Source organism: Centroberyx affinis, unplaced genomic scaffold (genome assembly GCF_046629955.1).
Source record: "Centroberyx affinis isolate AG114_WGS23_722 - 3 ecotype Tasmania unplaced genomic scaffold, CSIRO-AGI_Caff_v1 ptg000678l_1, whole genome shotgun sequence".
In the NCBI taxonomy this organism is placed as follows: Eukaryota; Metazoa; Chordata; class Actinopteri; order Beryciformes; family Berycidae; genus Centroberyx; species Centroberyx affinis.
In genome coordinates, this window is record NW_027279299.1 from 127 (window position 1) to 286812 (window position 286686).

General features: G+C 41.7%; 10 protein-coding genes across 19 annotated transcripts; 6 read left to right on the forward strand and 4 right to left on the reverse strand.

The window, feature by feature from the left end:
- Positions 1 to 3606: 3606 nt before the first annotated feature.
- On the reverse strand, positions 3607 to 102263 carry LOC139643954 (copine-9-like; the record flags this gene model as incomplete). Its single annotated transcript, XM_071519278.1, has 19 exons — positions 102187 to 102263; positions 92937 to 92977; positions 81162 to 81208; positions 71331 to 71434; positions 58541 to 58580; positions 58198 to 58200; positions 57312 to 57388; positions 26422 to 26485; positions 24822 to 24925; positions 23522 to 23626; positions 22149 to 22190; positions 20318 to 20393; positions 19909 to 19962; positions 19660 to 19721; positions 18763 to 18809; positions 15892 to 16073; positions 9443 to 9570; positions 4384 to 4486; positions 3607 to 3664 (listed from the first exon to the last, which is right to left on the reverse strand). Coding segments are annotated over exons 1-19 (1414 nt in total), but the record flags the coding sequence as incomplete, so codon positions are not given.
- Positions 102264 to 104211: 1948 nt separating this feature from the next.
- On the reverse strand, positions 104212 to 130987 carry mtmr14 (myotubularin related protein 14). Of its 7 annotated transcripts, XM_071519258.1 has the most exons (19): positions 130184 to 130987; positions 128901 to 129049; positions 127238 to 127346; positions 126076 to 126151; positions 125046 to 125106; positions 124605 to 124727; positions 123068 to 123141; positions 121602 to 121672; positions 121425 to 121499; positions 120837 to 120903; positions 119190 to 119275; positions 118562 to 118638; positions 117497 to 117533; positions 116774 to 116844; positions 116346 to 116404; positions 113929 to 114061; positions 112094 to 112270; positions 111500 to 111700; positions 104212 to 107366 (listed from the first exon to the last, which is right to left on the reverse strand). In XM_071519258.1, exons 1-19 carry the CDS (start codon positions 130316 to 130318, stop codon positions 107186 to 107188), a joined length of 1962 nt encoding a protein of 653 aa, XP_071375359.1. In that variant the 5' UTR covers positions 130319 to 130987; the 3' UTR covers positions 104212 to 107185. The 7 variants fall into 7 exon arrangements, with proteins under 7 accessions (XP_071375359.1, XP_071375362.1, XP_071375360.1 ...); XM_071519261.1 differs by lacking the exon at positions 111500 to 111700 and having other exon boundaries at positions 112111 to 112143; positions 113959 to 114061; XM_071519259.1 differs by lacking the exon at positions 111500 to 111700.
- An 11908-nt stretch (positions 130988 to 142895) lies between these two features.
- On the forward strand, positions 142896 to 183038 carry lhfpl4a (LHFPL tetraspan subfamily member 4a). The gene is made up of 5 exons (XM_071519265.1): positions 142896 to 143301; positions 167191 to 167427; positions 176230 to 176246; positions 179102 to 179134; positions 182985 to 183038. Exons 1-5 carry the CDS (start codon positions 142896 to 142898, stop codon positions 183036 to 183038), a joined length of 747 nt encoding a protein of 248 aa, XP_071375366.1.
- Positions 183039 to 226823: 43785 nt separating this feature from the next.
- LOC139643952 (15-hydroxyprostaglandin dehydrogenase [NAD(+)]-like) lies at positions 226824 to 233050 on the forward strand. Its single transcript, XM_071519276.1, has 7 exons — positions 226824 to 226916; positions 228851 to 228974; positions 230202 to 230308; positions 230481 to 230577; positions 231301 to 231377; positions 232609 to 232766; positions 232936 to 233050. Exons 1-7 carry the CDS (start codon positions 226824 to 226826, stop codon positions 233048 to 233050), a joined length of 771 nt encoding a protein of 256 aa, XP_071375377.1.
- Positions 233051 to 234050: 1000 nt separating this feature from the next.
- ift52 (intraflagellar transport 52 homolog (Chlamydomonas)) lies at positions 234051 to 237902 on the forward strand. 2 transcript variants are annotated; one of them, XM_071519275.1, is made up of 14 exons: positions 234051 to 234091; positions 234574 to 234763; positions 234898 to 234985; positions 235259 to 235388; positions 235494 to 235569; positions 235684 to 235755; positions 235847 to 235973; positions 236070 to 236153; positions 236306 to 236374; positions 236463 to 236617; positions 236716 to 236803; positions 237082 to 237190; positions 237280 to 237425; positions 237518 to 237902. In XM_071519275.1, the coding sequence occupies exons 2-14, from the start codon at positions 234645 to 234647 to the stop codon at positions 237557 to 237559; spliced, it is 1305 nt and encodes a 434-aa protein (XP_071375376.1). In that variant the 5' UTR covers positions 234051 to 234091; positions 234574 to 234644; the 3' UTR covers positions 237560 to 237902. The 2 variants fall into 2 exon arrangements, 1 of the variants encoding a protein (XP_071375376.1); XR_011695113.1 differs by lacking the exon at positions 237082 to 237190.
- A 2159-nt stretch (positions 237903 to 240061) lies between these two features.
- mybl2b (v-myb avian myeloblastosis viral oncogene homolog-like 2b) lies at positions 240062 to 246447 on the forward strand. Its single transcript, XM_071519274.1, has 15 exons — positions 240062 to 240271; positions 240747 to 240843; positions 240961 to 241032; positions 241136 to 241228; positions 241375 to 241595; positions 241757 to 241889; positions 241996 to 242055; positions 242237 to 242446; positions 243176 to 243448; positions 243535 to 243677; positions 243762 to 243861; positions 243961 to 244071; positions 244865 to 244981; positions 245076 to 245210; positions 245323 to 246447. The coding sequence occupies exons 1-15, from the start codon at positions 240252 to 240254 to the stop codon at positions 245449 to 245451; spliced, it is 1914 nt and encodes a 637-aa protein (XP_071375375.1). The 5' UTR covers positions 240062 to 240251; the 3' UTR covers positions 245452 to 246447.
- Positions 246448 to 247265: 818 nt separating this feature from the next.
- Positions 247266 to 253580, forward strand: rpn2 (ribophorin II). 2 transcript variants are annotated; one of them, XM_071519272.1, is made up of 17 exons: positions 247266 to 247356; positions 247705 to 247895; positions 248100 to 248195; positions 248404 to 248579; positions 248713 to 248788; positions 248989 to 249123; positions 249230 to 249406; positions 249503 to 249621; positions 250117 to 250222; positions 250743 to 250834; positions 250923 to 251037; positions 251306 to 251500; positions 251621 to 251707; positions 251826 to 251921; positions 252428 to 252503; positions 252763 to 252892; positions 253514 to 253580. In XM_071519272.1, exons 1-17 carry the CDS (start codon positions 247344 to 247346, stop codon positions 253563 to 253565), a joined length of 1932 nt encoding a protein of 643 aa, XP_071375373.1. In that variant the 5' UTR covers positions 247266 to 247343; the 3' UTR covers positions 253566 to 253580. The 2 variants fall into 2 exon arrangements, with proteins under 2 accessions (XP_071375373.1, XP_071375374.1); XM_071519273.1 differs by lacking the exon at positions 253514 to 253580 and having other exon boundaries at positions 252763 to 252905.
- A 1325-nt stretch (positions 253581 to 254905) lies between these two features.
- ghrh (growth hormone releasing hormone) lies at positions 254906 to 257282 on the reverse strand. The gene is made up of 5 exons (XM_071519266.1): positions 257200 to 257282; positions 256103 to 256207; positions 255708 to 255812; positions 255469 to 255598; positions 254906 to 254929 (listed from the first exon to the last, which is right to left on the reverse strand). The coding sequence occupies exons 1-5, from the start codon at positions 257277 to 257279 to the stop codon at positions 254906 to 254908; spliced, it is 444 nt and encodes a 147-aa protein (XP_071375367.1). The 5' UTR covers positions 257280 to 257282.
- A 1455-nt stretch (positions 257283 to 258737) lies between these two features.
- On the forward strand, positions 258738 to 265519 carry cdk5rap1 (CDK5 regulatory subunit associated protein 1). Its single transcript, XM_071519268.1, has 13 exons — positions 258738 to 259276; positions 259363 to 259466; positions 259547 to 259581; positions 259707 to 259807; positions 259896 to 260106; positions 260261 to 260381; positions 260994 to 261224; positions 261603 to 261700; positions 261784 to 261839; positions 262707 to 262837; positions 262957 to 263106; positions 263517 to 263657; positions 265386 to 265519. Exons 1-13 carry the CDS (start codon positions 258985 to 258987, stop codon positions 265497 to 265499), a joined length of 1785 nt encoding a protein of 594 aa, XP_071375369.1. The 5' UTR covers positions 258738 to 258984; the 3' UTR covers positions 265500 to 265519.
- Positions 265294 to 271786, reverse strand: LOC139643948 (bactericidal permeability-increasing protein-like). Of its 2 annotated transcripts, XM_071519269.1 has the most exons (17): positions 271672 to 271781; positions 271173 to 271195; positions 269658 to 269765; positions 269424 to 269538; positions 269151 to 269282; positions 268909 to 269064; positions 268693 to 268756; positions 268314 to 268374; positions 268117 to 268208; positions 267760 to 267936; positions 267610 to 267669; positions 267356 to 267523; positions 267166 to 267233; positions 267031 to 267073; positions 266873 to 266936; positions 266712 to 266788; positions 265294 to 266530 (listed from the first exon to the last, which is right to left on the reverse strand). In XM_071519269.1, the coding sequence occupies exons 1-17, from the start codon at positions 271770 to 271772 to the stop codon at positions 266489 to 266491; spliced, it is 1551 nt and encodes a 516-aa protein (XP_071375370.1). In that variant the 5' UTR covers positions 271773 to 271781; the 3' UTR covers positions 265294 to 266488. The 2 variants fall into 2 exon arrangements, with proteins under 2 accessions (XP_071375370.1, XP_071375371.1); XM_071519270.1 differs by lacking the exon at positions 271173 to 271195 and having other exon boundaries at positions 271672 to 271786.
- Positions 271787 to 286686: the final 14900 nt, after the last annotated feature.

Consider the following 286686-nt stretch of genomic DNA (forward strand, 5'->3'; position numbering starts at 1 on the left):
TTTGAAACATATCTCTCCACACACAAATATAGGTGAAGTGTATTTCTCTTTTTTTGCAGTATGGGAAGAAGAAAGTCGAGGGAAGAGAGGATGCGCGGAGGACGAATCGAGCGAGAAGGCAACGGGTTATGGTGAATTCTGGGTTTTCGAAGGACTGATCCCTGCATAGTTCTCCCTGATTAGGGGGGGGTGAGTGATGTGTGGAGGTCTACCAAACCAGGGACCCGGGCAAAACAGCCGCTGAATACATTTTGAGCAAAAAAAAAAAACACAAGAGGAGCACTTGATTTATCCTCTCTTGCGAGCGACTGCGTCTGCTTCGAAGGCTGTTCATGTGTCACAGAGGGTAAATCGGGCGCCCTTCAAGTGGTTGAGTGACAGAATATTGCCTATACAGTGTTCTGTAGAGCCCAGATTGGAGGTGATAGACGACGAATCAAAGGCCATGCAGAAGTAGATTCACCAAACGCTGCAGTGAAGCTGTTCCCCTGTCAACGCTGCTCTCCCCGAGACTCTCAAACATCATTCCGGCGAACCTCTGTCTACGAAGAGTTCAGCCGTTTCAACCGGTGACATAAGCAGAGCCAAAGATCTATTAATAAGCTCGCTAAACACACACACACACACACACACTCGGCTCACTCTGCCTCTTAACTCTCCGCGCTCCTTTCTCGCTCCCAGTCCCGTCGCGCTCACTTTCCGCTCCCTCGTCTCCGCTCTTAATTTCCCTCTCTCCGTCACCCGCGGGACGCCCCCGACGCGTTCACCCCCTGACCCGGGCCTTCGCCCCGCGCAGTGATTAATAAGTCCCAAGGAGAGCTCTCCACGGGTCTGGATGGAGTCGTCTTCCTGCCTCGCCTTTTCTCGGCTTGCGAGTTTAATTCAAATCATTTTGCCAATTAACTTCTAGAAAGGCTTCCGTGCATTTCAACAGTGCTTGGCTTGGTTTAGCAGTAGAGCATGTTAAGTAGAAAGGTATCAATGGAAGTAGGGGAAAAGTATGGATCATAGCATTATGAGAATGTGCAAAATGGCAGCAGTAGCAGTAGAACATATGCTAACACAATATCAGAATTTACCAAAAGTGTAATAGGTGCAGTATGAAATATAATCATAAAAATGTGAATATATATGGAGCATATAATAAATCAATTGATGAATTTAAACAAATGAATGAATTTGGGAAGCTTTTTATCAAAGGAACATTTGCTCACTAATGAGAAAAAGAGGCTCTGCCCTTGTATCAAAAGTATATCATATCCGCATCTTTTAACAATGAACTATGATAGGAAAAATCAGAGAATTTAACTGAAAAACATTCTGTTATTGGCAGGCGATCACACACTAATTGCATGTAGAGCCTGAGTTTCAAAAGGGAAATTTCTAGAACTGTTGGCGGTCTGATGAAGAGGTAGGAAAGGCCCGGGGCTTTGGGGAAATCAAAAGAGCCACTGTGTGTATCTGCCAATGCTCTTCCAGTCACTGGGAAATGCATAAATGTTGGCAAATATCTAATTACCATCTCAGTCATCATAAAACAAAGATGGAAAACTATCCTGTCGGCACAAAGCACAGCAGAGCAGAAGTGGGATGTAGTGGATCTGAGAGAGCCCATATGTCCAATTATGCTTTACATTCTTTTGAAACTACATCTGACAAATCTGGTCACAAATACATTTAAGTGAAGATCATGTGAGTTCTATTTCTGCTTCAATTTCAGGTTTCACTGCCACTAAAAATGTCATTGAGCACAGTGCAATTTGCCATAAGTTCAGTTGATGTTGATTGATTGATGTTCAATTCACATCAAGCCTCTTCTCCTCCACAGCCGCCGCTCAATGGAGAAACCCTGAAAAGTACCATTTTGTTTTTTAGGACTGAATCTTCATTAAATGTGGTGAGTTTTGAAATTGTTTGCAAATTGGTAGAGTTTCCGATACCAAATCTTTTCTGATCATTTGTGTGAAAGAAGGCTTTTGAAACTGTGTGTTTCACAAAGCCCAACCGGTGGTAACCTAGAGCAGTGATTTTCAACCTTTTTCATATCAAGGACCCTTAATTTAGTCCACATTAGAGCCACAGACCCCCATTTGATGAGATGTGGACATGAATCTGAGAATATTTTTTATTATTAGACATGATTTTGTCCAGAATTACATGACTATCTGCATTGTAGGTAGAGAGAAAACAGTGAAGCTATGATCAAAATAGTAATTTTTCTACATTCTCTAATTGTGTTAACTTCTTGTAAATGAAGTAATGGTGAAGTTTAACAATTCATCAATTTGCTGGGGACCCCCCGGAACCCCCTCAAGGACCCCTGGTGGTCCCCGGACCTCACGTTGAGAACCACTGACCTAGAGGTCACAGCAGCAGGCTTGTGACTGGGAGGTTGCCGGTCTCGATCCACGGACCAGCTGTGAAATAATTTTGTACTGGGCAGCTCCCAGTACAAAATGATTTAGTAAATAGTTCTATTGTAATCATAAGACACAGCAAGGTTTCCCAGTGTTTAATGAATCCCGCTGCTGTTGGATAAGTAGATAGACTATAGGTCAACCAAAGGGCCTCCATCCATCAAGCCACTCGTAGCAGCAGCTGCCAGTAGGAAAGGAGATCATATGATGATTGATGATTCATTTGGCTTGAATTCCAATAGGAATTATAGTCATATTATCAAGGTTAACGTTACATGTAGCCATCTGCCCAGCTTCTACCACTAGTGCCATTTACAGCAGAGACAGCTGTATAAATGAAGACTAACATGACACGACATGACAAGCAAAAACATGAAACATATTTTCAGATGAGGTTTGATTTCTGGGGGACATAAAACCAGGGTGGAGCTTTACGGAGATGTGGAGCCACTTGTAGAGACTTTGTCTTTTTTTGTCTCTATTTCTTCAGGAGGCTTTGAGAGGGATTAGACTAGATCGTCTTCTAGCCCGCTAATTCTACAGGGTTTACCATGACAGAAAACCTTTGACAGTCCAGGTTGTGATTTGGCTCTGAGCGATGGACTAGTGTGTGTGTGGGTGAGACAAACATGAAGTAGCCCAATTGGCAGCATGGCCAACTATCGTGCTGGCAGGCCCAGGACTTCGAGGCTGGAAAAGACTCAGCCTAGCTATATTTCTTGCTGGCTTGAAACGCACACACACACACACACACTTCTTAGCTGTCCATTGTGTCCGATGATGACACTTGAAGTGCCACATGAAGTGTGGCTGTGGAGGCCGATGCGTGAGCCACACACTCGACCGCAGGTAGGGCATGAGAGCCCAGGTGTTGGGGTAATACCAGCAGGTGTCGTTGGGCACGTCTCTCAGTCCTCCTCATGTGTGTGTGTGTGTGTGTGTGTGTGGGGGGGGGGGGGGGGGGTTCAGCCTGTTCAGCCTGAGGTCGCAAAGCCCCAGTTACCGTGGGTTGCCATGAGGAGGCATGATAGGAGTTTTGGTGAGGGAGAGGCTATGTGCTGACCACAGAAAGACTTACATGCAATGGCTTGCTTAGCAAACTGCACTAGACGCATTACAACACCCTGCTGGCAGTGTAGCCGGCCAACACCTCACACACACACACACACATGCGTATGCGAATACTCACCATCAAACTCAGCAGGGCCCACTCCTACTATGATGATAGACATGGGCAGAGCAGCTGCCTGTGGAGAAAACACACAGGAGGTGTGTGAGCCATACCATCATCCCCATTCTAAATATATACACACATAAATGCATGAATGTATACGTACATGCATAAAGTACATGCATACATACACACTGGGCATACAGTCGGCTAATATGAGAACAATTCGACCACACCCTAATTTAAAGCAATACTGCACTTAGTTTTAACATGGGGGTTATTTGGCTCTTGACCGCCTTGAAAACCAGAATATAAACTAATCACCAAGATCAGATGCGACTGGACGAGTTTGTAGCGTTCAGATTTTAACTTCCAATTCATTTGAATGAGGCCACAAAAATGTTTGTGAACAGATTTTTGCTTTACACTAAAAAAAATATAAAAATAAAAGTAGATCCGATCTCCAACTCAGGAACTATCTCTCCTAAATGGTATCCCTCCGCTATGTTCTCTTCTATCAATAAAAATGCTATCTGGCAAAATTCTGTTCTAAAACGCTGGACCAGCAGTCAACTGAAAATCACATTAGCAGGATCTGTTCTTCTTCTTTTACAAAATCTTACCGAGTGCATTCTGTTGTTCAACTCTGTTCTGTGACCGGACACATGTCGTCCAGAGTTTTCATTTGGTTTTATTCTAATTAAACTGTTTTGGCCCCCATCTGGCTCCGGGCCCCTGGTTTCTCTCCTTATGTTTTGGTATTTTTGGTGAAGTGTTGCAGCTGCTGCTACTCACATTGACCACAGCCTCCTTGGTCTGAGCCATGTCTGAGATGACGCCGTCTGTGATCATCAGCAGCACAAAGTACTGGGAGCCGTCCGTCATGTCCGCCGCACACCTGACCGCACACACACACACACACACACACACACATATGCACACACACACACACACACACACACACAGGTTAGGATAACTGATCTATGTGTGTGGGGAAGGCAGACTTAGGGGTGTGTGCTTGAGTGGATGTGTGTTTTTTTTATGTGTATCAATTAGGCATGGCAAGGTCTAGCCATATCTTTGATGTTTTAGTTTTTATCATTATAATGGGGAGCAAAGATCAAACAAAAATCAACAAATCTATTTGGAAGCTAAGTCTAAAGAAAAATTAAAGGATACCAATGTTCCCTCTAAGCTGATAATTTTGTGACTTATGACTAATAATTTATCACAGTGACCAAATAATAATACCTTGTCATTAATGACATTAGTTGCAGGGACTTGCAAGCTTAGGGTTTAGTGAACTGACGCCCCTGGTGTGTGTGTGTGTGTGTGTGTGTGTGTACAGATGTTGAGATGTTAATAATTGGTAATGTTGGTATGCATATTTTATGTGTTTTATGTGAATGATTTTATGACGCAATCAATAACATTTTATGGTTGCATTGTCCTACTTTTTATCATAACGTGCAAATAAACTGAAACCGAAACACTATTGTGCGTTTGTGTACGGATCGGTGTGAGTGTGCACACAGGTTAAGGATTTTGTGTGTGTGTATATATGCGCGCACGTGAACATGCATGTGCGCGGCTCAGGGATGTGCACGAGCGTGCGTGCCATGTTCAGATGTGTGTACCCGAGCGTGCATGCATCATATCTGCCTGTGTGTGTGTGTACGCGTGCACAGTTGCATGTGTCCGGCCCCGCTGCTGCTGAGTTCAAAGGGAAGCAACTTCTCCCCGTCACTTCCCTCCGGCTGATAGAAGGTAGATGGCACTTCAAAGCTTCTCCAAGAGCTATTAGACTCCAACAAAACCAAACAGTGGTTAAATAGGACTTCCATAATGACGAATGATGAAGTAATAGCTGCTACCCAGGCTGTCTGTTTCAATTTGGCCGCGCACAATAATCCACTGTCTAATAATAGACTATTTTTGTGTCAGACTTGCTTGTGTGTGTGTGTGTGTGTGTGTGTGTGTTGCAGGTAATGATAGGCTCCCAGCAGGGAGAAGGGAGACCTGCTGTCTGACTCACTGTTTGATTGGCTGACACTCTCAGTCTGGCCTGAGGCTGGGAGGAGGGAAAATGGCAACCATCTTTCTGTCCGCCTGTCTGTCTGCCTGTTTTCCTCTCTGTCTGTCTTCCTGACTGCCTCAACATCCATCACTCTTGCTTTTCTCCATCTGCTCTCTCTCTCTCTCTCTCTCTCTCTCTCTCTCTCTCTCTCTCTGGCTCTGCAGCGTAATAGGAAAGTGTGTTAACAGGTGGAATGGTGGAACAGGGGAACAGATTGGTCTGTGGTGTGAAAATAACCTCTCAGTGAGACAAAAGACAGCTGCAGCTCCAATCATCTTTCCTCTCAGTTCAATTCTTCCTGCGTGCGACAGCCTTTCTAGCCTGCGTTCCTTCTCTCTATGTGACAAAACACTGCAAATGATGAACACCTATGCAGACACACACGCACACTAGGTAAGTGCTGATCATGCCGGTGTCGGTTTTGTTCATAAGAGCTGTGAGATTCATGACTAGGAGCATCAAAATTTAGATTTGGGAAAACAAAGTCAGTTCAGAGCGACTATATGGAACTCTTCTTCTTGCAAATCAGATTTTTACAAAGAATAAAGAAATAAAATAAACAGAAAAATACATATCTTTTCAGAGACCTGTTGACCTTAAATACTCCAACAAAAACCCAATACATTTTTCCCCTTAAGTATCTGCTTTAAGACTAAAAGCCTTCGTATCTACATGTACCGTCCATCTTCCTCGTCCTCCTCCTCCTCCCCTCTCCTCCTCTCCCTGTATCGCAAGAGCGTAGCGGAGGAACAGGGGGCGAGAAGAGGAAGGAGGAGGAGGATAAGGATGACGAGAAGGTGGAAGGGGGAGGAGGTGGAAGAGGACGACAGTAACGAGGAGGAGGAGGAGGACAAGGACGAGGATGAGGAAGAGGAGGAAGAGGAGGAGAATGAGGAGGAGGGGGGAATGAGGAGGAGGAGGAAGAGGAGAGAGAGTGGACGAGAAGGAGGAGGCGTGGAGGGAGACAGAGACGAAAGAGGCGGGTGAGTGAAGAGCGGTGGAGGATCGCAAAGCAAAAAATATCTGGAGATGTGGAGAGAAAAAAAGAGAAAGCAAGAAAAAAAAGTGAGAGGACAGCGAGCGAGAGGAGAAAGTTTCATACTCTCTCTCTCTCTCTCTCTCTCTCTCTCTGTGGTGAATGGATGGGAGTTTGTGAAGCTCTTGAGCCCACAGCTGAGCAACAGAGCCACACTCCATTTGATTATGCAACCACAATCACACTAACTAGGGCAGGATATTATTGCTTCGTATGGGGGCTAAAAATACAACAGCAGGTAATAAGCAGCCAAAATCCATTAAAACCTCAACACCAGCCATCCTCCACAAAGTTTTACTGGAGACATCGATTTCATTCGGTTAAAAAAAAAAAAAGCCTGTTGGGTGATATGCGGTAGAGGATTTAGCTGGTTTTACTGCAAGGTAGCCCATCCCTGACCTATTCATGTGTTACCATAAGCATTAAAAGCACATTGAAGGGACATGGTTATTGTTATAATCAGAGCATGATATAGTAAACACAATGTGCAAAAAATGTAGGGGGTTGAATACATAAGTGATGTTAAACTGAATGTAATTTTCTGATGTTTGCTGGTAATGCATTACAATGCAATTCAAGTACAATGTCACCTAATATTTTATTGATATTCAAAACAACAAGCATCATCCAATATAACATTACAACACATATTGCATACTGGGTTGCACACAAAAGAAAGTAATTCAATTCCGGCAATGAATGTTAGAGTATGTCACCACTTTCTAACACTATCAGTTAAGACTTACAAGAACGTTGCCATTCAAGAATTGGTCTACCCCACCAGCAGCAAGACCACAGGGTCTCTCCGTAGGTGATCTGACAAGGTTGCCATATTTTACAGAGCAGGGTATCATTAACCCTTATGGTGACACTGAGGTGCTCTATGGGGAGCACCCTGAGTGCCTCTGCACCTCTGCTGTCCTTGAAACACTGGAGTACACCTTGCTAGAAGCAACCATTTCTTCTGTTCATGTGTGCTGTCAGGCGTCAAGGAGAAGCCGTCCGCTAGTAGACCCAGCAGTCCTGGTTGAGTCTGTATGGAAAATGGCACTGAGGTCTTTGGTGGTGTTTCTTCGGTGTGTTCTATCAAAGGACTGGGGCTGTAGTCGGGACCACCTTAGCTGAGTCCAAGTCAGTTTTAAGAGCAGATCCAAAGAGGGTCGAAACCAAGTCAAGACCAGAGCAAATCGAGTCCTATTCAAGACCAAAACAGGCAGCAAACAGTGTATATGTCTTTCCAAATGTTTCTTAAGGATGAACAGTGATGTAGATCTTTCTGCAGGAGCTCTGTACTAAACCTTTCAACATCCAGCTAATCAATACATAGGATTTTGACTAATCGATGCATAGAAGTTTAAGGACCTGTACATACTATCCACAGGTGAAATCTCTTAAATTGTTAGTAGTGCTGGGGAGAAAATAAATGAAGGTGGACCAGGTGGAGAAAAACCTATCTTTAGATAGGCGTGAAATAGTCAAGTCAACATCCAGTAGCGGCCAAGAGCAAGAGAAGTCCGAGTCAAAACCGAGACAAGTCCAAGACATCGGAAAAGTTGAGACTGGATTCAAGACCAAGACTGTCCTTTGCTGCATGTCCTCCCCTCGCTCTCTTTCCCATACCTTCCTGTCTCTCTCTCACTATATCTGTCCAATAAAGCATAAAATGCAGAAAAAAAAAAAAGACCAAGACTGGACTCGGCAACTACAGCCCTGCAAGGGACATTACCAAAGTAGCGGTAATATGTTCCCGCTTCCTTTTGCCACTTCAGACAAAGGAGGGAGAGCTGGGGGGCTATTCATGTGATGTAAAGTTGTATTCACTCTTACAGGATCGCCTGGGGAAATTCCACATGAAACCGCATGGAAGACTGTGATGGAAGTCCGCAGAGTTCCACCACTGAGACCTATTTAAACCAGAGGAGTAGGGCTCTTTGTGAGACACCACTCCCCAGCATTACAAACATACTATTCTTGGCTTTTTTTCTCACTATCATATACAGAACCCTCAATACACATCTTGCCTCCCAAGACCCTGGCCCATCGTGGCTTCTCATTAAGAATGCATGGGCTGTTTGAGTTGACTGGCTGTAGTGGACTCACTAAGCCAATTATTATGAGTTTTGCGGTTATAGGGGAACCTAGCCGAAAAAGCAAACATTCCACTGAAAGGGTGTGTGTGTGTGTGTGTGTGTGTTGGGGTGCAGAGTGAGAGAGATTGAAGAAAGAGAAAAATAGCTGAGGTCTAGAGGGAGAGCATGTCGAAGTTACTGATGGGGTCTCTGCTTGCCCAGGGGTTGAAAAATATATGATAGTGATAAAGGGACATAGATAGATAGATAGATAGATAGATAGATAGATAGATAGATAGATAGATCTAATCCATGTTAGATTGTGTGGGATTGTGTTGAAATTTCTATGTGGTTTATATGCTTGTCACTTCTGCTGCCTTCTGTCGTCAAGTCACTTCAGATATTTGTTATGTATGAATACATGACATGCATACAGTAGCTGGATTCCCGTGATGGTGCGAGATAAGTGACACATACATGCATATGTAACATATGGAAATTTTGCTAAATTATGTATGAGACATTATGTATGACTGTGTATGTGAGCATATTTGTGTGCGAGTGTGTGTTTATGTGTATGTATTGTGTGTGCATGTTTGTGTGAGCTTGCACACGTACAATATGTGTGTGTGTAAGTGTGTGTGTGTGTGTGTGTGTGCATCGCTGTCTCACCGAGCCACCTGGTTGATGACAGGAGCGAAGTTGGTTGGACCGTACAGCTGAACGGTGCGCAGGCTCTGGAAATAAGACTCCAGTACACCTTCGATCCTCACACAGTTTGGGTTTTCTGTATTTGAGTTCTGCAGGAGAGAAAACACTTTCTTCAGTTTTCGCAAAACCATGAACTTATTTAGAAACAATTTATAGATATTTGGTATTGCCTCAATGCTGCAGCAATCAGCAATTTAAGGCAAACACCGCAGTTTTAGGGAGACTGTCCTGTTGGATAACGTTCCTGTTAAGTGATGACAATGTGTCCCCAGTAGAGCATTGGCTCTGGTGCTCCATGCTAACACTTTAGTATACACTATGTTGGCATGCTAACACTTTATTATACACTATGTATATCATTATCTCAATACAGCTGATGTAGTCAGGTTTATGTTTGGAACTATTTCAGGAGAGCAGTTGTTAATTCATCCACTGTGCAGTGATTTTTAGTTGTACACAGTCTTCCATCACCCACCACCTTCACTTCCTATGGAAACAGGGAAAATAGACCCCAGTTCATATTTTGTGTAATTTTGACCAATTTCCTACACAAACACTACACTGACAGACTTGGCTGCATATGACTTATTTGGCTTTAGAGCTGCAAAGCTTTCAATTTCTCACTTTTGAGATACAGTAGTGGCCTACCATTGTTCAACATAGTGTATGCTAAAGTGTTAGCATGGAGCCTACTATCACTCAACATAGTGTATGCTAAAGTGTTAGCATGGAGCCTGCTATCACTCAACATAGTGTATGCTAAAGTGTTAGCATGGATCACCACAGCCATCTACCAGGGACACGTTTTGGTGTGTATGACCTCCTCACTGAATGGGTCAGTTGACCAACGGCACAATTTCCCACAAATGTGGTGTATCCCTAAAACAGACAGACTCCGAGTGTGTTTAGTGATACTAAGTGTTTTGGTGAGGATGGGCATGCTGTCAAAGTGAGTCATATGGTAACATGTCATGAAAAGCTATTAACCCTGAAGAAAGCATAGAGCCCTTTCTTTATGCAACATCACAGTCACTCCCGGAAACACATGAATAGATGGCATGCTTAAACCTACAAGTCAAACATTTGCACACTTTAGCCTACGTGTTGAATATTTGCACAACTGAGCTTACTTTATGTACTAATAGCAGAGAAATAAAAAACTGAATAAAAACCTGAATACAGTTGGGCTCTTTTTTTCCCACTAAAAGCAACTTCAGCTAACAGCTCTCAAGGATATCATGACATTTTCAGAGAAAAACCTCACAGACAAATAACTGGCGAATAAATGCCTTCTGACATCAAAATAATTAGACATTGAACAATTTGTGATGCAGTCAGCCAGTGTCCAATGCTTACAGTACTTGATGAATGAACATCTCTTTAATTGCTAACTCTATTCTAAATGTAAGGCATAGAGATCAGATCAATCTGCTCCAAGTCGTACTCGTCTGACTCACTGTGCTAGTATAAAAGAAAGAGACATCTGCTTTGTTCAGCCAGGGCTAGTCTGCTCTTAAGGCTATATCATTTATCCAGGCATGTGGTGAACCTGTGAGAAGCCCTCTGATCTCTCTCTTCAACGAAGAGAAAGATAATTGCAAGAGAGAAAGTCATCACCCTAATAGAAGCGAAGAGAGAGATGATATTTCTTGGGGAAGAATTCACCTGGAAAAAAACATTAACCCTCACATTTCTAGCAAAATCGCTAAGCTTATTAGTGTCATCAGCATGACACATTGAGTCTCCAGAAAATATTGGATTATTCTGTATATCTATACACCTCATCTGCTCCTTTCACCAGTTCCTCCCTTTTGTTTTGCATTCTCTACATATGGCATTAAGTTTAGTTCATCTCTAGTTATTTGTAACCATGTACCTTAGAATTGATCTGACATTGCTTTTTTTCAGCACAACCAAAGTGAGTTAGCTGTTCCTTATTAAGGAATGTTGCTTAACAGTGTAACAGGCTCTTTGGAAATGCACATCAGTCTCTTCATTTAAGAATAAAGATTGATCAGAATAATATTATCGATGTATTATTGCTTTTGTTTATTGCTTTCTAGATGTCTTATCTTTTATTAATTTAATATTTATTAACTTTCTCAGTGTTTGACTCTTGGTGTTCCATTGTAATGTCAAAATTAAGAAAAGACTTGAGAAAACAAGGCATACAAAGCATACTGAAAGCTGCTTCTAGACAAGTAATTAACATCCAGGGATGGGCTGGCCATCTGGAGTAACGGGAGTTTTCCCGGTGGGCTGGGTGAACTGTGGGCCGGGCGGTGAGTCCAGCAAGACCTCAAGGATAAAAAAAGTCCCATGCTGTTTGGTAGTCCTGTGTGTGCGTGCGTGTGTGTGTGTGTGTGTGTGTGTGTGTGTGTGTGTGGTGGTGGTGGTAGGGGTGGGGGGAGGGGGGGTTGTTCTACTGTTGCTTGACTGTGACTGAGTCGACCTAGCAAATGAACACAGGAAAAGCAGCAGACCAAAAATGTAAAAAGTGGGGCAGAAAAATGAGGTGAAGAAAAAATAAAAGTCACCTAAGGCAGATGTGAGTGACCAAATGCCAAAAATTGGTTCACTTATTTTGTCGCACTAGAGCTGACAGAGTAATATGTGTCTGTTCTCCTAACGTCAACATGAAGCAGCATAATGTTGCCACATAGCTGGTATTACGCTGCCTTCAAGTACTGTCGGGAATATCAGAGCAACGAGCTGAGCACACATGAACGATATAAACAAGAGGGTTTATGGTCGGAGAGCATGGAATCCTTGAGAACAACTACTGGTAAAAGTGAGATATTTTTTGTATGCTGAATTTAAGTATATCACCCCATATGTAAAATGCCACCTTCCTTTTAAAGATTCTAAAGAAAATAGGCTTCATCTCTAAAAATACTATCTTCTACGTGTGGCCATATTGTGAGGAGTGGGAGAGTAGGTGGAGTATCTGTGGGTTGGTTGTGGTGGGCCAGTCTGGGGCTGATTGTTGGGGTTTGATTTAGTGATGAAGACTGTGATGAAGATTTAGTGATCAACCTGCTGATGTTTCACAAGGCCCAGAGGCTAAATTGATGTTGGTATGAAAGTCTGAGGGAAAGACGTCATCAACTAGCAAGAACTGTTGATGGATGTTCATAAGCCCTCGACTGATACGTACATCCAGACAGACAGACAAGCGAGAACAGTATATCGAGAACTTCACAGAGAGCGATACTGAAATGCACTTTTGTGAGTGAAGTGGTGCAAAGAACACAGCGGTGTACTGAGTCATATGGTCAGATGAATCATCCTTCACCCTGCTCTTAGCAAGCCAATGAGTGCATGTGTGGACAATGCCAAAAAGAAGCCTAGAGGCCTGAGTGTTTTGTTTACCACGGTGAAGGCTTCTGGAAGCTCTTTCATGGCGAAGGGTGCATTTTCCTGGAACAGTTGAGGTCCACCGCCATTAAACTACAAAACATTTCGATCCTGATAGGAGTGGAATCGTCCAACATGAAAATGTGTCCATCCACAGGGCGGCACTGGTCACTGACAAGCATGAAAATGAAGGAAACCATATACCATGACCGTCCCAGTCATCAGGTCTCAAACCAATCGAGCATTTATGGGAGAATCTGTAGCAGTGCCTGAGATAGCGTTTTCCAGCTCAATCCTCAAAACATTAAATGATATAATGTTTGATCCTTCAAATAGAGTGGCACTTGTAGAATCAGTGCCAAGCTGCATTGATGCTGTTCTGGTGGCCCCACACCTTCTTAAACCTTGTGTTGATGTTACCTTTAGTTTTGCTGTATAACCTGGTAGCTGTCGATGGTTAATTATCTTCTCTTTTTCTAGGGCAAGTTCACTCACATGCCCTGAGGTTTTCTTTCTACCTCTGCCCAACATGACTTTTTTAATTATTTCCTCTGAGACTTTTTTTTTTCAATAACACAGACTTCAGCACTTTCAGAAAACAGTCTTAATTAACCACTGACCCAGACTAGCGGTGCAGTAGAAGCTCCTAGCCTGTCAATGTCAATGCTGCTCACGATAGACAAATATTTTATCAAATGTCCTTTTAATGGAGAAACTCCTTCAAGGTACATTGAGTCTTAATTTACTGGAAATGAATTAGTGAAAATTTGCATGTTTGGTTATGTGTTTATGTGTTCTTCATGATTGGTGAGGAGTTAATTCATGTCAGTGTTGCTGGTTGATTCATTATTCCAACCTTCATATAAACCAGCAATGTGTTTCTAATTAAGAGGAGGGAGTGGTGGATGTCTTTTAGAACAATACCAGCCTCACTTAATCATTTTTCAAAAATAATCAGTATATTTCTGCGTAGGTTGTTAGCTCAATGTGTTTTAGAGAAGTTTTGGTCAGCCTGGTCACAGTTCCAGGAGAAGCGGGACAAGCATTCTCAGACAAAAGTACCATGCTTAAACTTTACATTAGATGAACTCTAGTTTGCTTGCTGTTCCTCCAGCAGCCTCTTAACAATAGATTCCTAATTAGAGTTGCCTTAGCATGACGCAGCTCCAGGCTTTGTCACGCTGAGGTGAACTCTAATTGGGAAAGCTGATTGAACGGCCGCCCAGAAATGAGCAAAGTTATACAGAGTGATGAATCTAGACAAGCCAGATGCCAACAGTTTCGTCGGCCATTGGGTTCTAGATAGGGGGTGGGGTGTCAGGAAGAACAAGGGATTTGAGTGTAAGGAATGAAAGAGTGGATTGAAATCGACAGTTTCAGGTCAGAGACTCTTGGGTAAGAGATCTCTCCAGTCCACTTTGAAAGACCTGAGGCGTGTCGTTGAGATGTTTACCCGAAGAGTCTTATGAAAAGACCTGACCGTTGCATCTTTTTCTGAAGAGCTCCTAGTATTCTTATCCTGCAGCCTTGGAGCAGCACCAAATAAAAGACTCTTTTCTTTTTATGTTCTTCCACCAGTCTCCCCCGCCCTGTTTTTCTCTCAATTTCTTCTGAAGTATCTATCCAGGGAGATAGTGCTTGACGTTTGGAATCCAAGGATGAGTTTTCTCCATTGCGGCACTTCGGTAATTGCTGTTGTTGGCGTCCTATTGGCTGACAATGCTAAGCTAAGCACCGTTTCATCAAAAAGTCTATTTCTGTTCTGTTGTTTGTCTGTCTGCTCTCTTGTTTGTCCGCTACTCCCAACCTATCAAACAGATGGAGTTTTTTCCTCTCGGTGTGAAGATGCTGCATGATTCACAGTGTTTTCTTCCTCCCACCCTTTGTTCCTTTCCTCTGCCTCGTTCAACCACTTCACACAGCTACTCCACAAAACCCTATAGCTTGTGGGATTACACAACCCTGCTGCATGGCTTCCTTTCATTGACTTAACTAGTTGCCCGGACTTAGTTGCATCGCTGTGCGGAGTCAATACATTGCAGGTGTCCTGGCAGAGGGGAGGGCTGCAGGGGTGGGTTTGGTCTTTGTCGAAACCATGCGATTCAGTTAAGCACAAGCTTTTCAACAGGATCAAATCAATACTGGCCCTTTGGCTCTTTACGAAGTATACTCAATATTATGCAATGATATTACACATCTTTGTTCATGTCAGAGGAGAAATAGGCGAAAATACATAGGTAGTGCATTGACTGAGTGTAAAAATACTCAAACGTACTATTAGTTACTTACTTATTTACAGTAGCTTTCAACAGCAGAAACAGTTAAAGGAGCACTATTATAAGAATTCAATTTTTCCTCTGTTTATATACCTATATGAAGCAAGATTTAAATGAAGACATTGTTAAAATCGGATTCTGTTTCAGTGGTTAAATCTAATGTTATTGCATTTTCCACAATCAATCCTTTTGGTCAGTTTCAAACTAACTACACATCACAACCACCTTCCTGGCCTCCCTCTTCAAACTATGCAGCATTTGAGCTGCAAGCTTGCAAAAAACACAAGGCAATCTATTGCAGTGGGTTAGCTCACAGTTGTATTACTCAAGGAAGGATGTAGCCAAAGTTGCCCTTGAAGAAAGTCCAAAATAGAACTGGGCTCTACTTCAGCAGTAGGCCTTGCATCTGACAGATGGATACATTTCACATCCTGGCAGTGATTTAGCCAAGACCCTCATTAGTCAGCCATAAATAAAACTTTACAAAAAAACAAGTTCAGTATGGCTATTGACAATGTATGTGAAAACAGATCATTGACTGCAATTTGTGCTCAACATTCAATCCAAAATAATACTAAGTACCTCTTCAATGAATAACATTTATTACTAGACTAAATTTTGTAGCAACAATTAGCTTTTCTCAGTAATACAGCGCTGAATCAGTACAATGTTACAGTGAAATGGATTCACACACACACACATACACACACAGACATACACAGAGACAATACAACTACCATCCCTCTCTCTCAGCGTCTTTCTATCCGTCTCTCTCACCAGTGGGAAGGCGTGGGAGATCTTCCCGTCCGGGGGAAGCTTGGCACCGAAGCCGTAGGCAGGGAAGAGCTTGTCACTGTCGTAGTCCTGGATGATCTCCCCCACAGCCTTCAGGGCCATGGCGTAGGCATTCATCTGGTAGGGACTCATATAGTGTAGTGAGGTGGGCTGGGATGGGTTGCCTAGAGAGAGAAGGCCCACAGACACACACAGACACACACACACACACAAGGCAAAGGGATCTGATATTACAGCGGGATTAGGAGAAGCTATATGGGCTGTGAAACATGCAGCAATTGATATTAGCAATGTTTACATGACCACCGACACTTATTGTGCCTACCCTTAATACTTAACAAAACATTATCCTTGCTCTACCCAAAATAGCTGTGAAACAAAACAAAAAAAAAGAAATTATAAAAATAAATATATAGATAAGTAAATTTACTAAAGAAGCACAACATCATAATACAGAAACAGATAAACAAAACAAAGACAGTTCATAATTGTCATTCATTTCTCAGTGTTGGTCACAGCTTTTGTATCTTTCAAATGTACTGTTTTTGAACATCTTCTTAAACTTACACATATTACTACATTCTTTTAGTTCATTATTACAATTATTCCATAATTTGACCCCTTTAACTGTCACACATCTATTTTTTACATTTGTCCTTACCCTCTTTTTTTCAAACATATAATTTCCCCTGAATGGATACCTGCTCTCCCTCATTGAAAACAACCCTTGGATACAGTCAGGAAGTCCGATTGATTATGTTATATTAATTACAGATAAATATTCAGATATTAATACTGCAATTAAGACATGAGGAGTACTGTGATATTAATCACATTACTGCAGGGGTTGTTTGGAAGTGTAAGCACCATGTTCTGGGTAACCCTGCCCATCTGAATTTTGATTGAGATAGATTTGAAGTGATGAATCAAAATTGAATAGTGAAATTCAAAACTGTCTCCTAAACAGTGAGCAGCGCTCCGTCCAGAGAGAACTGGACTCACCAACGTTAGATCTTTTTCCTCTCTGGTCCCTGTGATGTCTTCGGTATAAAGCATCACAGACTGGCTGGGTTGGTAAGCATGAGCGAGCTGTGTGACGTTTACTGACATCACATTACAGGATTTCTAGGTTCAATTATTTCAAACAGTTACCTGTTGCTGCCATTTGGAGCCGCCAACATGTGAAGTTGCCTAGTGCAGCTTTAAAGGATACAGCTGGTGTTTTTAAATATATTTCTTATCGTCAATAAATCCTATGAAAATAACAAAATCAACAATGCGTTTGCTCTACTCCCATTACTTTCTGACTTCCCACGTTCCCTTTTAAGTCTTCACACGTTTTCAGCCTTCATAGTCATTGGTAAGCTAAAAACCTTTAAATACAGCTCACAAAGACAGTGTTTCAATTTTAAAAATCGCTAACTGTTACCACGAAAAGTCAGGCTGTTGTAGTTATTACCAAATCAAATTCAAATGGGAACAAATTCTTCATTACGCTGGGGACTATTTTCGGTGCTACGGAACTACTTTCCTGAGATGGAAAACGTGTTTATGGTCGGCTTATTAAGTTGTTTGAGGAAAAAGTTGGCTGGCCCGGTGCATCGCGATGATGAAATATGCTGCCAGAGCAACGGCATGGCTCTTTGATGTTTTTAATCGTTTTTTAATACAATGGAGTTCTATGGCTACTGGGACATGGCTTTATTGGGCATCGGCTACATGGACGAGACTTGTTAACAAAACAAATTCATTGCTGATTTTGTTGACAGTAAGAAATGCATAAAAAAAACCCACCAGCCTTATCCTTTAAGAAATGCAAAGACCTTAATCTGATTATGTTACATCTATTAAAGTCATATTCAGTTATGTTAATTGTATTATTGGAGGGTTGTTATAAACACCATACAAGCTGTGACACTGATTCTGAATCCTAACAGACATGTAGGCCAATGACAAATGGACTTGCTCCAAATTCACATTGCTTGTGAAAATGGTATAACATATAAAATGTGTACAAAAACATTAGGAACACAGTATCTCAACTGTCACGAGCCTTAACAATGCTTCCTGAACCTGTCTCCTCTCAATCATCCTAGATCTCCACTTCATGGTCATAGCTTTCACATGGACTCACCTGGTCAGTCACTGAAAAAACAAGTTTTCTTTATGCTTTGTACAGTACATAGTATAGTATAGGACATTAGTATAATGGCGTAAACAAGCAAGGCCATCGCTGCGAAGATTGGCAGCTTCTACCGGCTTCTACACTGCGTTTTACATTGTGTGCCACCTTGTCGAATTTGGTGGGAAATCTGCTGGATTATGGAACAAAAGGAGATTGTTTTACAGCACAAAACAGGAAGAGGCTGCTGTTTTTCTAGAACAGAGCTAAAGGTTTCAGAGTTTCTGGCAACGGCAGATGGTGGAAGAAGTGAAGGGAAAAAAAACACTTCCAACATGTTGATCCTCTTCAGAGAGGGGGAGGAGGGACAGGGAGCAACAGGGTTTCTGGGTCTGCATTCTGGGAAACACTAGCACTAACAATACCACCTGGTGTGAGATAGAGGCTACCAATCGTCTCCGTTATGGTCTCATTTGTTTACGGTAATTATACCAAGACATCACCTTTAATTTGACAAAGATATATTGCGTTGTAGAAATTCCACAATGGATTGTGAAATTATTTTCAGAAGACTGAGGGTCATAAAATCTTCTTCAACCCATACAGGATCATGCAATCCTTCAAATGAAGCAAAAACTGTGGGAATCTCCAAAATGGCAGTTAAGACATTTTCATCTGACAACAGCCATATGACATCTTCCCACATGCAAAAAGACGTAATGCTGTCCTACCGTTAGATGCTGTGAAGTCTATGGCCACTGTGAAATTGAGTTGTGTCCTGGTGGGAGGAAAACAACATCAGTATCACTCAAAACAATAATATTAAGGCTGTGCCAGTATCTCCAGGTGGGAGCCCATTTACAGCTGTTCAGGCTAGACTGAGCAACTCATCAAGGGGGAGGCAGGGGCACTAGGTTAAAACATTGCGGGCTGTTGAAGTACAGTACCAATATTTTATTCTGATATTTAATATCTTTACATTTGACTGTTTCATTGTTTCAAGTATTCAGTGTTTCCGCCAAAATGTTATTCTTGGCAGGGTGGAAAAGCCTCTGAAACAGCATTTAGACCATGTTTAAACCCAGGATAACAATGCTAATCATCATCATCATCATCATCATCATCATAAAAAAACATCCAGTGTGCATATTATAGAATATGTAGTATATTCAATTCTATAATATACATTAGGGATGGGACTATATACTAATCTCACGATACAATTTGATATGTTATATCTCAAATCTGAGACACAAATCTTTCTAGCAATGGCACTGGCTGCTAGAATGTAAACAACAATTGCAAAATGTCATTACAAAGTGTAAATAATAGAATTTGGATGGAGAGCTTGTGAAATTGTGACGGGCAAGTGTCTCATTTGTGATTACAACAGAATAAAATGGAGCTAATATCGCGATTCATTTTTCTGCCCCACGATGCGTATTGTCACATTTTTGTATTGCGAAACATTGAATTTCGATATACAGTATCGTCCCTACTAAATATATAATCAATCAAACTGCATCATATCCACCATATCAGAGGTGGAAAACTCTGACTGGACCGAACTGATTGTTCATAAAAGGCCAAGCTGTAACCGCACTCTGCACTAATGAATGAGCTCTTACCCTCCTCTGATGAAGTCCACAAACGTATATTCTGACTCCACTTTGAAAGACAGCAGAGTCACCTGCAAGGAGGAGCGAGAGCGAAGGGGAAGGATGAGAAAACGGGAAGAAAGTAGAAAAAAATGAGACAGAAATAGGAAATTACAGGGAGGCTGATGGCAAACGGCATTGGACATGTCACTCCTGCTATGAAGCGAATGCGTGAAACAGGTGACGGCTGCTGATGAAATGCAGTCCAACAGTCCTTACCGTCCCTGAATTGATGTATTTCTTCTTCTTGCCTTTCTTTTTAGGATTCAGAACCTTGACCGCAAGAGGGGAAACAAGGAATGAAACTGGAACAAATGTGTCTGAGCAGAGAAAAGTTTTGCACTACATGTACTGTTTCCAGTGGGTGGATGGTGCAGATACCATATTGGTGTCGATAATATATTGTTCTCAGTTGAGGGCTGGAATTTATGATAAAAGAAGTATTACATTACTGAATAATATATAACACTGTGAAGGAAATATTGATGTCGTTGCGAGTTCCCAAAACATTGCTGAATTTTTGATATCCTTTATACATTAAAGAAAAGAAAGTTTTGGAGAAAATCTTTTCTTTTTCGCTGATTGAACCTCTTATTCTTTCCTATTCTTTCTTTTTTTTTTTTTTTACCTCGTAAACATTGAACTGGCTCTGGCCTCTGGACAGCTCTCTGTAGCTGGTGGTGAACTCTCCAATGAAGTCATGACTGGAAGAGAGAGAGATCGATCGAGATAGACAGAGAGAGAGAGAGAGAGAGAGAGAGAGAGAGAGTTACATCTGCAACATTTAATACATGCCCTTTATATCAGTTTGAATCAATTCTTGTCTGCTGGAAACTTTGATAAAGAGTTCTATTCTCAGCAGTGTTAGGTGGGTTAATTAGTAGTGCCTCACAGTAATATTATTACTTTGAAAAGTTGTCTCTCTCTGGTTGGAAGTATTTCCTCTACTTTGATTTTATCCAGTAAAAAGTCAACAGGAACATCATCAACACACAGGAGAGGAAACTAACTGATCCTGATTTTAGAAGGAAGAAAGGATGCAACAGGGATTTGATGGAAAAGTGATATAAGTAGTATTGTAACAAATTACTGCTCCCAGGGAATAATAACTAAAGTAATAACATAACATTACTTCTGAAATGAGTAGTACGTTTGAGCGATGTTGCTGTTGTAGTGACACCAAATAAAGTCATGCAAAGAACACAAGACCCGCATTGTTCTCCATTTGTGGCATTTTCACCAATAAAGTGACAGACTTGCTCTGATGACAAATGTTTTACGCAAACGTACTGCACTTCGGCAGAATTGTAACACTGTGAAACCAGACCAGAACTTGACCAGAACTTGGGTCCGGACTCAAGCAAACGTACCGCAAACGTAAGTGTGAAAACGACCTCAGTTTCACAGCTTTGTATGGACCAGCAGGTCAATGACGCAGGAACAGACCTTCATACTTCCTCCCTTTACAGTAACAGCAGCGGTTCCAATCCCACACTTATTATAAAGTATACCATGCCTCCCTCTGAATGAGAAACCGTTTTCTGCCCAGGACCTAATTTTGAATACATTTTGAGTCTCACTCAAGATTACTAAAACACACACCTGTCATGTGGGTACCCACCAGAAAAAGGTCTGTGACCTATTTCAAGTCTAAAATGGCAGATTTACTCCCATTTGTCCAATCTATCAATTTGGGTCTTGACTCTTAAATCTAAATCTCTCTCTTGAGAGGATCCTTCAAAAACAGGAGGGCATATTCCATGAGTTTAAACACGTAATCATTTCATCTAAAGCTGAAAATCCCTTCCGGCATCATCAACCAAGTAAATATCAACTCCCTGTACGCCCTAAGATCATCTCGGCATCTCAATATATCATCACCTGAAGCGCTGCATGACACCGCCGCTGCCAATGCAATGCTGGTATTTAGAGGGGAATCCTCCAGGGGCAAACAACGAGTTTACTGCCCAACGGGGAAGGAGAGAGGATGAAATAATAGAGAGAGGCGGAGAGATGGGCAGGAAAAGGAAGACAGGGGTGATGTAGGTGAAGAGAGCGATAGGAAGCGTGAAAATGAGGTATAGATAAGGGACATATTGATGGAGCAAGGGGAATGAGGCAGGGGAGATAGAGTAACAGCACTAGTAAAAAGAAGAAAAAGAGAGCGATGCCGATGCTCTAGAAATATATCCAGTCAACACTCATAAACCATGTCCTCTTGCCGTCTTAGCAGCAACCTTTCCCCTGGCAGCGGTTTTTCATTTATCATCCAATGTGTGCTGGAGGCCCTCGTCTCTTATAATACCGGCTAACTAATAAGACCAAGAGGATTCCCCTCCTCGGGTCAGAAAAGAACAAGGCGTGACATTTGAGGGAGATTCAGTCTGGAGCTGAAAATGAACGAAGCAAAAGAAAGAGAAAGAGAGAGAGAGAGGGAAAGCGAGAGAGCTATGGTTTACCTTCCATCTCTGTCCCAATCATAAACGTCCACCTTGACCGTCCTGGAGAGAGGTGAGACAAGATGGACAGAGAGGTGAGATTCACAGTGAAGAGAAAGAGTGTGATGGTGAGAGAGAGAAGTAATGAGGATTGAGAGGATTGACACTAGAGAGTAGAGATGACAGGGGTAAAGCAAGTCAGTAAGTAAACTTTACTTATAGGCTATGGCACATGTCTAGTCTTCCAAACACAGTGTGCTTTAAAATAAACATAAAATAGTTAAAAATGACACCCATAACATAGACACAGCACAACACATGACGTTGGTCAATTAGGCTAGGGTAAGAGGGTAAGAGTAAGAGTTAAGGTTAGGAGTCAGGGGTCAATGTAGTCAATGGAAGGTCCTAACAAGTATAGTACATACATTTGTGTGTGTGTTGGTGCATTGCCTCCATGTTGGTCCCAATAACACCAGCACTGGCCTGAGACTGGAAGCACGGCCGACTGCTGGCATTATTCTGACCACCACAGAGCAAGAGTGCAGTCTCTTCTTCACACATTTTCTGCCAATATGTCATATTGTCATAAGCAAATTGCTCTCGGTGTGGCAGTAGACTGATAAACAACACCTCTTGTTTCATCATGAATATCTGGTGCTGACAAGCCTAGGCCTAGAACAGCAGAATGTAACTCTAACCCATGACATGAAACTGAGCCAAAACATTGTTTGTCTGATGGAATACTAGACTAGAGACATGAGCAAGATAAAAAACATGGGAGCTTTAAGTGATTGATTGCTGCACTGATACTCTTGTTGTTGTTGTTGTTGTAGTTGGCAGATACTGACATCCTGTCATGATCAACATCAAGACCAAATACGACGACTGCTATGTAACGTGACACATTCAGCATGTTTTTCTATAAGTACCTTTTTAGGAAGTTTGACTGCCGATAGCTGAAATTATATTCCATATCTTTGAAGAGTTTTGTTCTTGTCATGGGACACTGAAACCCTCCACTGAAACCCAGAATAATACTAATAAAATAATAAAACATATTCATGGATACTTGTATGGAATCTGATCAAAATATTTTGTTAGAATCAATTCAGATAAAGGTCTTGCCATAGACAACCAGTGTAGTATTGATCAATTCTACAATAAATATGTTATCAATCAAACTGCATCATATCCATCATATCAGAGGAGAATGACACCGACTGGATCAGATCTGATTTGTAATAAAATGCCAATTATCAGCTGGGTCTTAACCCTAATATCCACATATAAGTATAAAACATCATCTAGACTTTACTGACACACAGACAGTCTCAGGCGAATGACCATAACCTTTGACCTCTGACCTCTGACCTCTGACCCCTGCGCTGTCTCACCTGTCGTAGTCTCCGTTGCAGAGCGCTCGGACGGGGATGGTGAACGGCTGCCAGACCGGGTTCAGGTTGTTCTTGATCACCTCGGTCTTATGGCAGATGGTGAACCTGCGAACACAGACAGGCAGCTCAACACAAACAGGATCTGTCTGGAAAAATGAACCTGTGTTATTTTTCATTTATCCTTCATGCAGTCGGGTAGTGTAGCTGAGATCGAGATGTGTTTTTCAGCAGACCTGAGAACAGCAGTTCAGTACAACTCAACATTGCAGGGACAGACAGAGATTATAAATAGCATTTGCAAGGGGGACAAAGAATTCTAGTTTCAAAGTGCTTTGCAGTCTTTTTGAATTAGAAGGTGTGTGCTAAACTGTTGGAGGTAACCACTGTCAATCCCCCAAACAACAGCCAATCAGCAGTCTCCAGGGGAGGGCTGACCTCCAGCTTACTGCCAACTTCAGTCAAAGAGCAGTATGTGATTCCTTTTGATGTGTTTTACCTTTTCGAACCATCCTGATTTCACATTCATCCATATGGTTCATCTCTTGTGTTTGAATAAATATGAAAAGCTTTAAAGTCCATCCACTCTCCAGTGTTTTAATCGACACTCCCACCAGGACAGCAAGATCCATACAATCCACACACCACAAAGTTGCACATGTTTTATAAGGTGCATAGACTCAGAAACCAGTCTAGCAGTCCTGTGATCTGGTGGCAAAATTACTGGATTCCAAACACAGTAGAGATGTGAGGAACAGGGTTAGCTGTGGAATAGGTTGTATGTGTGATCCCCAGTTCCAGCAGTGCTTAATACTGCTAAAATGCCTCAGAGTAAAGTCAGCTAAGCCTTTTATATGGGTCTACCATTTTGCTTCAAGGATGGGTATTCAAATCTAACTACATACAGTGATACAGACAGTTTCTTACACTATATCAACTTGGTTAAATCTGTTCTTGACATCTGACACTACAGACACAGCAGATCGAAAGAGTCAAAAGACCGTTTGAAACAGTAATGTCTGTAATATTCAGTTTTAAGTACAGATTAGATCTTTCTCCTCATGTCTCAATGTCAGGAAAATCTATTAGTCTTCCTCCTTACTGAAAGCTTTCAAACTCCTCATGGAACTGGATCCAACAGAGAAATCGGCTGGCGTGTTTTCAGTGGCTGTCAGTAACAAGAACAGTGTTACGACAGTGGACTGACACACTTGACTTGCCTGAAGGACTAACAGATGGACTGTGCTGTAGAGGATTCTCACGCACCACACACACACACACACACACACACACACACACTTACGTCCCATCCTCGTTGCTCCGGTAGAAGACCAAGAAGGGGTCGGACTTTCCGAAGAAATCCTTTTTGTCCAGCTTGTTGGCACACAACTGCATGGTGGCTATGTCCTGGGAGAACAACACACATTTGTTTTAATATATTCCATTTGTTATATTTTATTTTAGCTTAGTTTACATGTTATTTTGCATTTACAAGTATAGATTCTTTGCCATCAAGGCATTACAATCACCGGTGTAAAACAAAGTTACACTTTTACAAAAGCGTTAATTCGCTTGTTTCCCTTGACTGACCCAATCTTCATATAACTTACATCAGTTTGATACTGCTTACTGTAATGTATAATATGAATTTATGTCATAAAGATTTATGTCAGACTCAAAATGTGGATAAACTGAACCCCACTACTAGGCTTGGCCGATAATTCGATATTATCGAATATAGCGATATTTTGTGAATATCGCGGTATTTCCTGTGATATCGAATATCCCATCATGTGTTGCTTACATACTATTGTACAAGCTTTTAAACTTATAAACCTATAATCTAGTAGTGGTTGGATAGTAAAAAAAAAATCATACTTGAATACGCAATAATCACATATATCATATATATCGCGATATCTTGGCGGGACAGTATCGCAATATTACATTTTGGATATCGCCCAAGCCTGCCTACTACATGCTTGGATTTCTATCTGTGTCATTGCATGTTTGTGTAACCAAGAAGCGGATTGCGTGAAAATTCATAGCTATGGTTTGAAGATTCATTGTTAAAATAATAGAACTGAATTAGATACAGCTCAACCAAGAGCAGCGATGATTCGTGGAAAATGACTGTGCTGTAAACCGTGCTGTAGTGAAGCGCCTCACCCAGACTGACCTGAATTTGACTTGTGATGCTTCAGCACTGTGGTTAAATGTTAAATGGGAATGTAAGCTTTGAGTTACAAACAATGAACACCTCCAGGAGTCCCGACATTTCACTGCTCCACAGTTTAGCCTCCGGTGTGACGTTCCCAACCTTCCTCCCATCCATATGTATGATTTACTCATTTCATTTCCTTGATCCTATGTATACATTATTGCTCCCTCATTATTCAAATCGTTCTTCCAGGAGAATCTGTGTGTGTGTGTGTGTGTGTGTGTGGACAGGCGGATGTGATTGCATAACTGCTGCAGTGTACGTGTTTGTGCGCGGTGTATGCGTGCGTGTGTTTTCTCTCTTTGATTGGAGTGTCTAATTATTTACCCACCGTGGCAAGAAAAGCGGACTATAAAAGGGCCGGATAAATAATTCATGAGCAGTTGTCGACGTTACTTTGAAAGAACGGTAAAAAAATGATTCCACTTTCCTCCCCACTTGCAGCAGATGACAAAATGAGAAGATGAGCAACACTTCTTCACATTCTGAAACACCGGTGGAAGTTAGGCGGGTCGCAGGTCGTTTGAATTCAGCTCCCAAAAAAAAAGGCACTGGAGAACGTGACTGTCATGACTTTAGACTGGAGTGTTTGACTTTCTGACCTGTGTGTGTGTGCGTGTGTGTGTGTGCGTGTCTGGAGGCCAGGAGAAACAATGTGTACTGAGTATGATATGATACTAACCCGGCAGTTACTGAGCTCCTCGGCTGTGAAGAGGATGCTTCCACACTTCTTCCCAGGAATCCCGCTGGAGAGAGAGAGAGAGAGAGAGAGAAAGGTTGAGGACTAAGAAAAGCAAACACCAACAGATACTTAATCGAGAGAAAGCGGGAGAGAGCCAAACAAGATCTGAGAGAGTCATGAGTGGATGTATGTGCTACAGTCCTGTGATTAGCCGTGACGGTGATGTGTGCTGTGAAGGACCCATGTGAAGTCCATGCTTTGCTCTCTTACTTTCTTTCTGTCAATTAAACAGTGCTGGACACACTGTTTGATTGACAGGTGATCTCTGGGAAGTGCAGTGCAGAGACACCACAGCAATGAGCACTGAGCACCAAAGATGGAGACTAAATGAAAAAACACAACAGCAGCAAAACAAGTATTTTGAGGATTGCCACTTTAATAATAAAAACACAGAGATAATTGTTAACAGTGAAATGTTAACTAACTTCTGTGTTTACTGCTAATGCTGACGAGCCTAACGTAGTAGCTGTACGATGTACAATGTTTTTAAATCAAATTCAAATTTGTTTACATGATAGCCTTCATAAATGTACTTTCCTCCTGTTCAGCTGGTTTATTGTCATCAACTGTTTATTTGTTGACAGGGACAATGCACATTAACCAACATCAACAATTTTTTTTTAAGAATATTAGACAAGAATGTTCATTAATGTTACATTCTATTTTTTATATTTTCTGTATTTGCTATTGGAATCAATATGTATATGTTATTTATTATAGATAGTGTTATTAATATAACTGTGTATTGTTTAAATGCAATAGAACAGTATAGTTTATTGATTTGTATATTATTTATTTTGATTTGCCTTATATCCTTAATGAATATCCTGGCATTGCCATTACTGTATGTTGACTGCATGGTATTTGATGTGCTCTCTCTCAATGTGGACTGAAACACACACACACACACACATACACACATACACACATACAATGCCAGATAGAGATCTTGAGGCTATCTTTTGCCACAGATCATATTATCACTAGCTGTCCATCTGCTGATCTCATTGCAGCCCCTCACTTTTCATTCTGGTGACTAATCATAGCACCAGTGACAGAGGTGCTGACCCCAGACCAGATTCTCAGCAGACACAATTAGCAACCATGGGAGGAGACAGATGGGGGTGGAGAGGAAGAGGATTTCTCATCTCCTACACACGAGGACACATCGCCAGTCCCTCTGCTGCTGATCTAAATTCAATTCCCACATACTAATTTGTCTCAAGGGGAGATTGGACTTTTGATGAATTACGGGAAAATCTCTGTAATTGTATTGAAATTGGATCTGGATTGGAAAATATGGGCTGAAATCATTCATGTCTTCGGAAGGGGGAATCCCCAGTTAAAGCGGGAGGCTTGGTACTTTCTATTCTGCTGTTTCTTTGGGAATCACTAGGTGTTAGACATGAAGAGAACAATTTTCTCACCAATTTCCCAGCTCCTATAGTGTTGTCTACACCCACTCCCAGCTCACAAACAGACAACTTTTCATTGATTTTCCCCTGTCCCGTCTTCTCAGCTCTGGCATTGTCCTTGTCCCACTTGGTGCAACAGATAACATGGTATATGGGACATGTATCCAGAGTGCCTTATGGTACCATGGCATTTTTAGTATAGGTGGTCTCAGTGGAAATGGAATCCCTCGCACTTTCAGAGTTTCCATTCACGTACTTTTATGCAAATCATGACGTATCACATTAGAAAGGCTGAATGGAAAGTGCAAATTTCATTAAAGTTTCGTCAATATCGCAAAAACGTTTTTCCCTTCGAACAGTCAATAAAGAAACTGCTCAATACATAGCAATGGAAACTCATTTGTTGAATGAAATTGATTGCCCGCCATGACCTGCACAAATGTCCTATATGTTGCTTCTCCCTTGTATCCCTTGTCTCCATCATGGTTTTATGACCATTAGTTGGTACATTCGAATATCATCCATGTTGTTTCTAACATGTATAACCCTGCATTCAGGCGATGTCGGGTTGTACTTTTCTCAGAGTCGGGAATACGTCACAATACGTTCACGTGCTTTATGGTTGGAAAATCGGAGAACATTTCCTCAACCGTTTACACACACTGCAAGCCTTCTAGGCTAACGTTAGCAATCGAGCTAGCGATAGCCTAGCTAGCAAGCAATCTTCAGCTATTGCACGGGATCATGAATGTAAATACCACAGGAAATTGAATGCCATAGCACTATAGTTATCAAGGAGTATATCCATGTCTTTTAAATTTGTACCTGTAGTTCATTTCCGGCTTTATTGTATGAAATTTCTTACGTTCATGTACGACTCTGTTCAGCCATGTTGGAAAGAGCGACTACGTCAAAACTCGGCCAATTCGTGCTGCATCTGCGATCCCAACTTCTCCATACATTTCATCCATTTCTCTAAACATATTTCTTCACTCCAACTACTTCCAAAGATGGAAAAGCAACAAATTCGCCAATTTTTGTTTTTAGCGACATTCAAAAAGTTTGCTCAAAATTTGCTTGACAGTCAGAAGGAAACATACTGTACCGCTTCTTAAGACTGTCAGAGACCAGCTTTTATGCAAACGTTTCATTTTCATTTCTCTTTTCATTCTTTGTGTCTTTCTGTATTCTTTTTTTTATCTATGAATTCCTTTGGACCCCTTGCGTTGTCTATTTTTACCCCTTTTGTTCTATTCCTCCTTATTTTTCTTTTTTTTTTATGTAAACCACTTTGTGAACTCTGTTTATAGATAAGCGCTATATAAATCAAGCGTATTAATATCATTACCATCATTAGTGCATTGCATGGAGCTACGCAGGGCCAAATAACACTATCTCAGGACTCTTCACGGTCTTGACTGCCATGTAGCCGTGTGCAAGGGGATTATAGGCTGAGAGAAAATGAGTTCATTATTGAAAGTTTTCAGGGGAGGAGTAAAAAAAAAAAAAAAAAGGAAAAAGTTCAGGAACCCTTATCATCCGCTTGAGGATTCCCTTTGGCTAAGAATCACGTTCCACCTCGCAACAAGACGCCGCGATTCGTTCCATCCACTTGACGATGCTGCGCTGTGATTAAAATGCTGGCCGAGATTCAAGGATGCCGTCGTAAACATCCGTGACACATACACAGGCACAAGCGCACACACACACACACACACAATCCATTATGCTGGAGGCAGTCTGAGGAGGTAACCACCGATGACAATATTCCACACACACAGACACACACACAGGGATGACAGCCTCCTTGAAAAGCTGTTTCCAGTGCCCTTGAACCATGGTTCAGAGTCACAGTCAGTCCTGCCGTTGTTTCTGTCTCCGTACACCACTGTGACAGCACCATGACTTCACACACACACACACACACACACACACACACACACACACACACACACACACTGGCGCACGCATAGCTACACACAAACACGTGGTTGCACGTTCCTTCAGGCAGGTAAAAATTGCAAACCCGCATCACTTAAAATGAGAATTAATTCCCGCCCTTCCATTTTCCTCTCTTCTTCCTCCTCCTTGTTTTTTTTTTTTTTGCTAATCAATCTCTCCACCCCTCCAGTCTTTAATGAAGAATGCTAATGTTGATGTATGGGCATCCTTCAGGCAGCGATCGCTCCTATAATGACTTTTTGCATGGTCACGTGGATACCTGCAGCACACACACACACACACACACACACACATATTTGTAGTGCTACACATGTGAGGACCTTCAATTTACTTCATTCATTCCCACCTAGCCTCAATGCGCTCCACTACATGCCTAACTTTCACCCTTACCCTAACCCAAACCTAATCCCAATTCTAACCTTAACTCTAAACCCAAGTTAGCTCCTTAAAGAAGTGAAGAAAATGCCTTCACTTCGCATTCTGAAGGCCTAAAAACTCAAACTGATTCTCACAAAGATAGCAAACTGTGTATACACACACACACACAAAGTCACCGGTTGTCACAGACGGTTCTATTCACACTCCTCCAACACTGCGACTAAAAGCTCGGCAGTGGTACAACAACTCGACTGGAGCGAAAGCACAGCGGGATGGAAGGAATCGATACAGCAAGGATGGAGTAAATAACTGAAAGATGGAAGACATCAAAGAAAAGTGTGTTTGTGTGTGTGTGTGTGTGTGTGTGTGTCGAGTGCTTGAGCAGGAGTTTTCCCACACATACCTCGTCCTCCTCCCACATCTTCCATTGCCTGCTGAGGGTCCCCTCTCCCACACATGTTATACAAGCTCACACACACACACACACACACTTACGCACAAAGCTACACAAATGTAAACAGACACAATGATACAGAAAAACTACAGACTAAAATCCCCAAACTCTCCCCTTTTGTGTTATGATTTTTTTGGAGTGCATTTCATCTGTTATACATACTTTATCATACCAGCTTACAATACTTTGGCATGCATAAATATAACCCCCCATTAATCACACACACACACACACACACACACACACACACACACACACACACACACACACGCTCAAAGCTACACAAATGTAAACAGACACAATGATACAGAAAAACTACAGACTAAAATCCCCAAACTCTCCCCTTTTGTGTTATGATTTTTTTGGAGTGCATTTCATCTGTTATACATACTTTATCATACCAGCTTACAATACTTTGGCATGCATAAATATAACCCCCCATTAATCACACACACATACACACACACACACACACAGTCCCCTCCTCATACACACATTGAAGATCACCTATCACAACCAATGGAAGCAATCCAGGCGCTACGTGATTCATGTGGAAATAGCGCACGCAGATTAATTTCCATGCATTTATTTATAGTTTTGACGGGGATCCCCTGCACCGCACACCACTTAGTCAGGAGGGCTGCGGCTTGCGGCCCACATTCGCTGCCGAGAGCCCGGGTTAATCATGTTGTGCGAGAGCAGGATTCACTCTCCACTGGATGTCCTTACATGGCCACAGAGAGGTTATACAATATTTATGTCATCCTGAGAATCTCAGGTTTACATAACTCGGCGTAATTCCCCCTGCTATGTTTCCATATAAAATGAGGTGCAGAAGGCATCATTTCAGAGATTGTAATCCCATGCAAGATGGCCATTTCTGTGATTTTTAAAGTCAAAATTCCAGCGCGAATTGCATACCATATTTGGGTATTTTTTTTCAAAATTTCAGCCATCGCTTTTGACATGCAATTTCTTTTCCTCTTTGTCTAGGCGTTTAGTTTTTAACGTCCTCCTGTCGTGAAAATAGAGGCCGTTGTGGAATCTAGAGCAGTGGTTCTCAACCTGGGCGTCGGGACCCCCCCCCCCCAGAGAGTCACAAGCCAACTTTTTTTTTTTCTTTGGGGGGGGGGCAAGATAATTCATGGGATTGGGAAAATATATATATTTCTATTATATTAATTTATTGTCATTTCTATTTTTTCCAGATTTTTCTCAATTATTTGCTTGTTTCTTGTGAAATAGTTCTCAAAGATAAGATAAAATATACTTTTAATAAGATATACTTATACTTTATAATATAGTATATACTGTTCACCACTCTGCATATGCAGCCAGTGACAGGGGTTCGCAGGCATCACCTCACTTTAAGGGGTCAGAAGCAAAGGTTGAGAACCACTGACCTAGAGCGGCTCCCAAAGTGGGGTACCCCCAGGGGTACTCGCAGTTACATCGGGGGTACGCCAAAAAAAAAAAATGTAGTACCCTCTCTGTGTCAAAAATAAACCCACACTTTAAAAAAAAAAAACATATCACCTCCTTGATCATAACACAATATAGTAACTTTCACCACTGCTCATTTTAGAAAGGCCACTGCAAGAAAACGTGTTCTTTGTTTAGATTATCAAATGGACAATGGATCATTTGTTTGTTTCTGGCTGCTAGCGTTAGCATTAGCAACATGGCTAACGTTGCTAACTCTAGCTATGATAGCTAACGCTAGCAGCCAGAAACAAACATAAGCTCTGTTCGAAACAGTTCCAATTACAGAAATAGTGCACTATATAGTGTATCCGCCATTTTCTACTAGTGTCCGAATTCTCAACGGTTAATTTGATTCACTAAATAGTCCACTATAAGACAACCACAATGCACTACAAATTGTAGTGAACAGACAGTGTACCCTACAATTTCTCCTGTATACCACAATGCAATGTGATCGTGTCTTACCGAAGAAGAAGCAGCAGCTAGCTAACATGTTACGTATAGACCAATTTGGAGCGGACGTCACAGTTACGTCACTGCAGTTGCGCGCGCAGTGTGGTGGCAGAAAAACGGAGGAAACAAGTAGAGGTAAACGGGCGAGATCCCCGGAATAAGGGAAAAACGGGTGCAACAGATCTATATAACAACACACCTAATGTCATCTATTTACATCAAAAGCCCAGCCCAATGTAATGGAGATTTAAAGAGTCATAGTGTCATCTTGTGGTGAAAAAAATGACTTGTCAAATGTTTTGACTCCGCTGAGATCGGGAGGTAGCTCGTGTCTCAGTAAGCAGGCTGACCAATATCATGCATGTGATAAACTGAAGCTTGAAAAGTAAAATCTGGAGAGGACAACGGCGGAGACGCGCTGGAACGGAGATCAGTATGGATGTATGGACTAATATTATGTATATTATAACAGTCTACAGCGGAGTTTTTAACGTTGTCTTAAACGGCACAGAATCGGAAATATGAGACTGATCTGCCGTCAGTATATAGTTGTTTGACGTGTTTATAATAGCCCACGTCTTGTATAGCTGCATTTTATGTCCTTGCCGCTGGCTAGGCAGTACGTCGGTCCGTAACACACAGAAATCATTCGATAAATCTCGGTATTCAAGGTCCTGGACATGACCGCAAAGTACAAAATTGTATGCGTCAAGAGATTTGTATGCCTTGAGTTTTTCTTTTGTATAGACACTGGGTTTTTCCACAAGGTATATGAAGATGTCCGGCCACTGTAACTTTGGCCATTTAGTTGGATCCTTGACCCATTGATCCGACAGTGAGTAGGCTACGGGTCAGGAAACCTCAACCCATTGCTAAAGCTTAGCTTATTAGTGTAAGACAACCTGTCTTCTACTGGCAAACCATTAAAATAATTGGAGAAGGCGTCCGGATGATCCATATTCCTATGTTGTAAATTGACACCTGATACCGCTAACTCTCACTTTCTGCTACCAGTTCAGCTCCGCCCACAAAATACATCATCGCTGTTTACAAACACAAAAAAGGTCTATTAGACACCTCAGTCGAGTTTCCTCCGTTTGGAACCAAGAGCAGCAAAACTGCAGGAATCATCGTTACAGGTCAGCTGACTACTTTATCCACCAGTACAGGACAGGCGGTGATATGAAAGTTTGTGCTAGTCATTAGCTCACAAGCTTGTTTACCAAACCAAAACAGCTTGCTGCCATTAGCAGACAGCACCAAAGTTGACAAAACCGCACTTGCACATGATTAGAATTTCAACAATTTATTTGTAATTTAATTGTTCAAAACTTGTCAAAATCAATATGACCTGAATCCATTTCAACCTGCTGTCATGATGCTTGGTTTGTTTCTGTGATGCTGGGTGCGTCCCGCTGTGTCACACGAATATCCAGCGCATTTTTTTGACGCAATGATATTTACTGTAGTGTCCGATATTTCGTTCGGTCGTTGCCCATATAGTTCACTATATGATAAACACTACATGGGGAATAGTGAGGGAATGAGTGAACCATTCCGAACGCAGCTATAGTTAGATGTTTGTTTCTTTTGTTCCAGAAACAAACACAGATGTTTGTTTCTGGCTGGTCCTGGCTTCCTTGTAGCTCCTGGTTCGTTTTCTGGCTGCTAGCGGTAGCGTTAGCAACATGGCTAACGCTACCGCTAGCAGCCAGAAATGTTAGCAACAAGGCTAACACTACCACCAGCAGCCTGGCTACTGTCCAAACTACTACTGTCCAAAGCAAGAAACAATCCCAACTAGAAACCCCGATCTCAGTGCTATGATAGAGGGTAGAGTTTCCACTGTCACTGCGGTTGTTCCACCGTCCTCCATTTCCGCTACTGGGGATAGCTACCTTTTTTTTTTTTTTTTTTTACTGGGGATTGCTACCGGACCTCTTTTGGTTGCGCAATGGATGACGCACTTCCTTTGTGCTGTAAGTCGAGCCTTCATTCTCCCGGGAGATCGTACCCGGTGGCAGACAGAATTGCATAGTGAAAGCGAGGCTTATAGGGATCCAATCTAAACGCCGATGGTGTCATTATTCTATAGCCATTACACTGTGCAATCAACATTTACTTAATAATGATAAGTTAAAGCAAAAAAGTTGTCTATAGGGTCTTTAAGTCACAGTAATTAACAGTCGGCAGTCACATGATCTTTAGCAGTGTTTTATTTTTCCCACCCGCATTCTGTGAAGACCCGCCCCTACTCTGCCTCTGATTGGCTCTGACCCTGATCCATCTCACTCCTCATGCCTAAACCTAACCAAACAAATATGAGAGGGCTTTTTACGAGGCTGAATAACGAGCAAAATTGTTAATAACACTGTCATGTCTTCATATAGGCCTACTTTATGTTTGTTATACCGTAAAATTTCAGCTGGATGGATGTGGCGACACGTTTTGACAAATAAAGGCCGGTCTCAATTAGAAGCCGGTTGCCATTGGAACAATACCATCCTCTGTATAAATCAAGTCTCAATCTGTCTCAATCACATACTTATCCTATCTATATTCAGCAATATGTTAAGACATTTTTTAGAGCTGCATTATATAAATAACTTATTTTTGACTAAAATGTCAGATGGGACCTTATTATTCCAAGGTCATGGTGTGACATCAGGATGAGGTAAATGTGCCACAGCAGTTCCACTTTCATTTCTGAGTTTGACAACAGCATTTAAATTGCAAATCCACACAAACAATTGATACAATAAAAACATAAAAACAGCTATAGATCCAACACAGCTTTGATATTTTCTCTACAACATTGTCTGTCCAGCTGTCTTAAATACAATGTTGGCTGTAGAGCCACTTACAGAATTAAAACAATACAGGCTGTGCATGATTTTAAAGATATAATTGGTGATATTGTTTATTAAGGGAAAATGCAAGGTAAAATGGGGGAGGGGGTGTCAGGTGGTGGGTTGCAAATGGGTGATGGGGTGAAGAGAGGGAGTGAGCACAGGTGTCAGTGTGCGAAGGTCTTGGCTTGAAGCAACTCAAGCTGACTCCATCTTGTCCTTTTTGTTCTTTTTCTTCTCCTTCCTCTTTGGGGTAATGAGTTTGATAAATCTCCTCATCATGGAAGGCTCCCTGGACTTTTTGTGGAGTTCTTCTCCCACCTCTTTTCCATCTTTCTCTCCAGAAAGGCTGGTCGAGGCTTCCTCTGCCTTCTCCTTCTCCTCATTCTGTTGCTTCAGCCTGATCACCAGCTCCTCCACCGCCTTGAGCCTCATGGTCTGCTCATGGTCTTTCTTGACCATTTCCTCCATTTTTCGTCTGAGGGCTTCCCTCTCCAGGTGGATGGCATCCTTCTGCTCCTTCTGCGTGGCAATCTCTTGCTCGAGATTTTGGACTTCTTGCCAGTGTGCATGCTTCATCTCACAGATCCTGTTTTTTGTGGCCAGCTCATAGGCACTCTGGAGATTTTCTTTGCATTTCAGTTCTTTGCGGAGGTCTTCGTTCTGCTGGCTCAGGAACTGCTTCTCCTCCTTCTCTGCCATCAGCTCGGTGGAAAGCTGCTTTCTGCAGTGGCCCATCTTTCTCAGGAGAAGTCTCTTATCCAGTATCACCTGGTGTTGGTCAATCGTCTTCAACTGATATGTCTCCAGTTTCTCAGCCAGCTCGTCAGTGTTATGGAGCCTTTCTTTGAGTTCCTCTATTTCTTTGCGGAGGTCGTTGTTTTCTCTGCAGAGGAACTCCTCCTTCTCTCTCTGAGGGTTAGTGGCCTGCTCACATTCCTTCTGGAGGGCCACATTCTCCCTCTCGCAGGCCCAGAGCTTCATGGCCTGGTCCTTCATGTCTTTGCGGAGCTCCTCGTTTATCCGGTGGAGGCATTCCTCCGCTGCGTGAATGTTGGTGGCCTGCTCCCTGAGCCTCTCCTTTTCTTTCTGGACGGCGATATTGTCCTCCTCGCAGGCCTCCAGTTTCATGGCCTGCTCCTTCAGGTTCCTGCGCAGGTCTTGGTTCTCTCGGCAGAGGAACTCGTACTCCTTGTCTGCCTTAGGCTCCCCGCGTCTGCTTTTGGCCATCTCTTTCTTGAGTGCCTTAAGTTGATGCTGCAGACCCATATTTGCGTGGATTTGGTCCTCGTGTTCGGAGGCCAACTCCTTATAGTTGCGCTGAAGGCCCGCCTTCTCTGCCTCACACGCCTTCAGCTTCCTGGCTAGCTCGATGGGATCCATGGTCTCCTCATCGTGGACTTGTTGTTTCCGCTCCATGTCTAGAGAAGAACCTCCTCTTTGAGGAGGCCTCTAGCAATAATCTGTCTCTAAAATGATCCTGTTTCTGCTGTCTGCTGCTACTGTTCTCTGCTCTCTGCTTTCCAAGTGATCGCTTGCCGTCTTTGCATGAAATGAGCCTCTGCCACTGATGCAGGCTGTTTTATTACTGAGTTCCAATTGTGTCATCAAAGCAGCGTGATGTCAGTGCAAGCCAATTTGTTGATAAAATTTGGGAAGATTCCAAAGATTCAAAAGATGCACAATTTTAATTGCAGTGAAATTATGTCTCAAACGGCTAAAATGCCGCCTATGTAACATGTTAATCATGCCCAAAATTTCCATGGCTTCTAACCTCGCCACCCAGTTATATAAAGCCAACCCGCGTTGTCAGCAGTCTTATTTTTTTAGGTCGACGGCAGTGTCTGAGCAGCAACTCTGTCACATCAGAAATGTAAAATCTTAGAGCAGAAATCCTTAAAAAGTTCATAATCTGGCATCAGAAGAGAAAAGAAAGAAAGGAAAGAGAGGTGAAATTGTTCAACTTCCATTATTTCGTTTACAAGAAGTTAACATATTTAGGGAATGTAGAAGAATGACTATTACTATAACTACAATACAGATAGTCATGGAATTATGGACAAAATCATATCAATAAAAATATTCTCAGATTGGGTCCAAGAGACACAATCTCATCAAATGGGGGTCGGTAGCTCTAATGTGGACTAAATGAGGTGTCTTTGATATGAAAAAGGTTGAGAATCACTGGAGTAAGGGTTAGGTTGCTTCATCAAAGGGACTGTAAATATTTGAATTCCATAATTAATTTAGTAATAAATCAGACTAGTGAATGATAAGTAGTAGCTGATTTAAATGTCGTAACACGTAAGTAGAGACAGACAACTTCTCAAATGGAACAAACCCTTTATCAAACAGGGGTCTGGGCTCTAAAACGTAACATTATCTATCTAGGGATCCTTGAAAAAGTTTGGGGTTTCAATATGTCTTTGTAACTTAACATATTGCAACAAGTCAGTTTCCATTTAGAGAAGAAAGATTGAACATTTTAACAAAAGCACTCATGATTTACACCTCCGTTGATTGACTGGAAAAAACTAAGTGGACAAAGTGGAGCAACAGCTGGTGACTGACAAGATATTATTTAGCTGGTGTGATGAATTAAAACACCAACCGGTTACCAAACTATCAGCTATAGAGGGATTGGTCCTGAATGTGCGCTGAGGGCACCTCTGGAGGCCAAAGGCTTTCTGTCTCCTTTTGTTCTCACTTTGCCTGAAAAGCCTGAAAACGTTGCATAGTGGTGTGCTCCAGAACAACACAGTGTCTCATAGCAAACCTGGAATAGGCAGAAGACCTTAAATACACATTTCAATGTCAGCTTTACATCTCACTGTGTCCAGTTCACCTGCTTGAAATGGAATGTGTGTATTTGCATGGCAAGTTATTGCGTCTACAGGCCAAGCCTTACAAGGAAAACCTTTTTCAGTGTTGAATGAATGCAACAACATGCATCTGACTGTAGATATTGACATGATGAATGTGGCAGTAGATTATTTTGTTTATTTCCGGTGTAATTGCGGTTAGTTAGAATAGATATTGTATAGAACATATTAACTAGCTGGCTGGTGGCTTTGATGAGAAAATTGTTGAAAATTATTGTATACAAAAAGGATGGAAGCAGTTATAGTACACCCAGAGAAGGATGCTTCACATAAGGTCTATGTAAATGAAACAGGCAAACAGGTGAGTGTGCTGTAACACTGTGCCACTACAACGTTACAATAAGGGGAATCTGACTGGAAGAAATACAAAGGTCAAAGGTCAAACTCCTGGTCTTCTATTTATGCCAAACCCTAATAAGTCATGCTCTTATTGTATTAGTGCAGCTATTCCCAAAGTGGGGTACTCGCAGTTATGTCGGGGGTACGCCAAAAAAAATCTGTAGTAGGCTACCCTCTCTGTGTCAAAAATAAACCCACACTTTAAAAAAAACACTTCAGTCACAGTAATTAACTGTCGGCAGTCGCATGATCTTTAGCAGTGTTTTTTTTCCCACCCGCATTCTGCGAAGACCCCAATTAAACGCAGAGTCCCTTTTACTGGCTGGGTGTGGCTGCACGTTTTGACAAATAAAGGCCGGTCTCAATTAGAAGCCGCTTGCCATTGACGCTGCGAAGAAGTTTATTTTATTTTTTTTCTTGCACTCAAACATCAGTCACATTTGCTGATCGCCATGGCGGCACAGAGAAAAAAGTACGAACTGAAATTCAAGCTGTCAGTTGTCAAATTTGCTGAACAAAACTCAGGAGAAGCAGCAGCAAAACATTTCTCCGTTGATCTTTTTTCGGCTTTCATCGTTTCTACGGTAGGCTACCGCCCGGTATTTTGATACGGGTCTCTCTCTCTCTCTCTCTCTCTGTGTGTGCTTTAGAACGTAACCGCTGTGAAACAATCAGAAAATAACGTTTATTTCTCTGATTCACCGGCTTTCTCGCTACCACCGCTCCCTCTCTTCATTCACTTTCTAGCTCGCTTGACCACCGCTTCTCTCTCTCTGTCTCGGAGCGAGATCAAATGAATGATTCGTAATTTATATGTTATTCGATAGCCTAATTTTTATACAAGTAATATTCATACTGGTTTAAATAAACAATTTGATAGTATTTCCCATCTTTGCTGAGCAAGAGTTTTGTGCGAAAGGAATTAAAGGCCTGTCCCATATAGACGCCTGTCCCAGATATAGGCCGGTTGAGTTCAGTGTTTGAAGCAAATAAAAGCTTGTGCTATTAATTGAAGTTTTACGGTACTTCCTTTTTGTAGCAGGCTTACAAACATGGCAAAATGTAACATCATATGAGAGGTATACAGCAGGAGGTTGAATGTTTGAGGGGGTACAGGACTTTAAAAAGTATGGGAACCACTGATCTAGAGGACAGTTTTAAATGCATTTTTGGCACAACGTTCAAGTTTTGTTTTGCGTGACAAATAGTTAAATCTCAGCCTTATGCAATTGTATCTGGGGCACCAGTGATTTCAGCAAATTCCATCATCCTGTGTCAATGTGTTCGATGAAACATAGAGGTTGGAGGGTAATTCATTACATTACATGAGGTCTCCACATATTGTTCCCGTACAAATGAGTTCCTAAAGTTGGGATCATGGACATAGCATGATGAGGTTTGATGTAATACAGAGTGCAGGGAGCACTGTATTTGACTAGTCAACTGATACAGCAGGCTATCAATATAACAAAGTTTGATGATCTCTTTTCTCCAAACTAAAGTGATCTAAAATCTAAGAAAGAACTAATTTGCAAAGGTAGAGCTTTTATCCTTCAACGCTACATGTCAGAAACTGTGAAAAGAGAGAAATGGGGACGGCTCGCTCAAGCCTCCTTATACTGCAATATAGACAGCATGGAATAAGGAGAGATCATTAACAATGGTCATCCAATATTCATGAGCCAAGATTAAACAAGCCTTCAAACGATATCAATAAAATATCTCAGCCAATTGCCAAGTAAGTTCAGAGTTTCATCTAACTGACTGAACTGCAACTTGGAATTTAAGACTTTTTCTAGCGGAGTAAAGGGTGCTGTCTTATTCTTACAAATGCTAATCAAATTGCAGCCACAGCAACAAAGGCTTTTTAGCTTCTGCAACTTAAAGACTGTCTGGCCATTCTTTTTTTTTTCAAACAGACTCTTCCCTTGACTCCACTGATCACATTTTTAGTCACTGTGGTATCTAAAGATAGTAACTCATGTTGTTGCTTTATTTTCTGCACATCCTGACAGCTAGAAGAAAACCAACTAAAATAATTACATCTCTGACATTCACATTTTGGTTTGAAGCGCTAACTTTGTTGTATTATATAATAGAGTCTATTATTTATTGCTACTCCTTTCCAATTTATTGCTACTCCTTTCCATTTGATCTTGTTTTAATTTGTATGTTTTCAGTTTGTATTTCTTTTAATATCAAGCATTTTATTTTTATTTTTTAATGTAAAGCACTTTGAACTGCATTGTTTGTATGAAAAGTGCTCTATGAATAAAGTTTATTATTATTATTATTGATTAGATGCTAACTGAATGCATCGTAAGGGGGTTGAGATTTGTTTTAATCATTTTCTTTAACCTACATTTTAACCAGAAGAGTCTCTTTTTCAAGGGAAAACTGGTCAGGACAGCAGCATCAAAATAAACATAAAAGTTGATGACCACCAACATACAGCAGTGTATAAAATATGCAGTCAAATGCATGTTTTAGCCCATTGACTAAGTACACTACCATAACTTTTTTTTAAAGCAAGAGGAAGAAACATCCACATCATCCTTTTCACGATGTCCATGGTTGCTTATCGTTTGTCTCCTGGGTTTGATTTGCCGAACAAATGGCAGGGCAGGATGTTCACTGTGATGGATTACCCATCTCAAGCAAGTTTCAAGTCTCTGCAAGGCCATTTTCACACTGTACTGAAATGAATGGAAACCAATGGCTGCCTGGAAGGAAGGAAAAACACATTCAAACATCTAGACAAGCATGGTATGCTTTGTAAAATGGTTGGTGGTAATGTCAAGTGTATGTGAATTGCAGTAAATGGGACAACAACAATTCCAGAGAACATAAAGAATGTTTCCATCAGGTTTCTTAGAGATATAAGAGCGTAATTAGTAAAGATGCACTTCTAAGTTTGTGGCAGCTAAAAAAAAAGAATGTATTACTTTTTCATTTTACAGTGTGATTCCCACATTGAGAGAAAACGGAGCGCTCTCTTCTCAGCTTGTCAATTAAGGCTGCGGTGATGACCTCCAGCGGTTTTCTCCACATAGGCCACACTTCATCATTTCCAGTCAAAAGAGAGAGAGAGACGTCCTCCCTGGTCAGCGCGACGGTGACCCCGGCTTCACCGCGGACGAATTGTTGCCATGGCGATATGTGATCGGTAATAATAATAGCGGGATTTCCAGAGAATTCCACAGAGGCTGAAGCTCCGCCGGGGGGATATATATAGAGCAGGTGTAATATAAGCCTGCTATACCTGCCTGCTGTGTGTCATGAGATGCTACTGTTGAGGTGTCTCTACAGTGGAGGGCCTAAGCTTGTTAGGCTTGCTTCATATTGAATCCTGCAGATGAAAAAACTCTGTTTGGTATGCTTCTGGGCAAAAGGGCCGCTGGCATGAAAGTAAAACTCAAGCAACTGGAACTTGTTGAAGTTATTTCAGAGTATGTTGAAGTTTTAGAGTATGTTCTGATTTGTTTTGGCTACATTTGATTCGATGAAATTAGTAGAACGCTGATACAGAATCTACCGCACACCCAAACAACCCAAAGGGCTTTAATTTTTGGTCGGTTTCTTCGTTTTGATGGGGGGTTTCGGCCTGTAATTGTGTAAGTTTGAGTCATCTTGAATATTTGACTATTACCTGTATTATATTTATTGGATTGTACAATGTATTTTTGATAATAATGGGTTCGAATCCCCCACTCCCCCCCCCATACACCAAAAAGTGTATTGTTGGCATGGAATGTTATAATGGAGAAACAGCCACCAATCCATCAATATGCTCTCACCAAGCTGCAAGTCAAGCTGTCGCCACATCGACAGCCTGCTTGGCTTCCATGAAGTTTGCAAACTGTCACGATCAGATACCACTTGTCACTCTCCAAGCATGCATTCGTTATCAGAATGATAGCAGATAACGGGGTTCCCAGGGAAACAGGCTGAGTTTGCGCATGCATGAACGAACCCTCCAGAGGCTCCACTGAACTGGGTTGCCAAGTTCCAGCCTTCAATCTTAAATGAACAGGAGTGATTATCATGTTAGACGGTCCCCTCAATAGCTGCCAGTCATCTGAGCATTTCCGCAGCTCGTCCATGTACTTTGTACCTCGGCTGTTTGCCGGGCTTGCGGCAGCCTCGGGGCTCTGAGGGCGGAAAGGTGTTGGGGAGCTGCAGCACGGAGCTTTCTCTTTTGTCTCTGAACTCTCCATCATTCGTTAACTCTTCCTGATGTCGCTTTCCATTTTCTCCAACCCTATATACACACTCAACCCTGTATACACATTCGGAGGAGGGGTGGGGTGGGGTGGGGGGGGTTGGGGGTTGGGTTGGTCGGGGCGGTTGCAGTCAGAAGCTGCCGTTTCCAATTCTGCCCCAATTCTCTGCTGCTCACCTACTGCACTGTTATGGAAATGTGGACATGGAAGAGGAGAGGCAAGAATAACTTGGTGTGTGTGTGCGTGTGTGTGTCTGCATATAACACCATGCATGTATGTTTGTGGGCAGACATATAATTGTGTGTGTGTTTGTGTTGGGATGCGCGTGAAAGCACGTGTGAGAAAGAATCCTGTTTGTTTTGCGCAATCACGCAAGTGTGTGTGTATTTGTGCGTACGTACGCGCAAATACGCATGCAGCTAGGTGTGTAACACAACCACGTGTGTCTGTCTGTGTGTGTGTGCCCATTCCCGACAGTGTGTGAGGTTTTCCCTTTCTCAAAGTGGTTCTCCCCATGGGGCATTCTGCATGGGGAGACCGATGTTCATTTTGATTACAAGCGAGGGAATGGGGGGGTTGGGGGGGGGGGGGGGGTGGATGGTACCCGTAGTGTGTGCGACAAGGTTGGCCTCTGCTGTCCCTCCCCTCCCACCCTCAATCCCTCTCTCTCCTGTCACCCACTGATGGGGATGACAGGGCGACAGGGCGACTGACAGCAGGAGCAGCTCATTCAATTACCCAGCACTCTGATGAAAAGCTTTCATGTTCTCCAGAGAGAGGCGAGGATGGAGGGAGGAGAGGGAAGCGGTCTGGGGCTGGGAATAGGTAGAGTGGCTGTGGGAGGGAGAGTCAGGTTGACGATAAGTGGAAGGAATAGAAAAGGAAATAAAAAAAACAAAACAGGAAGTGTGTGAGAGAGTGTTCACACCAAGCATGTTTGGAGTATTTAGTTGAACTCCGGAGCGTTTACGCCTCAAGTTTGGTTTGTTAGGCCAGGTGAGAACAATGCCGTTCCAACGCTTAAGATGCTCCTCATGCTTGGAAATCCTAGCATTACAAAATGAAGCATGGGCAAACTGCAGTCTGGACTGATGCTAATGTTTTGATATTTCATCATGTGCTCTTAAACCTGCAATAAGCAATATCAGACCTTACAACCAATCCTGAAACTAACGAGACATAATGATATAAACCAATATCCACATAGCAGCCAGCTGTGTTGCTGTCTTCACCTCTTTTCTAAAGCTTGTTGTCAAATTCCGCTGCTCCTGGTCCATAGCTTTTCATTTTTTTAAAAACTAGCTCATCTCCTCCCTCGCTGTTTCAAAGCGGCGCTCTCCCCCTCCCATTCCTGAAAAAAAATTCTCGCCATGGTGGAATCCATCATGAAGCGAATGAGTAAACTTGTTCAACTAGTAAACTTGCAACCTGCCTCTTCACTTGACATTGTGGGACATGTAACCTTCACTGGGAGAAAAATCTGGCAAAGTGAGACTGGTAACCGGCGAGACTTCTGTTAGCATTTATGCTTCCATTTGTCCTTCTAGGCCTCCGTAGTGCAGTGGCTTTGCTGTGCTTTATTTACAAATGTGTTGCGGTTTCTGTTGCCCTCTGGTGGTCGGAAAAATCGCTTATTGCAGCTTTAAAGGTACCATGTGTAATTTCTGGCTCAATGCTGTCCTCTATCCTTCAGCGACTGAATAACCCTAACCCCATGCCAGCTGAGATTTTATTAACATGCGAGCTGTTTGTTAGCTAGCACCCACGCTAACAAGGCAGCAGTTCTCTCCGCTGTACCTGCCATTTCTTCAGTAGTTCAGTACGCTGCGATCGCTGCATAGTTCAAGGAGGACTGCAACATTATTTTGGAATAAACAGAAGAACTGGCTAGTTAGCATGAGAAGCGATACCCACCATGGCTGAACAGACAAAGAAAAGAGAAACTCAAACTGCATCAACAGAAAATCCAAGCTCCGCCCACACTGTTTGACAGGTGATCTGTGGGAAGTGCAGACAGCAATGAGCGCTGAGCACCACATCTGAAGTCAAAATAAAAAAGCAAAAATCTTGTGGATTACCACTTTAAGCACACTATTGCCTTAATTGGACTGTTGGCAATAGTTGTCTTATCGTTCACTTGTATACATAGCCAGTGGATGGCAACAAGAAAGAAAAAGAAAAAAAAAGATGAGAGAGAAAAGGGATTAGAGGAGGTTTCAGCAGTTCTCCTTCTTCTTTCCTCCACTCCAATTAGAGCCTGTACTTGACAGACATCTCTCCCTCCCTTCCTTCCTACCTCCCTCCTTCGTTCCATCGCTCTCCCTGATAATAATCAGCTAAAGAGCAGCCTCCCGCTACCAAACCCAAAAAGATAAGTCTAATTATTCATTTGAGTGTGTGTATCTGTCCGTGTGTGTGTGTGTGTGTGTGTGTGTGTGTGTGTGTGTGTGTGTGTGTGTGTGTGGGGAAAGCAGAGCCCCCCCCCGGACAACATCGCCTCTCCTCTTGTCTACCTTATGAATGAATGAATGAAATAATAGCAGAGCATCGCGCTGGAGTTTTCAATTACAGCTCAGTCACTGACTCTGCTTGTCTCGGGGGGCCGCTGCTATAAATTCATTATCAGGCTATTTGCAGTTTGGGGAAGTCGGACAGTTCCACGAGCCAAAGCCGGCAAAACGAACGGACCCGGCCCGGCATCTAGAGGAGAGAGAGAGACCCCAAAATAGCAAGGACACTCCATGTACAAACAGATTGGAAAGAGAGTGAAGGTGACTGTAGTAGATTGTTATTTTTAATACATAATTCACTGGAAACCATGTCAGGCGTTGTAACTCAAGGGAGGGAGCTACACCCACAAAGAAGAGTGAGAGAGAGAGAGAGAAAGAGAGACAATGAGAAAGAATTGCAGATGAGAAGAAGAGGAAGATGTGCCCTTCTCCAGTGTCCGCCCGGAGCAGTTAATGAGAGATAAAACATGTACGTTGGCCTTTTTCAGGAGAAGGAGGCCGATTCATTATGCATGTTTGTTTTGCGTGCCTCGCACTCTCGCCCTCCTGTGAGATGTGATGAGAAATTTAATAGAGGACGCGAGGAAAGCTTTTAATTGGCAGCGAGGGGCATTGTGGGTAATTCCCTTTTCATTGATATTTAAGTGGATTATCGAGGAGTTTTAGAGCAGAACACGACACTAAGTGAGTAAGTAGGAAGAGAGGAAAAATGCCATTGTTGTCTTGCTGGAAGCGTTCCAGTTTTGCGTTTTGGCCTACATAGAAACAAACATCGGCTTTTGTTCCGGGGGAAAAAAACACGATAACGGCAAGAGACTTCAAACACTGGCAAAAATAAGGTTTTAAATGAAACGAGGTCAGAGTCAGGCACTTGCAGGTGAATTGGGTCGGCGTGTAAAATCGCCCACCGACCTCAAGCCTCTTACAGCGCTAGGATCCGCTTTGCCCCGGTGATTTAGAATGAGAAAAAAAAAAAAACAGAAGATGATACTTTTTTGGGAAACCCCAGTCTTGATTTTACCCGACAGAAACTCACCAACCTCTGGCAGTGCGGCATCCATTTTGGTATTTTCTAATACAATATGCATGGTGTCGCAGTGAGCAGTCTGGACGGAGCAGCAGCTGAGACAGCATCCTATCTAGGTTAGACCCAAAGCCCAGCGAGCAGCTATTAGGTCGCTGTTAATAATAAATGGCCGGCGGGACTGGGGGGTGGGGTAGGGGGGGCATCTAGGAGGGGCTGGGGGGGGGGGCGGGGGGCACTCGTCATCAGCGATTGGTACAATCCCTGCCACGCTTATTACCATCATTACACTCGAGGAAGCGGCTAATGGCAACTCCCTCGGACGTGTGAGGCGGAAAACAAAAAAAAACACAAGGAGAGAGCGTCATTTCTGTCACGAAGCGGTGAGCTGCTATTAATTGAGAGAATTTGAAGACTCGCCCCGAAGATAACACAATCCACTCAGCTCCCTCTCAGCTTATTGCATATTTATCTAGGCTATTTTAGCATGGAGTCAATTAAGAGTGGCTCTCTAATGGCAGGAACAGGGCATCTTCATTTCATCTCAGAATTGCGTTCTACCTGTTATTTGGTTTGATTTACTGATTAATAAATCATGGGAGTATATTGTGTCTGTTAATGGAAGGGTTATGAGAGGTGTCGGCTATTGGCTGGTTGTGGGGGAAGCTGAAGTCTCCGGAGATGCCCTGACCTCCTTTTCCTGGCACTGTGAGGTAGGGATTGGGGTTGGGTGATAGGAAGGAACAGGATTTCCCACTGCTAACCCGGTATGGAGCTGCACTGGATCTCACTCCGACAAGCTTCATGTACTTTATATGAAAGGGATGAAAAAAAAACGTAGCAGCATCAATCTGGGGTGGATCATTTGAAAAGCCCGAGCAATTATTTCCGAAAATTACTTTCTTTTTGGATGACTTCATGGCCTATCTGCTTTACCAGAGAGAAATAGGGGGGAAATAAAGGAGAGACAGCACATGTCAAAGGTCACGAGCCGAACCCCAAAACCACATCATGTCGAGCAGGATGGCAGAATCCCCAGCCTGCCAAGCCACACTGAAAGTCTTCCTAACTATTGTGCTGGCGCTCCTCAGCAGGACTTGGGATTTACAAGAACAACCTCAAAGTGTTACTGTGATTATTTCGGATGCTGCGTCTGTTCACATGGATTTCTATCTTCAGGCTGAAGTTGGCAACGCACAATGCGAGTGAACAGACCGAAAGGATTGGACATCGCACACGCATCTGGCATTTCTGCACTTTTGCCAGTCGGATTTGCGGGAACACACACTAGACGACCGGTTGGATTTGCGGGAACACACACTAGACGACCGGTTGGATTTGCGGGAACACACACTAGACGACCGGTTGGATTTGCGGGAACACACACTACCTTAGTTCTCATGCCATGTAACCCGCCGTAACGTGAAGATAAACATGAACCAGCGACAGTATGCTGAAGAATCAGCGCTGAGGACCCGAGGGTCGCTAATGGACGTCGGAAAGCTGCACTCAGAGCAGATACTGTTATCTTCACAGCACAGTGGGCAGGTACCGAGGGTAGACCTGTGAGAAAGTAACACATATTCCTGTCTATTCCAGTGATTCAAGAGGTGGGATCGCTCTCCTCAGACCGCACTGCAAAAAAGAGCTCCTTTTTGAGTTTCCAGTGAATCATAATGGCCACCTGTCTCCACTGATGACAAGCTATTTCCAGTACGCATATGTTCTTAGTCACAATTAGTCACAGACAAGAAATTATGTTTTGCCCCCGAACATCAACCCTCTGCCAAGAATACAGCTGAGATAAAAGGAGAGAAAAAAGCCACATATGCCTGTGTGATCAGAAAAACACCTTATAATGAAGGGCTTTCCACTTGGCAAGGTATCTTTTGTTCTGAGCTGGGTAAGAGACAGAGAGACCGAGCGAGGGGAGAGAGAGCCTGGGGGGGGGGAAGAGAGATTACGCACTTGGCATAGCAGACACTTGAAGGTCTTCTGGCGTTCTCTTTCTCCCTGCTAAAAAGCCATTCTCATTTCCGTCTTCCATTTCCTTCCTTCCTCCCCAAAATTGCCCTCAATTTTGGGGAGAAGGAAATGGAAGACACCTCGCTCTTGCTGCTTTGTTCTTCTCTGATGATCCATCCCTCTTTACTTTTTTGGGGGAAAAAACACCCCCACCCCAATCCTACACCCAACACACCCAGTGCACCCGCCCACACACACACACACACACACACACACACATTACTTTCCAGACAAAATAAATCTGCAGATTATTTGAGGTGGGGATTTCATGTCATGTGTATTTACTTCTAAGTGCGTAGTGATGCCAAGTTCGCCTCTTTTATGAGATTCGGTTCTTTGAGTCGCTAAGTAAAAAGAATTGTTCAACTGACTCTTTCGTTCATTTGATTCAGTTGACCATTATGTGCGGGTGAGAGAGGGAAGCCTTCCGGTGAACAATGAACACTTTAAAGAGTTGTGAAGGATGTAATGTCTACTCGGTACCACTAGAGGGCAGCCCACACTCATGAAAGTGGACAGCAGAGCTCAATTGCTAACGTTAGCCTATGGCAAATGTGTGTAAACAGTTGAGGAAATGTTCTCCAATTTTCCGACCATAAAGCACGTGAACGCAAACTACTCGGATGGCCGAGTTGTGACGTACTCGACTCGGCTAAAGAGAAAAGTACAACCCGACATCATTTGAACGCAGGGTGCCGTTCAATCAATGAGAACTGTGTAGACGCAATCAGTGAGAACCATGCGCATTTATTTTGTGTTCATCTCATGTCAACATATATAAAGGTAGGAAATGCTACAAACAACTAAACTAAAAAATAGTCTAGGTCAAATAAAAAGCGAGTGTGAATAAAAAATGACGAGAAATAGGAAACAGAGAGAATATTAGGTCATGTGGATCCCATGCTGCACATATGCAAGAGACTTTGCAGACTGTGCATATGTTCCAGCTCTACAGTTATATGTCAAAAGAACATTTTAGCAGTTGAATGGTGAGTAAAACAAATAACTATAAAAGGTGTTTATTTTCATAAATATGCAAACAAAGTATATAATTAGGTCGCACACAGTAGTTTAGGATCTAGCCTAAATGACGGGACATTACATAAGTTTGTGGAATAAGCAAAATTATTTACTTAGGTGGAGGAATGCAAAGATTGACTTAAGCAGCTCGCTAGTAGAATTACATTAATAGTCATTCGCCACAAACAAATCGTTCACAGAATCATTCCATCAGTACTACTGCCTGCAGATCTTCATGCGGAGCCTGCACTGAAGCAGATCACACACGCGCACACACACACACACACACACGCACACTATCCTGATGAGCCCGCGGGACCTCCATGGCTGGGAGTCTCCCAGGATCTCAGCACCCATTTAACCACACAGGCTGTTTGGAGGTGTAGTCGTAACACCACTGTGGGAGCCTGGCACACACGCAGGCCCTGAGGCCAGCATATGATCGACAGGAGGGGAAAAAAACTCTGAGTGTAAGCTCTGATGAATGGGAGAAATGTGCGAAAGTGGCATGGTGAGAATATGACACATTTTTAATGAATGTAAGACACTGGCATCATGTAGGCCTACATTTCCCGTCCTATACAGGTAGATAGCACTTTAACGCTCAACAGTAATCAATAAAAAAAGGGATAAACCTCCTGTTGGTGATCACCATGAGGTAAAACAACCACCAAATTTAAATAAAAAAGCATTGATTTCACCTTTTTTTACTCCTCAAAATACCCTCAGGTATCAGTTTGATACCACCTAAGATACTATACTATAAATTTGCCTGATTAAGGCTTATATCTGCCTAAAAAGGTATGTAAAGTAAGATTTGGTGGGTTTACTCTCCATGATATCTCGAAGAGTCGGATTGAGTGTCGCCCAGTCAGTCGCTAAACCAAAATAAATTATGCTGATAACCTGCAGGGTAAATGGCGCTATAAATAGCCCAAGACGGGAAAAACACTCCAAAAACCCTCAAGAATCCTCTATCACTGATGCCAGGGGAAACGGATCAGTTTCTATGTGTGCCAGTGTCTCCTCGCAGCATGAGTGTGACAGGGAGACGGTGGGTGGCATGCTAGTGGCATCTCCAGCTAATTATCTATTTGGACAAAGATCAAACACCCCACAGTGGAAATTATGTTCAATGTTTCTGCAAGTCTGAGCATCTGACGTGCCAAAAACTCTCGGTGCAGGGTGGGAAAGGGTGGAAAGAAAAAGGAAGACAAGTGGAAGCGTTGAAAAAACGTCTAAAAGTGCTTTGATAATTTCCAAAGTGTTCTGGAGATGGCACAGTATACTAATGTTCCCTAGAGATTGTGTTAATGCTCGCACCGTTTATGTTATTTACAAGTTGATTTCATTTCCCTTTGTTATTTGTTTTTCTACAATTTTCCTCCTTGATGTGTCTCAATTATAGTTTTTTTTTAAACCCCTTGGGGGTTCTTCCTCTAACCTAAACATTTTGTATTCTATTCCCTCTGTGTTTTATCCATTAAACGTGCAAATACATCATTCCAAATGAAAGTCATAACCCTAAGCCACAGCAGAGTTGGGTGGTTTGGGGCCTGTAGGGCACAATATGTTGTGTTGTTTTTGTTTCAGCATTACCGCACCTACTGCTAGGAGAATATACTGTATACGGTCTGAATCTGTTATCAAAAGTTTAGGCAATTTGTTCATATTCTCACTCTGATTTGTCACAGCAGAGCTGGAAAACACTATGGAGACCAGAGGTAGATCTGGGCAAAAAGAAAGCAGCAAATTAAAGGTTCACCCAAGTTGATATATCCATGGTCTTCTGCGTATTGCAACGAGAGGCAAGGTTTAATTAAGAGGGTAATGCTATGGGCTATGTAGAAGGGGCTGACAGAGAGAGGGAGATGCGAACGAGGGGAGTGGGAGGACTCAGGAACAGCCACAGCGTTTTTCCATCTGAATCTTAATCTTATCAGGGCTAAGAGGTGCTCACGATGTGGAACGTAATTACAGGAATTTAAGAGGCAAAGAGTTGGCAGGATGTTGTGCTGCACATTTATGAGTGTGAGGAGGCATAGGGAACAAGGACAAAGCAACTAATAGCCCAACCTGTTGGGAAGAAATCCCAGAAATTATGTAAGTCAGACTATTGTTCTCTGAATAAGCATTTGAACCGCTTATCACGGCGATTCAATTGTAATAACTTTTTAAATGCTTTCAATCAGGCGCTGCAATGTTTCATTTCACCACTTTATGTGATAGAGCTGAGTATTTTTGGAAAGACCCAAGAAGTATATTTATTCAACCATTAAATGTGTAGGCTGAACACTCTAAGACAAAAAAAACCCCAATTCTATCATTCATACAGTATATGATTTATCTTTTATTTCTCACAATCTCGACATGCTTAAACCAAGTCATTACAAGCACTGTTAAGTATACCAGGCTCGTGTTTTGGGAATGCGGAGGCCGGGGGGGGAGCTCGAGACGTAATCGACTGTGCAGGAGGAATACTGTCGGCAAATTAAACACTGTCACCTTCCCCCTCAGCTGATTTAGCGCGGCCCTTCCAGCTCATACATCTCAATAAAGCGCCTCGACAGCTCGTTCCGCCTTTAAATTGGAGTTTGCTCGGATTTCATTTATTTTGGGAACGTGACTCTATTGTCTTTACAGGAGGATATTTAATTATGCATGTATGAAATAAATAGGTAAGCCTGGGTGGCACGGTGACCTGTGGGTACAGGCTCAGAGTTATTAAAACAAATGGCCGCGTGTGAGGAATTACAGAGAGAGGAGGGAGTAAGAAAGAAGGTAAGAAAGACAGAAAGAAAGAAAAGAGTTCTTGAGCTTACATCACTTTATTCCATCATGGAAAATGATGCTCGGTGCTATAAAGTCTCCCAAGATCTCACAGGAACTGGAAAGGAATGCATTAAAAAAACCTAAATTTATTTTCTAAGTATCAAAAAGCGGGTTATGATCCCCACACTTGTACTTTTCTAAAACATAACTGTAGGGAGCTGAAAAAGACACTGAAAAGAATGGACTTTGGTGACAGAGGAGGAGTGAGGTGACACCTGGAAGCAGAAAGGATCTTCAGGAAGGCTCTCAAGGTTCACCACCACACTGAGACAACAATTTCCCACACGCTCTGCTGGTGGAGTTCCCCAGGGCTCGATTCGAAGCCCATTTCACTTCCGTCGTCCCGTGATGCCGTTCCATCACGGAGCGCGGCTCCAGCCGAAGACTCGACAGCGACCGCAGCCTCACCACCCCGAGTCTCCCACGCAGGAACTAAAGTCTCCTTTCCATGGCAACCCAGCGGTTCCCGAGGAGCACCGAGCACCTCAAAATAAATACAATTCAGAGAGGCACGAGGACGCGGAGACGACAGGCAGATCAAAACTGCAAACCGGTATGCCGAAACTCATGCAACACATCAAAGGCACAACTTTTGCTTTGAAGCTACTTTTCAGATCGGAATCAAGAGCGTTCGGAAAGCCAGCGTTCATCAGGTTCCACGGCGAAACAACAGAGCTGACATTAAACACTGGGTGGGCCACCGCCGGCCCAACACAGAGATGCCATGGAGCGATGTGACAAATCAATGCGAGGGTCTGTTAACTGGTGGGAGTGATAGGGCTTGATCAAAGCGCTGAGCGCATGCCAGTTTGCTGTATCAGTGGCACACTGGATGGGGGTCCACAGGGAAACATCAAGCATCCCTCTACATATGGCTTTTTAATATTTAATCAGACGGACTGCCAATAAAAGAGATTTACATCTGAGAGGCAAAGCCCTCATTAAGCACAAAAGTTAATAAAGTGTGCAGGCTGATGTGTGTGTGTGTGTGTGTGTGTCGGCATTTGTTAATAATTCTTTTCTCAAACTTCAAATGATTATATGAAGTGTTTGGTATGTATTTGGCTGAGCTGTGGTTTATGGCACAACTTTGTGACGAACTGCATTTGAAGATTGAAGTGGAATCGAGCGAGGGGCCTTGTGTCGACACATATCTGCATCACCAGACCCCACAGCTCAGGAGGACAGAGAGCAAATCAATTATGTCTCTGGGGAAGTGACCCCCCCCCCAACACACACACACACACACACACACACACACACACACCCTCACCATCACCACCATTCACTGTATCACATCTGAGAGGGCAGAGAAGACTTCAGACTCACTGCAAATACGAACCACAGGAACAGCCTTGGCCGACTCCTTACCATATTCAAACCCATTTGAATTTCTAATGCGTGAGGCAGAGCAGGAGAAAATAGTTGGAGAGGAGAGAAGCCCCGGTTCTGTGTGGTATCATTAAAAAGACGGGGTGGGGTGGGGGTGGTAGAAATAATTTAAGGAGAAAAAAAAAAAAAAATTACATTTTCAAAGTCTTATATGTAGGTCAGAGGCACTTGCCTGAGAGATAATGAAAAGAAATACCGGGGCATAACGTGTGTGTACACGTGTGCTAATATTTCATCATATTGTGACTCTCTCACACGTAAACCTGAAGCGTTGACCCTGCCATCTTCACACACACCTGAGAATGGGTGTTCAATTAAAGGTGCGTTACGTAACCTATGACTTTAATTGCCCTCTGTCGGCAACCAGTAGAAAGTGCAGCAACATCGACGGGTGTCTGGCGTCACATTTTCCCGACAGAGAGGAGTGAGCTAGCTAACAGAAACATCTGGTGTAATATAGTAAGTAATATATCACCATGCTAAACACTGGAATAATAACACTGCTTTGGCATTTGCCTTCTTTGGCTTGCGAACGAGGCTTTTTAGCCTTTGTGGGCTGAAATGTCTTGTGATGCCGGTGGCTCGCTAGTAGCACCGGCCTCCCATCGTTAAGCAGGTGAAAATGCCACTAGCTGGGTGGGTGGGTGGGAGCTCACAGTGAGTTCTGAAAGCCAGGAATCTCTTAAGTCAGTGGTTCTCAATGTGGGGTCCGGGGACCACCAGGGGTCCTTGAGGGGGTTCCAGGGGGGTCCCCGGCAAACTGATGAATCGTTAAACTTCGCCGTTATTTCATTTACAAGAAGTTAACACGATTAGAAAATGTAGAAGAATGACTGTTTTGATCATAGTTTCGCTGTTATCTCTCCTCATGGAATCAATCATATCTGACAAAATTCTCTGGGTCTGAGAGACAAAATCTCATCAAATGGGGGTCCGTGGTGGACTAAATTAGGGGTCCTTGATATGAAAAAGCCTGAGAATCACTGCTCTAAGTAATCATTGAGTAAACAGTAAAACCATACATATTGCCCCTTTAATAAACAGTACCCATTCTAGTGAGTCTCGATATGCTGTCAAGTGTCACAGCAGCCACACTACTGTCTGGAGAACTGTCTGGAGTCCATCACCCCAAGTGCAGGAGCCAATTCAGTTGAGGTCAGCAGGTGGGTACAGACACATTTACCGGCCGCTAGTGCTTAGTACAATGGCAGGCTTGACGGAGGAGCGCGGCGTGACTTATGACGCTCGCCGTGGGCTTCCCTCATAATCCCGTCCCTCCGTTTCGCTAAATGCCACGGGGCTCTTTTCCCTCTCCCCGCCCCGACGTCTGAAAATAGATCCTCGCCGCGGCTCTGTCGTCATCTTAAGCAGAGGAGAATAGAGCGGCGTGGAGGAAACGGCTCACCCAGCCGGATCCCAGCGATACCTTCGTGCTCCCAGTTGCCTTGGAAACCCGGCTGTCATTAAGAGAGGATCAATATATTTTTTATAGTTTCTCTGTGTGTGTGTTGTGTGTGTTCTAAACTCGACACTCCAACCGCGCATCGCGTCGCTATTCTGCTCTTCCATAACTTTGTGTGTGTGTTATGAACATCTGAGCACCTGGCAAACATTTGGACATCTCCAAAAGGAAAGTTGAGCCGACATCCATAGTCTGCTACCTGCATCATTTTGAGACCCCCCCCCCCCCACACACACACACTCCTCCTGAATGCACTTCTCCTCTTCCTAACACAACCCACGTCCATCATAGGCCTCGCTCGACGGGACTCAGCTAACAACAACTCCCACCCCCCCACATACACACATACACACACACACACACACACACACACACACACGCCAAACTTGCTAAAATAGAGCGATGTCATCCAAGGGCATCAAAGCCTCTCTCTCTCATTGACAAGCTGTCTGAATTAGGAAATGCTCCCGCGGGCTGGTACGAAGATAAATGACAGCACGGGAGCAGCGGCCAAATCAGCTTTAACAAACAGCGGAGGGTTCCAGACTGAGGAGTATGATTTATAGATAGCTGATCATGAAGTATGCGCCTTACAACTCTGGGCAGAGGAGTTTTTCCTTTCATCCGCCGAGGTTGTTTACGTCATCATATTAGGAGTAAACGAAGTATGAATATTTACCACAGCCGTGCAGGTCACTTGATTTACATCTCCAATAAACAAAACACCTACACCCAAATAAACCCACTGTTTCCTTGTTTTTTCTTTCAAGTCCTCTGCGAGATAAACGCTTCAAAAGCAAGATCGGGACGGAGCGTATACCTAAGTCTTCAAGATGACGGTCTAATTATAGATGGAACACGCGTTCGCCCCCCCCAGGTTCTAGCACAAAAGTGGGTTCACCTTGTTCCACGTTGTCCGGCCCCAGGCACAAACACACCGCCACTCGCTCCCCCGCAGTCTCCGAGGTGGGAAGGAGACGCTGCCACTGTGTCGGATCCGCCGTCAGAAGCCGAGTTGACAGCGGCGGATCGATGAAAGGCAGACAGCTGACTCTCAGAATTGCATCAGAACTGAATCATATTACTGTATTATTACTGTGTTTTTGCATGTTCAAAGGTATTTCAGCAAACCGTGACGCATGGAGCGGCATTGTATTATTATTTTTTTTTTAAACCTGCATCCCAGTAAGTGAGCGTTCTATTTTCAGCAGCTAATGTCAGGTACACATTACTCAACTTGTTGGAGAGTATGTCAAATTTAATGACTGCAGTTTCGGAATCTCGCTGCACTTTCCGTCCTAGAGGGGTCAGATTTGACGACTAGGCATCACAAGAGGACGAGTATCCGTACGATTCCCTCGCAACATTTTCCCACACTTCGAAGATTCGAGCAAAAAAACGTTCAGCGGACCACATTTGTTTGGTCGTGGAAATGATGGGCTCGCTACTCTTCGGCGGGAATTTAGAGGTGAGGGAGAAATATCCGCTTTGTGTATTGTGCTTCCGCTTGAAATCTCATTGGCCTGTTGTGGTCACGAGAGCCCGCCCCTATGGCTGGAGTCACAGGAGCTGTTAAGAGTGATAAAACTGAGGCGCTGGGGGGTGTCGCACTAGTCGACTGCCTGTCACGGGTGTGCGCTACGACTAGGCTATGACTGAGAATCCTAGGGAAAGTCGCCTAGTGTGTCCTTAGCTTTTCTCATTCACTTTCACTGATTCGGAACACAGACCTTCTGATCGTCAGCAGAGGTAAATGACAGGTATAGGACAAAACCAAGTGTATCATTTTGTATCCATGGCTTGCAGTGACGTCTGTGTTTTGTTGATGCCGCCATATTGACTCCCAAATTGACTCCATTCTGACCACAGACTATATGACGAGCGACAAGCAAACATGAGTTCAGAAGAAAATATTTTAAAAAGACTGAAGTCCTTGGAGGATGTGGCTCTTCCTCTAATCACGACTATCCAAAAGTGCTTTATCTTCAAGAGAAAACATCAATGCTTTCTCTCACTAATTGCGAACATTTCTTTTGGGATTTAAATTGGGAGTCAACATGGCGGCGTCATGGATAGAAAGTGGTTGCTGGGACACAAACGTTAACAGCAGTAGTAGAGGACTTACGAGAGCGTCCTCTCCAGCCTGCTGCCGGTTGAGCCGATGATCTCCCCCAGCGTACAGAACATTTGACCCAGGAAGTCCTTCACAGAGCAGAGGAGAGCAGCACACGGTTAATACAGCAGAACACAAGAAGAAACACCACAACATTCAAAAACGGAAACCACCAAAAAAAAGCTGTTTACGCTACAACAATATCACATATAATGAGAATGAGATTTTTTTTCCCTTCCTGAAACACATAACTCATTACAAACACAACCTTATGATGTTGCATGGCTTATTTAAAAATGAATTGTTATGCATTTAACTTTACTTAATTGTGCTTAAATGTGTTTCTGTAGCACTGAAATATTATTGAACATTATTGAACATTATTATAATCCATTATAACCCTCCTCAGACAACTCTCATAAATAACTACTCATAAACATTCATAAGATGATTGTACTTCTAATTCATTACAAGTTATAGCTATTTATGAGTACTGGTGTAATGCATCAGTAAGCATTATGTGTTTTTATAAAATGGGTGAGTGCTTTATAATTCCTTATAATTGCCATTATAATGCACCATACATATGGTAGTCAGAGAAAGTGTTATCAAAAATGCTTTAGGAAAAAAATGACTTTTTTGAGATTACAGTCTTCATCTTGGAGAAAGGAGGATCTGTTCACAATAAAACCCAGATGGTCCATTATCTCTGGGTCAATGTGCCTCTGTTCACATTTATATAAGTCAGTAGGTAGGCACCGAAACACACTGAAAGGTCATCCACCAGTATGTTTTATGTAATACGAAGACCTCGGCTCTGCTCTGGAAATGTCCAACAGATAACAAGGGCTTTCAGGAGAGAGGAATGGAAGAGGGACAGTGCGTGACACCGGCCTACCTTCTGCTCATCCAGGTTGGAAGGCAATAAAGAAACACAGACACAGGTTAGGGGGAAAGCTGCAAAGACACGACGAAAACACTTGAAGTTGATATTAAAGAATATATTCTCTGTTTTCAAGAAGTAATAAAAGCAATGGCTAATATTAAACAAAGGCTGCTCTGTTACACACAAGGAAACAAGAAACAAAGGTGAGTTGTATTGTAAACTACTTTGATAAATATTGTTTACATTTTAACAGTAACATCAATAAAGCATCTTTGATTAACTTGATTAAATTACTGCAGGTCTTTGCATGGCATCACTAGGAACATAATGATGGGTTTTCTCCAGGACTGCTTACATGTTTAGAAAGGTTGGAGCTTCTGGTGTCCACATTGTACCTGCAATATACAAGAAAACAGCACACTGTAGGTGCGTTGCTCTTGTGTATTCACCGTCATCACCTCACAACATAATGTAGCAGATACAGACATCCAAAGAACAGGAAAACCAGAGAGCAGAACCTTTATTAAAAAAAAAAATCCCTTCAAACTCCCCCAGTATACCTCCACTTGACAAGCAACACAGAAATAATGGACAGCTCGCCTGGGAATACACAAGATAAACATCATGTTTGCTAAATAAATAATTAGATAGTGTGTGCATAGGACGGATGAGTCAAGAGTGATAAAAATGAAATTTATGGATCTGGAGCAGCGCGGCAATATAATGAATTCTGGGATCAAGATTGAAGTCACTCCCTTTTCAGGCAGACGTGTTGCTTTTTTTCCCTTCCTCAAGGCTACTGTCTCTCCTAGGAGTTCCTCTTAAGTGCCGGCACGAGGGTTTTCTTTGAAAAGGTTTTTGTTCATGTTTGACAAAGGAAATCCACTCGCGCGCTGAATAACATTACACAGACATCATGTATTCTGCAGCTCCTGATCTCTCTCTGGATCCCTGTCTCTCTTCCTCTACTCCCCTCTCTCCCTTTCTGCTCCTTTTCATTTGCTGTCAAAGTCTTCCTAAAAAGTCTACGGCGATGGAGGGTGACACCGTGCTCCTTGGCGTCACCTGGTTGTTGTTGTTGTTGTTTTTTTCCGATCCCCTCCCCCTTCCGCCGCTTCGCTTGCCTCATCAGAGAGCCACATGTTTAACCTGACTGTAATTAACAGCTCCAGTCCTCCAGGAATTCAAAGGTAGCCCAGAGTAGATGCAGGGTCTCTTATGAAGACATCGTAATAGGGATTCTGCGGTGGTTTTCTTTATTGATTCAAGAACAGCACAGAGTACGCTCGTATGCTAGTTAGCTCAACTTTACTATAAAGGCATACAACGCAATAGAGCTCAGTTCCCAAGAGAAGAGGCTGCCTTGGAGAAGTTGAGTGACAAGGCCTCTGGATTGAATCCTGGCACAGAGCGTCTATTGTAGTGCTAATGGGGTTTCTGCTGAAGCCCTGTGGACCGGATGCTTCCTTGCTAGCCGGGGTCGAAAGTAACACTGAGACAGTAAAATATGACTGTCAATCTTAAAACACTTAGCACAGAGGCTTCAAGATCCAGAATGCTAGAAACAGCTGGCACAAAACTCTGTTGTGTTCCTTCACAAACTCAACGTAAAATTTAGCATTTCAAAGTACGATACGATACGATACAATATGATACCATAACGATATGATACAATTAGGGGTGTAACGATATATCGTAGGAAGAAATTTTGCGATCCAAAAACGTGACGATAGGCATCATGAAGGTGAAAAATGGTTTGTGATATCAAGTAAAGCTTATCAATTAGCTGCACCACCAAAATCTAGACTATACACTTTGTTTTCATTTACATACTTTAAGCGCCAGAATCAGCAATCCTAGATCCTAGTTTGCCTGACTGGCGTTATGATGTCATTGATACCAACGTTCACTGACGTTCATTTGAGACCCGGATGAGCCAGGTGTGTAACGTGCCACAGGAAATCGAATTACACACGTTGCGTCACGTAACATTATCATTGTTATTTTGAAAGAGACGGAGGTTAAGTGTTGTGAGACATTTTCAAACTTTCTATCCAGTCTGTTTCCTCAACATTGCGGTTGTTCCTACCTGTTCTGCGGTCTCGGCCTGGCCCAAATGTTGCAGTTGAAAGTATTTAGTCCATGCGGTGGAAAAAGAGAATATGACGCCGCTGTCAGTGGTGGTTTATCAAGATCCTATGGATACATTGACGCTTCTGGTTACTGGTGTTACTGGTGTGTAAAGTGAAGACACAGGCAATGGTAGCCACCATATTGGTCTGAAGTAAATGTTACTATGGTTGCAGACATTATTTACAACCATCGCAAGGTCGGAGGAGTGGAGTAACTCCTGTTACCCGTACAGACACAGTGGTCATTTTACTCCACTCTGCTCCAGTGTGAACCAGACATATGCAAATTCACTCTCATTCATAAAGTCTGTTGTCAATTCTGGCAGTGTGTACATAGCTAATTGTCAAAGGAGTCAGCTGCTGCCTGAAATTGTTGACATGCTAATTTTCTTAAAAAAAAAATAAACATATCCTCCTGGTTAGAAAATCAGTGTCTGAACATATTTGTTGTTTTAATTTAAGTTTACGTTTTGTGGCCTGCCTGGCCAACAACGGTGTTTGGAGAATATTAGATCAAGCATGTTCAGACATTTGCATTTAATTGTACAGAGGATATCCTTGTTTAGACATTTACAATTTGTTTCATTTAGACAAGCAGCCGCTGTTAAAAGCTGATTTATTTTATTCAACAGATTCCATTATTTGCTTTTTGCACTGAAAAATATATAACAAAGAAAGAAACCATTATAAAAGAAACTGTAGGAATAGGTTAAACTTCAAGTTGAAAATATAGTTTTTTTTATATATTTTATGTCTAAGCAATAAGGAAAGAATCTTCTACAGTCATAATTTGTTTCCATTTAAACTTAGTTAAAAATATTGTATATTGTATAATATTGTATCGAACCATGAAGCCTGTACCGTGTATCGTACCAAACCGTGAGCCGAGTGTATCGTTACACCCCTAGATACAATACAATACCATATGACGCAATACGATGCGTTACAGTACGGTACAGTACAGTAGAATTTTATTGTCAGTTTATTTCCCTGGCTCCTCTGCCTTGTTCCCCCTTCCGTCTTCCCTCTTCCTTCTTTGATAACTTCCATTCCTTTTTTCCCAATGTTTGTTTTTGCCCATCTTTCCCCTATTCTATTCTCTCTCCAACCTCTTTTCCCTCTTCTCTACTGTGATTTTTTTTTTTTTTTTTTTTTTTTTACTTCTATCCTTCTCTCCAGTTATACCATTTTTTCCCCTTTTCCTATCCTTGGTACTCCCCCCCCCTCGGTCTCCTAGCTCTGTGATGGACAGTTGAGGGTTCTGCATGGTCAGGAAAGAGAGCAGGACAACGTGGCAGCGTGACAGGACTGACAACTGTGTGACGGACTGACCAACGGTCTGCCTCGCATCAGAAAGAGGGCAATTTGTGGGTAAACTGGTTTCAAGAACCGAAAATTCTGGGGGAAAAAAGAATACAGGAAGCCCTGTAAACCACTTTTTACTTCTTCTAGTCACACAGATTGAGAGGGCGTAAGTGTTGGAGCTATTTTGGAAAAAAAGAAGATATCTACAGTACCCACTAAAATCACTTAGACCGCCTGCTGCTTTTTGGGTTTCATTTTTTCTAAGTTCAGCGTACACCAAGTGTCGGGTTATAGGGCTTTTGAAGAGGGAACTAAAAGCTAGGAACTAATGGAAATAGTGGAAACGAGAGGAAATGGAAGCGGGCCACCAGCTATACCACCAGTGGTGCCGCAACTTGCCGAAAAGTGCCAACTGCAGTGCTCTCTTTCATTTAAAACAATTTCATAAAAGTCACTCCAGAGCACTGTACCACTAGTCTTCAATCTCTCCGCTCCTCCATTTCAACCAAAATCTTTCCCACCCCCGACACTAGCTTTCTACAAATCTCCTTTACCGACTATGTAAAACTGAGCTCTATATAGCTGCCTTGGGTGGGATCAAATGAAATTACCACACAGTAGGATAAGCCTGTGAGCGATGGCCAAATGAGATTTGAGTGTGGAGGAGCGATAGACTTGCTCGAAAATCTAATGACCTTCATTTACATGGCAGGCTGTCGACGAAGGGAGCTGGGGGAGCTTTTGTATCAGAGACAAAGGTGAACACATTTACTGAAAGCAGGGCTGTGGAGATTGTGCTTTGATACAATGCAAGCAGATAATGAGAGAGAATTGTTGCTTCATGTGACAGAATTTCGCCACAGGGTGAACGTTTTCTGCACAACCCACCTCGGATTTGGTTTGGTAAAACTACACAGGCCTTCTACGGATTGAGTCCACGCGTTTGAGCTGTTCCTCCTCAGACTTGACTCAGACACTGAGGATTTGGGGTGTGGCTACACTTGCACTCAGGTTTATTTAAAAATGAATGTAGCTTCTTTGTCCTCCCCATCAGTATTGTGGAAAATCAGGCCATGGACTTTGTCTTTCTGCTGAGGCATTGCCTTGAAATACTGTGCACCTTTAATTCAATTTTGTTTAGGACTGTGGAAGGAATATTGAATTGGTATCTTGCACTAGGGACATTAATTGAATAAAAAAATAAGAAAATATAATATACAAAATATTTAAAAAATTGTGGATTTACTTTAGGAGACTCTTGGACATGGAATCAAGGTGAATATGGTAGTTTTGCATAGAACAGTGGAAATGATTTGCCACTACACATGTAGGTCTGTCAGTGCTTAGAAACATTTAGGAAAATCCTATAGGAAGAATGCGACTGTATGTTACCATTTACCAAGGCACTTGCACAGGGAACCCACTACTTCATATTAATCACCATGAGCATCATTGTGTATTGTGTTAAAAGAACGGTACCATGAGAAGCACTGATACATCTAAACCCCGGTGTCGAAACTAGTGGCGTGCATATTTGCATGTCACTATCTCACCAGTATATTCTTTGGTGCATCTGCTGTTGCCATTAAGAACTGCCATGCAGCGGGAGACAGAGGTCTCACTGCAAGAACAAGCTGTCCAGTGATTTTAACTTGTTTCCAGACCTATCAAGCTTATTTTGTGATATTTTTTAGTCAAATGATCTCACTGCACTGGCAGATAATCTTGCTGGCTTCAATACATTTCACTTGATATACGCCAAAAGGACTTCTTTCAGGAAATCATCATAAAACAATGAAGAAAATCCTGAAACAAGAAACCTTCTCCAAGACAGTTTCACTTTACTTCGTAAAGAAAGGAGCTTACAGTTTGACTCAAGCCAGAGTCAGAATCTGTGTATCCTAATGCGAAGGTGGTCCCACTGTGATTTACATATTCATCACCTTAAGTTCTTATCTTGCAGGGTGCCGCTTATCCCCATGCGTAACTCCAGGGTTGGAAACAGCAGAATGGGGTGCAAATATGAAAAAACAAATTACGTAACATCGCACGGCGCTTAAATGAATGTGCGACTCATTCCTTTAGGGTACAACAGCAAAACGTAGAAAATCCTTAATTACATTTTTATACAATAACTAGCAATTTCAACACCTGTGCTCTCAATGCTCTCAATGGAATTTATTAGCACTCAAGGCTAGGTTTCTCCAGCCTGTGCTGCTCCTCTAATCTCTTGAGTTTAATGTTTAATTTGGATTTTACCTCACCACGCTTTCTTTTCTCCACTGAGGAGAAGCTGTTAAACCAGCCCATGCAGGTAGCCTTGAAGGCCTCCCAGACTGTAGCCACACATAATACAGAATTTAAATTTAACACAAAAAATTCCAAAATTTGATTTCTTATGAGGGAGATACATTTTTCATTTTTAAGAAGTGATGTATTGAGTCGCCACTGTCTAGATTTGCAGGGGTTGGCCAAGGGGAAAAATGTGACAGAACCTGCAGCGTGGTCACTTACAACAATGCTATTCATCTTGATCTCAAGAACATTTTGAACCAAGTTTGACGACATCATAATGTAATCTATCCTAGAGTAGGAGTTATGTGCCCCAGAATAAAAAGAGTACTCTCGAGCATCTGGGTTGAACAAGCACCACACATCTGTTACAGCAAGCTGAGATTGGAACTCCCTCAAGGCTACGGATATCTGTTTGTCTGAGGGGAGGGGGGGACTGGATCGATCCAATGCAGGGACATTGTTATCTTGTGTGTTATCTTTATTTCTGTTTTGTTGTTTTGTTATGCAGTGTTGTGTGTTGTGTGTTTTGTATTGTGTGTTTTGTATAATGGTGAAAATGAACAATAAAACTCTTAACATAAAAAAAAAGGCTAGGTTTCTGCTCCTTTTACTATAGGTATTATTTGTTTGGTTCTACACTGGGCTGGCCTGGTGCACCTTTGATAAGCTCACAAGTAATCTTCAATTACTGAGGCTTTGCTGTCGGCTCCCTTCCTCCTCAATGTTGTGTCTAGTTTGGAGTTTGTTGCGTCTAGTCTTCATTCTGTTGAGTCTAGTTTGCCGTTTGTTGTGTTTAGTCTTCATTCTGTTGAGTCTAGTTTGGAGTTTGTTGTGCCTAGTCTTCATTCTGTTGTGTCTAGTCTTCAGTCTGTTGTGTCTAGTCTGGAATTTGTTGTGTCTAGTTTGGAGTCTGTTGTGTCTAGTTTGGAATTTGTTGTGTCTAGTTTGGAGTCTGTTGTGTCTAGTTTGGAGTCTCATGAAGCCAGTTCAAAGTAGTCAAGGTATCTCCAAACCATGGCTACCTGGTCTCACAAAGCTGGTTATCAACTCACTCTGTCAACCCAGGATTTTCCAATCCAGCTATGGTTCACATAAAAGGGGCGGGGCTTGTAACAAATAGCCAATCACATGCACCATGAACAAATCCAGAGCAGCGTATTTAATGTGAGATAAAATGAAACTATTGATCACCTTGGGGAAAGTACTATGATTCAGCGTGGAAAAGGAAATTCAATATAGGCACACAACTAGATTATGAAAATAATCAATGTCAACACGTTAAGAAGACTGTAAAAGTGGAAAGTATGGGAAAGAAATGGATCAGTAATGTTTGTGTTCTTCTCTCGAGAAGTACAAACTATTATAATGAATAAATATGAGCTACACAAAAACATTGTAACAGTGAAATGTAACACTGCTGCTGCTGCCAAGGCTAGAGAGGACTGCTGGAGGAAAATTGCACATAGTGTAAATGCCTAAATAAATAGCCTTATCACTGCCCAGTCATTAAGGTATAGTGGCCATACATTTCATTGATACGATCCCATGTTGTCACATGGAGGCTGTGAAAAGACTTTCTATTCACAAAGTCGGCCTCATGTTCCTCAGGGCTGCGCTGATGGAATATGGGTGCAATCTATTGCATCAATCAGTCTCGGGACTCCTATGAAAGAATTTCAGTGCACTTAATATGCAACATTAAATGTCTTTCATTATTGATAACTACACTCAACTACTGTAAGCTACCCGGTAGTGATAGAAGCATTCTTTTATAGCTAGCAAATGCCCTGGAAACACTACAAACATTTATTATATCTCTGATAATAAACTGTTACTATCTGTAATAGTGTCCTCCTGCACAGATCGTTGTACTACTTGTCTCATTCATTAGAATTAGTATTTTTGTTCATATTGGGTTTTCCAGTTAAAATTTTCGTAATAAAGGTTATTTTAATAAATTCAGTGGGATGTTCTCGAGGTGGTGATGCCATTTTTCCAGAGAGTTGATTAAGGAGGTGGATTTCTTCAAGTCAGTCAGTCAGTTGGTCCCAAAAATGTTCAAAAACTTTACAGCGTATCTGCCGTTGCAGGACACAGCTGTAAAGAGCCTATGAGCCTGACTGCTGCAGTTGAGTTCAGCTTGGTTGGTGAAGCCTGGGTTCACCAGAGATCCCCGGTTCTAAACCCAAGTGAGTCAACTTAGCACTCCCATTTTTTCAGTTCAAATGATAACACCATGAATCAAATCCCCCTCAAGTATCATTTTTCAGACCTTGACTTGACCTGTGTGTTGTTAAACCGCCCATTACTGCTCAGATAAAACACTGAGAACTGCAGTGTAAGAGCTGGTAATTATGAGAGGCTACTGTTGGCCTATCAAAAACACTACCTCTATAATTATGCAGATAAATAATAAGTTAATATCTACTGTGGGTCAAAGCCTTATTGCAAACCTTAATGGCCATAACAATGTCTGAGATTTTATTATGATTAAACTCTGTCTTCTATCTCCCTCTTTGTGATATTACACCAGGAACTGAAAAGAAAGTAATAATATACATTATCTAGCCTATTATCACACTTAAACTCATTAAAAGGCAGAACCAGTTGAATCTGGTATTCAAGCAGTGTATTTCTGAATGAAAGTATCAATGTGGATTTCAAGTGACATATCAAATGATGTATTTCAATTGTTGCCATCATTCCTCTCCATATACCTCCCCCTCCTTACAGACATAACACATCCCTTTGCTCCATATCTATCTTGCGATTCAGTTGGCTAAAAATAATCTGTGCGGAGAGGTGGCAGTTTAATAATTTATTCCCTCTTACTGGGATGCTCCCTTTTATTGGAATCCCCCCCTGACCCCATATCAGGGAGACCGTAGCCCCCTCCTGGGACTTGGTACGATCCATATCTGGGCCATGCTGGAAACGGAGTGAGCAGCCACTTATTCCCGTCTCCTTGTTGTTTCCTCTGCTCTTGTCGTGTGGGAATGGAGGAGCGTTTCGTGTCTCTGTCAGTCGATATCAATGCTAGGCATTGAAAAAGTGACCAATAAAGGGACATTTCATCAACACGCTATCAACTGAGAACCTGGTATAAGGTCATGAGATAATTGCATGACTTGGTGCTGTCAGCAAAAACATGCCGAATCATTACTCTGGTTAAAGAGTCTCAGTCAATATGACTTGTCTCTAATGGTCCAATATGAACATTAGGAACGGCCTGTTACCATTTTCACCCCCGCTTGAGCGCCCTATGGACTGCCATTACAAATTCAGTGACACGTGTTCATTACTCATGTCGAGCGTTTTCGGCAAAATGCGCCTAAAGCACCGATGAACGATTGATAATGCCTTGATGAACGACTTTTTTCTCCCTCGTTTGAGCGAAAACATCGAAGTCACGGCATGCGCTCCAGTCCGGTCCAGAGAACTTGCGGGACAGCGACAGCGATTTTGCATCTAGCGAACAACACTCAGAGGGCTTTTGGAGGTTGGAAGACTGTGTGTGTTGGCAGCGTGTGTGTTATGGTTTGCACTATTTAATAATTCAGCACTAATGATTTATTTTGTCAGGAGATTAAGACTCCTCTCCAAGCGGGGTGGCTGCCGTCCCGGGGGGAGGGGGCTTCACCAAACCTCACCACTCAGCGGCATGAAAAACTTGCAATGCTTTGCAGACAGAACAGCTATGTGATTGCTTTGCTTACTGCCCTTTCCTTTTCCTCATACCATTTCACCAGCTCTTGACACAATCTCAATACCCAGTATTCATCCTTCCAGCAACAGTGTTATTGTTACTGGATATTCACACGTTGCCTCTTGCTCTATGGGCCAGACTTTGCTATTTTCTCACTGCAGCCAAAAAACACTATGCTACTGATATAGATTAAGCCTCATCACCTGGACCAATAGGATTTTCTAATATCACACTGATACAAAAAAGCAGTGAAAGACTAGGCTTACTGCACTTCTTAAAAAAACCTGCCCTCTTTGTTGCAATGCACCAAGTTTGGAAGTAACTAATTATATACATTTACTTGCGTTGCTGTAATTGAGTCACTTTTTTGTGTATTTGTAGTTTTTCGAGTATTTTCTGAATTCAGTCATTTTACTTTTACTGAAGTACAGTTTTACTGAAGCATTGCACTTCATTACATTTTAAATCCCATCCATTACAGAGGACAGATGTCATGTCTCTCCATCAGCACCAGAAACCGGATCAACATCGATTGAGAAATTGTGGATTCATTCACAGTGAGAGGAGTAACCAAATTTTCCAATTAAAAGAATCGAGCTTGAACTTTGCCCTCTCGTCCTTTTAGCACTGCATGGAAAAGAAAACATCTAAAAATGTTCTGTTGTCACTTCTACTTTTGCTTCTACTTCAGTAAAATATCAGCAAAGTAACAGTACTTCTACTTGAATAGGACATTCTACTACTCTTTCTACCACTGCAATGCACTCTGCAATACATTTCCACAGGTTAACCATCAGTGTATGAACTCAGCAGGTCATCATACTGTATGTAAGGTAAAATCGTGATGTATTCAGTTGAATGGCTCGACTCTACATTCAACAGCTTCAATCAATGGGAGCAGATCAAGTGTCTTTTCTTCCTCAGTTGGGGACAAGCCTGATGAAGCCCTCTTCAATCTGTTCCTGCTTAAACAGGCTGGACAGAGCTGATTATCAGTAAAAATCATGTGGGCCTATTATAAAGTGTTTGTGCATCTGGGATTTGAAAGGGCAGATTTCTATTTAAAAAGTGGTAGAGCTGTATCAACGTTTTTGTTGTCACTTTCTAGCCAAACGCGATGAGTATGTGTCTAGACTCCATACCCACGGCCTTAATTTAGCCAGTTAAACCTTTGCAACTCAAGTGCTTACACAGACTTTTAGAAAATAAAAATGCCATTTCTGACATCTCTTTTGTACGGAAAAGGATTAGGGCCACATGTGAAAAACGTGGCCCTAATCCTCTTCCGTACTTTTGAAAGGGGTCAAATTTGTTTTCAGGTATACTAAGGGTAAGATATATGTTTTTCAATCAAATCTAGTTTACTTAAGAGTATTTCTTAAATGAACTGACATAAGACATATGTTTTTCAATCAAATCTAGTTTACTTAAGAGTATTTCTTAAATGAACTGACATATTCTCACAGAAATTACAGTCACATTATGTACTGTAAATGATGACGAATTATGCACATCTGAGGTGCGTGCAACATCCCATACCACTTTTCCATTCCATCTGCATCTGACCCCATGATGACAAAACCCAATTTTCATCAGGAAATGTTAAGATAAATTATGTTAGCAAGTGTGCCAACATTTATTTAAAGCCACATATTCGTACAGTCTTGTCACTCATGCCACTTTATTACCAAAACAACACTTGGATGAAACCTTCGTCTATGTTGGTAAACGTTGGTTCAGTTGTGATGAGTTAAATTGGGCCAATCTGAGAGTGGCTACAAAAATGTTTTACATTACTTGTAACAATATTGATATTCTTCTTGAGCTATGCTTTAGTATATCAAATTGGCACATACAGAATCAACTTTTCTCCGCAATCAGTAGTGGAGGGTAAACAACCGAAATTCAGTTTAGCCACATTTTTATTCACATTTTTTAAGAATAGAAGAATAGAATATCCACATTTTTTAAGAATAGAGTTTAGCACCTTCTCAGGCTGAAATAAATCATTTATAGTAAGTCATAGTAAGTAATATCAAATGAAGTTAAATGAAGACTAAATTAATATTTTTTTTTGTTATTTTCCTCATGATGATCACCGTCTGGTAGTCATAATTTCCCCTCCTTTTTTTTTTACCGTTACATCACCGTCCACAATGGACTAGCAAACTGTTACCAATTCAAACTCCAGCATCTTGTTATCGACGGAGAACTGGGATTGGTTATCAATTCCCAAGCCTAGTGTTGTTTATTGTGTGCCGGAGTGGACTGTTTTAGGAAGCAGCTATTGAGCAGGGTGAGGTGGTGGGGGGGCGGACAGCGGCTCTGATCAATAGGAGGGATGAGACGGGCGCTCGTGCCCCTACCTCCACCTGACCCCCTGCTGGGTGTCTCCTCTGCAACCCCCCCCCCGCGGGGCCATCGATCCCCTCTGCGGAGAGAAGGGAGGCGGTGGAAAAACTATCTAAGTCCTGCCCTCCTGTCTCCCATCCTGTACCGGCGGCCTCCACTGTGAGCCGCTTCACATTAAGAGGCAGGGCTCGAAATGGATCGGTAGCCAGGGAGAAGCTGCCGAGGCCTGCAAATAAACACTGCTGTACTGTTCACTTTTCTTTGAATGCTTGGGATTGAAGTGGGCAACAACAGGCAAGAGAGCTGAAAAACGATCGCCGCCTTCTTCACCGGCCCTGCTTCCGGAAGCATTTTTCCTCTTCATTCTCTCCATAGGCATTTCAGAAAATCCTGATATAAAGAGGTTCAAGCTTTGAACTGAACCAACCAGCTTTGAGATGAATCACAAGTTTAGAACAACAGATTCAGAAAATATATATACAGTATATGTACAGGGCTGCGAGTGACGTCATTGATTCCCTTTCCCCCATTTTCAACAGTGATACTTAGCAATATAATAGTGTCATATAATAATAGTGATCACTGATTGGTGATGATTTTCTTCCCAGAAACTCAGGAATAAAACACATTTTCCTAACAATGAAGCTGAAATTAGATGGACTGATTGCTTCTGCGGGAACATATATAGTCGTTTCACAATCTGATAGCTCATGGTAAATACACTTTATACAAATGATTATGGCTAATAATCTATATTCCAATCTGAATGGGTACTACAAGAATGTACGTATTAAAACTCAAAGAGCCGCTCAGTTGTGAAAGCAGAAGTTGGAAGCCTTAATTTTATATTGGCAATCTGAAATATTAAAACTAATCCATTTCAGCTTTAATGCGCTTCAGTTTTCACTTTTCACATTGCCAATGTAAAATAAAGGTTATCATAACACAACTGTAACATACTGATTGGTGCTGTTGATTTTCCTTCAAACGTTTTGATGGGAATCATTCAGACAAATGGTAACCAGCTTTGAAAAATAAATTGTGTTTACGGAATTTTGCAGGTTCAACCAACACAGACCACAGATCCAAATTTCTAACATACTGATTGGTGCTGCCATAGAGATATCTCTATTGGTACTGCTGACTTTCCCCTCAAACATTTTGATGAGCGTCATCCAGACAAATGTTTTTATGGTAATCAGCTTTGACTGGAAAATCCCAAAGGCCTCTAAACCTAGTGGGTGTGAGTCAGCAGGCCAAAATAAGGAGAAGCTTGACTGACGTCATTCGTTGTTATAATAAAGAGAAGAGACAGAGGTGCCGTAAAGGGAAAAGGCGGAGATGTTCCCACTTACACATCAAAGCGAAGGTTCTGCTTCTCTTCAAAGAAGAAATCAAGGACAAACTTCCTCACAAAGTCGGGGTTCAGCGTGTTATCGATCACTTCTGTCCGGCCAAACTGGGGGAAAGGGAGAGAGAACAAAGAGGGAGACAGGGAGGGAAAGTCATCACCGTGTCGATCAATCCATACATTGACTGAGAGGGAACAACATATATGAGCAAATCTCCTAATATTGACTTACACTGCTTTTTGCTCAATCCAAGTCTAAGTTGTCTAAAGGCTTAATATAATAACATGGTAAAAATTCTCATTAAAACAGCTTTGAACTGATATCAGAAAGATATTTAGGTCCTGATGTGACAAACAATGCAGGTCGCAGCTGTATGGACGACTACAAACTTTCATTGCTTTATTTACACAGATTTTCAACTTTCAACGTCTATTCAACGTCAACATGTCTGCCGTAGCTTTCACCTGGATCCACCTGCTCAGTCTAGTTTATGGGGAAACAGATGGTGCTAATACAGTGTACACTCAGTGGAGAGCTACACAGATGGAAAGAGCTGAAATATTCTCCAAAAAATACCCAGCAATTGAATATAAAAAATATCCGTACTGAGGTACAACCAGATGAAAATAATTGATCGTGTTTACGTCCCAAAAAGTGTATATCCGATGAATGAAGAGATTTACCAGCTTTGGCAAAATCTTCCCAAACCATTTGTCTGGTCAAAGCTGGTGAATGTATTTGAATATTTTATATTTTATATCTCTACCTCAGACATCTTTTCCAAATAATGTACGGTACATTTCTAACACCTTAGACAACAGGATAAGAATGTAATGACAAATGCCAGTGTAAACCAACGCAAACAGCATCCTCTTACACTTCTCCTCTACGCTCTACAATCACACGCTGGTACCTCCGCTCGGACCCCAATCCCATCATGCTCTCTGGCAGGCGACAGTGATGAGCTATCGATCCAACAAATGCCTGTACCTCCCTCCCCCGTACCTAATCTCCTCTGTCAAACACGCTCCATACAGTATGCTTACAGAAGGCTCTCATAGAGGCAAGAGAATCATCTCTTGATCAGGTATTCATCTCCTTGGCGGGATTTGGCTCCAGTCTTGGGCGTAGAAGTCCTAAACCGCTGCTGAAAGCCTCCAGAATGATGGAGGAGCAGCGGGTTAGGATCGCCGAGGAACACAAAAGGTCTCAAGTCGTGTTGTCAATAGCTGTCATGACATAATGTCACAAGGTACAGTGCTATGATAGTGCATACTGACAGTGGATATAGTAATGTAATATAGTAATGGCTGTACTTGTAGACACAGGATTCGGTATCAGAAGCTGTGGAAATCACAATTAATCTGACTTTAGCAGGTTTGCTAGCCTTCTGTCTACTAATAATGAGCAGTGAGACTTTGACAGAATGACAGCTATCAAAATCAGAAAGAGGAGCGATACTCATACCGATACTTATACTTAAAGGGGGGGTATCTTTTGCTTTTTCAGCAATTTTATGGTGTCTATAAAAAAGCTATTCACTTCCCAGTGTTTGTTTCCCACCTACAAGAAAATAGGTTGTTTTACATAAGCAGCTTCTTATGCTCATAAGCTACTGCTCTGATTGGCCGGCCATTCTGGAAGGCCTGACCTCCTCTTAGTGCTGATTGCTCGATTTTTACTGTGATTACTTCACACCTCTAAGTAACAAAATCACCATAAATACTAGGAATTGCCACATCCTAGGACTACCCCCCTTATAAGATAGCACTTTATTGATCCCCTTGGGGAAATTCTTATCACACACACACACACACACACTGATGTACACACACAGACAAAGATACACAAGGACCCCCTTTCCACCTGCTTTTAACCTGCATCCTGGGTGATCTGACTGTAATCAGCGCAAAAACAGGTGTGATCCAGGTGTGAATGCACCCAGGAAACACTGAAGATCTAATCACCCGAACCAGGTCTGGAGGTGGTCAGAGACAGATTTAGACATGCCATTGTAGGAAAATTCAGCTCACCACTTTCCCCCAAAAAGAAAAAAAAAAACATAAATCCCACTGGAACTGACCAGTAGTTCCGGTTCCACTTTGTTTAGCCAATCCTGGATGGACTGCATTGCTTCAAATTTCAGGCGGTGCGCGAACTCGCACGCTGTCCAGTCGCTTAGGCTGAAGTTCTATCATTTTGACCGTGCACACTCTGTCATGTCCACATCAAGCATGAACCAGTGAGGTGAGTGCGCTCTTGTGTCCTCCACGGCTGAAGATTCCAAAACAAAAGAACACAAGGACGGAAGACGGGTAAGAATTCCGGATGTTAACTTGACCAATGGCAACGAATCGGAAGCCCCAATACTCATCGCGAGAAACTACGCATCACGTCAAAACAGCTCTTCAGTCTATAGTCCAGAGCCGGCTGAAACAGATGGGAAAATGAACAGCTGTGCGTCTTAATTGATCGCGCGACGTCAAGCACAAGCCCATCTCAAACTGTACGGAAGTGTCTCTGTTCTCGCTTTCATGAGAAGTCTGTCCTGGAGAAGATCGTTCTCCGCAAAGTCACAAGTATCGACTCGCCAATCTCGGACATGATATTTAGCCGAGGTGTTTGCAGTCAATTTTAAAGGATGGAAATGTTACCAGAGGAAGCGATGTGCGCGTTCTGGTGAGCGAAAGAGAAATCCGATGCTTTTTAATGTCAGGTGCAAATGGAATTGAGCGAAACCATATCTTGACACCATGCTGATATGAGACGCATGTTAATGCCAGGTGGAAAGAGGGCCAAACACTCACGTACTATCTACCCACACACACACACACAAAACAGCCTCCCCCCCCTACATAGAGGCAGTGCGAGGGTGAGCGGTGGCGGCGGGGTGCCGCCGTGGACAGAAACTTAAAGACTCCCTGCCATCGCCGCTCTGCTGACAGCTGCCAAAACACCCAGCAGTGGCGCCGGCGGCCCGACCGATTCCCCGGAAAGAGAGTCCTTCGCTCAGTATCTCACGTCGTCTTGAGAGAGCAAAGTCAATAGCTTTTACCCGTCAACTCTTCGCTGTCGCTTCAAGCCTCGACGAGCCTTGAGGGGGACGGGACGGCGAGAGAGGCCGGTCGGATTCGCGTGTGATTTCAGAACCTGGGGGACGGTGGTGGTGGGGGGGGGGGGGTGTCGGGGGTGGGTTGAGTGCTGTCAGATAGCAGATATCTTGGCTCACTCTTGCATCACGATCTTTTGATCCGCATCCTCTTGTTACAGCTGCCGATCCAGCAGTGGCAGCCGCTCACTGGGAGACCATACTGTATGTGGCTGCTGCTGCCTGGTGAAGAAAAAACAACCCACACGAGTACCTGCAAAGAGCGTGCTTTTCTGGAATGCAGAAATTTGTACTTGAGACATGAGGGAGGCTGACAGGGAAACAGCAGCGGGCAAAACTCATAAAATGAGATTCTGGCAACAGGCAGATAAAAACCATCTGCAAAAACAAAAGAAGAAAAAAGAATGCTTATATAAATGATGCCCATGTATTTTTGAAATTACAATACAATGGGGTTTTAACAGGTTTCAAGTGACCATCTGATATGAAACTCACTCATCATAAGATACATTTATGATCATTCTGATCAGATCAGATCAGATTAGATGAATCTTCAGAAGTAATAATAATAATAATAGTAATAGAATACAGCAAATAGAATATGTATATATATACATATGTATATATACAACCAACAATTCCAACACTAGAATGTGATAAGTAGAAATATATTAATTAAAAGGTATTCAGACTCTCACAGCATTATGAGAGTGTGCAAAATAGCAGCAGAAGTAGCAGTAAAACTTAAAATAAAAAACATAAAAACATTTTTAAAAAATATGTACAACATAAAAGATATGTGCAGTATGGAATAAATGAAAAAGTATACCGTAATTGCAATGCAATATATAACAAATGAGATGAAATGAGAGCGCTACGCCTGTAATCGACCACGTAAACTTTCAATTCAGGGAAGAAGATGAAAAATGGAGTTACAGTTTAACAGTTAGAGTTTTTACCCAATGGCAGTGATATGTGTGTTCTACATGGAGCTCTGCCCGGCTCCCTGGAGTCCCGCTTTGAGGCCAGAGCGTGTCTATGTGCATGCAAGCGGTAAGAAGACGGTACAGTTGGTTCTGATCAGTACTAGACAAGCGGAGCTCTTTAATGCATTAGGGAGATGTGCTGTTTGTGTGGAGGTGGAAGACTTCCATCAAGGGCAGCGCAGAGGCTGAAGAGCAGGACACACAACCACTCAGCTGCAAGGCTTCTGGAGGGTTCTTGAGCTGTTGTTCAGTTGTTTTTGAGACGGCTGCTACGGAGCTGCGCTAACTGGCTGTGTGTCGTATTGACATACAAAATTCACTAGTGTTTCAGCTGACATGAGGGTGAGCAGATAACAAAGTGTTCATCCCAAAAAGTCAATTTAGTCCTTTTAGAAAGCCTTTAACAATTGTAGGCCTCTTTATTCAGTTACCAAAAGTTACCTTTTCAGGTGTTGCCAGGTTTACTGCTCAGTGAATGCAGTGATAACCTCAACTTCCGCTAAACATGTGTCTCTAGTGTGTTGTTCTAGCCACTCAAGGGAGTGCTTTTATTTTGAAAGAGGAGCAGAGGGGAAAACGTCTGAAACTATATTCAGACAAACTACAGTCACCAGAATTACATTACAACTGCAGACACCAGTATAGTCGATTATTATTGTCTGTTTGAGGAGGATGTTTGCCACCTTGAAAAATGTATTGGCCTTAATTGATTGCCATTCATTTTCAGATTGTGTCACGTGAGTCAATACAGCAAAATCAACTTTATTTCAGATGCAGCAAGAGATGGCAAAGTCATTTTTGACTGGGACAATTGAAAATGCATTGAATTATGCACTATATGAGGATGATTGCACTTGTCAGCTATTGAGAGTTGAACCTCAGTGATTTTCAGGTTGGATGCTTCCATCAGACACGATGCAATGCAGCAGTGGAGAAGCTTTTACTGATTTCAAAAGAAGCATTCCCTCTGTGGCTGATGGCTGTAGTGGAGCGTGGGGTGCATCTGTGTGTGTGTGTGTGTGTGTGTGTGTGTGTGTGTGTGTGTGTGCGTGCGTGTGCGTGTGCGTGTGTGTGTGTGTGTGTGCGTGTGTGTGTGTGTGCCACCCAGCAGCATCATGACGCGAGCAGGAAAACAGCCTGGCAGCCAGGCAATCAGGGAAACTTTTCTCTCTATTTGAGGCTGCTGCATCTATAATGAACTGTCTGCAAGTGGAAGAGATACTCGACAGAGAGAAAGAAAGAGAGAGAGACAGAGAGAGAGAGATAGAGAGTTAGTTTGTCCCAACAGACCGGGGATCCAGAAATGTATGTAACAACACCCACAATGTGGACGGAAAATGTCACTTGAAATGGAGAAAGCATCATTATTATTGTTATTCCAAAAAAGTTGTTGAAAAAGTAGGTTAACATAGTTGTCTCTGCCTCCCGGGGAAATAGGTTAGGCTGGCAGTCAGGTACTGTCAGAGCTGAGCTAATGAAGCAGGAGAGGGAGGCAGCAGTGTTGGGAGGTAACAGCTCAGTAACATGTTACAGTAATTCTAGTATTACTTTTCCTACTGACAAGCAGTGTAACGAATGACTATTTCAATATCAGTAATAATATACAGTTGCCAAGCAGATTGTAGTATCCCAGTTCCATCCTTGGATTTGTTTTCCTCACAATTAATTGTCATCTTCTCAGTTGATGTAGATGCTCATTACGCTAAACCAACCTCACCAAAGTGTCAGAAAATGTCTGAATTATAATACTTTGATGAGAAATGGTAGAAATGTTGTCTTTCTCTGGGTGGAAGAATTCCCACTACTTTAATTCTATCCAGTAGAAGGACGACAGGAACACTGGACATCAACACTGTCTGGTTTCCTGTCCCCCAGGAGCAATAAGTAAACTAATAATATTACTTTTGAAGTGAGCAACGAGAAATGAATAATATATTACTTTTTGGGGTAATGAGCCCAACACTGACAGAGCGAGAGGAAGAGTGGGAGATGGGTTTCATATCATGGAATTGGAGCTGTCTCTTTTACACACACACACACACACACATGCACACACACACACACACACTGACACAACGTATCTTTTAACAATCTGTCTTGTGTTTTAGACACTTTCTTCCTTTTGTTTAATTAGTTTTCAATAGACTTTCTTCTTTCTCACCCACTTAGACTCCAGACAGTTTTGGATTTGGCACAGCCTATAATTATTAACTTTTCTCCCCATTAGTGTGAGAATTAGATTTCTGCTAATTGCATCAAAAAGCGCTTTGAGCCAAATCTCCTAACGTGCTCAGACAGCCCACTCCTACAAGCTAGTGACAATCCAAGTGTTGAAGGGAGGCTGTTTATTGCCCGTTGCCCACTGTGAGATGACTATACTACTGTCCAAGGAAGAAGTCCCACTCCGTTGTGGTTTCTAGCAGAGCCAGAGGGGGAAGTGGGCAGCTGAGTGGGACCTGGAAGCATATGGACGATCTCCAACTGTGGCTTCGCTCCAACCTGGCAACCCGAGCCAGGAGAAAGCGCCTCTGCTCTTCACGGGTTTATAATAAAGAGCGGCGGAAAATAGATTCGCAGCGAGGACCGCGTGCCTCCGTTCTGCTGCGATCGGCGGCGAAAGGCCCGCAAATTCCACGGGAAGTGCAGGATGGCTTTGGCTCGCCGCTGAGCCGGAGAGGCGGGCGGGGAAAATAAAGTTTCGGATGCTCCCAGATAAAGCTTTATCTCCTCGAAGCGGCGAGCGGCATTATATAATATTTTCCAACGGATGCGTTTGAGATGTCTTTGCTTAGTCGGAGGCTGCGGTGTTTATCCTGCACAGTTTCTAAATCTGTGATAAGATTACCGCTCTATCGCTCCGAGCAATCTAGCGTTTTCCCAGCGACTCGCTCTGAAGTTTAAAAAGGTATATCGCCTCTCTGAGCACGGCAGGTCCGCTTTAGTCAATCGCTGTCAGTCAAGCCGGCAAATGGCAAACACCGAGGATGCAGACTGGAGTTTTTGTGCATTTTACAAAAAAATAACAGATGATAAGTGAGTCATAATATGCAGTAATTTGAAAGTAAAAAACACTAGTGCAGCACAATGTGTCATTAGTTTGACCAGAAACCAACAAAATGGACTGTACTTCTTTGTAGAGTGATATAATTAAATGTGAAGCAGCGGCCTGTTATTCAGAAATAACAAACCTCAGAATATGTTCACTGGCCAATCGACGAGCTGTGTAATAAAGGCTTGATGCCTCATTGAGTTATAAACTGCAGGAATTAGTCGACAACAAGTCAGGATTTTCTCAACTAATCCAAGAGTCCATTGAACTAACAAATGTGATGTATTAATGTTTGAATGGAAACACTGGAACAGATCTGACTTGTAATAAAACGCCAAAATCGTGAAACCAATATCTGTCTAACCCTACACATTAGTGAAGATTCTCTCTCTCTCTCTCTCTCTCTCTCTCTCTCTCTCTCGCCCATGTCAGCCATATCGCATGTTTAAAGTAACTCAGTGTTCCCTGTTTATTTGTGAAGCCGCCTGCAATTCAGCACCATCAGATAACTGTGATTACAATGATGTGCTGCAGGGACGGCGCTCATGTTTACCTGCAAACTGATCCATACTGGTCTAGCGGTGCATCGACCACTACTTTAGTGTTGGTATGTGTGTGTGTGTGTGTGTGTGTGTGTGTGTGTGCGCGCCAGTGTATGTGTGAGTGTATACGGCTCTGCTGTCGGCATTCTCTCTCTGTGAGACTGATTGAGGCTTACTGAGATGTGTGTATGTGTGCGAATCCCCCACTGAGGTGAGGCTGATTTTCTTTGATAGCGCCAAGCACAAATTACAGCAAGAGAGAGAGAACGAGAGGGAGAGAGAGAGAGAGAGACTCCATGTATTTACAAAGCCACAATGTTCCAGGGCCGACCTCCCAAAGCGTCCTAGATGGTTTTCCAATTTTGAACTCCCAGTATATTTGTTTGTTCAGACTTCATAGGAGGTCTTAGTTTTGAAATTAAATTCTGTTTGCCAAAAATCCTTCCAGCCATGCGAGTCGTGCGGCGGAGCTTAGCGCTGGTAGGGGATCTGAGAGGCAGGTGTGGCTCAGCAGACCAGTGGCGCGCACCTGCTGAACGTGACCCCCCCCCCCCTCCTCCCGGCAGTGAGACTGGGACCAGCGGCCACGAGCATCGCACAGAGAAGTCTCATGACGCTTGAAGACACTGAGCACTGGCTGATCCGCTTTTCTTGTATACATTAAACTGCGCCCGTGTGCCAAGCTGGTGCTCTCTTGTCGTCCATAGAGCTCTGAACCTTGTGACAGACTGTCACAGGGCATTTGACTCCTCGGTCAGGCTCTCTCTCTCTCTCTCTCTCTAGTTCTGACCTAACTAGAGGAAAGCATGGGCCATTTTAAACGCATCTGTGTGTTTTATCGCAGATGTGTTGCAAATGCTTTTTAAGAGTGTGGATGGATCCTTTCCACAGCAGCCATTTTCATGTGTCATCGTAGAGTAAACGTAGGTGTAAGTAATAACATTAATGATCCATTCCACTTGCCAGGGCCCTGGTATTGTGCTGGCTCATTGGAATGGCTGTGGCAAACCTAAATGTAGTAGAACCATCATAAATGTTATTATGTACACCTGTGTTCACCCTGCTATGACACATCAAAATGGCTGCTGTGAAAAGGGTCCGTTTCATTGGAAAGACTTAATTCAATTAAAATCACTGTTCCAGAATGGTTGGAGCGGCGGCCATTTTTATGTGTACCGTTGGGCTAGCTTCCATATTTGATAATGCGATGTTAGCCTTGTCGCTAACGTTAGCTTTCAGTTGAGTTTTGACAGTGTGACAGGCTTTACGGCCTTAACACCCAGACTTGTGTTGCCACCATAGAAATTAACCATTAAAATCCCATTTATGCACCATTTTATGCTGTACTAGCCAAATTACCATGGAAAACAGTGGAAGGATTGTTCTATCCATTCAAGTTCTGTGGATGTAATCCAGTTCTTCACTCCTGTTTCAGCCCAGTTCAGCCCATGTAGGCACAAGGTCCAGTTCATGTATTTCGGGACATTGTGCCTTGAAAAGGTCTTCAAACTCATTGGTGTCTTATTCAACACTCAACTTCTTTTACATTTATTCATTGGGTCACATAGACAACCAATCACCAAGCAATATGGAGGTAGGCTACAATCATCACTCTCAACAAACCACTGCAGCCCATTACTGTGAAAAATAATACTAGCAGTACCAATACTACTACTGCTACTACTGTTATTTCTACTGCTTATACTGCTGCTACTGTTACTAGTCCTGCTATTAATACTACTACTACTACTACAACTAGTACTACTATTACTACAACTATTTCTACTACTACTGCTAGCGCAAGTGCTGCTACTACTACTACTGCTACTGCCTTTACCTCAAGGCCTTCTGGCTAGACAAACAGGTGATTGTGCCTACTGTTTATGGCAGTGAGCTACTATATATTGACAGAAAATACTATTCAACTTTACTTATAACTCTGAGGAAATGAATCAAGCTGATCTTCAGGACCACCATACCTTTTTATCAGTGGAAGACAAGACATACTGTCAGCACCATCAAACCCTCTGTTAGCCCAACAATCACTTAAATGTGTAAAACAAGGAGCTGAGTCCTTCAATTGCCCAGTTAAATACAACTAGAACACAACTTCATCTGAAATAAGAATTAAAAGGCATTTTCACTTACCTCTCTCCACTCCTTCGTCCCAAGGCCTTGCACGTACAACACCACCACTGGGAAGAGAAATACATATATATATGCTTTAGAATTATATTGTTAAAATTCTCTGAAATGCTAGCCTGACTTAAGAGGGATCAATAAATGAAGCTCCTATGTGAAAAGGCTGTCATGATAGAGCTTTTCCTCTGGTGTCTTGGTCAGAAACCAGAAAACATGCAATGTGAAGCTCATAAATCTCTCATAAATCTCTCATAAATCATAAATGCAGGTAATCACAGATGCACCACTGGTTAATGCAGTAGCTATAATTGCTTTACAAAATGATCATCTGCTGGATGATCATCCGCTCTCCTCTAGCAACAATGTTGGTGAGCAAACATCAATCAAAGGCAGTGCTTTCCTATAGATGTACAAACGACATCTAGGCTGTAGCCATCTATCAAAGCTAAATATATCAAAAGATTCATAAAATAGGCTTACATTTATAAAATGTAAATAATCACACAGTTACACAGGATCAGAGACAAAAAAGGCATATCTATGAGAGCTTTGGTATAAGATAAGATGAAACTTTAATGATCCCTGTGGGGAAATTGAGTTGCTGCCCCAGAAAAAATGATAATAGGATACAGCAATGAGGTATTATAAGTAACCCAAACAACAATTACTGCATGCAAAGAGATATACAACCAAAATCACTTTAAAACTACTGTAGCAAAGTGCAGTAAAACAACTTTTAAACAACTATATATATATATATATATATATAATGGCGGAAAACAACCCAGACACCAACTTCAAAGATGCTGCTACAGATGAGATAATAAAGCAATTATATTTTGATGTTGTCATTGCAGTTGTAAGTGGGATTTGACCTGGTCCTTTCAGTGCTTGGTAAGATTCACAATTCTAGACCCTTTGAGACCCATTCAAAACCAAAAGTAAACTAGGACTGACTAGATGTAGCGTCAGTAACAACAAAGAAAGTATGTTTATTCTGCAGCACCCAGGACTCAAACTTTGACACCAACGGCAAGTCATGAGTGTGTTACATGAGGACAGAATTCAAATTACTGTCAAAAATTCTATTTTTGAGATACAATTCTGATTGTTTTCATGAACATTGATTGACACTGAGATTTATTTAGCGAGAATTTGCAGTAGCTGTTGACAGTAGTGTTTACAGTAAAACATTTTGATGCTAAATCTTTGATATTTCAAAAATCTGTGTGGATCGTTTGTCAGGGACAGTCTGAAGATGCTGTGTAGCAAGTTTGGTGTTAACAGAGCAAAAAATGTGGGAGGAAATTTTACAGTGTGACTGAATTCAACATATTTTTATGACAAAATTTCTGCTAGCTTGAAGTGTGTGAACGTTTCTTCTCACTTGGGCCTACATTTTCAAGTTCCAAAACATAGCATGTCATAGCATGTACGGCTGATTTTTTATGACTTTTCAGTTGAAGTTTTGAACTTTAGACAGTAAATACAGCACCACCATCAGGACTATTGACCCCAAATGCCAGTTGAGGAAGTTTGGCATGGGACTGAACCTACATGCATTGCATTTTCATGCATGGGAAGGCAGTTTTCCTCGGAGGAGGAAGAAGAAGAAGAAGAAAGAAGAAGAAGAAATTGGCAAATACAAAAATGTAACTGCTATTGTCACAAATTTGAAAATCAAACAGCTTTCCTGAACTCCTGGAAAGCTGTATTTTTGGAGATTGGAGGTTGTCATCCAGCATCAGGACAAAAATCCTGAAATTGATATAACACAATATTGATTGAACCTACAGTATATCCAGTTCATGAAAGCTTTTACATTTGCTGTTCAGTGTCTGGTAGCTCTTTCCTGGGGAAAAATCCTCTGGTGCACAGGGAGTGATGCGTCTGTGCTTTGTTTGGAATAAACAGAAGAAGAACTCTGTAGTTAGCATGAGCAGCGATAGCCACCGAGAAAGAAAAGAGCGCCACCTACAGAAACTCAAACTGCATCAACAGAAAATCCAAGGTGTGTCCACAGTGCTGGACACACTGTTTGATTGACAGGTGATCTCTGGGAAGTGCAGTTCAGAAACACCACAGCGATGAGCGCTGTGCACCAAAGATGGTACAAAACAGGGATCTCACTCGGTACTACTTTAAAGAGGGGGGTATTAAACTATGGATAGAGCAGCAGTGGCAGCTTCCTCGGCACCGGACGGCTCCGGCCTGTAAACAGCACAGAGGCTTTCAGCAGCACAAAGCTCTATTTCAGTTGATAGCACGGTTGTCTGTCCAAACATTCAGGGACTTGTCACGCCTTCTCAAGGTTAAAAGCAGTACAGCACTTCCATTAACACTCCTCCTCCTCCTCCTCCTCCTCCTCCTAATGGCCTCTGCTAAAATGATTTTTAGAATGGTGATTATGAGGAAATTGTTCAGTTTGTACCATCGTATCCCTGTGTGTATCTGATAAGACATTTTGTATTCACCGGCTGCCCTGAAGCCACTGGTTGCAGTTTACCACAGTGCATTGTGTTTTATTACAGGACATCACTTTCACACTCACCATTATGATTTATAACAATAAGTTGGCTGGTCTTCTCTAACAATGACAAGATAAATGCATTGCATTATACTCATCTATAAGGCTCCCTGTTCCTCACATCTCTACTGTCTTTTAAACCTGCAATAATAATAATATCAGACCTTATAACCAATCCTGAAACTAACGTGTGCTATGTGGAGATTCCATTGATACATAATGATATAAACCAATATCCACACAGCAGCCAGCTGTGTTGCTGTTAAATTTCACTCCAGAACGAAGCTCCTCCCGCTCCATTCAGTAGCTTTTCATTTTTTAAAAACTAGCTTGTCTCCTCCCTCGCTGTTTGAAAGCAGCGCTCTCTAAACTTGTTAAACTAGTAAACTTGTTAAACTACTTAACTTGTTACTAAACTTACTAAACTACTAAACTTGTTACCTGCCTCTTCACTTGCATTGTGGGACATGTGACCTTCAGCGGGAGAAATATCTGGCAGTGAGACTGGTAATTGGTGAGGCTTAGCTTAGCTGTTAGCCTTTATGCACGGTGCTTTTCTAGGTTTGTCCTTAGAGGCCTCCGTAGTGCAGTGGCCTTGCTGTGCTCTAATTCTGAATGTGTTGCAGTTTCTTTCACCCTGTAGTGGTCGTATAATCCCATATTGCAGCTTTAAGTCCAGTAATTATTAGGGACGGGACAACATGCTTCTCACGATTCGATTCGATACACAATATGGGATTCAGGATTCAATACAACCACGATACGATTTAATACATAAAAGTTCAGTGACTGTGCAGAATTCTGTTTATTTCTGAGACACAAATCTTTGTTTTGTGATATACTGAATTTTGAAATATCATCCCCAGTAATTATGCTACCAGATCACAGGACTTATTAGTTTTAAATATTCCATGCTTAAATTCTGAACTTGGTAAGTCTGGTTCCTGCTACTGTGCATCTTACAAATGGAACAGACTGCAAATTAGATTTTCTTGTCTCCCTCAATGATTTAAAAGCAACAATATCTCACATTTTCTATCATGTATTCAATTGCCTTTCAATAATCTAGCTATGTGTGCTGTATGTTGCTGACTGTTTGACTTCTGGAATATGTGACTAAAGTGCATTTTTGTATATTTCCTTTGTCCATTGCTTATTCATATTTTAAAGATAAATAAAAAAATAACATGAAATGATGATATGGATAGTGTGATCTAGTTGTAGGTTGTGTTTTTGATTTTGTCCCTCAGTGGGGTAAAATCACCTCTATCCTACTGCTTTCCTTCTCCTCCCTCCCAGTCTTTTCCTCCTCTCCCATCCTCCTCTCCCATCACGCCTCCTCATCAGGTTTTCCACCGCCGCCTCCTGCCCAAGACACTTCATCTCCTCTGCGCTCCTATCAGCCGCATCTCGCTCTCCGCTCCTTCTTTTACTTTCATCCTCCCGTTCCTCCCCCCATCCACCCCTGCCTCCCCTCGTTCACCTCCCCTCTCCTTTTGGCCCCCCCCCCTCTCCTCCCTTCTACTACTATCTCTCCTCTTGCCTCTTCCATTTCGCCTCGCTCCTGTCTCCTCTCCTCTCCTCTCTATCCACTGATTTCCTCTTCTTATCTCCTCTTTCCACCTCTTCGCTCTCCTCTCCTCTCCTTTCTTTTCCTCTCCTCTACCCCATCTCCTCTTTCCACTCCTCCTCTCCTCATCCGACCACCACACACCACATCAAAGCCGAACACAGCGTAGCCAGGCAGTGTAGAGAAAGCCAATCAGCATAATGGTTCTGCCTTCCGTGGGACGGGAGGCCAGCCGACTATGACGACCCGACCACCGCTGGGCCCCGCGCATCCCAATCCTCTCTGCTCCCTTTTTCAAAGTAGAAAAAAAAAAAAAACAAGATGCAGGAGGAGAGCAGGAAGAGAAAAGAAAAACAGGGTCAAGCTAAATTAATAAATACTGAGACGGAGAGAGATAGAGAGAGAGAGGAAGGGAGGAAAACAGCAAAGGCCTGAGAGTTTAGGGACGGATGGCTAACTGATTCCATTTGGTAGAGAGAGAGAGTGAGGCATTTACGGGGGGTGACCAAGCTGTTAAGAGGCAGGCGTGTGTGTGTGTGTGTGTGTGTGTGTGTGTGTGTGTGTGTGTGTGTGTGCGTGAGCGTGCAAGCTTGTAAACACACACAAGTGTCCATCGTGGGCACAAACGTACTGTATGCCCTATGTATGTCTGTGCTTCACATGATGGAAGACGGAGCTCCTAAAACATTTACATTGCGTGTATGTTATCCATTAAAGGCAACTGCACACATTGGCGTCCCCAAAAGGCAGCAAGAGGGACCCTGCTTGAATTTTAGGGACTTCATTACCCAGAAATCATAAGATCGTAAGATGACATCAGCAAAATAAATGTCTTCTTCTTAGTGTGTGGTGGGGGAGGCAGTTTTTGGATTTCACTCTTAAAGGAAAACCCCCCGAAAACACTGTTAAAAATAGCTACTGGTGCTGTACCGTGCATTTCTGGGTCCATTTTGTTGTTTGCTGTATTTTTCTTATTCCTGCGGAAACTGCCCAGATATTTCCAGCAGCTACAATGGAGTTTGATATGAGAAAAATGTCTCAGCGATCTAAAACAACGTTTTGTCAGCATCAAAGAGCGAGGGCTTCTTTCAAGAGCTGCCATTTTAGACGAGAAAACAAGGCAGGTTGAGGGAAACTGGGTACACCAAAATTTAATTACAACACTGCAGTGTAAGAGTATCTGAGGGTGGGGTTTTCCCACCAGTGACCATACTGACACCTGAATTTTATTTGGGGCAACAGGGCAAATCTACAGCCTCTCAATGAGTGGGGATGGGACACTCTTCTCTGTTGCAGCCCCACTTTGTGATTTAAGCTGATAGATTTGGGAGGTCAAGAGAAGGAAGACTAACAAGCAGTCAATTGAAGGGACTAATTATAATTATATCTGTTATTTCCTTGTGTGATTGTAAAGGTCCCATATGGTGTAAAACAGGATTCCCCTTGCCTCTGTGATTATAAAGGAGTTGGGTGGTCTATCTAAACATGGTGAAAGCAAAACGCACGGTCGGCAACTAAATCCACACAATCCATATTAGAAAAGCGAGCCTCTAAACGAGCCGTTTGGACTTCTGTAACTTTGTGGCGTCACAAAGGTTCGCTCATTATAATTTCTGTAAGAAATAATAGACTAACAAAGTGTTTTTTTCAAAGCGGTTGAGCGGTTGTCATTGTTTATTACCGGGGAGTTTTCCCTACCTGTAGCTGCCGGGCTGTGGCGTCTCACGTTTCACTCTTGAAACAGTTAGTCAATCAGAACAGAGGGTCGTTAATATTAATGGCACTTAAAGACACGGCGACAGAAACAGCCTGTTCTTGGTAAGGCTCAGAGAGATGCTGGAAAATGAACGTGTAAAAATGGACTGAGAGTGTTTTTGGTACATGACACCACACACACAGCTTTGAATGGACCTCAAGACAATAAAACACTGGAAAGTGGAGAGTGTGGGACCTTTAAAAATTTAACACTGGTTTGTACAGAAAGTGAGTCTTGGAAAAGTCATGAAGGGACATTTGGAAAGCTGAGATATTTCAGTGGTAAAATTCAAAGCAGCAGTAAATTGACAGTGGCTTGGCCTTTCTAGTGTTGAAGCAAAGAGTCATCCGATGGATAATTGACGCAATGAGGATCCCATCAGGAGGGGCTTTGCCTGGTCAACACCACCCGCCTAAATGATGAGACTGAGCAGATGAGAGCTGGAATCAGCCATCAAATCTCACGGGCCTCTGCAACGAGATGAAGGCACAGCGAAACTTAAAGCCCACTCCACTCTGCCAGCGGAGACTGTAAACGCAGTCATCCACAGTCAATAGGAATAGCCTAATAGGACGCCTTTCTCAGGGAAAGAGGGCATAGTGAACCATCAAGGCGTCCTCTGGGTTACTATCAAAGAGGATGTGTACATAGCAGCCCATCACTTCCTCCGCTGCTGTTCCTCCTCCAGGGGAATGATCAGTCTGCATCCCAGGAGGAATGAAGGCACCAGTAGGTCTATTTGGACAGGAGAGGTAATGCACACTAGCAATGCTGCCTGTCCCACTTTCCCAACACGCCGACTTGTAAAAAAAAGGTCAAACAAATGCTAATTAAGAAAAACTATTTCTAAGCGTCAGATTCAATACAGGCGCTCTGGCCTTTGTTGCTCATGAAACCACCACAGTGATGAGCTGATAAGAAACTCCATCTTGGTACCGACCCCTGGGCAGTAAATTCGTGACTAACAAGCAGTCGTCTATATCTAAAGTTCTGACATACATATTTATGAAAACCACTCAATTGTTAAGAAAACGGAGTGTGAAAATTTGTTCCAAAGGACACTGTTGTCACAGAAAAATGTATTTTTTCCATGTACCAATGCTTTTACACATGCAGTCCACAGTAGGGAGCTGACGGTAATATATCTGAGAATATCATAGCTCTGCCGTTGCCTAAACCTGAAAGTATGATTACCAGATTTTCTTTATGATATGCAAACAAAGGTGTCACCATATTTAGCATTATAGCCTTTCCCATTCAAAACTGATAGTGCACTGTCTCTATATATAATGCTCTCTGGTCTCGCCTGATTTATGAAGCTTTCCTGGGAGCAACATGCACATTTAGTTTTGATCTTCATTAAAACATAGAGGATGAAGTTAGATTTCCAATCAAATGGTGTCATTCAAGGTGATTTTAATGTCAACTTTCTGGATAAGTTACCATTATTCGTTATTAGAGGCTTGTCCACATGAATAACTAGCCAAAAACAATAAAATGTATTTGGTAACTTTACTTGAAGTGCTCATTATAAGGCATCATTAGTGCATTATAAGCACATTGTGAGCGCATACAATCAGAGCATGTAGAATTAAACCAATGTACAAAATTGTAGGGGGCTAAATACTTTATGGGGCAACTGCATAGTTAATGATATTAAATGGGATTATAATCTGTTTGTAATGGATTCCAGTGCACTTCATCTAAAGTGTCACCGTTAGTTCTTACAGTGCAACCACGCTCAAACTGCTGAATAGCTGTTTTGTGAGAAAATTAGTGCAATTATATATATATAGATAGATATATCTATATCTATATCTATATCTATATCTATATCTATATATCTATATATACATATATATATACTGTATATATACTGTATATACAGTATATCAGAGCAGACTGTGGGCCTATGCTTCCTGATAAACAGGAGCTAATATATGAATGAGGAATCAAGGAGACACATTTGCAGCATCTGGCCTCCAACACGCTGCCAATTACCAATTAGTCAATCAGAAGAATCAATACAGAATATTACTATTTATTGACTTCGGCTCTGAGCCACGTCAATTATCCGCCGGCTTGGATCTATCTGGGGAATGGGCTCACTCATTTATCAGTGGCTCTCAATACTGTGTGACATTATCTGTGTGTATTGACCCCGTCCTCGGTGGCTGGACGCCCGGCTCAGATAGAAGGGGTCTAACCGGGGACATGAAAGGCCCGGGGGAGCGCCGTGCCCGCCGAGGGTCCGGCTTTTCCCTTTCCCCCCGGTGGGGAGGAAGGGTTTGAAGTTCAGGACCCCTCTGACACAATCATTACCCTCCGTCCCCGCCTCTCCACCTCCGACCGGCTGGGAAGAAAGACTTTTAGCCGCTAATCCATGGGCCATATCAATAGAGCACCCCTGGCCCGCCGGCTGCCTGTGTGTGCGCACGTGTGTAGGAGTGTGTGTGTGTGTGTGTGTGTATTTTTTTTTTTTCACAAGTCCGCCTATGTGTTTTGTCCCACAGTGATTGCTTGGTAAACCCAGAAGCACATTCTGTAAAAAAAAATCTGCATCTGAATTGTTTCAGATCGTTCCTTCCAATTATTATGTAGAATATTATGTATAATCCTTTGGCCGATTATTGTCGTTATAAATAATCCTTTACATATATTTGTGTATATATATGTGTGTGTGTTTCAGACCCTTGTCCGGAGATAAAAACAACCCCATTCCCCAAATGTCTTTCACGCTAACATCTATAAACCAATGTGAGAAGATGATGTTAATCCTTAAAGCGAGTCTGTATTTCAAGAGGCGGGATTATAAAGCAGATAACTGTCAAAATCTTTCACAAAATGGCTACTGAAATTTAGTTCATAAATAAAGATCAGGGGTATGTCTGATTACAAGATATCTCTAATCCTCATCCTCTCCATTCTGCCTGAGTGCCGCTGTTTTGAATATTGCACAAAATGAGTATACTGTAGCATAAAACTTTCTCAAACAACTGGTCTGAGAACAGAAGTTTGAACTGAACTTTTTTTTTTTCTAGCAGATGAAGCGCCACGGTGGCAGTTGTGTGATGAAAACTGGGATTTCTGCGATGGTTTAATCAAAGAAGCTTATGATAAATTATCCAAATCACTAAAATCAGGCTGACTGGGGAAATTTTTTTATTATTATTTTTTAAATATCTCCATTATCTCACAGCACACTGCAGTGGCACAAACACTGTCCAACATCTGGAAGCCTCGATAACTTTCAGCAGACTCAGATAAATATTATGTTTACTAAAACTTTCTGGCTTCATAGGGGCCTTATTAGAATTATAGATTGGTGAGGCAAGTCTCTAATCCAGATGCAGGAAATCTTTAGTTTGACTTTGAGTTAATTGGGCTTCTACATATCAGAAAGATGCACTTCTGAGAGTTCATCACAGGGCTGTGGCTCAGGTCAGATTAAGGTAAGGAACACACACACACACACACACACACACACACACACACACAGCTTTTCTGCAGTTTTCTGATCTCAGTTTTCATAAGTCTGAAATCTTGGGAGACGCAAAGCCAAACAAATCTTAATTTGGCTGCAAAGAAAAGGCTCATAAAACAAGCATCACATCTCTTGCTTATTATTTTACTGGTGCTTTGTGCACTTTTCAGGCTCTTTAAGCATCTTAGGTGTTGAATCAAGTGAATAGATCAACAATGTAAAATCACATTCAGATTCATTTTTGTCCAGGTCAGATCTTAAAGGTGCTAGATGCGACATTTTAAAACATCAATACAACATTGTAAAGTTAATTGTGATACATTGATATAATTACTTTAAACAAATGAGAGTATTGTTAGTGCTAGTGTTTCTCCACATTAAACCTGCAATAAGCGATTTCAGACCCTATAACCAATCCTGAAACTAACGTGTGCTATGTTGTTGTCAAAATCGGTCTGAATTGAAGCTCCTCCCACTCCATTCAGTAGCTTTTCGTTTTTTTAAAACTAGCTCGTCTCCTTCCTCTCCTCCTTCGTTGTTTCAAATCGGTACTCTCCCCCTCCCATCCCTGAAATAAATTATTGTAACGGCAGTATTGATGAAGCGAGCTAGTAAACTTGTTCAATTAGTAAACTTGTTAAACTAGTAAACTTGCTACCTGCCTCTTCACTTGTCATTGTGGGACATGTGACCTTCAGCAGGAGAAAGATCTGGCAAAGTGAGACTGGTTAACTGGTGACACTTCTCTGTAGGTACGGTTAGCTTAGCTATTAGACTTAATGCACGGTTTGTCCTTGGGGGCTTCCGTAGTCCAGCAGCTTTGCTGTGGTTTGTTGATAAATGTGTTGCGATTTCTGTCGGTCGGAAAACCGCTTAGTGTAGCTTTAAGACCACATTTCCCATAAACCCCTCCTCCCTCTCCCTGAAGAGGATAAAGATGTTGGAAGTGATTTTTCCATCGGCCTTTCCCTCCTTCCACCATCTGCTGCCAGAAACTCTGAAAGCTTTATCTCCGTTTGCTCTGGAAGAACAGAACCTCTTCCTGTTTTGTGCCGTAAAGCAATCCAGCAGATTTCCCTCCAAATCCACCAGGTGGAGAAACAATGTAAAAAGCAGAGTAGAGGCTGCCAATCTTCTCTGTGACGGTCTCGATTTGTTTATGGTTATTATACTAATGCCTCAAAACTAACGTGGTGACAATTCAATGTTAAAATGCTACACCTAGCACCTTAGCTAAGGGGAATCTGATGTTAAAGAATTCCTGCTTGAGTCTTGATCCATCTTGACTCACCTTTTTGCTCTGCAGAGCCAAAAGCGCCCCTGGCTCACATTGGTTTTGTCTGTCTGTAGTATAAGACTAACGTTCAAAGAGAATTTATTTTCTTTTGGTAATGTACTAGATGTGCTCTGACACCGAGATCTGAGGCTGTGCCATCTGTGCACAGAAATACAGTCGCTGTGGAATGACAGACAAAGATACACACTAGCACACATCACATGTAGATACACACTACCGAACATCAGACATACGACCACAAGCATGCATGGACACGCTGACAACAAACGCATGTACACACACACTCACAAACATCAAACAAACAGAGGACTAAGAACACCAAAGGCATAGTATATCAGCCAAGAATCCTATTACACACACACACACACACACATACACACACACACACTGACCCATCACTGCAGGGAGAACATCAGTAGTTGTATATATGTGTGAGTAGGGAAAAAGAAAATCAAATACCATTGATATTGGGAATGAAGAAAAAAAAAAAAGATGGTGATGATGATGACGATGATGATTGCCAATTGTGTGTTCTTTCTTCTCTTTCTTCTCCGTCTCTCTCTCCTCCTCTCTCTCTGTCTGCCTGTTTTTCAGCAAACATAAATTGTACAAGTAGCTGAAAGCATCGCTCTAATAAACTCTCTGTTGTCCACCGCTCACTGCTGCTCTTAAAGGTTACTCTCTCTCATTGGTCAGACATGCCTTGACATGACTCTGACAGTGTGTGTGCATGTGTGTGTGTGTGGCAAGCAATCATTAAGTGTCAATCAGGTTCCAGTGATTAGCTGTCCTAATTGAGAGCAAACTTGATTCAGAGAGTCTTGGCCAACTGACCCCTGGGGGCGATGCTTTTCATTCACTCGGCTCTTATGTGGAGTGGAGTCTCTCTCGGTCTCTAAATGCTCTCGGAGAGACTCAGTGTTATTGCTCAGCGATGCGTGCCGTGCGCTGATAAGGTGCGTGAAACAGTGATTCAATAGTCGTGGCATGAAATTGAACAAATTCTGTTTGAGTAAGGTGTCGAGCAGCGTAAAAAGGCACCAGGGATTGTAAATGCCTTGAGAGGCAGGAGTGGAACTCATTTACAAACATGAACATGAAAGCTGAAATGGCTGAAAAGACTGGATGTGAAAATGACAACAGTTACCTGGGTCTGACTTAGAGAAGGTGTCCATGTCCAGCAGGTTCCTGTAGGAAAAGGCAAAAGGTTGCAGTTAGATCAGGCCGGTCTAGCTGTGGGGTCAGGATCCCAAATGGGCTTTCCTGATAAAATCATACTTAGTATACAGTTCTATTCATGCTACAATGACTGTAATAATATCTGGTTGTCATTTTGCAATTAAAGGAATACTCCAGTTTTTGTGAGATTCTCCCATTGGTCAACATATGAGAACATCCTACTATAAAATGAGGAAAACTCTGTGTGTCTGTCTGCATCCATTTTGCTCCTCAATGGGTTGGCCAGTCAATCTGAAACTGCACATGGGCATTGAGCATTGTCATAGGCAGGGACTGACGAAGCTGATTTTTCCATTTTCCCAAATTTATGCTGTTTATGCACATTTTTGGCAAGTCTACGCGGAGTTGTGGTGCACGCATCCCCGGGTATGGACTAGTAGATACTAAATCCTGGAAGATTGTTGACTGCTATGATGCTCCATGCTAACACTAGCATACACTATGTTCAGTGATAGTAGCTCCATGCTAACATTTTAGCATACACTATGTTGAGTCATAGTAGCTCCATGCTAACATTTTAGCATACACTATGTTGAGTCATAGTAGCTCCATGCTAACACTTAGCATACACTACACTGAGTGATAGTAGGCCACTAACATTATCTCAACAATGAGAAAATGTGAAATTGTAGCAGCTCTAAGTTATCTTAAATGATATGCAGCCAAGTCTGTTAGTTTTGTGTAGGAGGTTGGTGAAATGTACAAAAATAAGGTGCTGTTTTGAACTAGCGGGGACTACTTTGACTGTTACCATAGGAAATGAAGGTGGTGGGTGATGGGAAACTGCGTATAGCTAAAAATAACTGTGCAGCGGATGAATACATGGTTGTTCACTTGAAATAAGATTAAAAATAAACCTGGCTACATCAGCTGTAATGGTTTAAACAACAAACCATTAATGATTTTCTATTACTAAAAGGTCAGTCTTCTCACTTCTTACTTAATGCTAGTGGCCACTAGGCTATGACTCAACATAGTGTATAGCCTAGTAAAGTGTTAACATGAAGCCTTCTATCACTAGTGTATGCTAAAATATTAGCATAAATCAATGAGAATGAGAATTAATGAGAATGCATTTCTGCATTCTCATTAATTCTATTAATATTCAGGGGAAAAACAGGTTGACGCATAAGAACAGGCTGTACAAACAAATATTTCATGTTCCTCATGTTTTTAGAAGCAGCAAGGGGAATGAATCACACACACACACACACACACACAAACACAGAGAGCACAATAACACACAAGTGTCAAATCATCGCCAGGATTATTGAACAGTAGGTGACCCAATTTCCTCTTAACAACTTGACACGTCGGTGACAATTGACTGTAATAACTAACACAGTATTCAATGAAGTGCTGAGGAGCGGTAATTGAGAAGCTTGTTATTGGAGTGATGTGACACAGATTGAACTGTTCCCCTCTGGAGGGACTACAGTAGCTGCCAGTGAGTCGACTGGCCTGCCGCTTTCAAATGCTGCCCAGGGTGACAGTGATACGGAGGAGCACCTACAGCAGGGTGCTGGACCACGGAAGGGAAGGGTGTGTGTGTGTGTGTGTGTGAGCCATATTAGTATTATGTCGAATATGTAGCTGATTATTTTCATATTGGTGTTATAAATAGCCATTCAAGCGTGTGTTCATGTGTGTGTGCCTGTCTGCCTCAGGCTGCTGGCTGGCACATATATCTGCTTGTGTGTTTTCTTTTTTAGACTTTCGCATGTCATCCTTTTTCCACGTTGCAATGATAGTTTTCACTTCTATATTTAGACACTTTTTTAAATGTCCTATGGATGTGTGTTCTGTGGCGGTCAACAGGGAATGGATGGACAGTGGGTACATAAACCGAAAACTGAAATAGAATCCATAATCCCCAAGCCTGCTCCTCCCATCTTCTTGTCACCCTGATACCAAAGCTTACCATTAACATGACCGTGTATTAACTGATTTAGCTGCTGCTCCACTTAGAACGACAACAGTAGAATAGGCTTAAATGCCTAAATCCCTAACATTACAAGGGAGCAGCAGTAAGGCGTGCAAAGATCAAAGCCACAATGCCCTGACAGTGAATCTAACACCTACTCCTGTGTCCAGAGAATGACTATGTATAATAGAGAAGCGCTACGTAAAATTTCTGTTGTTCCAAATCTGTTGTTTTCACTGTTTTGCCACAAAGTTGGGGGGGAGTTATTAGGGGTTGCTTGTTAGCAGAGACGAGAGTAGGGCGACAACTCCCACATCTATGAAAAAATGAGCGGCAATGAACCACTAGAGAGAACATCAAGCGGCGCTTTTTCTGCAGAAATACAGAATTAATCAGATATGCGTATACGACCAGGACTGCTGTCTTTCATCGGAAGAATCTGGAGGTTTCTGTTTGGGCGCCGCGCTTTCAATCCGAGAACGAGAACAGACAGAGGATCCGCTTTGTCTCTGAGGCTAAACTTCCATGAGTCACTAATGTTATTTAAATCTTTTGCGTGTAACGTGGCCTTATGCTCGGGACCTTCAGGACATGACATGGGGGAGGTTGGGTATCCAATCAGAGCACTCCCCCGCTGTGATTGACATTCTCCCACTGTGAAGTCCCGGCTCCCGGTGCTCACTGACCTACCTGGCATTTCATGTCGAAAAGCACCGCCAATGTCACTTTTTAGCATCAGACCAGCTACCACACTATGCAGCTCTCAAATGCGTTTATAGCACCAGAATAGAAAACCACGCTTGAGACACACAAATCATCTTACTCATTACTAGGATTTGACAGATATAGCTTTTTGAAGGCTGATGCCGATATTTTTGGATTGAAGCTGCTGATAGCTGATATTTGGATCCCAACTTGAATATGTTAAAGCTGCACTAGGCGAGGTTTTTTAGGTAAGAAAGAGCGTCCCATCCACTGAAAATTCCTGTGTTGCATGGGTAAACAAAAATTCAAACAGTTATCTCTCATTGCCACTAGGGGCCACCAAAGTGCGAAGTTGCCTAGTACTGCTTTACAATGTTCCGATCTTCAAGAAGACGAAGGCGACAAAGAAGAAGAGTTAAAAACAACCCTTTTGTGCATAATTGTATGGAATCTGATCAAAATGTCACATTAGAACTGATTCTAACGTGAGATTATTATCATGTGACATTTCTCCAACAAGTGAATTATGCATGAATTATTAAATCACAAAGTAAAAATTTTTTTTAATGTTTGTTTTTACTTTTGTAAAGTGAAAAATCATGCCAATAACTTTTTTTCAATATATTTTATTTTGAAGGAGTTAGGTATCTGTCCACTGCAGTGGACACCATGCATCAACAGTATAAAAAGTGATTCAGAGGAACTCAATATAGGTCTGAAAAAACATATGTTTTTAAAACATTTACTAAAAGCAAATGGTATGAATACACATAAGAACATTTTTTAAAAAACATATGTTTTTTCGGACGTATATTGAGTTCCACTGAATCACTTTTTATACCGTTGATGCATGGTGTCCACTGGAGTGGACAGATGTATTTTCAGTCACAGAAAAAAATGTACATGAAAATATTATTATTAAAATAATATTATTAAAATCTGGATAAAAGTATTTCTAACATCTTATTTAGTTGAAAAATATTTTCTTTACCGTTTTCTGAGAATAAAAGGATTTAACAGATATTCCTGAGGTACTCGGTGCATCTCCTCTCCGCTTTTCATTTTGAATTTATGATGCAATATCTCAAAATGACAAAGAGAGCCAAAGATAATAATCAAATGGAATTGTAGACAACACTTTGGGGGTCCGCCACCTGGTGGTTGGGACATGGTACTACAACTTAAATGGTTCAAAATGGCTTCCAAATATCTGTCCACTGTAGTGGACACCATGCATGAAAGGGATAAACATATGAATTTAGGCGAGCCACAAATCATAAACTACCGCATCAAAAACATCCATTTTAGTCCATTACAGAGAATAACGATGTATCTATAATTCTAATAAGGCCCCTATGAAGCCAGAAGCGTTTTTTGTAAACATATTTATCTGAATTTGCTGATACAAACTGCATCACATCCATCGTATCAGAGGTAGACGACACTGACTGAATCAGATCTTATACTTAATAAAATGCCAATATCGGTCCCATGTATCCCATACATATCTGCCTAACCCTACCCATTACCAACAAGTTAATAAACATATGAAAATGATTAAGCAAGCCACAAACCAGAAACTCCCCTGTCAAAAACATCCATTTTAGTCCATTTCAGGCATTCGAGAGCTATTTTCATCATTATGGAGTGTGTGTTGGGGGGCTGGGGGGGCATTTGGGGTTAATAGGTGCTTTGCTGGCAAGATGGGGGAGGTAATTTATTTCCCGTCGTCTCATTTAAACAATCCTGTGCCAGCGGTGATCATTGCAGAACTCCGGGGCGGCTGCCACGCTCGGCTTGTCTAATAGGATCTAGAGGAGCGGCGTTTGGGTGGCAGGCAGGCAGGCAGGCTGCCACTTATATAAGACAGAAGAAGAGAGGAAGAGGGCTCCTTCCTTCCACTCCGACTCTCTGACTCTTCCCGTGTAACCCACATGCAGACGGACGCATCATCCCTGACAGAGCTGTTTTACATGCTTACATTCACACAAGCGCGCACAAATACGCTATCCGCAAATCCGATTGGTTCTTCAAAGCTGACTGTCCGCATTGTCATTTACGAGTGATCCGATCGGATTTGCGCGTTTGGACAGTGGAATCGTTCGCGGTCATTACGACACTGGTTGTCATAGTAAAGACTCAGGTGTATGTCCTACGGCAGCGTTTAATGTGCAACAACTCTGGGTGCAACAACATGGAACAATGTTTTCTCCCGTTAGTTTGTCTGTCTGTCAGCAGGATATCTCCAAATCTTATAAATGGATTTTCATCAAATTTGGTGGAGAGCTAGGCCTTGGGCCAAGGAACAAATGATTAGATGTTGGTGGGGATCCAGATCTGGGATTTAAACCATTAGCGTTATCGTTCTTTTAGCTATAGCTATAAAACGAACAGAGATAGAGACTTGATTGCAAGTCCTAAGGTGGTCCTTAAGGTGAACGTAAAAATTAAAATGATAGGAATGATGCCTTTGGGTGTAACAGAAAGCTGGAGGATTGTTCAGCGTTTGGCGTCTTGGAGTCTTGTGCTCTTCGAGTGCCTTCTAGTTCTGGGTGGATTTGTGACGGTGTTTTCTGGTTGTGACGCAGGATGAGAGCAGCATGAAACCGCCTCCTCTGTCCAGACACCAACATTCTCTTGCTCCCCTCCTCCACGGATTTGAACTGCCTGTCTGAACAACACTGATTGATTGATTGATTGATTGCTTTTATTGATATACTCATATACAGACATGAATCTTTCTCTGCACTTCCCTCATTCTCCCTCATTTCCCCTCTTCCTATCCATTTTTATTACTGTGAACAGAATCCACTGTCAAGTATCTTAACCTGAATGGGCAAAGCAATCCGTTTCATTACCACCTATACGATGGCTTTGAGCTACAAACGACACGTAGGGTGTTTTAAGGGTGAAACCCTTAATGGAAAAAGATATGACTGGGACACTGAGAGAGACAGAGAGACGCTCGGGTGAGACGAGAAACTCCGCTGAATTCTTTTCCTTCAGGCAAAGCTTCCTCATATCAAAAAACCAAGCTGACTTAGTTCAAGATCTGAAAAGCGAGTTAGCGGCAAATTCACAGAGCAGGGAATCCGTTTAGAAGGAGTCAGACATTCACCTCCAGATAACCTCCCCTGATAATACACCGGCTTCCAACGCGATAATGAGGCGGTGTGGCCGCGTAAAAAAACGTTCAAACTCATCCAAAATGCCTGCGCACCTTTCAAAAGCGCTTCTAATTTTCAGGCTGGGTCCAAGGGGCAATCCGACTTGACGGGGATTTCTCTCAGACAGAGGTGGATGAAAGAAGCGAGGTGAAGTGAGGAGGAGAGGATGATGTTTGATGTTGATGTTGTTACGGGGACGAAGCGGCTCCGTTCAGGCTGAGTTCAGAGGTCGGGGTGTTGGGAGAGGCAGCGGTTGGCTGACTGCCAAGGCTGATACCTGTTCAGATGAAGGGGGGGGGGGGGGGGAGCATCGGGATCACCGCGGCACAAACAGCCCAACATCAGAGTTAGAATCCACTGTTGGGTCTGGAGAGACGGTCTCTGTCACTGGAGATGTTTATTTCATGTAATGGGCTCAGTAGGTGATCTGTGTCATCTTGCATCAGCTTCAAAACCAACAGTGAATAGTATAGTATGCCTAGTTTTAAGGGCAAAAGTAACCATTTTTTTGGTCCACTGACTGCAGTTTGTGGGATTCCAATATTCACCAGCCAGTTTTATGATTTTGAGTACAGTAGGAACTGCGCAAACACCTAGTAGTAATTGTCTGGTAGCACTGTTTACTTCCCTTCTTGCTTATATAACTAACTAAAACTAAAACTAAAACTAATAAAAACAAATCATATGCATCATCATTTAAAAGTTTATTAAAGAGTAAGTAAAACCCCAAACCCAGATCTGTGTAAAGCCTGACATCTAATGGTAAAAAAACAAACAAACATGCCATCTGCTATTGGCTGATCTTTGTCCTCTATAGAAGGTAACATCACCTGGCACCAAAGATCAGCCAATAGCAGATTTCAGCAGCATGCTTTTTACCATTAGATGTCGGGCTTTACACAGATTTGGGTTTGGGGTTTACTTACTCTTTAAGTAATTTAAGACTCTTAACGAGTTTTAAGAGAGGAGTAAGCTAGCTAGTTAAATCAGAGATCCAACAGAAACATCTAGTGAAGAGGTAATATATCACACATGCTAAATACTACTGCTTTGTCTTTTGCTTTTTTGGCTTGAGAATGGGGCTTTTTTATTCAGCTGGAATATGTTCCTCTATGTTTGAGCAGTTGAAAATGCTCTTATTAAATCCTGGTGGTTGTACAAAACAGCCAGAAATCTCAGTACCCGGTGAAGGAATCATTGAATCATTGGTATTGATCAACTCCTCCAATGTGTTGTGATTGTTAATGTTTGTTTCTGAGCGTGTCAGGTCAGGTCAAGAGTGGCCACAGGTCTCTTCCACCTCACATCCCCTATAAGCATTTAATTGTTCGATATTGTTTTTTTTTTTATGTATGCCAATGGGAAAATATCAACTATCGGCAGCTTCAATCCAAAAATATCAGCCTTTAAAAACATATATCGGCTGAACCCTACTCCTGACACCATTTCTCTCTCTCTCTCTCTCTCCCTCTCCCTCTCCCTCTCTCTCTCTCATGCATTCACAGCTGATGTCCGGTTGCTCTGGAGTGAGGATCTTTCTGGGGGGAATTGAGCCAACCCCATTCTGTCAGCGTCAGGGAAACCAAAGACAGCCCTTCCTAACCCCCCCCCCCCCCTCCAGATTGGCTGTGTCTTCACCGGGAAAGGAAAGGAGGTGGGAGTGTGTGTGTGTGTGTGTGTGTGGGTGCGCTAGGAATAGCACTGTACACAATCAGCGGCTTCAGTCTTTATTAGCATATATAAACTATCCAGGACATGGAAATGCTTTTGACTGAGCGGAAGGGGGACGGCCATTAGCTCCAGGTCTGCCAACACTTCCACTTCCCCGGCTCAGTGGGGTGTGAACGTTCACCTGATGCACCAGTGGCTGCTTTTTTGCGGTTTGCTTAGGTCACACTGGAGGCAGACCGCTGCACTCAGACCAGCTGGTGCTTGGTCCCTAAACCCAGAATGCCTATTCAATAGAGCGGGGCGGCACCAGCTTAAAAAAAACAATAAGGTAGATGAAGAAAATATTGTTTGTCGGGTGAATACAGTGCAAACAGATATGAAGACACGGGATAGAGTGCGGTGGTCTTTCCTGAATTTTTTCTTTCCTGTCTGTCTTTTGCTTTTCCTTTCCTTCCTTTCTTTTCCTTTCATTTCCTTTCATTTCCTTCCCTATTTTTCTTCCCCTCCCTTTCCTTTCCTTTCCCTGTTAAACATGTTCCTGGACTTATCTGCTATTCTTTGGCCTTGCAGACCTGGCCTGGACACACACACACACACACACACACATAACCTTTGACCTTATATTTCATCATTATGAATTGTTTGTCCTCTGTTTATGATATTATTATCATTATACATGCTCAAAATGTCTTGAGTTCTTCATTTATACATTCAGTCTAAAGCAACAAGGGACTTATAGTGTGTCTGTGATACTCAATAGTGAGTTTTTGGTGACCTTATTGTACTCTTTGTTATATTTAATTCTGTATGGTATCACTATAACATTCCTATAATATTCTTATAGGGAGTTATAGTGTGTGGTGCTCAATAGAAAGTTTATAGTGACCTTAGGGTATTTTTATTTTTTATTTTTTAAATCTCCTATAGTATCCCTATAATATTCCTATTGGGCCTTATAGTTTTTTCCTATAACATTCTAATTGGGCCTTATAGGTTTCCTTATAATATTCCAATTGGGACTTATAGGTTTCCTAATAACATTCCAACTGGGAATTACAGATTTCCTTATAATATTCCAATTTGGACTTATAGTTTCCCTAAAATATTCCTATTGGGATTTATAATTTTCCTGTTATATTTGGATAAGTATGATTTCTAAAAAATCTCTTGTAGGGTTACTATGCTTCTTTTTCCTTCCTCTCCCTCTTTTACTTCTCCACAGCTCATGAATGTGACCGTTGTACAAACCAGAACCAATACTCTCTCTCGGCTTCTTTATCGTCAGTTGGCATATTTAACAGCCACGCATCCATGTGATCTGCGAGTTGCGCTCTTTGGAGCTCTCCAAGGCACTCAGAATAAATCCTAGTACTGTTGGTGAGGCTACTGCACACCCCACGCACTTCTACACCCACTGCTCATGCAAATTCCTCCTTAAAAAAAAAAAAAGAAGAGTTTGTCCATGCGAGTAAAGACGCACATTGCTGTTAAAACTATGAGGAAATCTAAGGTGAATTAAAAATGCGCAGCTATGACAGGCAATTACGCACAAGGAGATCACATCCACGATTCGTGACTGTAACACGGACTTTATCATCCAGCGTCCCAAAAAAATTCCCAAATGTGTGAATTGAAACGATTAACACTTAACGAGTAGGGGAAACATTTTTTTTCAGACCGGGAGTCCTTACCTGCACGAGACAGTGACTTCAATTTTGGTCGCAGGTACGGTGGAGTTGAGCGGGTCGAAATCCCCTATTGTCGCCATGGCCAAGGGTTTTCTTTCTTTTCTTTTTTTTTCTTCTTTAAATCACTTCTTCTCAAGACTTGAAGTTCGCACCTATATCACAGCACTAATTCACCGACGGCTATATCTTTGTTGTTCCATCCACCCATGGAGGAGAAACGGGGAGACTAAAAAGCCCGGTGCCAGTAGTAGTAGTTGTTGACGGTCGCTGGCGCGCAGCTGTGCGTTAGGAGGCATACCTGAGGATGAGGCGTTCATTCATAGCGAGAAGGGAGAGAGAGAGAGAGAGAGAGGGGGAGAGAGAGCGAGACCAGAGCTGAGATGCGGATACCGGCGGCTCCTCCGCTCCTTATTTCTCCTCACCCATCGGCAGGTGGAGGCAGAGACCTCCACAAGTTCCTCCGTGCGTCTGGGCGCAACTTGTGGTCCAGGTATGGGGGGTGATTAATGCCACGGAGAGAAGCAGAGAAGCAGCAGCAGGAGGACGAGGCTGTTTCTTTTTTTTTCTTTTTTTTTACCTCCTCCTTATTTCTGCCTTTCTGTAAATCACTTGAGCTGTGCTTTGAGATGATTACTATATAAATACTAGGAGAAGCGGGAGGGGAAGGAGGAGAAGAAAAGGGGGGAGGGGGGGCAGGAGAAGATGAAAAAGCGGAATGAACCAGGAGAAAAAGGAAATGGAAGAGAAACAGGAGAAAAGGAGGAGAAGGAGCTGAAGCAGGAAAAGGAGGAGAAGAAGCCGGACGGGGAGAAGGAAGAGAAGCGGAAGGGGGGAGAGGGAGGAGGAGGAGATAGAACAGTATTAGAAGAAGAAAGAAAGGAAAAAAACAGAAGGAGAAAAAGGAGGAGAAGGAGACAGAAGACACAGGAGGCGGAGGAGGAGGATGAGTAGGAGACTGCTCACGGGAATTACCCACAGTTCATAGCGTTTGTGACGTTATGATGATGTCTGCGGAAAATATCAGCAACCTAATACAAAAACAAAAACACAATTAAGGAAATAAAAACAAAAAAACAATTAACAAGAACTTAGAGAGAAACAAGCATAAAAAGGTCAAACTACATGCAAGATACAGTTAAAAGAGAAAACATTAAAACAGAATAAATAGATCAAAGTTTGTTGAAAGTTTTCCTAAAGGTTTCAGAACGTTATATTACATGCCGCTGATATAAGCAGGATGTAATATAGCCTATGCCTGTGTTCTTTTGCTTCCTAATGCACTTTTTACTGAAAGCGCTCATTAAGCTCATTAAGCACCTTTTGCTTTCAAGATGCCTCCTACTGTTTCTTTTATGTTTTTGAGTATTTATTGTGTGGGAGAGAGGAGGTCCGTCCCTCGTTCTGAGAAGAGTGTAAAGGCTGATCGCCCAGCATCTCGTCTCCTCCTCCTCTGTGGCATTAATCACCCCTCATACATGTCCAAGCCCATTACATTTTAACAGGTTTTATCTAAGTAGCATATTCCATAAATAGTTTAAGCCTGTCAACAGCCGTTTAATGGTAGACAGTTAACACATTAATACATTATTAGTTGAAACATTTTAGAGTTCAAGCCTCGGAGGCAGCAGGGAGGTCTGGTGGTTCCAGAAGCTACCCTTCAACCACAGGACTGGGTTCAAGGGATCAATAAATTATCACATGAAGTTGTGCTATAGCTGGACTTGCTTTCAATTTTGTCAATTTAAAAGCATAAAATGAACAAATTGGAAAAGTCCAGTTTAATAACTTATATATGCAGTGGTTTGGGAGAAAATACTGATTTACAAAACTATACTTTACTCCATTAAGAGATTCAACCTCAGCTCAGCTTCTCGGGGAAGTGGTTTAAGTGTAAATAGTTAATGCATTTTAGAGTTCACACCATGGATGATGATGAATAAAACAGATGTACAGGAATAAATATATTAACAGATGTGCTGCTTAAGCCCATTCATCTGAACAAGATAAGACAACATGCAAGTCAACAAATGTGTTGTCAGTTTTTTCTTTATTTGTAATTGCCACCTGCTGCTCAGTTCACCTTTCAATGTAGCCTATCGTCTCTGCCAACAATTAACAGCAATTTTATAACAAAATGATAAAATTACTTAAAAATGCATCGACTGTACAAAGAAAAAAAAACTCAATCTCTTTACACAGAAAATATAAGGACAATGAGTGCAATGCAGCATTTCAATGAAATCAAAAAGAAAAAAAAAAAAAACGATCATTCTGAAGTTTTGCAAAACAAATCAACCATATGCCACGATTTAGATAAACTGAGAAAATGTCATGCAAAACTAAAGTGGGTGAGAAATATTGACCAGTGGGGAAATTACACTAAGTATGTGAAGATATCTGAGGATTAAGGATTTTGGTGACATGTCCATTTTCAGCAATTTTAAGATGACTATATTGGCTTCCTTGCATTATTAGTGACCTGTGCTGTGCTGCGCTGCTTATCTGCTACAAACAGACAGTAAAAACGCTGCAGATGCCAAAACGAAGCAAATAATATGAATCTTATACCGGATTAGGAATCATCTCCAGTGAAGATATCGCTCATTTTGACACCAACTGTTGCTACCTTGTGAAATGACATATTGAACATAAAAGAGGAGCTTAAAGCATGACAGGGAGATAAAGGCGTGCCTTTTGCAGAAACGACAGTGTTGGTTGACTCCTCTCATATAAAGCCGGACAGATTGCTCTCCGTTGAGTTGTAGATAGATTTGATGGAATCAAATACTTTGTTGTTGTTTTTTTTGTTTTTTTAACCAAACTAGATTTTAAATTCCTTACTGCGTTAAGAAAAAACTTAAGAAGAAGAAACTGGGGCAATTAGACATTTAGGAAGTAGACAAGTTAATCAAAACCATCAGGCGGACATGTGATACCGAATACAGCATCAATCTGCATTTTGGGGGGGCCACACCTCACTCCGTAATTGTGCATCTCAAGATCATTTCACTTGCCAAAAATGGGCTTCAAAAACAGCTCTAACCAAAGACTTCCTATAAAGAAAGCAGAATTCAGCTTAGAATGTAGCAACCGCCTCCGAATGTAGAAGGTCGAAGTAAGACTCAAAGATTCTGCTAAACCTGACAGAAAGTCTCTTCAGCTAGAGTCGTCTTCAAAAGCGGATGTGAAAATCTCCTTTTGTCTCTTTCTCTAGTGTAACTAGAATCTCACTCGTCTGGGTGTGTAGGTGGACCGATGTGGTCGACTGACCGAAATCCTAAGACTAAGACGGTGCTAATCGTCTTGCAACCACATGATTGATAAAGGACAAACAGGCTTGGCAGTTAACATGACCGCTATGAAATGCTTAACTGTAAAGCTAACGCTGCCAACGGTCTACAACCTAGACTTCCGTGACAAATCGGCCGCAAACCCCCAAGCTCTTAAAACCATTTAAGAAACAGAAATACACCTGAAACCGGACCAGAGGAGTAGGAATCTGTTCCGTCGTTACTGAAGATAAAAAGGCACAAAAAAAGGTCCTGAGGTATAGCAGCCGTCAAAACCGTTTGGCAACACCAACAAGCCAGCTTTTGAAAAAAAAAAAAAAACTATTTTGATTGAGAAGAAATCTCTCCTGACAAAAATGACTTCAGACTGTGAATCTGCCCAGTGCAGCCCAGGCAGCAATGTCCTTCCATGTGTAACCTGAAAGAAGGCACATGCTCTTGAAGAACATGTGTGTGATAATAGGTGGGCGGAAATCACTGCACTGCCAGGACCTTGGGTCACTGGTTTTGAGTGCAGCAAGGAAGAACATTGAAAAGGCCATTGGGTCACAGCAATACAAACTCATCTACAGCTACCACAACGCTCAGCGCCTCGTGTGCTACCATGTCAGTGCTGCTGATGGAGGAAAGACGACTAGCTACATAGTAGAGAGATATTAGAGACGTTAGACTGGCAAGGTGAAAAGATAACAGAGGGGGGCTCCGGATATCTTTGAATGGGACTTTCATCGCTTCAGCTCCTAGGTTGAGATCTCGGAAATTGTGCTATGTGAGGTAACTCAGGGAACGGAAGACACCCTGAAAATGTTCTGGTGACAAAACAAAACAACGGAAATAAAACGATCTCGAAAAGACTCCAATTTAAAACTCCCAAAATTCAGATAAAACTCAGGTGGCATCTAATTAAATCTAGACCCCCTCCACCCAAGGCTGTAAATCATATCTTTAAAATCAAGCTACAAAAAAAAACTGACCAGATATTCTTATTTCAATCCTCTGTGCCAAATTTGGAACAGAAAAACAAGTTTCCGTCAGAACACATTAAGTGCTGTGTTTATCTCGACTTCAGCATCCACCAGAGCTGAAGATCTTTCTTCTGCTCGGATCAGCGAAGAATAGCAGCACAAAAACAAGAGAACATATAGCCTTCTGCACCGAGGACGGTCATTGCAATGACTCCCAGAAAAACAAAAAACAAAAACACATTTATGAACAGGTAAGGAAGAACGGAGCAAGGAAGAATGCTTTATATTCTGCCTGTTAACAGGGAAAACCTATCTTAAGGCAGACACTAGGTTCTGAGCCATGAGTATTTTAACATCTAGAAAGCTAACTGGGAATCCCTTTTTGATACTGTGGCTGAAACCCATTCCCACCATAATCACCACTCCCTGAATTTGACAAACATGTACAAGACTGAACACGGAAAATAAAAAGTCCAAAGAAAAAAACGTGGAACGGCACAGGCGACGACGACAAAAAACACAAAAAAAGGAAAATCCAGGGCGTGTAAAGTGTGAAACGAAATGAATAAAAGGAAAAAACAAAACATAAAAAAAGAAAAAGTAAAATTAATGCTTCTGCCCCAGGATAGAATTGAGAAGTTTGGCACTTTATTGTATTAAGTCCAGACGTGGTGAGTCGTTCCCCGGCTGGGTCGAGGGCGGATAGGAGATGCCGGAGGGGGGGGCGGGGGGGGGGGCGGAGGTCTCTCAGACGATGGTGTTGGTCCCCCGGAGGCCGACGCCGCGGGCGAACTGCTCCAGCAGGCCGGAGATGGCGCCGGAAGGGCTGGGCGCCGAGGACTTGAGGCCCACTGTGGAGCTGTAGGCGGCCAGGAAGACCTCCCGCACCGCCTCCAGACGGGCCTGACGCTCCGAGGGGATGGGACACCTGGGAGGGAGGGAGGGAGGGAGGGAGGTGAAGAGAGATATGAGGAAACAGGAGGGAGCAATGTGAGAGAAGGCGGAGAGAAGGGGGGGGGGGGTGATGGAAGAAAGAGAGATGAGGAGGAGAAAGGAATGAAGGGACAAAGAGCACAAAGTCAGTGAGTTGTTGGCCTTGTTCATACTATTCTGCTCTGCTGCTCCTTGTTTGGATGAAATGGGGAGTAGGGGGAGGTCACTATGTACTCCTGAATTAACCATCATAGAGCACAAGCTGTCATCCCCCCCCCCCCCCCCCTTCCCCCCGTTTCCCACCAAATAAAGATGGATGGATGTTATTTGCCTTTGCCGACTGCGAGCGTTGTTGGCGGGACGCACTCAATTTGGCAGCCAGATCAAGCAGAAATTAAAATTTGTCCCCTGCTGGCAAGAGAGAGCGGGAGGGTGAGTCAGAGGGAGAAACTGGTGGGAAAAAAATCTTCTCCCTTGATTTCTCCTCCCTCATCCATCCTTTGGTTCACTGGGGGGACAGAGAGCAATGAGGCAAACTGTAGGCTCCCTGGCATGAAGCCATTTCTGTGCCACGTGTTGCAAAGTGCTGCCGAAGAGAGAGAGTTTGGTGGTAGGGCTGTGACATTGACCAACAATTACAATTCCAATATTTAAATGTGAAATACATGCAAAGTCCATAATTATCGATATTTTTTAATCAATAATGTTAATGTTATTCTATATTGGGTATGTCCACTAGAGGGCAATATAGTCAAGGTTTGACAACAGCAGTTCATTTAATAAGATTTATTAAGAAGACAAACAGAAACTGTGTATTTAGCTTACTTATGGCAACTTTCCTGACTTATTAGGCTATGTTGCGCGAGCTTCTGGGTTTCTCAGATTACTTTCACAGTACTCTGGCTATTCTGATCACTTGAAACTGAGTGATCAAAACAGGCAATACAGCTGGATAGCCAATATCGAACGTTCCCTTTGATGTTTGAACATGGCAATCAATGAATGCGTTCGATAATTTATCGATTATCGAATGTCAACGTCACAGCACTGCTTGCTGAAACGATTAGTCACCCTAATCGACTACATCGATTACGAAACTACGGCGACGTGGATTTTTATCATCGACTCATCACATATCTGTACATTTTCAGGCTGGATCAGGGCTTCATACAGTCAATGATGCAATGCGCAAAGGCAGCGCTAGGTGGCAGCAGGGCTTAAAATGTCCAGCTGATCGTTTCCCTAATGGAAGATGGCTGAAAATACCGTGGAAAAATACCACTGGACCTGTGGGACGTTCAAAGAAATTTACCGCGAGACCGGAAGTTTCAAAATAAAGTCGGGGAATTTTTCAGCTCTGAAGCCAACGATACAGTAGAGTTTAATGTTTATGTGAAGAGTATTTTATAATTCAGAATTACAAAAACAAGCCCACAGTTAAAGTAGTAAATTCATCTGGTCTCTCACCTCTGCTTGTACACAGAGAATCCATGGCATTTGCAGGCATTAAATTACTGAATAAAATTATCAACACCTGAGACAATATTATTCCATCATACACAAAGGTGTATAGATGATTTTCTCCTTGAAGTCTTGACAAAAAGCTTCCTCCACCTTCTCCTCAAAGACTCAACAGGAGAGCTCAATAAAGCTTTGGATTTTGAGCTGCTTGATTCATTTTTATTTTGCTATGACTAAGGCAACTAAGAAAATAATCGTTAGATTAATTGAAAAAATAGTCAGATTAATCGATTAGCAAAATAATCGTTAGTTGCAGCCCTAGAAGACACACACCACTGCTGCTGCAGACTGACTAGGTTAAGTTTATATGGTCACTTATGTGCTGAGTGAGTTTCATCACCCTTAAGCCCTTAAAACATATTTATGAATACAAAATATCTTCTACTCATGGCACCACAATAATCAGAATATAATAAGCCAAATAATACATATCCAACAAAGAGAAGAGGGAGGGATGAATAGAGGGAGGCGATCAAAGTTAGGGAAGGAAGGTAGGTTTTTCATTGTCAGACAACCTGATATGTTGCAAAATTGCAATGTAGCTCTCGATTGTCCAATAACACGAAAAACCCACCAGAAAAAACAATGATAAAAATACGTTTGTTTCCTCCAATAAACCTGGGATGGCCGTTTTCAAAATTGATAAAAACAGAGTCTGCGGCAGTCTGCTGGGAAATGTCATGAGCTTCACCACTGGATGGCTGCGAAAAATAAAATCAAAATACTTCTCTTCCCATAGATGAGTCACACTGAACTCCAGAGAGGTAGCTGTGTTCATTACTCCCTATTGGCTCTACGTACCATGCTGAGACACACACACACACACACACACACGCACCAGTGAAAGTCCAATCAATAGATCCAAATCAGCCCATCCCCTCATCCTCACACACCATGGTGGGTACAAAGACAGACACATAGGAGCACAACCAACCCCACACACACACACACACACACACACACACACACACACACCAGGAGGCCTTAGCCCGCCTTAGCCCGCCCCACTGAGCTCTGTCTTTGCATTGGGGGACACAGGGAGGTAAATAGATAAGGGGAAAAGGAGCGAGACCAGCAAATAAAGGCATAAAACAATGACTGGGTGCACTTGTTTAAAGGCACTCAGTAGGGATGGGACGACACGTTTATCTCACAATATGACTCGATACATGATATCGTGTACACGATTCAATACAACCACGATACAATGTAATAAACTAAGATGCTGTTGGGGGCCGACAGCAAGGGTATACCCTCGAAATTCCCCAATCCTCAAAGGCCCCATTAAGTCAAATGTAATAAAAAGCCATTCAATTCATTCCCCAATAATAAAGGGTATGTACCTTAACTATTTTTTTTAACGCTCAATAATAAATGTAACTACTAATTAAATATAGCCGCTAGTGGCAATGGCCGAGTTCATGCCGGGACAGCAGCCAGAGCTGAAACGTGGAAGTTTGCATTAAGATTACTGTCAGTTTTGCCATATTAGGCTGTTGAGCAATCAGGCCCAAGGCTATCAAGTTCTGATACTGAACAATGTAAAAGCAAGTTAAAAGGTGTCAATATCCAACTTAGTATTGGCTTTACTGTGTTTAGCTGAACACTCAAAATGCTGCTGTTGAGCAAAATCTGGTCAGATCTGTATGGAAAAAGGTTGGAACATGATTGCCAAGTTTCATAGCAATTGGTGAAATTCTGTTTGAGTTATAAGCCAAAATGTCATAGGCCACGCCCACTTTCACTAATGACGACCAAACTTCAGATTTTGACTAGGACATGGTCCTAGAGCATGTGTGGCGAATTTCTTGCAATTTCACCTTCTGGATTAGGAGATCCAGTTTTCTGGCCTTTGTGGCGGCCTTATTGGTCAATATTTGAATGGCTTTGCACACATGTTCATTCATTATATGTGAACATGTTGTCCAAGTTTCACGATGATTGGACCATCTATCACAAAGTTATAACAATTTAGCTTATAGGCCACGCCTAGGAGATGTTAAAAACGTTTTTTTCAAATAATGCCAAATATCTCAAAAATTTTCCAGGCAAACCTTGAGAGTCCTTATGGCAAATTTGTAGAGTACGGTTAGGTGGACATGTGTACCAAGTTTCATGTAAATTGGACAAACGGTGTGGGAGATATAGCCCTTTAAACTTTTTATTTGTGACCTTTAATTATAGCGCCACCATCAGGCCGACTGTAATCATAAACACATCAAAATCAATAGAGTTCTTCCTCTAGGGGTCATCAATGTCCGTACCAAATTTTATTCTTATTAAAACTGTTCATGTTATCGCGTTCACATGAAGGATCTGCGGCGGACGAATCCATAATATCCCCGAAACTCATTTTGGGGATATAATAACAGTTCAATGACAACAAAGTCTCACTGTACAGAATTCGGTTTATTTCTGAGACACAAATCTTTCTAGCAATGGCATTGGCTACTAGAATCTAAACTATTTAAAAATGTCATTACAAAGTGCAAATAATATAATTTGGATGGAGAGCTTGTGAAATTGTGATGGTCAAGCGTCTCATTTGTGATTACTACAGCAGAATAACATGGAGATAATATTGCAATTGTGTACAGTGTTACTCACATTCGGCCACTGGGTCCTTCGTCCTGGAAGCTGAAGGGGAGGGGGGAGTCGTAGGCGGCGGCGACCGCGGACGAGGACGAGGAGGCGGCGGGCGGAGGGAAGTGGGCGTGGTCGTGGATGCTGCCGCAGCCCGACACGATCTGCCAGCTTCCGTACTCTGTGGAGAGGGAGGAACCTGACCGAGCGTAGTCTGCTGCTAACCTGAGAGAGGGGGAGAGGGAGAGAGAGAGGGAGAGAGTGTGTTAAGAGAGAATTAAAAAACAGAGAAAAACCAGGAAAGGAGGACAGAAATAAAGAAAAAGTAAAAAAGAGATGGATACATAGGAACAGGAGAGGCAGAAGTAAATTGAGGAAAATGGGGTAAGGGGGGTTTGGAGGCAAAGGGTTGAGGTGTCTGGGTGATGGGGGTCATGAGGCCAGTCGCAGGCTTTGGGGTCACGACCTCAACTCTCTAGACTCTCTGACTAGACTGGCAATCACCATCCAACTACATACATACACACACTTCATTACAGCATACTGGAATGAAACTAAATGGACAGTGAATATAAACTGAAACTGAAATAACACGGTATGCAGTATCCGACCATTCACCTTCTCCCGGGGACGGCCAACGGGCTGCTGCCGGTGCGCGTGACGGCATGCTCTGATTGGTTGGAGGAGGAGGAGCTGGAGGAGCGGGCCTCGCTGAGTGGGTGGGAGAGGTGCTCGTCCAGGAGGGTGGGCTTACTCCACACCACCGTCTGGGGGGAGGAGGTGGTGCCTTTTCTCCTGAGGAGAGACAGGAGAACTATACGGTCACGTCAAGGGAGGATATCAGTTTGCCGACAGTTGATATTGGCCTTTTATTTAGGAATGGGACGATATATTGATATCCAGTACATTGCAATCCAAAAATGTGACGATACGTATCATTGGGCAGAAAAATGAATTGTGATATTAGATCCATTTTATTCTGCTGTAGTAATCACAAATGAGACGCTTGACCATCACAATTTCACAACTTCTCCACCCTTATTATGTTATTTACACTTTGTAGTGACATTTTTGTTTACATTCTAGCAGCCAATGCCATCGCTAGAAAGATTTGTGTCTCAGAAATAAACAGAATTCTGCACAGTCAGACTTTGTTGTCATTCAACTTTCCTATATCACATCGTATCGTGGTTGTATTGAATCCTGAACCCAATATTGTGTATCGAAACATATCATGAGATAAGCATATTGACCCATCCCTAAAAACAGGACGTTGTCCATTCACGTCCACCCCTACCACACACACCCACACACTATGACTGGTGGGATGCCATAACCATGAAGACAGCTCTGTAGTAGTTTAGGTCAACTGCTGAAGATGGTTCAAGTCGATCAAGAACTGACACTAAAATAGATGTTTTTGACAGGGTAGTTTGTGATTTGAGTTGGTTTGCTATATCGTCCACCTGCAATATGATGGAAGTTGTTCCTTTTTCTTACTAAACCAGCTCCAGTTGGCAGTCTGTAAAACCTTCTGAAAAACTTGCCTCATCCTGCTTTTAAGAGCTGCTAACCCACCTAAAGCATTCCTTGTGGCCACATTGCCTTCTGGTCTATTGAAGCTACTGTCAGCGGGAAAACTGGCATCTCTGCCTCTTCTGCAATGGATTTCTCCCTGCATGATTGTTGAACGTTGATGTTTTAGACAGCGGAAAAAAATCCTACGATCAAACTCCATTGCAGCTGAGCTGGAAATTGGCCAGTTATCCGCAGGAATAACAAAAATACACCAAACAACAAAATCGACCCAGAAATGCAAGGTACATTCCTCCTGACATGCTGCAAAGCTGGCCATGAAACAAGACTTTTTTTGGTCAACTGGCTTCAGTGGAAAGTGGATTCAATAACGTTTGCTGCCAAAGAGGCTTTTAGAATAGAAAAGACAGACTGAAGACTGGCAAGCGTGCTGCCAAACTGCCTTGTAGAACCAGGGGTGAAAGAGATTGAGCTTCAAAAATAGATATCTGGACCAAAAAACACATGAATTCCATAGAAGATCTGCAAAAAAACCCCTAAAATGTAGCACATTCCACCAATAAGAGTACTTACACTGGATTAGGTTTGATGAAGGGCACACAACCAACAAAATGCTAATTCGCTTTGGCTAGTAAGCCTTCATCAGAGCATGCTCTGTGCTGCCCTTTACTCTTCTGGAGATATCCTATGCCTTGTAGAACTGACTGACTTGGCAGCCAAAGCCAAAATTGATCAACATTTGTATGGTAGTGACTGTTAAGGTCAAGCTTTGCTGAACTGAGATACATTACCCGACTGGATCAACCTGGAATTGTAATACATATGATTTTAATGATTTTAATGGACCTAATTCTGACTGTGGGTGTGTGTGTGTGTGTGTGTGTGTGTGTGTGTGTGTGTGTGTGTGTTGTCCTGACCAGCTGGAGGCCTGGGGTTGGCTGGAGAACAGGTCCACGGCGTCGTTGGTGAGGCTTGAGGCGGCGCCCGCCTCCTCAGTGATCAGGGAGAAATCGCTGCTCAGGCTCGTCACGCTGCCGCGATCCCTCGACTCTGGAACCAATCACACGGCAGAGGCATGTTAGTTCAAGTTCCTAGTTCAACATTTTACACTGTCCCCAATCGCAAATTTGGCTTACAGCAAGCCCTGATTCAAAACAATGAACATCCATTTCAATTGACAAAATACAGAAACATAAAAAGCACCTCAATGGGGAGTAGGGAAGTAGGAAAAGCACAATGGGAAGAATGGTCCTCACTATTCAACATATCAATGAGTAGAATAGCACCAACATCAAATCTTCCCTTGGGACTACTCTAGAAATGAAGGGCTGAGTATCATGGAGAAACATTGATGAAACATTGATGGTACTGTTACCCATTAGCGTGACAGTATAAAGTTGTGGCAAATAAAAGAGGGGCCATTAGCAGAGGAAACTTAAAATACATCAACTTTAAAATAGTCAGCAGCACTGACACACATGCAAGACACCACTGATGGTTAAAAGCTTGCAGACATCAAGGTTGATGACGCAAGATGTTTTTGATTCAAAATCCTGGCAATTTTCAAAAGAGATAAGAGCGCTGTGTTATTGCCCAGACTGTCATTGGCTTGTGTTCGCCACAATACTTGGCATCCAAAGCCTTTGTTATTTCATATTGCATCAGACCAAAGGCTCCTGCTGATGTCACAGTTGGAGCAAGATGTTAGTAATACATTATAGGCTTTTCCTACACAAGTTTGAGACTTATGTATGCAAGTCAATAGGAAAATGTGGGAAATATCTGAATCACAAGAGTTGCCTGTCCAAAAAGCCTGATTTCCCAGGAAATAAGTGTCAAATCACATCCCTACATAGTTTTCATATTGACAGTAATAATACTACCTTGGCATAGCCTGGTATCCAGCCCCTATGAATCGCAGTTTTCGGCACTCTTTGAATTTGCATGGCGATTCATAAGGGTCTGGACGCAAGCCTATCCACCACTGATTCGGTGACGTAATTTCTTGAAATGTGTTGCACAAAATAACCTCAAGTCCTGAACTTAGGACACATCCTTAAATAGGTTTTACTTATGTTGTCCTTATGTTGTGTTTTTTTATCTTAAATAATTCCATAAAATCAGTTAGGCATTGCATCTAATTTGTGGCAAAAGTTATTTTTTCTCACCTAAGGAATAAACCTGAGATGTTTGTTGCAGCTCTCTTAGCATATTTCCAGAAAATAAAGCCTTACATTAAATCCTGACCAGAATAACATACAATAGGATGCATTGTGCACCAGCCACACGTAGTTACGAGTGCCATAGTAATTCTGCTCTCTTTAAACCTGCAATAATCAATTTCAGACCCTGTAACCAATCCTTAAGTTAACGTGTGCTATGTGGACATTTCTGTGAGAAGTAATGATATAAACAAACAGCCACACACGCGGGCCAGCTGTGCTGTTGTTTTCACCTCTTTCCTAAAGCTTGTTGTCACGTTCGGCCCGAGTAATGGCAGAATCGATGAAGCGAGCGAGTGAACGTTTTCAACTAGTAAACTTGCTACCTGCCTCTTCGCTTGTCATTGTGGGACATGTGACCTTCAGTGGGAGGAAAATCTGGCAAAGTGAGACTGGTAACCGGTGATATTTCTCTGTAGGTACGTTTATTTTAGCCATTAGCCTTTATGCACGGTTTGTCCTAAGGGCTTCCGTCGCAGTGTGTGTTTACAAAATGTGTTTGTCACCCTCTAGTGGTCAGAAAAAAATCACTTAGTGTAGCTTTAAGCCTTGGTCACATTACAAGATTGGTCTGCTTGCCGTCCAGTCAGACACATGGTGGTACAGAGACTAAAGAGTACATTTACTTGAGGATAATATTGATGAAGAATTTTGTATTTATGTAATTTTGAGACTTCTTTCACTTAATTTGTAATTGCATGCTTATGTGGGCTGATCCAGGCCCTTTTATACCATTTTATATGAGATTTATTCCTCCAAATGAAATTGTATAGCAACTTATCAAGAGTTGAGCAAGTGGAGTGGGGAATCTTGATGACATAAACTATCTACGGGAGTAGGCTCTGAGTACCGTTGCACACTGCACAAGCCCGACCAGACTTGGCCCGACAAAATCAAACATGTCTGAAAAAATTGCGTCGGGCCAAGCGGCCGGAGTTAGTCTTGATTCCGTTTACACTACAGAATAATCTGCACCAACCGTTGAAAGAAAGACCACCACCACCAACCCCATTAGCCCAGATTCAAAGCGGGCATTAAAGCCACCTAGTGTAGTGTGGTAGGCCTATCTGGAGGGATGTCATTAAAGTGTGGGTAGAGGAATGCCGACTTACTTAACTGGCAGAGGTCCTCCACAGTGAAATCACTGTCTTTGAAGTGGGAGTTCTTCCTTCTGCAAAAAAAAAAGTATGATGAAATAATAAACAACCCAGCGTGTGTGTCAGAGAGATCAAAAGATGAGGAAAAAAACACTGGTTGGTTTGACACAGCTGAACCTTGCTCATGAAAGCCAGTTATTTACTACAAGGAGAAAATGTGTGTATAAGATCTACTGCTCAAACAGAGTGACCAGCAGCCACTCTACAGTGTATGCTTTATGTTGAAATGCCAAGTTCACTGTGTCATAAGCAAAGCTTCACATCAAAGACTATTCAATAAAGAAAGACAGAACAAAAGAAAGAAAGAAAAAAAGCAAGGATATCGCAATAAAGTAAGGGAGGGAGAAAGGGGATGATAAACAATCAGACAGAGAGAAACGTACCTCTGTTTCCTAATGGCAGAGAACTTCTCTGAGACGATGTGCTTCAAAAAATTGAAGCAAAAAAAGAAAATCTGCCAGAGGAGAAAGAAAGATATTCTGAGCTCAGAGGGTAAGACAACAATCCATGACAAAACACTGCCCTCTAGTTCCTGACAACAGCCCAGTGGGTCTGCACCAGCATTCTGCAGCTCCTCATGGCCAAGAAGGCAGTTCAAAATGGATTACATGCTAGCCAATCTGGGTCTTTAAGCTAGACGAACTTGCAGCATCAGGAAAGGCAAAAGGAATTTACAAAACTTCAACACTCAATCTTGCCAAGCACTTTACACTGGGTGAAGATTTAAAACCCCTTTATTCCCCGAGACCAGAGGCAGGATGAGCTATAAACCTGTTCAACAGAGACCAATGGTCTGAGGAGAAACATACACTGAACATCAACAGACTAACTAACAAACAGCCAGTTCTTCTTGGAACATAAACCCTAGCAGGACATACTGGTCTTCCCACCCCAGTGAAATTTTTGGTTTGTCATCCCTATTTTCGTCACACTAAACACTCAAAGTATTATTTCATCCAATTATTCTTAATATTATATATTTTTTTCTTATGCCTTCTTGTTTTTACTTATTTTTTTTGTGTATGATGTCTGCTTTTATTCGATTGTTAAGTTTATATTACTATTATTATATAGGAGAAACACTATTCTGTTGGAAGTGCACTCACCTCCTCCCCTTTGGAGAGTCGATCTGGCAGCATGTGACTGGAAATGGACGCAGAGAAATGGATCAAGTTAGACGAGACATCACTTGGATTGTATCCTATGACACCATAAGCATTCAACAAAATTACATATTGGTTGATGCAAGTGTGCATGTAACAAAGTCTTACAAACTGAATGTGAAAATCTTAAAGATTATGGGTATTACAGTAATGCCACGATAAGCTTTATGCAACAACTATCCTCAGCCAACCGGTCTGATTAGTGAAACTTAGTGCTTGCTTGCTATTCCGACTCTTGCAATAACCGGATAACTAGTGATCTCTATTGCATTCTCCTGTTTTTTATTATGTATGGAGACTTTTCAGAACTCTTGTTCTTGGATGCTAATGCTAATGAATGCTCTCTCTCTCTCTCTCACACACACACACACACACACACACAGGCCCTCAGCTACTGTACCCTGGTGTGTACCTCTCCGGGTCTTGCAGTACATTTTCAGTTCCTTGAGATGCCTTTAGACACCTGTCTGTCTCTCTGTCTCTCTGTCTCTCTCTCTCTCTCTCTCTCTCTCAGTGTCCCAAGGGCTTGGGCAGGACCGCTGATGTATAATTACATGGGCTAGCTGGCAGTGGAGGGGCTTTTTACTACGCTGCCTCTGATGAGTTCAAGTTGGAGCGATACACGCTGGTAATTATGAAGGAAGAATCCCAAGAGGGTGTATGGGTGTGAAAGTGAATGAGAGCGAGAGAGAGAGAGAGAGAAGAGGGGAGGAATAAGGAAGTGAGAGGGAGAGGAGTGGTCAAGAGCAAAGCCAAAGAGCACTACTTGTGGTCGTCCTGTCCTGCCCTCCCTCCCCCACGGCTCCCTGTACTTCATTAACCAGTCACTCCTCAATTATGCGTCCCAGACAAACACGGTTTGTCCCAACCAGATGGCAGGGAGACATCGCAAACGCACCTCTAAAGTATTTATGCCGGCTAATGCGCTGTGAGTTACGGCCCGCCACCGAGCTATGAAATTATCATCGCGATGATGTAAATGATTTTTTTTTTTTTTTTTTTTTTTACCCGAAGAGGAACCAGTCGTAAGCGATGGTCAGATACAGGATCTCGGCCGGCTCCAGGCTGGCGTGCACCGCGCCGTCCTGTGAAAAATACATAACAGGAACAAGTCAAACATCTCAGAACACACCGCGTTAATTAAAACACACCGCAGGCCGGTCAGCCAGGGGGCGTCATGCGGCTCCGGACGTTGGCAAGCGTCCTCGCAACTCAAACCCACTTTCTCCCATGTTGCATTTCTCATTCCTTTTGAAAGAACACTCGCTGTGTGAAATCTGTGCAATTTCAAAATCATGACAACCTTCCAGTACGGACCAGTCCTTAAGAAAAAAATAAAAAAAAATAAAAAATAGAGACATGCATATTTATAACTTGAGGATTCTATTTTTTATAAAGGTGAATACAGAGCTGCCTAATTAAGGAGCGGGTTTGGAATGGTAAATTGGATTTGTGTGGAGAAAAATAAATGAGGCGGCGGCCGAGGCAGATGGATTCAGCGCGGGATTACCAAAGTCGCTAATGAATGTTGGAGGGGGGAAAACGAGCAGCCGGGTGACTGGGTGTCATGTGGAGAGATGCTGGGGGAGAACAAAGAGATCAAATAAGCAGGAGGAGAGAAGAAGTGAAGACTTACTGCCCACAGGGAGAGCCTGAGGAGGGACACAAATAGAGGCGTTCGGTCCCAGCCGGATATGCAGTGCACCAAGAGGCCGCTCTCATCTGAAAGAACGGCAAGATCACATTTAGAAGGCCAACATTAACACTTTGAAGTGCACTGTCAGGCATCATTAGTGCATTATTAGTAGATATGCTCAATTCTTACATTATAATTACAACAGAAGACTACATCATGCCCCCAAAATATATAACTATGCAACTATCCAATATAACTACTCAAAATACAGTGAGGTAACACATCCAAAATGACTGGATACAACTCTCACATTTCACTTATTTACTGAGACACTATAAAATAAAATGCTCTGATGAAAGGCTTTTCTTGCCGAAACGTGTTAGTGTTTCATGGCGTGGGTCCCAGTAAAAAAGGCAAATATGAGTATTGTATCCAGTCATTTTTTCCCTACCTCACTCTATTTTGAGTAGTCATCACATGCATCAACACATGTATAATTCTGAATGATGAATGTGGAATGTAGAACTGTAGGGTGAGATTGTTAATAACGGCATGTATTATGGCATATTCAGAGATAAATAAAAAGTTGAGTAAACTAGGACTACAATAACACTAATACTATTTAATACTAATATGTATGTATTCTTATGTTGCTTGTATGATGCCATATGAACAACACTTCGAGTTAAGTGTTACCAGACCAAATATAATACCTACTGCGTTATTAAAGCTTGGAAATGGAAAGGGTTGATGATGCTTTTATGAAGACACTTTAATGATAGAACATGATTACCACTGGGGCTGCCTATTGTACTAAAAATACATGCACTCACAGTACTCCGGAGGAAAGTGTACACCAAATGACATATTTTATTAAGACCACCGTCACATTTACATTCTCATTTATACGCTCCAGTTATAGGCCAAAGAGTTGTGTGAGCAAACTGATTATTTAAAGGATAGTCAGCTATTTATTCTGCAATATGTAAATTCTCCTGGGGGTTTTTACTGTAAGAGTTGCCATGGGCCTTTGCATTGCAAAAACATTTAGAATAAATAGCCAACCCCACATGTACACGTTTGTATTAACCCTCATCATCACATGCCTAACTTTAACCCTTACCTTAACCTAAACCTAATCCCACTCTTAACCCCAAACCCAAGTCCTAACCCTCAGAGGTGGAAAGCAACTAAGTACATTTACTCAAGTACCATTTTGTGAGACTTGCTCACTAAATATATTTATGACTTTATGCTCACTCATACCCCACTACATTTCAGAGGGAAATCTTGTACTTTTTCCTTTTTTTTTTTTTTACATGCAAAACATACAATAAGATCATAAAATATGTTGCATTGTTAGAGTTTAAACTCCCCAACAGTATATGGAGCAGTTAGACCTCCAACATTAAAATACTTCTTACAGGTTAATGCTTCAATAATTTATCACTCTGAAAAAGACCATTCTTTTACTTTCGATACTTAAGAACATTTTACTCCTAATACTTCTATACTTTTACTTAAGTACATTTTTTTAATGCAGAACTGTTGCTTTTAATGAAGTATTTTTCCATTACGGCATTGCTATTTTTACTTAAGTAAAAGATTTGACCCCCTCCAAACACACACACACATACACACACCTACCATCGCTGTTGATGATGTGGAGAAGTAGCTTCAGGTAGTTCTGGGTCTGCTCCACCAGGTCCCAAGACTGACCAACACACACACACACACACAAACAATACACATCAATGAGAAGTAAATACATTATCAGTAGCCGCAAAACCACAACAGAGACAGGGCATCACTGGCTGGTTCAAATCACATCATAACACTTGTGGTGTGTGTGCTCCGCCAGTGGTGATGAGTCACAACCAGCGCACTTTCAGGATGGAACAACAGATGGCACTGACACACCACAAATACTGACTATATGGTTGGTATGATGAATAGATTACAGTACTGAGTAGAACTATATGTATGTATGATAGAATGTAGCAGAGTAGAACAGAATATAGTAGTAGAGCAGAGCACACCAGAATAGAATAGTGTACAGTAGAGTAGAATAGAATAGAGTAGAATAAGGTAGAGTAGGGTGGAATACATTAGAGAAAGGTAGACCAGATGCATAGAATAGAGTAGCATAGAATAGAGTACAGTAAGGTAGAATAAACTTGATTGGAGTAGAACGGAACAAAGTAGAATAGAATAGAATAGAATAGAATAGGTAACCTGATATTCAGTCCAGTCAATGTTCAAGTTGTGGGTAAAGCACACAGGGATTGTCAAAGGAGCGTCCACATAGTCCTGTCAGCGGAGACACGGTGGCATCAGGTTAACACAACAGAGCCAGGAGTTCTTATTATTGTGGCCTGAGCTGACTGTGCGCGTTAGCAGACTTTTACGCACCTGATTCCAGTTGAACACCAGTCCCTCCGCCGTGTAGTCTCTGTCTTTGTAGTCCTTGAAGAACTCACACCCTGAAAACACACACACGCGCACACACACACACACACACACACACACCGTGAACCTTCTGAACGGCCTCGTCCGAACCCGTCAGCGAACGCAACAAGTACCCGATGAGGACGTTACCATTTCGTCTGTGATGATTACTTGTCTTGCTTTCAGGACACAAAATGATTTTATTGCGTTTTCACATCTAATTTTTGTCTTGTAATTTAATAATCTTAAACCTTGCTATCACTCTTACTGTGTAACTCTTATTGTGGTCCAAAAAAATAAATAATTACCACTTGATGAATTTGGGGCACAGCTACCACCCTGAGGCAAACCCTGCACTGAATCTGTGCTTGTTTGTCATCATCTGGTTTAAAACCAAAGAAGCGGCGTATGACAAACAATGATCCACTTTTAGGAACTAAATTTTCACGTTCAGACCGGAGAGAAGGATTTGCTTTTCTCTAGGGTTTTCCACAGATGCTCTGTGTAAGGTTTCTCTGCCTGCTTCTCCAGCTTCACTTTCGTTTGGTCACATGGTGCACAGAGGAAGCGCGTGACATACCGCACCGGGACTTTCGGGGGAATTACGCATATAAACACTTTCCATGTGCTTTTAAAAAAAATGGGTTCATCAAAAAAAGAGAGACTATGCCACCAATTTTAAGATATGACACTGTAGCTTATGTGTGTGTGTGTGTATGAGAGTGTCGAGGTAACACCAAGGCAAGCCAATACAGTAAATTATTGGTTCGCAATGATTCACCAAGGCAAAAATAAACATGTCCTCCCTCAGGAATGATGCACTTGTTGGGGCTAATCAGTAACAAGTTATACAAATATAAAAGGGATCCAAGTTTTTTGTAGGGCCAGTTGTTAGTCTTCTCTTTTTTGGTATTTATACTATGTTGATTGTGCAAATGATGCAGTCACCCCTTGGGCCAATCAACAAATAAATGAAAAAGCCCTAGAGGGAAAACTGCCCCAAAAAGAAAATCCAATATGGCGTATATATATCCAGGAGTCTAATTTGTTGAGCAAGGATAGCTGGATGCCATTCTAACTTGAGACTGGTATTTGACCTGGTATTGTTGCGCCTCCTTGGGCCAACCAGTGTAATTCTGACATTGACACAGCACAGTGGTGTGATGCATAATTTCCCCAAATTCCCTCAAAATCCCATCAGCATTGGATGGGCAAATGAACAAACAAACTTTTTTTCCTCTTACTGATTGAGACAGGCAAAGCGGTGCGTCGCCTCCCCCAATTCCCAGAGGCGAAACTGCATTTGGATAGGGACTCATTTGACTTTGCTAGAAATGTAAACGGACTTGAAATGTCAGCTTTTATCTTTTCTCTGGAGGCGTGTATCATAGACTCGTGGTACTATGCTAGACTGAAAAGGAGCGTTTTACCTGGGTAAGGCACAGAGAGCAGGGTGAAGTCTGCATAGCGTTGGGCCTTGTCCACCTTCTCAGAGGATGTTACACTGGAGACAGAGAGAGACAGAGAGAGAGAGAGAGAGAGAGAGAGAGAGAGAGGCAGAGAGAGAGAGAGAGAAATGCAGTGTGAGTATTCATTACCATGCAAAATTCAACAACACAACTAGGGATGCCCCGATAACGTTTTTTGCCGCCGATCGTGTATGAGCCATATCTGCCGATACCGATAGTTTTTTTGTTTTGTTATAGCAGCTGGTATAGCAGTATTATAGGTCTAACAGTTTCCATTTTACATACATTTCATCCATCAAATTTGAGTCCCGGTTAAAAAGTATCCACATTTTCTTTTTTTCTACCTCAATATTTACTTGATCATTATGTAAACACAGCTATGTGCGTTCTAGGTAGCGCGACATGATTTAGTGAGATAACGGAAGCACAAGACTCAGACTGTTGCCACTTGCCTGTGTTGTTGAGTCAAGTTTAATAAATGGAGACTCCCTCCGAAGATATATATCCGTTTCAGTCTTTGTTTCTGTATAAGTGAATGTTCTTAAGAGAGAGAGAAATGAGACTTTTCAGTTGCCTCTCCGCTGTTAGGGTCTGGACCGTCGTCCGGTTCAGCACCGCGGACAGCGCTGCAGAGTGCAGACTGTTATGGAAACAAACGCACATGGCATGCGGTGAATTGGTCGTCCAGCCCTATGAATTCCATGACTTTTCTTATGATCGTCTTAGCCTTCTCGCTATCACGGCTATACGCGTGGGAGCTCTCTAAAGTGGTTTGCCTTAGCGGCCGTTGTGGTGCTTTCTCTCTGCTTTTTTTTTTTTTCACTCTCCGAGATCAGCTTAAGGAACTCGCCATGCTCCGCTGGGTGATGCGACTTAAGGTGCCGTATTAAATTTGTTGTGTTGAAATTTTTCACCTTGCTTCCCCCACAAGGTATTTTGTCCTGGCATACATTACAGATGGCCTGTGTTGCATCTGTCATGTTTTGAGGTGAGTCAGCATGTGACAATGACGCCAACTCCGCTGAGAAATGGCTCACGTGTTTTGCGTCATCGATTGGTTTTTGAAATCGGTGACTATAAAGCATTATCGGAATTCTCCGATCTCATATTTATACTGAATATCGGCTGATTCCGATTGCTGGCCGATCGATCGCGGCATCCCTAAACACAACCTTTGACATAGGCATCCATTGATGGAAGAACAAACGCATAAGTGACGGCAATACACACACACACACACACACACAAACACATTAAAATCAACCCAACACTCAGGCATCCCTTGCTCAGACATAATAACCAACTGTGACTCGGCATACAATCACCCTCCTAACTCAATAAACAGCAGCATATGCAAAGGTCTCGGGCCAAACACACACACAGTCAAGAGTCAGGTCCCTTACATAAGGTCCCTTACTACAAAGTAAAAGACCGGTGGACACAATGACCCGAACAACACAGCTAGAGTGTGGATGTATGCGTGCATGCTGTTCCTTACTTTAGGCCAAACTTAACCTTCTTGTTCTCCACCATCAGGTCACAGATGTAGCGAACCGAGAGGTAACGCAGCAGCTTAATGTCGTGGCCTCGAACCTTGTCAAAGAGCTGGGAGTCCCCGTTCCTGGGGACGGAGTAGGGAGGGAGGGGGGGGGGGGGGGGGGGGGTGGGTGGGGGGGGGTGGAAATGGTAGAAAAGTTGACTTTCTCGAGTGGACTTTGATTTTATCCAGTAAAAGGACGACAAAAACATTGGACATCAACCCTATTTGGTTTCCCGATCGTTCACAGGAGGAAAAAACGACTAATCTTATTTTTTTGAACACCATTTACAATTAACTTTCACTGAGGTCATGCATTGTTATCACATACAGATCTGGCTCATGGGGAGACCAGTGCTTCATGTTCACGGTACACTAAACTAGTTAAAGGGACTTGATTACCTGACTGCGCTGTCGTCCTCTGGAACCTCCTCTGACTCCGTCCACGTGTCATCACTACCCCCTGGAAAGGAGGCGGAGGTACAGGATGAATGTAAAGATACTGTGACTGACTGTAGTGGCCTCGACTCAAACACGTACATCCCATAAAAAGAGCTTCCGATAATTGCAGTTTCAAATGACAGTCCGAGTTTCAATAATAATACAAGACATTTTGAGACTTTTTCATGACCTGCAGAAACCCTGTTTTCTGTGAATAAAGAATTAATTCTAACAAAAACATGACGTTTCAAACCAAAATGGACCTTCCTCAGCAAAATATCTCTCATTTAAAAAAAAAATGATTGCAAAGTTGTCACAACAAATAGTCACAAGGCAGCTAATACTGCAAATGTTTTCTCCGGTTTCACTTTCCACCCAGCTCCTAAACTGAGTCTACAAGTCTCTGCACTTTACTTGGTAAGCCAACATTTATTCATTGTACTTGCCGATTACAGTGATTCTGAATGAAGCAAATAAGTGCTGCTGAAGTGGAAGTTTGACAACAGCTATTCAGGGGAACATTAAGCCCCAAAAGGAAAAGTTTGACAGCTGTCTGAGATCTGCCGCAACTATTCACAGCTCAGCAAGCACACATGGAACTGAAACCTTCCATGGAAAAACGTCTGCTACAACTTCCCCTGTAAAGTTTAACTTTAGGTTTCTCTGCGTGTGCCGGTGTGCGTGTGCGTGTGCGTGTGCGTGTGGGTATGACTTAAGTCACTTTCAGGGACACAAACCAGACATAAGACCAGTTGATTGGGGACGGCTTGTGCAATTGGGGACAAAAGCTGTGTCCCAAATTGGTAAAAAGCTGATTTTTGGGTCAGTGGTTAAGGTTAGGGTTAGGTTAAGGTTAGGGTTAGGGTTAGGTTTAGGCAAATTGTGGTTATGGTTATGGTTAGGGTAAGTCTCCAGGAAATGAATGTAAGTCTATGTAAATACCCCAAAAGTGACATAAGTAAGACTGTGTGTTTGTGTGTGTGTGTAATACCTGAGAAGATGTAGTTGTAGCCTGTACGTCCATACAGCTCCCCCCAGCCAGCCAGAGTGGACGACCGGCAAATGTGCTGCAATGTGGAAGGAACGACAGTGATCAGCCGACGTTGCTGTGCTGCTACACACATTAATAAAGAGCGCTCTTGTCACTTACCCAGCCTTACGGCACAGAAAGCAGGCAGTGGTGGCCAAAGAAAATCTACTGATGCGATTTTCTGTAGCAGTGATGCTTGGGGGCATTTCTTGTTTTAGCTCCCTGTTTTTGTCCTTGTTATGTTTCTAGTGCAAGTCGCAATGATTGTTTTTTTTCTTTGCACCATAATAAATATGCTAATTCTTAACAACTGGACTACACCACTTTTTGTTTCAGAGGGAAATAAGGCTAAATTAGGCTGTCATTTTAATTTCACATTTTCAAATATTTATCGGTCAACATACTTGTCTTCACATAACACATGGGTGGTATTAATACAAACTCCGTATCTTAAAGCATTAAGGAGTTATAGTTGTTTCAAGAAAATCTGTTTTTCCTCATTGATATGCAAATGTATGCAGCAGGGTGTTCCAAAATATGAATAGATCAAATTGACTCATTGTTTGCAGTAAGTGGCCTGAGCGCACCGTTTCAGACAGTTGACTGACCAATTACTACAGGTAGGTAAGAGACATATTACATATAGGTCCAAAATCACCAAACATATCCTTTAAGCATTTTAGCTGGTTATCACAACGCCACATGGCCCATCAGCTCTATATCTGTTCAGTGGCCATTAGAGCTGCCCTTCTGCCACTGTGCCAAGTTTTGGAAAAATTAGCAGGGAGGTTATGTCTAAACTGGAATGGAGGGTTTGCCTCTTTTTCTGTCTGCTGATAGGCATACAAAGTTTGATTGTGTTATGTGCATCCGTACAAACGTTATATGTCTTTTTATGAGAAGTCACGTCCCCCTTTGGCCAATCAGTGTGAAAAGTTAATCTCTTCTTCCTTACTACTTCTTCCTTGCGGCATGAACAACCTTTCAACACAGCAGGATATCCCAAAACGTTCTGAATGGATTTGCACAAAACTAACAGACAAACAAACATCCCTGACTCTGGTGGTGGAGGTAAAAAGCCTGAGCAGAGAGTGCGTGGAGTTTCCAGGCCAAGCAGCAGTACCTTGCCATTGTAGAGGATGACGGGACAGACGAACCTCCCTCTGCAGCGAGCCAGCTTACTCCTGTTCACCAAGTCCTGTAGCTTACTGATCTGCACTGTGCTCTCAAACCTACACACACACACACACACACACACACACACACACACACACACCACACGTTATCCATTAGTCAATCTGTTTAATCATTCAAACTTAATTTAGCTCTTTATATAGAAAATACAATTACAAAACACAAAGCACTTGACAACACAAGATTAGTGTTCAGTGCATGCTGTAGCATCAGCTGAGATAACAGTAAAGAACCAGCTGTGCTAACAGGGCCAACGCCACCAAATAATCAATTGCTCTTGACTTCTGAGATTTACTGTAGGTCAGCAGTTAAGTAGGAAAACATTTGGCCTCAACCACTATTGATTTTTTCATTAAGTTCACTAAAACTCTTAACTGCCTGTCTTTTGCTATTTTGGCCACAAAAACACAAACATGATTTTTACCTCAAAAAGGTAAAATAAGTTATGCCAAACATTCACAAAGGCTTCTGAAATTTGACTATGGTCATAACAGTAAAACTAGTTGTGTGGGGAAAGATCATGCTATGGTTGAGGGTTTACTGAAATTGGCTGCATAGCTTAATACTGATTGGTACTTGATTGATGTTGAGGTACTTTTAACATTGAGAACTCTACAAAGCAATTTGATTCTACAGTATATAATAAAGTGTATGGCTTTTTATCTCAAATGAAAAAAATGAATAACAGCCATTCAAAAAAACTTCATAAAATATAATATCACCATGGGAGCAAAGATAATTGTGTGCAAAAAGACTTTAAAGCTACAATGTGGTTGTGGGTTTACTGAAAACTACACATAGTCATAGTTCAATATTGATTGATACTCATGTTGATTTTTGAAAAGGTATAGTTAATAATAAACACTCAAAAAGCTTCATCAGTTTTTAACGAAAGGATCTGAAGTTTTGTATTAGTTTATGGACATTTCCAAGGAGCACATCAATACAAATCCTACATAATAAAGCAAATGCCAACTGAAAACTGAAAATAGTTTTGTAAAAATGAAATATATATATATTGAAATGTGTCCAAAACAAAAATCTGTGTTGGGACAAGTATTGTATTGAAAAACTACTGACATTCCCGACTTTCCCAACTTATTTGTTTACAATGGGGCCACTGCAGCACAGACTGTGAAGTGAAAACATTATGCCAGGAGGGAGAGCATTGTGCGCAAGCAAGGGGTTTGCCCAGACAAGGGGCCTTTTTTTAATATGTCAAGGCTTTGCTGTGAATGGCGTCTTTCCTCACAGCCTAAAGCACATCTTTTATTGCCACTCATACAGTGGAAAACAGCAGAACCGCATCAAGCAGCTGCGAGAAACAGGAATTGCTTGAATCAGAGCACAGCACACCACTTCCTATTTCCAGCTATAATGTGACCTCATGTGACAGAGCAGTCATTTTACTCCTGTGCTGCCTTGACGCGATCACAATGATTGAGATGTGTGACCTTTGCTCCCTGCACCACAGCAAAGGTGGACATGATTAGAGGAGTGAGTGACGCAAACAAACAAGGGAGTAATTGGTAACTGAATGGCGTGGACTTTGTATTGGGATTTGAAGGATTGGCTGAGGAGTGGAGAGGTACCTGTCTCTCTGGACCTCTGTGCATTCATATTCCAGGTAGACTATCTGTCGGGGGTAATGGCCGCACACTTCTCCGTTGGTGTTGTGGATGACGCTGTACTTGTAGTCTCTGCCAAACAGCTCTAAGCAGCGCTTCTCTATTGTCTCCACCTGAGGAAAGACAGAGACAAAGTTGTTTTTGGGGGTTTAAAGAGAATCTAGTTTTCCACCCGGGGGACCATATTTTGGATGAAAGCGCATGCGTTGAAGATTCGCCCCTATTCCATGGATGCCAACTGAGTATGGCAAGGTGTGCCAAAGTGAGTCCAAATTTGGCCATCCAGTTTGTATCATTATAAAGGAAAGTGATCAAGCACAAATACCTATTTCGAAGCTATATCTAGAAATAACACATCAGGGAGTATTCAGGACCAATGTTCCCTCTATGCTGGTAATTTGGTGACCTACATCCAATAATTTATCACACTGACAAAATAATAATTGGCAATCATCAGTCACTTACTCCCTCCAATGTTTTATAATAAGATGAGTTGGAAGTTTTGGTGGCAAATGGTGGGAAAATTAGATGCAGGGACTTTTCCATAGCTGAGGGTTTAGTGAAGTGACGCCCCTGACCCATTGAAGCTCAAGGCGCTACTGACACTAGAGGTATTCAATGTTAGTGTGTAAGGATTAGCAACATTCTGTCAGCATGTCATCCAGTGTGGTGTTCAGGCTAGTAACAAGCTGCAGATTGTTTCTATTTATTGGGTGCCTGCCTGGTAATAGCAACCGTTAGAGGTAGACTGGAAACAAGTTGTGACAGCAACAGTTAATCTGGCCGCTACACTAATCTCTATTCAAAAATCGGATACATACATTTCTGGTAATAATATGGTTTAAGAAATAATCAGAATTTATAGAATCCATTCTTCAATTCGGCATGGATTCAATACACCAAGCAGCACTCTATTCAATAAAATTTCACACTTCAGAATTGTTGTTGTTGTTTTCCCAACTATCTATCAAAATACACCGTGGTGGGCGGTAGTGAGCAGTGTGAGAAAATACTAAAAGTTGACATTTTATGGAAGTGCTGCTTGTTGGATAAGATGTAAGCCGAATTGAAGAGTGCCTCCTATTGAATAATAAAGGTCATAAAGTCAGGTTCTACCAGGTATATATACCTTTGCCGATAAGCAAGACCACTTTAAATTGTCAGATGATATTTGAATACTTTTGACATTCTCTTATACAAGAGAGAACGACAGGTATAGCACAACAAACATGGATCCCCAAACTTACCCGAGGAGTGACTTCTTTTGCTCTGTACTGGGTCTTGGAAAACAAATCTATCAAATCCGCTATTTCCTCGCTCTTTCTGACCGACAGCCCAGAGGCCGTGAAGCCGCCGGCCGCGGAGGGGGAGGCGGCCATCATAGTGCCTCGACCCGCGGTGGTGGGCTCTATCCGGACTCGCCCTCCTTCAAACACCGCAGCGCCTTGTCCTTGGGAACGGGAGGACCGACCAGGCCATCCCTTCCCAGCCAGTTTCTTCCTGACTGCCCGCTTGAGGGGGCCGGAGCCGGGGAGTCTTCCCGAATTCAGGGCACCGGTGAGCTGCTACACCCCCCAAACACAAGCCGTTAGCCAGCCTGCACAGCCAGCCAACCTCGCCACAACAACGGCTACTGCTACTGGAGCTAGCACGACTAGCTAACTGGCTAGCTAGTTCAGCTTCAGAGCCGCATTCGTTTTCACTGGCGTTTAAATCCAAGTCCGCCGTACACTTAATGGAGATAGATTTTCAAACGTTTTAGTCGCTCCTACATCACTACTGTTTTGTTTACTGACTAGACGAGGTGTGGACCCAATCTCTGCTGAACTCCGGTCAGCAGGAGTCAGGAAACCTCCAGGATCCTGCCCGGCCTGCTCACGTTTCCTCAATGTCACGTCCTCATATCTCCTTAGTTATCGCGACGACGCATGCACAAACATAATAAATGTATACAGTGATCACTACTGTAGCTACAGGATCTCAGCACTGTATGTGTTGTTCTGGATCAAAATCCCAGTACTGGAGAGTGGTGTTGCAATCTGTGTACTGCTGTCTCAAGGTACAACAGGCGGTAAACAGGAAGCTGATAGTACCACGTGACAGGCATCGCCCCCACTTCCTTAAATGACGTATTGTTGTCAATCAGCAACTACTACGATAGTTAACCAGCTACATGTAGCATATGCAGTTCTATGCATCTACTTATTGTTTTAGATTTATGTCTCGAAATTCTCAATTTATAGACTATGCCTATGTACTTTTATTTATCCTATTAAAGTTATGAATATATTTGGGCTTTGGTGGTTCTAATTTATTTTACTGTCTGTAAATGTATCTTTAGATGTCCAGCTTGAGTTAACCTGCTTGAGTTACATACTGATAATGTGTAATATCTATGTAAATGGCATTGAGTCTATTTCCAACCAGGTGTGTTTCTGGGCACTGTATAGGGAGATCAAGCATGAGCAAGAGTCTAGATACTAATAACTACTTGCAAACTCAAGTAAACCTTGGTGTTGCTGTGACACCAAACAAGCCCAGAATATTATTTATGATAATAGATTAACAGATTTTTTCACAGGCAAAACTTGCATCTAAATTGATCAGAGAGCTCTAATATTTATGTCATGGCCAAATGTTGTGAGGAGACTCACCCTTGATCCAGTGTAGTTCAATCCCATGTCTTAAATCAGTACTGCAGCAGATTAATAATGGCTACAAGCAATACTATCTCTCTCTGTATCATGTATCATGTATCATTTATATTCTGTAAGACTGACTTGTAGAATTAAAAACACAATATTGATATTTGTGACTGGAAAAACATGTAATTAATGAAAATGAATGAAAATGTAAAATGTAATAACCGAGGTAAGATGGAGAAAAGTAACTGAGGGCAATGACCTACAATATGATGACAGATACGACTTATTCAAGAGATGATCCAAGACAAATTGTTAAACTGTATGTAGGGTAAAGTAAACATTTCTTTCAAAATACGTTTCATTCTACATGTTCCGTTTTCAATGGGTGAAACATTCTCAGGGGTATTAAGCATTACAAGACAGTCTCACATTTGAAGAAGACCAATCCAGTGATTAGAAAAGACCAATCACTGCTTTACCATGAGCTGAAAATGGATAAAAATGTGAGGCTCCACTGCTGTTGCAGAAATGACTTTATTGATTACTTGAAATAATGAAATAATGAATTACTGATATAAAGACTGATATGATAAGATTAATTAATATGATAATTGATATAATAAAATGGATATAATGAATTGAGCTGATTGTCTAATTGTCGTCTGAGCCCACGACTTCCTCTTCTGATGCCTGAAAGAGAACAGCAGTGTTTCAGCATCTTGCAGCAGTCATGGTTCCAGCAGATGAATCAAACAGCAGATGAATCAAACAGCAGATGAATCAAACAGCAGATGAATCAAACAGCTCAGTACCTCAAAAAAGGCGTCTACGAGCAGATCCAGAAGAGCGGCCTGGGAGCGGTATTCTTCGGTGGTCTGCTCTATCTCTGCCAGTAATGCCAGGTACCTGCGAGTCACAAAGCAAACCCAAATACCCGATCAATCCATTCGGATCTAATCATGAAGAATCAGTGTGTAATTTTCAGTGTGTCCAGGAGAACGCCTCACCTCCCTTCTTCAGTGTAGCCATAGGTCTGTCTGAGTGTCTCCTCAAGCACCTGCTGCTCTGACTGTGGCTCATTGTTCTGAGGCTCTGAAAATAGGAAACATGACATGTGACAAACATTCTCCTCTCACTGATCCATCAGATCAACAGCATTTCCCCTCTTTGGAAGCTCAAACTTGAAGCAGAATTCTGAACCGACCTGTTTCCTGCTCTTTGTTGTCGTCCTTCTGTGAATTCTGTAAGTGACATTTTGACATTACTCATGTTTATGTCTACTGTTATTAACTCCAAATTACAATCCCTTACATTTTATATGGTCATATACATATATATATATATGTTGTAGAGCATATACCTTTTGTATTTGGGACGCCCTTATGTGCTGAAATTTATCCACCACCAGAGCAATGGACAGACTGTCATGAGAAAATTGTAAAATACATTATTTACATTTATATTCAGGATATTAAATGTTCCATACACCATATCCTCTTTACAATAACCGGGATAAGCCCACATCCTGAATCAGAAAAGCCTGAATATGCTTGTTGTTGTTGTTTATTGTTGGGTTTAGTGTTTCCACAGAGTCACGAGCATCAAATGATGTGATATGAGACAAAACGGCACGGTTCCATTCATTGCAGTAGATTCCATTCTGTAGACAGGAACGTTGGACAGGCGAGAGAATCGCCGAGCTTCAGTGGGCGTGGTTTTTGATTGAAGTTTAGGTGTGAGGGCGGAAGTAACAAAAAATACTTACTTGGGGCGGAAGTAACAAAAATGAGTCACGGTAAATGATAAATCACTGAGCTATTTAATCCAATCTCCTCTGAATTTATCAAGTCACTTGACAAGTTATAATTTTACTTATCTTTTTGAGTTTACATGCAATTTCATCACAGTGTTTTTCAATTCACATTCATTTCCATCACCTCTACATTTATCAGTTAATTTATAATAAAGGGCTTGCCTTAAATAATAAATGGCAATGCTGAATGATAGAAAGTGGTGATAAATGATGGAAATGGCTCTGTGTTTATCTATGATGACTGGGACTATCACCAGTCTGCAGAATAGCATACAACAGATGTAACTGCTTTTCCTATGTTATTTTTCCCTCTTTCTTTAAATAAGAACTTTCATTCAAGTAAATCTATGTTCTTTATTCAGGTCTGGAGAAATAGCATAGATTGTCTCCTCCTGTGTACATTTGAATCTGCCTACTCTGTGTTGTCGAATGGGCTTTTGGCTTTTACTGAGCCTGAACGGCTTGCAGGATGGTGACGTACTAAACATGGGCAGTGTCAAACGTGTCAGTCAGTTCTAGGCTCATTGCTATTGATGACGTGCTGAACATGGGCAGGTCAAATGTGTCAGTTAATTTACTAGGTCCTTGGGTGCGTTTCCATCTGCTGCTTATCTGATGTAATTACAGATTATGATATTGTGACACTGAGGTAATAACCTGTTTTTAATCTATGGAAGCACTTTGGTTTTTGCTGTAATAATATGCGGTGGGAAGGCACTGAGAAGAGGAAAATCAGCTGGAAGGACATATGGGAGATGGAAGCAAGCAGAGTCAGCTTTATCATCACAGCTACTTATGATGTGCTTCCCTCGCCAAAAAACCTCCATCAGTGGTTCGGTGAAGACCCAACCTGTGCCCTGTGCCCAACTCCAGCAACCCTCAAACACATTCTGGCAAGCTGTAAAACCAGCCTCACACAAGGCAGATACACCTGGCGCCATAACAAGGTCTTGAAGAGTCTGGCAGCAGCAATTGAGACCAAGCGGATGGCAACCAACGCCTTGCCCCCTAAACAACCAACATTCTGAGACCAACATTTATCCAGGAATGAGGGAAAGGACCAACAAATCTCCCCCCCCCCCCCCCAAGCCAGACACAGGACAGCTGAACATGGCCCGTGACTGGAAGATGCTGGTAGATGTCAACAGGCAACTAATTTTTCCACTGGAGATTCCAACCACCAACCTCAGGCTGGACTTGGTACTCTGGTCCACCTCACTGCAGACCGTCTACATTGTAGAGCTCACAGTCCCATGGGAGGATGTAGTCGAGGAGGCTTTCGAGCGCAAGAGTCTACACTACCGGGGTTGGCATACTAAAGTCTGTCCTGTAGAAGTTGGATGCAGAGGATTTATGGCCACGTCTACCATCAAACTGCTGAAGGAGCTCGGGATCCACGGTCAGGCTCTACGACAAACCATCAGAGCTGCATCAGAGGCAGCGGAAAGAAGCAGTCAGTGGCTTTGGATCAAGTGCAAACACCTCTCCTGGGCCCCAACGTACAGTAAAGACAAAAGATTGGGTTGACACAACGGGGGATGACCCTGGGACGCTAGAAGTCATCGTCGAGACCTCCTGAGATGTAGTGGGCTAATTGACGAAACGGCAAGGAAGGAGGGTGCCCACTTGAAAACCCCTGTGTGTCAATCCTATGCCACTTCCAACATCAAGGCAGTCTCAAGTAAGTGCTTACCATCCATTGGCACAAGGGATTATTAACATCTTATCCTGTGTTTTCTGATTCTAATAATAATATATAATAATAAATACTAGTCCATACCCGGGGATGCGTGCACCACAACTCCGTGTAGACTTGCCAAAAATGCGCATAAACAGCGTAAATTTGGGAAAATGGAAAAATCTGCTTCGTCAGTCCCTGCCTATGCCAATGCTCAATGCCCATGTGCAGTTTCAGATTTATTGGCCAACCCATCGAGGAGCAAAATGGAAATATTTGGACAGAAAATTGACAGTTCTTGAATTTAAAATACTGCAATAGAGCTTGCCTAGATTGCTGTTCACACAGATGCCTCTGTAATTCTGTGGGTCAAATTTGTCTCCATTTTTATATATGGAGACATAAAAATGGAACCTGCAGATCTCAGGAAAATGTCCTGTGCATAGAATCAGGTTAAACAGTTTTATAATGGCTAATTGACATTTCTCAGAGCAATACTTCAGCATTTCATTCAGAATACCATCAGGACCACATGCTTTGCTGCCTTTTCAGGCCTGGAGTTTTTTCCTCAGCTCCTGTTGTGTGATGGGGAAATCAAGTGGGTTCTGGTAATCTTTGATTATTGTTTCCCATTTCCATAGTTTTTCTTTGATAGCTGTCGTTTCTGATGATGCTTCAGTTGGTTTGTTATAAAGTGTTTTAAAGTGACTAGTCCATAATTCTCCATCTTGGATCACTAACTCCTTGGGTTCACTTTTAGAGAGTGAGTTCCAGTGATCCCAAAAGGAATTTGAATTTATGGACTCTTCAATCAGATTCAGTTGTTCACAAGTGTGTTTTTATTTCTTGGTTCTTATTGTACTTTTGTATTCTTTAAATGTCTCACAGTATTGGAGACGTAAATGCTCATCTGTTGGGTTTTTATGCTTTTGGTTTGACAGTTTTCGTAACTGTGTTTTATGTTTTTTACAATCTCTATCAAACCAACGGTCATGCTTCATTTTTCTCTTCTTGTGTTTAGTTAATTTCAGTTTGGATTTCCCTGCAATCTTTGTAAATATGTTATTAATTTGTTGCACTGCCTGACTTACACCTTCATTAGTGTCAGGATATGAATTCACTATAAATGTATCCAAAAGAGATTGAATCTCTGGGCTTGCCTGGGCTGACAACGTTCATTTCTATTGTTGTCTGTCCTTTTAAGAAACAGACTGATCTGGCTGTGGTCAGACAGAGGGGACAGGGGCTTGACTGTGAATGCACTGAGAGAGAATGGGTCCATATCCGTGATCATGTAATCAATGGTGCTGTTGCCAAGAGGTGAGCAGTAGGTGTATCTCCCTAAAGAGTCCCCTCGCAGCCTACCATTGACAATATACAGACCCAGGCTTCAACAGAGCTGCAGCAGGTCCCTCCCATTCCTGTTGACCACTGTGTCATAGTTGTTTCTGTTGGGCAGATTGAAATTGGGAGGTAGAGGTTGTTCAATGATAAATTTGTCTTCATCTGTTGTGGTGGTGTCAGGCTGTGTTGATGTTTGTGCGTTGAAGTCCCCACATATTAGAACATTTCCCAAGCCCTGAAAGTGGCATATTTCTGCCTCTAGATTAGGGATGATATTATTTTGGTAAAATGGAGATTCTGATGGGGGGATGTATATACCACAGACGAATATAGTGCTTTCTGTGGGGATAAGTTGTTTTTTTATTTTTATCCAAATGTGGTAATTTCCTGTTTTTAGAATTTGAATTGAGTTATGGATTTCAGCTTTGTACCAAATTATTAGACCCCGAGTCTCTACCTTGATGTATGCTGCTTAACTTTTGTGATGGTAAAATAATTTCTCTATAGTTAGGTGAAGAGTGAGTTGCCACATCTGATCTGCACCATGTTTCTGTTAAGATTATTATATCTGACCTGATTACACTATTTACAAGATCTGGGTGTTTACTCTTCACACCAAATGTAGAAGAGCAAAGATCCTGTATATTCCAAGAACTGATCTGAAATGAACTCATTAAGAAATTCGAGAGTGTCTCTCTCTCCGCCGACAGAACAGAGGGCTGTCAGGTGGACTGAGCTTGCGCATATGCATCAAAATAAACAGCGATATGATATAATTGTATAGATTCTACTTTAGCTTCAGTTAGCTTCAGTTAGCTTCAGCTTACATGCATGATATTGGTCAGCCTGCTTACTGTGTGGGAGAAACGGGCTCCCGATCTCAGCGGAGAAACAAGATGGCGGAGAAAACGAAACTTACATTTCTGGTTCTGCAATCCTATGATGTGCCACGTGCCACGGCCGACCAATGGTGTAACTTCATCACTCACTCAGTCAGTCAGTCAGTCAGTGAGTGGCAGACATTCACGTTTATAGGGCTGGCCCCGCTGTTGCGGTCCAGCCAAAAAGTCTTACCTCCAAAGGACAAAACAGGACCTAAGCCTACCTAAAGATCTATGATAAGGACGTACCTTGGTGCCTCACTGAAGAGTGGTTTTGTATGTGGTGTTCCACACGGTAATATTCCTTCGCCTTAAACTAACAATATGGACACTGTTTTTCATCGCTCTCTGAAGTTAGCACCTCTGCTGGCTCTTCTCCCAATACAACTGTTATATGTCTCTGCAAGGACAAAACATAGTATGAAGGTACAGTTTGTCTGAGACAACATAAATACATTGCGTATGTGGTAAATAAAAATATGTAGCCTACTTTCTGCAATACTAATCACACCCAGACATTCAACTAATCCAAACCTAATTTCGGCAAGTCATAACACTAATGCTAACGATGTCATTAAGCAGTGTCCAAAATTAACCATTTTCTTACCTGCCAAAATAATTTACCCACCATGAATAATTTTTACTGGCCAAAATAATTAATATACATTTCTCACAGAAACAGGTCACGCAGCACTACCTATTTTCATTGCCATTTTGTGCATAGAATCGGGTACTGAGTGTTACTGTAAAACTTCCTTAAAAGTATATTATTCATCATGAAGTGCAATAGAATTCCATTTTGGTTTGAGCTTTAAAGTTTGACAAAGGGCAAAGACAAAACATGGTATTATAATCGAGACATTCAAATGTTTGCATGCATCTCAAAAAGTTACCAAGAAGTGCAGCAAGTAGGCTTTATTGAATTACCCGCCAAAGATAATTTTCTACCAGTGTTTGGCGCTTGGCAGTTGGTAATTTTTGGATGTGGCCATTAAAGCAAATGTAAATCACTGTTTAAGTCTGTTTCGCCTTCTTTAGAATACAGATCAAAATTTAACAAAACTCTTTTTACCCTTTTTTGTGTGATTTTTTGTTCTAAGAGTTTCCTCCTCTAAGAACAGTGACGCTGTTGAAATTGTGAACCTTTATAATACATTCAGGCTAATGTAATTACGAGAGCTGAAATTTTTATTGATAGTGGGGTTTTTTTAATAGTGTGTTTTTTGATAGTGTTTATGTACCATTTGAGTTCATTGATCAGAGGAAGGAACACAACAAGTAGTTCTTTATGTTTTGTTTTTTTTGCTCGTGAAATTGCATTTGTGACTAATAAAATTAAGATAACTTCTAAAAAATGTTTGTCTTCCACCCTTTTCAGTAAATCCAAACATCACATTTTCCCACAAAAGTGAAAAGTGAGAGTAAACATTATCAATTATAAATCATGAATTATTTGTGTATAGGCAGTGTCAGAATAAATGTAGTGCTGTTTCAATGTGCTCCTGACACAATAAAAAATATCAATGACTTTTTAAACAAGTAATGGCTAGCAAGGTAGATTATGAATCATTCTAAAAGACCTCTTTAACCTTACTTATTAAGTATTTATGGGACAATAACCACACTTTTGTCCAATAGGAAGTGACACTGGGCATTGTTGTAAGATCCTGCTCAAAAAGAGCACAGTTTGCTTTATTGTTCGTCTTCGGGTGCAGATATTGGTGTCAATTACAATTACAATTTCCCATTTGGCAGACACTTTTATCCAAAGTGACGTACACATGAGATTTTAATACAACACAAGCAAGGATCTAGTCAGGAGAGAATAACGAGAAGGCTGGAGTGATAAAAGCTCAGCCAGCTGAGGAGTATGGCCATTAAAAAGTTCTGTTACTGAAGGAACAGCATCCATAGCCAGTTAGCCACTGAGAATTCTTTGGGTGGTATAGACATTTCACTTTGACAGCCAATTATTCACTAAGACATGTATCCAGGGATATAGTGGGTAAATGAGGAGGTGAGTAAACTACGAGCCCCCTCATCATAAGGAAAACAACCACCAATATGAAGAAAAATAGAATAGAAATAGAATAGAATAGCGAAACATTAGCTGTCCAGGAGATGGGATGAATTTGGGATGGGATAGATTTAAATGAGGAATTAATTTACAACAGTAGGAAAATAAAATTTCATTCCAGGTTTTACAGATTGTTTTTATGTAGCTGTGGTCAGAATCTCCATCCTATCGGGGTGGAAGACAATGACTGGCCGATAACAGATTTTTAATAAAAGTAGATTCTAGTTGAGAGCATGACCAAGGATCAATTCCCTTTGGGTGATTACATTGATGATGATGATGATGATGATGATGAAACTTTAAAGGTGCACTAGGCAACTTTGCACTGTGGCAGCCCTAAGCGGCACCGAGAAATAGCTGCTTGATTTTTGAAAATTTGAAGGACTTCATTACCCAGAAATCCTGTAACATGTTAACCATAAACTGTGCACTCCTTGGTCCTTTATTTCTTGTTCTTAGTGTCTGGTGGGGGTCCAGCTTTCTCTGGACGGAGTGCTCGTTTACTGCTGTAATGGAGAAAGTTTCTATTTCACTCTGAAGTTTCCATTCCTCACTTCTTGTGTGGAGAAGACTTCCTGCCAGTGATTATACTGACACCAGAATTTGATTTGGGCAAACAGAGTGATTCTATTGGGACCCTTTTTTTTGTTGCAGCCCCACTTCACAATTTGGGCTGACAAGATGGGTTTTTTTTTTTTACATAAAAAATATTGCCTAGTGAAGCTTTAATGATCTCCACAGAGAAATTGGGTCGGCAGAGCAGCATAGAATAGGATTTAGATAAGAATGAAATAAGAGGACAGTAATGCAAATAAAACAAATGCACAAAAAGTGTGCATTGCTAGCTGTTCACATGTTCACCTATACAGATGGAAGAACATACTGTATGTACAGTACAGAAATGTGTCCAGAAGTGTAAATATGAATCACTAGCTATTCACATTATCGGATTTATGGATTGTATGTAAGCCAAATGCGCATTGTGAGCAATTGCCTTGTAAATGTAATGTGTAATGTGTAAAATGTGATGGGTCAGAAATTTTTAGGCTACTGACTCACAAGAGGGTTTTGAAAGGGTTACAGAAGACCAAGGTTGATGGGACTTGCTCAAACCATAGAGGAGCATGCAATCATTCAGCTGAAGTTAAAACATGACTAGAGTCCCGAGGTTTTCACAGCACAACAGCATACATGAATATGTACGGGTCATGTGCATAATAAGCCCTTACTGATAGTGACATACCCTATTTAGTTTAGATTAAGTCAAATGACAGTTGTTTTGGAATGTTATATCTCTTTAGTCTCAGAAGATTGCTTTAAAGCAATGGAGGATGTAATCTTGTAGTGACATTAATTTATACATGAGATTGTGAACATCAAGGCCCGCAGTCAGTATCAAGAGAAGTCATTCAGCCAAGCAACTTATGAATGCTTAATGTACAGTTATGAAGGCAAACATGACCGCTCCATACACCTACCAGGCCATTTCATGTTCAGCCGTGTATGAGTCAACTTGTGTGTAAACCCAATACATTGATGTGGTGTTTTCGGTTGTTTAATCCGTTAATATTTTATTTTCACCTTTTTGCAGTGTAGAACAGATTGCAAGCAAATATAGCCAAAAACAGAACGTCTTGACCCATTGCATCCACACCCTCACATACTATCCTACATATAGACACATATACACAATTTGATACTGATCTTTGTGAACCTTTTCACAGATACTGTCCTGTTAAAGCATAATTCACTCTATCTTAAGGAAGGAGACAATTTCATTAAGCCATGTTTTAAAGAGAGGTAGATCACCACTTCTTCAAGATAAAACACTTGGCAATCACCATGGCAAACAGTAGAGCCCGCTGTTCTGTGTACGACAGTGAGAGCAGCCAAGAAAGACCAATTCATCATCCCTGTAACCCGATAACCATAAAGAACCTCATGTTAATCTTTATAGAAAGTCAGATAAAATGTGTGAGCATTGAAGTCTATGACTTAGAAAAAAAATCACATAATCACTGATATTATGGCCATGGAGATAAAAGCGGAGAGAGTGAAATCTAGAATCCCCCCCCCAAAGACCCTTTCAAGGACCCTTACCCAAGGACCCTGGACATTGGCCCCTGTGGTTAGAGATGGGTGGTTGATCAAACTTTTACCATTCAAGTGCAAAGACAATTTTAGCTACCAACCATCACGCAGAGCAACAAAGCTCTGATTCATTAATGTCTAATCCAGAGGTTCTCAAATGTTTTCATGTCTCGGACTCCCAAATAGACACATTAGACCCCACTGACCCCCATCTGATCAGATTTAGTCCCAGGATTTTAGTTGTTGATTTAGTATTGAACACTAGAACTGCCTATGGAGAGATAACAGTGATGAGAGTGAAACCTATGATTATAATAGTCACACCTAACTATACCCAACTGATGCCAATACGTAATTCATCAGTGATTGGTATGTGCATGCGTGTGTGCGTGCGTGTGCGCGCGCGCGCGGACTGGGGGGCGGGGGAAAGGGAAGAGGAAGAGGGGGGGGTTCGTCTTCCAAATTTCTGCAATATCCAAAACGTGTGCGCGCTGTCATCCACAACCCCCGTCGTCGACATCCCCCGGTTGCGTGTGCGCGCACGGAGAGAGACAGGAGAACGCACGGGCGAGAGAGAAAGAGGGAGAGAGATAGACAAGCAGCGAGCGAGAGAGAGAGAGAGAGAGAGAGAACCACAAGAGCAGCATCCAAAACCACAGACATGGGGCTCTCGGTATGTGCAGTCATAGAGGACTGATATAGACTAGCCTACATATTTCTACATTTTTTTTATGCGTAAAAGGACTCCCGTCGCTCCTGTGTTTGTGTTTTTTGGGCTACTTTCATTTCTGCCTTTAACATGTCAGGCGTTTGGCACACAAATGTTCCCGTTCGTTTCCTCTAGATGTCTGCTCATTTGCGGAGGATTCATCTCGGGAAGCTCGACGGGGGCAGCGCGTCTCTCCTTTGAAGCCTTTTGGTCTGATGCGCGGGAGAGCAGATGCCGCTACATTATTAACACGAGGAGACGGCGGTGAAGTGCTCAAAGACAACAATGCGCCTCATCTCGTCCAGTCCTGGCCGTTGTTTGTGGCTCTGTGAGCTCGGTCGGCTCCGCTGTGTCTTTACGCGTTGAGAGGAGCGGAGGAGGAGGGAGGTTTTTCCCCGTCTCGGTTGGATCACGCATCGCTACTGAACTGATTGATTGATTCGGAGGGGGGGTGAGGGGGGGAGGGCATTTGGATGTGAGGCTACTCCTAAAAGAGCAGAATCTGGATCTGCTGATTGATCTTTAGGAGAAGTGGGGAACCAGTCAGTGGACCTTTGCGCAATTGTTGTAGGAGCATTTTTTTGTTTTTTTTTTTGTTTTTTATATATATATATAATTTCCTTGTAGGCTACCCCCGGATAAGGGTAAAGGGGGCATCAAGAAGAGGGGAACACCGGATCAGCACTGCTGTGTGCGGGGAGGGAGGGGGGGAGAGAGAAAAATGCTGCCTTCGCAAGAAGCCTCCAAAATCTACCATGACAACTACATGCGCAACTCGCGGGCCATCGGGGTCCTGTGGGCCATCTTCACCATCTGCTTGGCCATCATCAACGTGGTGGTGTTCACCCAGCCCTACTGGATCGGCGACAGCGTCAACACCCCCCACGCCGGCTACTTCGGCTTGTTCCACTACTGCGTGGGCAACGGGAACTCCAACCGGGAGCTCACCTGCCAGGGCAGCTTCTCCGACTTCGGCTCCATCCCGTCCGGAGCCTTCAAGGCGGCCTCCTTCTTCGTGCTGCTGTCCATGGTGCTGATCGTCAGCTGCATCGCCTGCTTCGCGCTCTTCTTCTTCTGCAACACCGCCACGGTCTACAAGACGTGCGCTTGGATGCAGCTGCTATGCGGTAAGGAAGACACTTTGGCTGGTTTTTTTTTTGTTTGTTTTTTGGTGTGGGGGGGGGGGGGGGGGGGGGGGGGGGGGGGGGGGGGGGCTTAGGGGTTCCCTCCTCCAATGACTCTGGAGGGTGCACAACTTTCAGGAGAGATGAGGTGATAGTGTGCCGAGTTAAAGAGATCAGAACCCCCCCCCCCCCCCTCTTAATTGTCAGGGCACCCCAGAAATTTCAGCAGCGTCCCTGATCCACAGGAAGATGGGAGCGCATCATTCATTCTGTGCACGAACACCGCGTGGGGGGTCTGTTCATCACCAGTGAAGCCTCCCTCTCATCTTCCATGGGCGTCAATTGGGTATGGCAAAGTATGGGCACTCCCCATAGCTTATAAGTGCGTTGAAATTTGATCTTGTTTATCTTGATCTTTTTTTAATCATTATAATGGACAGCAAAGATCAAGAGAAATTTATTTGGAAGCCCTATCTAAAGAAAAAAAAAGTACTTCAGGATCAGTGTTAAATATCATGCAAACAATAAAGTTTATTTTCTTTTACCACTGAAGTCATTTGACCCAGTGGTTGCAACAATGTGTCACAGTGTAATTGTATGGAATTATCATAATGAACTGCCTGCAGCGGTGTTGCATCAAAGATCACAGTTTCTATTTTAGTGCCATATCTGCCTGCCAGATTAGCCTACATTATGCATGATCCGCATATGCATTCCAATACATTCCCACTCTTTGCATTCATTCATTCATCCAAGATCCGATAGCCAAACAGCATGTGAGGCCTATAAATGTATTAGGAGGGGCTGTAAGTTGTCAGACCCTGTTGAGCTCACTGATTTTGGGTGCGATACAATTGAGAACAGACTCCATTTTGATCTATTTCAGGTGCAATAGAATGGAATGGATTTTCCTAATTAGATCAAACTGATGCTCACTTTTCTCTTTTTCCTGAAATGTCTGAACGTGACAAATTGTGACAGGAGCTGCTTCTGCTCTGGTCCTCTAACCTTCCTTTCCACAGTCGTAGCTGTGCTATACAGTATGTCTAAGCTGTTGTGACAGAAACATGGAATAGCAGCCACTCGTGTGTGTGTGTGTGTGTGTGTGTGTGTGTGTGTGTGTGTGTGTGGCAGTTCATTCCCAGGGCTGGTATTCCCCTGTCATGGAGCGAACAGATTGTATCACTTCAGGTAGAGCCCCTACAAGTGTCTCACGCAAGCTCAGTCCGCATCAAAGAATCCCCCAGCGAACTCCTAATCACACAAACCACTAATTAACTAGACAAGGTGCAGATGAAATTGGCCTCAAATGTGTTTAAAAAAGAAAAAGTCAGCTGACATAACTGTTCGTGCAGGTGGGAGCTGATTCTCATGATTTGGAGATGAGGCTGATAAATGACTGATAGTACAAAATTCAAACAAATGATAGTGCTTCTAAAGGATAGCAGGTAAATTAAGTCAGTGATTGACAAAATGATAACACCATTACAGAGTGGATCCTCTATTTTTTAGAAGTATTGAATGATGAACTTCAGGTAATGATTTTTTACATTAGACAGCGCTAACCTATAAAACAGGGGCAACATCAGTTATTGTTCACCCCTCATTAATTTCAATGCAAGCTTCATTCAAGACGATCTTGTCGTATTAACTCAGCTCTCCCTGAGCCTCTGGCCGTGGTCGGCTTCCACCGCTCCGGTCCAGCATGCTGCTGTATGTCTTGTCATCAGGTGTTGTCTCGGCTCATTAGGCAGCACTATGAAGGAGATCTGCCTGGCTTGGGGAGTTTCTCAATGGGCTTGGTGGTACATCGCAGTAAAAAGTGAGTCAGTGCCTCCCTTTGAAGAAGCCAAGGCCAAGCTGAGGCAGTGCATATATGAAATATTTGCAAAGCCTTGCGGGAGATGAAATTCAAGGCACGGCGTAAAGGTGGAGTCCTTTGTTGGCTTGTTCTCAGTTTGGGAAAAGTTGTAGTTAAAGATACTACATGCAGTATTATGTCTTAGACTACATTTCCCATAAACCCTGTTGCTTCCTATCACGGTGCCTCTTGTTGGTTTTGAAGAGCAAGAAGAAGAGCTGATAGGAGCCCTTGAGAACAGCCAATATGCATTCAGATGAGGTGCGCTAACGTCAAGTTGAAATTATGCAGATAGAATAGTGGAACTGGAATCCTGTTGTGGATTACTTGCAAAGTAAAATGGTTCCTGTTTTGTGTCGTAAAGCGATCCAGCAGATTTCCCGCCCAATCCAACCCATTGGCACACAATGTAAAATGCAGTATAGAGGCTGGTAGAGGCTGAGAAACTTCTCAACGATGGTCTCATTTATTTACAGCAATTACACCAATGTCTCAAAATGAATGTGGTAATGATTTATTGATTTTGAAATGATACACAAACAACTTTAAATTGCAGTGGTTGCATTCACCAGTGGAATAATACAACGTATCATACCAATAAGGCCATGAGGATGCCCTCACTTCCTTGTTGAATCTTTTTTCTAAAGCCTCATTGTGTACAGTAGGCGTCAGTGGTGTGGGGATGTAACTGGCAATAATGCTGCAGCAAAATGTAATTTTAATTCACTCCAGAATGGCAAATCACACAGCACTGAATGCTGTAGTCTTTGAATTTCATTCAAGAGTCTGTCCTGGATGCAGGAGAGAAGAGCTATGGTGGCATTTCCATCACTAAGCGCTTACCTAACCATTAATACTTGTTAGCTATATGGAGTTTTCTCCCTTGACTGCCACAAAAGTTACGTTTGACATTCTGTAAGAAGCTGACATAACATGGAGGGGGATTTCAAAAGGGATTCCTCCTGTTGTTGCTTTGAAGTGGATTTTCTACTCTGCTCTCCCATTCCCCCTTCCATTACCTCCGTCTCTTCTATCCCCAAACCTGCCTGTATTTCCCCTATTACATCACTCTGTCAGTCCCCAAATCTTTTCTTCTTCACTTCTCTCCCTTCATCCCTCACGAGTCTGTTTTCCGCAGTTTCCTTTTTCCCCAGCTTCCCCAAGCCTGCTGGAGTTTCCCATCGACACGGGGAGCAGCTTCAGAGGCGTCAAACCGACAATACACTCACAGTGCGTCAGTTTTGCACGTCTCCTCTGAAACCGCAAGCAAGTTCTGAGAAATGTTGTCGCATGTGTTCACGTCGTTTAGCACTTTTGCTCTTGTTGTTGAAAGACACGCTTTCCCTGTCTTCATTTGGCTTTTGCTCGACAACTTCATAGCTTAAAAGGAAGGGTGCCCAGCTGGATTTGAGTTTTGAATCTTTTTACCTTAGTTCTTTGCCTTATCCTGGTGTAAGAGAATCATGATGGTGCTTTCACTCAAGGGAAAAATGATCTGAAGTATGGCGGGGCCAAAATGTTCCCAAAAGGTTCCCTTCATGTTGTTGAGATGATTCAAAAGTATTTTATTTCACTGGCAAGCGAATCATGTCATTTTCTGTGACTATTTTAATGCTGGCATGAGCTCAGCTGTACGCTCAGTGATCTATAAAAGATAGGCCCCATAGGTGGTTTGCTGGGTCAGTGCAAAATAGTGCAGTGCAGACAAGTTCTCTGAAATATTGACTGTCGGCTCCAAAAGTGCTAAAAAGTGCTCCGATGGCCAGCTTTTTCCCCCCACGACAGTTTCTTCTGGTATTTGTGGAATGAGAACTAAGGTACTACAAGTCTGACAGGTCATCAGAAGTGACTAATTGCAAGAGGCTGTATTGAACCTTTTTGGTCGCACAGAGGCAGACTAGATATTGGATGGCCCAGTCTAAACCCTGTTCCTTGCCAAAATGATACCATTTCTCAAAGGCAGTGCACCGTGCAAAGTACCATCCCGAGGGAGAGGAGAGGAACTTTGGCAGCGTTTTACATTACACAGGCATGACTCCAGAAAGAACATTACAAAGATGCTAATTTATTATCTTATACAAGGTAAGAATTGGAGACTTTATGGTGCTGCTTATCTTCAATGTCTTTTCATTCTAGATAATTGATCCTAAACACTTGTAGGAGTCCTGTACACTGCAGTGTCGCCTTTTCATACGAGTTTGTTATAACATGTTTAGAGGGCTGTAATATTTGAGTCCAGTCTTGGTCTTGAGTCCAGCCTCAAGACTTTTCTGATGTCTTGGACTTGTCTCAGTCTCGTGCCTGTTTTGACTCAGACTTCTCTTGGTCTCAGCCGCTATTGGATGTTGACTCGATTTATCTTGTCCAAACATTTTCAAAGATAGGTTTTCCTCCACCTGGTCCAGCCCTCCTTTATTTTCTCCCCGGCTCTACCAACAATTTAAGGGATTTCACTTGTGTAAAGTATGTACTGGTCATCAAAGTTCTATGCATCAATTAGTCAGAATCCAATGCATTGTTTGTTTAGATGTTGAAGAGTATAGTACAGAGATCCTGTAGATAGATCTACATCTCTGTTCATCCTTAAGAAACACCTTAAGCATTGTCTTGATATTTGGAAAGACATATACACTCTTTGTTGCCTATTTTGGTCTTGGTCTTGAATCGTACTCGATTTCCTCTGGACCTGTTCTTGACTTGAACTCGACAGGATCTGGTCTTGGAATTGACTTGGACCCGACTGATATGGTCTTGCCTACAGTTTGGCAAACTCAGCACATGCCTCTGCTTCAAACATAGCAGGATGAAACCCTGAAGTATCTGGAGATGGCTGAAGCGTTGTATGTTCCACGTTACAGTGAGCTGGAACTGCACAGCCAGCGCTAGTTCTCCTGCAACTCACCTTTGTGCGTTATATGAAGATCCCTGTGTATTCAACATGTTGCAAACAGTCACAGTTGTCCACAGCATCAGAATGAATGGGGATGACCAGCGATCTATGGTCAATAAAAAGTAGGGTAAAATATGACCTCCAGGTAGTGATCATCACAAGGCAAACAACTTCCAATAGAAACAAAAATTAATTATATTTCCAGAAAACTCATTTTAATACGAGTTACTACAGTGTATCCTAGGAATTAGGGATGGAACGATACACTGAAATTCAATATATCACAATACAAAAATGTGACAATACGTATTGTGGGGCATAAAAATGAATCGCGATATTAGCTCTATTTTATTCTGCTGTAGTAATCACAAATGAAGTCTTGAGATCCACATTTTTTTTTACACCATCTTTGGTGCTCAGCGCTCATAGCTGTGGTGTTTCTGGTGGCTATCACTGCTCATGCTAACTACCCAGTTCTTCTTCTTCTGTTTATTCCAAACTGGAAACATAAAGCGCATCACTTCCTGTGTGGCAGAGGATTTTTCTCAGGAAAGAGCTTCCAGACGGCGAGTGTTTACTACAGCAAGTGGAAAAGCTTTCATGAACTGGATATAGGTTTAATCATTGTTGTGTTACATCAATTGATGACAGAGAGTAGCAAAACACAATTTTAACCATTTGAGTTGAAGAAATGGTTGGGGGGGGTGGTGTGCCAATAAATAGGCTCCTAGCAGAGCCCCTGCCTAAACCTGTCCTACAGTGATAATACAGTAATACTAGAGTGATAAGGATGCAGCCCTGGTATTGTTGAATGCCTCTCAGAGTCACGATTCGGTGGCGTCACCCTCAGCGGTGGCCGCGATGCTGCCTTTGTGTCTGCGTTGTGTGGGAGAGAGAGCACTCCATTGATACACAGAGACAGTGCAGTAAACTTGCCTCCACCTACTGCCAGAGAGACAAAAGAGGAGGGCTGCAGCAGAGAGGCGGCAACACAGTGGATTCGTGGCCTCACCTGCTCCCTGCACTCTGGATCTGGATTCATGCTGGAAGAATCTGCAGCCACCAGGGAGGCCCATGCTTTTTAACTTGACTGAGAAATGCTTGTTTTTTCCTCTCCCTCCCCCTCTTTCTATATTTACAGTATCTCTAGTATATTTCACTCCCTGGCTATTTTTTTTTCAGGATCACTGTGGTGTTATCCATTAGACCACAGAGAAAAGGAGAAGTGTTGGGTGGTAACTGTTACTCAGTAATGCCAATACAGTATTACCTTTCCCAGGTAGAGTAACAAATTGTCAATTTCCCTAATAAAATTACACTTACTAATCAAAACAAATACATGAAAGTCTGTAAGTTTTTTCTCACTCCCTCTAAATATCGGATTGAAGTGGAATTATCTGAAAGCTAAATCCAACCCCCATCTTCTCATTCATTTTTGGCCAAATTAGTCGTCATCCTCTCAAACTAAGCTTCTCGTTTAGATGAGAAATGGTAGAAAAGTTGTCTTTCTCTGGGTGGAAGTATTCCCACTACTTTGATTTTATCCAGTAAAAGGTTTCCTGATCATTCACAGGATAATAAGTAAAGGAATGATGTCACTTTTGAAATGAGTTGTGAGCAATGAGTAACATATTACTTTTGAGTAACGAGCCTAATACTGCTTACAAATAACTTCATTGATGTCATGTATTGTTGTCACTAGTAATGTGTCACATACCAATTTACCAGTTTACCAATTTGGAGACAGTAGTCTTCCTTGTACACTAAACTAGAGCACAAAATTTTCACAATGTGATATTATGGCATGGTAAAAATTAACTTCCAAAACAGTTTTGAACAGATGTCAGAAAGATATTTAGGTCCTGATTTCACAAAACGATGCAGGTAGCAGCTATGGACGACTATGGACGTCATGTGAACTTTCCACTATTGATATTTACACTGGTTTTCAACAGCGGTGCACACTGTCATACCAACATCTCTTCAGTGTCAAAATGTTTTCTGTTTTAGCTCTGCTAATGATGGGAAGGATGTTACACCTACACTTTATCTTTGCACAGCTCCCATCTTTGTCACAGTTTGTGCTCCATATGACACGACAGGGAGATGAAATGAAACACCAGGAGTCTCTACATCACATGTTCCACTATAGAGGCTCTTTCTCTAAGCTCTCCACCCAGATTTAGGTGATGTAGGGGGAGGAAACACGCCTTCTCTCCTGTCATTAGCTGTTCCTCAGGGAGCTTGTCATGGACCTCTGCTGTGAACAGAGCCAAACAGGTCTCCTGTGAGTCTGCGTGTGTCTGTGTGTGTGTGATGAAGCATCACCGTCACTACAGAAAATATGATTTGATGACTTAGAACAGGATAGACAGCAGAAGGAGTGTGGCCAGGAAAGGTGAGGAATGCTAAAGGAAAGGACAAGATTAAGAGCGAGGAAGGTAGAATGGTAATTAAAGAAGTAAAGAAAGCCAGCAGATAAAGGAAAGGATTTAGGATATAGCTGGGGTGTGTGTGTGTGTGTGTGTGTGTGTGTGTGCATGTGTGTGTGTGTGTGTGTCTGTGCTGCCTGCCGAGACCCTGCTAATGCAGAGCTAATCTCCTATCAGAGGGGAGACTGCCCGGGGTTTCACATCGCAGCAGCCTACTCTCAGCCTACCCATAATCCTTGGCTCTCTCCCCAGAGGTTAAGCCTCGACCAATTATTCTCCATGCCATGCAAACCCCATCATCGCCAGCAGATCGGCCCAACGAGGCTCCCTCACTCCTTCACACCTTCCAGGATGGAGGGGGCGAGAAACAAGGAGAGCAGAGGAAATGAATGAGGAGAGAAGTGAGGGAGGAGGGGAAATGGTCAAGCTAGTGCAACGGAATAGAGGCTGACACTATTTGTTGTATCAGCTGGGTGTTATTGTGAATAGTCAGTGTTGGGCAGTCATTAATTACATGTAATTAAAGGTGCTAGGTGTATCATTTTCACATCAATAAATCATTGCCACATTAATTTTCAAATATTAACATAATTACTGTAAAGAAACAAAGCCATTGCTGAGAAGATTGGCGGCCTCTACTGGCCTCTACACTGAATTTGACATTGTGTGGCACCAGGTCGGATTTGGAGGGAAATCTGCTGGATTCTTCCAGAGCAAACAGAGCTAAAGCTTAAAGCTAAAGCTGGAAGGAGTGAAAGGCCGATGGACAAATCACTTGCAACATGTTTATCCTCTTCAGAAAGACAAGGAGAAAACCTTTGACTGAAATAGCAACATCCTCTTTGCAACAGGAAGCCACAAGGTTTATGGGAATGTGGTCTTAATTTTTGGGAAACAGTAGCACAAACAATACCACTGGTGTGAGATAGAGACTACCAATAGTCTCCACCATGGTCTCATTTGTTTATGGTAATTATATCAAGGTATCACAGTTAATTTGACAATATCTTTAAAAATGATACATGTAGCACCTTTGAACTAGCTTAAAGGATCAGAAGTTCAGCGATTTGGACCTATATATAATTTCTCTCTTACATACATGTAGCACTTGGACCCACAGACAATATTGGCTCAAGATTCAGCTGTCAGTTGAAACAGCAAGCTCAGTTGCTAGGCCTTTTGTTGCTAACAATAAGTCCAAATGGGGTTTGTCAAAATATCTCCAAAGAAGCCAGTCTGTAAAAACGACATGGCGACCAACCGACAAACTTATATCCACAACATCGAAAGCAGCGGTACCACACTATTTCCACTCAGTGGATCATCTTCTACCAAACTCTACTGTTTACAATCTGACCTGACCATCCAAAACTAGATCACTCACTTTCACCCCAAAGCAGTCTGTGCTGTGGCAGAGAAAAATAGTTCTGTGATTTCCTGATGAGAGAAAGTGTGTGTAATGAGGGAACTGCGTCATGAAATCAGAGCTAGTTTCAATTTATGTACTACAACTTTTGCATTCACTCACAACAACTCCACTGTGGAGCCTTCAAATGCCTTTTTTGGAGATATTTTGACATACCTGTTAGCAGCAAGAGGACTTACAACAGGAGCTTGTTGTTTCAACTGATAGCTGATAGAGGAGTAAATATTTTCTGCGAATACTACAGGTATGTAAGAGACAAATTAGACAAATTGCCTAATTTATCCTTTAAGTACATTTTACAGCAGCTTGGTGGTAGTTAAATTCAAATTTGGATTTGTTTTAACAGTCATTTGTTTTGCAGTCCTTTTGAGGTGTACTACTACTGCAACTGCCAAACAAAATCAAATTTTTGTTAAGGTAATCTGTGGTAGTTTTTTGCAGTCATTGACATTGAAAGATGTAGATATTTTAATGTTTACAAAGTAGTTTGAGTGACTTTTTAAGTAGCTTTAGTTAACCAAACTGTAACTCTCTTGAGTGGAGCTTTGCTGTAGTCATTTCTTCCAATGTGAAGTAACTGGTAGCTTGTAAAACTATCTTTCCCAACCCTGGGGAGTGCACTAGGTACCACTGCAGATCCATTTAGATCGATTCACAGTGTGCTTGCTTACACCTGTGTGTGTGTGCTGGATCCCCCTAAGTCTGTTTCAGAGGCTTTTTCCACACTGCCAAGAATAAAACTTATTTTCAACATGAAAATAGTCAAATGTAAAGATAGTGAATATCAGTGTAAAATGTAACAGCATTGGCCTTCAACACTGGTTGTATATACTGAATGTGTATGTGTGCATGCCTGTGTGTGAGTTTGTGTGTGTGTGTGTGTGTGTGTGAAAGAGGAAGCTGCCTAATGGGATTGGAGCTGGGCCTAATGCTCTTGGGCCGGCTGCAGATGATAGTTTAATCAGCTCTGTGGTGCAGCTCTGCACTGGGGCCTCTCCTGGCCGCCGGGCCCGGTGACGGAGTTCCGGTGTGTCCCGGCAGACTGCAGGTTGGTCGGACAGACGCTGGCCCTGTCAGAATCAGCAGAGGGACAGCTGCTCCACACCAGAACCAAAGCCCATGCCAACACCTAAACTATCACACAAGGAGAAATGGATAGAGGGTGCAAGAAAAAGAGAGTGAGCTAGTCCTTCTCCTTTCAGCATTTCTCTGTTTCCCCTCTTCCTTCTTTTTCAATTCCCCTCCCTGTGTCCTCAGCTCACCTCAGTTCAGTTCTCAGCTCTATCCATTTTTACCTTCCATGGGTTTAACTTTGGCTACAAAAAAAAAAAAAGACCTTTTGATTGCTGTGGGTATTTGCAAAGTTGTCCATTGTTGCCGCTGAATATTCCAAGGTAATTACATTATACTTAGAGAAGAAATTAGACATTTATTGTCATGGAATGTTTTGTGCCAACATCTTTTGCCAAAACCTGTTTATCTAGAGCGCAGCCTATGAGCCAAAATCTCCTCCCCCCGTCATCAATCCCTCCCTCTCTCATTCCCATGCTGCAAACCACGTTTTCCTTGTTTTCCCGAGGAAACACTGAATTAGCACTGGGAATATCCTTTCTCTCCATCAGAGCTTGTGACGGAAAACACTGTTAACGAAACACATCTCCCCTGGGAGAGCAATACAGAGGCTGACACACACACACACACACACACACACACACATTGACTTTAACACAAGGTAACTTTCTTTGTTGTTCTCACCCCAATCCATGAATTAGTGAGCGAGTAATGAGAGAAAGAAAGGCAGAGAATGAGAGAGAACGAGAGAAGCCGCCACGCCTGCAGGGGACTGTAGTTATTTGTGTCTAATTAGCCTACATTCAGAGAATGCGGAGAATACCAATCTTTCAGGATCTCTCCGTCTCTTTCTCTCTTCTCTTGCCATAGTTATTCTGCTTTTGGCCACAAACTTCTAAGCAGGACTTGGCCTAGTTAACAATGATTTGTTGCTGTTTAAGTGAGCTGGGTTTGGCTTCTGGAGTCGACCACGGAGCGGTAATTAAAAGGAAGATCAACAATGAGATGAATAGGTGTGGTACCCAACAGGGCTTTCTCATCATGCTGAAAAAAAATCCCTTAGTTGTGCCTTTAACTTAGTCATGGGATGGCCATGTACTAATGCAACTGTGATATAAAGTACTGAGTGTGCAGTATTTATCTTGAGGCAAATAAACAACAGAAAATCTTTATTTTCGGGTGCGGAGCCCATCTGACTAGGGGAGAATTCTTTTCAGTTTTAGATGTCAACTCTTAAGGTTTTTCCACCAACAAACTCTTCACACTTCTCCATTATTGACTACACCTGGTCATAAACTGAATTCACAGCCCTGCGCTCGCTCTGAGCCGCCAGTGACCTTGTTACCTCATTCCATCTCCCCGTAAATCATCATAACCGCTTATGGATTTTTAATTTCATGCCAGTCCTTGATACAGGGGGAGATAGCATTCCCTTGGTCTATAGCAGGGGTGGAGAGGCATTTCCTATCAACCTGACGCACAGAGGGAGATAATTACATGGAGGGCGTACATTGACAAATTGTCAATCAGTGTCTAATGTATAGCTATTGATTTCCTGGCTTGTTAGACGTGCATGCTACTCTAAAGAGAGAGGCCTCGGGCAGTGGATGTCTTATTTAACGTGGGTGTTTCACTTCAATGGCAACAGACAGTTTTCTGTTAGAGAATATGTCAGAGTATTGACGTCCATGAAGTGTTGACTTGTTCCTAAATGGAGACAGCTTTCCAATATACATCTGGCTGATGGAAACTGCTCTTTTGTACTATAGGCACTGCATAGCAACTATATACGTACATCAGGAAAAATCTGTCCTCAAGCAACATTATCTAGACACAGCAATATGGAAGCAACATTATCTAGACACATAACATTATCTAGACACATAGCAATATGGAAACAACATTATCTAGACACATAACATTATCTAGACACATAGCAATATGGAAGCAACATTATCTAGACACAGCAATATGCAAGCAACATTATCTAGACAGCAATATGGAAGCAACATTATCTAGACACATAATATCTAGACACATAACATTAGACACATGGCAACACTGCAGCAACATTATCTAGATATCATGGCAACACTGCAGCAACATTATCTAGACACATGGCGACATTGCCGCAACATTATCTAGACACAGCAACATTGCAGCAACATTATCTAGACACATGGCAACATTGCAGCAACATTATCTAGACACAGAAACATTGCAGCAACATTATCTAGACACAGCAACATTGCAGCAACATTATCTAGACACAGCAACATTGCAGTAACCTTATCTAGACACATGGCAACATTGCAGAGAAATTATTAAGACACATGGCAACATTATCTAAAGACCAACACAGTATGACCTGTTACGTTGCGAAATTCTTCCTGTTTCAAATGGCTCCGGTTATTTTGCTTTAATGAGCCCATATTGTTCATGACCTGAGACATTTGCAATGCTGACTGTTGCTTCTAATCTGGTGTTTGCTCCGGGGCAGATGACGATACATGAAGGAGCCGCTCTGTCTGTCTGGTATGTTCATTTTCGCCGCAGTCTTAGACACACTTCACTGGACCGGCTGCTGAATCCAAACCTTACATAAAGACAGCCTATAAACAATTTTAATGGTCTATTTTGGGACCCTCGCTACCCCGATAACATTTTTATTTTTTGACGCCACTGCGTGCTCAAATCCTCACCCACGCAAAATAACAAGGCTGAATAATCCCATTGATGTGCCGTATGGCGGCAAGCGGCAACGCGGGTTGTATGTTCGTACGTGTGTGTGCAGAAGTGTTCATATTGTTTGCATGTGTATTGCTGACTCCATCCACTGCCTCTGATGTGAGGACAGATACTCAGCATTGAGTCAGGCAGCACTGTGTTTATCTAAAGCATGACACATAAGACTCAACACTCCCTCTGTACGGCTCTGTGTGTTAGTGGGGCCAACATGTCCCACTATGCCATGATACTTCATATTTGTCACATACACATTTTTTTAATCACAGTTTTCATTCAGTGTATCAATCAATCAGTCATCAAGGGTTTGAGGAGCTGCATTGCTGCTGTGTTTTCTGATCAGCTTGAAAATCGTGGTACTCATTGTGTGTTTCAGTTAACGATATACAGGCTTCCTCAATAGTAGGATATGAGGCAAACGGTAGTACAACATAGTTTTAAGTAATTAAACTGTTAAGTCTTTACCTACTTAGTCACAGCTTTGGTAACTTACTGTTCTTACCATGTATTTATCTGGTATCCTCTAAGTACTGGGTGACTGTAAAAGGGGAGTGTTACAAGATGTAGTAATATTGAACACCAATAGAGCTTAGTATCAAAAAGTTATCTTTTATTAGCAATGGTGTAACCCTAACCCTAACCCATGTCAATGGGGTGTGAAAGTAGGCTTTTTTACCACTGTATTTCCATAGCTGTAGTTATAATAAGAATAGCAACAGAGACGCTTGAAAGGACTTTTATGCAATTTTGGGAGCAATGGTTTCATTTGTTTTCAATTTGACTTGACACATATTCACAGGACATTGGTGCATCTTCCTAATACTTTCATTTATACTAGCCCCCATATTGCAAACATACATTTGACATACACTTGTCACTTGAGATATATTTTTAACATATACAAAAATTATCCAAACAATCTATTTGTACATGTAGATGATATTCAGATTCATTCTTTGTGGATACGGGAAATACATACTTCTTATATGTCGGCTAGTAAAATATATATTTCAAATTAATGTCACCTATACTGTATATGCAAGTGCATTTTGGGCTAATCTTTGTACGTTTTGAAACAGTAAACACTTTTTGAAGTGCATGTGATGTGATGTGAAGTGTATGTGTTTTTCCATATGGGACGTGAATCAGAAATATTAGTCTAGTCAGTGTTGCTGCTAGTGTTTACCTGCCAATCACTATCTCTCCTACGCACCAGGGCTAGAGCTGGCACATTATATGTGTGTGTGTGTGTGTGTTTTCCTGTGTTTGTCCTGGGTGTTTGCTGTGTTGTGGCTGCCAGTATGTATACTGCTGCTGTGTATTCCCTGGACTTTCTCCCATTCATGTGACTCATCTAAAAAAAAACAAAAAAAAAAACACTGATCATCCTGTTTGGGTTCTAGTGCATACCAGAGCTGTGTGTGTGTGTGTGTGTGTGTTACTCCTCGTTGCAGTGTGTTGCAGGGTCTTCAATTTTGGTAATTCTCCTGTCTCTCCCTCCCCTCTCTCCTTTTATCTGTCATTCACTTCATCCTCGATCTGAGCTGGGACTGAGAGCTGAGAGGCCCCCCCCACCCTTATCCCACCCCCTCACCCCTTCTCGCGGGTCCAGCCGGTTGCCATGGCACCCCGCCCCCCCCCCGCGTCCAGATCCCTCCATCCTCCCGTCCTCCATCCTCCTCTCATCATTCATCCTCCCTCTCTCTCTCTCTCTCGCTCTGTCTAACCTCCTCCAGTTCTGTCGGCCTCGTTTTCCATCAGATCTCTTCTCCCTTCGTCCATCTCCTCCTTTTCCTCCTCCCTATTCCCCATTTCTCTCTCCTCCCCTCCTCGCTCTAGTTTTTGATCATCATTCACTCATCCTCTCTCTCTCTCTCTCTCTCTCTCTTTTTTAACTGCCTCTATCTTCTCCTATTTTTTCTTGTTTCATTTTCCCCTTCTTCTCTTTCTCCATTCCCTTTTCATACTCTCCACAGGCTTGTGTCTCTAATGTTCTAATGTTTAGGTAACTGGGAGTACATACAGTATGCTTCTAAATAGAAGGGCTGTTGTATGTGTGTGTGAGTGTGTGTGCGTGTGTGCGTGCACATGCTTATTCATCTTGAAGTCATGCTGTGCTGATAGTTGTAAAAGCGCTGCTACAGGATAATTGGCTGCATCGACCAATCTTGCATGTGTCACAGTCGCACTAATTGAGAAGCAGAACGTGCGTGCAAAAACACACACACACACACACACACACTCGACTTCTTTCTCCAGGTCTGACGCACACACACATCCAGAGCACCTGAAACTCTCTCCACACTCTTTCCATCTGGCGAACTGTTGTCCATATGTTGAACTGACATCGCCAAATGGCATCACCCTCGTATTAGAGAGCAGCAGAAAATAATAACCTACCATCTTTAGGCTCCTTACTGTGCTTGTTAAGACCTGGTACATGAATATGTAATGACATGGTAAACTACAGACAGCATATTAGGGCCGTTGACGTTTCTTTTATACCACAGCTGAGGGGAGGGAGGTAATATTCTGAGAAAAAACTCAAAGTCAGAACTTTGAAAAATCGGAAAAAAACATCTCTTTGGCAAGGAACCATGTTGCTTCACTTTGCAAGTTTACCTATCTAGATAGTGAAACGAATGTATTATAATTAATGAATTTCTGAATCATAACCTATACCAGTTTTTTCTTGCAAATTTCTGATTTTAATCTCAGAAATTCAGAGTTTTTTCTCTGAAACTGAGGTCATAATTTGCCCTACTTGCGACTACATCAAAAGTTTTTTTTTACTACTATAACTAAATTTAGGTTAAGTTATTAAAGGTGGAGGTTTTGTCAGTCAATAAAACTGATTAAAGGTCCCATACTCTCCACTTTCCAGTGTTTTATTTTGTGTCTTGAGGTCCATTCAAAGCTGTGTGTGTGGTGTCATGTACCAAAAACACTCTCAATCCATTTTTACACATTTTCCAGCATCTCTCTGGGCCTTACCAAGAACAGGCTGTTTCTGTCGCTGTGTCTTTAAGGCTCATTAATATTAACGACCCCTCTGTTCTGATTGGCTAACCGTTTCAAGAGTGAAACGTGAGACACCGCAGCCCGGCAGAACAGGCAGCCGCAGGTAGTGATGGGCAGACTCAAAACAGCGTTTTGAAACTCTTCGACACAACTACTGATCTCGAATCAGGTGTCATAACTTAGGCTCTTACTAACTGACTGATTCAAACGAGTTTTGGCTGATCTGCAGTCAGTGATTCCAGGTTTCCTGCAGATCACCTGATGTGCCTTCCCGCTAATATTTACAATAAAAACAAATAAACTTGGTCAAATGCTGTGGGTTTTCATCTAGGAGAGAGAGATGAGAGTCATTCTGGCTGATATTCAGAGAGATTTAGTTGATTTGGAGAAATGGAGGGAGCAAGAAAGAGGCCACGGATACAAACAACTACAAATTGTTTTCTTCAATAAAAAAAAAAAATCCTGATAACACTCGGAATTTCCTATTCCATACACTACTTTCATACACAAATGTTTATTTCATACACCAATGAAGTTTACAGTATTTCATACACAAATTAAGGTAACAAGAATATAAATGCCTTCTTATATATGTCTATAAAGTCTACACATCTGAATCATTTAATCATTGTAGGTGTTGTTTTGGGTCAACACAACAATGACAACCGCTCAACCGTTTTGAAAAAAAACAAAACACTTTGTTAGTCTATTATTTCTTACAAAAATGATAATGAGCGAACCTTTGTGACGCCACAAAGTTACAGAAGTCCAAACGGCTCGTTTAGAGGCTCGCTTTTCTAATATGGATTGTGTGGATTTAGTTGGCTACAGTGCGTTTTGCTTTCACCATGTTTAGATAGACCATCCAACTTCTTTATCATCACAGAGGCAAGGGGAATCCTGTTTTACACCATATGGGACCTTTAACACAAAGCTATAGCCGGGATCTCCCTACATCAACACAATATCTTGCTTTCCTCTTTATTTCTTTACTTATACTGACAACAAGCGAAGTGCAAGAACTAGTGCAATACACATGTTCAAGCATTCTAAACTGCTCTAATAAAATTAAAAATACTTCCTTTTTGTTTGCCCATGGTGTGTGTTTGTGTTGGAGAGGCTGGGAATGGTGCAGCGTTTAGCCTTAGGTTAACGGAATAATCAGTAGAGTCGCGTACTCCGCCTCTGCACGCTCTGTCCAACCAACAGTTGTGGAATTGAATCTGGAGGACCAATCTTGGAGAGGATGGGGAGTGTGTGTGTGTGTGTGTGTGTGTGTGTCCATCTACAGTCACCCTTTTCGTTTACGTAAATTCACACCCCATTCAGTGAGCGGCACCAACACTGCGTTCAAAATGATGAACGATGAACAGGTCGCTTCCATAGAGGGCCATGATTCCAGCCAACACCCCTAGCCATTTTTTTTTTTTTTTTTCATTTATACTTAGTTTTTTTCATTTCCCAGCTTTATTGCCACCACTGGAGATTCTATTAAGATACAGGCACCTCTTTTATCGTTTAGTAATTGTCCCTGAATCAAATAAACGCTTTATCTCATTTCAGCTCAAACCACCCAAAGCTAGAAATAACACAGGTTAGAGTTCTCCCAATAAAGGGCATTTTGTAATTGTAGTGATTATTTTGGTTGATGTTTTTATATCTGAAATACTTGCCATAGGTCACAGTAGCTATCACCAATGACAAGTCCTAACCTTGACTGAGTAGCGTTTATCCTCCATTTACTTTTATGTGAGATGATGGATAATGTTTCACAGGACAACATGATGCCTTTTTAACCCCTTTTCCTGATAGCATTTCTTTCTCTTGTTGTGTCTTGTGTGTGTTTTATAGGATAGATGAGCATATACATACAGTTTGTGAGGTTGGGTTGTAGCTTTCATGGAAACAATTGCCCATTTTGCAGCCAAATTTCATTTAAGATGCTATGTTTGGCATTTTTAAACAATACAATATTGTCAAATTAATTATGATACCTTGGTATAATTACTGCAAACCAATGAGACCATGGTGGAAACTATTGGCAGCCTCTATCTCATACCACTGTTATAGTTAGTACTACTGTTTCTCCACATTAAGACTACATTTCCCATAAACCCTGTTGCTTCCTGCCTGATCCCCCTCTCTGAAGAGGATAAACAAGTTGGAAGTGATTTTTCCATTGGCCTTTACTGGAAGAACAGTGTCCTCTTCCTGTTTTGTGCCGTAAAGCAATCCAGCAGTTTTCCCGCCAAATCTGACCCGGTGGCTCACAAAAAAATTCGTAAAATGCGTAGAGTAGAGGCTGACAAATCCTACTGTGTGGAAGGCAGGTGATAGGTGGAAGCAGGGACGTAGCTAGGAATTCTGGGCCCCCCTTTTTTTTTACAAAATAAACAGTGAATAAATACTCAGCTTGAATATAGAGGTCAAATCCATTTTCCTCGCTGCTCAATCTGTCTTCTCTTTTCTTTTACACATGCCTCTCTGTAAATGACTAACAGCATAATGCTGACATACTACTAGTACCAAATCAAGTAATAGACATTATTACACATAAATACAACTGGCAGGTAACAACCCAAAAACTCACAAACAAACTCACACAGCCAACAATTAAAGTCCTCAATTTCAAATTCAGTGACATTGAATTATATATTGAAGTATCTTTATATTCATGATTCATGACTCAGATTCATGAGTAACTACTGAGAAAGAAATACAGCAGGAGACATCAGGGTCTGCAGCAGATCCTAAAGTGCGTCAGGAATTATTCACTTGTATCTTGCTTTTGCATGTTGGCTCAAAGCTCAAATGCATGTTTTAAAGTAGTAATTGATCTACAACTGGCTATTAATATTGACATTAACTTTTAGTGTAAAGGTAGCCCAAATTGCCTTATCAATACCATAGCTGGCAGATGGTTGGAAAAGGCCACAGTTTTGAGAGCAATCAAGCTCTCAAAACAATGAAGACATGTCCCAAAACATAGACTGTAAAAAACAATGGACATAGTGAGTTTCTGAAGGGCGGTTTTGAAGCCAAAAGTTGGGGTCTACGAGCAGCGCCATGTTGTCATTTTTTGGGCATCCACAGTTCCACAGCACCGCCTGCTATTGGTCCGTAATCTGCGACCTGCGCGATCACCGGACAGGCGACCTGTCAATCACTCGGAAAACAACCCCATTTTATAACCGTTATATCTTGTTCATGACGCAATTATTTCGAAAATTGCCATACAGACACATATTAGAAGTAAAATTAGCTGCTGAGACCATAATCTCTTGTCGAAAAAATGTATTGACTTTATATTTTGAGTGAGAAGTCGGGCTGTGGTCCCATTGACTTGAATGTAGATTTGGGATTATGGGATGTAGACTCTTTTTGGAGCTGACCCTAGCGGATGTTAGAGGAACTGCAGCTTTCAGCCACTTCCTTATTGGCTTCAAAACTCACCAGCGGTTTTGGCTGCTTATCCCAAAACTGAATAAGTCAGCCAAAACAGCAGATACTGTCACACTGACCAAAAAAACACACTAAGAGCAGCTGTCAATACTGCAGTGAGCCTTTGTGTTGTATGGATCTTTGGTTGCTAGTATAAAATATGAATAGGCTACTGTAGATAATTTGCTTATTTTACTTTTGCTTGTAAAACAGCATGGGACCTCTTGTTTTACTATGTACTATACTGGAAGAAAGGATTATACACAATAGAAATACTGCAAATACTACTGAAAAGGCTTCCAAGTATTTTACTTTTTCACAGTAGATCCATTTAATATTTTTTTGCATAATTACTAGATACACAAAATAAAATAGTTATAGAAACTCTGTAACCAATGTGGACACACACACTGTCAGAGAGAGAGAGAGAGAGAGAGAGAGAGAAATGCTGGTGACAGGCTGTAGTGTTTTCTATCAAATTTACCCATTTTACCCATTCCATTATTGTGTTAGTCTCACTTTCATCCCTAAATAGGGAACTACAAAACAAATCGTGGTCCATTTTGACTCATTAAGGAATGCAACATCTTGCTCTTCATTAGTGATGATTCCATATCACACGGGATGGGAGATATGGAATGACCCCGACTTCACTTCTGCCTTCTGTTGCTGCCTTCCGAATGCTCAGCAGAGGGGGACATGGGTTGGAAAATTAAAACTACTTTAATCACATATTGCATAATTTGCAAGGTTTATTATTTTTTATTCTGAAGGATCAAATGCCTTTGCAGGATCTATAGAATACATTAATTCATACAGCTTTCTGGTATTGTTGTGGGCTCTCTCGAGCTGTGGGCCCCTAGAATCGTCAACACCTTTCACCCCACTAGCGACGGCGCTGGGGGGAAGCATTGACATTTAGTCAAAATGATGAAGATCTAACCATTATGGTCAATGTATTGGTACTGTCAACTTAAAACTAGAGAGAGACTGGCAATAGCTAACCCTACACTGTATGAGAGGGAGAGAGGGTGAGGGGGAAAACAACTTCAAAGTGATGTGCCTCAAAATGGGATCAACTCCATGCTGATCTCCAACCCCAGGCCACACACACACACACACACACACACACACACACACACACACACACACACACACGCACCACAGAAAACGTTCCATCTCTCATGAGCATATAAACATGCAAGCACATACACAAAGGGATTCTCCCTAGCATACATTAGCACAGACAGCCACACACACACATGCACACACACTGATGCTGAGGAAGAGGGATTCAGAGAGAGAGAAGAGAGCCAGTTGGCTGGTGAACAGCGTAACCTTCCGAAAACATCCCTGACACAGATTTAAATGAGGCTCAATGAATTATTAAGAGTGTGTCTTGTTCACCTCTGTCAGTCAGGCACAACTGAAGGAAAACCAGCGGGAACACACAAACTCTTCACGCCGCCTTTAGCCTGTTGTGGCTGCTTCTAAAACACACTGGAAAAATGGGAAGTATGTGTTTTTCAGTATGTGTCTGACAGTAAACATGGAGAAAACACTGTTCATGCTGGTGTAATGCATGTCTATATGCATTATGGAAAAGTATAATATTTCCCAGCGGTATGTAATAGAATTACTGGTAACGCTTTATTTTACAGTCCACTAATTACGGTGTAACTAGTTTGTAATTATGGGGTACTAACAAAATAACAATGCTGCAGTTACAGGGTAACAAAACAAGAAGTCCAGGAATTAAGGGGTAACAATTTTGTAATTATGAGAGACTTATAAGGTAGTTAAATTCTCAAAGCATGACACAAAATGTAACAGTTGTTTATACATTTAACCAATTTTGAGATTATAAAATATAATTATTAATGGTACTAGTACTGGCAGTAGCGGTAGTAGCAGTAGTAGTAGTAGTAGTAGTAGCAGTAGTAGCAGTAGTAGTAGTATTAGCAGTAGTAGTAGTAGTAGTAGCAGTAGTAGTAGTAGCAGTAGCAGTAGCAGTAGTAGTAGTAGTAGCAGTAGCAGTAGTAGCAGTAGTAGTAGTATTAGCAGTAGTAGTAGTAGTAGCAGTAGTAGTAGTATTAGCAGTAGTAGTAGTAGTAGTAGCAGTAGTAGTAGTAGCAGTAGTAGTAGTATTAGCAGTAGTAGTAGTAGTAGTAGTAGCAGTAGTAGTAGTAGCAGTAGTAGTAGCAGTAGTAGTAGTATTAGCAGTAGTAGTAGTAGCAGTAGTATTAGCAGTAGTAGTAGCAGTAGTAGTAGCAGTAGTAGCAGCAGTAGTAGTAGCAGAAGTAGTAGTAGTAGCAGTATATGGCAAGGTAGTAGTAGCAGCAGTAGTAGTAGTACTAGTAGTAATAGTAGAAGTAGGAGTAGTAGTAGTAGTAATTGCAGCAGTAATAGTAGCATTAGTAGTATTTCTTGTAGTAATTATTAATAATAGCAATAATTAAAATTTGTCCATCTCCCCTCCCCTCCTACCATTCACTATACTTGCATCAGCTGAAACCTAAACAGACTGAGCTTGTACATCAGCTGAGTTTCATCTGGTCTGTGCCTGGCTGTAGAACAGTAGAAATGGTTCAGTAAATGAGGCATTGAAGGACCCATCTGTTAGAGCCAGCCTGGGCCTCAGCTGGGCCCTTTGGCCACCAAGGGACCATTCAGGCCCTATGGGGAGCCCTCACATGTGCACACACACACACACATTCACACTAAATTTATGGTCAAATATGCTTACACATACATAACAGCACATAAAACATACAAATGCACACGTATACATTTTAAAAAACAATCTCTAGTCACAGACCCAAATGTAAGCCAAATGCTTATTTTCACACACACACACACACACACACACACACACATACACATCATAAATTTTTTGCACATAATGGGAAAATTGCGATGCCAAGTGTGCATAAACACACAGGACCCAGGCCTTCTAATGCAGTGTGGGAGTGTGTATTACACTCGCCAACATGGAATGCATCTCGCTTTGTGCAGCCAGAGGATGTAGTGCCCCGAGGCATCATGGGTAAGACGTGCATCAGGGAACCAACCTGCTGCTGCTGTGTGTGTGTGTGTGTGTGTGTGTGTGTGTGTGTGTGTGTGTGATATCAGTTTAATTGCAGTTCAACTATTAACATAGTAATTATCTGGAGGTGCCAAGGTGTTTGCTTTCGTGTAGGCTATCAAGTGTTTAATGATCATATTTTACTGACTGATTTCAAAGGCAGAGGGGATTGCAGAGTGTGTGTGTGTGTGTGGGTGTGTGAGAGAGAGAGAGATAGTAGCCTCCATGCTAACACTGTAGCATACACTATGTTGACTGTGTGTGTGGTGTGTGCGTGTGTGTGTGTGTGTGTGTATCATGCTATGGAGGGTCATCATTAATATGAAAACTATTAATTGCTTTACCTCTGCCGTCACAGTTCCACTTAATCAGAAATCTTGTTTGTTTTCTCATTTTGTTCTAATTATTATTATTTTTTTGCTCTACTTTCTTCAGTTTTTACCCAGTGTTTTTGGCTCCAGTTTCTTCTTTTCCTGAGCCAATCATCTTTTCACCCTCCCTCTCTCCATCTCCTTTGAGACTCTTTCATTCTGCTGTCTTTTCTTCATTTTCAATAATTAATAAATCCTCTGCCTTGCATGTGTGTGTGTGTATGTGTGTGTGTGTGTGCTCATTGGTGGTTGCACTGGTGGTGAAAATATCATGTCACCTTGAAACAAGTGAAGTGATGATGTATTATTTTTCTATCTTTCTATGGGAGAGACACTGTCAGGCACTTTCTGCTTCATGAAACCAACAGTGCAGTTGCATATAGACTTTTACAGATTACATTTCATTTTTTAAATGTGATATCTATTATCCCAATTTGTTTACTATTACATTGTCTTTACCCTCTATACTAGTCTTTGCATCTTGTGGTACCTTCTTACTTAATTTAATTGATTTTATGATTATGATTGATTGATTTCATCATGATTTCAATTCATCGCACTTGACTTTGGTAATTTTGATTGCACTCTGTAGCCTATACTAATTTCAAAAATTGTAAATGTAAAATTTATTATTATTATCATTATTATTATTATTATTCTTGTTATTCATTCATTCCAAGTCAGTAAAATACCTCATTAACAGCCACCCAATCAGAAATGAGAACTCTGATATTCCTTATCAGAGGCATCATGTCAACAAAATCAGCCTGATCATCTTGATTTTATATCTCTGTTTTTTGTGCGTCATTTTAGCAGTTTGTAACTGGATGTCATCTTCTGCCTTTGCTTTGTTAATACTAGCCTGGGTGTAGAACCAGACAGCTGCTCGATGTTTTCTTTATCACTGTTTCTTTTCACTTTCTCTCTGTCTGTTGCTTTCTCTTTCTCACTGGCATACCCTATCTCTTTTTTCTCACTCTGGAGGTTCAAAGATTTGAAGGACAGAATAGAAGAGAGGGAAAGAGAGAGATGACAGATGAGAGATGAGGCAGGCAGCGATACTGGCAATACACTGCAATGGACTTACAACACTGTGAAATGGGAAAATAATATTCTGTCTTTTCTCTCTTGCCTCCCCTCTTTCCCTCTCTCTTTCGTCCCGCTTTCATCTTGTTAACTTCATGTTATTCTCTGCCTTGCGCTGTTTTACACCCAAACCCATTTTCTCTCACCATCTGTTCTACCCTCCTTTCATTGCCCTTACTTTCATTCTTCCTTTGCTCTACAACTCAACTGTCTTCCTGTATTGATTTTCTTTCCCATGCTCTTTTTCAATGTAACATAACCTGTCACCTTGACCCATCCCTCTGCACCCACCCCACAAACCCAATACCATTACCGTTATTTTGTATGCGACCACCATATCCAACATGCCACCCTACTCGATCTCTAACATATACACTCATCCATCAATCTTTCTCCTTACCACCCCCTACTTCACTTTCCACCCTAACATCAATATTGATTCACCTGATTCTCCTCTCCCCAGCGGTGTGTCTGGTGCTGGGCTGCATGATCTTCCCGGATGGCTGGGATGCAGAGGTGATCCGGGACATGTGCGGTGAGGAGACGGGGAAATACACCCTGGGCAACTGCTCGGTGCGCTGGGCCTACATCCTGGCTATCATCGGCATCCTGGACGCACTCATCCTCTCTTTCCTCGCCTTCGTTCTGGGCAACCGGCAGAACGACTTCCTGCAGGAGGAGCTCAAAGCTGACAACAAAGGTGAGGCTAAAAAGTGGCTAGAAAAGCTCTAAGTATTTATTGGTAAAATTAGGAAGCAAAAATAATGTATTTTGTGGTAACAAAATGTTAAGACCTGTATACAATATCTTACTGTATGTGCTCAATATGTAAAATGTGCTCAGGGTTAATGCAAAGTGTGTGAATAGATAAAAACATACACATGTAATGTGTTAATGTATAGACATATCTTATATACATATATAAGATATGTATCTTTTATATATATATATATACAGTATATATATATATACTATATATAGAGCCCATTATTTCTCAGTATTCTTGTCAATTGTTTCTTTTGAACAATAACGCCTTGCATCGCAAACTCATCCTGAGTTTTGTACCTGAACTAAAATTTGATTAACAAATCTCTATCCATTATACTTCATCAAATGCCGGATTTAACAAAAAAAATCTTTATTAAACAAAATACCCTGCTGATTGACCCTGTTGATATATTTCGGGCACTTAAAGTTTTTGTTGGGTATAGCGTTGGAATGATATAAGGTTTACCAGGTCAGATTTTGTTGAATTTATACTGTATAGTCGTTTCTTCTTTTCTCTTTGAAATAGCACCGTTATGAGCAAAGCTTCACTTTACTGTATTTCTGCCTCGCTCACCATGTTGACATTCCAAAACAAACAACAACAATGGACAGAAATCTATTTGTCAATAACTCAGTGTGGCCGCCGCCTTCGGGCCCGCACTACATTCCAGGTTATTTTTCCTCTCTGCTCACTCAATAACCATGTTGGCAAAAAAAAGAGACACAAGTGAGTTTGGGAGAGCAAAGAAACAAAAGTCTGATCGTAATGTTCCAGAAAACTCATGGATAAAAGGAGACACCGTATTAATACTGGAGAAGCTTTTGATCAGTGGATAAAAGTTAGAGAAAGCATTTTGTACCGATGCAGACCTAGCATTCTTCTTACTCGACTGGTAAGTTAGCTTGCTAGTTAATCTAGCTGTGTTACTTGTGTTCCAATACGATATTGAGCTGGAAATTCTGTGTCGATGGCTGAAGTAGCTGGTATGGTTACCTACAGCTTAGGTCGTCAATCAAATGAAGGGGCGGAGCTTCCTCTCCAAGCCGCTGCACTGAGATCTAGATGTAAACATTGTAGCCTCGTAAATTAAAAATAAAAGACTTTCCGAACAAGGTAACACATTTATTCAACATAGTCATTGGGGTCTAACAACATACTGTCTGTAAGTGAAATTATGAATGTATACAAATCCACCTTGTTTACATGGAAAACTCTGTTGTTCATCTTTAATTCTGGTCTTAGCTGGTCTACAAGCATCAGAGTTCTCATTTATCACCTTAACCAGCATCAGACCATCTCTGCCCAGCTAAGACCAGCAGGAGACCAGCAGCGGTCATTGAAAACCAGCTCAGACCATCAACCGGCCTTAGCTGGTCTCAGCTGTATTTTTTTCAACAGGGACTCAGGCTACCTAATTAAATAAATCAATGCAATCAACCAAACTCAGCTAATTGCAAGTGGGTGAAATCAGTTTGTAACTTGCTGAATAAGGTAAATCAAGCACACACTTTAAAAAACATACACACATTCTGTTAAATTGTTAATTCATTTGTTTGCACAAATAATGAATTTGTGCGCACAGGGTATGAATTGAAAAAAAAACAAGGGAAGAATATTAATCTTGTGCACTTTAATTAATCAAAACAACAAAAAGTCTATCTCATTAGCACAGAATAGCATCTTATGCCCTTGATGTAGCAAATCATGGCCTTGACATGTAATTCTTTATTTAGGCCTACATTAAGGGGTTGCCTAATGGGCCTGAAAACAAAGATGTTGATGGGGTTGGAGGTGGAGGTTGGTCTTCAGTACACGTTACAGAGGACACACTTTTATAAATATTTGATCTGTCATTGCAGTTAGTTGCACATAAAGGCACTGTGGTGCTGGGCTGATGTCATTAGCCAGGACTTCAGTCATTCCTCTGTCAAGTTTGTCTTTTGAAGAAATACTTAGTTTGGAGGTGGGCCACTGCACATTGAAAAATATGTATACAGTACACCTACATTTTGTTGGCCAAGGAACACAATAGTACTAAGGAACATCACAAACTGTTCTGATCATCACGGCTCTCTGATGAATTACAGAAGAAAGACTCACTTCTGTCCAGCTTTATGGACGTGGCTTCTGGGCAGTCTAAATGGATTGCTACCCTCAGCTCAGCCATCCACGACACAGTCCTGTGGGACCCTTCCACTTGTCCATGACCTTCCTTCTGCTCAACACCCAACCATCAGTTGTCCTGGGCAGAGGTGGTGGCCCGCGGCGGAAAGAGAGATCCGGTCAGGACTGCCTCACCACCTCGCTTAAATCTCTCGAACCGCTATGCGATTCTGCCTGATGAGGCTCTGGTTCACCAGGCTGATGCCCCTGCGTTCATGATCCCACCTGACCTGGACCCCTCCCTTGCAATGGCACCTGCTGACACTGCTGCTTCTTCACTACCGGTGGCTAGGATCGATCGGGCGGCTCGACATTCCACCGTGTGAAAGCCAAATAAGCGGCCCCCTCCCCAGGCAATGACCTTCTCTTCCTGCCGTAAGATGCTGAAGGAGGCCGTGATCCGACGCTCTGGAGGTCTTCCTCGCTCCAAGCCAGCAGGATTTCACTCCCCTCCGAAGAGTGATGCCTGTAATCTTTTCTGGGAACGGTCTGCTCTTTTCAAAAGGGATGGCCTCCACCCTAACCACCATGGCTCACAAATGCTGGCTGGTAACATATTTTATTCAACCACATACAACCATCACTCTGATCCCGTGACCAACTTGTGGCCATTAATAGAGTGGACATCTCCGTCACCGATTGACGTCCCCAGGGGTCAAGTAACTATAACTTTGGTTCCAGGTCAAAATTAGAATATCCCACAGTGCTTGGTCTATCAAAAAACAGTCCCATTGATAATTTCTCCCCCACCAATATTCCCGTTATTACCAGGGAAAGACTTAATATAGTGAAGCCGTGCATTAGTTCCAGAGGCGTCAACTCTCAGAATCTTTTATCAATTTTCTGCACTTCACTCTCAGATAAGAAGAGATCTTACACTCCCACCTCTGACCTAGCTGTCAGGTTTGGACTTTTGAATGTTAGATCTCTCTCTAACAAGTCTTTTATCTGCCATGATTTTATTAACTCTTTTAAGTTTGATTTTTTTGTGATTACTGAAACTTGGTTGAGTCTAGGTGATTTCACTCCATTGATTGAAGCTACACCCCCTGGTTTTATTAATTTCCATCAACCCAGGCTATCTGGTCATGGTGGCGGGGTAGCTGTTATTCACAAAAATCATATAAAATGTTCCCCTATCTGTAATGGCACTTTTCACACTTTTGAATCACTGAGTTTCCTAGTTAATGGTAAGGCTCCCTTGCTATGTGTCCTAGTCTACAGACCCCCTAAACTGAACCAAGATTTCATCCAGGAATTCTCTGACCTTCTGTCTCTCATTGTGCCTAAATACGATAGAATTTTAATACTTGGTGATTTTAACATCCATATGTGTTGCCCATCACATGCACTTGTCACTGATTTTATGCATCTTATTGGGTCTTTTAACCTTATTCAAAATAATCCTAATCCTAAATAATCTCAAGATTATTTAGGAGTAACCCAAATGAGAGTACAAGGTCAAGAGTATGCTCCTAAATAATCTTGAGATAAAGGATATGTGTGTGTCTGACCACAAGGCAATTGTATTTGATGCTCCGCTACTTCCTTCTACCTCAAAGCCATCCTCTGCACTCAGCTCTCACATTTTTAACGCAACCTCTGCAACCAAATTCTCTGAGGCTTTCCTGGCAACTCACAGTGATATATCTGTCATGACATCCCACAGTCACACTGATGAGCTAGTCACTCATTTTAATCAAACCTGTTTGGTAGTACTCGATTCCATTGCTCCACTCAAAAACAGGAGGTCAAAACCTCGAGCTCTTCCATGGCTCAATGATACAACTCGGGCCTCTCTAAGAGAATGTAGAAAAGCTGAGCGAAAATGGAAGGCTAATAAATTACAGATCTTTCATGATATCTTGAGAAATCGAATGCTCACATATCAGAAAATGGTTAAGGATGCAAGAGCTGCTTTTTTCTCAGACCATATATCTAAAAACTGTCACAACTCTAAGGTTCTGTTCCAAGCCATAGATTCTGTCATTAGCCCCTCCCCCAGCCACAACCTCGAAGCCTCCAAAGAGAAGTGTGAGGAGTTTTAGTCTGTTTTACTCAGAAGGTTGAAAATATAAGATGTCAGATTTCACCTGCTGACAGGGACCCCTCTGTTATGTTGGAAAATTCATGGGATATTGTCTCTCAAATCAGGTCCTCTACTTGCTGTTCTGATGTTCCAACAAAATTTCTCAAAGATGTCTTTGACACAGTAGGTCCTAGTATTCTGTCTATTGTCAACAGTTCTCTGGCCACAGGAACTTTTCCTTCTAGTTTTAAGCATGCAGTAGTTCAGCCTCTTCTTAAAAAGCCCAGCCTTGATGCATCTGATCTTACTAATTTTAGACCCATCTCTAAACTGCCTTTTTTTTATCAAAGGCTTTAGAAAAAAAATGTTTTTACCCAATTAATATCTTATCTGAACCATAACAATATTTTTGAAAAATTCCAGTCAGGTTTTAGAGCATTACACAGCACAGAAACAGTCCTTGTCAAAGTAGCTAATGACCTCCTCCTCACAGCAGATGCAGGAGAATGCTCAGTCTTAATCCTTCTAGACCTGAGTGCAGCTTTTGACACCGTAGATCATGCTATTTTAATTGAGCGCCTTGAACAGTGGGTAGGTATCTCAGACTTCGCACTGAGTTGGCTTAAATCCTATTTATCTAATAGGACCTCCTCTGTCACAATAGGCAAGTCATCGTCGACCACAGCAGACATCACCTGTGGGGTTCCACAGGGCTCAATTCTTGGCCTCATCCTCTTCTCCCTCTACATGCTTCCACTTGGTCATATAATTCGTAAGCATAATGTTTCCTTTCACAGCTATGCTGACGACACACAGTTATATCTACCTTTAAGACATAATGATCTCAACTGCTTTAATACTCTCAGAAACTGTCTCAAGGACAGTAAGTGTTAGATGTCACAAAACTTTCTTCAGTTAAATGAAAGCAAAACTGAAATAGTCTTATTTGGGCAGCCCAACGCAAGATCTTATCTTACATGATCTAGGTGACTTATCATCTAACATAAAGCCTGTGGCTGTGATTTTTGACAGTGACCTGACTTTTGAGGAGCAGGTAAAGAGAGTCGTGCAGTCCTGCTTCCTTCAGCTGAGAAATGTATCAAAAATCAAGTCATTTTTATCTCATGCTGACTTAGAGAAGGTAATTCATGCTTTTATTTCATCTTGTCTAGACTATTGCAACTCTCTCTATACCTGCCTCAGTCAAAAATCAATCTCACGTGTCCAGCTTGCTCAAAACGCTGCAGCTAGAATTTTAACTGGCACTAAATGTAGCCATTACCCCAGTCTTAGCACATCTGCACTGGCTACCAGTAAGATTTAGAATTGTTTTTAAGATTTTACAGATTACATTTAAAGCACAGAAAGGTCTAGCCCCTAGCTATATTGCTGACCTTTTAACTCTTTATAAGCCGGAACGCTGCCTTCGATCCTCAGGCAAAGCCCTTTTGGTTGTTCCACAGTCTAGGCTCAAGACTAAAGGTGACTGCGCTTTCTCTGCTGTTCGGGAGTTTGGAATCACTGAGGGGTCTTTGCTGGGGGGGTTTTCCTGCTTTTGTTTGCTGGGGTGGCATTGAACTGGTCGGGAAGTGCAGCCGGGGCATTGATGGTGTTGCGGACTGCTGCCTCTGTTTTCGGGTGGCTGTTTTGTTCTTCGGACTTTCTGTTCGTCGGGAGTCCTCCGTTTGCGGTGGTGACATCATCACTTTGCTGGCCTTGGGCGTTCTGGCTGTCGGGCTTTCGGGATTCTCGGTTGGGTTTCTCCGCACGCTTCCTGCGGTGCTTGCCATGGGTGTGATTGGCTTATGGGGCGTTTCTAGTGGGCCCTGCATTCGGGCTGTTTCCTGCGGGGGCTCGATGGGTTTGGACAGCAAGACCGACCAGCGGTTTTGCTGGTCGGTCTGTCTGAGGCAATGCTCGTCTCTCCTGACTCGTTGTTGTTTTGGGGGATGGGGGCTGTTTCCGTGCGTGGGGTTGCTGGGAGGTTGGGGATTTCATGCTGGGGTGTGCGCCTTTGTGTGGCGGTCTTCGGTTTCTTGAACAGTAGTGTAGCCTCCTTGTACCTGTATCTCCATTTTATTGCTTTCTTGTGTTTCGGCACACACTTTTATGTAAAGTTCCATCTGTTTTTTTTTTAAGATTTATTTTTGGCATTTTTAATGCTTTATTTGAGAGATATAGTGAGAGAGAGACAGGAAGGTATGGGAGAGAAAGCGAGGGGAGGACATGCAGCAAAGGACCACAGGCCGGATTTGAACCCGGGTCGCTGCGAGAGGGACTGAGCCTTATGGTACGTGCCCTACTCCGTGAGCCACCCCAAGTTCCATCTGTTTTTAATTGTATCTCTGTTTGTTTGTGTGTTTTTAGTTGTACCTGTTTACCTCATATATTACATTTTATTCCTATTTTCTATTATATATATATTTTTTAATTTATTTTTATTTTTCTATCATTCATTGTGGTAGTTTCACATCACTGCTTTTGGGTTTTATTGTATGTAAAGCACTTTGTAAACATTGTTTTTAGAAAAGCGCTATACAAATAAAGTTATTATTATTATTATTATTATTATTATATCAAGTTTGTTAACATCAATACATCAATGTGTTATCAATGTGTATACAAGAAATTGGTTAGGTAAAAGTATAGATCAATATATATTTTCAGTAGACCACAAGAATAATTGGGTATATACCAGCTTGGTGGTTGAGAAAGGCCTTGTTGAACTGCACTCAACCACCAAACTTTGGACTAATGTGGTTACTGTATGAAATACTGCCAGATTAAAGATGTCACTCTAGGTGCTGTATTGGTGCTGTAATTTCAGTGGTATATTTGGTATATTCTGTATAATAAGGTATATCTGACGTAGATTTTCTGTTTGGCTGGCATCATGATGAGTGGAATTGCAGCATCATCAGAGGAGGTGAAGACAGTGTAGAGCTGCCTTAAGAGAAAATAAATAAATAAATAAAGAATAAAACTCCCCCAATTCCTCCATCGCCCTCTGAGTCTATGGAGGAAGTTTCCATGGTTACGTGTCAGATTCCAGCAGGATAGGGCTGCGGTTTCCTCTCTCCCTATCTCTCTGTCTAGGTCTCTCTCTCTCTCTGTCCATGTATCTCTATCTCTCTTTATATTGATAATAATAAGTCTTTCTCATCTGGTGTAAAGAGAGAGGGGAGGGAACCAAGGGGAGGGAATGGAGGCAGAAGAGAGATTTTGGTGATGGATGGATGAATGGAGGGTATGAGGGAGGTCTACGGGGGAGAGGTGTAAGACATTGGAGGAGTGTTAAAACATTTGCAGTTGCCTAGGGATCACTGTTGCATCAGTAATATTATTATTTTCCCCAATACTATTTCAGTGAGTACTACTTCTATGATTACTAGTTCAATTTCAGTAATAATATTCTAGTATATCCCATATACTATATACTACTATATCCCAACCTCTCACACTGACTGAGTTGGGTTAAATGAGAAATGGTAGAAAAGTTTCTCTGGATGGAAGTATTCCCACTACTTTGGTTTTATACAGTAAAAGGACAACAAGAACATCGGACATCAACATTGATCATTCATCAGAGAGAGAACTGACTTTTCCTGATTTTTAGGGTCGTCACGGAAATGTAACAAGTAGTCAAACGAATTACTAGTAATATATTACTGTTTTTTTTAAGTTAGGAGACCATCACTTTTTTCTTCTTTCTCTCCTACCGATCCACCTGATTTCACTCTCACAGGCAGGGTTTACATACAGTCATGTATGCTGTCCCTTCAACCGCAGCAGTCAAAGCTGTCATAATTTTTCCCTACATGCAGCTGCTCTTAAGCATACAGTAACTGCTATACACACACACGCACACACACACACACACACACACACATACCCCATCAATATGCAGCGCTATGTTTCATGTTGAACAAGAATGCTTCGCTTTATGGATTCAGCTACATAGCTAATCATTGCAGACATATTAGTCCTAGTAGTTGTCTTTTTCAAGGGTAATTACACTGTTACATCCACATTGACCCCCCTTAGTGCCCTTACACTATTCATGTGACCATAGAACCAACATATAAGAGCAAGTACTGGGAAAAGCAACAGAAAAAGAGCTAAAGATTTTCTCATTTTGGAGATAAACAGACTTTTCATTGTCAAAATTAAGGCAGTGCTAAAGACTGAAGATCCAGGCATACATTTGGTGGTTAGAGGTGTGCCCATGTCTGATGGTGAAAGGTTCAAACTCTGCAACAGCCATCCCTGTCAGTGTCCTTGAGCAAGACATTGGACCTCTACCCGCTACAAGTGTGTCTCAACGAAACAAATTCCTAATTTCACAATGTGTAATATGGCTATTTTGGACTTCCTGGTTGCCATTTGGACAGAATAGTGGGGCTTCACATCCCATTGGAGTGGACTAGAGGGAAAGTCCTAGCCACTAATCGGAGATGTATATTTTTGACGAGCAGGACATGTAGTTTCAGGGCAAATAAAGCAAGGTGACTAAAATCATTCTTATTTTGTCTTCTTCACAGATTTTGCAGTGTCGAGGGTAAGTTCACATTGTTGTTGTGGCTTGAGCACTGTGGTCTTGTGGTTGTGAGGTATTTGTTTTGTGGGGTAACGCATGCCATGTGTGTGTGTGTATGTGTGTGCGTGTGTGTGTGTGTGTAACACCTGCTGGTTGGGAAGTTACTTTCAAAATACAACCCAATTACACTTTACCATTTTAAGATTAGAAATTACATAATCCACTGAATTACAAACACAGAAACACTTATAAGTGACAGGACAGATAAACGGCCTACTAATAGGCCTGTAATATAGGCCTACTAAAGATGAAGGCCCATTAGTAATATGCTAACATTATTCATATTACTTCATATCCTTAGTGGTGTTTCTTTGACAGTTGAAGTTGTTCATGCATGCTACTTGTTACTGTTGAGATAAAGATGTTAACCTGAAGCAGCTGATGGCTAACTTTAGCTAACATTATGGATCAATATAATCCAGTTGCTCTTTGATTTTCTCCAGCTCTGCTCATCACTTCACCACATCCAAGGATAATTTTGATGTAGGCCTATATATATATTTGTTTTTTTTCAATGGGTTGAGTCTGCCTCTGTTTTCATCTGTTGCCTTGTCTTCCAAGAAGGGTTTCGTAAAGAGTATGACGTAAATCAAATATAGCCACCGTTTGAATAATGCAAATAGAGAAACTTTTTACTTCATTGGACAGACACTACCTTGAATAGTGTCGGCAACCACTGTCAATCATTTAAAGAGTAACTAAACCCCAAATCCAAATCTTTGGTGAAGCCTGACACCTAATGGTGTAGGGTACTGAACAGGCCATCTGCTATTGGCTGGTCTTTGGTGCCAGGTGATGTCACCATCCAAAGACCGGCCAATAGCAGATGGTTTTAAATTTTTTGTTTGGGTCCACAATCTTGCAATCAAAATGTTTTTCCCCTTCACGTTTCAGAATAATCCAGCATGGAATCATCAATATTATCGGATTGGCTGTTATTTTCTCAGTAACTGAGTGCAGTCAGTCATTTCCTATGGCAGCGTATTGATGTCACAGTGAAAAAAAAAAATTGTCTCAGTATCTCGTTATACCAAGATTTTGTTTCTTTTTATAACGAGACCTTTTTCTCGTTATAACAACATATTTTCACATTATAATGACATCTTTTTTCGTTATTACGACATACCAACTTATCTCATTATAACGAGAAACGTTTCTCGTTATAACGACATACCAACACTCGTTATAACGAGACCTTTTCTCATTATAACGAGATACCAATAAACTTTCAAATGTTGTTATAATGAGAAAAATATCTATAACCTAATGAGAAAACAGCCTATGGACATCAGAGAAATTGAGAATGGCTCGTTTACACGATTTAATCAAGTTGACTCAGACTCATGGAATGAGACAACTCAGCAACAACAATCAGACTTACTCAACTCATCCTGACTCAGACACAATCAAGTTGATATCTCATTAAAACGAGAAAAGTTTCTCATTAAAAATGACATAAGTTGGTATGCCATTACAACGAGAAAAGACATCATTATAATGTGAAAATATCTTGTTATAACGAGAAAAAAAAATTTGTTATAACGAGAAAAGTTTCTTGTTATAACGAGATAGTGAGCCTATATTTTTTTCCCACTGTGACATCAATATGCTGCCGTAATTTCCTACAAAAATCATCACTGTAATCAATTCCTGCCCGCCCTGTATGCGTGAGTGTAAGTGCTGATACCCTCAGCTAACTACCTGGTGTCACGCCAGATTTGGGCCACTCGTCCTCATGAGACGGATGATGTGTTGGGTCACATAAGAGACCCTGGCAAAGTGATATATATTCCACTGTAATTTCATCCTCTCTCGTCGGCCCTCCAGGGGACAAGGGAGGCTGAAGAGTTTGGGTGGGGGGGTGGGGGGGGGGTGGGGGGGGTCGGGTAGAAGAGGATGAGGAGGAAGAGGACAAGGAGGAGTCGATGGAGGGGGGAAAAACAAGAGGTGGTAGCATGTTGTATTAAACATCCCGGGGCAGAATGCTCTCCCAAAGGAACAAGGCATACCGCGAATGGAGAGGAGACGTCAAGTCGAGGAACGGCTTTCACTGAGGACTCTGCCTGCTGCACACACCGGGCCCTCGAGCTTTTTTGGTGTGTGTGTGTGTGCATGTGCGTGCGTATACGCCGATATAAAAGAAACAGAGGACAGAGAGGAAGTGCTAGCCTAATTACAAGCCAAGCCTATCTGCAAAAAAAAATCTCACAAACACAAATGTGACATGAGTAGCTTGGCGCCGCAGCCCATGAAAAATAAATTGTTAAAAGCACTAGTGACAGCGCCGCACGAGGAACAACATGCCTACCGCTTTGTATTCCACAAGAAAAAGGGCTGGGGTAACTTTTAATGTGCCACAACATTTTCTGTCCCCCACTCGTATGTCTTAAATGTGTTGCGATGAAAAAGAACTTGCGCTTTGAATATTTGAATATTTAATGTTGAGGTATTTTAAGAGCCGTTTTCAGCATTTTGTAACTTATATGACTTTGGTTTGGCACCACAAACAAAATACTGGGAAGGCACATCCTTTCAAAGATCTAACTAGTCCTATGTTAGCTCTGTGTCTTCATACATACACAAATACATTAAAGGGTTGCCTCTCAAATGGCAGCCTGATGCTGCAGTTCGTATACATGGGCTGAATTGGCACCAGGGGGATTTGTGTTTGCACATAGAAGGGCACGGCTGCGAAGTCAATGTTCAGATCTGTCTATATGGATATGGCTGGAGGGCTAGGGCTCTATGTGCAGCGGTGGAGAGCAAATTGCGCTGGTTGGAGGCTAACACTTTACATTATTGCTTCCTCCCTTCAGCTTCATCTTGGCTCCACTCTACGAATCGACGGAGTAAGACCAAACAGTTTTTCCCATTAGTCAAAGGAATAGTTTGGTATTTTGAACCCTGGGCCCAAATAGCATGTTTTCCATAGGGATCATGACGGAAAACATGTTATTTGGGCCCAGGGTTCAAAATACCAAACTATTCCTTTAATATGACATGTTCATCGGGCTATGTAGCATGTGACCCTTGCATGCACCTGGATCCTTTTGCTGGTTCTGAAAACCAGTGGCTGTCTGCTGTCTTGTAAAGAGCGATGCATTGTGAACTCTCCCCTTAACTTCTCCTGATGTTGTCTTTGTGTGGCATTTGCTCCCTCGTAAAAACCTGCAGAACATAGGAAATGACTTGTTAGTGTGTTGAGATTGACGTGCTGTGCCCCTGATGGTGTGAATAGAAGAAATATATTAGCCTACTGGTCTGACTGGCTAGTACTTTTCTTCTTTATCTCTGGCAAGCACTCCAACCATCAGTCTTTGGACAATCCCGAGGACCCGAGGGATTTGCTTGTTGCCAAACACCTTATGTGTTTAGCACATAAAAATGCAAAAATACAGTATGTGACCGACAAGGTTTTTAATGCAATGGAGACGTTTTGGAAGAGAAACTCCGCCTTCAAGTCCGTCCCTCCCAGTGCGTCACCACACCTTACTGATCCAGAGACAAACACCGTGCTGTACATCGTTTGGGGGGGGGGGTGGGTGGTTGTTGCTGTAGTATCATGTTCCAGGTGGCGTCCTGGCACCCCGGCCGTATGTTTTTTCCAAGGCGAGTAATGCGATGACTTAATACCGTCTGAGGCGCCGAGGCCTTTCCCCGGCCAACCGCATTTGACACCTGCTCAGTGCGACCGAGGTAGAGCAGCGGGGTCGCCCTGAACAGATTAATAACACCATAATCCCCCGCTCACCCCTCCTTCCACCTATTCCACCCCCCCCACCCTCACTGATTCACTTTCGCTGTAATCCGATTTTCATTAAATTGGCTTGCGTGGTGGATGAGTCATCAGAAAGTGCTACAGCTATTAATATCCTGCCACACAGCCCCCCCCCCCCCCCCCAAGACTCCCACCCACCCCACGGTCACAAACAGGAGGTTCATCCAGAGGCGGCTCTGACTGGGCTAATGATGGAGGGTTAGGATAGCGAATCAGATTGCCTTAATTGAGTCACTGGGTCATTATGTCCTCATTATTGACAGGCCAGTAAGTAGTTGCCGTTTGCATTAGGAGTTTTTGTTAGTGTGCTGTTAATGTGCGAGCGGGTGACATACAGTAACAGAAGCATTTATTAATTCGTCTCTTACATCCCTGTAGTACTTGGCCCCACAGACAATATTGAATATGGAGTCCAAACATTTGTCAAAATATCTCCAAAAAAGCCAGTCTGTGAAAACGACATGGCGACCGACCGACATATTTCTCTCCACGGCCCAGTAATGAAAGCAGTGGCACCGCACCATTTCCACTCAGCAGATCGTCTTCTTCCAAACTCTACTGTTTACAATCTGACCGTCCAAAACTAGATCACTCCACCAGTAACACACTTTCAGCAGTCTGTGCTGTGGCAGAGAAAATAGTCCTGTGATTTCCTGATTAGTGAAAGTGTGTGTAATGGAGGAACTGTGTCATGTTTACTCTCAGCTCCCTGTGGAGCTGTCTATTCAACCGACAGCTGACTCTGGAGTCAGTTTTCCCTGCAGGTCTAAATACTACACGTATGTAAGAGACAAATTATTTATAGGTCCAAAATCGCCAAACTTATCTTTTAATGGTGTAATAAGTTTGGCAAAGGGTAGCCGCTGTTTCTCAAAGGAAATGAAAACTTGCCATTTTCATGGTCACGCCATAGTTCGTAGCAGTGATTCTCAACCTTTTTCATATCAATGACCCCTAATTTAGTTCACATTAGAGCCACAGATCCCCATTTGATGAGATTTTGTCTCTTGAACCCAAATCTGAAAATATTTTTATTGTTAGATATGATTTTGTCCAGAATCCCATGACTATCTGTATTGTAGGTAGAGAGATAACAGTGAAACTATGATCAAAACAGTCATTCTTCTACATTCTCTAAGTGTGTTAACTTCTTGTAAATGAGATAATGCTGAAGTTGAACAATTCAGCAATTTGCTAGGGACCCCCTGGAACCTCCTCAAGGACCCCTGGTGGTCCCTGGACCCCACGTTGAGAACCACTGGTTTATAATATACATTTCAAACATAAAAAACAGCAAAAGCCATCTAGAATAATACAGCATTGAGAGAAGGAATACACATTTATCAAACAGAATGGAGCGTTGTTTCAAGGAGTCGAGTCTGGAAAATGTCAGAGAAAATGTATTGAGGTGTGACCTTTCAATCCTATTACATTAGTATGTTTTTTTTGTCCCTTTCATATTCCACATCTCGCCGGCTCACAGTGACTCATATGTCAGGGCCCTTACACCGCTTCAGCCGCTTCCACTCACAGCCAAATCGACCAGACCGGCACACAGAGGAAGGAGATTAAGTGCAGAGATAACTATCCAAAATGACCATCCACAAATGATGATGTGATTACATGGCCGATGCCAGTCAAACAGCCACATCCATTTAGCCGCGGTACCCGAGCCTCTGCAGTCCTGTCACATCAATATCGGGATGCCATAGCTGTACACTGTCTCCCAAGTCATTAAGAGATCGATCACACTACAGTTGGTTTTATTTGGTCTGAACCATAGTGGAACAGTTTACTTTTTAAATTTGGGTATTTTATATTTTATATTTATATAGCACATTTCCTACACAGGGGAACTTAAACAAAGGACAAACAGTGCAAATTGTACAAATACACATACTGTATATACATGCTGTATATACAACACTCACACATTCACATGTATGGTGATATATGTTGCTTTTTATGATGGCAAGACAACACATACTCTGGCATTTTATAATAAATCACATTGTTATATCAGCAGAGCTTCTACAGTATGTAACTTGTTATAAGCTGTTTGCTCATGTTACTGTATTCTCCATAGAAGAAATGTAAGCAGCTGATCAACTAGAGCCTGAGATCACATTCTAATTAACTGATCATTATTTGATAAACTGATCATTAATTCGGTATATATGTCCTTGCCATGAAAGCACAATGAAACCTGTCAAACTGCACACAGAATAGTATGTAGTTTGAGCAAAATAACATCAAATTCTAAGTAATAAAATAAGTTATTCAGTTATTTTCACTTTGATTTAAGTAACAGATGAATGGGGGCCATGTTCAACTAATAATTTCATATAACTATATATATTTGTTTTTATTACAATTTTTAGTTTACAAATAACTGACAATCAGTAAAATGAAAAATCTATAAAATACAATTTTGAGTCATAATTAGTTAATATACATATGCATTATGTGCATAACAACTTAAATAAAACAAAAATTGTTGTATTTACATTTACTACATTTATTACTTTTGAAATAAATCAAAAAGAAAATGTATGTTTAGGGCACAACATAGTACATGAATGCTATGTGAAGTTAAGCAGAAAATACTCAAAACTGGTTCCTAGTTATCCAAACATAAAAAAGTTCAGATCTGTGCCAGCGCCATGTGAAGTTTTTATGTAAGTTTTGGCATTTTGGACCATTTGAGTGAAGAGAGTCACTGTACAACACACACAGGGCATGAATGAACCCTTGTCAGCCTCTGTTGTGTCCTCCCCTCCTCTCTCTCCCCTGGCCAGGTACATGCCTGAGATTTCCCTCGCTCGCCCCTGTAGCCCTCTCCTCCACTTTCCTCATCTAGATGTCGTCATCACTGCAGCCGCCCTGATGCTCTCTCTCTTTTCTCTCTGTGCCTCTTCCAGATTGAAATCCGGGACACCAAGGATCCAAGGTTTGGAGTCCAGCGGTTCCACTGAGAACCGAACTCCTCATCTGCCTCCGGCTTCCTCCTCCCTCTCCTGCTCTTCCAACTCCCTCCCTCCATCCTCCTCCTCCATCCTCCTCCTCCTCCTCCTCCTCCTCCTCTCCTAAGCTCTTCAGGTTAACCCCTCGATTTGGGCTTGGAGGCCAAAGCCCAGCAGTTTGTAAGATAGGACTAACGTGGAATTTATTGACAAAGAGAAACTGTTTGTCTGTTTGAAGAGAAATTCATCCGGAGAGGAAATATTAATGATCAGTTTTATAAAACTCTGGGATAAAATCATTCATGGCATACAGTGTTACTGTCACATACTGTTGTTATAACAAAGATTATGAAGTTATTGATAACGAGAGTGGAAAACGAGCAATTTCCAGCTTTAAAAGTAATCATTATGAAGTGCGTATGTAAAAGCACACAGGTGCTACTTCTGAGATAATAATAAAATAAGCCAAAAAAAAAAAAAACTAACAAAAAAACCACAAGAAGAAGGAAAAAAAGAAGAATTTTGTACAGCCATAGTGTAATTTTGAAGACCGTCTTTTTCAGGCCAATTTTCAACTTCTCTCTTTGTACATGACAGGGTCTGATCCCAGGAATTACAAAAAAATGATATATGTAAATGAGATGTTTCTATGGAAACAGGGTAAAAAGAGACGCTTCAAGCATTTTTTTTTTTTGCCCCGACATGAAATAACCCTGGAAGCTGTGGAATAGAAAACCCCTTTTCCATTGTCATGTCCTGAAAGAAGTGTGGACTCTACCAATCTTTTGAACCTGTGTGTAACTCTGACCCACCAGTCATCCTTTACTCAACACAACATTGCTAATGATAGCAGCTAAACAAGGAAGCTGAAAGGCAACCGGCATGAGAAATGTCATCGCCGCCTTCAGCTATTTCATTCTTTGGCATTTCACCACGTTCTGTTTTTTTATTTTTTTCCTGCTCTAGTCCACTGGGTTTTGTTTGTAACGCCCGCCACAAGGAAAGGCCCTGCATGCTGCATCTATCTCAGGCTTGCAAAGACAAGGCTTACTCTATGCTCAGCGGTCCTCAGAGTCAGACACAGCGAGTGGAGTTCAACAGGCGGTTTGCAGCACCATCCGGGGCCGCTGAGTGAAGAGCACAGAGCTGAGCGTTCATGTTGAGAGGACAGAGCCGGCGCACGTTCATCAACGCAACGCCATCGTGCGCTGGGCCGTTTTCCCTGGTCCCATTCCACCCAGGACCCTTTGTACGGAGAGAGGTTAGTGCCAGAAGAGGCTGTATTTGAATTGCGTGAATTTGAATTTGCCACGTTCATACCACTGAATTAAAAAAAATATATTTGTTTAATAAATGAATTTTAAAAAATATTTGTTTAATAAATGAATTTAAAAAAAATATTTGTTTAATAAATGAATTTAAAAAAAATATTTGTTTAATAAATGAATTTAAAATTGGAATTTGTAAGGCACAATTTGAAATTGAATGCAATGGTTTGAAATTGAATCTGATTATTATTGAATTTAACCTTTAAATATAATTTCAAACTCAGTACTGGTACTACTACTACTAGTTCCAGACATATGCTACCTGTTTGGTGCAATTTTCTAGAGTTCCTGGCTGAAAGGTAGCTTGTGAAAGTGCAGAAACAAGATTCATACAAAAACCTGAACTAGCTAGTGTACCAGTACGGGTACGCTCTCAGACGCTGTTGGGTTGAATCGTTGTTTGTTAGCTTTTCCTAAGTCCCCAGATGTGTCTCAGAGCGCTCAACCTGAATTGTGAAAACTGAATTTGAAATGATAGTTTCAAATTGGATTCAGAAATAATCACATTCAATTTCAAGGCTTTGCATTCATTTTCAAATTGTGCCTTACAAAATCCGTTTTTTAATTCATTTATTCAACTAAATCTTTTTTTTTAATTCAGTGGTTCAATATGAGCACATCAAATTCAAATGTATGCAATTCAAACGCAGTCTCTGCTGGCACAAAGCTCTTTATCTTTTCTGCACATTTATAGCAGAGGATGGGTCTCTTTTCAAAACCAAGGTCAAATGTTCGATGCTGCTTTCTGGCAATATGCCTGACAGCGTTGAAAAATACATTTCTGGACAACAGAGGGATACTATACTATACAAGCAAACGCGGCAAAGGAACCTCTGGTTCGTACAAATGGCATGTGAGTATTTTCATGCATATTTACAGATCAGCGATTCATCTCAGGAAGATGCAACACATAATTCGATTCTAAACCATAGCTGGGTTTCCCAAAAGCATCTTAACACTGAGATACAGTATGTCCGTCTTTTCAGTTCTATTCACCCATTCTAGGTCAAATGAAGCCAGATAATCTTTAAGCTGACTGGTTTTGGGAAACCCAGTCCAGATCGAAACAGGCTGCCAGGTTATCAACTCTTAGAGTTTGTCCTAAAGTTTTCACACAAGTTTACAGCATGGGCCAAACTCCCAGCTCCTGATCCTTTGCTGTGACCCTTTGGCCTGAGCTGAAGTTTGCTGAAGTTCTGCATCTGGGGAATTGCGTTTGATGGTAACTTCACATAGAATTCATGTTATTTGGAACCTGCTTTGGATGTGCTGGCGCCCAGAGGTCAGTGGAGTTGGCCTCTAGTGCTACAGCAACTCCTCCACCCTCCTGTCAAAACCCTGGCAGGATACAACATGTGGGAATGGAAAGCTGCACGGTTGTGTGGTTAATTCCTTTGTATGGTGCTTTCCCCACATTGTGTTACCCTCTTCCCTCCACGAGCGGTGCAGCTCCTGTTTAGAAGCTGTAGCAAATAATTTGAGAAATGCGTGAAATCCCAAATGCCTGATATACTACCCACCAAGATCCCACTGTAGACCCAGATCCTGACTTTGGCCCCAAAACACCCTTCTTCCCCTCAACTTCCACCAATCAGCACTTCTAGACCTTGTAAATGCAAAAATGTATGTTTTCTTGGTAAAATATGAACAAGTATCATACTAGTGTTTTGAGGAGCTGTTTTCCTTCTTTCTTGTTCATCTTTTTATTTGTTTGTTAATTGCCAACTGTTTGTTAATTTTTCCATTTTGGGAGGCTTTTCTAAAAGGAGTGCTTCTCGTCCTCAGACCGTTTTTTACCAACCTGAGGGGCGTGGCAATGAAAGTGGGTGGGTGGGTGGTGGAGGTGGGGGTTATTAAAAGAAGGGTGAAAAAAATACACATAAATGTATACTTTGGTGTGCTTGATATCACTTGTTTTGGACAATAAATAACAAAAAAAGTGGGACTCCAACTACAGTGTGTGTGTGTGTGTGTGTGTGTGTGTGTGTGTGTGTGTGTGTGTGTGTGTGTGTGTGCGTGCTGCACCCCAGTTTGTCATATAATCTTTCTGGGCTGAAGACAGTACGGAACCGAGGCGGCTCACCTTGGCGGTAGTGGGCGGGATTCCGCATGGTCCCATACTGGGCCCCCTCCAAATATTTAGAAAGTTTTATATTCAGCGGAGAGTTTTGTACGATAAGGGTGACGTCACTGAGACATTTTGTTTCAACATGTGACTGTAACCCCCTGAGAGAATAACAAAAGTCTTAGGGTCTTCTCAGGACACGAGTTTCCCACTAGATCTGTCTCAACTACCAGCCTGGTCTCGTGAAATTTTGTGAAATGAGCACAATGTCTTCAAATGCAAACAACGTGAAAAGTAGGCAAAATACGTTTCCCCACCATGAAAGGATTAGGTGGAGGAGACAGGACTAGAAACAGGGAGTAGTTCAACATGAAATAGCGCGGTGGAAAGTAAGGGTGTGGAGGTTGGGGGAGGTGGATAGGCGAAGACATTCAGGGTTGTGTAGCTTAGTTTAAAAATGGATTCCATTACAGTTAATAGTTACCTCAACAAAATTGTAATCAGCAGTGTAATCCAAGAGGTTACCCAAACTTCTAATTACTTTAAAGGCTAAATGTGCAATATTTCTGCTTTACTGAAACATAATATGACTAGTAAATATCAGCAGAGGCTCCTGAATGGTAGTGAGTGAACAAAGTGAACAGCCACGATGCATGTGCTGCAGAGATTTCTGCATTCAGAAACACAGGAGCGGGCGGAGGCTAATGTTTTTGTTGTTGTTTGAAGGCCCTCCTGCCACGCCAAGGTCCATTCAAAAATGTGACAATTTGTTTTTGCCTTAATTATCAGCAAAACACAGAAAACAGAAAATATAATTTGAGACTAATCGGTAGGGTGTTTTGGTAAATTTGGCATGTATATAATCCTCCAAACAGCTTGAAACAGCTCCACATTTATGCGCCGGAGAAGTGGTGTTACTTCACTCACAAAATAGTGACTCCTTACCATCAATATGTTAAAAAATCCACAGACAACAGAAATCATGATGATGTCAGTATCCTAATCACGACAAGCATCCATCGAATAAAAAAAAATGCGCCAACTCTGTAAAACATGATAGAACGTTCCTTGTTGTTGGTGGTGAAACAGTCCAACCTGCCCACCATGCCGATGGTGGTCTCGCTCTACGGAGGGCGACAGAGGCCAGCATTGGACCAGAAATTACACATAGACCCTTTAAGTGATTTTAAAATTACTTTGGGTACTTTGGGTAGAGATAAGAAAAAGTGAAAAATTACAAAGTTCATGAAATTTATTTCAGGTTTGCATTCAAACACAAATTTCAGAACACCTGCCACTATTAAACGGCCTTCTGAGTTTCTCACTTTCACTTTAGAAGTATTCCCAGAAGTAATCCTCTAATTTTTCACCAATATCTGTGATCTGAATACATTATTTTATTTTTTTAGGTAACGAAACAGAATACGGTTACTTTTTTTTGTATTTAGAATATGCAACAGTTACAAGTCTTGCGTCACTAACCAACTCAACTCCGACGACCCGGGTTCAATTCCCGACGCATGCAGAGACATTTCCTACTGTGAGTGAAGTTTCCATTTTCAGCTAAATTTGTTTATGTAACCATTACCAAAATCTTACCCTAACCTTAACCAAAGTTTTGGTTCTTAATTGTTTTACTTGCCTCAACTTAACCTTTTCATGTGATGAACAGGTGAAAATAGCATGTCCAATTCTTGCTATTGTCACGTAATCCTTTCATGGTGGAGGAACATAACATTCATGTTATTCATGTCCACAACGCATAATCTGTGTTTCAGAGTTCGTGCTCATTTCACAAAATTATGTGAGACTGAGTTGCAACTACAGTCACCACTAAAATATTTTTGTTTATGGATTTGGTTTGTCTGTACAGTTGTTGTGGAAGGCAAATAGATTGGTTTCACTGATTTTACACACATTCTACTTTTTGTACTGATTAACTGCACAGTGCAGAAATGAGAGGGAATTTGGTATGACAGATTTTTTTGTAGGAAAGATAGTTGTTTTTTTTGTTTTGTTTTGTTGTTTTTTTAATGATTTGTGGATTGCACTGTCTCTGTGGTCTAGTTTTTGATATGGTTGCGTCAAATGTGCCAACCATGACATTTAAACTTCATCGGTAATTGTTAGTCCTGCTGAATGAGTCATATGCCGGGGCCAAGCTCAGTGAGGGCAACTCAACTCAAAAGCTGTCTTCTTTTTTTTATTATTATTATTATTATTATTATTATTATTATTATTATTATTCCTTTATTGAACATCCACTTACAAATGATTGATCTACCCCCCCCCCCCCCCCCTCACCTCACATTTGTGTTATTAAATTGTGCCAACACAAGATATGGAAACTGTGGTTTTATATTTTATCCCCCTGGCTATTTATCTCAGTGTCTTGAATGCTTTTTATTTTTTTAGGATATATTTTCTTATTTTCACTGCTTTGCTGTGGTTGTAATGTTATTTTCTATGGTTATGAGATGCTGTGATGTTTCTCAGTGTTGAAAATGGAATGTTTATGCAAGATTGTCACAGGAGAGTCCAACATGGCAGCCAGTGTCATACACCACTTTATTATCATTGGTGTTGTTGTTTTAACAAGAAAATAATAAATTGATTGAATATTGATATCATAATAAGTATTTGGTTGTATTTGTTGTAATTGTAATTTTACAAAGTTCATTAAGTGGTACCTGTAAGTATAACATATCATCGTTAAGGTTTTTAAAATATCACAGTTAAGGTTAGATTGATATATTAGTTTGTTCTTATTGGCCTTTTATTAAAAAAATCTCTCTCACTACTCAGGCAACAAAAATGACACAGATGGACCAGATGGTGGCGCTATAGCAAACAACTTCACGTTATGGCTAATAACTCCTGATTTTCATTTCCATGATAGTTTTGAATTTTATGCAAAACCTAGTTTTTGCTATTTGTCCCCCAAAATTAATCCAATCGCAACAAAATTTTGCACACAGCATATATGGATTTCCTAGATTACGGCTTATTAGCCTTCCCAGAGTTTTGCAAATCCAAACAGTTTGGCTGTGGTGTACAAATGAAGTTGGCCAATCCAAATGTTTGGGATGGACCTCAAAGTGTGATCATGATCCATAGTGCCACCATCAGGCACTTTTTATTTCCCCTACAAAGTTGCCTCATTCTCCACCAAATGTTACACACAGCATATTTCAACTGCCTACATCATCGTTGTATCACAGAATTTTGACAGCCTAGTTGTAACCGTTTGGGCGTGATGCACAAAAGAAGTGGACAGCCAAGACATGCAAACAGGAAGGGAGGCATAATTCCTTTACTGCCAATTGTTAGAGCAACCAAAGTAAATCTTTGCAAAGGTAAAAGTGTGTCAGACCACATTTGGTTGCTTTCTATAGCTTTAACATATGGCCAAAAATTGGCAATTTTTCAAATGGCAGGACTGTGACCGAAATGTTCTATTGTTGAGATTTAGAACTTTTCCAAATTGATGAATCAAATTCCCACTGTTTACAATAGTTAGGATTTGTTTACAAATTGTGTTGTTGTTTTTTTGTTTTCAATACTTCGGTTAGGGTTAGGTTTAGGGGTTTGTTTACAATTCTTCATTTGTGTTTGTATATATTGTATATATTTTTGGTTTGCAATTCTATGTGGCTTTATCTCGACCCCATAGTTAAGTAGATAAAACAATTTTGGTGAATTTGGAAGACAGGCCCCCACCACACTCAGCACTAATGACAGATATGGCAGTGATGTTATTCTGCTTGCCAGTCTGCATCTGAATTTAGACCAGAGACACTATTCAGTGCCCCTCCATTCATCCTTGGTACATCATTATATAAGCAAGCAGCTGACCCACGGCTGATCTTCCCTGCTCTCCCCATGGTCTTTACAGGAGTCATTACTGCTGAAACAAGGCGCCCCGGGGGGGTGCAGATATGGCAACAAACAGACCTAGTCACTGTGTGAAGGCGTGTGTGTGTGTGTGTGTGTGTGTGCACGTGCATTTATGCATGTGTGTCCATATGAAGGCAAGTGTGTCCATACACGTGTATGGTTTGCATTTGTAAGTGTATGTGTGTGTCTATATTTGTGTAACATGTCCATATGAGGGAATTTGTGTGTGTGTGTGTGTATGTGTGTGAGTGTGTGTGAGAGAGAGAGAGAGAGAGAGAGAGAGAGGCAGATGATGACAGTGCTCCTCTGGTCCCATCTGTTTGTGAGGCAGCAAGGCGTTAAGGAGTGCCACTGGACTGTCACTGATCAGCACTATCAGTAGTGACCAAGCCCTGTCCCCAGGGGCCACACACACACACACACACACTGGCAGTGCTCACTGAGGGGTAAAGAGACGTCTTCTTCTGGGTCATGTTAAACCAATAAGGAAATTATATACACTTTGGCTGTGATCTACATTTAATAATGATAACAATTTGATTTGATTTATTTGACGAGTTTAAAAACACATTAAACATAAATCAAGTATTACTATTACTACTACTGCTATTATTTCTACAACTACTGCTACTACTACTACAACTAATACTACTATTACTACTAATACTGCTGCTACTGCTACTATCGCTGAGAGGCTCACAATATTTTAAATAATAGTGTAATCATCATCATGGAGCTGGTAGTGTTTTTTCCTGGTGTTATTGTGGTCCACTCATCTCTTAGAAGGCAGAGGGTCCTCTGACATATAACCATAGTGAATAACAAGTTATTCAGTCTAGCATCAGTTGTTAAAATCTTGTTTTCCTTGAAGCATTTGAAATACAATCTACCAATGCAGTTTCACTTGTTTTGAGAATTTTCTTGAAACAAAAAAAAGCTAAATCTTGAAACAAGATAGATCTGTAGTATCAAATTGTAGTCACTTAATAAAAGAAAATTTCCGAAGAAAGCTGATTTGCACTGAAACCAAGTTACCAAGTTCTCTCATCACGCTTTCACTTGTTTTGAGAAAAATAAGATTCAAGACTCAAAATAAGACTGACTCAAGGACTAAAGGACTTGTTAAAATGGATATTTTTTTTGCAGTGTACCAGTACACTTACCTTGCGAGGCAGCTGGATTCGCGAGATCACGATCACGCGAGAATCCATCTTGCCAGGCTTCAAGTTCTGCGTTTGTGGCTGAACCACAGCGGTGCGGACCAATCAGCGTCCTATGAGGGCAGCTGGGGGCGGGGCTTAGGTGTGGCGAGAAGCGACACCTAAGCCGACTGTTCCTTCACAACAATGGCGGCTCCTAAAGAGGCTAGCGTAGATGCTGCTGTAACATCAGTTACTTCTGAACTGGAGAGTATTTCTTCATTGAAAGCAGAGCAAAGAAGGCTTTTCTGGATGGAAAAGATGTTTTCGGTCTTCTCCCGACCGGCTTCGGCAAGAGTTTGTTTATATGGTTCGTTGATCTGATTGGTTGAAATTAGCCCGTGATAGACGGTGACAGACAGATGGTTCATCCAATCACCTGCCAAGTATTTTTTGAAAGTGCCTGCCCTTTTCCAAGCAGTTTCCAAGGACGACTTCCCAGATGGTTCTGTGTAACAAACCATCTGGCAACTCAGGTTACCAGTACACAACCACCACTACTAAAAAAACAGCACCACTATTAAAAAACACCAGTTCAGAAGCAGCTGTACAGAAGGCCCTAAGTTTTCCCTGTTGTTGAACTTGAATACAATTTGAACATTCCCTGCAATTGAAGGTAAATGGCCAAAGAAAATGAAAGAGAAAGACTGAAGACAGTGTACCTAGTGATTCTGGGGAACGTAGCACATAGGCATAATCATGACTCTGCATAGCCACGAGACTGACAGTATGAATATATAGGCAAAGGGTCACCCAGCTACAAAACAGAAGAGCTAATCTGCCACATACAGTACATAGCTGCCATGCTGCACAACGCAGACAAACAGTATCCGTTTCAAACATGAACCTTCCTCTCCGTCAGCGCTGAACATCTTAAGTTGCAGCATGTGGCGTCCGGATGCAACAGCAGCGGGCTCAGAGGGACGAGGGGAACTGGCCGTTCTGCGAAAACGCATTAACGTGAAACCCGACCTCGTGGAAACATCTCCTGGCACACCGCACGAATCTCTCCACCCCACTGAGTTGGTTAGCGCGCGCTAGCCGGCGCTATTTATAGCCGCGGCGGAGCGGCTAAAAGATGGCCGGGGGGGCGCCGGGCCGCACGGTACGTCAGAAGAGATCGGCGCTTTCTTTGTTGTTGAAGCAGCGTGTCCAGACTGCTGGCTGCATGGGGGATAATAACAGAGATCCTTAGTGATGTGCCTCCCAGTCCTCTCTGCCTCCCATTCTCGCATTCTGTCATTCTCTCCATCTGTCTGTCTGTCTGTGTCTTGTACGCAAACTCAAGGGAGGCGTCGACCCAGCAGAGCGTCTTTGTGACCTGGCGGACCAAAGTCGGCTATCAAAGGACTATCAAAGGTCAAAGGTCACGACGGGGAAAATGTCAACGGGAGGCTGCCTGAGGGTCTGGATCACTGCCGAAACTGACAAGTTTGGCAAGTAACTCTATCTTGTGTCCAGAGTTATACAGCCTATTAAAGAATAAGTGACCTCACCACACTGGATGATTTTGCTCATTTCAATGAATTTGACTTGATCCGTGCCAATATGAATGAACAGTTCTTTCAAGAAATGATCAAACAAGGTATTGAATCTTGAAAGAGGAAATTTGTGTTAAGACAGTTTCCTTTGTTTAAAGCAAAAGTCTTAAAACAAGTTACATCCTCCTGAAGAAAGGGACATTTCTTGAAACAAACTGATCTGGTAAAGCAGTGAAATAGTTTGATACGATTAAACGATCCTGAAGTAAGCTTGGTAAGTCTGGATACAAAATAAATTCCCTCGCCAAGGTATGTTGGTGCTTTTCCACATTACTGGTCTCTAAAGAGGATAAAATAGTAGTTTCCTCATTTGCTGAATTACTTTTCTTAACAAAAATGTAGGGATTGCATATAGTACTTGGGTTCACCTGACATAACTATAGCCAAGTCCAGGCACACCCTCTTTGATCTGGTTTCCAGCCTTTTAGAGATACTTTTCCAAGTTTCCTTTTCTGTTGATAACGTTTGAGTTTCTCTTTTCTTTGTCTGTTCAGCCATGGTGGCTATCGCTGCTCATGCTAACTACCCAGTTCTTCTTCTGTTTATTCTGGGAAGAGCTACCAGACACCGGCTGTTTAGAACAGCAGATGGAAAAGCCTTCATGAATGGAATATAGGTTGAATCATTACTGTGTTATAGCAATCAGTGATAGAGAGTAGCAGAACAGGCATTTATTTATATTATCACTTATATTGTCACTTTAAACAGAGTAACCAAAGAGCAAAAGTGAGACACACACAAATAGAGTCCAAAAAGGACAAAATATTTTTACAAGTGAAATGAAGGGGAAGAGAGAAAGAGATAGAAATCAAATATATAAGGAGAAAAAAAGAAAGAATTATGCTGAAATGGGAGAGAGGGGTTGGACAGAGAGAGAGAGAGAGAGAGACAAAGGAAGGGGAGAGATATAGAGGAAGAAGGGCTGAGACCCAGATGGTCAGTCTGGCGCTTGGCACTGTCTGTCTGCTCTCTGAGGACTTTGCCAATGGGATACTGGGAGGTGGGGTGGGCAGTGTGTGTGTGTGTGTGTGTGTGTGTGTGTGTGTGTGTGTGTGTGGGTGTGTGGGTGGGTGGGGGGGGGATATTTAGTGCCGGCGGGCACAGAGGAGGCCTGCTGAGGGCGTCGCCGGGCCGCTTTGACTTTGATGGCGAGAGCCGGTGGCGGACACCAAGCCCTCCGACCACAGCAGCACCGGTCCCACACAGAAACCACAAACAGTCTGGATGCTTTACAAGTCAGAGAGTGAGTAGATAAGTCACTCATTTCAAAAGTAAAGTTATTACTTTACTTATTACTCCCTGGGAGCAGTGATTCATTACACTACTCCTGCTATTACGTGATTTCATCCTCTCTTCCCTTCTAAAATCAGGATCAGTTAGTCTCCTCTCCTGTGAGTGATCAGGAAACCTGTTGATGTCCAGTGTTCTTGTCGTCCTTCTACTGGATAAAATCAAAGTAGTGGGAATACTTCCACCCAGAGAAAGACAACTTTTCTACTATTTCTCCTCAGTGTGAGAGCACAACGACTAATTATAAGGAAATCAAATCAGTGTCATTAATCTGATATTTAGAGGGGGTGATAGCAATATTAACAACTTCATGTTTTTTTAACTGGTAACTTGACTGACTTGAAATATCAATTTGTTACACTACACATTGCTGGGTAAAGTAATAACTTACTGTAACACTTAACCACCCAACACTGGTGGCCTTAGACCAACAGACTCAATCTTAAGCACAATTTTAGTTACTTGAAATTAATATAAATTAATATATATAAATATAAATTAATGTATATATACATTTGAAATGAATATATCATTCCCTACTCTTGACTACAGGTATTTCAATATTTGAGTTTCCATTTATTCATAAGTGATAGACATCCACTATGAATAGATGTTGCTGAAGAATGCAGAAATTCAACATTTCAGAAACGCAGATGATTCTGTCTTCACCAACATAACTGTAAGCAAAGGTCTTAATATGACTCATATCTTAAGTAGCAGCCCAAAATGTGCTTCACTCTCATGCCAGCAGTCATTCTGTATGATGAAGTGACAGCTCATTTTGGAATGAGATTCTTCATTTTGATATCAGAGCATCTGCACTGAAGGCACAGATGCCAAGTCACGTCATACTGAAGCAATACCAGTGTGTGTGTGTGTGTGTGTGTGTGTGTGTGTGTGTGTGTGTGAGGACAGTAGCTTTACCCCTGTGTCTGCGTTAGTTTTTTTGGCAGTAAAACTGGAAAACGTCATCCCTTACCTTCAGTGTGCAAACAAACACACAGGTGGAAGTAACAAAAATGAAATGATAAAAATAGATGTGATGAAATTGCTGGTGAATTAAAAACAAGAGTGAATAAAATGCATGTGAACTGAAAAACTGAGTGGTAAATTGTTAAGTGATTTGATTAAAATGGTGGTGATTTGATAAACACAGAGGCATTTTCATCATTTATCACCACTTTCTATCATTCAAATGAAATTATATGTTCACCTAATTTGTTCCTCTGTTTTACCTGTTGCTATAGGCAACACCAGCTGCATACAGACTCTTCCTTGGACGGTCCTCCATGCTGAAAGACTGGAGCAAGGAACTCACCTGGTCCTGCCTGTTAGTGAAGGATTCCCCTCTCCTGATGGACAGTAGCATGGCTCTGTGGAGGTGGAACTTCACCAACTCACAGTTGCTTACAGTTTCACTGGAGACAATTTTCAATGTGGAATACCATAATCTCCTCTAAGTTAATTTTTGTTATTCCACCCTTCTGGGGCTCGCCTTAAATGATAAATGGCAATGTTCAATGATAGAAAGTGGTGATAAATGATGAAAATGGCTCTATGTTTATCAAATCACCACCATTTGAATCAGTTCACTTGCCAGTTTGTCACTACATTTTTCAATTCACAAGCATTTTCATCACATCTATCAGACCTCCGAACCCCTTATGACAAGCCAGCGCGCAGCCTGAGTTCCTCGGGCTGGGCCCTTTTGGCTGTTCCTCAGCCCAGGCTCTGCTTTAAAGGTGACCGGGCCTTTGCTGTTAGGGCCCCTAGACTCTGAAATGCCCTGCCTGCAGAGATAAGGCTAGCAGACTCTGTGTCATCCTTCAAAACACTCCTGAAAACATATTTTTATCAGGCATGATCAAATTCAGGCAGGCAGTCAGGTAACGCTTAGTGAGATGATGTGCTTCGTCACATGGCCTCTAGAGGGCGTGTTTGACTGTGAGATGCAGTGTTTCCCATACAGAGGCACAAAATCAAAAGTTGGTCAGTGTGTAGAAATGGATCTAAATCGATCTGTAATGCGCCTGATGTGGCATCACATTATGTCTGTAATGTGGAGATGTACAGACAGCAGACCAGCAGCATTTAACTCAATCCATAGAGACTCCCAGTGTGAAAACAAGATAAACTGAACATTCCACAGTCAGTAACAGGGATTTGCAGACAGTAACTCGTCTTTGCTGCCATACAAACTTTAACAGCAGGTGACGTCATCTTGTGGTATTTCAGTAACTTTAGTGGAATTAAGTAATTTTACCGTGTCGGAGTGCTTCAGTGCATAGAATTGAACACACGCACCATGGGTCTGTACAGGATCTGTGCTCGTTTGGTCCCATGTCAGACGCATTTACTTTACCATCTCAAAGAACAAGCTGTGTTGACAAGCATGCATGTAAAACTACAGCCTGTGAGCAAAACTGGGTAGCATCTGGTAAAAAACACACACACGACACTCCTCTCCAAACTGCCACAACACGCCGGCTGTGCAGAGCTATGGGTGATGCTCCAGGAGCTAAAATTAGATGGCGGCATCTTTGACGATCAGCTGGTATAATTAACCAGGTTACATAACAGCAAGCCCTTCTTCTCGTTAGGAGCTGACACATCCAGCCACATCCAGCCAACGCCACGCCGTCACACACAGGCAGCCACTTATCAGACGCCTCGCCCTGCCTCAGCGCTATGGGACTGGAATCCATTTCAGAAAACGCTGGTGGCAACCATGAGTCAAGCAAGCCAGTTTGTGTCAAGATGAGTTTGGGTCGATTGGGAGCCGGAGATCTTCCTACGCCAAAACGCCTCACTGAGAAGATTCTGTGTGTATAGTTACTCCATTAGAGCAAGGGTTCATAGACTTTTTCATGTCAAACACCTCCAAACAGATTGGCATTAGACGCCATTTGATACACTTTTGTGCCTGGGATCCCTCGTCAGAAAGGACTGATCGCGGTTAGATGACTTGGAAAACTATTACATAACTTTATCAACACAGTCTCACTGTAAAAGACTGTACTTGGAGTGATCTGACTAAAGCATTGACACCAGTATGTCCATTAAAACACAAGGATCCAAAGATAGCACTCTTCCATTTATTAATGCAATGGTGACAGTACGGTTGCGTTTGGAAGGTGGAAGGATGTATGGATGATTTTATCTGCAACACAGCAAATACAACATAAATAACTATCCTTTAACAAAGAAATAGTAATGTTCCTAGTACTATTCAAACAATATAAGGATCTCAATTACTATACAAAGGGTTTAAACTTACATTTCAGTAATGCATCCAAGTTCTAGTAAGCAACATCTAATTAAGGTAAGGAGGTTAACCTATTTGATGGCTTCCATAAAAAGTGTCCTGGTATTCTCATTAATGTACCTTTTTACAGTTTCAGATCTAATGTTTATTTTTGGTGTAATAGACAGATCAAAGGATACACAGAAATTATCTGATAGAGCAACATCAAGCACAGTGACATTTGAAATGTTAACACCCTTAGTAATAACCAGATCTAGAGTGTGTCCTCTAGTATGGGTCGGCCCTTTCACATGTTGAGGCAGCTCAAACGTGTCAAGTATGGCAGAAAGTTCTTTGCTGGGGGTGAGTGGGATCATTTTGATCCCAGACTTCACCAAGTCCTCCAGTTCCCAAAACAGGTCGAAGTTATCAATGAAATGTATCCCTTGAGACTCACAGGCATTAGAGAGCCACGTATTCAGTGCAAGTAGGTGGCATTTCTAGCTCATCAAGTCTGTTAAAACGTTTAGAGAAATCTTGTTTTAGCAGTTCTGATTCCCCTTTGCTGGTGTCAATGGCTCCCACATGTATAATAATCGTTCCTTTTTGCTGCATGAGCATGGATTTATATTCCAACACTACTGAATATTTGAACTCAGATATGATATTTTCACATCTTTCATTTCTCCCGAATCACTAATGAAATTTCCTGTGTTTACAATTTCATGTTTAAGAATGGCATAACCAGAGTTATGAAATGTGAAATTTAATCAATAAATATGACTGATCATGCCCCAGTAAAGTTGAAACTAGATTTGGAAGTTGAAAGAGGGAAGAGAAGGAGATTAAGTTTAAAAGTTTAAAATTTTAAGTTTAAAATTTGGCAAGCTATGGGACAATATTTTCAGAATAATGACAATGGACAGGTTACACCCATTACATTGTGGGAAACTGCCAAAGCCACAATATGTGGGGAAATAATAGCATATGCCGCTTTGAAAAACAAAAAGTCACAAAGGCAAAAAATTTAAATAGAAAAAGAAGTTGGAAGACTGCAAAACATACATGAAAAAACAGGAGATAAAAATATTTCACAAGACAAACGTATTATGATAGCAGTCCGAAGGCATTAAAGCTCTTGGCATTTAAGTAAAAAAAAAAAAAAAAACAGAAGGAGAGAACTATAATTTCTGAAATTAAGGATGAAAACTCAGTACCAACATGTTTTCTGAAGTATTACCAAAATCTATAAAAAAGGAACAGATAGGAATGATAAGGGACTGAAGTTATATATTTAGATTTAACCAAAGTGTCAGAGGACCAAAACTGTCAACTAATTCGACATTCATTTCTATTTGAAACGTGTGAAGCATTTGGATTTCATGAAAAGTTTATTGCATGGTTAAAAAATAATGTATCATCATCCAAATGCAAGAATTAGAGTAAACGGGACACTTTTTGAAGTATTTCAACTAACAGGAGGCACAAGGGGACCCTTTGTCACCACAGATATTTGCGATATGTATGGAGTAGGGTTTGGTGTTACTGCATTGCAAATAAAAGTTCTGGGTCAAAGTTGAGTGACAGAGAGTCATGTATATATGGAATCTGGCATATTTATGTTCTAAACCCAAGTAGAATGGTGACAGTGGGTTTTTGTGTTTAAAAATGCTGAAACTATCATGAAGCCTTTTGTAAACATGATAATAATAATGTGGTAGTTATTACATAGTAAACATGAAACGGTCCAATTTGACCAAAACATCACAGAAAAGTTGAAGGCACAGCAGATATTCAGGAATCATTTTATTTAAAGAAATAAAGCTCTGAAGTTAAAAACTATATATATAAAAAAGAAGAATCATCATATCACCTTGACATTAGATGGAAGTATACTGTGATGTGAATGTTCACTTAGTTTACAATCTAGTGAACAATGACACAATTATAAAATACAATAATACAAGAATAAAACACAGTGTTCTACTGATAGATCACCAGCAATCAGCAAATCAGGCTTATTCAGCATATGCTGGTCAAAATAAGTCATCTGTCAAAATACAAATATATATGTGTATAGATATGCCACAGCCAAGCACAATATGGAGGCAAATCATGGCTCCTCAATCCTGTGAGGTTTCTCAGTTGGTTACAGAGAGAGTTGTTTGGGATACAACGATACAATACAATAATCCAACACAATGTGTGTGTGTGTCTGTCTATGTCCTCTTGCGCCTGAAGAGGCCACAGAGCCAAGAGACCCACTTTTTCTTCTTCTGCTTCTTTTTCAGCTCTGTTGTCACTGGAGCAACCTGTCGAGTAAAACAAAATGTCAGACCTTACCTTTTCCATTGTTTCTGAGCATCATGTTCATACCATAGCAGTAGGAAATGGCCTGTGTTTCAGGAAAGTCACAGTTTACACAGTACCATGGTTAAGGAGTTTTAGCTTTGCAGTAAAACTACACTGAATGTAGAAAATATTAGGGACATCTTCCTGATATTGAGTTGCAGCCCCCACAATCCACATGTGAATTGTCTCAAAGTTTAAAAATCCTTCTCTAACTCGTCTGCTTCTCTTTATCTTCATCCCTTCCTTTGTGCTTGCTATAGATTTAATGAGGGAAATCAATAATAATAATGGCTTTTACCTGTATTCACCTCATCAGCGTACTTCATGAAAAGAGAAGGTGTCCCTAATATTTTGTCCATTCAGTGTATGCCTTAGGTTTAACACTAACCATGTGCTGCAGACTGTGACTTTGAAAACATGTTGCTTTGAATGGCGGCTCACCTCCAGCTCTGTGCTCCAGAACTCCTCCCTGCTCTCCTTGCGCTCCTTCTGCAGACGCAGCTCCAGCAGGGTCTGGGCTCTCTCTGTCTCCTCCTCCTCTCGCCGGACTGGGATGTTGACACTGAACGGAGTTTCATCTCCGCTCTTGGTGCCTTCAGCGAAGCTCACAGAGGGCTTGAGGTGGTTGAGGATCTCTGTGGCTATGAGGCTGCAGGCCAGCAAGGCGATCTGAGGATCCTCCATCAGCCCTTGTCTGCTCAGCCAGACGTAAGGAAGGGCCTGATTCAGAGCGACTTTGAGGGGCCAGGACAGATCCAGGCTCAGTTTGATCTGCGAGAGGAGAAAGTGGGTGAGTTTATACACTGAATTTATACACTGAATGTACAAAATATTGGAGACCTCTTCCTGATATTGAGTTGCGTTATGTCAGTGAGGTGATTTTGAAGTGAATTCATGTTCCTTTTAAAATTTGATGTTTTTGTTTTAACCCCAAATGAAATCAAAACAAACCTCCTGCTCGGGGTCGGTGAGGCATTCGAGGTTTCGGAGGAAGACTCTGTTGCGTTGGTACTTGGCCGCATCCTTCTGCAGCAGGAAGTGGATGTGCTGCACCAGCTCCTTCTCAAAGGTCCGGTTCTGCAGGTGCTGCGGCCGGTACAGAGTCTCATCTTTGCCTCGAAAAAGTTCCACCAGGATGCATCTGATGGTAGACTCCTGCACCACAGCTCTTTCCTGTGTTAGAGGAGAAGATTTTGGTTGGTTCAGCTGAACCCCGTACAGATGGAGCTTTCACTTCATATTCAGGGGTTTGTAATCTTTGACCCGGACTAATATAAATTTGCTGGTACTGTTGGCATGTGAGGAGCCAGTAGAAACAGGCCTGTAATTTATGGGTTCAAGTTTGGGGTCCCAACCTATAGTTTCACAAACACTTTCTTACACACTGTTTTATTTAGCTGAAGTAAACCTACTGTAGTCAGAAGTGGTTGGACAGCAGCAGAGTCACCAGCCCGTGGTTGAGGAGGAGAAGACTGGAGAGAGCTGAAGCTATACCCAAACCCCTGGTGTCCTCTCCCTCCAGCAGTTCCCTGGACACTGAGAGAAGACCAACTGTCTAGCCCATCAGTGACAGGCTTGGTCTCCGCAAACAGTTCTGTCTCTGGGAACTGCTTCAGGAAGGCAGCCAGGCTGCAGTCGAGGGCCAGAGGGTTCTTGGCTAGCGAGCTGTCCGTCGGCGTCTTCACCTCCTCATAGTCGTCACCAACAAAGAAGGTGCCGTCCACCCACACCACATCCCTGTTGGACGAGCGGGGCTTGGTGACTCTGCTCCGGTATTCCAGGACGTCCTGGTCAGTGATCCTGCGTAGGGCCTTCTGGAAGACCTTGGTGCGCCGGATCCAAGTTCCATACTGCTGGAACATTTTCTCCCGCAGAGATTCAGGGAGAAGCTGAGAGAACAGCCTGCTCTCCATCTCATCTCTCTCCCCGGGTGCTAAGTGCAGAAAAGAAGGATCGGTCAAGCAGTGTCATAACACTGGGAGCAGAGAACAAGGAGGGGTGAAGCAGTGTCATAGTGGAGAGTATTTCTAAAGTTAAAAAAATCATGGGACCGGCCAGGCCTCCATTCCTCCCAGCAACATGAATCTGGTTGTGTCGAGAACACCTATCGCATGAAGTGCAAGGTATTGTGGGATGTATAGCAATAAATGACCATAGCTTCTTCCGTTTGATCACCTTGGTTCGGAGCACCTGACAGCTCGGCCTGCCTGCCTGGCTGGTACATAGTCAGGACGGCCTCGATGATGACATGCGGGATTGAGCAGAGGAGAGCAGGGTCTCTCATCGCCAGCAGTTTCTTCACCTACAGCAACAGACCAGGCATTTTTGTGAGAGGCAGTCCAGAAAGATTTGGACCAAGGACAATTTTTAGGAGGATTTTGTCAAGATAGGGCATTAGGGGTTCAACTCCCACTGGGACAATCCATCCTGAAAATGCATGTGCTCACAGTATTGCATGAAAAGCGACTGGCACTGATATCCAGTTGTACCTGAATAGATGATCCAAAGGTCTTCATGAGGCGGCTCTGGAGCAACACAGCGGCTTTCCTGGTGTTACACTGTGGAGGAGGGAGAGTGGGATCCACGGCAACGCCTGGAACTCTCCGCAGGGTCTCCAGAGTCACAGCACTCATCTGGACAAGGAGAGGAGAGGTGATCACAATGAAGAAGAGAAGAGAAGAGAAGAGAAGAGAAGAGAAGAGAAGAGAAGAGAAGAGAAGAGTAGTAGTAATAGTAGTAGTAGCAGTAGCAGCAGCAGTATTAGTAGTAGTAGTAATAATAGTAGTATTAGTAGTACACCTACATGGAGGCACAAGGCCAGCAGTTGTTGCTGATCCAGCCGTCCGACACCGAAGCCGTTCAGTGGGTGGAGCTTCAGCATCAGCTGGATGAGCAGATCCTCCACTAGCTCACTGCTGACAGTGAGTGTAGCAGGGAGAGGGAGGCAGTCTGCTGCCGACACCCTCTGTCAAATCACAAGCAGGTAAGTGTTTGCATTTACTTCATCAGCTTTTATGTTAGAATTAAATGGCTTCAAAATGTTTTCAACTTTTCTCCTCAGCTTGCATTTCTCTGATTTCTTTTCATAGCTTTCCTCCCTCTTCTCTGTCTTAGATCATCATTCTAAGATCACAGGAATAGTTTGATAGCCATTGCCAGGACACCATGGCTCTGACCTTTGAACTCTCACTATTGGTTGTTTGTTTGTGATGTAGGAATTTAAGCTTATGTTACTGTTGCAAACACTTTAAGTCTTGAAAATGTCTAAAAACGTAAATGTTACCTACTGTTTCTTTTATATATGAACTTTACTGAAATTATACATAGCCTATGTGACTGTAAACACAGTGCTTCCACTGCACAACTGTCACTCTGACACTGAAAACAATTCTGAATCATTTTTGTCATCATACTTGACAGTTTTATGTTATTCATGTCATGTGTTTTAAAATGTGTCAGCTGAACAAAATTAGAATACAATAAAAACATTGTTTTTTTTAAAAAACAACAACTAATCTAGACATGATTAAGTTTAATTGAAAGTAAGTTTAATTTGTCTCACTCACCAGTCTGTCCTGGTTAGGTGACAGCTGATCTGGGACCAGCTGGGCTATGTTCAGAGCCACCAGGTGAGCAACATACTGCTGGAGGATGGGTGAAGAGACCAACAGAGCTTTCTCCAGCACGGCTCTGGGCCCTAAAACCTCCTCCAAGCTGCCCAGGACGCACTTGGCCACCTGCAAATATACACCTTAGATATAATATGGTGGCAACATATATGCCTACTGTTGATCTTACACTGCAATGCATTTTATTTTTGTGTTAACAAGTCATTCAATGTATTTTGCCATAATATTGTCAACACATTAAAGGGGATTCCTCCTGCACTTGCAGCATTTGAACATGCCGGCAGTACAGTAGTCACCTGGTAGTGCGCAGTGGGCTGGAGCAGACAGTTGGCCTCCTGCTTCTCCTCCATCACCTGGACCCAGGGGAAGGAGGGAGAGAGGAGGCGCTGTGTGTTCAGAAGGACATGGGCCTGCAGACAATCCGCAGACTCACGGGCACAAGGGCTGATCTGGAGAGCACAGAAGACCAACATGAGACATGAACTTGAGTTTCAACCATGAAGATTTAATGAAGGGGAAGCATGCATGTACTATGTAACTCACCAAGGGAGGGAGCAAAAACATAAGGTGAGATTTGATCAACTATGCATGTAATACAAGTCAATAAGTTTAATAGTTGCAGCATAACGTAATCAAATAATTCTGCAGAAGCCTGAACTGTAACTACTGGATCATCTGGTGCTTATCTTTGGATTCAAAGGTTCCCATTTCATATCACATTGAACACACATCCATGATAATGTACCTGAACTGCCAGCTGGGAGATGACTTGTTTGAGGGAGTAGCTGTGGACCAGCTCCGTCCAGGTCTGGATCCTGGTGTGGGTCTGGACCTCAGCTTTCTCCACCTCAGAAGGACAGGAGTCCATGATCTCGACAAGGCAACCTGAACACCATGGAAAATAACATACAGCATAGTATGATACAGCATCTATTCAAGTTATTAATTTATAGTACAATATTACTACAGAGAAAGATACCAATAGCTCAGTGAAATGTTTGAGGCCTCAAAGAAATGCAGCAGGAGCCTTGACAGCAGACAGACAGAGTCATATTAAAGCCATAACTCCCCCATGTGAGGCTGATCAGGGCCTGGTTTCCCAAAAGCATTTTAGCATTAACCAAGAGCATCTTGCTGCTAGGATGCTTTTGGGATCCTGATCCCAATACACTGCTGTCTACACAGAGAATCATCTGATTTCACCTGTTTTTCCCTCTTACAACATCAAATTTGTGTTACAAGAGGGAAAAGTGTCAAATTTGAGCTTTGCAGTGTAAGTCTAGCCATAGTGTTTCATTTGGGGACAATATAATTAACTGTAACATGTAACATTTCAATGACACTTAGGATGCTAAAACGTAGGATTTGTTTTAGGCTTGAACAGGTTAAGCAAGTGAAATTAGATAAGTGAGTGAAAAAAAATCATACCTTTGCAGGGTCTTGGAGAAGGTGGTTACTGATAAGTCAGTGGTGAATGCACGCTCAAAGCAACAGCAGACAACAAGGTGAAAACACAGTCAATGGCAGTCTTGAAGACGTGGTGTGTACGCAGAGGGAATCCGTGTAAACTGACACACAAGGCGCATCTTGGACCTGAAACTCTGATTCCATAGATTCTAAACTCTACAGCTCTCCATTGTGCCCTGTGACATCACAGTTCAATGTTGAAGAGATGCTGCTAAAATGGAAATGCTCTATTTTTTATTGCTCAGTGTATTTATTTAATTTTATTTTATTGTATTTTATTTGATTACTGGGGCAGTCCATGCTGGCAGCTTGGAGGAACAGGGAAAACAATAGGTGGGGTCAGTGGAGGCAGATAGGATTTGCACTGATGCCGCTCCATTAAAAACAGACACAGATGACAATGAAGTACATGAGATAACAGTCATACAGCATACCATACATACACACCTAAAAACACACGTGCCAAATCCATACCTACACATTATTCTTACACTGTGCAGAGTGCCCACCCTTTAATAAATTATGGAGGCTTGAGGTTGGACAGCTAATGCTCTGGTACCTCTTCCTACAAGGAAGGGGTTTGAAGAAAGAACTGGCAGGGTGTGATGGGTTGGTGGACAGTTTCTCCCTGTGAATACAGGTGGCATATGGAGCTCACAGCCAGTGATCTTAGATGATGTGCTTGTAACTCTCTCCAGCTGCTTCCTCTCTTGAGCTGTTGTATTGACATACCATGTTGTGATGGAGAGGGTTAACACACTCTGTGACAGTCCTGTAGAAGTGAACCAAAGCTTCCAGGGTCACAGCAAATTTACTGATCTGACGTAGGAAGAAAAGTCTGTGATGGGCCTTGCTGATTATAAGGCTGATGTTGGCCTCCCGCTTCAGTGTATGGGAGATGGCAGTTTATGGATTATATGTGTGCACAAGAGAGAATGAAGAAATAAAAGGAACAAATTATCTTTTATTATTATTTATTTCTGCTCAAAACCTTCTGGAAGAGATTTATACCGATTTCTGATGTCTCCCCAAACTTTCCTTTTTTATTTTTAATATTGATTTGTTCATTTTTTCACCTCTCCTCACCTCCACTTCCCTTAGCTCCTTTGTAAATAGGCCAATATGTAAAAACTTTTACTACTTGATCGTGAATTTTCAAGAGAGGGGTTCATATTAGATATAGGATCCTGGGATCCATGCAAGGAGATTAGCATGGAAAACCAATTACGCTACCGCGGGGGATGGTGGCAAATTATGGAAGTCGTCAACGTTATATGTTTTTTTCTTCTTTGTTGTTGTTGTTTTTTTTTGCTGTTATGTTAATTATGAACAAAAATCAAGGGAATATTAAAATATTAAACACCTGAGACTCTGATTGTAGGTACTGTAAATAATATGATTTTAGACATAAATAGTTTTTTAGAGTTATGAATTATATGATAGTACAGATATGGTAGTCAGAGTGAGTTGTGACGCACTGTTCTCAGATCTTGGTATAATTGTTTGGTACAGTTTGGTTTCTGATCTGCTGAGCAGGCCGTCTCTCACCAGATCAGTCAGTGTCCCTTCAGCCTGCTGTTCCAAGCCTGCAGTCAGCTGTGTGTAACACTTACAGTGAACGCTCCACTGTGTACCAAAGAGTAAATCTACTTTAAGTATATGGGCTATTTACATAAATCTACAGACTTCTGGCTGGTAGCAACACTAATCACACACACACTGCCTGTCAACAGTTTGGGGACACCTAGCTTTTAAAAGAATTAATAAATAAGCATGTTTTCTTTCTCGGTTTGCAATAACTTAACCCCAGTAAAGACCAAATTTAGTTTGAGAAAAATAATCATACATGCAAATACTTGTGACGATATCACTAAAACAATGAAACTGTACGTTCATCACAAAAACCCCCTCAGCAGCTGGAACTGCTGCACACACTTTCCTCATGTGAACAGTCAGTTTTTCCAGGCGAAAAACCTTCTCTTCGTACCAGAGAAGACACTCTGATGAACATGAAGCTGAGCATTGAATAAATACATCCAAAGCATTAGGAAATAGCTATTTTATGTGAACATTTTCCTTACTTCTTCATTGAAAAATAACAGAGCGAGTGTCCCCAAACTTTTGACGGGCGGTGTATGTTTGGGCCCTCTGCACCCGTGTCTCAGGTGCACCTGTGGTTGTGTGACTGAAGTGAGTCCATTCCTTTCTTTATATATTGCTGCAGTTTAATGCTTATTTGTAGATTCATGTAGCTTGAATGTGATCAGATGCTGGTCCAGTGTGTGTTTACCATCATTGATAAATGCTATAATGGTCACCTTGCCTATTTGCCTTGAGAGTTGTACTCATTTCATAGTAAAGTAGGCCTGTATCATATTTATATGTGTGTAACTACTATGTATCCTTCTAGTGTGAGAATATTATATGCGTGTTCAACTCATTACGAGAAGCCGTGTACCAGGCTGTGACCACTAACAGATAAGACCGAAGGCCACAGATTTGAGTAAACTAACTGAAGCTTACAGAGGTGTCTTGTTTTCTAACGATGTATTGAAGAGCTCCAGGTGCTTTGATTATTGGCAGGAGATGACTCCCATGGGAAAGAGTTTCATTTTTCTACAATATAAAGATGGAGAGGAGAAATCACCCTTCAGACCTGGGGTGGCATTGCACACTGTTGTAACTAAGTCTTGTTAACCCGACTTCTCTGAGAGCTCTCAAATAAAGAACTCTGTCTCATCACATCTTGAACCCTGTGATAGTGGTCATTTCTTAGAGACTTAGCACTCTCATCGACTTTAAAAGAAATTCCATGACAGAGTACACATTTATTATATTGTGTGATTTATTAACTGTAGCTCTTGAATCCTTAGAACCTAATGTGGAAAGCTGAATTCCTGTCATTCTCTACTGTAATTGTTAAATGTTTCTTGTGGTATAGCACTCTTTCATTTCATCAGTGGCAGGCCCACCCTCCTCTTGGCTACTAAAATGGATTGAATTCTAACAGGTAATTCATTCTGTGTCAATTATGTAATGCTATACATGTTCCTCTGTTTATTATTTCTAGATAACATCATAAGCCTCATCATGTTCTCTTGCTCTATATGTCTGCACTGTGGCAATAAACGCCTTCAACAGATACAGCAGTTTCCTCCTTGCAATCTTACCAAGGAACCATGATGCTCAAACTCCTGTGAGACAAATCTGAATTCCTGCCACAAAATCAGGGATCAGTTCCACTTTACTAATTATCTTGACTTTCCCAAATCACTCACTTTGAACACAACCAAATGTGCCTGAACAACTGTTTCTAGCAGCTGATAATTATTACATTGCTACTCAATTGGATGGTGAAATGTTTAAATGTTATAAATTGAACATATTTTCTACAGAGACCTGGCTAGTTTAACAAAGGTTTTATTTAGGTTGACAAACAAAATGGAGCACATAACATAAATACACACAAAAAAAATATACGGAATATGTAAATGTTAGAAAACAGGGATTTAAAGAGTGGTTGGAGCGTGTATTTAATGGTTAATAACATGATGTTTTCTGAACAAACTATAATAACTCATCTCACTACTGGACTCACTGCTGCAGGACAGACATTTTTTTCAGAGGGGGACAAATATCTGAATGTTTTTCTCTTGGCTGAATTTGGCGCTCCTGCACTCTTCATTGCCTTCTTCATTATGTGGCTCCTTAACCAGCAGAGTAGCTGGTTCAAAGATAATCTATGCTTCAAGATGGCATCACTGTATCTTCTCCAAGGTTCCTACACATTTCTCCCTCCAAAAGTCCACATTTGACCTGCAGTAACTATCAAACATGCCACTCACTCTATAGCTGAAGTCTTTAACTACACAAAATGTGTTGGCATATTTGTATTGGGACTGAACAATATCATCTCCATGCTTTCCCAGAATCTTTGTGCAATTCACAAACGTTTGGAAAACGTTCATTTCCATCCTTTTCCAGCAGACCTTTAGTAGCTCACTGTCAAACAGAACACTACATTTACACTGACTACATGAAAACAGAGAAATGATACAACACGTATTCTGACATCACATTGTCACTTCAGGTGAAATGTTTTCACATTTCTATACAATTGGAATCTTTTACACTTCATAGTTTCATAACAGTATATATTCAATATTTCCTGACACATGCCAAGTAAGTCTTACTTGGCATGTGTCAGGAAATATTGAATATGTACTTCAATATCTTACTAAGATATTGAAGTAAGAGCACTTGAATGAAGGAGATACAGTAGAACAGCATTGTTAGTTAGTAATATGTGGTTAGTCCATAGATATGCACAGCATGTAGCATTTAAATGAGTGTGCAATCAAAAGATGTTCCAGCCTTGATATTGACTGATATCATTTCCACAAACTTCCACTAGATAAATGATTCCATCAAGTACCTTTGGAAAAGGAAAGACGCCTTTGGCATTCAGGGCAAGAGACGGGTTGAGACGGGCTGAAGACCAACAACATGAGAGGAGAAATTAGTGATGCGATGAAAAACAGTCGTGCTAGATAGCAGAAAGCCATGGCAATCAGTGAGTTTTACAGGGTTCCTACGCAGTATGGAAAAGTATGGAATTTGATTTTAGTAATTTCCAGGTCTGGATAAGTATGAAAAAAAAGAAAAGAGAATATGGAAAAATATTTGTGTTTCCAGACTATTCAATTCAGAATCTCTAAAAATAAATTGATCATACAAGCAGAGTGTTTTTCATGGCGTTTGGAGCAGGCAGCCAGCGCAGCCAAAATGTTTACCCCTGTGTGAGAGAGCGTGGGCCAGAGCGAGCCTGGTGTCGTCGAAAGCAAGGCAAGAAGTATGGCTGAACGCACACTCCTACACAGAGCTGCCTCTACACCTGTACATCACAGCCTGAAGAACAGCTCTGCCCCAAGTGCCTTACAACTGTACCAAATCCGGACATCTGCAACCAAATTAGTTTGAAAATTTAAACAAATTTGTGAACAAAATTTGAGAGAAATAAGCCTTTTGTGTGCATAGAAAACGTCTTAGATCTTTTATTTCAACTCATGAAAAATGGGAGCAAAAACAAAAGTGTTGCGTTTATATTTTTGTTCAGTATAGAAAAGTCTTAAATAAACTAAAATGATGTGAAAACATGTTCTTAAAATCATTTGAACAGGTGGTGAAACATGAGTGGAAAATGTGGCATGGCCTTAAACATTTTGCCTTGAAATTGATTGAAATTGAAATGTCTGTCGCACTAATTTTTTTCACCACCCGCATTCCGCGAAGACCAGCTCTACGCTGCCTCTGATTGGCTAGTACTCGTTGCCATCAGGGTCAGAGCCAATCAGAGGCAGAGTAGAGTGGTTCTTCGCAGAATGCGGGTGGGAAAAAAATAACGCCTCACTGACTGTCACCTGTGTGTATGGGGGAAGGGGAGGGGCGGAGGGACCGGGGTTGTGGACGGATCCTGCAACAGGACAAACTATCGAAAACATCTGCTTGACAACAAGGGAGCAAGCCCAACTAAACAACTACACTTTAGAAACAAGCCCAAAAAAAAAACGCAACCCGCGACTACCAATATTTGTAAGCGACTTTACAGAAAAACAAGCCCAAAGTCGCTTATAATATGCAGACTTGGCAACTGTGTAGACAGCGTCTCTCTAGCCTGAGTGAAGAAGGCGGGACTTGGGTTGGTTTACACCAATAGCAATCAATTATTCAACTTTGAACCAATAAGCTTATTTGTTGTTAAGTTTTTTCCAATAGAACACTTACTGATGCAAAATTAGACCTCTGAGCTAAAATGAAATAATAAATTAAATATAGAATAAAATAAAGAACGTGGTTATTAATTAAGTCAAAGGAATTCTCAGTGAAGGGAAATAGTTCTAAATGTTCTAGTAACAATTGGTTTTCCAATGGGTTACATACAGTTACATCACAAATCTTACCTTGACATTATTAATGTTACACTTTGCCCATTTGTAACTAATGCTGTGTAGCTATAATTATGTCAGCAATATGGATATTATATGATGGTTTCTTCCCACTAACTAGCAGACAACGCTAATGCTAGCTTCCCTGTTCCTCCATGTTGACATACTTGACTAAACTTACCTAACGTTAGCAAGATGACAGTAATCCACTAACAACTAAAAGATGCCTGGCTAGCTAGTAAAGTTAAATGTTGTGCTCACAGGCGTTGTCACTGTCGTTTCACTGGCCTTCAGTCTTGTAGGTAGGTGACACCATTAAAAGGAGGCCCTCGAAATAGTGATATCGTGCTCTCGATATAGGCCTAGAATACATGCGCTCTTCACGAGCTTATAAAGAGTCAGTGCACATATTGGTGATTATGTTTAAATGTGGCGCTGTCCTCGGTCTGTTGCAGCACCTGATTGTGTTTACATGGCCTGAAGGTTAAGTGGCTAAATATGTTGCAATATTTGGGGGATATGCCTATTCAGTATAAACAGACAATGGGCCTCATGCATGAATGTTTTCTTATTTTTCTCTTATATTTGTTCTTGCACAAAGCAATAAGAGGAAAATAAGAAAAACCTAGGTGGGATTCATGAAACGTGCGCTGACAGCCAAGTCTGTTCTTACCCACCTGCGTATGTTGATGAGTTGTGTTTGATCTTAAATTGGGACGCGAGTGCCAGGCAATTTGCAATTAGCATAAGGAAACGCTCCAATAAACCTATATTAGGGCAGCAGACCTAGGTGCCGTGTGCAAACCACCAAACCAACAAGCCACAGCAATGGTAGGTAATGTTAAACTCAGACAAAACTAAGAAAAACAGGAAAGGAAAATGCCATCTAAGGGCAGCAAAAAGAAAAAAAACTTTTTGTCTGCAGAGATAGAAACGACTACTTAATGAAGTTTTTTTTAAGAAGAAATATCTTATTTTCAAGTGTGAGCAGTGGGGTCACCGGTCCAGAAAAGCGCAAAGCATGGCAAGAGATCACCAGTGCAATGAATGCTGTATGTGCAGAAGAAAGAACTCTTAGTGAAATAAAAAAAATGGTTTGATCTGAAAATGGACACCAAAAAACGACTGCTGCCAGACGTACTATGACAGCCACGGAAGGGGGCCAGGAAACTGTCAAAACAACAGACATGGATGAGCGCATCGGAGCCATCATTGGAGAGGTTTCTCTGTCGGGGGTGCAGTCTGATATTCCACTGGACAGTGACCTACCCCAGCCAGGAAATATCCCGTCAGCACCAGACAGCATACCCCAGGATCAACTAGCAAGATCTGAAGACAATGGTAAGCATCAATCCAAATTTTTAATCTTTAAAGGGAATTTAATTAAGGTGACTGCTTCATTTGATTCCACATTAAACGTATTTAAAAAAAAAAAAAAACACTTCAATTTTACCTAATCTATAGCCTACCATGCCCATTTTTGTTTTAAGCTACATGCCCATTTTAAATCATTGGTATATGAATAAATGAAACAAAAAAACATATGTATTAACACCTCCCAGAGCACGCCTAGACCATCAAGACGATCCACCCGAGCAGAGATCATCTCGGAGTCAGTCCTACAAAATCAAGAAAAGATATTAGAGACTCTTCAGCATATCTCTTCCACTTTTTCACAGATTAATGACACTCTCAAAGAAATAAATGAAACTTTAAAAAAACAAGAAATAAAAACCATTTATCAAGTAAATGCCATTACAATTTTTCTGCCTTGAGTATAGGTCATGTCACAATGTAACAAAAGTGATCTGCTTACATGTTAAAAAAGTGAAATTAGTCGCTGTCGGGTTTCAATGCCACGTCTGTGGTCAGGTCCCACGAAACCATCTACCTCCATGTCTTCAGGTGGTGGAGGGTGGGGTGGGGGCACACCATGTTGCGTTGCAATATTGTGCAGAACACAGCAGGCCATGGTTATTTTGCACACTTTTTCAGGTGTGTATAAAAGCTTGCCACCTGCTGTGTCTAGGCATAGCCACCGGCCTTTCAGTATACCGCTCCACCACTGAGCGAGTGCGCGTCAGTTTCTGGTTATTGGCCACCTCCTGCTGGGTCTGAGGGTTGGTAAGTGGTGTCATAAGGCACGGTAGCAGCGGATAGCCCCAATCACCTAAATTAAAGGTTGGATTTATGTTGAATGGTAATAATGCATCATATTATAACACTTACCAATAAGCCACCCATCTCCAGCAGCACCTGGATCCAACCGCATACCCACCTCTATACTCTATTGAGGAAGGGGAACGGATTTGGAGATGGTGCCTTGATGCACACATGAGTACCGTCGATTGCTCCAATAGTATTGGGCAGTCCAGCAATGGCATAAAAATCCCTCTTTATCTGGGTCTGCTGAGCAGCGGTATATGGAAACTGAATGTACTGTGGAGTTAACTGGATGATTCCCTGGAGAACTTTGGGGAGCGCACGACTAACAGTGGACTGGGATATGCCAGACCTGTCACTGATCTCTCTCTGGAAGGTCCCAGTAGCCAGGAAACCGATAGCGGTGAGTATTTGCAGATGAGGTGGAGTGGGATTAGATCTTTTTGTCTCTGATCTTAGTTGAGGCTCCAGAACGGCACACAGGTTTTGAAGAATCTGCCTCGGTAATCGAAAACGGCTTATGAGCCACTCGTCAAACGAATCTGCTCAATCTTTAAATACACGCTCTCTTCTCAAGGCTTGGTTGGCCAATGCATGGAGCAGTAGCAAATAAGCCATTGTGGAGTCGGTTGGGCACCGCTTCATACTACTTTATATAGCAAATCCTAATTAATGACGTGTGCTGTCATAATTAATGATTGGACAGTTGTGTGTGTGTGTGTGTGTGTGTGTGTGTGTGTGTGTGTGTGTGTTTGCATGCATATGGGCATATTGGTCTAATTTTTGTTGTCATTGAGGCTAATCATCTTTAATAAGTGTAAACATTTAACATTATTAAATTAATAAATAATTGTAGAACATTTTTCTTCGTGTTTTATGACGTAAATTGCTTTTTCAACAGCTGTAAAGTGGAGTGTTACATACAGTAAAATGTCCCACTGCTGTTATACTGCATATCAGTACTCATGGAATGCCTCCTGTCCAATCAAATTACTTGACCAGAACTAACTGTTAATACTGTATAAAACTATATAATATTAGCCTTGTTGACATTGCCACCAACTGACATCCAGGGAGGTCACAGAGAAAATAATCACTGTGACTGAGCTTGAAATGTAGGCATCTCTCTCTCACTCTTTCACTTTCTCTCAGCTGAAGAAGAAAAGATGAGTCTGAGTCTGGGAGAAAGACTCAAGGTCTGGCGGTGGAGGTTTTTTACAGCCCTGGACATGCTGGTCGGACACCCGTGTTTTGATCGGCTGATCGTCTGCACGCTGGTTATCAACACCGTCTGTATAGTGGCCCGGACAGCTGACGCTGTTGAGCTCAGAGCAGGTAGGAAAATATGGTACACCAGCTCATTATTGGGCAGATAATGACCAATTTTTTTTAATTTTTGTGTGAACTATTACTTTAAAAGAATATAGCTCCAAGCCTTAATTAAGTAAAAGTCCTTGTGAGATCAAATGTGCAAATAACATCTTTTCTCAAATTCAAGGATGGCACCTTGAGGTTCTGGAGTGTCTGTTCCTGGCGATCTACATCAATGAGTTTATACTGAAACTCCTGGCCTGGGGGCGGCTCTATTTTAAAAATCTATGGAACATTATGGGTAAGACTTCAATATAAATCTAGCAATATTCCCATGTTTTGTATTTCATAATGCAAGACAACCCGTCCCAAAACTGTACTTTCTCTGTTTTCTTCCTGACACTTTCCCTCTCTGTAACTATCCGGCTCACCCAGATTTCCTGCTTCTGGTCGTGGCTCTCCTGGACTTATACCGGAAACGCATAGACTTTCTTGAGGGATCCAATGAAGCCTAAATGTCTTCACTTTACTTCTTCTCTCATGAATCATTTGACCGTCATGATAAATGCCATGGAGTCTTTTTGGTCCTAATATCTTTGCTGTTTGTTGAATTCCCAACAGCCATGTCAGCATCCTCGAGGCCGTGATGAGCGCCGCTGTCCAGTCTGTCCGGGCAGCGTGGGGCATCTTCGTCCACATGGCTGTGATCCACTACATGTTTGCCCTCCTCCTCACCGACTTGTTCAGGGAGTCTGATCCACAGCTCTTTGCCTCCTTTTTCAGGTGCATGTTCACCCTGTTCCAGGTGCTCACTCTGGATGACTGGAACAGCATCTATTACACCTGCAAGAACAATGGTGAGTGAAGCTTCATGTATTACTGAGCAGCTTCATTCCAACATGCTATACATCCATTTTGAAAATCCTTAGAGAAGATTTGAGAAGCACAGATGATGCCACCCTCAAACATGTAAATATTTTGTGGGAACATCTCTAAACATGGCTTACTGTAATGGCAACTCATAATGTGCTTTGCTTTCCCTCCAGCAGTCATGTTGTAAGAAGTCATTTGGCAAGTGTTAGGTCTAGATATGATTTCTTATCATTTTCATGTACTGTACCATCATCACAAATAATGAACAATGACTAATTTTAATCAACCCATTTTCAGAATTGCCTTATGTTTAATACGTGTGCAACTGTCAGAGTCAGGATCATACAGTACAAACAACAAACACTGAACAGTTACATGGCACATGCTTTTAAAATGCGCAGCAAGAAACTACAGCACTAACTGCAAATAGTCCAAATGAGTATTTGTTAGAGGACCTCTCCCTTCATCTTCATTATTAAAAGGAACCTAGGTATTCATGATGGCATAATATGACAAAACCAATTTTAATGTGTGACAGGGATTATTGCAACTCAAAGCTATGAACATTGCAAAATAATCAAAGAAATCACATTTACATCCAAATGATCGTCTTTGAAAACTAAATTGAGCCACTGCATCTGAATTCCTCATGCGATGCACAGCATCATTATTTGTTTGAACAGCAGATGGCGACGAAGTGTGATTGCACTCCTGGGATTTGACTTTGCATCTGTTGAACAGAAGTATTAGGGGCGGGGCTTTGGATCGGGGTGGGTCATAGTTTTGAGCTGCAGTAATTGGTGTTTGGCTTGTGATACCAAATCTCTTTGCGCTGTAATAAGTTAACAATACTTTTGTCATGGTATTTGTCCTTGTGACTTACAGTCATCTATTTAATCATTTCAGGTGCAGCTCACATTATCTTCTTCCTGATCCCGTACATCGTAATACAGTGCTTCGTATTCCTCAAGTAAGTTGGCAGGTTTACATGCACATTAATATTCTGAATATGTGCCTTATTCCAGGGATCTGCTGTTTACCTGGAATGATCAGTAACTACTGTTTTCATATAGCTGTATACATGTAAACAGGTCACTGTGTAAATTGTGGTGCATCATTTGATGCTCGTGACTCTGTGGAAACACTAAACCCAACAATAAACAACAACAACAAGCATATTCAGGCTTTTCTGATTCAGGATGTGGGCTTATCCCTTTATTATAAATTAACTGATAAATGTAGAGGTGATGGAAATTAATGTGAATTGAAAAACACTGTGATGAAATTGCATGTGAACTCAAAAAGATAAGTAAAATTATAAATTGTCAAGTGACTTGATAAATTCAGAGGAGATTGGATTAAATAGCTCAGTGATTTATCATTTACCGTGACTCATTTTTGTTACTTCCGCCCCAAGTAAGTATTTTTTGTTACTTCCGCCCTCACACCTAAACTTCAATCAAAAACCACGCCCACTGAAGCTCGGCGATTCTCTCGCCTGTCCAACGTTCCTGTCTACAGAATGGAATCTACTGCAATGAATGGAACCGTGCCGTTTTGTCTCATATCACATCATTTGATGCTCGTGACTCTGTGGAAACATTAAACCCAACAATAAACAACAACAACAAGCATATTCAGGCTTTTCTGATTCAGGATGTGGGCTTATCCCCGTTATTGTAAACAGGATATGGTGTATGGAACATTTAATATCCTGAATATAAATGTAAATAATGTATTTTACAATTTTCTCATGACAGTCTGTCCATTGCTCTGGTGGTGGATAAATTTCAGCACATAAGGGCGTCCCAAATACAAAAGGTATATGCTCTACAACATATATATATATATATATATATATATATATATATATATATGTATATGACCATATAAAATATAAGGGATTGTAATTTGGAGTTAATAACAGTAGACATTTTCAGAGCCTCAGAACAATGAGCCACAGTCAGAGCAGCAGGTGCTTGAGGAGACACTCAGACAGACCTATGGCGACACTGAAGAAGGGAGGTGAGGCGTTCTCCTGGACACACTGAAAATGACACACTGATTCTTCATGATTAGATCCAAATGGATCGATCGGGTATTTGGGTTTGCTTTGTGACTCGCAGGTACCTGGCATTACTGGCAGAGATAGAGCAGACCACCGAAGAATACCGCTCCCAGGCCGCTCTTCTGGATCTGCTCGTAGACGCCTTTTTTGAGGTACTGAGCTGTTTGATTCATCTGCTGTTTGATTCATCTGCTGTTTGATTCATCTGCTGTTTGATTCATCTGCTGTTTGATTCATCTGCTGGAACCATGACTGCTGCAAGATGCTGAAACACTGCTGTTCTCTTTCAGGCATCAGAAGAGGAAGTCGTGGGCTCAGACGACAATTAAACAATCAGCTCAATTCATTATATCCATTTTATTATATCAATTATCATATAAATCAATCTTATATCAGTCATTATATCAGTAATTCATTAATTCATTATTTCATTATTTCAAGTAATCAGTAAAGTCATTTCTGCAACAGCAGTGGAGCCTCACATTTTTATCCATTTTCAGCTCATGGTAGAGCACAGTGATTGGTCTTTTCTTTCTTTTTTTTGTATTTTGAAAGAAATGTTTACTTTACCCTACATACAGTATAACAATTTGTCTTGGATCATCTCTTCAATAAGTCGTATCTGTCATCATATTGTAGTTCATTGCCCTCAGTTACTTTTCTCCATCTTACCTTTGTTTTACCTTCATTAATTACATGTTTTTCCAGTCACAAATATCAATATTGTGTTTTTAATTACATTACTTACATTACAAATCTGTCTTACATGATACATTTTTGAATGTCTCTTCCTTGTGAGTATTTTCTGACAACATTGACTCAAGCCACGCAGTTCAAGTTAACCAACATGTATTGCATCAGTGTAGAGATAGTATTGCTTATAGCCATTATTAATCTGCTGCATACTGATTTTGGACAGACAAGGGGTTGAACTACACTGGATCAAAGGTGAGTCTCCTCACAACATTTGGCCATGACATAAATATTAGAGCTCTCTGATCAATTTAAATGCAAGTTTTGCCTGTGAAAAAAAATCAGTTAATCTATTATCATAAATAATATTCTGGGTTTGTTTGGTGTCACAGCAACACCAAGGTTTACTTGAGTTTGCAAGTAAGTTATTAGTATCTAGACTCTTGTCATAGCAAAATTTCTATACGCTTGATCTCCCTATGCAATAAAAGCATCATTTATTAGGGTTTGGCATAAATAGAAGACCAGGAGTTTGACCTTTGACCTTTGTATTTCTTCCAGTCAGATTCCCCTTATTGTAACGTTGTAGTGGCACAGTGTTACAGCACACTCACCTGTTTGCTTGTTTCATTTGCATAGACCTTATGTGAAGCATCCTTCTCTGGGTGTACTATAACTGCTTCCATCCTTTTTGTATACAATAATTTTCAACAATTTTCTCATCAAAGCCACCAGCCAGCTAGTTAATATGTTCTATACAATATCTATTCTAACTAACCGCAATTACACCGGAAATAAACAAAATAATCTACTGCCACATTCATCATGTCATTATCTACAGTCAGATGCATGTTGTTGCATTCATTCAACACTGAAAAAGGTTTTCCTTGTAAGGCTTGGCCTGTAGACGCAATAACTTGCCATGCAAATACACACATTCCATTTCAAGCAGGTGAACTGGACACAGTGAGATGTAAAGCTGACATTGAAATGTGTATTTAAGGTCTTCTGCCTATTCCAGGTTTGCTATGAGACACTGTGTTGTTCTGGAGCACACCACTATGCAACGTTTTCAGGCTTTTCAGGCAAAGTGAGAACAAAAGGAGACAGAAAGCCTTTGGCCTCCAGAGGTGCCCTCAGCGCACATTCAGGACCAATCCCTCTATAGCTGATAGTTTGGTAACCGGTTGGTGTTATAATTCATCACACCAGCTAAATAATATCTTGTCAGTCACCAGCTGTTGCTCCACTTTGTCCACTTAGTTTTTTCCAGTCAATCAACCGAGGTGTAAATCTGCTTTTGTTAAAATGTTCAATCTTTCTTCTCTAAATGGAAACTGACTTGTTGCAATATGTTAAGTTACAAAGACATATTGAAACCCCAAACTTTTTCAAGGATCCCTAGATAGATAATGTTACGTTTTAGAGCCCAGACCCCTGTTTGATAAAGGGTTTGTTCCATTTGAGAAGTTGTCTGTCTCTACTTACGTGTTACGACATTTAAATCAGCTACTACTTATCATTCACTAGTCTGATTTATTACTAAATTAATTATGGAATTCAAATATTTACACTCCCTTACTCCAGTGATTCTCAACCTTTTTCATATCAAAGACACCTAATTTAGTCCACATTAGGGCCACCGACCCCTATTTGATGAGATTGTGTCTCTTGGACACAATCTGAGAATATTTTTATTGATATGATTTTGTCCAGAATTCCATGACTATCTGTATTGTAGTTATAGTAATAGTCATTCTTCTACATTCCCTAAATATGTTAACTTGTAAATGAAATAATGGAAGTTGGAAATGGAAGTTCCTTTCTTTCTTTTCTCTTCTGATGCCAGATTATGAACTTTTTAAGGATTTCTGCTCTAAGATTTTACATTTCTGATGTGACAGAGTTGTTGCTCAGACACTGCCGTCGACCTAAAAAAATAAGACTGCTGACAACGTGGGTTGGCTTTATATAACTGGGTGGCGAGGTTAGAAGCCATGGAAATTTTGGGCATGATTAACATGTTACATAGGCGGCATTTTAGCCGTTTGAGACATAATTTCACTGCAATTAAAATTGTGCATCTTTTGAATCTTTGGAACAAATCTTTGGACAAATTGGCTTGCACTGACATCACGCTGCTTTTATGACACAATTGGAACTCAGTAATAAAACAGCCTGCATCAGTGGCAGAGGCTCATTTTGTGCAAAGACGGCAAGCGATCACTTGGAAAGCAGAGAGCAGAGAACAGTAGCAGCAGACAGCAGAAACAGGATCATTTTAGAGACAGATTATTGCTAGAGGCCTCCTCAAAGAGGAGGTTCTTCTCTAGACATGGAGCGGAAACAACAAGTCCACGATGAGGAGACCATGGATCCCATCGAGCTAGCCAGGAAGCTGAAGGCGTGTGAGGCAGAGAAGGCGGGCCTTCAGCGCAACTATAAGGAGCTGGCCTCCAAACACGAGGACCAAATCTACGCAAATAGCCAGCCTTTCTGGAGAGAAAGATGGAAAAGAGGTGGGAGAAGAACTCCACAAAAAGTCCAGGGAGCCTTCCATGATGAGGAGATTTATCAAACTCATTACCCCAAAGAGGAAGGAGAAGAAAAAGAACAAAAAGGACAAGATGGAGTCAGCTTGAATTGCTTCAAGCCAAGACCTTCCCACACTGACACCTGTGCTCACTCCCTCTCTTCACCCCATCACCCATTTGCAACCCACCACCTGACACCCCCTCCCCCATTTTACCTTGCATTTTCCCTTAATAAACAATATCACCAATGATATCTTTAAAATCATGCACAGCCTGTATTGTTTTAATTCTGTAAGTGGCTCTACAGCCAACATTGTATTTAAGACAGCTGGACAGACAATGTTGTAGAGAAAATATCAAAGCTGTGTTGGATCTATAGTTGTTTTTATGTTTTTATCGCATCAATTGTTTGTGTGGTTTTGCAATTTAAATGCTGTTGTCAAACTCAGAAATGAAAGTGGAACTGCTGTGGCACATTTACCTCATCCTGATGTCACACCATGACCTTGGAATAATGAGGTCCCATCTGACATTTTAGTCAAAAATAAGTTATTTATATAATGCAGCTCTAAAAAATGTCTTAACATATTGCTGAATATAGATAGGATAAGTATGTGATTGAGACAGATTGAGACTTGATTTATACAGAGGATGGTATTGTTCCAATGGCAACCGGCTTCTAATTGAGACCGGCCTTTATTTGTCAAAACGTGTCGCCACATCCATCCAGCTGAAGTTTTACAGTATAACAAACATAAAGTAGGCCTATATGAAGACATGACAGTGTTATTAACAATTTTGCTCTTTATTCAGCCTCGTAAAAAGCCCTCTCATATTTGTTTGGTTAGGTTTAGGCATGAGGAGTGAGATGGATCAGGGTCAGAGCCAATCAGAGGCAGAGTAGGGGCGGGTCTTCACAGAATGCGGGTGGGAAAAATAAAACACTGCTAAAGATCATGCGACTGCCGACTGCTAATTACTGTGACTGAAGTGTTTTTTTTAAAGTGTGGGTTTATTTTTGACACAGAGAGGGTACTACAGATTTTTTAACTGCAAGTACCCCTGGGGGTACGCGTACCCCACTTTGGGTATAGCCGGCCTATACAGTGCCCAGAAACACACCAGGTTGGAAATAGACTCAATGCCATTTACATAGATAATACACATTATCAGTATGTAACTCAAGCAGGTTAACTCAAGTTGGACATCTAAAGATACATTTACAGACAGTACAATAAATTAGAACCACCAAAGCCCAAATATATTCATAACTATAATAGGATAAATAAAAGTACATAGGAATAGTCTGTAAACTGAGAATTTCGAGACAAATTAATATAAAATAGTAAGTAGGTGCATAGAAGGACAGAGAGGAGAGAGGAAAAGCAGTATAAAGTGTTTGTGCTGCCGGCACAAAGGGCCTTAAACTGACCTTTCATCCTCATATAACTGTACAAGTTGTTCTAGTATTTGATTCATATAAAAATAACAGAGGTGGCCTTATAATCAATCAGAGCTTCCCACAGTAATCCAATCTCACTTTCAACTAAAACCCTAACCTCTAACATAAAATGCATCATCTTCCAAACTCTATATTGTTCCACAATATAACTGAACTTTGCCTCAAGATGAAGTTGTGAGGCAAACTCAAACGGTTTCAAGCAAAAATGACACTGTTCTGTGATTTTATGAAAAGGTAAAAGAATATACAACTCCATGATAATCAAAACATGGATTTGAGTGCGGCAGATGTGGATGAAATCAGACTTGGGACAATCTGAACGATATCTTGACCATCGTGCAAAAGCAAAATGATATTGCACTGATGACATTGCACTTTCTTGAACAATCCACCAGGGGGCAGCCAAGAGACATAGTGCACAGCTGCCAACATCTTCCTCAATTCCCATGACCAAGGATATCAAAGAGCCAAGAAGTTACTCAGACAGCATTTTGGACATTGCCTCTGCCTACATGGATAACATGGATAAGGTTTTAAACTGGACACCTATTAAAGGTGAGGATGTTAAAGCATTACAGGCATTTTCACTTTTTCTTCGAGGATGCTGCAATGTAACTTAGGTGGACGGGTGATCTGGCATACCGGGCATTTTCCCAGTGGGCCTACGCACTTGGTCGATATGATTTAATTTATAATTTTTAATAAAAAAAAAAAAAAAAGGCTAATGACCGGCCCATAAAGCAGGGACAGCGGCCCATTGGTTCAGTTTCTATACTGACACTGGACTGGCCCAATCATATCTCTTACTACGTTTTTATTTCCAACAACAGACAACAAAGTGGTCCTATGTTTATTTTCAGCCAGGTACGGTGGTAACTATTAGGATACCGTATACACTATATGGTATGGATTACTGTTATTACTATCTGTGGGGTAGCTCTCCACCAATAGTAAGTTCAAATTGTTTGGTGCTGCTGTCCAGCAGGCACCTTCACGTGGTAGGTGCATGAACTGAAGGTCAAACTCCCCAAACAAACAAGCACACCATTGATTTAATTGCCCTATCACATGCAAATATCTAACTATTACTCCTCTCTGAACGTTAATATAAAACAAAAAGGTGATCTATTAACTGTGTAAACCTTATGCAATATTCATCATCAATATTTAGATACTTTAAATCTGTATGAACTGAATAGTTATCAAATGAAATAAAATGGAACAGCTCCATGCATTAATTGAATAAACAACTATTTGCTCATTACCAGCATGGTATTGTTTAAATTGTACAGCTTTTTGCACATCTTTGTCAGGGAATTCCAACAATTCTGGACCAGAGATTGTGTACTCCACGGCCACCTCTGATCCCCAGGGAGTCAGTCAAGAGTGAGTGAGTACACTGGTCCACTTGCACTGGTACACTTGTCCACGGCACTCACTACTCAGCTTTGGTGTGGTTTGGGGGAATAGTACAGTAGGTACACATATTTAAGGGGACCGCAAGGATAGTGTATTGGTGTGTGGTGTCCGACCGATTGTGGTGGGCTGTCTGGGCCAAAAATGCCAGGGCCAATTTTTTGTCCCAGTCCACCCCTGCTTACAAGTCACGGTCCTGTTATTGAGCTTTTTCTGAATTGGTGCAACAGTGCATTCCTGCAAGTTAATGTGACCAAAACAAAAGACTTGAGACAAAAGAAAATAATTTTTATTATTATTATTTTTTTGGTTAGTTATTTTATTTTATTTTTTTGGTTTTCTTTTGCTTTCCTGAACTCAAATATATCAGTCATTGCCAGAACTTATGGAGCAATGTGTTTATACAGCACTCCAAGTTTCAAAAAAGGAAGCCATTTGAAGGTACAAATGTGGGACTTTAACTTTGAAATTCTCTAAAACGATACAGTAAAAATGCTTGATTTTGAGTTCGTATACAGTCAGGGTTGTCATGAACTCAAATACTGTATATCAGTCATTGTCAGGATTTTTTTTTCTTGCAACCCAAAATCAAAGAATAAAGTAATGTCCCTCACAATTTAGTGGGATGTTTTAATTTATAAGGGAAACTGATGAATCCTGTGAAAATTAATCTAATTTCCATATATGTTTTTTGTATATACCCTGTGTTAACACCTTATTTTGAAAAGCGGATGTAGTAACATGTGTATCCTTGCGCCAAGTGCAACGCAATTTGGTAAATTGTATTGTATTTGGTGTGTTCGGGTTGAATAAAGATGTCATAGCCTCTCTTCATACTGTAACACTTGTCTTTGGAAAGTGAGAAATCTGACAGAATAAAGTCGCTAACTCTCCCTGTCAGCTCGCTCTGGGCCGTTTCAATGCATTTGCCATAAAGGTGAGAATACACGTGCACTCCAAATTTAGGGGCGGCTGGTTTGACCACAGAGTTGCGAGTCACAGCTAGCTTGACCGCAGTGATATACATTTGCGGCAGTTTGACTTCATTTGGGCAACAGAGGCGGACTCAGGCTGTTTGAAGGGCAGGGGCGAAAAAATAAAAAGGGCACCTACTGCACGACATGGGGCCCCACCAGCGCGCAAAAAGCTATGATGCATCATGTATGATGAAATAGTCTTCATCCTTGATTAAGACTAACATTATGTTATTAGGCGATCCAGATTAAAAGTATAACCACACCTCTGTGATAAAAACACACAGGGAACTATAAACCTTTAAAATGTTTATTTCACAAACACCTCCGAAGTAAAACACAGTAACTACATCTTAGAAGGTTACTTTACAACTTGAATATAGTCTATTATGCCACAAGGTCACTATAAACTCACCGCTGAGTACACTTGCAGTGTACATACATTAGTATTTAGTAATGCATCATTAGTAAAACTCAATCTTTAGAACTTCAAAGAAAGCTTGCTGTATCACCTACCTCACACACTGTAGTAGGATGTCAGGGTTACAGCTCAGACTGTATTAAGCCCCCTCTGACATCTCAACATTCTAGAGGGGGTGTGGCTAAAACTGAAAACTTAAATGGATGGAATAGATGGAAGTTTTTAACAATGGGAGTATTTTAAACTTTATTGTGTCATTGTTGGCAACAATTTACTTTGTCTTTTACTATCAAATACAGTTAACCTAACATAATCTAACCTAACCTAAAGGGTACATTGAAAAATAAAAAACAGGGACAGTGCAGATGAGATTACATCAAAATGCTAGCTAGATATTAGCCTAACTTATCGGCCCCTTGCAAAAACGCAGAAAAGATTTGTTAGCGGCCATACAATGTGTTTTGAATGTAAGCAGGGTTTGAGAGGTAAATTCAAAATCTTATTTTATCATATTTGGCGGCACCCCTAGACTGTCGTCACGGCACCCACTTTGGGAAAGCCTACCCTAGAGAGGGCACGTTGTAGGGGAGACTGTAGGGCACTGCATCTCATTTTCTTCACTGGGATTTTTTTCTGTCCATTGCAAGGGCACTTCATCGTGTTTTCTCACTTGGAAGGAACCTCAAGTTTATCCCACTGTAAGGGCACCTATATGGCACCACATCACATTTTCTCCACTGGAGGGGCATCCATTAGGAAACTTCCCCACATTCTCACACATGTAGGGACTGCCTTTACAGCACTGCATCACATTTTATCCACTGGAGGGGCACTTCTCCATTAGAGGAGCACCTAATTGGGCACTTCATCATGTGTTCTCACCTGTAGGAGTACCCTATACAGCACTGCATCCCATTTTCTCTACTGGAAAGGGCACCCTATGGGACACTGTCATGTAGGGACGGCATAGAGGGCACTTCATAACGGCACCCTTTTCCATTGGAAGGGCACCCATAGGGAACGTCAAGTTTAGCCCGTTGTAAGGGCACCTTATAGGGCATTGCATGACGTTTTCTCCTCTAGAAGGGCTCATTAAGACACGTTATCGAATTTTCTTGCTCTAGAGGGCACATCATCATAATTTATTGCATGAAGGGGCACCCTAGAGGGCACTCAATCATTTTTTCCCCATGCGGAGGGCAGCCAATAGTGCACTTGCTCTCGTTTTTGCCACTCTAGAGGGCACTTTAGCAACGCTTTTTCAACCATGGGGGCGGTTGGTGTGTGATTTTTAGATGGCATTATTCTACTGGCATTTTGTCATCACTGGTACTGGTTAGGTTACAGCAAAGAAACTCTGTGTCTCTCCTTCTGTCCTTCTATCATCATGCGCACTTTATTGGTTGTCGGTATAATTCAGTATATATCTCTATGGTATGATTGCATCAAATTAATTGTGGAAATATTGTGTGGCCCCACCAAAATTGTAATGCCAAAATCACCACTGGTAAATGGAAAGGTGTAGAAATGCATGCTAATACAAATTCACAATTTGATGCACGTTTTGGGATAAATTGTTTTTATCTGTTTGCTTTTTGAAACCCATCTTCCTCCAAATTGAACTGAAGTTTTGAAGCAATCTTTGTTAGTTATTTCTGTTGTCTTATTTGAATAAAAAGGAAACACATTTTAAGTATTGGCATCACCTTTTTCTTTATTTTAATATCACTCTTGGGAAAAAAAAATTGGTTGTCAATTGTTCTTCTCCCAGTTATTGCAAATCAATTTAACCACATTAAATCTTCAGTTCAATGTCCAAGTGTAACTCCAGTTCAAAGTCCAAGTGGAAAACAAGTTCCCTCCTGGCCCTCAGTTGACTTTTTCTTACTTTGCTGTCCACTCACTCATCTTTTTGTCTTGTTGAAATGGCATTAGTTGGTAAAATCGCAGTAGTGACTGGAGCAGCCGAGGGTTTAGGAAGAGGCATCTCCGAGATACTTCTGCAAAACGGTGCCAAGGTAAAGTTCTGCCTCAATATTGTTGCTAAATAACATTTAGGCATAGCCCACTTTTTGTGCGATGCTGGGGAAAAACACAAAGCTTTTCCCTTTTTTATTCTGGACTTGTTGATGTGAATGTGTGTGACAGAATAGTGTGCACTGAGGTTTTGTATGCCTGCTGTTTCTCTGTTTGCAACTTGAGCTGCACTGAAACAAAAATGGCATAAGACATGCAGGTATGGAAGTGTGCAGTTAACCATATTGAAATGTTAATGCAAATTGGAAAATGAAAATACAATCTCACAATAGCATTTTCATTTTCCACTTGCATTATTTAGGTAAAAATTGTGATTTAAGCGCAATAATCCACTTTGGATTTTCACATAGGCTACTAATATGCACATTTGCTGACAATGTTAAATGTAAAGAGCCATTATAGATTTCATTTTCAAAGACATGAGCTGCTTTATGGTTAACACTACTCAAATGTTAGTGTGAAAAAAGTGCAATGAATAAAAAAGTGATTTTGCTTTATGCATTTGAGCTGACACCACAGAAAATGAAAGATAGTGCATTTTTCCTTTTTGCTTTTAGTTTGTCAATACTGCTCTTGCAACTTATCACCATTTAATACTTTACTGACGTTTCGGTCTAACTAGACCTTCTTCAAAGTAAACAGGCAGGCCTATCATATCATATTATATCATATCATATCATATCATATCATATACAATACTCCACCGCTTTCTCAGCTCGTGTGGGACAGTGATTGGATGATTGAATTAGCCTCCTCCTTGGATCATCCAACACAGGTGTCACTAGTTGACATCTACGTTACATATACGAATAAAGAAAGTATTTACAAAAAGTGTTTTCAACAAGGATGTAATTCAACAACAACTTTTTGAGTTTTTTGGTGTTACTGTGTTACAACGTTGTTAATGTTGTTAATGTGTTACACAGTAACACCAAACAATTCTGATAGTTTTCTTGGGGAGAAAATAACTAACGGGAGAAGTATTGTGATACTGCAGCCTATGATTGAACGATTTTAGAACTCTAATAGAGATCCCCATTAATCAATTTCATCATGGCTTTACAACCATCATCTTGAGAGTACAGACATCATTGCTTTAGTTTAATGAAGATTAATCAAACTATCTTTCATCAACATTCCACTCTGTCAATTTATGTGGGTTAAACCACTTAACTTCACATATCTACCACGTTTTACGAAGATTGAACAAAGTGCCATGGAGTTCTGGGCAATTATGTAGTTGGCCATGATTTTTTGCAAATTCATTTGTTAATAGCAGCCAAATGGTTCATGTGATTGGGCTGGTTTATAGTAGTTTTGTGTATCTCAGTCCGCTGAAACTGTCTGGTGATTTTGGCGCAAACAGGACAAAAATGGGGAGAGCCTAATGGAAAAAATTGCGTCGCATAAAGTACAAAATGGCAGACAATCAAAATGGGACCGATCTTTAGAGTTCCAAAAACAGCAGAAAATATCCATAACATGACTCTGTTCAGCTCTTGCAGCATAATCCAAGTCTCCTGAAGCCAATGATTGCACAGTGAGTGGAAAGGACCGATATATATTTAGAGCAAATCTTCACTACAGCCAGTTGATTTCGCGCAGTCGTGAATCTCCTCCACTTCCTTGTTTACACCCCTAGTCACACAAACTGAAAAACTCTAAAAATCGTGGTTTATCGTGGTATAGTTTGGTTATATATGGTCAGCCAATCAAAACAGTTGTGTTGTTGTAATTCCTCGCTCTGCCACAAGAAAACTGCTCTCGACAGCGATCGCGCATTTGGGCTTTAACATTTGAATATGTTAACTGCACACTTCCATATACAGCTCCTATCTGTGTTACTTTTTCTCTGGAAACTCTGAAGCTTGTTCATCAACACCTCTCCATTTTACTAACTTGACCTTCACATCAGGTCGCCCTCCTGGACATGAATGAAACCGAGGGAAAGCGTTCAAAGGAGGCCTTTGACAAACAGTATGGACCAGACAAAACTCTGTTCCTGAACTGTAATGTTGAGTCAGAGCAGCAATTCAAAGGTAAAATCACCTATCACATACACACACACACACACAGGCACACACAGAGACACACACACACAAGTGGAAGAGGGTAAAGAAACAGTTGGAGTCTCATTTACTTCCATAAAGTCTTTAAACAGAGAATACTCACATGTACACACACATACAAACCTTCTCCTTCATGTGATTGCATACAGTATATATACTGAACAAAAATATAAACGCAACACTTTTGTTTTTGCTTCCATTTTTCATGAGTTGAAATAAAAGATCTAAGACTTTTTCTATGCACACAAAAGGCTTATTTCTCTCAAATTTTGTTCACAAATTTGTTTAAATCCGTGTTAGTGAGCACCTCTCCTTTGCCAAGATAATCCATCCACCTGACAGGTGTGGCATATCAAGATGCTGATTAAACAGCATGGTTATTGCACAGGTGTGCCTTGGGCTGGTCACAATAAAAGGCCACTCTAAAATGTGCAGTTTTATCACACAACACAATGTCCAGGTGGCTGGTCTCAGATGATCTCGCAGGTGAAGAAGCTGGATGTGGAGGTCCTGGGCTGGCGTGGTTACACGTGGCCTGCGGTTGTGAGGCCGGTTGGATGTACTGCCAAATTCTCAGAAACGACATTAGAGACGGCTTATGGTAGTGAAATGAACATTCAATTCACGGGCAACAGCTCTGGTGGACATTCCTGCAGTCAGCATGCCAATTGCACGCTCCCTCAAAACTTGCGACATCTGTGACATTGTGTTGTGTGATAAAACTGCACATTTTAGAGTGGCCTTTTATTGTGACCAGCCCAAGGCACACCTGTGCAATAATCATGCTGTTTAATCAGCATCTTGATATGCCACACCTGTCAGGTGGATGGATTATCTTGGCAAAGGAGAAGTGCTCACTAACACGGATTTAAACAAATTTGTGAACAAAATTTAAGAGAAATAAGCCTTTTGTGTGCATAGAAAAAGTCTTAGATTTTTTATTTCAACTAATGAAAAATGGGAGCAAAAACAAAAGTGTTGCGTTTATATTTTTGTTCAGTGTACATATAAAATCTATATATATGTATATATAGATTTTATATTCATACATTTCAAAAAGTTGACAACTCCATGTCAGTCAAAAATAGAGCTGTCAAATTATTTCGAAGACCTCAACTTAGATATGAAACAAAAAGTGAATCACATTGTGTTATTTTCTACTCGCTTGCTTACTTGCAAATTCTCTAATTCAAACAGCTGCCTTTGAGAAAACTGTACAAACCTTTGGACGGCCAGACATCATGTGCAACAACGCCGGCATCTTGAATGAGGCTGACTGGGACAAAGCTGTCTCCGTGAACCTTGTAAGACTTAGGCAGACATCTGTTTTTTTTCTTTTTTTTCGGTTGTGATTATGTGATGTTCACTAAATCACAGCTGTAACCTTTGTGATTCACTGTTGCTTCTTGCGTTCTTGACTTCTGCCGTGGTTACCGCTGTAAAATCGACCTGAAACTAAACCTTACTGTGGTGTAGATGGGTGTTGTGAGAGGATCCTACCTGGCTCTGGAACACATGAGCAAGCTGACTGGAGGTCAGGGAGGAGTCATCATCAACATGGCATCCATAGCAGGTAGGTGTAGCCCACAGTACACTTGGACAGGTGCATTGTTTGTTCATCTCAACAAGAGTAGTACTGCTCCTTTAAAATCTACAGTTAGTTGAAGGATTAATTGCTGACAGATGATTTTTATTGTTTTTGGTTAGCATTTTGTTTGAATTTTACGTATTGTTATATGGACAATAATGTATTAGATATTGTTTGAGCTCCAGTTGTAGAGGATCTACAATTACGTTTTTGAAAGATAAAGAGATGGATAGATGGGATAAGATGAGATAAAATGTATTGATCTAAAAGTGGAACTTCAGTCATTGCAGCAACAAAGAATATAAATATCTAAATATAAATAAAATTCCACTAAATAAAACATGTCTAAGATTAAAGATAGCTCTCATTGGGTAGAGAGAATTCTCACCAGACTTCACTGAGATTTTGGTATTGGAAATTTCCAAATATTGAAGTCTTGCACCAAGAGCTTTGTGTAATTCCCAGATAGTCAACATTACAAGGAACCAGTAGTATGGTGTGCAAGGGACAGATGTGATAAATACACGTGTGTCTAGAAGGATCATGTTCCATAGAGAAACGCTTCGTAAAATAAACAAGAGCCAGGGAGAAAAGGTAGAATGGGTCATTTGTGGGTTCCTGTTTGTCTGGATATTGGCAGCTCAGTATTTTGAAGCATGATGTTGACTGATGATGATATGAGCCATACTATGTACCTGTTTCTTACAGGTCTGGAGCCTGTTATGTGCACTCCTGTCTACACAGCCACCAAGCACGGAGTGGTCGGCTTCACTCGAGCCATGGCGGTAAGCCAGCTGTTTTTACGATTGAGTCCGAGGAGCTGAAGAAAACGTGGATTTTGTATAGCAAATGATTGTGATGATTTTCAGGTCTTGAAAAGGTCTGAATTTGTTGTATATGCTAGAATTCTTTCTTCTTTTTCTCTGCTAAAAATGTCTGCAACTCAGAACATCCTACAACATTGGCATTGGAGCCATCCATGTCTGCTGTCTTGACTTTCTGCCATGCTGTACTTTATGTGAAGCAGTGTTTTCCAATAGTCTCTCTCCATTTTTGTCCTGTTTGTACCAAAATCTGTTTCAATCGACAGTTTCAAGGGACTGAGATACACAAAGCTACTACAAACCAGCACAATTGCATGAAAGGTTTGGCCGCTATCAACAAATTTTTTTAAAAACTACATAATTGGCCAGAACTCCATGGCACATTGTTGGGTACTTTTTCATTTAAAGATGTTAAAATCATATTGCTGAATGTGCTGAACCAAATGTCACAAATGCCAACTACATTTTATCTTGTGCTGTTTCTGCAGCTTGCTCTTTGCACTTGAATCCCTACAATCATAGTTTGCAGCTATATTATCCATTTGAATCTGCCAAAGTCCTTTGTCAAGTCAACTGACATTCTTTCCAGCCCTGCTTTGTGACTCACACATGGGTTTCACCTGCTCTTTGTGTAAAAATGTATTCTGTGAAATTTTTTTTCTTCTCTTTTTCAAGGTGTGCTTGGACCCCAGCAATTGCCACTTTCGGCTATATTTTGCAAGCAAGATCAGTAGTAATTTTTTTTTTTTTTTTTTTTTCATTATCCCTAATATAGGAAACTTGGTTAACTGGGCTCCATAATACGAAGAGAGAAAATTTGAAAGACAAAAGTATAAAAAATGGATCATAAAACAAAACGTGTCTTAAAAAGTTCAACTTCCTCCTTTGACACGATCCTTGTGCATAATTCATGTCGGCCTCGATTGACTGTGATTCATTCTCCTAGCCGAGTCCACAGTGCAACACTCGCCTGGTGTTCCTCCTTCACAGCAAGACTACTGAAACCTAAAATGTGGGTGTGTGTCGGCTGTACGGAGGGCCAGGCGCCAAGAGGAGTGACTCACTACAGTCCAGGAGGGAGACATGCTTTATGCACATGGCCCGCTCATGGATATGATGGACTGTTTCGGATAGGCTCGCTAAGATTCTAGTGTAACGCTACCTAAATGTGTGTGTCTGTGTGTTTTACTAGGCTGCCTCTGATGTATCGGGCTATGGCGTACGGTTCAACGTGCTTTGCCCTGCTTTCGTCAAAACTAAAATCAGCATGCATGCACGAGAGACATCGGGACAGTTTGCCCACCTGGTGAAAGAAGCCAGCATCTATTTTCAGAAGTTTGGGATGTTAGAGTGAGTCTTCGCTCATAAGCCAAATAATCAATCATTTTATCTTGTACTGACACAAAACTTGATCCTTTGCAGTTCTCCGAGACATTTATTCACCAAAAGTAGACAGCGCTTCGACCCGTCTGTTTGTACGCTACCATGTGCTTGAAATCATTCTACCTTTTCGTTCCAGGGTGTCTGAGGTGGCCGAGAGATTCCTCCAGCTGGCGACAGATGAGACCAAGAATGGTGAAGCCCTTGTGATACAGAGCAAAGGATCAGATTACGTCGCGTTTCCTACACTGTAACTGTAGCTCTTGGCAGTGACAAAACACAACACCAAACACAAATACCAACGCTCAGCAGGCAAGAAACTGCAGCTAAAATATGAGCTCTAAGATTTATGAGTAGGCTACATGCACATTGTACAGCAGTGGAACCTTAAGTTTTTATCCATTTTCAACTGATGGTAAAGCACAAGAAAAATGTCCTGATTTGTTCGATTTATGTGGGTCCATTTCAGATCAATAAAGTTTCACACCAAACTTTCAAATGCTTTCTAATTTGTTATGATAGCAGCCTTATCCTGTAATTCCCTTGTTCTTTGTCACTTAATGAAATACCAAGCTCAAACTGGAATACCCTGGAGACAGAATAAATGAGTAAATATCAAATACCCAAAGTAAGGCATCACTTTTAGTCGCAGATCCCTGACAAACGTATACAGTAGTGAAATGAATTAAATGTCAAATATTGTCACCTTAAACTACTAACCCTAAACCAACATAACACAGACACTCACTGTGGCTAATAAACAAAAGCGGAACTGCCAGTGCAAAAGAAAAAGAGGCACATCTGCATCGCTCCTCAGTCCCTTCTCATCTTGGAGTGTTTTTCATCTTGGAAATGCAACATTAATACAGGGGAAGACTATATTTTTCAATCCAAAATTCTGTTAAAAATATGAATATATGCATGGGGAAGGACAGGAGAGATGCTGTCAAATTGGCAACACTGATTCTATAAGGCATATAGTGGTTCATGTCATGTTACATTGCAAATTGTGTTATAAAGGGAAGGAGAGACTCTTTTCAAAGAATTGTCAGACCTAGGAGTTTCTTCTTTTTCTTATAATGCTTTGTTTAGCCGAGCCAAGAATCATCAATTAATTGAAATAAAAATAGTTAATTTCTATCATGCGCCTGGCTTATATCAATGAATATTATCTGAAATGACTTTTGTGACTCTGACCGCCGGGGGGCAGTAATATGCCTTGAAACATCTAACCTGCAGAAATGTCTAGACGAAGAAGAATTAGAAGAAGAATCAGTTCTTGGAGAGCTTGTGAGGTAATTTGGTTAACGCTAGCTCGCTAATACAGTATATTTATATATTTATTGTCGGAAGTAAATATTATAGCCATTCACCCTAGCTCCCTTTTTTTGACAAATGAAGAAAACAGAAACATTAATTGTAACCAGCACATGGAATGCTAGCGTTATCTAATGAAGCCTAGGTGCTACGCAGCTAGCTTTTTAGCCTGGACGTTGCCAGGTAACCTGTTGGCGTACTGACGCCTACACTAAGCTAGACTCCTTCATGATTGCTCGAAAGAAGATCCTAACTACTTAAAATAACGCTAGTTAGTTAATGTTACAGGGCAGCACAAGCTCTTGACAGTAACATTAATTCTTATAAATCCATAGCTAAAACAATAATGTTAGCAAAATTAGCGAGATTACCTAGCTAACATCCTAGTTAAAACCTAAGGACAGTTGTATTACCAGCTGATGAAATAGGATCTAAGTTGGAGCTATGATCTGTTTTCTAGGTCTGTGGATGTAACGTTAACTGTAAGTTTGCACGCCTTGAACCACTTGAGTGGGAAAACTTCGATGAAGAATGGACAAGGAGCAGCGCAACACTGTTGTCTTCAATGCTTCAAAAAGAGAGCTGTTCACTGCTAACAGTGGATACAAGTCCCTGCAGAAGAGGCTAAGGGCTCAATGGAAGATCCAGAGGTAATTTATTTGCTGTATAACGCTTACATATTTATCTCTGTTGCCCGAGACTGTCTACTGGACCTGAACAAACCGTATTATCGAGTTAGCTTACTCCTTTGCAGTAACGTTAACAAAAGAAATGTCTCCCCTAGTATTAAAGAAGAGCTGTCGTTGGAGAAGCTGAAGGGTGTCAAGTTGTGGATAACTGCTGGCCCAAGGGAGAAGTTCACCGCATCAGAGGTGATGTATCTGGAGGGAAAGGAAGCTTTTAAATCACTGAATAGAAAAAAAAATGGCCAGACGTGTTTCTCTATTAGTTTAAAATGTTTTCAAATTTTAATTTCCATACAACAGATAGTTTCTTGGCCACGGAGATAGTATTGTTGACAAGCCCACCAGCCTGCAGCCAAAAATGTACCTGCACTTTACCCATGGCTGCTTTTAATTTCTCATCCATGGACTCAAGCGGGGTTGTCAAACAACCACATAATGTTGCGTCCCATTATATTTTAGCTGGAGGTGTTGAAGCAGTACCTAGATGGAGGGGGAGATGTCCTTGTCATGCTTGGCGAAGGAGGAGAAATGAAATATGACACCAATATCAACTTTCTCCTGGAGGAGTTTGGAATAATGGTCAACAATGGTACACATGAAATCACCTCAGATAGCACCTAACATCATCTAAAAGGTGTTATGGTTGAATGATGCAGCAGTGTGTGTTTTTCTTCTCTCTCCATCAATACTGCAGATGCGGTTGTGAGGAACGTTTACTATAAGTACTTCCATCCGAAAGAGGCACTTGTGTCCAATGGTGTGTTGAACAGGTTAGTTGTTAAGGTATACATTTCCCCCCGCCCCCCCCTCTCATATATACAGTTTACAGAGGCATAATTATTTAAAACTCTTTAACAAGCTCTTTGTTCACCTTTCTTGTTTAGAGAGATCAGTCGAGCTGCTGGCAAAGTGGTCACAGGAATCATCGAAGAAGAAAACACAGGAAATAATGCACAGTAAATCCTCTGCTTTTACATTCTTACCTTCTGCATTAAGTACAGTGTTTAGTGTTGTGTTATAGGTGCTGTTTCTTGTGTATTTGTTTAGGGCTCTGACATTCGTGTACCCGTACGGTGCCACCCTGAGTGTGATGAAGCCCGCTGCGGCTGTTCTTTCCACCGGCTCAGTCTGCTTCCCCCTCAACAGGCCTGTCCTGGCCTTCTACCAGGTCAAGGTCAGAAGCGGGATTTCGTTTCCATCCATCATATCCAAACCATACTATACTTGTCAGGTGATGTTGAAAGATGTGTCTCGTGTCTTTATAATGAAGGAGGGTGGCAAGCTGGCAGTGCTGGGTTCCTGTCACATGTTCAGCGACCAGTACTTAGACAAAGAGGAGAACAGCAAAATAATGGTGAGTACAGCTGACATATTAAGAGTCTCTTCACATTTTTGTCCATTACCTCACATTAAAAAGGATAAAAAAAAATATATTCTGCCATCTTGTGGAATCTGTTGAGCAATGCTTCTTGCGGCCTGATAGTCTGTCACGCTTTCTCATTTCAGGATGTCGTGTTCCAGTGGCTCATGACTGATAATATTCAACTGAATCAGATCGATGCAGAGGACCCAGAGGTGAGGAGACATATTTCAGGTGTAGGAACCTTTTTAATATTGCAGTTTTAAATCGGATAACAAATCTATGTGTCCTTGTATCCCGTAGATCACAGATTACACCATGCTACCAGACACAGGGTGCTTGTCAGAACGACTTCGAGTGTGCTTGCAAGAGGGTGACGAAAACCCCAAGGATTTCACCTCGCTCTTCGATATGTCTCTATTCAAACTGTCAACCAATACTTTACCCCAAGTCATCAGGTGAGCATGCAAGATACACCTGAGAACATCACATCTGACTATTACTGCTATCATTTTTGGTAGCTAATGGCAAATGTTTTTTTTTTTACCCCCTGCAGTTCTTATAAGCAGCTGAATGTCAAACATGAGCCACTCCAGCTGATCACACCGCAGTTTGAGACTCCTCTACCTCAGCTGCAAGCCGCTGTAAGTGGTCCCACCTCAATTTTTAAATATTCATAGAATGCAGTCCCAAAAATAAGTCATATGTAACACTCAAGTGCTTGGCTTGTATGTATAGTGTAAGGGAACAAGTATACTTTAAGATCCATAAGTTTGAAGGCTGAGTTCTGTGACTTTGGCCCTTTATATAATTTGTCTCTGCTACATACCTGTAGCACTTGGACATGCAGAGAATATTGCCTCCAAATCCGCCAAATTTATCCTTTAATAAATGTTAGTGGATGTGTTCCTGTCTGTTGTAGGTCTTTCCACCTGCCTTCAGAGATTTGCCTCCACCCATGCTCGACCTGTTTGATCTAGATGAAACGTTCTCCTCTGAGAAAGTGCGCTTAGCACAGCTCGCCAACAAATGCAAGTTACTTTGATTATGTTCTAATCTGTCATTGGGAAAAACTTGCACATCAGAATTTTTGTTCTGAAGTTATTAGTTTCCTCCCCAGGTACAGATGATGATCTTGAGTTCTATGTGCGGAAATGCGGTGAAATTTTGGGGGTGACTCCCAAGTTGGATAAAGATCAGAGGGATGCCAAACACATCTTGGAGCACGTTTTCTTCCAGGTAGTCGAGTTCAAGAAGCTCAATCAGGTGAGCCACCCCCCCACAACACACACGCAGATCAATTAGTTTTTTTTATTGTGTGAAAGGCTTTGACTAAAATTACTGTTCCTTCCTTGCAGGAGCATGATATCGACACAGAGGCCCAATTTAACCCATTCTGAGTAGATTCACTAAAAATGGTAAAGTGTTAATCTTTTCAATATGGAGGATTTTCAACTCCACAATCTGCTTTTTCATACATCCTGACCTGGTAACTAAGGCTGACCTGTTTGAGAAGCAAATATTTAATACAAAAGCTGTAGAAAAGAGGGAGAAAAAAAAACCCCAAACCCTCTTTCCAGATAGCTGTGGCAGTATCCGTGGGTGCTGTACAGGTTTGGAAAACAATGTATATAATGTAATTTTGTGCTGAAATGTACACTATAAATACCCTTACCTTTTATACCTTCCCATTGTATTTTGTTATGGAGAAAATTGTAACACTACTGTAAAATACACTTTTCGAAATAAAGTCGTTTGAAATACAAAAACTTTATTTAAATATCCAAGTCTTTAAACATTTTGTACAATGCATCCACAGCACTTTACACACATCCTCTTGTATGCATCATGTAAAAGAAAGAATAAAGTCAGCTTGGAATAGGCCTACAACAAATTGAGGGTTCAGACTTTTCAGGGAAATAGAACCATCACTAAACCAGTAAATTTACCTAACTAACTAACTGGTAACTAACTAACTAGTAACTTGGTTCTAATCCAGCACTGGGGGTGGGGGGGTGGAAATCCATCTCCAAGATCCACTCTGGGCCACCAGATTTGAACCAAGTGTATGGCTGTAGAATCCCCAGTTTCTTGCTTCACAGCTTCTGAATTGCCTCCATGTTGTTTAAATGTTTGTAAGGGGAGGCTGCTGATCATATCAGGGAGGCAATGTCAGATAGCGAACCTCACGCAGACTCGGGTTTGGGGCTCCAGGTCGACTCCAGACTGCTGGACTCCATGCCCGGCCTGGGGCTGTTGCTCTCCGATTTAATCAGAGAGACGTCCCACGAGATTTGCGAGGCCGCGAGATCGACGTCCGACCGGTCCAAAGCACCCGCCAGTTTGTGCTTCTGGAGGAACTTGCAGGGAGTGGAGGACTTTCCCTGCAGAGACAGTGGCACGGCGAGGTGAGGAGTGTGGCTGTCCCGACGGGTGAAGGAGGTCACGGCAGAGGGAGAGGCCGAGTCCGGCGACAGGTAGAGGGAGGGCAGGACGGGCGGCTGGGCCTCGCATCCCTCGTTCGACGTGGACAGCTGCTCCAGTGACAAAGCTGACAGCAGACTCTGCTCCCCGAAGAACTTCCTGTCCAGCTCGGATGGAGACATACACTCAAAGCTTTTCACACCTAGAAACAAAACAAAACAGGTGGCAACAGGAATCACATCTGATCAGATTTGGGTGATTCAAATCAAAGTACCGTCTTAATAAAAACTTTTCGTACCTGTAATAACAAAACCTCTCTCCATTGTTTCTTTGGGCTAATGAGTGCCAATTGAAATCAGGTGGGTTTTAAACTATTGGAGCTGCTTGTTAATTGGCCCAGCTGGAGGCTCGAGCTGTATCTGATACAAGTTCAGCTGGTTAAACAGACAGACTGTGCAGAATGGTGCTGTCATGAAATATTTAATAATTTACAATTTCGTTCTACTGTAAAAAGAGAAAAAGACCAGAGGGTTTACATTACAAATACTGCCTACACAGAGGATAATTATACAGACAATAAATTAAAATCAGAAAAGTAATGCAGACGTGGCTACAAAGGGAACGAACTGCAACAGACAGTTATTCTGTACATTTGTTCTGTTTTGATCTTGAACTTGAATGAAAATAAATAGGCTACTTTACCATGGGCCTATTGACGAATTGGGCAGAAGTGAGTGAAGTAAAAGAGAATGTCAAAATGTGAGATATCAATATTTGTAACCATTTTGTCATTCACAATTAGTAGCCTGTTTGCATATCCGTCCAGAAGTTCACTGTAAATACATAGGTGTTGTGTTCTGTAGTTTATAGTTCCATTGTAGAGAAGGATTTTGAAAGGTTTATCCTATTGAACTCAACAGTGGAAATTGAAAATAAAAATTAAAAAAACAATGCGTCGACTCCATAATAATGTTTAATGTGTTAATGAAAAACGACACAAGGCATTTTTGGTATCAGCGACTAAACAACGACAGCGACTAAACAACATTCTTTTCCCTGTTGCTTTGTCGCTATATAACAAGTATCCTAGTTATAACTAGCTGCGTCAAGCCAGCTAGAGAGAGCTAAAACAACACCAGAAGTAAGGCAATTTTGCATACAAAATAAAAGTGAATTGGGTGTACATAATGTCAGTATGGAGTGATGCTGTTGAATAGATGTCCTTTGCAAAATGTCCTTGCTACAGTATATATTAAAAGCCATATTTCAGTTGCAGAAGTATACCTAAGGCTATAGAATATAATATAGCTCCTAGTGTTATAGATTTTATTTTGAAGATTGTCACCGGAAGTGTTTTACCTTGCTGTTGCTGGCTTCACGCTGGTTGAGCTACGCGCACGTCCAGGGCGCATTACGTCACTACCCGGTTTCTAGGAGAAAAGAAGCGCGCGAGATAGAAATCCAGGAGCGCGGACAACAAGTCGCTCCAGCTGTTCAGGCTGTAGCATTCAACAGTGCAGCACTGACTTTGTATCAGCAGCACAGATTAATTTATAAAGGCAATAAACAAGCTGGATACAACGGCATAATATCGGAATACACGCACATGACGTGCAGAAGCAGCAGTACAAATCACCGTCTGATTGTAAACAACCGATACATTGGGAAATGTCTTGGTGGCCGCGCGGGTAAGATGTTGATCTTTGCTATCTGAATCAAGTTTATTTATTGTCGTATAAACCAGCTTAAACAATTAACGTCACATTATTAAATGCATTCAGCTGTAATAACGCTAAATCAGACATTTTGCGACCTAATTTGGCGTTAGTTTTGAATATCGATTCTAACTTCTGCCGCCCTTTTCCATACAATCCCATTTAACAGTGTGCAGTGTTTGCTTTCTGGCGTTAGACATCCTTTCTGTCCACTCACAGGAATAAACTAAACCTGGCAAACACTGCACTAACCTTATAACTTTGCCAACCCTTAACCTACGAAATCGCCAAGTTAGGCCCCAAACCCTAGTTAGCCCTACAGATAAACTTGATAATCAAGCTAGCCTCGCCGCACCACAAGGGCGGGCCAGTCTGCATAGCCTAGCTAGTTTCTGATTTCCAAATCAGCTTTGTAAGTGTATCTTAATCACAGCTGTTTGTTTTTCAGGGAGGATGGAGAGGAAGCCATGTATCAGGACACCGACTCTGATGTGGCTGAGCAGAGAGACTGTGGAAAAGTGAAGGTGAAATGGACACAAGACGAGGTGATTGTCACAACATGTCCCAGTATTTTAGCATGTGGCCTGGACGGCTTCTCATACAGGTAAAGTAACCATGGCTCCCTGGCAACATAACCATGCTCATTTTTTTTATTTACACAGGATGACAACCTTAAGGCTCTGGTTCAAAAAGTGGGATCAAGTGATTGGAAATATATTGCCAGCTTTATACCAGTGAGTTTGATCTGCTTTTCTGCTATTGTCACTTTTATAATAAGCTTTAGAGACTTGTAAGGAGCATTGTCTGTAGCTTCTAACACTTGTTTTATTTGCTTAGAATCACACTGAACACCAGTGTCAGCACCGCTGGTTTAAGGTGTTGGATCCAGATTTGGTTAAAGGTCCTTGGACCAAAGAGGAGGATGAAAAGGTAAATGACTTGTTGGTTGTGAGAATACTCATTTTATTGCCAGCACCGCATCTTTCCATGAACAGTGTTGATAGACCTATGAGTTAGTGACGATGCTAGTGTCCATTTTCAGATGCATACTGACTGCCTCCCATTTCGCCTTTCAGGTCATAGAGCTTGTGAACCTCTATGGCAACAAACAGTGGGCCTTGGTAGCCAAGCATCTGAAGGGCAGACTGGGGAAGCAGTGCAGAGAGCGCTGGCACAACCACCTCAACCCCGACGTGAAGAAATCGTCCTGGACCGCTGAGGAGGACCTCGTCATCTACAAGGCCCACTGCGTGCTCGGAAACCGCTGGGCTGAGATCGCCAAGCTGCTCCCTGGAAGGTAACCTAATCCTCTTGTTTCCAAAGCTCTCTGTCAACACTGGGTTTAACTGGCTCAGAGGATGAATTTAAATTTTTATAGATTTTCATGTTATTAAAGTAAAGTCTCGCTTATTCCGTCTACTCCAAAGAGTTCATGTTATAACTTGTATTTATTCACAGGACAGATAATGCCGTGAAGAACCACTGGAATTCTACCATCAAACGCAAGTTAGAGATGGGCTTCTATGCTGGGGAGGTCTTTAAGCCAAATGAACTTGAAGAGATGTTGGCCCGCATTAATAAAGACATGCAGGTGGGCTACCATTCATTGATGTGCTCATCTACATGCATGGTGTGTTCATGGGTAAAGATGAATGGAGTATAAAACAGAAATTAAATCCTGTTGCCTGATTTCACAGATGCCCCATTGCTCTGATGCTACTGTGGACAAGGAGCCAGAGCAGAAAACAAATCCTTCAGTAAGAATCACTGTGACAAATATCACAATTTACTGACAGCATTGCTTTGGTTAATTTAATGAACATCAATAGTCTTGTTATATATAATAACAGTGTTTGCAGACAACACGTACTGTGTAGTAGTGGCCATGTTTGTGATTTTATTGTTCTTATAGTTGTCCACTTTTGCCTCTTCTTGCAGGAAGCGTCTACTTCAGCCGCTAGAAAAGTCGGCCCAAGCGAGGCCGGGCCCTCGAAGGCCTCCTCCTCCCCCCCCAAGGACGGGCTGTGCCCCAAGACGGAAGCAGACGCTTCAGGAGAAATGAACTCCACCAACTGGGTGGTGGACAGCTCTGGCTTCCTCTCCCCCACAGGCCCAGCCTTGAAGGAAGTGATGGACATGGTAGATGGGGTAAGAATATTGCGTGAATAAAGTTGAATTATTGATTAAAAAAGATTTATTATGCATTTCTTAGATCTCTTAGATTTTCTTTTGTCATTTTTATTATATTGATGTGTTACTGCAGTTAATATGCCATTCAAGACTGAGTGATTTTAGAACATTCATTTCTTCTTTGGGCTGGGCAATATATCGATATTATATCGATATCGTGATATGAGACTAGATATCGTCTTAGCTTTTGGATATCATAATATCGTGATATGGCATAAGTGTTGTCTTTTCCTGGTTTTAAAGGCTGCATTACAGTAAAGTGATGTCATTTTGAACTTACCAGACTGTTCTAGCTGTTCTATTATTTGCCTTTACCCACTTAGTCATTATATCCACATTACTGATAATTATTTATCAAAAATCTCATTATGTAAATATTTTGTGAAAGCACCAATAGACATCCCTACAATATTGTTGCAATATTGATATCGAGGTATTTGGTCAAAAATATTGTGATATTTGATTTTGTCCATATCGCCCAGCCCTACTTACAACTGAACATTTAGCCCACTTCTTAGAAAATACCGAGATATATATCGCGTATCGGTATTCAGCCTAAAAATACCGAGATATGATTTTTGGTCCATATCGCCCAGCCCTATTTCTTCTTTTGATGGAATTCTCTCTTTTCGAAATGAATCTCATCACCGTACTCACCCGTGCACCGTTTGCCTCCTCCGCCGCCAGGACCTCGATGGCTGGTGCAACCTGGCGGCCTTCGACCTGCCCGAGGAGAGCCAGAGCCCGGAGCGCCACCAGTTTCGCCTGGAGGGCAGCGCCTTGCAGGAGCTCAGCAAAGGCAGCAAGGGGGAGCTCATCCCCATCTCGCCCGGAGGGGTCACGCCGCCCTCCATACTGAACCGCCGGAGCCGCCGCCGCATCGCCCTGTCCCCCGACGCCAGTAACTCCATGACCCCCAAGAGCACGCCTGTCAAAATCCTGCCCTTCTCTCCGTCACAGGTAACCCCTCTTCAGTCCGTCTTGTGGTGTTTCTCAGCGGCGCCGTTCGCAACGCAGTCCGTTAAATTGCCGCGTGTCGTTTTCAGTTCCTCAACATGTGGACCAAACAGGACACTCATGACCTGGAGAACCCGTCCCTCACGTCCACGCCGGTGTGCAGCCAGAAAGCCATCGTCACCACGCCGCTGCAGCGCGACAAGACGCCCCTCACTCAGAAGGAAAACTCTGTGTACGTGACCTTAAGTGCAGATCTGACGGTTGACGTTCCCCCTGTTATAGAGTTTTGAGTGTTTACACTTTGTTTTCACGTTAGGTTCATTACACCCAACCACAAGTCGGAGCTCTATACTACTCCACGAACCCCAACGCCGTTCAAAAATGCCATGGAGAAGTACGGTGCTCTGCAGCCTCTGGTGAGTTCCCCTCTGAGAGTGTCAGCAATAATGACGTTTGAGTCGGTTCAGTTTCTGGATGTTTCAACGCCGCTGTTTTTCCTCCTGCACGCCTTAAAGCCTCAGACTCCGAACTTGGAAGAGGACATAAACGAGGTCATTCTCAGAGAGGCTGGGATTGAGCTGGTGGTAGTGGGTCCAAGTCCGCCCGAGCAACGCCGCAAAATGATGGTGAGTGTGGGACAGATTTTTCATACTTCACCCGTATTAACAGAATACACTTAACAATTGTACAAATGAGCTCTTTGATCAACTTGGCATAGTGCGATGAGGAGATTGATGGCCGCTTCACCTCTGTGTGTCCAGTATACATCGAGATCAGGATGCTTCATAGTAATGTTTTAGCACACGGTATCATTTTAGTGGATGGTACATGCTAGCTTTGTATCCTCTCAAAGCACAGTAGCGCACTAAATAATGAAGAGATGATGAACCTATCGTCAAACATTTTGTCACGTTTGTTCAAAGTTCTTGTAATCAAGTACTTGTTTGCAAAAAGGGTTTATCCTGGGAAAGTTGACTGCCTGCTTCACATTCACACAGCGACACAAATTCACACCTCGGAGCTGCCGGTTAGAGTCACAGTCTTCTACTGTTGGCCGCTGAGCAGCTCCACTGGAGCAGCTGGGTGTGAAGTGTCCTGCACAAAGGAACTTCACAGCTTTACCCACCCAGACCTTCCTAAGCTGCTACTGCCACCATCATTGAACAATGCACTGAAAGTTTCATTCAGTTTACATGTTTAGGCTATAATTTTCTTATGCCCCTCACCCCTTAGTGAAATCAGTGCTTTCAGTTGAGCACAGGGGATGGGAGTTAAACTATTGATGGTGGATTCATTGGCATTTCCATACCCTAATGACGGTCCGTGCGGAGCGAAACATTAGTAAATAAAATGATTGTACATTGCATGAGCAGTGTTTGGGAATTTCTTCATTCTTATGTCTTTTTTTAATGCTCCCAGCATCGACCTCCTATGAAGAAAGTGCGTAAATCCTTGGCCTTAGATGTCATGGACTGCCATGAGGTGGCTGCAGCCAAACACAAGTCCGCGAAGTCTGAACCCAAACACAGCATCAAGGTAAAAAAAAAAAGGTGTATAAATATGTTATTAACTTATCAATAGTTTTGACATGCATGCTAATTTTTTGGCTTTTCCTCCTTTTTGGTCACAGGAGGAAACTTCACTCTCAGTTTCTTTGGACTCGTCTTTGTTTTGCGTTAAGAGGGAGGAAAACATTTTGGATCAGGGCTTTCTTATGGGACCAAGTGATAGTGCCATACTCCCCAGCCCAGCGCCCCCAACTCCAGTAAGTTCCACCTTTTTAACCTAAACTGAATGGAATGCCTCAGCAATGTGAAGTTTTTCACATACCATATCTACTTTTTATATAATTCTAACAAGCTTTTTTCTCTGTTCAGATGTCTAAGGAGTGGGAGACGGTCGTATGTGGGCAAACTGAAGACCAGCTCATAATGACGGAGAAAGCGAGACGCTACCTACGCTCACTGAGAACCCATGCTCCTAACCGGGCTCTCATTTTGTCCTGAGACACCTCTCAACCATATGCCAACATGTTACACATACAGAACTTTGTTATTTTCTTCCTTTTTGCTGATGTACGTGGTGGTAGAGAAAAGAAATTGTTGTCATAGTTTTGAACAACCTTAGTCATTAGCCTGGCAATGGATACCATACAGCGTAGCCCTACAAATGACTTGAGTAGGGATAATTTGAGACAGAATGGTGCTTTTAAAATCGGTCAGTCTCAGTCAGAAGGCCTTGAGCAAGGCTTGAAAAACAAGATATGCATCACATTTCACTCTGTTCTTTTTTTGCACTTAAAACTATTTTGAAAAGAGCAGTGAATGTACAATGGTAAATCACAGCAGTATTTTACTTCCAGTGAATGACATTGTTTTACATCGCATAACGTATCTCTGTAATTTGATAGTATTTTTTTTAAAGTTGTGAAGAATCTAAACTCAGGTTGCATCATCTCATCCAAATTCCCAGTTGTATATCTTTTGAATTTGATTGTGGAGTGAAGTGGTGGGGGTTGATCAGTAATATAAAAAAAAATATTCACCATGAAAATGTTACGTCAACATCAAAATGTATGCGTGTATAAATAATAACAGTAAAGATGTGCAGAGGTATGTGGATAAAATTGACATGGGGCTTGTGCTGCGTTCAGGTGCTATTGGAAATATTGCAATTACAATTTGAGCGCACATCGGTGAGCCAAAAAACTGGGTAACAGAGAAAGTGGGTTTTCCATGATCCCTAAGTAGTTGAGTAGTTAGAGGGCAGAGAACATGAAAGTTGTGTCAACAATTGATGGCAAGGGGATGCATTTTATTACTATATGTTGTTTGGCTTTCTATGTAAATAGTATTGTAGGTTTTTTTGTTTTTTACTTTTACCATACAACAACGTTTTGCAAAGAAATTAATGAAAACATCGATTACATGCCTAATACACGTTTGTTCCTCTGAATTCTGCCTCTGCAGCACAAAATAACTGTACACTGCTTGATTTCTAAAATAAACCAGCAGCTATAAAAGAAAAACTATTTTTGTTGTAGAGTCCGTTTTGTTACCATTTTGGTCCAAAGCGCTTCAACGCGCGACAAGTCGGCTTTTGAAATGGGGAAGTAGAAGCTTACGAGGAGCACGTGAAGGCAGCATTGGTTATAACCTATGGACGTAAGTGATGAGAAACGTTAACCAATGAGAGACGGACACAGGGCGCCTTTGTATCAGTTGTTAGCACAGGAATAATGACAAGGTTACCAGGGATCCACTACAGTGTAATAATGCTGACCAAAGAGCAAAAATGCAAACATCGGTGTGTGGATGTAGCAAGTGTTCTCACTATCTGACCGAAGACATTTTCGGCATGCTGTTCGTTCATTCATCTGTCAAAGTAACAAATCGGTGTCGATGATTTCTTAAAGGGTTGCAGAAAATAAAATATCGCGAATAGACAATATGCTCTACAGATGAACCAGGATTTCTTGACAGATGTATTGGTATGGTGTATAATAATAATACCAAAAAAAATATTTTCCAGATTTTGTAGTGCCAATTCTCAAAGCTGTCATCCTCCACCTCAGAGAATTCACTTCCGGATTGCGTTTTTCAAAATAATGGTTTTCAACTAGTCTAATGCTGGAGGCGTTGGAGGGGCTCCCAAACTTTCCGTGTAAGGGGCCAATCCTATTGCCGTTTTTCTATCATTCAACTTAATGAAAAAAAAAATGTTCTAAACGTAGACATGAAGCTATAAATATGTGCTTTGGTATCCTTCAGTTTTCTTCCGTGCTTTTATTTTGACATGTGTAACGGACAGCCGGATGTTGTACCGCTGCTGACAGACGGATTCTGAAATACCGGAAGTAGTCGTCGGTTTTTGGTGACGCTGCATTAGACTGCAAGACATGGCCCGGTGTAGTAAGTAATTTACTTCATTAACTTCGAGCATGATGTTATATTTGTGTATTTATTACGAGTTACGTTTTATAATGGATGATATTACCGAATGGCAGTTTTCAGTAGTTATAAAAAAGATGCTACGCGGCGCATGCAGTGTCCTGCTTCCTATTAGCTAGCTAGCTTCTTAGCTAAAGCCTGCAATGGACGAGTGAGTGCTAACTCAATGAATGAATATATATATTTGTATGCACAAGGCAATGAATGTACTTTGTAAAATTGCTTTGACTTTACTGTCCAAGATAGTAATTGTTAAATCCACCTTTTCGCAAGCTGGCAGGTTAATTTGTCCCCGCCTTGTGTCCACAGGGTTGTTAAGGTTGTTTCTCCTCAGCCTGGCTCTTGTCGGAGCCCAGGCTCTCACACCGTCCCACTACCTCTCCCTTCCTGATGTGGCCAGACTCCAGAGCCTCTTGAGTCAACCCTTCACTGACCTGGAGTCTGCATACTATTCTGTTGTTGGTCTGACCAAGCTGGGAGCGACTGTTGCTGATCAAAGTGTAAGAAAATTACCAATTGTTGAGGTCCATTTCTGGACTGAATGTGTGCTTATAATACTGATGGGGGAGACTGAGCATCACTCTTATTATTTGTTTTATTACATATTCATAATGATGTTTAGCTGTGTTTATGTCAGAGCAAATGACAATCACTGATATTTGCATACTGTGACTGAGAAAATGTGTTGTTTTTTTTATTTACAGGAAGCATGCCAGTTCCTCAAGGCCCACCTAGACCCCACAAGTGTTGACTCTCTCTTCTTTGCTTCTGAGGCCAGTCAAGCCCTATCAGGATGTGAGGTATAGCAATACTAAACCTTTTCCCTTGCTTTGGCCAGGTCAGCTGGCCTAGTGCCATTCTTAACATTCAAAAACATTGGTTTGCGTTGCTCAATTGGTAGAGCTTCACACGAGCACTGCTATGATTACACGGTTGATTCCCACTGGGACCACCCACACTACAAATATGAGCCAAGAAGCTTATGTTACGTTCCTGTTCCCTCCTTAGATCCCGGTGTCCAATGAAACTCGCGACATTCTTCTGGCGGCAGTTAGCGAAGACTCGACTATGACTCAGATCCACCGGGCTGTGAGTGCGCTCAACTCTCTGGGGCTTCCTCTGGCATCCCAGGAAGTTGTTGGCGCCCTGGCAGCTCGCATCAACAAGGAGGACAACGTTATGGCGTAAGTACCCAGTCGATTGTGCTCATAGTGATTAGGCGATGCAGTACCATCAACATCTGTTGGTTCATCATCTCCTTCCTGTAGGGGCATGGTTAATTTGTCAATGCATTTATTTTGTGATCTCTCTGGACAGCATCACCTTGGCTTTGCAGACAGCAGCCCGCCTCTCCCAGCAGGCCGAGCTTGGAGGAATACTGGAGGAGATTGAGGTGAGCTCTATATAACGTCCACTAGGTGGTGCTGTGTCTCTGTCCAACTGCACTGAGTCCATCTTTACTCATGAGATATTCTTACACTTGGAGCAAGCCAAGACAGACTACATTTATGCACATTTTTCTACACTATGATTTTGAGCAGAGTCTGGCATTTATGTGTTTTTGTATTTGACTGACTTGCTTTCCCCTCTCAGGATCTGACCGCTCGTTTGGACGATCTGGGTGGCGTCTACCTCCAGTTTGAAGAGGGACTCGAGGCGACTGCCCTGTTTGTGACTGCTGCCTATTCACTGTCAGATCATGTGGATATGGAGCCCCCTCTAAAAGAGGTATCGTCATTCATGTCGGCAGTCTGTTAAGTGTTATTTCAGCCTATGACTTTCTCTGCAGGGGTATTCGTATGTGGAGATGATGGAACATATGTTCTCCCCACAGGACCAGGTCATCCAGCTGGTGAACTCCATCTTTAGCAAGAAGTCCTGGGACTCTCTGGCCGAGGCCTTCAGCGTGGCGAGCGCTGCTGCCGCCCTCTCCAGCAACCGCTTCCATGTGCCGGTTATTGTCAGTGCTCAGGGTCCAGCAACAGTGTCCCACAGCCAGCCGACCTTGCAGGTACGCCTTTAAGGTCTTCACAGAGCTACTGTCCTCAGCACCATTTTGAATCTCCCTCGTAGTAATGCTGTTTGTCTCCACCTGTCTGATTCACAGCTTCTTGTTACTGATGTCCTGTCTCAACCTCTGACCTCGGCCAGTGTGCTGGTGGAATCTGCTTACTCTGTGGCCTCCAAGAGTGTCATACTCAGCCAAGCCCCTTTCACTCTCAATGAGTATGTATCATTCCTTTACATTGATTTAGCCGCCCCCCCCACCCACAACTTTAAAACTGCCCCAACAGTTAGAAGAAATGTAAACACGACAGTTCATTATTTGACCTCATTGGCTGCCCCCTCACACACACAATTACCAAAATTTCAACAGTTAAGTGAAGTTTGTTTTTTTAAACGATAGTCATTCTTGAGTTAGTTTTATTTTTATTGTTCACAGAAATGTAATGTAAACTGCAAGTAATGTAATTACAGAAATGTAATGTAATCATTAATGCATTTCGTTGACTTCTCAATTATGTTTAACTAGGGCCATTGCATTTTCAGCAAACACATTCACAGTTTCTTCAGAATTTTTTTTTTTTTGCACATTTTTTTGACTTGCTCTTTCAAGCACCAGGTGCTGTACAAGTGGACATTCTTCATCAATAGAGCCTGGCTTGTTGGTGTACATCAGTATGGACACACAGTGTGTGATTCTTTTATTCTGCTTTTCAGTGGCATCTTTGAACTGAACTTCATGTCTAACCAGCCAGCCAGCGGATATTACCAGTTCACCGTTGCAGTGACAGGGGATAGCCGACTGGTTGCCAATCACGTTGAGGTGAGCTTGTACTCACTATTGGAGACATCATGTATAATTTGCATGGATCACGCATAATTTTACTGGCCCTGGAAATAATGTCTTCAAAGTATTGTTCAATGGTGCATGGGTCACATACTCATTTATATGCATGCAGTCAGATATTTCCAGAGAGGTTGTTTTTGGCTTTAATTGGCATGGACAAAGAAAAGTGACAGAAATGATTGTGTTCTGGTTGAGTCGGAGGTGAAAGGTCTTGGCTGCTGCCTCTTGATGTCCCATGGTTAAGCTGTTCAGAGTTCTTGTCATGCATAATTATTTAGTTTTGTTCGGTTCAAACCCCTTTTTGGGTACTTTATGTTGGTCAAGGCTAACAAGTGTCAAGCCTATTCAGCTTTGTAGCTATTAAAATTGTCTACTGTGCATGAATGTGATGGTAATTGTTCCTTTTTGGAATTTGCATGTCACCCAGATTGTCACATTGACTTGATTTGACTTTGCTTTTTGTTCTCTCCCACCCTCTGACGCTGTTCACCTGTAGCTGAAAGTGAAGGTGTCCACTGAGGTGGCCATTACTCATATGGATCTCTCTGTTGTGGATAAGGACCAGAGCATCGGCACCAAGACCACCAGGTTAGAAAACAAGTTTCATGAATGAAGTCCTTTTTAATGAGAGTTAGGAGCATGATGATGGACTAATACATGTTTTGAAATGACCCAGGGTGGACTATCCCTCCAAAGCCAAGAGCCCCTTCACAGCAGACAGCCACCAGAACTTTGCCATGTCCTTCCAGCTGGTCGACGTCAACACCGGAGTAGAGCTTACTCCTCACCAGGTTTGTACTCAGTACTACTTGGGTATGAACACAAGTCAGCAGCCAAAAGCTGGCATGTTTGGGCTGTTGCTGCTATGTTGGTCTCTCAAGCATCATTTTATAAATCTAGGTGGCCTAGTTGGAGTTTTCTGCCTGTGTGTAATCATTCCAATGTCTTTACATTCCTTAACTCATTACTGTTTTTTTATGTCTGTAAAAACAGACACACATAAAACTAGCATCCCTCAGTAAGGAGTTAGGACTCACTTATCTTATTCCATTTTCACAGACCTTTGTCAGGCTGCACAATCATAAAACTGGCCAAGAGGTTGTGTTTGTGGCCGAACCAGACAGTAAGAATCTGTACAAGTTTGAGTTGGACACAGCGGAGAGGAAATCTGAGTTTGACTCCATCTCTGGCACCTACTCCCTCTATCTCATCGTTGGGGACGCTACCCTGGAGAACCCCATCTTGTGGAATGTGGTGAGTGCCAAGTGTCATGTTGGTGGAGGTGTGGGGAGATACTGATTGATGTTGTAACTAGTGATCAACTAGTTAGAATTTGATATTGAGCTCTAAAGTTGATCTGTTATGTGTTGAAAGGCGGATGTTCTTCTGAAGTTCCTGGACGAGGAGGCCCCAGCTACCATTCAGCCGAAGACCCTTTATGTGCCCAAACCAGAAATCCAGGTAACACTGGTTTACTTCTCGCTTGCATATGACTTGCTGTATGAATCACGTACAGCAGAAAAACGATAAGCAGTGACGAGCAGTTCCACAGCTTTTAAATGTCCTTCTGTCTCGGCAGCACTTGTTCAGGGAGCCGGAGAAGAAGCCTCCCACGGTGGTTTCCAACACCTTCACTGCTCTCGTCCTGTCCCCCCTCCTGCTGCTGCTCATCCTGGTAATATTTTTGACTTAAGTTGTGTGAAATATTTCTCCATGAGGTCTTATGAGGTTATTTTTGCCATCAGGGCCGCTAAACTGTAGAACAAGCTGTCTGAGGAAATGCATTTAGCAAAATCTATCTTCTCTTAAAACACAAACGAAAACTAAACTATTATAATTATTGCTATTATTAATAATGCTATTATTAATAATACTTTTTACTCTGAATACTGAAACTCTGAGTTGTGTTATTATTGCTGGATGGACAGTGTGTTTTTTCCCCAGCAAAGCTCTTCAGAAGGAAACCTTGATACCCAGTGAATGAGACCCCGGTTTTCGATGATTGCAGCACTTGTTTTAATTTGAAATTACAAACGCAATGGTGTATTTTTTTTCCTGACATTTGCAGTGCTGAGTAATAGTTATTGTTACAGTGGACTCTGATCCGTGCATTGTGCATTACATGGGAAACCATTTTTCAGCTCTTTGTTTGCATTGTCTTTTTGCCCCTCTCCTCTGTAGTGGTTTAAGCTCGGAGCCAACATCTCCAACTTCAGCTTCTCTCCCAGCTCCATTCTCTTCCATGTAGGACATGCAGGTCAGTCCCAAGCTTTGAAATGTGTATCACTAGAGAAATGACACTATGTTGCTTTTCAGCCATTTCACCTTCTATTCATCTGCTATTGTTCAAGATAACAAAAGAATTGCAACAATGACTTTGTCTCTCTATTGGATTGTATATTTTGATAGCATACTCAAAACAGTTTTCAGGCTGTTTTTCTATGGCTCAATCTCTGCTCAGCAGCTGTTCTTGTTTACATGTTCATGTTCAAGCCCCCTTTGGTGTTTTGTTTCAGCCATGCTGGGCCTGATGTATGTTTACTGGACCCACCTCAACATGTTCCAGACCCTCAAGTACCTGGCCATCATCGGCAGTCTAACTTTCCTCGCCGGGAACCGCATGCTGGCCCAGAAAGCAGTCAAGAGGTACGCCTCCTGATGGTGCCTGGCAACACGGGCCAACAAATGGTTTCTAGAGAGCCCTTGATACCAGAAAGAAAGGCTGGCCCCTTTCAGATGAGAGGGCCTCTGGTGCTTTGGGCCTCTCTGTAGTTCTTAGACCGAGTTAAAGAGCCTATTCTGCACCACTAGCTCCTCAGTAGTTTCCCCAGAGGCCGACGGCAACACCAGGCTCTCTGCCAGTGGAGTGTAGCCTTCAGCTGTAGAGCTCAGGCCTACTGGGACCAGGAGAGAAGTGTGCCAGGCAGATCTGCATGGGTGATGATCTGAGTGGGCAATTTCTTCAAGCCATCAATATGTAGAGCCCTCAAAAGGCCAGAGTGACAAATTTGTGCCCTGTGTCGCTAACTGAAGACGTCAGCCTCTAATTGCTCACTTTTACCCCAGAGTAACCGATGACTCCTGTCATTTACGCCATAGCCCATTTAACCATATTTTTTTATCAAGTAGTAGGTTGCAATTAATATGATTATCAGAAATGTCATTTTCAGGTTCCAGCTAGTTCCTATCTCCTTGTAGTTGGTGCCTGTCTCTTTTTAACCCCTCTCTCTACACCCTGCTGTAAATTTCTCTTTACTCCTCTTTCAGGATTGCCGCAGAGCAAAGTAGTAGGTTGGCAAAGTATAGGAGCCTACGATAAAGGCCTCATTTGTAACAAATGGCCGGGCTTCAAGGCTGAAGTAAGGGCATCCTCATGGACTGCATCCCAGTGCATCTCCATATGGCCGGCAGCGTGCATGGCTGTGTGGTGCTCACTCATTCTAGTTCTGAGTGTTCACATGTATTTGACCCCCCCTGGTTTGCCTCTCACTCATCCCACCATGATCATTACCATCATGGCCGTGCCAGCACATTATTAATCCCTCCATTGTAGTCTTAGCGCCCATGGTTTTGGTTGTACCATACCGTTTTAGTGACATGTTTTGTGTTCATGAGCCAAGATACACATTGTCCAATGCTTAGACATTCACCATGAGAATCTCTCAGTGTTCTTGGCAAGTGACGTCCTGTTTGGTGTGGAAGGCTGTACACAGTAATGCATGAGTCAGCCCTTTTTAAGTGACTTGTCAATAATCAGGTGTTAAATATACCCAGAATGTGTGATGGTGATAGAAGATAAAATGTCTTATTCATCTCATGTCTGAAATAACTCATGTATATTTCTCTTTCTCTCTTACAGAATTGCAAGCAAATGAGGACAAGAAAATTAAAGAAGACACGGATGAAGGTCTTTCATTTTTTTTTTCTTTTTTGTTTCCAAGGAGTCATTCAAGGATGCATCACATCAGACTGTTGAAAAATGGCATGGTATTTCATGAATCCAATTGACAATTTAAAAATGCAGTTTGTCTTATTTTTTTTTTTTGCCACTCGAAAGAAAACAAGATATGTCTGTGTCTCTAAGAGACCGGACAAACGCTCACTGACAGATACTCCTACTGAGGGCTGTAAAGCTAACGATCGTTGCACTTCATTTTCCTGTGATGTTTGTTTTCTGACTGTCCGACATGCCAATGTGTTATCGGTGAGCTAGGATCATTATTTGTGCTTTTTCTTGATGGAATTTGGGTTGATTGGTGTTTTTTGTACATTCCTCTTTCCTGTTGCTCAACGCCCATCTCATCCTGTAATCGAGTTTTAGCTATCAGCGTGTTTGAGCTGAGGCTAAACCATCAACTGTAGCACTGACACATTCATCATTACTAACCATGCCAGTGTGTTTGCCTGTTCAATGCATCACATATGGAGGATGAGAGGTGTTCTCCTCTGTTATAAAGAGTTGATGTCCCCCAGAAAAAAAAAAGGTTAAAATAAGTTATGGGCAATTCCAGGAAAGGAGGTCTTTTTGTAATGAAAAGAGGAAATAAAGGAATTAAGATGATTTGAGTTTCTTCATCTTTCTTTAGTAGTGAAAGGAAAGCATGATGAAACCACTGAGCACTTTTTGAAGAGATTATTAACACCCTTAAGTATTCGTTTTCAATCAATAGAGACAGTGGAAAGCTGAGGGGGGAAAACAGAAGTTTGGGAGACGCAGGAGATTAGGTCCTAGTGGAATCTGATCCTAGACCAGCAGGGGCACATCGGGTCTCGAGGTGGGTCTTTACCCTTACACCATCACTGGGCTTAAGCATTGTTATTCAAGATTTCACTAGTGAGATTATCAAGTGGCTCTTTAAGTAGGAGGAAGAAAACTCCTAGTGTTTTTGTGAAAAGAAAACCGCAAAATCATAAATTCTTCTGCATAATCGTCTCCACAGTGAAGAGCTGAGCTGTAGATTTTCTTCACAGCTTTAATGGGAAAATATCATTTTCAAGGAAGTATAAGAAAACAAGCAGTGGTGGTTTTGAAAAGTCGAGTGGTTTAGGAGCACCGGCTGTCTTCAGCTTGTCCGGTCCGCCATTCTCAACTCAGTAATCTGTAAAGACCAAAGACTTGGATTAGTGAAAGACTAACATTATGCAGAGTGATGCTTAAAAACTTGTGTCAACAGCTTTCTGAATAGTGTGTTTATTAGAGGTTTTCTGGTGCTGGTATTTACTGACCTGTGCCTCTTGACATCCCCATGCGCTCCCCTGTATCTCGGTTTCCTCTGGATGGATGTCAGATCTTCTTTATAGGTCCCTTCATAGACGTCCGACTGACGTTTCACATAGCTCTCGCTTTGCTCTCTGCAGGAAAACACCAGCAATTTCAGTTTCACACACAGCATCGTTCCTGATGGAATTGCAAAGATCGGAGACGAACCACACGGGGCGCTCTTGTTCTTCTTCTACCTACCCTAGCCGTTTCCCCATGATGGTCTGAAGGAACTTTCTGGCGGAGATCTGGCCCAGGACTTTCCTGTAGCTGTTAGTGAAGATGGCGTCTGCGTGTCGTCCCGAGCTAAAACCGGGCAGCGGACGAGAACGCTTTACATTTGTTCGTTTATTACACAACATATTCTTGGAACAGTTTTGAGGGAAAAGGGAATTGCAGTATGATGAGAGGAAAAAGGCCATCAAGATGCTCGGTGATTGTAGGTTGGGTAGCCAAATCATTAGAAAAGCCATTTTTAGAGATCTCTTTCAGGCTACATCAGATTATGGCATTTATTCATCTCTTGTTACGGTACATTTGGTTACTGTCCATTCTTATCCATCTTCAATTGCCCCATGTTATACTGAGACACTGACCGTAGCTCAGCTTGCTCCCTGGGAGGACTTCTGTCCTCTTCTAGCTGTTGCACTGGATTCTCTATGGAGGACGTCATTAGGAAGGATGTGTCTCGCTGGCCAAACCTGAGAAATATCACATCCCAATACACAAATCACAGTCACTTAGTCGCTTACTGTGGAATGCTGTAGTTAAATATTTACACACATATCAATGCTTAAATGTATTTGATTATAGACCAAACATAGAAAACAATCTAGTAAGAATCTAATGTAATAGTAAATCTAATCTAATAATAAAAAAAATAGCTTTGATAGACCAAGGTGGATGGTTATTCCTCGATTCTAACTGCGAAAACCTCCACTTGTTATTCCTTTTATCCCTCGCAAAAAAAATAGCATGTGGCACTGGACGCTGTGTGCGGCGCTCTGTGTAAATGGAACACGGTGACTAATCCAGACATCTTGACCCTTCTTAGCATAACAAGAGCGCGGGGCCACGGCACGACGGGCGGGGTGACCCGTGAAAAGGTTTGAAGCACCACTGCACCCTGAGCACGGGTGCAGCGGCTCCGGCAGCCCTGACACTGGGATCAAGTCATTGTCTATCAGCCGCGCCTCATGCTCTATTCAGCCTCATGTAAAGCATATCAGGCTGAACATGCCCATGTCCGTGATAAAACTGACATCAGAGAAAGTTCATGTTATCCATTTCTCATGTTAAGGCTTTCTAGCAACATTGAATGACACATAATCTATTCAAAGTATTTAGTTTTAGTGTCGATACAGGTCAGATTTCTATCCAAATCCTATCTTAAAAGTAATAAACTTCATCGAGCAATTCATTCATTGTTTCTGCTGCTAACCATGCCATTGTATATCACATTTTTGCACAAATATTCATATCTGAACAGCTGAATTAAACAGTCATCAACAATATTTATTTCAATAACTTCAAAAGCACTCCTAAAAATCTGTAAGGTAAATGAACAGGACATGAAGAATTTCAATTATATTTTTCTATAACCATTTTCAACCATCACTCCACTGAAATATTCTGTATTAATTATGCCCTTAATTTTAATTAATTATGAGCGAATGAGCTTATCATGACTTACCTAATGGATGGGTAGAGTGGGGAGCCTGACAGAGACATGACCAGGCAACAAAACAGCAGCAGTGCAGCTCTCTCCATCATGACTGCTAGTCTCGGGGAACAATGGACAGCTAGAATAAATGACAAGAGTAGAAATTACATTAGAAAAAAAAAAAAAAAAAAATGCTGAAGCCACAGTTTCCCCTCAATTGATGCTGTAGCTCTGCAGTGGGCATGGAAGTTGCAGCAGGCAAGAACTGTATACACTATGTTGGATATCCCCAAAAATGATTGTACTAAATCAACACTTTAAAAATGATCAAGGCTTAGATGTCAAATTGGCAAACAAAACAACACAATGCAAAGCAACTCTGTCGTGTGTTACATTTATTTTATAACACACACATTACATAGATGCTGACAGAGTTGTAATCCATTTACCTTGATTTGTGTGTGAATTCAGAGCGTCGCTGCAGTTCCTCCTTCAGTCATTCAATCATCTCAGACTCCCTGTGTGGTGGGTAGCACTGGACAGAAGCAAGGCTGGAACACACTGTAATTTGTATCTCTTCTCTGCACTGCATGGCCAGTTTATACTGAACCTGTAACTCCCAGTGACATCACACATGATTGTTCTCTCTTCTTCAGCTGAGGTGTCAGCGTGGTCTCTCTCTCTCTCTCTCTCTCCTCTCTCTCTCTCTCTCTCTCTCTCTCTCTCTGTCATACATTCATATGCAATTTATTCTAAGTCGTGAATCTAAAATAATAGATTAGTACAGTGTTTCCCAAATTATCTCTTTTCAAGGACCCCCAGATACTTTAGTCCATGAACCTTCATTTCACAGGATTTTGTGCTAAGGAACTCTATCTGAGAAGATTTTTGCTCTTAGATATGACTTGGTACAGAACTATACAGCCTATGCTACAGATGGGGTGATAACCATCTGGAGAGTGACACCTCTGATGAATTTTGCTCTCATTTTCCTGGGTCCCCCCTAACCCCCTCAGGGACCCCGGTTGGTCCACGGGACCATAGTTTGGGAACCACTGGATTAGTAGACACAACGAAAAACATTTTACCACATCTCTCACCAATAAGTGTTCGACTAAGTGATGAGTATTGAGCTAATTTATAAGACACATTTTCTCTGGGGATCTACCAGGACCATCACGGCTTCTGCTGGCTTCCGGAACCCTTTTTGAATGAGGTGTATCTAGACGGGGCGAGAAGGTGGACGTACTGGGGGACATTTTTGGCTAACGGACAGTTGTTTACGTTCCCAAAGGTAGGCGATGCGGGAGGATTAACCGTTTCACTCCTACATACTTCCCTTTTCGCTTGAAATATCTTTTTTTTTTTTGCCGATATAGCCTTACTAAGCAACATATTAGCCTCGTTAGACTTCGACATGTCTTTACATTAGTAAAAATAGTTTTGTTACTATTCATGACTATTCATTAATATTGTATTTTTGACTGTTGTACGCAGTTCCGGGTTTCCATCAGTTGGAATAGGAAGTGAACTATCTTGACACTTTCTTATCTTTGGTTCCCATTCCCACATGAGTGCTTGAATGACATTTAGTAGCCTATTATCGTCAACGTTAGTTAACCTACCTACATAGAGTAAATTAGGACGAACTATTTTCGCTAAAAGGAAAAAGCATTATGACCGACAACTGTAGCCTGACCAAACAATAATGCTGAGCACTGCTAAAGAGAGCTAACTTAGCTAAGTCGATAGCTAACTCAAGTTAGCTAAATCCAGTGGAAGGTTAATCAAGCCTTAGTTTGTATGGAATAAAATATGGAATGCCTTAGGACTTTAAGACCCTTGTTTCTCATTCCCCAACAGTGGTTACCTATACGGTGTATACAACACAGCTATTATTGCTCTAAGTTAGCTAACGTTAGTGTCACTTCACGAGAGACCAGGAGCACAACGCTAGATAAGTTCAAGACTCAGTTAACCTCTGGTCCAAGTTTTCTAGATTTTGTCAAAGGCGTTTCAGGTAACAAAATCCCTGCTGCCAATGAGCGATACAGTGACAGACATGCATATCTTTCCGAGGACTCAGAGATGGGGAATTCAAGGAAAGGTTAGTCTGCATTTCTGGAAGCCATAGCTCATTTTATTTTGTGCCAATACCAAACGGTCGTATATAACCCCTTTGTCTTATTGCAGTATGTTTTGAAACCTATGGATGTCAAATGAATGTCAACGACACGGAGATAGCGTGGTCCATATTACAGAAGAAGGGGTATCAACGCACTAATGACTTACATGAGGTACAGGGAGACAAATTCTAGTTAGCATTTCTCATTTCAACACAGTTTATTGTGTTTACATGTTACTTGTGCTTTTACAGGCAGACGTTGTTCTTCTGGTAACTTGCTCTATAAGGTAGGGTACAAACATTTTTGTGACAATTATGCATTTTTGCACTTAAACAACCCATAGAGGACCATGCAATCTTTCTTTAAGAATACACCAAGTAATACAAACATCTCTATGCTGCACTTTGCCAGAGAAAAAGCTGAACAAACAATTTGGAATAGACTCCAGCAACTCACAGCCATGAAGAGGAAACGCTTAAAGAGCCGCACGCCAATGAAAATTGGGATTTTAGGTAAGTCGCTTCACTGATTTTTGTGAACATATTTGACCGTCTTACTATGGCTATGAATGATTGTGTGTTTATGGCTGTGTCTGGCCAGGTTGCATGGCAGAGAGGCTAAAGACAGAGCTTTTGGAGCGGGAGAAGCTGGTGGACGTTCTGGCTGGCCCAGATGCGTACCGGGACCTTCCCCGCCTCTTGGCTGTAGCTCACGGGGGTCAGCAGGCGAGCAACGTGCTGCTGTCGTTAGAGGAGACCTACGCCGACATCATGCCCGTCCACCACGCCCCTCACGGATACAGCGCTTTTGTGTGAGTGTGTAGATCGTTACACACCTACTATGGCTTTGTAGGGAGCTATTCATCCTCCACACTCACCTCCCATGAATCTTATCCTCTACAGTAGTGCCGTGGCGTTACGTTGTAACCTCTGATGACCCCTTGTGTGCTTCCATGGCCCCGGCAGGTCCATCATGCGAGGCTGCGACAACATGTGCAGCTACTGCATAGTTCCCTTCACCCGAGGGAGAGAGAGGAGTCGACCCGTGAGCTCCATTCTTGAGGAAGTTCGTATGCTGTCTGACCAGGCAAGTTGTAACCCCAACAAGTCAAATTAAATTTATTGGTATTGTCCTTAATCTCAAAGGGCTTCACAATGCGCACATTATGAAACAATAAAAACAAGAAGTGAATTTGAAAATGACACCCTGAACCTTAATGCAATGGGTGCAGAGAATGGGCAAACAAAGATTAAATGTTGATAAAGTGTAACAGAAACAAAATACACAGAATAAACACAATTAGAGTGCCAGGGTGAACTGTCCGGATCAGCTGCAGTGCATTAATGCCAACTCCGTTACAAGTCATTGTCGTCATTAAGGTCATCACAAGAATGACACCTGGAATTAATCAGTGAAATTTGACAAAAGCCGTTGAATATGTCAGAAATCATAGAAAAATGACTTGATTTTCTGCTTTTTTTTTTTTTTTGTGCAGTGACCCCAAACTAACACTAAGTCTACACTGTGCAGAAAATGTAATAGTTTGGATCGATACTCTGCATCAGTTGCTAATTTAATTGTAGTACTCAGAATCAATATCAATAGCAGTAAAAAAAAGTAGTTCCAGTACATCACTAATAACAAGCTCTCCCTGACTTTGTATGTGTGTGTTGTGCATGTGCACGTGTGTGGTCTCAGGGTGTGAAGGAGGTGACGCTGCTGGGTCAGAACGTGAACAGCTACAGGGACACGTCGGAGACACAGTCCTGCGGATCGGACCCCACCCAGCTCAGCCGGGGCTTCAGGACTGTCTACCGAACTAAACAGGGAGGCCTGCGCTTCGCCGACCTGCTGGACAGGGTGTCGCTCATCGATCCCGACATGAGGATCCGATTCACTTCACCTCATCCCAAGGATTTCCCTGATGAGGTGCATTGGGTTTTGACTTAAGAATGACTGTAAAGCGTTTGATGGTGGTGCTTTGTCTGTGTTTACAGGACAGCTTGTAGTCGTGTCTGATCAGTCTTTAATCTTGCAAAAAGCACTCAGTTTCATATATATCCAATATTTGACATAGTTTTAGATATTCATTTTATCAAAGCGTGACATTTTATTTGAACAGGCTAATGTTGATACTCAACTATCATGTGACAAAAAATAGCTCAACAAAGTGTCACCTGCGTGTTTGCTGCATCTCTCCAGACTATGTAACCCTGACCCACCCCCTGTGTGTATCTGTAGCTAATTCCCTCTGTTAGCTTGGTTGACTGAGGTTTCTCAACGCAGTCTGTGTGTTTGCGTGTACAGGTTTTGCAGCTGATTGAGGAGCGAAGGAACATTTGCAAGCAGATCCACCTCCCAGCCCAGAGTGGGAGCAGCCAGGTCCTAAAAGCAATGCGCCGCGGGTAAGACAAGTTGGACTTTTGTAGAACAGCCTGTTAAAATGTGAGCAGATGTTCTTATAAAATGTCATTTCCACAACCTGCAGCTATACAAGAGAGGCCTACCTTGACCTTGTGGAGAACATCAAGAGAATTATCCCAGGTAGACTATACAAATCTGAACTCAAGCTACAGTATAATAGACGTTTTGGTAGTGCAAGATGAAATGACTAACCTAAAGGGAAGCATCAGTCATATTGAGTTTCTTTCATTCATTTCTGTCATTGCTCCTCTTCTTCTGAACAGTGCGTGACTTAGTGCATGAATCATTAAATATGTAATAAAAGTTTGCCTCTGCTTTCTGTTCGATCTCATTCAGTTTGAAACCTATCAAACTGCAGGCATCCTTTTGACTCTGAAGCTGCATTCCATTTATACAAACTGAACGATGTCCATATTTTATAAACCCACAGCTTTTGTTTCCTTGTTTCAATAGAGGTTACACTAGGATTAACGTCTTTAAACATGTATTTGATCGATAATCTTCATCAAATGAAAACGTTCCAGCTGGCTTGCACTTCACTGTCTGACCAAGCATTACTTAATCTGTCATTAAAGGGGCAATTACCCCAAAAGTCACGTTGCACAATCGTGACCATGGTATTATAAGGTTCTATGACCTTTTTGTCAGAACTGAGTTAGTCACATGAACCTATTCTATGAGTGCCTGCTGACATATGTGTGGTGTTATTTTTTGAAAATAATGATTTTTGAGTCTGTAATTTCTAAAACAAAAGGACCCATCTCCATTTAACTCAATGGATACTGAAAACTTTGAAGCTCAATATCTCAGAACTATCCTGAAGGCAGATAGAACCTTATAATTCTAAGCTCACGCAATGGAAAATGCCTGTTGATAATATAAGATGGAGGTCTGAGGACAGAAATGAGTGAAAAGCACATATGGTTTGATTTGGTATTTTCTTTTGAAGGGTAATGTGTGGTTTGACTGGTTGATTATGTGTCTCAGGTGTGAGCCTCAGCAGCGACTTCATCTCAGGCTTCTGTGGTGAGACGGAGGACGACCACCAACAGACTCTGTCTCTGATCAGAGAAGTGGGCTACAATGTGGGATTCCTTTTTGCCTACAGTATGAGAAAAGTGAGTCCTCATGTTTTTCTAATTTATTGATTTCAGAGTTAAAGCAAAGGCCACTGACTATATGTATGTTCTTTTCAATAACCCCATAAACTCTGTCTCCGTCTGGTTGTCATCCCCAGAAAACCCACGCCTTCCACAGTCTGCAGGACGACGTGCCAGCGGAGGTGAAGCAGCGCAGGTTGGAGGAGTGTATCGGTGCATTCAGAGAAGAGGCTGCGAGGGTCAACGGCGCTCTCATCGGCAGCACACAGCTCGTCCTAGTGGAGGGAGTGAGTACTAACAAAACATGACTAGTACAGCTGGAAGATGAGCACACTGGGCTCAGTATCTATTCCTGAGCAGTGGTGGGTTCGCTCATTACTCAAAACATGTTATATATATTACTCATTACTCATTTTACAGGTAATAATATACCTTTATTTATTACTCCCTGGGAGCAGTAGGTTGTTAGACTACATGTAATTTAGCTTCAAACTAATATTTGATGGGGGTGATAACACTTATTTTCTTGATTGTTCCCTGTAGAATTATTACTGAAATTGAAATAGTTATTTGTCACTCTACTCGTTACTGGGAAAAGTAATAGTACTGCAACACTATACTGTATTGAAGTAACACGTTGCCAGACAACACTGCTCCCTACAGTGCACATTTCTGAGTGGTTTACATTTTTGTGCAGGAAAGTAAAAGATCTGCCAGGGACCTGTGTGGGCGGAGTGAAGGCAATGTGAAGGTGATTTTCCCCAAAGAGGATGTTGCTGTTCAGCCTGCAGACTCTAACTCTGCCCCCATCAGCCCTGGAGACTACGTACTGGTGAAGGTAGGTGTAGGTAACAGATCAGTATCCAGCTCGAATCAACTCAGCTCATGCCCACAAAGTCTGCCAGAAACTTGGGTGTCATGATTGATGACCAACTAACCTTCAAGGAGCATGTGGCTTCTGTTGCTCGGTCATGCCGATTTGCTCTATACAATATCAGGAAGATCAGACCCTACCTGTCTGAGCATGCAGCACAACTCCTGGTACAGGCTCTTGTAATATCACGACTACTGCAACTCCTTACTGGCAGGGCTCCCGGCATGTACGTTCAAACCTCTGCAGATGATCCAGAACGCGGCGGCGTGTCTGGTCTTCAACCAGCCCAAAAGAGCACATGTCACTCCGCTATTCATATCCCTCCACTGGCTCCCAGTTGCTGCCCGCATCAAGTTCAAGTCCTTGATGCTCGCCTACAAAACAATAACCAAAATGGCTCCGACCTACCTGAACTCCCTCATTCAGGTCTACGCTCCCTCCCGCTCACTACGCTCTGCCAGGAGCGGCGCCTGATGCTGCCACCACAGCAAGGCCCTAAGTCACTGGCCAGACTCTTCTCTTCTGTGGTTCCCCGGTGGTGGAACGAGTTACCAAACTCCATTCGATCCGCAGAGTCCCTCTCAATCCTTAAGAAAAGGCTAAAGACCCAGCTCTTTAGCGAATACCTTCTCACCTAATGGCCTGGGTAACCAAACAAAAAAAGTTTTGCTTCTATGCACTCTATGCATTGCCTCATAGCACTGCCTTGTAGCACTGCCTCGTAGCACCTATGTCCTGTTGGACCAGAACTTAGCTTTATAGCACTGCCTCGTAGCACCTATGTCCTGTTGGACCAGAACTTAGCTTTATAGCTCTGCCTCGTAGCACCTATGTCCTGTTGGACCAGAACTTAGCTTTATAGCTCTGCCTCGTAGCACCTATGTCCTGTTGGACCAGAACTTAGCTTTATAGCTCTGCCTCGTAGCACCTATGTCCTGTTGGACCAGAACTTAGCTTTATAGCACTGCCTCGTAGCACCTATGTCCTGTTGGACCAGAACTTAGCTTTATAGCACTGCCTCGTAGCACCTATGTCCTGTTGGACCAGAACTTAGCTTTATAGCACTTACTCTCGTTGCTCTCTCCTAACTAGAACCTTGCGTGTGTTGTATGAAAATCTCATGTGTAAGTCGCTTTGGATAAAAGCGTCTGCCAAATGTGAAATTGTAATTGTAATTGTAGGCCTTTGGTTCATATGATTACAATGTGAAAGTGGTCCATCTCCAGAGAATACGGAGGTCTTAAAGACACATTTAGCAATTTGTTTCAAATACTGGGTACATTCACTTCTGCTCTTGAACTTTGACTTTGAGATGGAGATGGGAAATATGTTTCTCAAGTTTGGAACTGTCTTTACTATCACAATTTAAAATACAGGTGTGGTTTTTTTTAACCACACACACACTACTAATATAGGCAAACCTTTAACAGGCTCATGTAAAACTCATCTGTCACACACTGGCCTCTGTATACCTCTGTATAACCTGTGTGTAAAAAAAAAAAAGTCAGATCCTACATTTCAGCTTGAAAAACCTGTCTCCAGTCTTCTTACTCAAAAGAATCACTATAATGGAATCATAGATTGGAGCTTGAAGGCGGTATCCAGTACATTTAAAGGTTTATTCATTCATTCAATCATTTATTCTTTCATTTTGTGTGTCTGATTTTGTGTTCTGTCTTGTTTCCCATATAGATATTGTCAGCCAACTCTCAGAGCCTGAGAGGCCGAGCCCTCAGCCACAGCTCCCTGACACACAGTGAGAGCCTGCTCAGTCACCAGCTTGACGGACACGTGGCTTCAGCTTGACCTACAGGCTGTAACCTGTTATCTACACTGAGGTGATTGAAACATGCACCTGATAGACAAGGGTGACACCCACAGCAAACAGGCTCTTATATTTTTGAAAAAAAAATGGCACTCCACCCTCTTTTCTCCTCTTTGACTTTTGCAAATTTGAGGTTTTGTGGAGGCTGTAATTATGGGGACTTAAGCCATACAAAAGGCATGCTGGACTGCAATGCTAATGTGCAGCCTGAAAACTGATGAAAGATTATGTATGATGTATGAAAACAAGAATAAATTATTGAAATGTGTTGCTTATACAACAACTGCAAAAACTGACAAAAACTTGTTGTAGATAGTACAGTATGGTGAATACATAATACGGTGGCTGATTTAATTTGGTAAAAGCAGTGGTGTCCGATTGATGCCACTGTAATTGTATGGGATTCTCCAAACTGTAGTGAAAAGGTCATGTATCAGCACATTTGCAGAATTGCCCTGTGAGCTACAAAGTCGGAAATACTGATGCAATAGCATAGAAGGATTCTATTAGAGAGAAATAGCCTAAAGTCAGCAGCAGAAGGTGCTGTGATCCGCTTTGCAAGGAGCGTGTTATTAAAAAACATGACTGTGGTGACAACATACCCAGTCCTGCAGCCTATTACCTCAGGATTGCAATAACGTGGTAAGAATAGCTCACTGCACACGACAGTTTACATGAAAGAAAACCTGAATTGAATTCATTTTTACAGATTTAACAAAATGAAAAATAATATAAAAATGGCAAAAAGGATAAAGGTCTGGAGTGATATCCCCCATTTAAAATACAACCTGGAGGTCTGCACTCATTAGGCTTGCAGGAAAAGTAATACTTGTGTATCTTTCGGTTCTTGCAGTTCTCTTTAGGAATAATTTGTGTGTCTGTCAGATAGTTGTTCCCTGGCTGTGATTGTTCCTTCATGGTGGCTTACACCAGTGCAGAAATGGATCCTGGGAGCTTCCAAAAGTGCCGTTCATCCTGTGAACTGAACGTCTGTCCCAATCAGCATATAGCCCTGGAGAGGAATAGAAAGCACAGCAGCTGTTACTAACAGGATGGAGGTTATGGGCTCGGCTGATCATTTTGATATTTAAGGTGTTGTCCACCAAGTTCAGTTCTTATGACTGTCCCTGTCTTATTACAAACACAGTAGTTAAAATAACATGCAGCTTTATAGAAAATAGTGAGTTTCTGACCTTCAGGACTTGAAGCTGAGTGTTCACAAGCTTCATCTTTCCAATCGTAGGAAGTGGATATCCCTCCCCAAGCCGAGCTGCGAAGCACAATACACACATTTACACCAACTTGTCACATTAAAGCAATCTGAAAATGCAAAGAAAGCACATAAAGAGCTCACCGTTCACTTTGGGTATCACTGCCACTCTCAGGACCATTTGGAAGATATTGTCAAGGGATCCGACCTGTTGGGTGTAGCTGGTTAGTTAAGGTGATACGCCTCAACATGGTCGAGATTCATTTTGCATACCGTGATTCATTTTAGTATGTGGTTCTCACCTGAAAATCTCCCACGTAACTTTTCCCCAGGGTCATATCCATCCTGTGCAAATTAGGCAAAATTAGTGCCATGAAGGACCTTTGCCTCCATTTTTCTCTTCTATAAACAAGCAGGTTTTTTTTGCATTAACTCACTTGTTCAGGGTGACAGCTCCGGCCAGCTTCGTTCCACTCACAAACACTCGAGCGCTGACACTGGCATCCTATAGAGACAATGTGGTGAGCCTGAAGAATTCATTCAAATATCGGTTGCCCAAGACACTTGAATGACTCAATTTAAACCGTAACATTACAAATTTCCTGTTACTCCGTCTGTGTAACATACCATGTTTAGGGAAAAGAGAGGGGAAAGTGTGGTGTTGGGCTGGATGGCGTAGGCCGTCACTGTGGCAGTGGCCTGGATGGTCACGTTGTTGGTTTCAAAGGTCATGACAGGGTCCTTCACTGTCTTCACCAACAGTTTCATCATCAGACCTGGGAACTGTTTGGCAATCTGGAAAAACACACAGAGACGTCCGCTGAAGAACTGCCGAGGACACGTATACTTGTTCTGATAAACGGGACACGGGGTCCTATCACCTGTGGGATGAAGGCTCCGAATGTTCTGGTGTTCAGCCGGATGGGAGACTTTGCCGGGATCTGTCGGGACGGAGCGGAGAAGTCTGTTTTAGATCAGCGTGTCATTGTCGTGAAAGTCGATTTATGAGGGATCAGAAGGATGTAGCTCACCATGTCATCGGTAATGTACAGGCTGAGAGCTCCAGCTTTGTTGTAGACAAAGGCTGCGGAATTGGTGGTGAAGGCAGACACGCCGATGTACAACATGTTGTTGACCTGGGGCGGCAGGGAGAAGGGTGCGGGGGAGAACGGAGGCTCCTGATGCTGCCCAATGTTGTAAAATTCACCCTAAAGAGCAGGGAAAGAGGGAGACAGGGGGGAGAGAGAGAGAAACAGGAATTACAGTCACATAGATGGCACGTGACATACTTTGTAATCAAATTACTGTTTCCTTGGTTTGAACTCCCATTAGTTTGAGCCTTAAGATTTTTCAGACTGGGTATAAATGTATAGAGACAGACTCCTCACCTTCAAGCTCAAATCTATGGAAGATTTTGAAATGACGGGCGACGACACCATGGAATATTCAATCTCTGCATACTTGTCCACCTTGGCTAGAACTGCAGCAGGATGACGGAAATTGATTCACATATATTCGGCATCATTGAAACATCTTCAAACATACAGATTCAAGCCATATGTTTTGCATAAACATTGTGTTTTACCATTGAGGGTTTTCAGGTGAGGGTTGATATCAGACACTGCATCGGCCACCAGAGGGCAGATCTGCAACGTCAAAGAACAGAGGTGCACTGAGTGAAGGCTCTCACTCAAAAAGGACCTTTTGAAAAAGGTGGCATCACGTGTCCCTGATGTATATCTTGGTGTAATGTTACCCCAACAGAAGGAGGAGGAGATAAAGTTACTGTGACCTTATCTATTTCTGTCACATCTGAAAGAATGTGGTTGCCTTCTACTTTCTGTTACTTGGTTATCTTAAAGTGAAAATTGTCCCTGTCTTACATGCCTGATTATCTACGGACCAAAGGTGGAAGAGTAATCACCTAAAAAGTATTCATGTGAATAAACCTCGTTTGCCCTCACCTGTTTCTGCAGTGCATTACGCAGGGCCTTGTCAATGAAGTTACTGAAGAGGTTGTATAGCCAGCTGAGAAAAAAAAAAAAAAAAAAACAGGAACGGCAACATTTAGGGAAGTGTGGCGGCTCAAGGTGGCAGACAAGAAATTCACATCGCACGCTTCCTAAATCCATTTCCCGATACGCATTCTACATTACAGTGCCTGGCAGAGTCAGTTTTACCTGGCTCCACCGTGGAATTTGATGCTCGCACTGCCTATAGTGGCCGCACAGTTGACACTGCTGACCACCGGTCGGCCCGTCTCGTCGCTCTTGACGGAAAGACTTGTAGTGATGGTGAGTCCATTGATTCCCAAATCAAAAGAGCCTTTGTCCTTTCTATTGAGAGAGAGAGTCATAAAAGTAAAATTTGCATAAGGCAGAGACCACTTCAGTCTGCCCCTGTGTGACTTCAATTCACTCACATAATTCTGAGGTATCTGACTCTCCAGTCTCCATGTAGACTGATGAAGGCATTACTGATAGACAGGCTGACACCGGTCCCCGGCACCAGGGTCAGCGCAGACTTTGGTAATCCCAGATTCACTATTTGCATTCTGTAATATACAACATGAGGTTAAGGGTACTTGAAAAAACTATGACAGAGGTAAACGGCGGCTCAACTCTGAAGAGCCTTTATACACGGCAAACGCTTCTCAAAAGAATTTATTACAGCAGTGACTAAGCGGCGGCCTTACCTTGACAAACTGTACTGGACCTTGCCAATGGGAGCCACACTCTCTGTCCCTGACATATCTGGGACCTTGATGGTTTTGAGTTTCTGCTGGAGCGATGCCATCCCTATCTGTTTGCCTGACAAAAAGCATTGAAAGTTGGATGAGCAAATCCTGTGTGTCATTTTGTGTTTGGCCCTGGAGAAATGAAAGTTTTTCAGCTGAATAAGGGACTCATATTTTTGCCACAAACCTTACCATATTCAAGGCCTTTCTCTGTTAGCTTGGCCTTTACACCAGGGTTGGCGCTATAGGTCATGGGGATGAAAGCGACCAGAGCCAGCCAGCACCATGGGAACATCTTGACTGTTGTGGCATACAAAGGACAAGATCTGATCAAGGCTATGAACGTCCTATCTTCATAAACCAGGCATGATCTCTAGTGATTATTGTGATTCAGTTGTTTGCTAACCTGCAAAGATTGGGGAACAATAAATGGAGGCTTCCTATTTTAGTGGGTAAGTGGTTTTGAAATATTATATTAGTTCTTCAGTCTGGTCAGTGCTTGATATCACTGCACTGCATGTTGAAGATTTTAGAAAGTTCACCACCTGACCTTTCGTCATGCTCACACGATGGCACAAGGGAATTTTTTGCAATGGACAATAACTTCCTTATCGAGCTGCATGCAGTTTCCTCATTCATAGAAGAGGATTATATCACATCCTTAAGTGACTTCTCCTCAGAGCATTGCCCCTCTTATTTTATAAATGAATGCCCTTCTTAAGTGTTCTCCATGATCAAGATAATCTAAGAGGTTAGGCTCTGCATACAGTTCATCAATTCTTTTTTTTAAACAATGAAGGCCATGGAAGCCTGAAAAACCATGATAGTCGAGTCCTTGGGGTGGGGATTCCTGATTAACTTTAGGCCTGTGAAAGAGCTGACTGTCAGCACTGCAGATAAAGCCACATGACCCATGATAAGTCAGCAAGCATGCGGGAGTTTTATTAAATTAAACTGAGATTAAAGCCCCATTCCGGAATTTATTTGTCCATTTTGAACTTGAGTAGGTATTTTCTCACCATAGCTTGTTATAGATCTTGACTTACAGATGGAAATATTCATAAATCATTGTATCTCAAGACACAGATCCAATGTTTACAATGCAAAAAAAACCCTTCATGGCTTTAAAGCTCAGACTTAGCTGTCACATACTGTTTGTCCATCATCAAAAGCTCCATCAATCAGTTTGAGAGTGAATCTCCAATACCGTGCTTTGTTGTTTTTGCCGGTGAGGTTGTTAGGATATTAGGATGTTGCATGTTTGGATCACAGTTTGGGGCTTTGAAAGAAGCCAAGAACAAAGTAAACAGTAGATAGGCTGACTTAATAAATCACATGTGACTGTGGGTGGAAACAATGAAAAGCTGTCTTTTGAGGGAGTTTCTATGTGGATCAGATGTCACTCATGACATGCTCTAAAAAACACATTCTATATGTAAAAAACAGCTCCTTATCGAAGAGACCATAAAAAACATCACCAACAGAAGAACACCAAAGAAGTAATATGTACAAAATATAAGTGTACATCCCAAATACTAGCAACATATACACTGAATGTACACCATATCAGGGACGTTTTCCTGATGTTGAGTTGCAGACCCTTCTGCACAATCCACATCTCAATCTCAATCCTTCTCTTGTCTGCTTCTTCATTTGTGATTGGTACAGATTTAATAAGGGAAATCAATAGGGAATAAAGGCTTTTACCTGGATTCACCTCTTCAGCGTACCTAATGAAAAGAGCAAATTTGCCTGATATTTTGTACATTCAGAGTACATGTCTCAAGCTCTTGTATCTACATTTCCTCTCAATCTTCAACAAAAAAGAAGAAGTTAAACCACAATGAAAGTAACACTATGAAAGCATAACCTCTCCCACTACAGAACAGGTTAAGCCAGTCTTCAGTAACGTCATTGAGTCAAGGGGCGTCTTCCACAAATCTTTCATCATCAGTCAGCATCAGTCTTCCCTTGTTAAGAACCTTTTCATACAAATTAGAATTCAGTGTCTTCCTAGCACAAAATGATTCATTCATACGCATTTAAATATATTTTCTTTAATCCATGGCTACACATAAACAATGAGGTATTAGTGTTGAATGTTTGTACTATCATTAACAAGACAGAATGGCAAAATGCAAATTCCAGTAAGACTTTTGAGAACAAACTGAAGAAAATCTCAATTCACTGACTATGCATTACTTACCTTGAGCAGCAGTGTGGCAGAGCCAGAAGGTTTCTCCTCTCCTGTGTGTCGCCTTGGCTGGAAGCAAGGCACAGTGAAAGTGGAAGAGGAACACATGGCATCTAATTCACTTTGCTCAATCAGGGCGCACAAGACACGGACCGGGGACTATCCCAGATAAAGCAAGCAACAATCAACACATACCTCACTGCTCTGCTCCCTTAAAGGTATAATCCACTCAAATTCAGAAAAAGACAAATTCAAGGGGGGATTGGGGAAATGAATCCATTATCTTTGGCAGTCTCCTGGCGTGTTTCTGCTGATAACAGCAGCAGCTTTTAAACAATTGAGATCGGTATTTCAAAAAGTAGGTTTTATCTTTGTGTGTCAGTGCAAGCAGCAGTCAGTGCTCAGTTTTGCTTGGAGAAAAATCCTTTCAGGGTTCATGTAATGCTCACAATCTCATGTACCTTTACCTTGTACTACTGAACACCTACAGTATGTGGAAAGCTGTCTGTGAAATGTCTGTACCATCTAAACCAGCATTGACTGTCTCTATGGAAGCCCTGAGAGGCAAGAGAAAAAAACCTTTGAGATTCTCTTGATGGATCCAAATTTCTAAGTTGTGTCTATTTTTTTCCTCCCGTTTTTATCTAAAAATTTTTGACTTAATGAGCAAGCTAACAGGCTAACAGGAAGCATATTGAACTGTGGCAACACTGAAAACTGCCAAACTGCAGTTCTTCAGAGTTGGTTTCATGCAATTGTTACTGTAATACTGAGGTCATTTGTTTCGAAACAGCACAACACTAAAATTGTGTTTGAACGAAAGAGTACTTTGCCCAGACAATACAAAGTACAGCTATCAATACTGCAGTGCACCTTTTTTGCTATAGATCTTATGGTTTATTTTTCTGTTACATGGTACTGTACACAGAACGAAGGGGAGAACAAGACAAAAGAAACAGAGCAAAAAAAAGGCCTTTGAGTATTTACTTTTTTATATTCTTCACATCCCAGTCTTTGCCGTCACAAAACACACAAAGCAAAGTGGTAGAGGAAGATAAAATCACATCAACAACAGTCTTGCTGTAGGATTAGAAAGAAAAAAATCAGCAGAAATTCTTATTTTTAGTCTGCCTGGTCTTCATTTGGCTACATGTTCATATGTGCACATGATCAGCACTGAAGGTGTTTCCCCTCTAGAACCCGCAGGAGCTTGGTTTCTGTACAGGAAATACATAAAAACAATGACAAAATGATAGTAGTGGCAAATGCATTGATGAACTAAAATACAATACATCCTGTACCTTTTGCTGGGTCCATCTTACCAAAAACATCCCAAAACTTGAAATGTGAAATTTATTGATCACGTGCAAACAGGGTTTGCACATGTGCAATAGAGATTCCCAATCGTGAAGTTGATTTTACAGTACCCTATGTAGCACAATGTAAATTATGTGTCATTGTTTGTCTCTGGTTTCTGAATTTCTCTTTTTTTTCCTCAGTTTTACTCTATCAGTATGGTTTTTTTTACATTTACTAAATTTAAATTTACTAGTATTTGATTTCACATGAAAATAAATATGTATCTATTGCCCACTATGTTAAAAATGGACAATTCATTTAACAGTATTCTCAAGAATGTTTTGTCAGTGATTAATTTTGACTGTGACCTGCATTCATGGTTTTTGAAAACTGCATCATGAATGCATTTTTTGTGTGAAAGCAATGAAAAATCATTAACAATTTGGTCAACATAGAACAGTGTTGTGCCAACTGCATGAAGTGTTTTGAGAAGATGACCTCAGTATTGAAAATTGCATGCAACCAATATTGAAAAAAGCTTGTCCCGGCATGTCGGTTCATGCATAGGAAATTAATGATGAACGATAACAAAGCATTCTGGGCAAGAGGCGCTGCTGAAGTCTACATTGTTGTTGACTCAGTCCCTCGGCCCTCGAAGGGTCGATCTTGGAAACTTCACTTATCACAGTAATGGAACGGCACTTAAGATGGCAGATTCCCCTGGGGGGGAGTGCCGGGGGGAAGTGGACGGGTTCAGGTTAAAATGACGAATGAAATGGAGCCTCTGTGTTCAGCTGATCCACCACTGTAAGACTGCAGGAAGATAATGGGCTGAGGGTCCCAGTCCGGTCTCAGCAATATGATTTCCTAATTGGCTGGGTGTCGGAGAGACTGATTGGGCCGAAGGACATCTCCCATCTTGTGAAACACTGCTCAGTTCCCACAGAAAGAGAGAGAGAGAGAGAGAGATTTTTTTTTTTACCCAAGCCTCAACTTTAAAGTGGAAGACACTTTTTTAGGTTTTTTAATTTAGGTTGTTTAATTGATAGTTGTTTCAATTATCTGGTGGATTTTCCCTTTTGTATATACAGTATATATATAATGTATGTATATATACAGTATATAATTTAATATAATTAAATCCTACAATAAGACACACACACACACACAGAGGGATTTTGGTTCACATTTCAGGTTAAAATAGTTTGTTTTTACCTCTCTTTCATCAGGAAATACAATGCCCACAATGCAATACATTGTTTTTTTCATGATCTATTTAGCAGCTATTGTCTCATTTCATATTTAATGTAGTCATTTCACAGTATTCATAGTATTCATTCATTTCATAGTATTTTGATACGATTTTTGTTGGTCTGTACAACCCAAAACTTACAGACGTGTCGTTTCCGCTTTTATTTTGAAATCAAATGCGTCACTTCCGGTATTATTCTAGCTTGATGCAGCCGATGTTGTCAAAGCTTCAATGAGCTCTAGTGACATCTAGTGGCGAGTAGTAAACACAGCAGCGTCTCCTTACCTGCTCGACGCTTGTTCAAAACGGGGTCAGAGAGGATTCATCTGATTGCTTTCCCACTCTTTAGTACGGTGGTTCTCAAAGTGGGGTGCAGGGACCCTCATTGGTCCTTGAGGAGGTTCCAGGGGGTCCCAGTGTATAATGACAATCCTAATCATAAGTTTCACTCTCAACACTATTATCTCCCACAGTGTAAACAGTGCTACAGTTCAATAGTTCAAGCACACTTCCCTGCAAATGCAGCTCAATTGCTTTCACAGAATGAACAGGCAAAATACAACAAAAGCAGAAAATTCAGATTATATTAAAAAACCTCAAATTATAGGCTACACATAAAAACTGCACAATAAACATACATAAAATATACACAAAAATATGCACAATATACTAGGGCTGCAACTAATGATTATTTTCATTGTCGATTAATCTGTCGATTATTTTCTCGATTAATCGATTAGTTGTTTGGTCTATAAAATGTCAGAAAATGGTGAAAAATGTGGATCAGTGTTTCCCAAAGCCCAAGATGACGTCCTCAAATGTCTTGTTTTGTCCACAACCCAAAGATATTCAGTTTACTGTCATAGAGGAGTAAAGAAACCAGAAAATATTCACATTTAAGAAGCTGGAATCAGAGAATTTTGACTTATTTTTCTTAAAAATTACTCAAACCGATTAATCGATTATCGAAATAGTTGGCGATTAATTTAATAGTTGACAACTAATCGATTAATTGATTAATTGTTGCAGCTCTACAATATACATAAAAACATACACAAAAATTGCACTCCCCCATCCATACATTTACTACCACCCCAAGTTATACATAAAAGGTAAAACCAGGCACCACACAGTACAACACACAGATACATTAATTCTTACTGTGCACTGAGTAAATATCTTAATAATTTAGGTCTTAAGTTTATCTGGGGATGCGTGGGAGACCAAAGCCGGATGACCTGAGAGATCCGCTAGGCTCATAGCTATTAAGCATGTTTAATATATATTGTGGTGCAAGGCCATTGAGAGCTTTGTAGACCAGGAGTAAGATCATGAAATCAATTCTGAAATTTACAGGAAGCCAACGGAGGCATTTTAGAACTGGAGTCATGCGGTCAGAAATGGGCTGCAGCATTTTGCAGAACTCTCCCACTCGTCCTCTTAGGAAGGAAAAGAGGGCATTGCATGTACTAGTTTTTCAGAGTTGGACTGAGATGGGAAACTTCGGAAATACCCTTCAAGTGAAAGGGGGATGACTCAGTGATACTATTGATGTGACCTTAAAAAACAACCAGGTCAGCATCCATGATAACTCCAAGATTTCTGAGCTGATCACTGCTCCTCAGAGTCAGCACAGACTCACTGTCTCTGAGCCTGTGCACCCAAGACAAGTATTTCTGTTTTATCCTTGTTCAGCTGTAGAAAGCTTTGTGACGTCACGCAGTTGACTGATTTGCAGGAGTAGGGGACAATGAGATCGAGTTGTGTATCGTCCACATAGCTATGGTACTGAATACTAAACAAAAGTCTTCCTATACAGGTCCCACTTTACTATTACTTTTGGTAATGTCATTACACAAAGGGATGCTCATTGAACATTCACTTCAGCTACATAAATAACTGTGACATATGTAGGTAGTCACCATAATCTTGTCAGTGTTGTCAGTCCAGAGCTCTGTGGATTCAATTATTTTCTTCCTCCTCCTCCTCCTCCTCCTCCTCCTCCTCCTACTACTACTGCTTCCACTATGACTGCTGTTACTACTAATACCAATTGTATGACTTCAATTATTACTACTTCTACTACTGCTTCTGTCACATAAATAGGTTTTTGAGTCAAATCAATTGCATGTGATTGTTGTCTAGTGAGGGTTTTTGATGAATGGAAGCAAGTAAGAATACTAGTGTGTGTCACATGAATGTTGACACCTGACAGACACTGATGGCACACTCAGTCCATGTTGACTCCTGAGTCCAGAGGAACTTCCCAACCAGCAGGAATGGTTCAGTGGTTTTTGCTCAAAGACACTGGGACAGGAGGACATGTGCGTTGTTGCAGGGCTTGAACCTGTGACTTTTTGTTTGAGGCCCTCTCACTAACTAGCCCACCTTGCCGCCTTAGAAAGTTTATTTATCTAACATTAACGTCAGCATGGCTTTCTATGAAAGTTAAGGTTTGTGTTTGTCAGATGAAGAAATTAAAAACAGTGTCGCTGTCAGACTGCATAATTCTCTTTCTGTGAAATGCTGGTATTTAAAAGTGGAATGGGAATAGGCCAGTGGGGTTGTACGGTGGTTATCAGCCTAGCAACTGTTGCTAAGCCAGCTGTCTAGCTCCCCATGTAGGATGTTCAACCAGATGATCCAAACAGAGACAAGTGTTTTCAAGTAGAGAAATCAGACTCTTGAGGCCCGGACCTGCTGGAGTTCTGGCTTCTGCTGCCACCACAGTTGATTTCTTTGTATATTTTTAGTTTTGTTGTGTCGTTTCTATAATTGTGTAATTTTTGGGTTGGTTTGTCTTGGTTCTCAATTTTTCAATGTAAGGGAAATCTTAAATGTCCCACTTTTGATGATGCCACGATAATTAAATATAGAGGTACACAGAGCAAATATCAGAACAAATGACACAGTGGAATCATTACATTAAATATGAATTCAATCTCCGGCTGTTAAATGTGGGTCAGCACCTACTTTTAGGGTGCTCTAAACAGTTTTTTTGGGGTGGGGGGTGGGGGTCCCGTTCTGGAACTTACATCTATCGAATCCATTTTAAATCCATAACAGCATCATAACAAATACACAGAATATTTCCAGCATCTAGCATCAGAATATTTCCAGCATTAGATAAAAAGAGGCACATCTAAATCAATACTGTAATAGAAGAGACAAATATATATGCTAAGGATCATATGGATATAATTGTATAAGATATGATAAAATAATAGAAGACAAGACAATTTCAGATAAGATGAAACTTTATTGATTCCGTGGGGAAATTAGGTCATTGCAGCAGGTTTCAGTAGGAAACAAAAGACAATACAAGCACACCAGTAGAATATAAAATAAGCAATGAAACAGTAAAAAATTATGAAAAATAACCAAGCAATACAAGGGTTAGGGTTAGGGTTAGTAGACTGTGTGGGTGGGGAATATGTGGAAGGAGCATACATTGTTTCATACAGATGCTATATATAAAAATTGTATAAACATAACTAATTAGTAATAGGCTATGCAGAACAATGAGAGAGATATGTGAAAACTGAAACCAGCAAGGAATGCATGATGAATATTTCAAACTTTAATCCATCACATGCCTATTGCCTGCTATTGCTTTTTATGTAAATGCATAGTGAAGTGCAGCAGTCTCTCTTAACACTCACAGCACAGCTATCAACTTTAGTTCAAGGTGTCTACTTTTGTCTAAAGTCCTTTCAGAAGAAATGTGAAAATCTTTACTTTGAGAAAATCGAGCTAGAAAATTGGTGCGCCGGGCAAGAGAGACGACAACAAGAGCAGACACCTTGAGCTGCACTAATAGCGGTGTGTGCTGCTCATTATGTCACAGCTACACCACTTAAGAGTCTTTACAATAGAACTTCATAACTACAGAAGCATCAGATATGGAATTAGAGCTTACAGTAATAAAGTCTCACTAGTTCACAGCAAGGTACATAATTATACTCTTAAAGTCCTTAGGCATTACAGTTATAATAACACAGACTTATAGTAAGTAGGCCTACATTTCCATTTTCGCTGTTGCTGTTCTTTATCTTAATCCAAGCCATTTCAATGCATCTGTAAAGATATTTACTCTTTTCCAAGGTAGGTTTCCTGTCCTTAGTGCACCTCATGCATGCACACACTCACACACACACACACACACACACAAACACATCTTTGATGCTCACTGTTTCTGGCTTTGTATGATCACATTATAATGAGCGTCTCTTCCTTACCATCCGAAGGACCCCGGTTAACCTAAAACTCAGCACTACACTGCCTGCCTACGTTATTCATATGACTAGGAAAGTACAAAAACAATCCTGAACAGTTTTTCCAAAGTGCACGTCAAATGAACTAAGACTCAAACCTGTGATATCATCAAGGTTTCAAATCTGGAGGTGCTCCACAGATGCATGAGGGGCTTGTTTTATGTCATTTTCATACCCAAATATGATATAGGATTGAGCATGGACTGGGTGCAAAACAAGGAGCTCCCCAAGCAATTAGGAGAGCAGCTGGTGGGCCCTTCTAGGGTTGCTACAGTACAATATGTTACCTTGTACCCTGTTAGCTTACCAAACAAGTCAATATATTCAGATAACAGGAGAAAGAAATCTAGTAGAATGTAGAAAAAGGATCCTGGCAAACTTTTTTCACCTGTTCATAAGTCATATTCAGATAAACAAACGAGTTGCTTTACCCATTTGGGCATTTGTGTTAGTCATATTACAGCCTCACCAAGCACCATTTATTTGGGCACTTTTTTATTGCCATGAACTCAAGTATTCTAAAGGTAAACCAAGGGCATTGGAAATTGGAAATGCTTTGGCAGTCAAAGACACAGATGGCTGAAGCACCCTGTGGTCACACTGTGGGCGAATTCATTACTCTTTCCTCGAGGACGGAATAGCATCAAACACATCCCTACTTCCATTTGGAAACAGCAAAAATGTTCTTTCTTTCAATGTCTAATCACAATAACCCATATGTCGTTGGGTGTTTCAAGTCAATTCAAACCACAAATTGAAGCGATTCGCACAAAATCCCCCTGACTGAAATGGGATTGTGTCAGGTCAACAGTTGCTGTTTGTCCATTTGACTAGTATAAAATCTTGTTCAGTGACAGAAAGACGCAGCTACAGTGTCTCAGACAAGCTCGATTGACTGCCTGATTCACCGGGCAGTAATTAGCCTCTTTGATTTGACATTTCTCATGATTGAATTACATTTTCCGTTCATTATTTCCACTGTTTAAGCTAGACCTGAGTCTTGGCGAGTTGTCCATCAACTGAATGGTAGATAAACATTGGGAAACTGTCAACTGTCTCACTGGTAAAGTATCATCAGATCTCTTTATAGGACTCTGACTGTCACATCTCACCTCCTCCTTCTTCCCAGAGGTTGCCTGCCTTCTTAAAGCCGCGCCAGGCAACATCACACGCTGGTAACTGTAAACCCTTTGAGCTTCAACACCCAGAAATTATGTCACGTGACATCAGTAAACTGCACACGGCACGCTCATGTTCACCAACGCTGTCTTTGATTGCTTTGCACCAAAAGATACCAAAGGGAGAGGAGATCTAACGTTTGGTGAGTCCAGCTTTCTCTGGACAGAGCGCTGCTCACTGCTGCTATCTGGCCTTAGGAGACAGTTTGGATTTCACTTTCATGTTGAATGAATTCATCATTTCCTGTGTGTGGAGAAGATTTCCTGCCAGTGACCACACCAGAATTTCATTTGGGCATACAGGGCGAATCTATGATGAATGGGACGTTCTTCTCTGATTTAGGCTGATGTGGCCGGTTTACTTTTATCTAAAAATCTTGACTAGTGCATCTTTAACAAGCAGATCATCACCGATTGACTGCTGTACACTGCAGTATCAATATTTATTACCCATGCTGTCTTTGCCATTGTGTCACTTTACAGCTTCTTGCACACTCTATTATCAGCCAATACCTTGTAATGTGTGCTCTTTAATTACCCATGACTTGGGCTATTTCTGCTCAGTATTACTGGCCTGATGGTAAACAGGGTTCCTGCACTAACATATATCTCTATTCAGCTGCAGTCACAGAAAAAGCCAATGCTTCTATTCAGTTTATTTTAAATGTATATTGGTATTGATTGTAGATTTGTGTAGTGCATATATGCATAGTTTATCTAAAATTTATCTGTATGTATTCATGCCATGTGGGTCAATTATTATTTTATCACTTCTTGCACTCGTTTTCACGCCACATTACCATGTAACTAAGACAAATTCCCTGTACATGTGATGCACTTGGCAATAAAGTAGTTCTGATTCTGAATTAATTAAGTAGAGAGTGGATAGGATTTAAGTACATCTCAGTTTCATTAAGGGTGGCTATTCATTATTTCTCTTCAAACCCACCATCATTAACTCAGCCATATAATACATTCATCAAAAGAAGATTTCAAATTGTTGATGAGCTAAATGAAGGATTACTGACCCAAAACACTCAATCATCAGCTAAGGGGACCGCAGTGGACAGGAAATGATGGAATTAGAAAAGTTTCCTGCGAGAATCATAAAATAGTCTGTGCCTCGTATTGACGTGCTTTCCTCTCTCTGAGGTTGTAAACTGGGCGGTGCATCAGCCACTGGGGAAGTGCAGTGAATATCAATCAGGCGACTTTGGGTCAGCAGAGTGATAGCTGACCAGAGAGGGGGTGGAGAGAGAGAGAGAGAGAGAGAGAGAGAGGGAGAGAGAGAGAGAGAGATCTTTCTGGACCCACTCAGCAAAGCTCTGCACAATAGCAGAGCAGCAGGAGACTTCCTCATTTTATCTGCCAAGCCTCAACTTTGACTTCAAGAAACTGTGATTTCGCTGATTGAAACACTTTAGAATGACCCCACCCTCTATTGCTAAACTTTCAAAATAGATAAATAGTTTGCCTTATAAAACTTTATAGCCTAAGTGCATCTATTATTAGTTATACAGATATCAATTGACATGGATTTTCCAGAAAACTACCATAGATTACGCTCTCATTTCCAAGACCCTGTCTGGCCCATAGCTACTGTATATTTCAGATCTTTTAACTCCCTATGAGCCCTTACTAGGTGCTTGGGACAGTGCACCTCAATAATAGCTGGGCTCTATGTGTTTGTCAGTGCTAGTAGTAGTAGTAGTAGTAGTAGTAGTAGTAGTAGTAGTAGTAGTAGTAGTAGTAGTAGTCATAATAGTAGTAGTAGAAGTAGTAGTCATAATAGTAGTAGTAGTAGTAGTATTCATAATAGTAGTAGCAGTAGTTATAATAGTAGTAGTAGTAGTAGTAGTCATAATAATAGTAGTAGTAGTAGTAGTAGTAGTAGTAGTAGTAGTAGTAGTAGTAGTCATAATAGTAGTAGTAGAAGTAGTAGTCATAATAGTAGTAGTAGTAGTAGTATTCATAATAGTAGTAGCAGTAGTTATAATAGTAGTAGTAGTAGTAGTCATAATAATAGTAGTAGTAGTAGTAGTAGTAGTAGTAGTAGTAGTAGTAGTAGTAGTAGTAGTAGTAGTAATAGTAGTAGTAGTCATAATAGTAGTAGTAGTAGAAGTAGTAGTCATAATAGTAGTAGTAGTAGTAGTAGTAGTAGTAGTAGTCATAATAGTAGTAGTACATGTTAATTATTTGCATACAAAACCCTGAAGTAAATCCATTTTTGTCAGATCATGAGGAAATGTATAGTTTTGATAGCATTAGCAATAGATTTGTGTCAGAGCCATGCAAACCCAGCAGGCAGAACAGCTATTGCCTGAGGCCCTCTTGATATCTACTCCATGTTCACTTGTCCATTCACTTCTGGCAATGAAGAACAGACAGTCTTATGGACGATTTATTTATCTTTACAAATATTAATAAATATTGTCCATTATTTGTTGAGGTGCACGGTATACATTAGATACCCTATTTATGTTCACAAATCACCTATTACTCTTGTGAATTGATCATTAAAATCAATGTTCTCTGATGTATGCATAGTTGTCTATGTGTAGCAAGTTAAAATACCTTTTAAAGCATTTGTAGCCTATTGCTACAAGTGATAACTTTTTAAACTCTTCTTGCCCTATCCCTATAATATCTCATGCTTTGTGTAGCCTTATTGACTTTCTGCTATGTTGACAAGACTTATTAAGAAAATTAATGTTTGCATGAGAGATGTTGTCAGATGTTGTCTCTATTGAGTACCACTGAAGTTTGTGTTGACCTGAGTTGTGTTGGTGCAGCGGAGATGGGGGAGCCTCAGATCAATGGTGCAGTGTGTTGGGCATAAAAGGAGCAATGTGCCCCGGAGAGAAGGGCTGTCTGTGCCCCAGCGCCATGCAGCTGTGGGACCCGGGCATCCATCCATGCCCTCTGCTCCGTACACTGTTGGTCCTCCTTCTATAGCCAAAACATTGCAAGCTGTGGCATTTTTAAAAATTATTTCCATAGAGGGCTGAATTGGAAATAAGTCTGCCATTGAAATGTGACCCTCTTGAAATGCATGTTTTAAGAATTGTAAACTAAACTAATTGTCTCCTCTTCTATACCGAGCTTTTTGCATTAAGATAAATAAACATAGATTGCAACATCCTTTTGGTTCAGTTAATGGTGAACTAACATTGTTGCACTTAAGCTAATGTAATTTACACATTGCAGCATTCAATCATTGTATTTCTCATCTGCAATACATACATGTTTAGTACTATTTCAGTATTTTCGAAGTACTGACTTCAGTTGTTATGTTTGTAGACTTTGAGATTTTCATTCACTAGTTTCATAACACTTTCCCATAGATTAATACAGCAGAATAAAGCCTGTAAGTGAAATGTGATGATTTTTGTGAGAGTGAGGAAACTTGACATGCATCGAAGCTCACGAGTCACTAACCTGCTCACCTGTAATCCACTGAACCACAGGGACACCCTTGCGTTTGACTTATTGATCTCCAATTCTGCAAAGGCTGCATGGGTCCGCACAACTCAACCAGCATGAGGGCGACGGAATATGTATTTCTGTATCCAGGGTTTTTACTTTTGTTTCATCCATTTTTCATGGATCTTAAAGTTCAAAGATCTGTAAAAATCTGTTTCAGTATAAGCAGAATGGGAGGCAGAGGCACTCCCCTGACCTAAGGGTTTCACGCTCAATAGCACACCCATTAAGGCCCATTTGGTCCACCGTAAAGACATGTCTGGCTTTTGATCTGGGATGAATATTAGTTTCTGTGCAGACCGCTCTTCATCTCCCACGGTGAGGCAACAAGGAGGAAACATTTTCAAAAACCTCGACACAGATGCGAGCAGAAGCTGTTCCTCGCTTCCTGGTTAGAAAAGATACAAATACAAACCTGGTATTGGCTCTTGACTCTGGACCCACATGTGCCCTTGCTAGCAGAGTATCAAATCCCACCAGAGCCTACTCTGCAGTCTGTGTCCATCTTCGCTTTCCTGCTGTCTATTCCAATGAATAATAAAAAACGAAAGGGTATGGACTGGCCAAGTTCCTAAAAAACGAAGACAAAAAACTGTATTTAAATGAGGCCTGTGACATGGTGGGATTGTGTTCCCCTGTAATGCATTTAACTGAAATGACCTTGTATTCCTTCAGCTATGCATTATCTTTATGCTTTTCAACTTTATTGAAAGTTTAGAGATGGAAAAACACTGACATGCACATCAATATCCTGTTAATATTTTGGATGATCCGGTATTCTGTTTTTGAGATATGTCATACCCAGTTTACAATAACCCTAATAAGCCCTTATCCTAATTAAGAGAGACCTAAATAAGATGCTTGAGATATGCAAATGTAACCAGGATACTGAGCTTTGTACGCACCTGATCGCTAATAAGCTCAACTTCTATATTCAGATTTTTTGGTTATTCATGTATAAAAGGATATTTATGAGAAGGACAAAAATACTGCACTGGATCATTGTGAAATTACATTTGGAAATAATACTTAGATTATCTCCCACACTGTCAGAAGAGAGTCTTTTGAATTCCCCAAACTCATGTTTACTGAGCTGCCACCGACTGAATGGAGTTGAAACTTGAAGTATATAAATGACGCTGTGAGGCACTTGATATGAAAAGCTTCGAATAAAATTGGGTGTTTTTCACATATTGAAATGAATGCTCCCCCCTTCCCCCCAAACCAGGCAGTAGTCTGTGCTAGGCTATGATGACTCAATTGGGAAAGGAACTCACACACTTCAAATCTGAAGGTAGTTATTATAACCACATCACCACTGAATTCTTCATGTTACAAGTCAGCCTATTGGTCAGCAAAGGTATATTAGTATGTGGGAGAAAATATAGACAAGGAGCTGCAGTTCATTAAAAGCTTTTCTTCTCCAGATAATCAATCTTAATTATGCCAGTATGCGTTTTTGTGCTTTTTGTGGGTGTGGATTACATTTGGGGTTTTTTTGTGCCGGTGAATGTACAGTCAATCAGTCAGATTACTCATTTTGACTCATTAACCAAAACCTCTGCTGAGTTTCCACTCTCCTTAAGTATGTAGCTTTTGGAAAATATTGTAAATATGGAGCAGAAAGAAAGGAGATACTCTACACAAACTCAGGAGAGTGTATACTTTACACCTTTCTCGTTCATTCAAATCATCCTGCTGTGAAGTCATGCCAGACATACACTGTCCTTCCAAAGTTTGGGGACACCTTGCCTTGTCTAAATTTTCAAAGTACTATTTGATTTTCTCTCTTATTTTTACAATGAAAAAGTAAGAAAAGAAACGCTGACAATGCTTTCGTTAACATAAAATAGCTATTTCCTAATACGTTGGATATATTTCTTCAACACTTAGCTTCATGTTCATCAAAGAGTCGCTTTGGTGTGAAGAGAAGGTTTTTCATGGCAGAGTGTCTCTGACTGTGAGCATGAAGAAAGTTGGCGCAGCAGTTTTAGCTGCTAAGGAGGTTTTTTTTTTGATGAGCGTATGGTTTAAATGTTTTAGTGTTGTCATCACAAATACTTGCATGTATGATTTTGTTTTCTCTAACTAAATCTAAGTAGTCTTTAATGGGGTTAAGTTATTGCAAACCGACAAAGAAAACTTTTTCAACATCAAACATTTTCAAAAACTAGGTGTCCCTAAACTTTTGACGGGCAGTGTTCTTCTTCTACAATGTGCAATAGAATTATTAAGATTTTATGGAACTGTTTTCATGTTTTGATATTGTCTTACAGGTGTACTAAAATACCTTCTGCTTTGCAAGCACCAAAATTACCAGGTACAGTGTTTCAGAGAATATGAATGCAGTTTTCACTCATACAAATGTACCACCATACCTGTAAATGGATTAATAGAGTACTGAAAATGAATGACGTATTTTGTTATCTGGCGTCACATAATTCCCCTAGTGAACGGAGATGTCGCCGGGGTCCGGCTCATCCCGAAGTCGGCGGGGCGTTGTTATTGTTGTGGTGAGCCAGATGTGGGCCGCTGCATGCTGGGAGTCCCGGGGTTCAGGATGCCACGGCTGGTTTCCTGTGCAGCTGCGAGGGCGCCGCGCTGCCATCTGCAATCATAAGACCTGTCCGGACGCACACGCATGGCAGAGCGTGACGGGCTGCTCCCCCTCTGACCCCCCATGCTTCACCAACGCATACTGTATGGGTGAGGCTGCAGATGCCATAGGAATATATATATATGTAAAGAAAGTATCTCAAAATGATGAAATACTCGCCGGTGACTAAGTTCTAAAACGTTGGAACCAACAGTCAGTTGAAAATCACAGCAGCAGGATCTCTTGTTGAATCTGTTCACCAACATGTTAAATATTAGTTTTCAGTCTATTTTCATGGCCTCATTCAAATTAATTGGAAGTAAAAATCCTAACACTACAAACTCTTCCAGCTGCATCTGATCTTGGTGATTATTATTATTTTCATGGCGGTCAAGTGCCAAATAACCCCCATGTTAAAACTAAGTAGAATATTGCTAAGTTTCCTACTATCCTTTAAAAAGTGCTATCATTTGTTATAATATTCCACCATCAATCATTTTGTAAGAGTAGGTGTCACCTTCTTTCGATGGATATCTCACTTTGGATTGAAACTCTTTGGTGGAGATATACATGTCAGACAACTGATGGACACTTTCTTACATTCACGGCCTGTTCTACCAGAGACCGCACTTGGAAAGGCAACCTTTCGAGTCGACGTTTCACCTAGCTCCCTCCACGACCACAGAAGAGGTCATGTGCTGGCGGAACAAATGAAGAGAGGGAAATAGCCGTGTCCCGGCCAAGAGATAGCAGGGGAGGGGGGGGGGGCAGCAGAGAGAAAGGATCAGACAGGGAGACAGGGAAGAGACAGGATGCCGGAGCTCTCCTTTGAGTCTTTTCAAAAACACTGTAAATCACTTGGACAGGCCGGCTTTATCATTTCACGCCAGACTTTGTCACATAGGGAGGAAAATGGTTCGGGATGTGACTGTTTTACATAAACAG

What these genes read in the sequence shown, in the direction of transcription:
- LOC139643948 (XM_071519269.1), bottom strand. Translation starts at nt 271,772, where the DNA reads ATGCCATGTGTTCCTCTTCCACTTTCACTGTGCCTTGCTTCCAGCCAA. An exon ending in TCACCTGAAAACCCTCAATG is followed by an intron (nt 268,209 to 268,313) that starts GTAAAACACAAT and finishes ATCCTGCTGCAG; the next exon opens with TTCTAGCCAAGGTGGACAAG. An exon ending in CTCTCTTTTCCCTAAACATG is followed by an intron (nt 267,234 to 267,355) that starts GTATGTTACACA and finishes TTGTCTCTATAG; the next exon opens with GATGCCAGTGTCAGCGCTCG.
- mtmr14 (XM_071519258.1), bottom strand. Translation starts at nt 130,318, where the DNA reads ATGATGGCCGCCTCCCCCTCCGCGGCCGGCGGCTTCACGGCCTCTGGG. An exon ending in TCATCCTCTACAATGGCAAG is followed by an intron (nt 126,152 to 127,237) that starts GTACTGCTGCTT and finishes TCCACATTGCAG; the next exon opens with CACATTTGCCGGTCGTCCAC. An exon ending in TACGACTGGTTCCTCTTCGG is followed by an intron (nt 117,534 to 118,561) that starts GTAAAAAAAAAA and finishes GTCCATTTCCAG; the next exon opens with TCACATGCTGCCAGATCGAC.
- ghrh (XM_071519266.1), bottom strand. Translation starts at nt 257,279, where the DNA reads ATGATGGAGAGAGCTGCACTGCTGCTGTTTTGTTGCCTGGTCATGTCT. An exon ending in AGGGAGCAAGCTGAGCTACG is followed by an intron (nt 255,813 to 256,102) that starts GTCAGTGTCTCA and finishes GCCCGGTTTTAG; the next exon opens with CTCGGGACGACACGCAGACG. An exon ending in ATCATGGGGAAACGGCTAGG is followed by an intron (nt 255,599 to 255,707) that starts GTAGGTAGAAGA and finishes GTTTTCCTGCAG; the next exon opens with AGAGCAAAGCGAGAGCTATG.
- cdk5rap1 (XM_071519268.1), top strand. Translation starts at nt 258,985, where the DNA reads ATGGAATGCCTTAGGACTTTAAGACCCTTGTTTCTCATTCCCCAACAG. An exon ending in CACGGATACAGCGCTTTTGT is followed by an intron (nt 260,107 to 260,260) that starts GTGAGTGTGTAG and finishes TGGCCCCGGCAG; the next exon opens with GTCCATCATGCGAGGCTGCG. An exon ending in CATCAAGAGAATTATCCCAG is followed by an intron (nt 261,840 to 262,706) that starts GTAGACTATACA and finishes TATGTGTCTCAG; the next exon opens with GTGTGAGCCTCAGCAGCGAC.
- rpn2 (XM_071519272.1), top strand. An exon ending in ACAGCCAGCCGACCTTGCAG is followed by an intron (nt 249,407 to 249,502) that starts GTACGCCTTTAA and finishes TCTGATTCACAG; the next exon opens with CTTCTTGTTACTGATGTCCT. An exon ending in GCCCCTTTCACTCTCAATGA is followed by an intron (nt 249,622 to 250,116) that starts GTATGTATCATT and finishes TCTGCTTTTCAG; the next exon opens with TGGCATCTTTGAACTGAACT.
- ift52 (XM_071519275.1), top strand. Translation starts at nt 234,645, where the DNA reads ATGGACAAGGAGCAGCGCAACACTGTTGTCTTCAATGCTTCAAAAAGA. An exon ending in TGGAATAATGGTCAACAATG is followed by an intron (nt 235,389 to 235,493) that starts GTACACATGAAA and finishes TCAATACTGCAG; the next exon opens with ATGCGGTTGTGAGGAACGTT. An exon ending in AGGAGAACAGCAAAATAATG is followed by an intron (nt 236,154 to 236,305) that starts GTGAGTACAGCT and finishes TTCTCATTTCAG; the next exon opens with GATGTCGTGTTCCAGTGGCT.
- LOC139643952 (XM_071519276.1), top strand. Translation starts at nt 226,824, where the DNA reads ATGGCATTAGTTGGTAAAATCGCAGTAGTGACTGGAGCAGCCGAGGGT. An exon ending in TTCTGCAAAACGGTGCCAAG is followed by an intron (nt 226,917 to 228,850) that starts GTAAAGTTCTGC and finishes CCTTCACATCAG; the next exon opens with GTCGCCCTCCTGGACATGAA. An exon ending in GTCAGAGCAGCAATTCAAAG is followed by an intron (nt 228,975 to 230,201) that starts GTAAAATCACCT and finishes TAATTCAAACAG; the next exon opens with CTGCCTTTGAGAAAACTGTA.
- lhfpl4a (XM_071519265.1), top strand. Translation starts at nt 142,896, where the DNA reads ATGCTGCCTTCGCAAGAAGCCTCCAAAATCTACCATGACAACTACATG. An exon ending in TTGGATGCAGCTGCTATGCG is followed by an intron (nt 143,302 to 167,190) that starts GTAAGGAAGACA and finishes TCCTCTCCCCAG; the next exon opens with CGGTGTGTCTGGTGCTGGGC. An exon ending in CCACTCTACGAATCGACGGA is followed by an intron (nt 179,135 to 182,984) that starts GTAAGACCAAAC and finishes TGCCTCTTCCAG; the next exon opens with ATTGAAATCCGGGACACCAA.
- mybl2b (XM_071519274.1), top strand. Translation starts at nt 240,252, where the DNA reads ATGTCTTGGTGGCCGCGCGG. An exon ending in ATGTCTTGGTGGCCGCGCGG is followed by an intron (nt 240,272 to 240,746) that starts GTAAGATGTTGA and finishes TTTGTTTTTCAG; the next exon opens with GGAGGATGGAGAGGAAGCCA. An exon ending in TGATGGACATGGTAGATGGG is followed by an intron (nt 242,447 to 243,175) that starts GTAAGAATATTG and finishes CTCCGCCGCCAG; the next exon opens with GACCTCGATGGCTGGTGCAA.